This window comes from Carcharhinus amblyrhynchos, chromosome 24, assembly GCF_965287045.1.
Source record: "Carcharhinus amblyrhynchos chromosome 24, sCarAmb.v2.hapA, whole genome shotgun sequence".
NCBI classification, from domain to species: Eukaryota; Metazoa; Chordata; class Chondrichthyes; order Carcharhiniformes; family Carcharhinidae; genus Carcharhinus; species Carcharhinus amblyrhynchos.
In genome coordinates, this window is record NC_137347.1 from 44,349,043 (window position 1) to 44,637,400 (window position 288,358).

The window sequence follows — 288,358 nt, forward strand, 5'->3', positions numbered from 1 at the left end:
CCTATCCTTTCAAGCAGCTTTGGCAATCCTATCTTAATCTCTCTTATTTTGCCCATGGTTGTTTAATTATGCTCCTGTGATTATCTTCAAGGCTGAGATAGCCAGATTTCTGAACGATAGGTGAGTCATGGGTTATCAGAAAAAGGCAGGAAAGTGGAGTTGAAGCCAAGATCAGATGAGCTGTGATCCCATTGTTAATGGAGCAGAATCAAGGGACTGAATGGCCTACACCTGCTCTTATTTGTCATGTTCTTATGACACATAAGAACATTTGGGACATTTCCTGATGTTAAATGCATCATATTAATCCTCACTGACGTTTTTTGCTGTTCTGGAAGAGTTTTTATTTATGCAAATTTGTTTAGATGTTGGTTACCAATGCTGCTGGTTGTAGAAACTCTAACAGAAGGAAAGTGGATTAATATTAAAAACATCAACATGTTAAAGGATTTGGGAGGAGGATCTGATTAAATGGTCAAAACTTTCAGAGAGACAGCACAGGTGAAACGGAACCAGTCTTCCAAGTTTGAAATCTAATGGTCCGAACAGAATGTTAGGTGATGAGTACTTTTGATTTCCAAAAGATTAAATCAAATTTTACCTTGCTTTGGCTAAAGTTATGATACTGACAATTTTTTTTAGTTTACTGTTGTCACAAGTAGGCTTTCATTAACACTGCAATGAAGTTATTATGAAAATCCCCTAGTTGCCACACTCCGGCTCCTGTTCGGGTACACTGAGGGAGAACTTAGCATGGCCAATGCACCCTAACCAGCACATCTTTCAGACTGTGGGAGGAAACTGCAACACCCAGAGGGAACGACAGACTGGAGGGGGCTGATTGTGGACAAGTCCCCAAGACCGGATGGAATGCATCCGAGGGTCCTGAAAGAAATGGCGGAGGTGATAGTGGATGCCTTGGTGGTTATTTTCCAGACGTCGCTGGATTCCGGGGAAGTGCCGGAAGATTGGAAAACGGCTAATGTTACGCCGTTGTTTAAGAAGGGTGCCAGGCAAAAGGCGGGGAATTATAGGCCGGTTAGTTTAACGTCTGTTGTAGGTAAAATGTTAGAATCCGTCATCAAGGAGGAAATAGCGAGGCATCTTGAGGGGAATTGCTTGATAGAGCAGACGCAGCACGGTTTCGTTAAAGGGAAGTCGTGTCTGACAAATTTACTGGAGTTCTATGAGGATGTGTCTAGGGTGGTGGATAGAGGAGAGCCGGTGGATGTGGTCTTTCTGGATTTTCAGAAGGCGTTTGACAAGGTACCTCACAAGAGGTTATTGCAGAAGGTAAGGGGGCATGGAGTTGGGGGTAGGGTGTTAGCGTGGATAGAGGACTGGTTGTCAAATAGGAGGCAGAGAGTGGGGGTCAATGGGTGCTATTCGGATTGGCGGATGGTGACTAGTGGAGTGCCCCAGGGGTCGGTGCTGGGGCCTCAGCTATTTACCATTTATATAGATGATCTGGAGGAGGGAACCGAGTGTAGGGTGTCGAAATTTGCTGATGACACCAAAATTGGTGGAAAGGCAAATTGTGCGGAGGGTGGTGAGAGTCTGCAGAAGGATCTAGATAGGCTGGGCGAATGGGCCAGGAAATGGCAAATGGAATTTAATGTTGGCAAGTGCGAGGTGGTCCACTTTGGTAGGAATAATGGTAGGAAGGATTATTACTTACGTGGAGAAAAACTGCAGCAGGCGACGGTGCAGAGGGACCTCGGGGTCCTTGTGCATGAGTCGCAAAAACCCAGCTTGCAGGTGCAGCAGGTGGTCAGGAAGGCGAATGGGATGCTGGCCTTCATAGCGAGGGGGATTGAATATAAAAGTAGGGAGGTCTTGCTGCAGCTGTATAGGGCACTGGTGAGGCCGCAGCTGGAGTACTGTGTGTAGTTTTGGGCGCCGTACTTACGCAAGGATATTTTGGCCTTGGAGGGAGTGCAGAGGAGGTTTACTAGGCTGATGCCGGAGTTGAGGGGGTTGAGCTATGAGGAGAGGCTGAATAAATTAGGCTTGTACTCGTTAGAGTTTAGAAGAATGAGGGGAGATCTCATTGAGACATATAAGATGATGAATGGGATGGATAGGATAGAGGTGGAGAGACTCTTCCCGCTCAGAAAGGATAGTAGGACTAGGGGGCACAGCCTCAAGATAAAGGGGGGTGCGGTTTAGAACGGAGTTGAGGAGGAACTTCTTCACTCAAAGGGTGGTGAATCTCTGGAATTCTCTGCCCGTTGAAGTGGTGGAGGCTGCCTCGCTAAATATTTTTAAGACGCGAGTTGATGGGTTTTTGATAAGAGAGGGGATTAAGGGTTATGCGGAGAGGGCGGGAATGTGGAACTGAGCCAAGACAGATCAGCCATGATCTTATTGAATGGCGGGGCAGGCTCGAAGGGCTAGTTGGCCTACTCCTGCTCCTATTTCTTACGTTCTTATGTTCTTATGAACCCACGCAGACACAGGGAGAACGTGCTGACTCCACACAGGCACTGATCCAAGCCAGGAATCGAACCCCTGGTGCAGTGAGGCAGCAGTGCTAACCACTGTGCCACCATGCCATCCCTCTTCAACTGTTCATGGAAACATCTTCTAAGTTAAAGATATTTCTGAACTAAACATCTTTTAAACTAAAGACTAACCCACACATCTAATAGAAATGATTTCTCTGATTCTACCCAATCACAACATTTTTAAATTGGGTTGTAAGTTGGGAAAGTTGAGAAAACTGTTTTTTTAAAGAGACCTTTTATGTTAAAAAGAGACATAAAGTACAAGAGAAAACAGCAATGAGGAGTTTTTTACTAAGCACACTCAAGTCAGTTCATCAATGGCTGTGCAGTGCTCAAGTACGTTTATTAGGACATGACCTTACATCTAACTGAAAGGTAAAGGAAAATGACTGAGTAAGATAGAGGGTTATAGGTAAGCCTAGTAGGTAGGGACATGCTCGGTGCAACTTGTGGGCCAAAGGGCCTGTTTGTGCTGTAGTTTTTCTATGTTCTAAATAAATTTATTGAAGCAGTTTGACTTTGTCTCTGAAAGGATGATGCATTTTTTTTGGTAATTATTGATTGGGTTACTTTATTCTTTCAGAGGGAGATGCAGTCATTAGATCACCAGCTGGCCCGGAAGCTCATTTGCCTGCGGAGAGAGATCCACAGGTTAAAGGTGGAGCAGATCTGCCATCAGCACAAGGAGATGTTGGATGATGTGACATACGGACTGGAGGAATGTGAAGAGGAGTCAGACTTACTCCTGGATATTCCCCTGAAGGCTGTGTTCAGCCTTTCCACACCTCTCAAACACATAGGAGTGACTAAAATGAACATTAATTCCAGAAGATTCTCTTTGTCCTGATTTAACACAGCACGAATTCATCTTTGTTCTAATAATCAAACAAAACTGGTTTCACAGTGAGGGGATTGTGAGTGACAACAATTGCCTCTTAATCATTGCTGGAGCCAATTTTCAACTCAGCTCAGAAAAGTCCCCATACTTGAATTTGGACAGCCCCATGGGTTACATGCAGTGTGGAACTGGTGGTTGTACAGTCTGATGAAGCTTCGGGTGAGATATTTATCAAGGTAATGTTGATGGGATTTTGTGCCATGCCTCGCTAGGGAAGATCGAGTATTATTAGTGATGAGGGTTGGGTGTGTGGAGTAACTCAATTCTCGAGAGCCACCATCATCAACACACAAACACAAAAATCGCCCAAATCTTGTGTAGCTTCAAGAAATATGCAATGATCCTGAATCACTCACTTCCATTAATAAAGATAATTAAACATTTCTGCATTTTCCTTTATCTTTAGGTTAGATGTAAGGTCCTGTCCAAATAAACGTACTTGAGCACTGCACTGCTATTGATGAACTGACCTTAGAGTGCTTAGTAAAAAACTCCACAAAGCTAATAAAATAGTTGCTAAAGATGCTTTGTAAATTTTCATTCTGCATCAGATAGAAACCCAGACAGAGTGTGAACTGAACCATTAACAACACAATTGGAGAGCCCACCTCAGGAAAGTGGTTGCGAGAGTGAAGGACAATATAATCATGTTGCTGTAAGACATTGGAAGTGAAACGTGGCCTCTTTTTTGAGAGGCTGTATTTCTGTTTGGGAATTCATTGAGGGTAACTGCCTGCCGGAGAAAAACTGAGGCCTTTTAACATTTAAATATCTGTGTTTTCTGATCAAGGCTACACTCCGTTAGGATGTGTCTAATCCTAATGTTGCTCAGAGTATATTGTAATGGAAGAAATTATGTTATATTTTCCTCGCTTGTATGGAATCATAAGACAGCCATCATAAACGGGAAGGACATTATCAGCCTGTTCCCGCAACCGAGAGAATGTTTGGTCAGGCAATAAAAACACAACGGATTTGAGGCCAAACTCCACCCTCCCAGGTCATGGAACCTCGGAGTTCCCAGAATGGAAAAACTGGCTCAACATTTTATCTTGATTCTACAATCTTGAAACAATCTTTTCCAAAAGATAATCTATCCACTTTATTTAACGATATTTGTGTTGGCAATGTTTATGTTCTCTGCTTGTTCAATAATAATTGTTAGTTCATTCTTTCATCCTGGTGAATCTGATATCTTTTGTTATCTTAATTTACATTTCTTCAAACCTTTCCCTTCCTAAACCTCTCTATTTCCTTTTCCTGCTTTTAAGACTCACCTTAACACTTTCCTCTTTGACCAACCAACCCTCCTCATCTCCTTTTGTTCAATGTCAAGTTTTTTTAAAATCATTCTTACATTAATGATACAAGTTGTTGATGTTTATCCAGTTTACTGACTATTGTCCAGGTTTGGCATGTTTCTTGCACCAACATCACACAGGGTAAACCTGAATGAAAATTCACCAGTTAATGTTTGTATTTTTTGCATCTCCAAGATTGTCACCATAATATCTCATAATGTAATTTCTTATAATTCCTTTTTTTAATGCAATAAAACTTGATTCATACAATTCATTCCAAGTTCTAATCAAATTAATTGCAATGAATTCTAAAATATATTTAGCAATCTCTGAAGTATAATTTTCTGTATGTTATTTACTATTGAACTGTAGCTATTGGAATTACATTATCTTTTCTACATTGGTGGAATTTTGCTATATTCTTGGATCAAGGACAGTGAATATCCCAGATAAAAGTATGCCCAATGATGATCTGGGTAGAAATTTGTAAAGGCTGCGCACACTTTACCAGGAAATCCAATTGAAACTGGGCCTCAGGGTTCATTAACAATTTGTGTATGAGCTGTCACTACCTTTCACACCCTCACAGGAAGATCACACAGTGCTAAATTCTGGCCTGCTTGCCTGATTAGCAGCAGTCTGAAGGAATAAGACCATAAGACACTGGAGCAGAATTAGGCCATTCGGCCCATCAATCTGCTCTGCCATTCAATCATGGCTGATTTATTTTTCATCCCCATTCTCCTGCCTTTTGCCCACAACCCCTGATCCCCTTATTAATCAAGAACCTATCTATCTCTGTCTTAAAGACACTCAATGACCTGGCCCTCCACAGCCTTCTGCGGCAAAGAGTTCCACAGATTCCCCACTCTCTGGCTAAAGAAATTCCTCCTCATCTCTGTTTCAAAGGATCTTCCCTTCACCTGAGGTTGTGCTCTCTGCTTCTAGTTTTTCCTACTAGTGAAAACATCCTCTCCACATTCATGCTATCCAGGCCTCGCAGTACCCTGTAAGTTTCAATAAGATACCCCCTCATCCTTCTAAACTCCAATGAGTACAGACCCAGAGTCCTCAACTGTCCCTCATACGACAAGCTCTTCATTCTAGGGATCATTCTTGTGAACTTCCTCTGGACCCTTTCCAAGACCAACACATCCTTCCTTAGATATGTCCCTTGAGAGGGTTAGAGTAGGCAATTAGCAGGATGCAAAAGTTTGGAAGGTGTGATTACAAGGTGGGGTGAGAATGATTGCCCTTGGCTTAACGGAAACATTTAATTGAGTGTGGCATCAGGAAACCCGAGCAATTAATTGAAGTCAATAGGAATCAGGGGAACATCTTTTCATTTGTTGGAGTCATACCTAGCACAAAGGAAACACAAAGGTTGTTTGTTGGAGCCAAACATCTCAGTTCCAGGACATCAGTGAAGGAGTTCCACAGGGTAGTGTCATGGACCCAACCACCAATGACCTTCTCTCCATCATAATGTCAGACGTGGAGATGTTTGCTGAAGGTTGAACAATGTTCAGGACCATTTGGAACTCCACAGACACTAACACGGTTCTTGTCCATATGCAGCAAAACCCGGACAACATTCAGGCTGTTGGGCTGATAAATGGCAAGTACCATTTGTGCCTCACAAGTGCCAGGCAATGTCCATCTCTTACAAGAGAGAATCTAGCCATAAAGTGAGTGGACATTTGCAATACCATCGCTGAATTCCTCACTATCAACATCCTAGGTGTCACTATCAACCAGAAATTGAACTGGACCAGCCATATAAATATTGTGGCTACGATATCACTTAAGAGGCTTGGAATTCTATAATGAGGAACTCGCCTCATGACTCCCCAGAGTTTGTCCGCAGGGCACGAGTCAGAAGTATGGTGGAATGCAGTTCCAGCAACACTCAAGGAACTCAGCACCTTCCAGGACAAAGCAGCCCGCTTGACTAGCACCCAGCCACATATTCAACATTTACCACTTCCAACACTGATGCACAATAGCAGCAGTGTGTACCACCTACAGGATGCACTGTAACAAATTACCAAGGCTCCTTCAACAGAGCCTTCCAAATTCACAACCTCTACCATCTAGAAGGACAAGGGAGCAGTCGCAAGGGAATATCACAAACTGCAAATTCCCTTCTATCCTGACTTGGAAGTATATCGCTGTTCTTTCACTGTTTTGCATCAAAATCCTTGAACTCTCTCCCTAACAAAAGTTGGGAAATCAAGTTGCAGCTATATAAAACCTTAGTTAGGCTGCATGTGGAATATTGTGTGCAGTTCTGGTCACCACACTACCAGAAGGATGTGGAAGCTTTGGAGAGAATGCAAAGAAGCTTCACCAGGACGTTGCCTGGTCTTGAGGGTGTTGGCTATGAGGAGAGGTTGATAAACTGGGATTGTTTTCACTGGAAAGACGGAGGCTGAGGGGAGACCTGATAGAAAATTAGAACAGGCCTAGACAGGGTGGATAGTCAGAGGCTTGTCCCCAGGGTAGAAGTGTCAATTACAAGGAGGCACAGCTTCAAGGTGAGAGGGGGAAAGTTTAAGGGAGATGTGTGGGGGAAGTTTTTCATACAGAGAGTGGTGGGTGCCTGGAACGCACTGCCAGAGGAGGTGGTGGAAACAGGCACATTAGCAACATTTAAGAGACATCTAAATAGGGGGAAAATAGAGGGATGTGAACCGAGTAAACATAGAAACATAGACAAAGAAACCTAGAAGATAGGAGCAGGAGGAGGCCATTTGGTCCTTCAAGCCTGCTCCAATATTCATTATGGTCATGGCTGACCATCAACTCAATTGCCTAATCCTGCTTTCTCCCCATAACCTTTGATCCCATTCGCCCCAAGTGCTATATCCAGCCGTCTCTTGAATATGTTCAATGTTTTGGCATCAACTACTTCCTGTGGTAATGAATTCCACGGGCTCACCACTCTTTGGGTGAAGAAATGTCTCCTAACCTCCGTCCTAAATGGTCTATCCTGAATCCTCGAACTGTGACCCCTGGTTTTGGACTCCCCCACCATTGGGAATATCCTCCCGCCCAGTCCTGTTGGAACTTTATAAGTCTCTATGTGATTCCCCCCCTCATTTGTCTGAACTCCAGCGTAAACAATCCTAACCTAGCCAATCTCTAAGGGCAGAAGGTTTTTTTTAGCTTAGTCAGGGTGTCATGGTCAGCAAGATCTGGAGGGCCGAAGGGCCTGTTTGTAAGTTATACGTTTTCTTTGTTCTTCTTTGTTCTAACAATATTTGCCCCTCCAACAAATATAAAACCAAGATGGGGGAGCGATGGCTTAATGGTATTTTCTCTTGACTATTAATCCAGAAACTCAACTAATGTTCTGAGAACCTGGATTTGAATATTTGAATTTAAAAAAAAATCTGGAATTAAAAATCTGCTGATGACCATGAAACAATTGTCAATTGGCGGAAAAGCCCGTCTGATTCACTAATACTTTTTGGGGAAGGAAATCTTACCCTGGTCTGGCCTACATGTGACTCCAGAGCCACAGCAATGTAGTTGACTCTTAACTGCCCTCTGAAATGGCCAAGTGAGCCACACAGTTACATCAACCGTTACAGAGTCTCAGTGTTTCAAGAAGGCAGCTCACCATCACCTTCTTAAGGGCAACTACAGGTGGATAATAAATGCTGGCCAGCCAGCAACTCTGATGTCCCACGAATGAATAAAAGAAACAGCCCTGTTTTGGCCACAAATCAGCCTCCCAGTTGGCCTTCCATCTTGCACACAGAAGGATGGAAATGATTTCACTGAATGATTAACAATTGTGAGCACAAGGATAAAAATCCCAGTGGATAATTTCCACCATAAGTATTGGGTGAACATGAATCTCTGGATTCAGAGTTGTTGAATTTGCTGGTGTCTAATGATGAATATTGTTAGAATCCCACATTTCAGGTCATGGTGACCCTTCATCAGAACTGAGCAAAGACAATTTGATGAAGGGCTCTCGTGGCCAATATTTACCACCACAGATGATGTCTGACCTGAATTTCCAGAACTGTCCCTTTCTATTTCAGTTTTTCAGCATCTGCAGCACTATTGTGTTGTTGAAGTCTTGTTTGCTTTCAAATATTACCTGTTACCCCTTTATTAGACATCCAAAATTAATTGGAATTTAAGCCAATAGACTGCAGCCATCAATTTCCTTGGATTCTTTTGGAATTGCTACCCAGTTACTGACCATATCCATTGGTTCACTAAATTTGGGAGGGGCAGATGGCTCAGGGAGGATGTTAGCTGGAATATGCTGTAGTGAGAAAGTCAGTACGAGAGGAGCATAAGGCATCTGGGTGCTCATAAGAAGGTAGAGATGTATGTTTTGGTGCTTCTTTTAGGGAATGTTGAGATAGGTAGAGAAGGTAGTTCTGAACTTACCAAGGATATAAGGAGTTAGATGTAGTGATGGGTTGAGATTAGGGATTAGGAGAGCAAAGTGTCCATGAGATGAGAAATAAATGGGAGCAGGAAGGCGAGACGAGAAGAGCCCAAGAAGAGTAAAGAAGAAAAAAGAGATAGAAATAACAGTTGAAATAAACATACAAATGGTTAGAGAGGTAATTCAGGGTACATATTTATGGCTAAAATTAGAAATGACATGTCCTGTATGTAAGCAAAGGATACAGAAGAGACAGTGTGAGAGAAACCAAACAAGACACAAGTTTGACTGATAAAGGCAAAATACTGTGGATGTTAAATTCTGAAACAGAAAATGCTGGAAAATCTCAACAGATCTGACAGCATCTTTGGAGAGAGAGAGAGAATAGAGCCAATGTTTCGAGTCAGGATGATCTTTCATCAGAGGTGAATACAGGATTTATCCTACTTGGGGTGAAGAGGGGGGCATCTGGAAGTGTGTAATTGATAGGAGTGGCACAGACAAAAAGACAAATGGAATGTAAACGGTGATGACAAAGACTGAGAATGGTGCTAATAGCATCCATTAAGAGATCAGAATGTGTGAATGGCAGAACAAATGTGCAGAATGTAGGGATACAGCAATGGGTCAGAGAGGGGTAGAGGGAACAAGACTGAAAGTGAGTGGAAAAATAAAAACAAATATATAAAGTAGTAAAAATTGATGATTAAGTTGAAAAGAAGAAATGAAATAAAATAAATTCTTTGAGGACATTACAGGCACAGTGGACAATGGGGAAGTGGTGGATGTGGTGTATCTGGATTTCCAGAAGACATTTGACAAGGTGCTGCACAAAAGGCTGCTACATAAGATAAAGGTGTATGGCATTATGGGTAATGTATTAACATGGATGGAAGATTGGTTAACCGAAAGAAAGCAAAGAGTGGGGATAAATCTGTGTATAGCCTATTTGCAATTTACACATCCTCCCCATGTCTGTGTGGGTTTCCTCTGGGTGCTTCGGTTTCCTCTCATACTCCAAAGATGTGCGGGATAGGTGGATTGGTGATGCTATATTGCCCCTTAGTCTCGGGGGATTAGAAAAGTAAATATGTGGAGTTAAGCGTGGGATTCTTGTCAGTGCAGTCTTAATGAGCAAATGGCCTCCTTCTGCACTGTAGGGATTCAATGATTTAATAAATTAATGTTTTTCTGGTTGGTGATTAGTGACTCGTGGTGTGCCTCAGGGATTAATGTTGGGACCACAATTGTTTACAATTTATATAGATGAACCAAGTCTAGTTTGTCAAAATTCACAGATGACACTAACATGAGTGGTAGAGCAAAGTGCGCAGAGGACACTGAACATCTGCAGAGAGATGTAGATAGTTTAAATGAGTGGGCAGGCATCTGGCAGATAGAGTACAATGTTGGTAAATGTGATGTCATCCATTTTGGTCGGAATAACAGCAAAATGGATATAATTTAAATGGTAAAAATTTGCAGCATGCTGCTGCGCAGAGGGACCTGGGTGTCCTTGTGCATGAATTGCACACATAGAATTTTGTCCTTCATTGCTGGAGGAATGGGGTTTAAAAACAGCCAGGTTATGTTGCAGTTGTATAAGGTGCTGGTGAGGCCACACCTGGAGTACTGTGTACAGTTTTGGTCTCCTTACTTGAGAAAGGATATACTGGCACTGGAGGGGGTGCAGAGGAGATTCACTAGGTTGATTCCGGAGTTGAGAGGGTTGGCTTATGAGGAGGTACTGAGTAGACTGGGGCTTTACTCATTGGAATTCAGAAGAATGAGGAGAGATCTTATAGGACCATTTAAATTATGAAGGGAATAGATAAGATAGAAGCAGGGAAGTTGTTTTCACTGGCAGGTGAAACTAGAACTAGGGGGCATGGCCTCAAAATAAGGGGACGCAGATTTAGGACAGATATGAGGAGGAACCTTTTCATCCAAAGGACTGTGAATCTGTGGAACTCCCTGCCCAGTGAAGCAGTTGAGGCTACCTCATTGAATTGTTTTTAAGGCAAAGGTAGATTTTTGAACAGTAAAGGAATTAAGGGTTGTGCTAAGCGCGTGGGTAAGTGAAACTAAATTCATGAAAAGATCAGCCATGATCTTACTGAATGGCGGAGAAAGCTCGAGGGGCCAGATGGCCGACTCCTGCTCCTAGTTCTTATGTTTTTAAATGGAGATGGAGTGGAAGTGGAGAAGTTCCATTGAACCTTGCTCTCATTATCACACTCATTTTCGAATGATCATCAAATTGGACTCATTGGATGTTTTCCTCTGTACCTCGGGCTAAACCTATATTGGAACTTTGACTGAATAAAAGCCACAGTGTACTTTTCAGCACAGTTCCAAGAATTGAGTCCAAGCTACCATTGGCAACTTCCAAACTTCCCATCCACTAGTGTAGGTAAAGAGCTGCAACAATTTCTTGTGTCATATCTGTCATCAGTATCTTTGAGCTCTTCTAGTGAATTGTATGAAACACCAATGACACACTGGAGATGGTGCATCATATCAGACTGCATGTAGATCTCAGGGAGGAGATGATGCTCAAAGCTAACTCATTTTGAAACAGAGTAATGACTTCCTGAACAGTATCTTGTATTTCTTTTTCAAATACAGACTTACCTGTTGTAGATATCCAGCATTTTCCATTTTATTTTGGATTTCCAGCATTCATTGCTTCCCTTTTTCCTGTAGTGCTGCTGATCTGGAACCTCAGGTAAACTTGTGGTTCAATGTTCTTGCATTGAGACTACATGGCAGCTCACCTTCCTCTTTACTACGTGACCTCACTTTACCCAGTTATCAATATACTGTCACTTTCATTGTACCATGGTAGGCAGCAGACAGATTTTTAATCAATAAAAGAGTCAGGGGTTATGAGGACAAGGTGAGAAAGTGGAGTTAAGGATTATATCAGATCAGTCGTGATCTCATTGAATGGTGGAGCAGACTCAATGGGCTGAATGGCCTACTTTTGTTCCTATTTCTTATGGTCTTACAGAGCCTGTTCTTCCTGTAATCACAGATATGTTCCTGGTGACACTGGAATATTAGTGTTTGGAACTAGAATGAAGATTCGGAATGTTGAATGGAAGTTGTATTTGCATGATCCACAGTGACTACTGATTTCAGAGAAGTATTTCTTCTGTACTTTGTAGTTTATCTACAGGAAATTGAGAAACATTTAGAAGATGATATTTAGCGTTGCTGAGTTTTGTTCCTGTTTGTTTATATGAAATTGCAATCCAGGTTCCAAAGGTAAAAGTTTTGTCCTAACACAATACTTTTGTATTGAGGATTTTATTTGAGGGTCTCAGATGAGAACTTCCACTCTTTCATTTAGTAACCAAATTCTGGAAAAAGAGAGGTCCCAGTCCCTTGACACATCTGGGTTCATTTTCAGCAATCTTATCTTGTTACTCCACATCTAAACAATAAATCTTTGTAAATCCATCTGGATGAAACAGGTGTTATGGTGTTTTGATAATATTCAGAAGGTAACATTAAATGCATCAATGCTGTGCTTCTGACAAAAATAAAGCTCACGTTTTTTGCCTGAGGTGCATCTGAAATATTATCCATTTTAATACGATACGGTAATAAAATCTGCTGTTCCCCCAGTATCACAAGGCTGTTGAGGAATTCAGGTGTCCTGCAACCTATTTTATCTCAAGCATGTTACAAACTGGTTGGAAGGTGCTGCTTTAAATAGCTCCACCTTATGATGGCCAAATTTAACTTACGCAGGAGGCCAAATCAGACAGTGGGGTGTCACCTCCCCTTGGTTTTCTATGTATAAGGAAAGGTCAGTACATTAGTCCTTTGTTCTGTACTCTGCTGAACGTGAAGTTTATCCTGTGCGTATACAATTAGCTGAGAACTGACACAGCTTGAAAACATGCCCTGAGCATTTTACAACTTTGACCAGTTACTTTCTATAAAATAATATCTCCATTACTTAAGGTCCATGTTACTCCATGAGTAATGTGTTTTAAAAGTTAGAAGGTTCAGTTAGCATACAAGAAAATAATATTATAGCTGAGTCTTAATATAAAAGTTGAATAATTTGCCATTTAATGACCAATACGGATAACTGGAATTCTCCAACCTCGCCCACGGCTGGGATTCTCCAGTCTCGCTGGAGACTTGGCTAAGCAACAAATTCTCCAATCTCACTGGCAGCAGAAACCGGGCATACAAGACCAGAGATTACCAGCCCATGTGTGTGACCCAAGCAAAACACATGGAGCAGTTTGAATGCATGCCAACCATTGGCTGTGTGGTAACCTGTGGACCGTTCATTCTACTATTAGAATCATCTTGTCAAACATAATGCACATCGATACCCATCAGTTCCTGATGCAATATTCTTCCACACATAAAACAAACCGAATCAAATCAAAGGAAGAGTGATGGCTCTGAGACACGCAACTGATCTTTTAAGTTTATACATCACAACATTGAAGTAACTGAAGGTTTTCAGCGAGAGAATATTTCTACATTTTAAAAAAATTCATTTGTGGGACAATGACGTCACTGGCTGGCCAACATTTATTGCCCATCCTTAGTTGCCCTTGTTCAAGGGCAGTTGAGAGTCAACCACATTGCTGTTGGTCTGGAGTCACACGTAGGCCAGACTGGTAAAAACGGCAGATTTCCTTCCCAAAGCATCTTAGTGAACCAGACGGGTTTTTCCGACAATTGACAATGGTTTCACATTCATCAGTAAGTTTTTAATTCCACTTATCAAGTTATTTGAATGAAGTAACCTCCTGCCACCTCCCTATAATTACATAGAAAAACATGGAATGAGAGAACATAGAACATAGAACACTACAGCACAAACAGGCCCTTCGGTCCACATGTTGCGCCGATCACATCTATACCTACCAAGCCATCGAACTATCTGTAACTCCCAATCCCATTAAATCCCATATACTCATCCAGAAGTCTTTTAAAAGACCCCAGTGAGTTCACCTCTACCATCACCGACGGCAGCCGATTCCACTCACTCACCACCCTCTGAGTGAAAAACTTACCCCTGACAACTCCTCTGTACCTACTCCCCAGCACCTTAAACCTGTGTCCTCTCATAGCGACCATTTCAGCCCTGGGAAATAGCCTCCGAGAATCCACCCTATCTATACCTCTCAACATTTTATAAACCTCTATCAGGTCACCTCTCAACCCTTGTCTCTCCAGGGAGAAGAGACCTAGCTCCCTCAACCTATCCTCATAAGGCATGCCTCCCAATCCAGGCAACATCCTTGTAAATCTCCTCTGCACCCTCTCAATAGCCTCCACATCCTTCCTGTAGTGAGGGGACCAGAACTGTGCACAGTACTCCAAGTGGGGTCTGACAAGGGTCTTATAAAGTTGCAGCATTACCTCCCGGCTCCTAAACTCAATCCCTCGATTAAGGAAAGCCAGTACACCATACGTCTTCTTGACCACATCCTCCACCTGCGAGGCCGATTTGAGCGTCCTATGGACCTGGACCCCAAGATCCCTCTGCTCTTCAACACTGCTAAGACTCCTAGCTTTGATATTGTACTCCTTCACCCCATTGGTCCTGCCAAAATGGACCACTACACATTTATCCACGTTGAAGTCCATCTGCCACTTCTCCACCCAGTCTTGCATCCTATCTATGCAATTGCATCGATGCAATTGGGATGCAACTGGGCTCATCAGTGTTGGGTTCTACTCAACCTCATTGACCCAAGGAAAAGGAATATAAAGTTTGTCTCTGCTTTCCATAAGCAATCATTTTTAATTCATTTATGGATGTGAGTGTCACTGGTCAGTCCAGTATTTATTTCCCATCCCTGGTTGCCCTTCAGACGGTGAGCAGCCTTCTTGAACCGCTGTAGCCCCTGAGCTGTAGGTGTAGCCACAGTGCTATTTGGGAGGGAATCCCAAGATTTGGATCCAGCAACTGTGAAGGGAAGGCCGATATATTTCCAAGTCAGGATGGTCAGTGACTTGGAGGGGAACCTCCAGGTGATGGTGTTCCCTGGTATCTGCAGATACTTCTAGATAGTAGTGGTCATGGGTTAGAAAGGTGTTTCCTAAGGATCTGTAGTGAATTCCTGTAATGAGTCTTGTAAATGGTAAACGTGACTGTTTATTGATGGTGGAGGGATTGGATGTTTATGGAAGGAGTAGCAATCAAGCAGGCTGCTTTGTCCTGGAGCTTCTTGAGTGTTGGTGGAGCTGCACTCATTGAGGCAAGTGGGGAGTATTCCATCACTCCATCAGCTTGCTTGTGCCTTGTAGATGGTGGACAGGCTTTGGGAGTCAGCTGGAGAATTCCCATTCTCTGAGCTGCTCCTTTAGTCACAGTTTTTATAGGGCTGGTCCAGCTCAGTTTCTGGTCAATCAAATAATGGAAATCCCCAGAATGTACATATAAATTCACAGCCTGCTTTTCAACCTTCTTATGGCGGGGGTTACTTACTGTACCAGGGTTTATCGGCTTAAACACAAGCATGATCCAGAGGAAATACCAACATCTATTTCCACAAATACGGTTCATCCTTTTTACCATCAGGCTCAGGGGATATTTATTTGCAGGGTTTCATGATCTGCGACTGAAGGTGGCGTTATAATGAACATATGCACAGCTCACTACGTGAGTGAGTGAGTGAGCGACGTGACAAGCTGCCTCTAATCTCTATCTCACCGAGACTTGTTGAACATTACACTTTCATCATTTAACTTAAAGGTCAAAAGCATAAGAACATAAGACTCAATCAACTCAATTGTCTGGTGGTATAAATCTTGTGATGTGGAGATGCTGGCGTTGGACTGGGATGGGCCCAGAAAGAAGTCTCACAACACCGGGTTAAGGTGAAGGAGCCGCGCTCCAAAAGCTTATGATTCCAAATAACCCTGTGGGACTTTCACTTAATATGTGTGTTCACTGCAATCTGGTTCTGGGCCTTTTCGAATGTCGCTCAACTCAGTTTGTTGGATGTCTCCACATAATTTAGAAATAGTTTTGCACAAGTGAGTTTCTGCAGACATTAAAGAATTCATATTGGAATACTGACTGGGTGTACTCTCATTCAATCCCATGTCAAATAAGATCTTCATGTGGATGTGCCGGCATTGGACTGGGGTAAACACAGTAAAAAGTCTGACAACACCAGGTTTTAGTCCAACCAATTTATTTGATAGTAAACGCATAAGATCTTCCACATTGCACAAACTTTTTATTTTCTAAACACATTACTGAGCTGTATTTCAGGCAGTGATAAAGATCAAGGAAGGTGATATAACTTGTCACTGAATGGGAGGTTTTATGTTCTGGAAGAATGGGGTAATGCAGGTAAACTTTCCCACAAGATAGCCAACTTTATCTCCGCATGAATGGATCCAAGATAAAACATTAAACTGTTTTCCTCAACAAGAAGTTTGATAAACAGAGTTCACTGATTCACTATAGTTAACAAAAGAACACATGAAAAGAACAGAAAATTCTGCGGTGAGATTTTGTGTTGAATAGAAGAAAATTGCTTCTGGTTCTAGAGAGTCTGACTCACGCCATGTGGGCCTCAGGCTGCTCAGTAACCAAACCTGAAGATTTTCTGACTAAATGGAAATACTGATGTTTTATCTCAGCACCAGAATGTTGCACACTGTTTATCAACATAGACCATAGAAAAACTACGGCACAAACAGGCCCTTCAGCCCACAAGTTGGGCCGATCATATCTCGCATCATCTAACATGTGAAAGAATAGTTATACCAGGATTCTTTTTCCACATATGCATTGTCCTTCTCACAGGAGGGTAAAGTGTTCTATAGAAGAATAATACACTGTAGTTAACTTGGTTGATGTGTATTCAAAAGGATAGAAACATAGAACACTACAGCACAAAACAGGCCCTTTGGCCCACAAGTTGCACCGAACATGTCCCGACCTACTAGGCTTACCTATAACCCTCAATCCTATTAAGTCCCATGTACTCATCCAGAAGTCTCTTAAAAGACCCTATCAAATTTGCCTCCACCACCACCGACGGCAGCCGATTCCACTCACCCACCACCCTCTGAGTGAAAAACTTACCCCTGACATCTCCTCTGTACCTACTCCCCAGCACCTTAAACCTGTGTCCTCTTGTGGCAGCCATTTCAGCCCTGGGGGAAAGCCTCTGAGAGTCCACCTGATCAATACCTCTCAACATCTTATACACCTCTATCAGGTCCCCTCTCATCCTTCGTCTCACCAGGGAGAAAAGACCGAGCTCCCTCAACTTATCCTCAAAAGGCATGCCACCCAATCCAGGGAACATCCTTGTAAATCCCCTCTGCACCCTCTCAATAGCTTCCACATTCCCCCTGTAATGAGGCGACCAGAACTGAGCACAGTAGTCCAAGTGGGGGTACTGTGCTCAGTCATCTACTGAACACAAACCCAGTAAAGAAATACCTGAACAGACAGTGAGGGTTAGGATCCCAGTTGGAAAAAAACCTCTCACAACTGACCTCAGAGCCAGGATGAACCAGGAATATCCCAAATACAGGCTGAATCAGACTGTCCAGCATACAGGCAGCAACATTTAGCTCAATTACAATCTGTAAAGAAAGCAAAGTTGGGTCAAATTCATTAGCCTGGTCAATGCTGCGAATTATGTTGTTAAAATACACAGGTGAAGGGCATTAAATACACAGAATATTTCAAAACTGCCGTGAGGGGCAGTGATGGCATTAAATTATTGTCACTGGATCATGTTCTTATGTATTCTGGATGCTCAGCAGAATGCCTCACTAACCTACCTTCAGTTCCCACCATGGCAGACAGTGAAATTTGAGTTCAAACTTTACAAAATCTTTATGTTCTTACAAATGAAACTGCTAGGAGCTGCAGGTTCGAGTCCCACCCCAGACCTTGTTGGTCAAGGGAGGTTCATTCATAAGCTGACCAAACAGGTTACCAAAAGAGAAAATGCTGGAAAATCTCAGCAGGACTGGCAGCATCTATAAGGAGAGAAAAGAGCTGACGTTTCGAGTCCAGACAACCCTTTGTCAAAGCTCAAAGCTTTCTTTTGTTTTCAGATTCCAGCATCTGCAGTAATTTGCTTTTGACCAAACAGATTAACCAGTCATTCTTCCAACTCATGAGCGGGGTGGGAAGGGAGGAGTGAAATCCCAATTAACCTTGTGATGGAAAGAAAATTGGAGTCTCCACGATCAATATCCATAGCTCCTGCCTACAACACGGTTGCCATAGCTACTCAGAGGCCCTGAGTGACTTGCACCTCAGCACCAGAATCTGAGTTGGGTACAATTCCATTTCGCTGCTGAGACCACAATTCAGAAACTGCTGGGAGACTTAGTTAGTGGATTTTAAATATCTCACATCATTCAGAACAGCAATCAATAAAGCCAATATCCACATCAAAACAATTAAATACAAAACTGAGGAGTTAGTTATCAGAGTGCACACGGTTCTTGGGGACTATAGCCAATTCTTCTCACTGAGATGCTGTAACACAAGAAACAGTGCAAAAATCCACAAGGCAGATATCAGGGTCTGCTTACAGAACAAAGAAAAGTACAGCACAGGAACAGGCCCTTCGGCCCTCTAAGCTTGTGCTGATTATGATGCTCTAACTAAACTAAAAAAACCAGCCCTTACTGGGTCCGTATCCCTCTATTCCCCCCCTATTCATGTACCCATCCAGATACCTCTTAAATGTTGCTAATGTGTCTGCTTCCACCGCCTCCTCTGGCAGCGCATTCCAGGCACCCACCACTCTCTGCATGAAAAACACACCCACACACCTCTTTTAAACTTTCCCCCTCTCACCTTGAACCTGTGTCCCCTTGTAATTGACACTGGGAGAAATCCTCTCACTACCCTCTCACTGTGCCTCTCATAACTTTTTAGCCCTCTATCAGGTCTCCCCTCAGTCTCCATCTTTCCAGTGAAAACAACCCTAGTTTATTCAACCCCTCCTCATAGCCAAGACCAGGCAATATCCCGGTGAACTTTCTTTACATTCTCTCCAAAGCTTCCACGTTCTTCTGGTAGTGTGGTGATCAGAACTGCACATAATACTCCAAATGTGGTCTAACCAAGGTTTTATATAGTTGTGGCATGATTTCCCAATTTTTGTACTCAATGCCCCGGCTAATGAAGTCAAACATGCCGTATGCCTTCTTAGTAAGAAGTCTCACAATACCAGGTTGAAATCCAACAGGTTTATTTGGAATCACGAGTTTTCGCAGAGTTGCTTCTTGACCAGGTGACCTGATTAAGGAGCAGCACTCCAAAAGCTCGTGATACCAAATAAACCTGTTGGATTTTAACCTGGTGTGGTGAGACTTCTTACATAAGAACATAAGAACATAAGAAATAGGAGCAGGAGTAGGCCATCTAGCCCTTCGAGCCTGCCCCGCCATTCAATAAGATCATGGCTGATCTGAAGTGGATCAGTTCCACTTTTCCGCTTTCCCCCCATAACCCTTAATTTCCTTGCCTACCAAAAGCCTATCTACCCGTGTCTTAAATATATTTAGCGAGGTAGCCTCCACCACATCAACAGGCAGAGAATTCCAGAGATTCACCACCCTTTGACTGAAGAAGTTCCTCCTCAACTCCGTTCTAAACTGCACCCCCCCTTATCTTGAGGCTGTGCCCTCTAGTCCTGCTGTCCTTTCTGAGCAGGAAGAATCTCTCTACCTCTACCCTATCCATCCCCTTCATTATCTTATACATCTCTATAAGATCCCCCCTCATCCTTCTAAACTCCAACGAGTACAGACTCAGTCTATTTAGTCTCTCTTCATAGTCCAACCCCCTCATCTCCGGTATCAGCCTAGTGAACCTCCTCTGCACTCCCTCCAAGGCCAAAATATCCTTGCGCAAGTGTGGCAACCAAAACTGCACACAGTACTCCAGCTGCAGCCTCACCAGTTCCCTGTACAGTTGCAGCAAGACCTCCCTGCTTTTATATTCTATCCCCTCGCTATAAAGGCCAGCATCCCATTCGCCTTCCTGATCACCTGCTGCACCTGCAGGTTGGGTTTTTGCGACTCATGCACAAGGACCCCCAGGTCCCTCTGCACTGTAGCATGCTGCAGCTTTTCACCCTTTAAATAGTAATCCCTCCTACTATTATTCCTGCCAAAGTGAATAACCTCACACTTGCTAACATTGTACTCCATCAACACTTACTGTGTCGATCCCAGTCCAACGCCAGCAACTCCACATCTTATACCTTTTTAATCACCTTGGCCACCTGTGTTGCCACTTTTAGGGAACTGTGGACCTGCACGCCCAGATCCCTCTGTAAGTTAATGTTAATATTATGAAGTTACACTGGAAAAATTCAGCTTTTGAAAGGAGGTGCCAGGGGAACAATCCTCAGGCTGTAGAGATATATATGGTGGCTGAGGATTTGTGAAGGTAGACAATGCTGGGGGTGTTGGGGAGCAGTGGGGCCCATCCCTGCCTCAGAGCCAGAGCTCTGTGTTTGAGTTCCACTCCAGGACGATGGCCAAGGAAGATGTGTTCAATACCCTGGCAAAACAAGGTGGTTATCAGCTTGTAAACCCATCCAACATGATGGTAAGTGTGGGAAAGATTCCTAGTCAGCCATGTGATAGAAATATTACATAAGCTTCAAGCACAGACTGCTTATAAGTTATTGAAATTGCTGACTCACAGGTATGGTAGATCAGAATCAGATGTGTGTTATGCTGCATTCTGTGAATAAACCAATCATCAAGAAAAGTAAATGGGCAGAATCTTCCTGTTTCACCCACCCTAGCAATGGTAGCAGGCCAGGGGTGAGGGTGGGCGTGGGAGGGACAAACCATGCAGAGGTCTGTTCACCTCAGGTGGGATTTTCCAGTTTTGGGGTGAGTGTGGCTGGAAATCCCACCCTCAGTGTCTAGTTTCACACTCCACAACCTGACCTGGGACTGACATCATAGAATCATTGAGTCCCTACAGTGTAGAAGGAGATCATTCAGCCCATCATGTCTACACCAACTTTCCAAAGGAGTGTTTTACCTAGTTCCACCCCCCTGTCCTATCCAGTAACTCCACACATTCACCATGGCTATTCCACCTAACCTACATATCTTTGGACACTAAGGGGCAGTTCAGCGTGGTCAATCCACCTACACTGCACACCTTTGGATTGGGAGGAAACCAGAGCACCTGGAGGAAACCCATGCAGACACGGGGAAAATGTACAAACTTCAGACAGGCAGTCACCCAAGGCCAGAATCGAACCCGGGTCCCTGGCGCTGTGAGGCAGCAGTGCTACTATGCCATCCAAGTGGATATACTCAAGTGTCACAAAGATCCAGAAGAAAAATATGATATATTCAAGTTATAATTGGTAGCTGTGCAGTGCCGTGATAGTGGTCGCCAGAGATTAGTATGTGGAATAAAGGTCATTAATAAATTGTTTGGTCTGTAATATTGGGTGAGTATAAAAGAAGCAGATTGGGTATATTGACAGGCAGACTTTAATATCGCTTACGCTTCCTGAGTGGTGTCTCAAATAGGAACCATTCTGCCTCACATTGTATAGTTACCAAAATTCCAGGATACCTGGGAAATTCCAACAATTGAACACAAATCTCTGCTGCCAGCAAAGTAGGAGAGAAGCTCAAAATCAATTGTGTATTTTACGTGTTTTCTTTGGAAATCTTTGTCTATCACTTATTTTAAAATATCAGAGATAGCTTAAAAAGCTCGGGGAGCAGGTGGAGTGGGGGAGGGGGGTGGGGAAAGGAACAGAACGAAGTTGGTGGCAGCTATGTGATGGTGGCGCATCGCCAAGGACATTTCGGATGGTGAATAAATGCTGGCCACACAAGCAATGCCACGAACAATAAAAATATCAAGTTTGAAGTAGCAGCAACACCATGTCTGTGGATTAACACATATCAACAAAGCAGGGCTGGCTGCAGCTTGGTATGTAACACATTCCGCACTAGTTATAGATACAGAGTGGAAACAATGACCCTTACAGTCCGCTGCTAACTGCAACTTACCAATGGAACTCTTAAAATTCAGCAAACATTTAATAACCTTAGCAAGGATTTTGGTCTCAGCTTAAAAAAGCAATTATTTCCAGTGGCTGTCGGAAGCATCTTTCTCTTTGATAGGATTCACTGCTCAATTCTTGCCGCAACACAGGAGACCTAAATGGATACAATGGTATGAACTTGCTGAGCTTGCCCGTGGTTTCCAGTTAAAGACATTTGAGAAAGTTATTTCTAGTACTTTCAGTTTTTACCAATGTGACGAATTATATTTACTGCTGAACAAACTATCTCTGAATGAAATGTTTTATCAGTGTGTATAGGGATAGAGGGGATATTGGACACTTGAAAAAAGTATAATTCCCAGTAGACATCCAATGGTACTTTCAGCTTCCATTTCATATGGGCATTAACAGTCCAGCTTTCTAGGTTGCATCATCAATGTCCAAAGTCTAAGCTTTTCGGTTTACCACACCTCTGGACTTTGGCCTTAATTGAGTCAAATGTTTGCAACATAATCAAAGTACTACAGCCAGATTGATCTGGATCATACAAGAGATGAGGAATTTCAGTTAAATGGAGAAACGTTAGAAGCTGGGATTGTTCTAGAACAAGAAAGACTAAAGGAAGACTTAATAATGGTGAATAATATTATAGAAACATTGGAAATAGGAGCAGGAGTGGCACATTTGGTCCTTCAAGCCTGCTTGACAATTTGATACGATCATAGCTGATCCTCTATCACAACACCATACTCTCAATCTCTGTCCACACCTTTACAGTCTAGGAATCTACATTGTTCTTAAATATATTCAGTGATTGGGCCTCCACAGCTTTCTGTGGTAGGGATCTCCACAGGTTCACCACCTTCTGAGTGAAGAAATTTCTCCTCATCTCAGTCCTAAATGGCCTACCCCCTAACCCGAGTGTGACCACTTGTTCTAGACGCCCCCAGCCAGAGGAAACATCTCCCCTGCATCCAATCTGTTCAGCCCTGTCAGAATGTTATGCATTTCAATTAGATTCCCTCACATTCTTCTAAATTCCAGTGAATACAGGCCCAGTCGACCCAGTCACTCCTCATACAACAATCCTGCCACCCCAGGAATAAATTTGGAGAACTTTCACTGCATTCCCGCTGAGGCAAGTAAGTAAGAAGATCATAGCTGTACCCAATATTCCTAGTGCGTTCTCACCAAGGCCCTGTACAAAACATCCTTGCTCCTGTCCACAAGTCCTCCTGAAGGTCAACATACCATTTATCTTCTTTCAGTGACTGGTGTACTAGGACATCCAGGTCCCAGCGTACATCAACATTTCCCAATCCACCACCATTTAAATAATACTCTGCCCTTCTGTTTCTCTGTTCAGAGAGGATAACTCTATATTTATCCATATTATATTTCATTTGTCACTTATTTGCCCGCTCACTCAACTTGTCCAACTCACCTTGAAGCCTCTTAACATCTTCCTCACCACTCACACTTCCACCAGGTTTTGTGTCATCAGCAAAATTGTAAATATTGTATTTGGTTCCCTCATCCCAATCATTGATGTACTTTGATAATCGCTGGGGTTCCAAGCACTGATCCCTACAGGACCCCACTTGTCACTGCCTGCCTTTGGAAAGAGACCCATTTATTCCTGCTCTCTGTTTCCTATCTGCTAACCAATTCTCAATCCACGCCAATACATTACCCTCAATCCTACGTGCTTTATATCTGCACACTAACCTCTAATGTGGGACTTTATCAAATGCTTCCTGACAGTTACGAGAGGTTTTAAATAAGGGAAAACTTTTGACTGATTGGAAGGTCAGTAAGATGAGCTCACTGTTTTAAGATGATTTACGCAGTGAGTTGTGATCCGAAATGTGCTGCCAGATAAGATTCAATAGTAACTTTCAAAACTGCATCAGACACACTAGGTAAGAAAACACCGTCGCACTTTGGGGAAAGAGTAGGGGAGGGGAACTAATTAAAAAGCTTTTCCAAAGAACCTCTGCGCAATGGGCTGAATGGCCTCCTTCTGTGCTGTAAGAATTTACATTTCTAACCAGACACTTTGGTATGAAGTGAATCCACCGTGAATATGCAATGTTACTCTGAACATCAGTAATCCATGGACTAAGCTGTACATGTCTGTAAGAGATATTTTCTAATCAGGCTAGTATATTGTGATTTTTATCATTGACACCAAACCAGCCACCAGTCAGCTTCATCTGATGTTACCGACATGGAAAACTTTATCTCATGTTCTTTGTGACAATTGCTAAACATCAGTTAACCCCCTGCCAAGTTTGTACAGATTCATTTCGATAAGACCGGAAATTAGCTTTTATTTGGAAATAACATTTCAGCCAAACAAAAAAAACTACAAATCCAAGATTGGAAAAGTTCTCCCAGATTCATTGGGTGGGATTATCCAGCACTTTCTGCTGGCAGAGACTCCCAATCTTGATGCCATCTCCCACGGCGTGTTCCCTGGCAGTGGGATAGGCAGGCGATGCAAAACAGCATATATATCAGCGGGACTGGAAGATCCCATTGGCAGCCAAGGGTGACTTGCTTGCACTGCTGGAAAGCCATAACACCATAAGACCAGAAACACTCTGCTGCCGAGCTGGAAAATTCCACCCATTCTCTCTACATTGCAGTCTTCTCTGTCACCCTTTCCTTTTCTCATTTTCTCAGTCATGGAGTGTTGACGCTGCTGCCAGTTTTTATTGTCCATCCCTAATTTCTCTGGAGAAGGCAGTGGTGAGACACTGTATTTACAACTCAGTGGTTTGTGTGGCTATTTCAGAGGGTGATTAAAAGTCAACCACATTTCTGTGGGACTGGAGTCCATGTTGGCCAGACCGGGTAAGGATTTCCTTCCTGAAAGGACATCACTGAACCAGCTGAGTTTTTATGATGTTGCAATAAAGCAGTAACTAAAATTATTTATTCAGGTCTTGGGGTGAGACTGAACCTTCAAACTTTAACTCAGACACAAATGCTCACTGAGTGAACCACTCTGTTTCCTGTATTTGCTTACATTCATAGAGGACATTTTGTCTGATTAACGATCTTTCTTTCACCTCCAGCCACTTTGTTCTTGTTTCTTTTAATGGATAAGTTTTATCTCCTCCTCCTAATCTTCCTTACTGTTCTCCATTTAACAAAATGGGAAAATGCTGGAAAATGTCAGCAGGTCTGACAGCATCTGTGAGGAGAGAGAATAGAGCCAACATTTCCTGTCTAGATGGCCCTTTGCCAGAACTGCCAGAGATGCCTTTGAACCTGTTCTTCCTCGTCCAGATGAGTGACACCATCTATGCCATGGGAACAGGAAATTTTAGCCTGTGGATCAAAGTCAGTGGCTGGCATTTTCCACTTCTGTTGCCGATTGCTGGGTTTGGTATTGGGAGGGAGAAATATCACAAGGTGACCAAAGTTGTGTTTTATGTTAGGGTGGGAGCTTGCTACAATCAACCCAATCCCGTCAGTAACAGGCCACATTCCCTGCCATTCAATGCCAGGGGGTTCTTTATAATACATTTGCATCTCATTATCAAGCCCATTGACCAGAATCACACCTACCCCCCCCACCCTATCTGTTGGGGGGATAGCAGGGTAACACCGGGAGGGAATCAGGGTAACATTGGGAAGGATGGGTACGTGGGACTGGGATATTATAATAATTAATGAACCATGGCTAAGGGAGGGACAGGACTGGCGGCTCAATGTTCCAGAGTACAGATGCCACAGGAAAGATAGAACAGGAGGTAAGAGAGGAGGGGAGTTGTACTTTTGATTAAGGAAAACTTCATGGCTGTACTGAGAGGGGATATATCCGAAGGTTCACCCAGTGAATCTATATGGGTCGAACTAAGAAATAAGAAGGGGGAGATCACTTTGATGGGGTTGTACTCTAGGCCCCCAAATAGTCAGCAGGAAATTGAGGAGTAAATGTGTAAGGGGACTACGGATCGCTCCAAAAAAAAAGGATGGTAATAGTACAGGATTTTAACTTTCCCAACATTGACTGGGACAACCATAGTATTAGCGGGTTGGATAGAGAGAAATCTGTTGAGTGTATTCAGGAGGAGTTTCTCATTCAGCATGTGGATGGCCCAACTAGAGAGGGGGCAAAATGTGACCTCCTCTTGGGAAGTAAGGAGAGGCAGGTGACAGAAGTGTTAGTGAGGGATCACTTTGAGATCAGTGACCATAATTCTATTAGTTTTAAGATAGCTATAAGGAATGATAGGTGTGCCCCAAAAGTTAAAATTCTAAATTGGGGCAAGGCCAATTTTGATGTTATCAGGCAGAAATTTTCAACAGTTAATTGTAGGAGTCTGTGGGAAGGCAAAGGGAACTCTGGTAAGTGGGAGGCTTTCAAAAGTGTGTTAACCCAGGGTTCAGGGTAAGGACATTCCTCTTAGAGTGAAGGGGAAGGCTGGTAGAATTAGGGATCCCTGGATGACTCGGGATATTGAAACCCTGGTCAAGAAGAAGAAGGAGGCATATGACATGCATAGGCAGCTGGGATCAAGTGGGTTGAAGATAATAGAGGTGTAGGAGTAGAGTTAAGAGAGAAATCAGGAGGGCAAAAATGGAACACAAGATTGTTTTGGCAGACAAGGCAAAGGAGAATCCAAAGAGCTTCTACAAATACATAAAGGGCAAAAGAGCAATTAGGGAGCACGTGAGACCTCTTAAGGATCAACAAGGTCATCTCTGTGCAGATCCACAAGAGATGGGTGAGATGCTAAATAAATATTTCTCATCAGTATTCACTGTTGAGAAAAGTGTGGATATTAGGGAACTTGGAAAAATAAATAATGATGTCTTGAGGAATGTACACATAAAACGGAGAAGGAGGTGAAAACTTAAAGTGCATCAAGGTAGATAAATCCCCAGGAGCTGATGAAACCTATCCCAGGACATTGTGGGAAGCTAGGGAGGAAATTGTGGGTCCCCTTGCAGAGATATTTGAATTATTGATTGTCATGGGTGAAGTGGCTGTAGATTGGAAGGTGACAAATGTTATGCCTTTGTTTAAGAAAGGCTGCAGAGAAAAGCCTGGGAACTACAGGTTGGTGACCCTCACATATGTGGTGGGTAAATTGTTAGAAATTATTTTGAGAAACAGGACCTACCAGCATCTAAGTTACAAGGACTGATTAGGGACAGTCAGCATGGCTTTGTGAGTGGAATATCATGTCTCACAAATTTGATTGAGTTTTTTGAAGGGGTAACCAAGAAGGTAGATGAGGGCAGTGCAGTTGATGTTGTCTACATGGACTTTAGCAAGGCCTTTGACAAGGTTCTGCATGGTAGGTTGTTGCAAGAGGTTAAAGATCACAGGATCCAGAGTGAGGAAGCCAAATGGATACAAAATTGGCTTCTTGACAGAAGCCAGTGGGTGGTTGTAGAAGGTTGTTTTTCAAACTGGAGGCCTGTGACCAGCGGTGTGCCTCAGGGATCGGTGCTGGACCCACTGTTATTTGTCATTTATATTAATGATTTGGATGAGAATTCAGTAGGCATGGTTAGTAAATTTGCAGATGACACCAAGATTGGTGGCTTAGTGCTCAGTGAAGAAGGTTATCTAAGATTGAAACAGGATCTCGATCAATTGGGCCAGTGGGCTGGCGAATGGCAGATGGAGTTTAACTTAGATAAATGAGAGGTGATGCATTGTGGTAGATTGAACCAGGGCAGGACTTACTCAGTTAATGGTAGAGTGTTGGGAAGAGTTACAGAACAAAGAATCTAGGGATACAAGATGAAAGCGGAGTCACAGGTGGACAGAGTGGTGAAGGAGACACTCAGCATGCTTGGTTTCATTGGTCGGGATGTGGATATGCCGGCGTTGGACTGGGATAAACACAGTAAAAACCTGGTGTTGTCAGACTTTTTACTTCATTGGTCAGAACATTGAATACAGGAGTTGGGACGTCTTCTTGAAGACATTGGTACAGCCACACTTGGAATACCGTTAAAGTTCTGGTCACCCTATTATAGAAAGGATATTATTAAAGTAGAAAGAGTGCAAAAAAGATTTATTAGGATGCTGCTGGAACTTGATGGTTTGAGTTATAAGGAGAGGCTGGATAGGCTGGGACTTTGTTCCCTGGAGCACAGGAGGCTTAGGGGTGATCTTTTGAAGTATGTAAACTATCACCTAGATAGTCAATATTTTTTTCCCAAAGATAGGGGAGTCTAAAACCAGAAGACATAGGTTTAAGGTGAGATGGGCGAGATACAAAATTGACCGGATGGGCAATTTTTTCGATGGTGTCTGGAACAAGCTGCTAGAGGTAGTAGTAGAGGCGGGTACAATTTTGTCTTTTAAAAAGCGTTTAGACAGTCACATGGGTAAGATGGGTCTAGAAGGATATGGGCCAAATACGAGCAATTGGGATTCGCAAGAAGGGATGGCATGGACAAGTTGGCTGAAGGGCCTGTTTCCATATTGTAATTCTCTATGATTCTAACACTGGGAGGGAACCAGGATAACATTGAGAGGGAACCTGGATAACATTGAGAGGGAACTAGGGAGGAAGACTGGCTTCCACTCATTTAATGTTCAGTTGGTCTGTGACCACACAAAGATAATCTGCCCCGTGTATGCTCGATTCTCAGGGACTGTTCATGGCTCCTACTTTCTGAACCACTTCCAGGTTCAAAGACGCTGCAGGGTTGGCTCCTCAGGGATAAGGAGTATCCATTGAGGAGGTCACAGAGTGCGCTGAGACTCACGCTGCAATTCACACTTCGCTGGAGCAGACCAAAAGGAAGCTGAACATGATGTTCCGGTGTCTGGCCTGGTCTGATGGAGCCAATACAATCCACACAGGGTGTCACCCATCATGGTTGCTTGTGCCCAGCACTAACCTGGTGCTGCAACAGGGGGAGGGAGTGTCTGAAGAGGAGATGGAGGGCTGCAAGTTTCCTCCGATGAAGAGCACATCGAAGGGGATGAGGCTGAGGAAGTCTTTGAGGGAGAGGATATTGATCATGAGGATATGGCAGATGAGGCAGACAAGCACACGATGCAATCATTGCTGTTAGATTCATGGAAGGTGTTGAGGAGATCCAGTCAGGACATCCCATAATCTTCACATCATATCTGTGAGCATTGCTCTCCTGTCTGACTGATGCCAGTGCACACTGTCTGTGAAAAGACTCCTGTCATGGGGAGGGAGTGGATTTCCATAGTTCCTACATTGCAGGAGGAAGGTGATGACGGTCTGCAGAGACAGTCCATAGGTCCTCACAGAGATAGTGTGAATGTCTGACTCCTGTCCGGCTGATCGCAGCTCGTTTGCTCTCAATGACCAGGGTCATATCGTGTTGGCATGGTGGGAAACGTTTAGCCTTTCCTGATCATCTGACATCCTTTGGGAGCTGTACCCTAGAGGGTCAGTGTCGAGGCTGAGGTAGATGGGATGGGAGGGGCCAGCACCGCTGGAAGGTACAGAGAGCTGACATTGACTGGAATGAGTGACTCCCGCCCTGTGCATTGCGGGAGATATCCTCATTCCCTACGAGATACAGACATGACTGATGAAGGAACACCATCAATGTGCTGGGAACCTTACACAAAGCACAGGGAGGGAGCCCGGAGCTGAGCACCCGGCCTTTATCCTGGAGCCAGGTTTTCAGAGTGAAGTTACAGGAACACAGCTCTTCAGAACAAGGAGCTATTGAAAGAGGAAATTAGAGAGAGTTTAGTTACAGCTGATCCTCCGCTCTCTGGCTGTGTGTCTGTGGCTCAGTGAATTCCTCCTCTGCACTGCTCTCGAGGTGGTGGCGAGGACCGGGCTGGTGGAATCTTTGGGCTGCTTTCCAGATGTGCCTGTGAGAGAAAGGAGTGGTTATCAGTGCATGACAGGCCCTTTAGAAACAAGATCATGATTTACAGCATTGCTGTCTGATGGCTGAGGCAGTGCTGGGTCCTCATCTGGTTTATCGCTGCCGACCTCACTATCAGGAACCATCAACCTCCTCCTCGGCCGGTTGGATGGCTCTCTACTCAAAGTCGAGGAGCCTGAGTTCTGGCATTCCTCTGCCCAGCCAGATCTCTCTCTCTCTCTCGGTTGTGAGCAAACTTCTGCATGTAAACAGATGGAGACGCTGTCAACAGGGTGCACGCTGGCGTAGTTGATCAGGATGCCTGGCGTGTGTGGATGGTGGGTGGGAGCAGTGAGGTGATGAGGACATGAGCACTGGGGAGATGACAGTGTGCGTGGAAGAGCGAGTGACTGTGCCCCTTGAGCTGATAGTGAGTAAGATCCCTGCGGGTGTGCAACGAGGGTGAGAGTGATGAGAAGAGTGACTTGCCCTGGCAGAGCAGAGTTCATTCATCCTCTTGCAGCTGGACAGCTGTTCTCTTCTGCAGGGCAGTGGCACTCAGCTGCTCCTGCCTCCCATGTTAGTTAGTGACCTTGCTGCTGGGCCTCAACACCACTGACAGGTCTCTCCAGGGAGACGCCAGAGAACCTCGGAGCAGGTTTACTGACAGCCATCATTTTCCAGTGGGCTGAGAAGTGTCGGCCATCTGGGGCGGCCTTCAAATATAGCGTTCCACAATTGTGATGCTGAAATGATGGTGGGGGAAGGCGAGACAGAGGCTGCCCTGTCAGTAATACCAGACGGAAGCTATGAATGAAAGTTATTGGCACATAGTGCTGCATTTCTTGATGGGAAAAGACACTATTGCCTTCACTTTTCCCACTCGCTGTCAAGCCTTGGTGATTTCAAGGAAATTTTGCCCAGTGTTTATACAGCACATGCCTCTCAAAACCTCATCAAATTCCAATCATGTCTCTCAATCCCCTTCTTCTACACATTCATTTCAATCCATCAATGCTTCAATCGCTCCATCTGGCAGCAATCCCACATTCACACCGTTCTGAATGAAATCCATGTCCAGTCAGTGGGTTTCTTATATTTCTGTTGCATTGTTTTGAACTCAGACAACAACATCAATAACTTGTCTTTATATAGCACCTTTAGCATATTGAAGTTTCCCAAGGCACTTCCCATGAGTATTATAAAACGCCATTTGACACCAAGCTATATAAGGATATATTAAGTCAGGTGACCAAAAGCTTATTCACAGAGGTAGCTTCTGAGGAGGGGCAAAAGGAGATGGAGATGTGGAGAGGTGTAGGAGAGCTTGTGGCTCAGACACCTGAAGGTACGCCCACCAATGATGGAGTAATTAGAATCTGGAATGCACAAGTGGCCAAATTTGGAGGAGCGTAGGAATCTGGGAAGGCTGTGTGGTGGAGGGAGGTGCAGCAAGGCCATTGAGGGATTTGAAACACATGCATTGCTTGTCTGGGATTCAAAAGGGGAAACAATTTCTGCATATCTGCTTTACCAAACCCCTTCATGAAGTGAAAGATGTTGGTCCATCTTGTTTCAGTTCTCTCTTTTAATTGAGAAGTAGCTACAGTCTGTTTAGAATGTTCCTGTCTCTCAAATCCAGTGACATCTTTGTAAAATATTTTCTGCATTTCTTCCATTGGTCCAATATCTTGAGTGTGGGAGATTAAGGCTGGTGTTGAAGAGTTATTTACCTTCTTTGTTGCAGGTAGATTTCACAAAGTGTTCTCCTTGGTACAGCTGACTGCTTCTGGGCAAGTGAACATTTGATTGGGGATCTCAAGCAGAGCTTAGGCCCCTTATTTAAGATGTGAAATGCTACATGTCTGCTTTGGGCATGAGTAATGGACACATCGGGCCCGATTTTACCATCACATCGTGCCCGTTTTCGGTGTGAATACTTGGTAAAGTCGGTGAGAGGTGACTAGTGCAATCCGTGCCTGCCTCCACATCGATTCCCCCTTTACCAAGGCCCGAAAATTGCTGCGATCGGGACTGCACCCGAAATGGGTGTGAGGGCTATTTAAATTCATTTGCATGCACGCCCAATCTTACCGGCACTTCCCCTTTTACCACCGCGTTCGCCCATCCAGAATGGGCGCAAAACTAACATGCTCCACAATAGTCTGATTTGGGCGCTCCAATTAGTGAGGAGGTAAATCCTGAGCGTCCTGCTTGAAATCGGCGGGGTGGGGGTGGTGGAAGGGGGGGTCCACTGCCACTCTGCCTGGGATCAGTTGGGGGGGGGGGTGGTGGGTGGGGAGGCGGGAGGAGTCTGTGACAAGTCTGGGTAGCAGAGAGGATGTGGGAGTGGGGCAACGTCTGTGGGGGTCAGGGGGAGGCATTATCCGGCCCAGGGGCGATGTGACAGGGGGCCCACATTCTATCATTTTTTGCACATGCGCCGTTGGAGGCACTAATCGGAGCTACAGGATTTTGGGCGTTTTAAGCCTCACCCACAGGCTTGTACAGCGCAAGTTGGAATCACTGATATCTTTTCAGGCAGAGTGTGTTTGGGGGCACCTGAGAACGGATCTAAGAGTCGGATCTGAAACACTTCCAAATTTCGTTGGACCAATGAGCGGCCCAGGTTTGCGGGGCCGAAGGGCCTGTTTCCTGTGCTGTACTGTTCTTTGTTCTTTGTCCTTTTACAGTTTCGAGTCTGCCCAGCACTTAGAATCAAAATGGTAAAATAGGACCCATTGTGTTTGCGCTTGTCCAATTTGACGTGCAGTTCATACTTGGCTGGAAAGTTGTAGGCGTTTCCTATCCACCATTTTGGGGTTTTCTGCTCCGATCTTTCTGACACAATGCAGCTCAATTCCTGAACCCACATCTCTCACTTCTGAGAGCTAATTGAAGAGTTCTGAAGCTGATTGTCAGCTTTTGCTCATTTTCTAAGTGGTATGGCTGCTAAACGCGGGTACGTGTTAACACGGCATGCAAAGGACCACCTACCAACAGGTGTAAAAATGCTTTTTTTATGAGAAATGTAAAAAGGCAGAAAACAACTCTCCTTGTGGTAATGGCCTCTTTTCAACAAATTACACACACATATACTCCCAGTAACTGGTGGTTGAAAATACGAGTTATTTAATCTCTGGCAAGTGTGTTTTGTTTAATATATAAACCTAATTTTACTTTTTTGTCCAGTTACTTAACTATGGAAAGCTAGAGGTTGACTGAGAGTGAGTGGGTGGGGTGTGTGAGCTGTAATAATGTGTAAAAGATAGGGAAGAGATTGAAAATAATAATGATGCCATTTTAGAATAGGAGTAAGATGTTGTTTGATAGCTGGCATATTGTTTAGCTTCTTTCCTTAGCAAGGTGGGCAGGGCCATTTCTAACAGCCCCAGTGACATGGCAGGATCCTTTATGCCACTTTACCCAACTATTTTCCCCAAAGTTTCTCAACAGTAACAAATCAGTCTTTAAGTTGTCAATAGATCCTTCTCCCCTTTACATCCTGTGCAAGCTAAACCTCAACTCTGCAAATGCACATTTTAAACAGCACAATTAAAAAGACAGCAACCGCAACAATGACGTTGTGGTCAAACACATGCTCTGAGCAATAGAATGAAGATAGAACCTTGACAGATGACTGACGTGGACGCACCCAGTCAGGTGCAGATTGCATCAAATCCGGTTTCTTGTTGAAAAAAATCAACAAGAACAAGAAGCATATTTACATGTGCCACTTCTCAAATAAATACTTATTCCAGAATTGGGGAAATTGTATCTGTGATCTGCCAAAATGTACTGGATTTTACCTGCAGATCATTTTACAGTAACACTGTGTCCTGAATAATACAGGAAGAAGTCTCACAACACCAGGTTAAAATCCAACAGGTTTATTTGGCAGAAAAGGCCATTAGCTTTCAGAACGCTATTGCACTCACCTGAGGAAGGAGCAGCACTCTGGAAGCTAGTGGCTTTTGCTACCAAATAAACCTGTTGGACTTTAATCCGGTATTATGAGACTTCTTACTGTGCCCACCCCAGTCCAACCCCGGCATCTCCACATCCTGAATAATAACCACCTTTTTAAGATAAGTGTTCCACATATTGCAGAATGTAAACCGAGTGGTGGGTTTGTTATTTAATATTTTCTAAAGTGATACATTGGTAATTTAATCAGATTTGACAAAGTGTCTTTTAAATAACTGAATTCATTTAAAGCAGGAAGTCAGCTTCTGTATAAAACATTTATAACTAAGCTTTGGAAACCTGGAATCTTTATTTTCCAAGAATCAAGAGTGCATTAGAATTTTTCTAAATGTAACACTAACTGAGACACATAAAGCGTAAGGCACTGAGATCCTTTCTGCTTCTAAACAGGGCTCCAGATAACAAGGGGCAAAAGACCCATTTGGCCAGAAACTCAGCTGTAAACAGTGTACACCTGGAGTCATGGAGAGATGTAGTAAAGTTACCTGTTGTAACTGAAACAGATATACACACAGTATAAACATTGTATTTCTTTAAATATCATTTATTTCCTTATTGCTTCAGCTATTTCCTGAGGGGCAAGGGCAACGTGAACACTTGGCCCACTCCAAGACTTCTCAAATAAAGTTAAATACTGGACCTGGTGACAGAATTGATTGAGAAATGAGAGAGTTGGTTGGGATATAAAGAAACCAAAGTTATCTGAGGATAAGACTTATGGGTAGGACTTGTGTGCTTAAGAAATTGGGTCATACACTCGCAGTAAAGAAATTGTTACCAAATCATAGAATCTCTACAGTACAGAAGGGAGGCATTCAGCCCATCGTGTCTGTACCGACCACAACCCCATCCAGGCCCTAATCCCACAACCCTGCTAATCCACCTGACACTAAGGTCAGTTACCACGGCCAATCAACCTAACCCGCACATCTTTGGAGTGTGGGAGGAAACTGGAGCTCCTGGAGGAAACCCACGCAGGAGAAAGTGCAAACTCCACACAGACAGTAACCCGAAGCTGGAATTGAACCTGGGTCCTTGGCGCTGTGAGACAGCAGTGCTAACCACTGTGCCACCGTGCCACCCCCTAAACAATAAAAAATTATGTGGTATTTTTCAAAGTGTGTGAAAAGGAAACATTTTCCATTGTAAACACGTGGATGGCCTCAGACTCAAATGGATGCAGAAGAAAGAGTTCCTCTCCATTGCTGAGACCAGGTGTTACAGCTTCAGTTTTACAGCAACCTGAACTGTCGTTGTATAATATCTTTCTATTTACTACAGCATTCTATGAAATGTTCAAGTAGGATTCCCAACCATGTGTGCTGTTGGTTGGTGTTCCTTAAGAGCTGGTTTGAGATTGTTCCACCTCAAGGTACATCTTCATTTCTCCGGTGCAATGGTAGGACTGTTCCTCTTTAACACAAACTGCTCTTAGTATATCTCTACCTATTGTTGTATAAATTGAAATACGTTTCCACTGAACTTCAACCTGCTATTGAAACAAATGCACCTGCAGTGAGGAGCCCCAGAGATTAGTCTCAACAGCCTCCTCAGCTTTTCTGCTATTTGCTCTTTGCTAAAGGAAGTGGTTGGTTACCATTTGCTTGCATTGCAGATCGGGTGATTTGTCAGAGAAGACAAAGCATCTCTGAAGTAAACGGCATATCTGATCAAAAGATGTTCAGCAATCAAGTAGCAATAATGTATGGAGAATAGATAAATTAATTCTGGGTTTATTTCATTGCAATTGTGCTTGTATGATTTCATATTTCCTTGAAATCCATATTAAACCATCTTGGACCAGAGGAATACCAACATTTTCATCCACTGTGCCCGTAATACCATGTAGAGGGGATAGAGTTCACAAGCAGATAAAAGGGTAAGTGGAAAGTTTTTGAGGATCTTCTGCAGTAACTTACACAAAACTCATTCTCTAAACTCTGAATAATCTTCCAAAGTCATCTTCAATATTATTCGAGAGTGAACTTTTCTCTTTGTGAATTATTCTTATAGAAGTGGGATTTATAGTGAAATAAATTTGTAACCTCTTCTCCCTGGGATTGAGAGCAATTAAGCCATTTATAAACTTTCACAGAAAGATGCTAGTTAACTAACTAGCAGCAAGGAACTGAAGTACACGTTAGTGTCCAGTGTATCGGAAGGTGATACACAACATGATTCTAACTCCTGCAGTCCACCAGATGAATGCATTTAAGTTCGCCATATTATAAAATGTACCACAACAAACCACAAACCCTAACAGAGAGTATTAAAAGCCAAAACATCCCTTATCAAAGCAACCCCATTCTATTAAATAGAAAATTATATTCGACTGTACTTTTTTTTAAGTTGAGACATATCTGACCGTTAAAACAAAACTGTGAGAAAAATCTGGTCAGAAAAACTGACTAACATTCTGGTCTCAGAAAGAATTCTACGCGTTCAAGGAATTGAGACGCTTACTTTTAACAAATGCTAACATTCTGTTCAGGATTCTTATTGACTTATTTTTAACCTTCAAATAAATTCTCTTTCTGCTAAATTTTAAGCATTGCAAATACCATTTTAAACTCTTTGAGTAATCAGTACCTTTTTTCTGAATATATACAATACTTATTCTCGGAAAGCACAATGAATGTACAGCCAGGAGTGGAATGATCAACAAACCATTTTGTAGCCATAGTTATGTCCACATTGATATTTAATATTCTGCCATTCATGTTACTCTACTTGAAGATAGGTCCTTGGCTCATTGTCTGCCAATGTTTCATCCTGAGCTGTGTCCTTGACTGTTTTCGTCAGCGAGGTTTTTCCATTCTCATGAGCAGGGCAGGAGGCAGGTCCCAAAGCTATGTTGGCCAGATAAGGAACATAACCGGTTTTTTGGTGTTATTCTGAATTATGAACTAGCCGTCTATCTCACAGTGCTAATTGCCCCCCTTTCAAACATTGCATTCTCTTTAACGTAAGTTAGGGAAAGGTATGAAATGAAAATACATTGATATTTCAAAACTGGAAAAAGACTTTGTCCTTAAAAATATTAATAATATCAATAATGAGCTGTAAATATTTAATGAATACATTCATAATGTCAATCATCATCTTGGACAGGAATAGCTGTAAAATGGCATGAATTTAAAGAAAGGAGAAAAGGCACAAATGTAACAGTTTTGGGTTGCTCATGTGTATTCTGGATCACTTTCTGCTAGAAGTTATTTACTGATGTTCGCCTCCTGTGCCTCAGTGTAAAATTCCCATTATCCCAGGACAGTTATGTAAAGCAAAGGCACGTTTCAACCAGCCTATGAACAAAATAAAATATGTAGCCAAAAACATAAATGATTGCAATTGATTCTCCTTAAAGCTGGGGACATAATAACTCTGTTAAATTGGTCCTTCATGTCAGTTAAAATCTGTGTATTTGCAAAGGTTTAAACATTGGAGATTTCACGGATCAAGCCACGTTCTGGATTCACCACACCCCGGAATCTGGTTGTTAATTTAAATTCATCCTGACTTGCTGTCCATTATATCTGTCATCATTCAGTGGAGATTGCATAGTGGATCTCTCTTGTATTGAACGTTTGAAAATTCATGTGCGTCTTCCATTACAGTGAAATCCACTTAGAACAAACACACTTATTGTAATGAAATGGTTTTAGAAGTGGAAGTGGAATTAGAATCACAAGTGGGAAGTATTTTGGGAATTCTAAATTTCACTCTAAGAGGAATTTTCATAGTAAAGTGTTTCACTGTGTATCATCCGAACAACGTGTATTTAGAACCTCCGTTTAGGAAAATATCTCAATAGAAATTGACACCAAAGTAAAGAAGGAAAGATTAGGATAAGTCTCTAAAACGTTTAGACAAAACAGTAAGTTTTAAGAAGTATCTTGAGGGAGGAGAGAGAGGTAGAGGATGATACAATGAAATTTTCAGCGTTTGGAACCTAAACAGCTGGTGATTGGTGGAGTACAGGGAGTGAAGGAAGCATAGCAGTCCACAGCTGCAGGAACATTGAAGGCTATAGAGCTGGAGGTGGGTAAAGAAAATCATGGAATTGCTCAGTGCTTGCACTGACTCTCCGAATGGGCAATTCACTTATTGGCCTTTCACTGCCTTCTCCCCATAACCCAGCACAATCTTCCTTCTCAGATAACAATCTAATTCTTTTTTGAAAGCCTCAATTGAACCTACCTCCACCACACTGTCAGCACATTCCAGACATTGACCAATTGCTGCGCAAAATAGATTTTCCCCGTGTCACTTTTGCTTCTTTTACCTTAAATCTGTGCCCTCACACTCTCAACCCTTTCACAAACGGGGACAGTCTCTCCCTCTATCCAGATGATCTCATTTTGAATACCTCCATCAACCTCTTCAGCCTTCTTTTCTCCCAGGAAAACAGTCCTGACTTCTCCAATCTATCTTAATAACTGTGGCATGGTGATACAGAGGTTAGCACTGTTGCCTCACAGCGCCAGGGACCTGGGTTCAATTCTGACCTTGGGTGTCCATCTGTGTGGAGTTTGTACCTTCTCCCTGTGTCTGCATAGGTTTCCTCCGAGTGCTCTGGTTTTCTCCAACGCTCCTTTCCTGCTTAGAAAGGATAGCAGGACTAGAGGGCACAGCCTCAAGATAACGGGGGGGCGCAGTTTAGATCAGAGTTGAGGAGGAACTTCTTCACTCAAAGGGTGGTGAATCTCTGGAATTCTCTGCCCGTTGAAGTGGTGGAGGCTACCTCGCTAAATATATTTAAGTCACGGGTAGATAGGTTTTCGATAGACAAGGGAATTAAGGGTTATGGGGAGAAAGCGGGAAAGTGGAACTGATCCACTTCAGATCAGCCATGATCTTATTGAATGGCGGGGCAGGCTTGAAGGGCTAGATGGCCGACTCCTGCTCCTATTTCTTATGTTCTTATGTTCTTATTTCCAAAGATGTGAGGGTTAGATGAATTGGCCATGACTAAATTGCCCCTTAGTGTAAGTGGGATTAGCAGGGTAAAGTCGTGGAGTTACGGAGATAGGGCTTGGGTAGGATTGTTATCAGTGCAGGCTTGATGGGCTGAATGGCCTCCTTTTGCACTGCAGGGAATCTAATCTATTCTAATTTCTTCATCCTTGGGAGCATTCTCCTAACCTTTTCTGTAATCTCTCCAATACCTTTACATACTTCCTAAAGTGTGACACCCGGAACTGGATGCAATATTCCTGCTGAGGTTGAAGATGTGTTTTATGCAAGTTTAATGTAACCTTCCTTGCGCTTGCACTCTGTGCCCCATTAATGATGCCTCGGATACTGGGTTGCTGTATGAATCACTCTCAACCTGCCTGCTATTTTCAATGACTTATGCCCACAAATACCCAGCTCCCTCTCCTCCTTGTACTATTGGATCCTTTATTTTGTTTTGTCTCTCCATGCTTTTGCTACCAAAATAAATCACTTCACATTCTCTCTGCATTGAACCTCATCTGCACATTCTACCAACTTGTCACTGTTCTTTTGAAATTGTACCCTATCCTCCTCACAGTTCACAATGCTTCCAAGTTTTGTATCATCCATAATATTGTTACCTGTACAATAAGGTCACTGCCATTAACATATATCAGAAAAGGCAGTGGTCCTGATACTGGCGCCAGGGGAATTCCATTACAAACCTTCCTCCAGCTCGAGAAACATCTATTAACCGCTACCCTGTTTCCTGTCACTCCGCCAGTTTTGTATCCGTGATGCTACAGTCTCTTTTATTCCATGAGCTATTACTTCATTCGCACGTTTATTTTGTGACACTATATAAAATGCCATTTGGAAGTCGGTGTATACTACAGCATTGCCCTCATTGACCCATTCTGTTACCTCATCAAAAAATCCCCAGCAAGTTAAATCAGCATGTTTTCCCTGAGAAAATCTATACTGGCTTTCCTTAATTAACCCACATTTGTTTATATGACTATTAATTTTGTCTCAAGTTATTGTTTCTAGAGGTTTCCCCACCACCAATGTTAAACCGACTGGTCTGTAGTTGCTGGGCTTATCTTCACATCCTTTTTTGAAGAAGGGCATAATGTTTGCAATTCTTCATCCTCCGGCATCACCTGGGACAAAGGAAGTTTGAAAAATTACAGCCACAGTTTCCACTCTTCCTTCCCTCAGTATCCCTGGTTACATCTCATATGTTCCTGGTACCTTATCAACTTTAAGTACAGACAGCCTATTCAATGAGTCCTCCTTATCAATTTTAAACCCTTTTACCATCTGAATCACCTCCTTTTCACCAGGCTTGGATAGTATCTTCTCCCCTGATAAAAACAGATGCAAAGTACTACCTTAGCCATGCCCCTGTCTCAATGAGTAAATTCACTTTTGGTCCTTCATCAGCCCAATTCCGCTTTTTGCCGACCTTTTACTGTTTATATGCCTATCAAAGACTTTGCGATTTCCTTTTATGTTAACTGCCAGTCTCTCTTTATACTCCCTCTTTGCTTCTCTCATTTGCTTTTCCACCCCCATCCTGATCCCTCTGGTTCCCAATTGCGGTTTCTATCTGACATCTGTCATAAGTGCTTTTTTTCTTCTTTATTTTAATTTCTCTCTTTTTCATCCGGGCAGCTCTGGATTTGTTTGCCCTAGCTTTCAAGGGAATACACCGTGACTGTGCCTGAATGACTTCTTCTTTGAAGGGAGCCCAATGTTCAGCTACTGTTTTCTCCTGCTAACATTTGACTCTGAGTTATTCAGCTCAGATTCATTTATTGAAGTTGGCTTTCTCCAGATTAAATATTTTTACACTGTTTGTTCATTGTGCTTTTCGATAATCAGCCTAAATCTTATGATATAATGATCATTCTGCCCTAAACCTTTTCTCGCCCATGGCTGAGATTTTCTGGTATTGCTGCAGTGAATTGAGTTTTGTTGAACATCAAATTCTCCCACCCTTGATCCAATTGACTCAGGAACCGGGTTCAGCAGTGCCTCCATTCACATTGGACTGGACACATGCTGCTGCGGAAAGATTCTCCTGAAGACATTCTAGGAGCTTTTGCCTTCTCTGGCCTTTGAACTACTTCTATCCCGGTCTATATTTGGGTATCTAAAATCCATTGTAACAACTCCATAGTTTTTGCACCTCTATAATTGTGTTGAGATTGGGAAGATTGAGCTCAGGGAAAGGTTGAGAATTGTAAAGTTGAAGAATTGGTGTGCCAGGAGCCAATGTGGATCGTGAGTGTGAGCACAGGGGAAATGGATGAGCAGGATTCAATCTGGGTAAAAATACATGATGTGGAGATGCCAGCATTGGACTGGGGTAAACAGTGAGAAGTCCCACAACACCAGGTTAAAGTCCAACAGGTTTACTTGGTAGCAAACACCATTAGCTTTCGGGGCTCACCTGACGAAAGGGCAAAGCCCCGAAAGCTAGTGGTGTTTGCTACCAGATAAACCTGTTGAACTTTAACCTGGCTTTGTCAGACTTCTTACGGTAAACATACAGCCAGCAGAGTTTTGCATGAGGTGTTGGAACTTGGAAGTTGGGAGATTAGCCATTAAACAGTGGAATTGTTGCGCCGGAGTAGCAAAACATTGGAAATGGAATTCAATGTGAGGATGGAGACTGCGAAGTTACTCTATTGAATGTTATAAAAATAAAAGCAGAAAACTGAATCATAAAATAATCATGTACGCTCAACTCTTTATCAAATAGTCTCAGTAATTGTGATATGGTTTTAATTTTGCTATAGATCTTACTTTTTTAACCCAAATTATATAATCAGTGAAATTTCATGGCAGCTATAACTCGTGATTTGATATTTTCAGCACTGAATTACAGAAAAATCTTACTAATGGAACCTTACTGTTTACTGAACAAAATATGAAAGAAGACAACGATAAATATTTATTTTAGATATTAATATTCATTTAAATAGCTCATCACTTGCGGTTTATCTTTTAAATTTAAATTGTTTATCACTCGTTATCCATCAACACTTCAATAATTGCAATAAAATGTTAATTTCAGCTCCCAAAGTATATGCATCCAATCATTACAGGAATTGAAAAGTCAAGTATTTTAATCACATGTGAATATTAGCATGTTCTAGTTAAGACTTAAGCGTGAAAGTGAAAACATCCTGACTAAATTCCCAACCACACCGACAGGAATCAGGTGGAAACCCATTTAATCCTCAGTGCACCAATAAAGTCAGTGTTGGCGGAGAATACATTAATGTGTATCCGTTCTGATTGTTACAGCACAATGGAGATTGAGAGGACACGCAGGCTGTCATGTCAACTATTTTTATTTTTAAAAGAATTATTTTAAATATTTTATTTGTTTCTCTGCATTCAGAATTTGTTTATTGGTAACACGTGTCAACTAAACAACTGATCAGCAGCGATACAGAAATGCTGCACCCAGGATGTCAACACTGAAGTGCCAATTAGAAAAAGCAGACGTCTTTTCTACCGCAGCTGTAGGATTTTCCAATGAACAAGGGTGCATGTTCCTCCATTAACATCAATGAGGAGCATTTTTATCAGTGTAGTCCAGGCGATAGTCAGAAAAACGTTCTGAACTCACAGTATTCTTGAATGAGCTAAAATCTCTTTATACTTTGTGCAGCTGCTACTACAGAATCCCGCACGCCCCATATTTCGGGATTCCTCTGCGCTTATCAGGATCTTGCTAATGATTTCCACATTACAAAAATTAATCTGTTTGGAAGAAAATTATTTTGTCCAACAGCTTGGCATGTTTTGAAAGGATAGTCCAGCTCTATACACCAGATAGGGTCTATCAGATCTAGACATGCACATACCTAGTCTGAACATTGGAACAGAAGTTACTGAACAACCCTGGTTGTCAAGTTAACGAACTCTTCCAGCAGCTTAAATTTGGCTGCAGTCTTGCAGGACAGTGTTTTAAATGTGATATTTAAATACAAAGGATTTCCCCAGTGAATGTCTAAACTTGAATTTTTCATAATGGCCTCTGCCCTCCTTCAAGTAAGTGAGTAACAATTTCCCACGATGACCTCAAATGTATTTGCAGTAGCCAAGGCTCCGGAACATGTGACATTTTGATCAGGATGCTTTTTAATTTGTTAAAGTTCTTTGGAGTCTGAGTGTGAAGTAAACACATTGTTCTTCCTGTTTTGAAGTATCGTTTGCTTTTTTTTCTGTATTACTTATTATTTTGGTGTTTTATAACCTCCCTTTAAATATTTCTTGATAAATGAGCTGGATTTACCACACCAGCAGTTTGATAGTTTTTGGGTAGAATTTCAGTCATCAACTGTTGTCCCAACTTGTTTCCTCCAACTTGGCAGCAAGGAATTGTTTTGATGAGAAGCACAATGATAGCATGATTTACAAACTGTTTCCAACTGAAGCTGAGGCACACCCAGCTAAAATCTACATTAAATCTATAGCTGTTACTCAGGACCTGGGTTAAATAAAGAATCTGAGTTCCATTCTTCCATACTATAGTTAGAGAAATCTAAAATCTGATCTGATTCACATTGTGAGGTTGCCTCAACTCCGCTACAGTTTGCAATTCGAGATGAATCCAGAACATTTATCCATTTCCTTCTTTCAGGAGCTATGGGTCTCGCTGGCAAGGCCGGCATTTGTTACACATCCCTTATTGGCTCTTAAACTGAGGGCAGTTAAGAGTCAACCTGGTTGCTGTGTGTCTGGAGTCACATGTTGGTCAGACCAGGTAACGATAACAGATTTCCTTCCTGAAAAGACATTAGTGAACCAGATTGGTGAATCTTAGGGGGGGCAGTGACATCGTTGCAATTTTATTGGACAAATAATGAAGAGGTCCAGGCTAATGGTCTGGGGTCACAAGTTCAAATCCTGAAAAGGCAGCTGGTGGAATTTAAATACAATTAGTAAATCTGGAATTGAAAACTTGTCTCAATGGTGGAGACCCTGAAATGATTGTCATAAAAACTGATCCAGTTTAATAAGGCTTTAAAGAGAGTCTTGTCTGAGAGGAACAATCTATCGTAGCTTTAATAAATGGCCAAGATCCCCAACAATAGACAAGCTCCACCTTGTTATAAAGCGTACCTCAGATGTTACAAATTATTTCAATTGCAGTCATTTGCTTATTGGATTCAACAGCTTTCTCCTCGTGAACCTGCTCCTGGGCCTGGCGAGATGGGTCATCAATAGGTCCAGGCAGCGGGCGATCAACGGGACCGTCCATCCTGACTGTCTGCCCCTCTACCGTGGCTACGTTCATGGCCAGGTGTCCCTGGAGAGGGAGCATGTGGTGTCCACGGGCGCAGTTGATGCCTTCCGCGCTCGCTGGGCACCGCAGGGGCTGGGGTGTGTTATAGGCCCTGATAATCACATTTTGACTTAATTTTTTAAGTTTCCTTTGGACTTTGGTTTCTGTTCGCGCCGTCCCCCCTTCCTTTTTTGGAGCTGCCCCTTTTAATTTGTCCCTAAGTTAATTTGAGTTCGTTTACTTGTTGGGTCGTTGAAAGAACTACCAAATTCAAACAAAGAACACGGAACAGTACAGCACAGGAACAAGCCCTTCATCCCACCAAACCTGTGCTGATCTCATTCCCTGTCTAGACCAACCGCCTGTATCCCTCTGTTCCCCATCTATGTCTATCCAGACAAGTCTTAAACGTTGCTAAGGTATCTGCCTCAACCACTTCACTTGGCAGTGCATTCCAGGCCACCACCACTCTCTGTACGAAAAAACTTTCCCCCTCACATCTCCACTGAACCTTCCCCCCCTTACCTTGAACTTGTGCCCCCTTGTAATTATCATTTCTGCCTGGGAAAAAGCTTCCAACTTTTTACTCTATCTGTACCCCTCATTCCCTTTGAATTGGTGAACATTGCTTCACAGACCAGCTGTGTAATATTTAATTGCAAATAACATGTAATAATTAGCAAATAGTAAATGGAATCTGGTTACAATTTAAATTCAATTATCCTTCAAATGAACATTATACTATAGCAATCTGAGCAGCAACTCAGAAAAAGTTTCTGTTAAATTTGACCTGAAATTATAAGCATTCTTTTAGCTGTAACTTCTGGCATTCTCACTGGTGCTTTATTTTAAATGTGATGGATCTTTGTCACAATGTACTGGTAGTTTGAACATTAAAAGCAAGCAGGCTTAACTTGAATAGACTTTGGCAAACTGAGGGATCTTTGTTCAAAAGTGAAAATGCTGGAAAATCTCAGCAGGTCTGGCAGCACCTGTAAGGAGAGAAGAGAGCTGACGTTTCGAGTCCAGATGACCCTTTGTCAAAGAGATATCCTTGTCCCTTCTGCATTCCCTGCACAACCATCTCAATCCATCCAAGCAAAAATGTAGCAAGATGCATGATGCAATGGGCCTGTAATATTGCACATTGCAGGACAGTCATGTCACAAAGTACCGGGCTTCTCTGAAGCTGGTGAAGCACCATGTCCAGCTGTGAAGCCTGGTATGAGCCCCGTACTCTGAAACTTCAGTTTCAGTTCCATCTCTCCATCTCTGTGATCACTGTACACAATCAATACAAGTGAATTTGATTCTGTATAACCTTAAATACAGGGACAGTGCATAATGGGTTAATTATCATTGAATTAATTGAATTCATGATATTTCTTAAATGAACAAATGTATTGCACAACCATAGCAAATTTGTCCTCCTTTTCTAGTCTGCTGCTCAAATTTTCCAACCCTCAGGCAGGATTTGTTTTTCTGAGATCTTATTTGATTTAAACATCGGTTTTCAAACTATTTACTTTGAAGCCTGATGTGTGAACACCCAAGATCTTTCAGTCGAGGTTTCCAGAATGTTAACAATTCTTCCTAAATGCTTCTATTTAACAAAACCAAGCAAAATTCCAAAAACGGCCGTAATTTGTACTGCTTTGTGAGAGACAGGAACTGGTTCTCATGTCTGAGAGCAATCAGGTAAGCTTTCACAATGGAAGAAATCACTTCCTTAAAAGAATGTTATGGTGAATTAAATTAAAGAAAGAAATCAATTTGATTTTTAATGTTAAAAAAGAGAAATTAATTGTGCCTTTCATGACCATGAAATTTCTCAGGATGCTTTCTAATCAATGAACACTTTTGAAGTGTAGTCATTGTTGCAATGTTAGGCATGTGGCAGCCACTTTGTGCACAGCAAGATCCCACAAAAAAGCAACGTGACAATGATCAGAGAGCATCTTTTGCATCATGTTGACTGAATGATATAAAAATGGATCTCAGGACACAAGAGATAACTCCCCTGCTTTTCTTGAGAATAGTGACATGGAATTATTTTTACACATACTTTGAGAGAACCCGAGGCCTTGGTTTAACATTTTATCCAAGTGGAAAGCACTGTGCCGTCAGTACGACATAGTGTTAGCTTTGATTTTTACATTTGAGTAGAACTTGAACCCAGGATTATCTAACTCAGAAGCAAGAGCTCTACTCAGTTATAATCCCTTTTAAACTCCATTTTAGAACATAGAACATTACATTGCAGTCCAGGCCCTTCGGCCCTCGATGTTGCGCCGACCTGTGGAACCAATCTAAAGCCCATTTAACCTACGCTATTCCAATATCATCCATGTGTTTATCCAATAACCATTTAAATGCCCCTAATGTTGGCGAGTCCACTACTGTTGCAGGCAGGGCATTCCACGCCCTTACTATTCTCTAAGGAAAGAACCTTCCTCTGACATCTGTCCTATACCCATCACTCCTCAATTTAAAGCTATGTCCCCTCGTGCTAGCCATCTCCATCCGAAGAAAAAGGCTTTCACAGTCAACCTTATCTAATCCTCTGATCATCTTATGCCTCCATTAAGTCACCTCTTAACCTTTTTCTCTCTAACGAAAACAGCCTTAAGTCCCTCAGCTTTTCCTCAATAGACCTTCCCACTATATGAGGCAACATCCTGGTAAATCTCCTCTGCACCCTTCAGGATGCTTCCACATCCTTCCTATAATGCAGCATCCAGAACTGTACGCAATACTCCAAGAGCGGTCGCACCAGAGTTTTGTACAGCTACAACATGACCACATGGCTCCTAAACTCAATCCCTCTACCAATAAAAGCTAACACACCGTACGTCTTCTTAACAACCTTATCAACCTGGGTGCCAACTTTCAGGGATCTATGCACATGGACACCGAGATCTCTCTGCTCATCTACACTACCAAGTAACTTACCATTAGCCCAGTATTCTGTATTTCTGTTATTCCTTTCAAAGTGAATCCCTCACACTTTTCCGCATTAAACTCCATTTGCCACCTCTCAGCCCAGCTCTGCAGCTTATCTATGTCCCTCTGTAACCTGTAACATCCTTCCGCACTGTCCACAACTCCACCAACTTTAGTGTCATCCGCAAATTTAATAACCCATCCTTCTATGCCCTCATCCAGGTCATTTATAAAAATGTCAAACAGCAGTGGCCCCAAAACAGATCCTTGTGGTACACCACTAGTAACTGAACTCCAGGATGAACATTTCCCATCAACCACCACCTTCTGTCTTCTTACAGCTAGCCAATTTCTGATCCAAACCCCACTGTTACAGTGGGGAACCTTATCAAACGCTTTACTGAAGTCCATAAACACCACATCAACTTCTTTACCCTTATCCACCTCTTTGGTCACCTTCTCAAAGAGCTCAATAAGGTTTGTGAGGCACGACCTACTCTTCACTAAACCGTGTTGACTATCCCTAATCAAATTATTCCTTTCCAGATGATTATAAATCCTATCTCTTATAATCCTTTCCAAAACTTTGTCCACAACAGAAGTAAGGCCCCCTGGTCTATAATTACCAGGGTTGTCTCTACACCCCTTCTTGAACAAGGGGACAACATTTGCTATCCTTCAGTCTTCTGGCACTATTCCTATAGACAATGATGACTTAAAGATCAAAGCCAAAGGCTCTGCAATCTCTTCCCTAGCCTCCCAGGGAATCCTAGGATAAATCTCATCCGGCCCAGTGGACTTATCTATTTCACACTTTCCAGAATTGCTAACAGTTCCTCCTTATGAACCTCAATCCCATCTAGTCTAATAGCCTGTATCTCAGTATTCTCCTCGACAACAAGTATCCAGTATCCAGACCAAAACATAAACTATTGTAAACTGGTCCTCAAACTGTATTTTAATTTACTTTGTTAAAGCAGTTACAATTTGCACCTGAATACTAAGTTCGACTGACCATCTGAATAAGACCAATGCAAATGTAGATTCATTCTTGATCTGTCTGCTAAAACCAAACTGAAGATTTTTGGGGTCTTTGTCATTCAAATGCAGGATTAGTTCATTCATGGTAATCTTTCTTGTAGATGCCATAAAGTATTTCATTTAATAGTACCACCAATTTAGTTTTAGTAATAAAGGAAAAAATAAAGGCAATAACACTTATTGTCCAATATTGAGAGCTTGCCTTCACAGAATCCCTATAGTTCTGAAGGAAACCATTCAGCCCATCGAGCCTGCATCGACTGTAATCTCACCCAGGCCCTATCCCTATAGCCCCATGCATTTACCCTAGCTAATCTCCCTGACACTAAGGGGCAATTTAGCAAGGCCAATCCACCTAACCCACACATCGTTGGACTGTGGGAGGAAACCGGAGAACCCGAAGGAAACCCATGCAGACACGGGGAGAATGTGCAGACTCCACACAGACAGTGACCCAAGCTGGGGCTCAAACCCAAGTTCCTGGCGCCGTGTGACAGCCGTGCTAACTACTGTACGTATCTTATTGATCAGCTGTGGTGTCTGTGGCTGAAATCAAGTATGCGCATGTTTAAACAAACCAGTTTTATCCTTTGATCTGAAGCAATGATGGACAATAAATATATTCACGTCAGATTTCATCTTCTACAAATGACAATTATTTTTCTTCATGATTTTAACTCAGATCCTATTCTGAAATACTATTCAAAAGGCCAAGTAATTAAAAAATTACATTGTCAGAACAGTTTTAAGAAAAATGTACCCATTAATCAGTAGATTTAGTAATTATAAAGAAAAAGAAATGATACCAGGAAACTCTTGGCAAACAAAATTTAGGATCTGGCCCCTAATATGTTAAAGCTCAAGGGAAAACATTTGACTTGGTGAAATTCTGTGTGATCATTCATAGTCTAAAATAAAACTCAGTTAATTGAAATGACAAAATAGTAGATGGTGTTCTGTGTCTTGTTTTTCCAATTTGGAGAATTCCCAGTTCCGTTTACTGATGCCAACGGATAGATGTTTTCTCACAGAATGGGACAATATCAGACAGGTTTACAATCAGACACCGTTTAGCATCTGTTGCAGACAGCTATTGGAAGGAATCAGGGCCAAGATTTTGCAGAATGCTGGTACATGTTCATGGGGCTGGAGCAGGAATCTTTACAAGGATTCACCCGAGGGAATGTTCTAGCCACAGGGTAATCTCTATTTTTCACTCTCGATGATTGTGGCCTTACATATTCAAGTACAACATTTTAAAAATACATTTTAAGCAAATGCAATTTATCTCTCTGCACTCAATGTCAATGCTTTTTGGCACTGTGAAATTTAAATGGTTTCTCTGCCCGTAGTAACACTGAACTCGAGGGTTAAACAGGTGACCTTTACACTGAGCGCTACTGTGGCACAAATGATTGAATGTCAACCAGCTTCAGCATCCCCATTACCTACAGAACCGGCTGTATTCCAGCTTCTTTATGGGTAAATGTCTTGTGTGCTATTGAATTCTGGTAGGAAGTAGTGATGGGAGGCCTGAAGTTAGCCAAATAACTTCTGAAGACTTCCCCACCACTGAGAAAGTGCTGTGATGCTTCAGTGTAGAAAAAAAAGGAAAGGTTTAAAACAACCAATTACCAATACACCTCCAACTTTATAGAAATAGTTGAAGTTTTCTGATTAAAACAATGTTTTAATCAGGAAACTTCAAGGACACTTTGGATTGCACTAAAATGATCCATGACTCTTATTCAAAGGCAATAAGAACAATAACGTAAAGACAACACATCGTGGACCCTGAACCCAGTTTAAACAAAAGCTCAGTAACTCAACCCATATCCTAACATTCTGGGCTTGCTATCTTACATTGGCTCCCAGTCCAGCAATAGAACCCACACAGACACCAGGAGAATGTACAAACTTCACACAAATAGTCATCCAAAGCCAGAATTGAACCTGGGTCCCTGCCGCTGTGAGTCAGCAGTACTAACCACTGTGCTACCGTGCCACCCAATTTCACAATCTTCACCCCTGTTTTCATAGCCCTGCACGCTCTCACTACTCCCTATCCCTGTGATCTCCTCGAGCCCACAGCTTTCCACAAAATTCAAGGCTCCTCCAAAACTTGCCCCGAGTAAACTGTTGATTTTCATTGCTACACCACTGGTGGCCATGACACTGACAGTCTAAACCCTAGGATCTAGAATTCCATTCCTAAACCTCACTGACATTCAACCCTCTCTCTCTCTTTCTCTCTCTCAGTTGTCATTAAGTCACTTCTTAAAACCTGCCAATTTGACCAAGCTTTTTCTCATCTTCCCTAATATCTTCTCATGTGCCTCTGTGTCAGACTTTGCTCACTATCGTTCCAGTGAAGGATTTTGAGATGTTTTCCTGTTGAAAGTGTTCTGTAAATATACGTTTTGTTATTGAAAATCATGCTGCTTCTTGCCATATTAATTTTAACTATATTCTCAGAATATTTGAGCCTTCAGGTTTAATTTATGTGTATATAGATAGTGACATTAGTCTCTCTGTTATGTTTCTGTGGCTATTTGCCTATTTATTTTATGAATAACCATAGAATGGGTCATCCCAGTTAATCATATCTGATCCATTCTTCAAATGAAAGTGTACTCTGATCTCAGTGCCATGCTGTCCCCCCATATCCTTTTATGGATCTTTCTTTCCAAATCCTAATCCTGGTTTTTTGTCTCCGATTGTGGTAATTAATTATTGATTAAGTATTCCATGTTGTGTGTTCTTTTTCTAAATCTCACTCCACTTTTCCAATGATAGCCATTGGCTGCCGCTGGTGGTGGTGGAGGTGAACGCTTTGGGGTCTTTTAAGAGACTTCTGGATGAGTACATGGGATTTAATGGGGTTGAGGGTTATAGATAGGCCTGGTAGGTAGGGATATGATCAGTACAACTTGTGGGCCGAAGGGCCTGTTTGTGTTGTAGTGTTCTATGTTCTATGATCAAAAAGAATTACAGACTAGGGATGATATATAAATTCCTTTATGTGGTTTTGCTTACAGATTAAAGCCCCTTTATTATTTGGTAACCAACTGATTCTGAAAAGGATCTGTATGGTTAAACCCCACTGCAGTTTCTTCTGAGAGCAGCCTGACAGGCATTTGGAGCTTGTTATGTAGGAGAAGGTTTCATTTCAAATTAATCTGCTGGTGAAGGCATCAGGATGTTTCCACTTGTGGAGGAGACCGGGGACCATTAATCTATCATTGAACCATAGAATCATAGAACTGCTACAGTGCAGAAAGAGGCCATTCAGCCCATCAGGACTGTACTGACAACAATCTACCCAGGCCCTATTCCTGTAACCCTGATATTTACCCCTCTATTCCCTCTAAATGATGCATCTCAGGGCACAAAAGGGGCAATTTAGTAAGGCCAACACATCGAACCCGCACATCTTTGGACTGTTGGAGGAAACTGGAGTACCCAGAGGAAACCTACACAGACACGGGTATTACATGTAAACTCCACACAGGCAGTGACCCAAGCCTGGAATTGAACATGGGTCCCTGGCACTGTGAGGCAGCAGTGCTAACCATTGTGGCACCATGCCACACATCAATCTAATCACAAAATATCTAGTCATTGATAAATCCAATGGGCAATTCAGGAATAACTTCTTTATCCAGAGAGTGGTTAGAATGGGAACTATCCCCCACATGGAATAGATGAGGTGGATTAACACTGATTCATTTAAGGGGAAACTCAGTAAGTATTTGAGGGAGATATAAACTGTTATACTCTTGTTTCAAGAGGAGGAATGGGAGGAGTTCCTGTAGAGAATAAATACTGACTATTGGACCTGGATTTGTGCTGTATAAAATTAATCATTATTAATGTGAATTGTAAATTAATTGGGTTTTTAAATGTCTCCAGATGGAGAGAATCTGTGCTACTGTATGTAGGAGCATGCTGAAAGAACAGCTGTTGTTTGGAGGTTGATTTGACATTGTTTGTCAGTTTTGTGAGGCAGCAACTCAAGTTTTTAAAAAGAACCTCAAAAATCTTAACAGAGTGTTTCTTGAAAACATTAAAAAAGTGACAAACTGACAAAGCGCATAACTGAAATGTGGGATTGGATATTTGGGATTCAAGGAGTAATTTTAGATCCAAAAATTGGCAAGGAGACAGTGAAACATTAGAGAGGATACTTCTTAATATTAGAATATTTATTACAAAGTTTAATGAAATTATATTAATTTTTGATATTTCCTGATCTGTAACCTGAATGTTATCCCTTTTACATTCTGAAACAAAAAGGGTAAATGATATAAATAGCAGCTTTGGTGTTGTAAGGTGAATCTCCCATGACTTGATTTACATACAGGTCATCTGCTATCCCTGTTTGTAATATCTGCTGGCCAGTATTAATATCTTCCACACACCTGAAATATTCCATTGTACCCTTTCTCTGGTTAATGTATACAATGGCTGAAACATCACAGAAATGGTAGTCATATGACAGCATGGTGGCACAGTGATTAGCACTTCCTCCTCACAGTGCCACCTGAGCTCGATTCCCAACTTGGGTCAATGTTTGTGTGGAGTCTACATGTTTTCCCTGTGTCTGTGTGGGTTTTCTCCAGGTGCTCCGGTTTCCTCCCACAGTCTGAAAGATGTGCTGGTTAGGTGGATTGGCCATGCTAAATTCTCCCTCTGTGGACCTGAACAGGTGCTGGAGTGTGACAACTCAGGGATTTTCATAGTAACTTCATTGCAGTGTTAATGAAAGCCTACTTGTGACATCAAGAAATAAAATGATTCACACCAGGGAAACCTGTTTTGGTCTTTAGGCATCTGGGGGTATCTATTAAATGGTAGCAACGAGGCATTTTTAAAATCTACCCTGCAAGGCACATCATCCAATAAAACTATATGGGTTTTTTTTGGGTACCTTTTGGTACTTTATTCCTAATCAAAAAGCCAATTGCATTCAATCAGAGTCCCCACATGAGGGACAAACCAGATCTAATCTGATAGGATGAGGCATTCCAGCCCCTCCCAGTCTCGATCTGAATTTCACCTGAGCCAATGGGCTGAGAGAGCTTTAAAAGCCTCAGTTTAACCCCATTGCTTATCCTGGGTGCTTATACCTGATCTTAGCCAAAGGTTGAGAAGCAATTGTGGTGATCTCATTTGCTAGAATGAGACAATAGTGTCTGCTATGGATATGATGACAGTGAACTTGTAGACACAGAAAAATTGCTATTGAAATAATTCCATGCCAATATTTAAAATGTAAAACTCCAGAGTAAGTCTACATTTGAAATTTTGAGTTTTTTTAAGTCTACAACTACTTGTTAAAATCTTGTTCCTCAGCTTCCAAACAAAAAATAGTTAGTTTGTGTCCTGCTTGGAGGAAGAAGTTTTAAAAATCTAATTAGGAATTTGCTTATTTCTTGATTTTGAAGTCAATTTTATGATTAGATGTCAAACTTTTTGACAGTCCTGCTTAATACAGACTTTACAGCATTTGCTTTGAGTTAGTCATAGTCAGCAAAGGCTGGCCAAAAGGAAGAATGTACTAAACTTTCCCATGGTTTGGATAGTTACTGAACTGTTTCTCTCATGTCAACTTGTTCATTTCTTTGGTGTTCATAATAACCTTCATGATTGAGAGATCAAATGATGTTGGCCTCATTGTGCGCAAGGACATCAGAAGGAAATATGGAACTATTCTGCCATTCCTTCACAGTCACTGAGTCAAAATCCTGAGCTGCCGTCCCTAACAGCATTGTAGGTGTACCCACACGCTATACTGTCGCAGTTCAAGAAAACAGCTCACCACCTCCTTCTCAAGGGCAAAAGAGGAGCAAGTTATGAGCAGTACAAGATGGAGATTGTAAAAGTTCCTCTATTACGGAATTTAAATGTAAATATGATGAGATTGGTCAGAGTAACCATTGAATTTAAATGAGTGGGTGTAGCGAATCCACCAGCTGCCAGCCTCTTTTAACACCAATAACATAAATTCATCATAAGAGGCACTACATAAAAACCGAACCAACTTGAAGCAGTCAATTAAATTATCCAGTCCAGTACCAGTTTCATAAGAACATAAGAACATAAGAAATAGGAGCAGGAGTAGGCCAACTAGCACTTCGAGCCTGCCCCGCCATTCAATAAGATCATGGCTGATCTGTCTTGGCTCAGTTCCACATTCCCGCCCTCTCCCCACAACCCTTAATCCCCTCTCTCATCAAAAACCCATCAACCCGCGTCTTAAAAATATTTAGCGAGGAAGCCTCCACCACTTCAACGGGCAGAGAATTCCAGAGATTCACCACCCTTTGAATGAAGAAGTTCCTCCTCAACTCCATTCTAAACCGCCCCCCCTTTATCTTGCCCCCTAGTCCTACTATCCTTTCTGAGCGGGAAGAGTCTCTCCACCTCTATCCTATCCATCCCATTCATCATCTTATATATCTCAATGAGATCTCCCCTCACTCTTCTAAACTCTAATGAGTACAAGCCTAATTTATTCAGCCTCTCCTCATAGCTCAACACCCTCAACTCCGGCATCAGCCTAGTAAGCCTCCTCTGCACTCCCTCCAAGGCCAAAATATCCTTGCGTAAGTGCGGCGCCCAAAACTGCACACAGTACTCCAGCTGCGGCCTCACCAATGCCCTATACAGCCGCAGCAAGACCTCCCTACTTTTATATTCAATCCCCCTCGCTATGAAGGCCAGCATCCCATTCGCCTTCCTGACCACCTGCTGCACCTGCAGACTGGGTTTTTGCGACTCATGCACAAGGACCCCGAGGTCCCTCTGCACCGTCGCCTGCTGCAGTTTTTCTCCGCGTAAGTAATAATCCTTCCTACCATTATTCCTACCAAAGTGGACCACCTCGCACTTGCCAACATTAAATTCCATTTGCCATTTCCTGGCCCATTCGCCCAGCTTATCTAGATCCTTCTGTAGACTCTCACCACCCTCCGCACAATTTGCCTTTCCACCAATTTTGGTGTCATCAGCAAATTTCGACACCATACACTCGGTTCCCTCCTCCAGATCATCTATATAAATGGTAAATAGTTGAGGCCCCAGCACCGACCCCTGGGGCACTCCACTAGTCACCATCTGCCAATCCGAATAGCACCCATTGACCCCCACTCTCTGCCTCCTATTTGACAACCAGTCCTCTATCCACGCTAACACCCTACCCCCAACTCCATGCCCCCTGACCTTCTGCAATAACCTCTTGTGAGGTACCTTGTCAAACGCCTTCTGAAAATCAAGAAAGACCACATCCACCGGCTCTCCTCTATCCACCGCCCTGGACACATCCTCATAGAACTCCAGTAAATTTGTCAGACATGACTTCCCTTTAACAAAACCATGCTGCGTCTGCTCTATCAAGCAGTTTCTGCACATTAGCTTGTACAGCAGAGTAAGATTATTGGCAATAATGGTAGTGTTGTGACTTTATTGTTTTAACATCAGTGCCAGTTCAAGAGGAGTTTTGATATGATAATTAATTGTACGTAGGTTTGTAGCAGCTGGAAAACAGTGTGCAAGTCAGGCAGCAACACTGCAGAGAACAAACAAGTCAACACTTTGAGTGATGAAGGATCTGATAAAAAAACTTTAGCTTGCTTGCCCTGTCCACTGATGTCAATGCCCTTTATCTTCAAGCACGTGTTGGTCACGTACCACTAGGCCTCAACCTGAAAATAGGCCCAGCCCAAAATCCATGCTTTAATTTCATCCAAAGCTGTGTTGTTACTGTGATGATTCAGTCAAAGACTTTTTTTATTATGAATATAACAATCTAATAACTTAAATAATGTAAATATAAAAACAAAAAGGGAATTTTTGTCCAAAGAATTGAATTAGCAGATAATTTGAATTCAGTAATTTTCAGCTAGAAGTCACTGCTAAGTTGGGATATGGTATCACGGAGGCGATGTTGTTGGACCTGGAGTGATGATGTGGGGGTCACATGTTCAAAATTCCATGATGGCCGCTGACGAGTTTCAATTTAATTAAAGTTTGAAATAAAAAGCTACATCAATAATGATGAACATGCAACTGCCATATTGTCAGAAAAACCCATCGAATTCACTAATGTCTTTTAGGGAAGGAAATCTACCATCCTTACCTGGCCTGGCCTAGATGTAACTCCAGAGCCAAAGCAATGTGGTTGATTCTTAACTGCTCTAGCTCTGAAATGGCTGAGCAAAGCCACTCAGTGGCCCCCCCGCCACATCCTCAAGGGTACTTAAGGACACTCAAAACCCATGAAGGAATGAACAAAAAACAGCATCAGCAAAATTATGGTTGTGGAAATATCGGCAGGCAAAGATAACCTTTCTACAAATTATTTATCTTTAATATGGATCCACCCACAATCGAGAACAAAACTGGTTACTGCTGGAAAAAATAAATAATTATCCAACAACTATAAATGTCAAAAAGCTTAAATTAAATAAAAGTAAATGGTGTCACTCTATTGTTACTTTGAAGTCTGAGTATGTCTTTCCATAGAAATATGAAGAGGGGCCTGTGAATTGTGAATATTGACTTTTTAACTTTACATTCTGAATTATTTTAAAGCATTTCTAAATTTGCCCATGCTCATTGGTCTAAGCAAGATATCTGCCTCAGTAATTTACACAGGAGATCCCCCAACCTCTCACTGTAAATAAAGTGGAATCCCTGGGGAAATGATGGAAATGGCTGTTTACGTGGGTTCTGTGGGAGATTGGGAAACCCTGGTGGAAATTTGACAGAACAAGCAGTGTTGATGGAGGCTGTCCACATCAGTCATGAACCTGTTGGAAGAGGGTGGCACAATGGTCAGCACTGTTGTCTGACAGTACCAGGGACTCAGGTTCAATTCTGGCCTTGGGTCACTGTCTGTGTAGAGTTTGTACGTTTTCCCTGTGTCTGTGTGGGTTTCCTCTGGGTTCTCTGGTTTCCTCCCATGATCCAAAGATACGCAGGTTAGGTGGATTGGCCATGCTAAATTGACCCCAGTGTCAGGGGGATGGCAGGGTAAATGAGGGTTACAGGAATAGGGCCTGGGTGGGATTGTGGTTGGTACAGACTTGATGGGCCAATTGGGATTCTGTGATTCTAGATTTTGTAGATATAGAGCAAAGCTGGCAAACTTTCAGATTTATGAAATCATTTTTTGGGCAGGTGTCTATATCACAAAAACAAATCAATAAATTGTTACTAAGGACATTTTGCAAACTGCCACAATCTGAACATTTCCTAGTATTTGCTACAACAATTGATTCAGTTTTCAGTGATCCAGACCCACCCAGATGGTGTAATGAGGTTAAAAGACCCACAGAGATAGTGTCGCAACATGAAATAAAACCCCTGCGGCAAAGAATTTGAACTTCAGCGTGTCAATTTTACTGCTCATTGTCAGTTGTTGCCACTGTTCTAACTTGTACAATGCATGCTGTGGATTATAGCAAAGCAGAATTAACTCAGGTTTAAGTGTTAAATGAAAGACCACTTCAGTTTGGTCCAGTTGTGGACAGCATGGTTTTGTACTTGGGAGGTCATGTCTCACTAATTCAATTGAGTTTTTTGAGGAGGTGACAAAAATCATTGACGAGGGAAGGGCTGTAGGTATTGTCTACATGGGCTTTAGTAAGGCATTCGACAAGGTCCCTCATGGCAGGCTAGTGCAAAAGAATTAAATCTCACAGGATCAGGGGTGAAAACTAGCTAGATGGATTCAGAACTGGCTTGGCCATAAAAGACAGAGTGTGTTTTTCTGAATAGAGGTCCATAACTAGTGGTGTTCACAGTAAGCAGTCTCACAACACCAGGTTTAAGTCCAACAGGTTTATTTGGTTGCAAACACCACTAGCTTTTGGAGTGCTGTTCCTTCGTCAGGTGAGTGGGAGTTCTGTTCACAAACAGGGCATATAAAGACACAAACTCAATTATATGCCCTTTATGTGTCTTTATATATCTTTATATGCCCTGTTTGTGAACAGAACTCCCACTCACCTGATGAAGGAGCAGTGCTCCGAAAGCTAGAAGCATTTGCTACCAAATAATCCTGTTAGATTTTAATCTGGTGTTGTGAGACTTCTTACTGTGTTATCCCCAGTCCAACACCGATATCTCCACATCATGATCTGCAGGGATCAGTGCTGGGACTTCTGCTGTTTGTAATGTATATAAATGAGTTGGAAGATTAGCAAGTTTACAGATGATACCAAGATTGGCAGAGTTGCGGATAGTGCTGAAGATTGTCAGAGAATACAGCAGGATATAGTCTGGAAAAATGGATGGAGAAATCACAGATGGAATTTAATCCAGCAAAATGCATGGTGATGCATTTTGGTAAATCCAATTCAGGTGGAGGGTATAAAATAAATAGCAGAAGCAATCAGGAGCATAGACACATAGAGAGATCTGGAAGTACAGACCCTCAGATCCTTAAAAGTAGCAGCACAGGTGGAAAAGATAGTGAAGAAAGCAGATGGCATGCTTGCCAGGGCATCAAATATAAAAATTGGCAAATTATGTTACAGTTGTATAAAACGTTGGTTAGGCCACATTTGGAATACCGTTCCAATTCTGGTTGCCATATTACCAGAAGAACGTGGAAGCTTTGGAGAGGGTACAGAAAAGGTATACCAGGATGTTGCCTGGTATAGGGGGTATTAGCTCTGAGGAGAGATTGAATAAACTGGGATTGTTCTCCCTGGAAAGATAGAGACTGAGGGGTGACCTGATAGAAGTTCATAAAATTATGAGGGGTGTGGATAGGGTGAACAGGTGGAAGCTTTTTCCCAGGGCAGAAATGACAATTACAAAGGGGGCACAAGTTCAAGGTAAAGGGGGGAAAGTTCAGTGGAGACATGCGGGAGAAGTTTTTTTTTACACAGAGGCTGGTCGGGGCCTGGAATGCACTGCTAAGTGAGGTGGTTGAGGCAGATATTTAAGACTTATCTAGATAGAACGGGGAATAGATGGATATAAGTGGTTGGTCTAAATAGGACAATGTAATCGGTGTAGGTTTGGAGGGCCAAAGGGCCTGTTGCTGTTCTTTGTTCTTTGTAATTACAACTGTAACACAGCAAATTAAATTGACAATGTGCTCAGACCGGCGCTTTCAGCATTTCAAATATATGAAGGTATTTATAAACCTTTGGGTGTCTTCTCAAAGGCATATCAATACTGACACAAAGCTTTATTTTATCTCTAAGTATAAAGAGTGTATACTAACAACATTAATGATAAACCAACACTTGCAATACAGAACCAACTCTTTTTAATGATGTCATCTCTGTGCTGAAGCAGAGCAACGGACAGTTTTGTGCAACATTCTATGAATCTTTAAATAGAATACCGGGTGGACAACTGGAGTGAATGGAAAATATTTCATCATGAACCAACCGCACGATAAACCAATGTGTGAATGAAGTGGTCAGGTTACTATAAGGGACTTCCTTTATTGTAAGGTCACTGGTCATGAATTGCATGGCTCAACACATTTCAAAAATCCAGATTCAATGCGAGAGATTTGCTCCGTTCAGTTTGTACGTTGCATGGTGCACAAATTAGCAGCATGGACTCTCGGAGGAGGGTCAGATGTGTTCATACAATTGTCTCTGTAACCATGTCTAACAGAAGGAGTTATTTCACATTTTCCCTCCGCTTCGTCTCGATTTAGGAGTCCTTGTTCAGTTCTGGTCACCGTGCCTCCGGGAGGGGTTTCAGTACAGATTGACTGGAGCGATAAAGGGTTAAATTCTGAAGACGGGTTGCATGGCTGTATTTCCTTGAGCACAGAATGAGTGACTGAATTGAGGATTTTACAATAAACGAAGTTGGTGGATCACTGGAACCATTTCCTGAAAGGGGAGTCCAGAACCTGGAGGAATAATCTTCACATTAGCTCCAGGCCATTGAGGGGTGTTTTTAAGGAAGTATTTCTTTACACAAAGAAATTCACGCCTCTCTCCCCCAAAATGTCTTTGAGGTTGGGAGGTCATTGAAAATTTCAGAGTGGTGATTGTTGGACGTTTGCTGGAACAGGGTGCTAAAAGTTACTGAGCTAAGGCAGGTCAATGAAGTTAGACAAAGATGATCTGAAGAAGCAGGCTAAAGAAAGACTCCTCCAGTTCCTACCTCTCTATCTTTCAATGTCATAAGGTGTGGCGAATCAAAGATTACTTTACTGAATTTCTGTACTTCCTGCTTTCTGAAAGGAATGTGGGAATGATTTTTGAGACAAATTCATTTTGTTGTAAACAAACGAAAGTGTATCCATCGGGAATTTGAACAGAAACCGATACATGTCTCTCACCCTCGTCACGCCTCGCATTCAACTCTAAGGAGGAAGGATGTATTCTTAAAAAGTCTTATATAGTTAAATACTTTGTGGATAAAGTTTAAATGTGCAGCTGGGTGGGATTGTACTCAAATGCTTCTGTTCTTATTTATCTGATTGTAACCATAGAATCACTGCCAATGTCTTCTCTCCCTGCTCCTGCATCACTGCCTCAGACAGCTTCCTCTGATCTATCCTTGGCCCCATCAGTTTCTCATCTACGAGTTATTCCTTGGTGGTCTGTTCTGAAAGTGTATAGCTGCATGTATGCTCCAGTCAGACAGCGCTGCCTCACCAACACCTCTCAGCCTCTACACCCTCATTTATCAGACTCCTTGTCCCATATCCATTTCTGGATGGGCAGCAACTTCTTCTAGTTAAATATTGGGAAGATTGAAGCTATTGAGCAGATTTTCCCAGTTTGACTCGCAATGGCAGGTGGGGTGCAGGGGAGGGTGGAGGGGGGGTGTGGGGAAGGGTGTGAGGGAGGGGGGAGCTGTGGGGGACGAAGAAGGGCGGGGGGGGGAATGGTAGTGGGAGCTGGAAAATCGATCTGCTGCTGGCGTAAATTGGTAACGGGATCTCACACTCCTGCCTGCCATTGCGGCCACCATTCCCTCCAAAGGGGAAGCGTGAAACTGATTTGCATCCCGTTAATCAGATGCAGGTGAAGGCAAAACCTAAATTGCCCCTCCTGCCCCACCGTCCATGCTGCCAATGGGAAATCACACTGGTGGGGAATACGTCAGAACCCATGCGACATGTACATATTGCTATCTAGCTGAGAAAAGCCAGGGGAAACCTGCAGAGATTGGGATAGAGGCCTTGAGCAACCATGGACCCTGGAACCTGCGGCAGTGAGTAGGAGGAACATCTACCAGGCAGGTCTTCCAGTTCCAAAAGCTTGCAGGAAATCCATCTTCCAGCCTCAGAGTGCTCCTGGAGGTCTATCCTCTTGCTTCAGTTCTGGGCCAGTTATATCCAGGTACCTGGTGCTCAGATTTGATGGTGGGAGGAGAACCCTAGTGCCTGTCCTGCCATGTGATACAGCAGGAAACCCCCAGCTGCATCATTCATGAGGTTAGGGTAACACAATACATTGCAAATTCCCATCAGTCTCCGTGGTGGGAAAGACTCCCCATTCCCCACCCTGGGAATGGAAAATCCTGGTCTCTGCCACTCATTCCATCCCTCTCACCTCCCCTGTCTGAGGCTGAACCAAACTCGTCACAATCTTAGTGTCACTTTTGACCCAGAGATGAACATCTGACCCCAACTCCTGCTGTCACTGAGACCACTCAATTTCACCTCTGTAGTGTCAGCTGACTCCGTCCCCATCTCTCCTCCTCTGCTGCTGAAACCCTCACTCATGCCTTTGTCACCTCTTGGCCCTGACTATTCCAACACTCTCCTGGCTAGCCTCCCATACTGTACTCTCTGCAAACCTGACTTCATCTAAAACTCTGTTGCCCATGTCCTAACTCACTCTGCCATTTCTGTCAACTACCTACATTGCCACCTCCTCAATTTTAAAATTCCAGTCCTTATTTGCCAATCTCTCCAGGGCCTCACACTCTCAGTAATCTCCTCCTGTCTTACAACCCTCAGGTATTTTTGTTCCTCCGGTGTTGGCCTCTAGAGATCTTGGTTGAAATTGCTTCACCATGGTGACCCTGCCTTCTGCAGTCTGAACCCAATAAACTTTGGAATTCTCCACCTCCACCTTTTTCTCTCTCTTATCTCCTTTAAGAATCGAGTTAAAATCTACTTTGTTGGAAAGTTTTCTGCCATCAATCCAATGTTCCTAATATGGATCGGGGTCATATTTTATGTGTTAATCCTCTTGTGAAGGGCCTTGGCATGTTTTACTACAAGAAAGCTGCTACATAAATGCAAGGTGTTGTTGAAAAATAGACAAGCATTGACATCGTTGGTGCTGTCTCCGGTAAAACAGGACAAGATATTTTCATTCCAAAGTAGAATAAAATTGTATCTGCATTTCTCGAACATTCTAATACCAGAAATAATGATTGGTTTATTACGGAGTAACCCGCCTTGCCACAAAAAGTTATTCAATAATCAGGAAAAACCACTTCCCCAGGACAACCTTTAAAATACGCATCACATGACACATTTTTGCTCATTGCTACGTCCAATATTTTTAGTTAACAAAATAAACTCTGAGCTTCCTGGAAAAGATCTGCTACCAAATGCAACAACATTTTGATCTCGATTCGAACGTTCGGTGTGCCATTTCTTTTTATCAGATTTTAAAAGTGCTTAAAACACATTTCACATCCTAAAGTGCTGACAGAATACTGAAGTGTAAAAACAGGAAAGGCCTGGATCCAACCACAGAACAGAATTCACCATCAATGACTGGTTCGGTACATTGACAAAAATAACAAAGCTGGAGAATTCTATCATGTTGCATTTCTGTATTAATAGAATTAAATACTGATACAATCGTCAGTGATCAGAAAAACACAAGAAATGAGCCCTTTGAGTCTGTTCCAACATCCAGCAAGATCACACTCATCTCCTGACCTTCCCACATTGAGCTCACATTTCTTAATCATTGTAAACTTATTGAATCTGTTCTCCAATCACTCTGTAACAAAGTCAATATACAACTTCCTTCCTGATTGCTTAGAAACCCTACAGTTCAGAAGGAGGCCATTTGACCTCATTCATGCCTGCACTGCCTTTACCAACGTGCTTGCTGTATCTATATGTAGCTCAGGTACACGCAATATGGGTTCAGAAATGTATAACAGACACCCAGCTCCCTCTGAATGCAGACATTTCTCGTCACTATTCAAAAATATTTTGCGTTTTTTTTAGTTTTCCGAGTAAAGTGATGACTTCATACAACACCACAAGGCATTCCATCCACCACGCGCCCACACATGCAACTTGTTTGTGCCCTTTGCAGCATTTTGCATCCCTCTCACTGGTTAGTTTTCAAATTTTGTATTGTCAGCAAACTTAGATAAGTAAACTCAGCTCCATCGTCAGAATCATTCATTTACACTGGGATTAGCTGAGGTCCAATGACTGACTGTGTGATACCGCACCAGCTACAGTCTGCCAATCCAAAATCATAGCGTTATAGAATTCCTACAGTGCAGGAGGAGGCCACTCTGCCTATCATTGACTACACTGACTTTCTGACAGAGCATTTTACCCAGGCCCAACCCCCCCACCTTATTTCCATAATCTTACATATTCGCCATGGCTAATCCCCCTAACCCACACGTCTTTGGACATTAAGGGGACAACCTTGACTCTGTGTTCACCGTATGTGTGCAAATTCCAGAAGGGCCCCAAGATCCGGAAGTTGCAGTTCTTGTTGGCGAAAATGCAGTTCTGAATCTTCCCCACTCCTCGCCAGTGATGTCATCAGGATCACACCCATAGTGTGTGGAACCTGGTTTACATTCATTTGAACTTACTTAAGAGTTACTAACTCCTGCCCCATTGCCAGATATTCACTCTGTCGTATACTGACACTGCGCTGTGACATCATGTCGGCGTGGTTTACAATAGGCTCATGTAGATGTGAACCTTTCGGGGTGCTCCCCCGGGACTTAAAAGACTGTATAGTCCCTGGGGAGAGCGACATGGTCAGGCAGTGCCTTGGCAATATCCCTGGCACTGCTCCTTGGCACAGGTTGGCATTGCCAGATTGGCACTGGACCGACCTGTGCTGATGTGCAGGCCCCAGTGGGACTTTCATGGGGGGGTTGGGGGAATGATTCATTTAGATGTGGAGGTGGCCAGGAGCGGATGGAGGAGTCGGGGATGCCAGCGATGGCCACTGGGGAAGGTGTTGGGTGGGAGGGGAAGGGTGGTGCCTCTCAGGCCGGTGGGGGGGAAGCAGGGTGAAGGGGCTGATGATCGGAGGTAGGGTAAATGGGCCATTGCAGCCCTGGATGGTCAGAGGCATTGCCCATCTGGCAGTGCCAGGTTGCACTGCCAGGGTACCAGGGACAGTGCCAAAGGGGTGGAGTCAGAGGAGGGCTGGGACATGAAGAGGGACATGAAGATAATGGTCATGAAGTTGGAGTCACGTGAGGGGAAACATGTAGAGGGCAACATGCAGAGGGGATATGAAAGGGGGGTCATTGAGAGGGTCATGAAGAGAGGTAGTGAAGGGGGGGGGTCATAAAGGGGGAGCCAATCCCTAGATCTTTGTTGAAAAGGGGGGGTGGTGGGGAAACATTTCTTCAATGATAGGAGTGTGGGGACGTGTCCCAGATGTCCAATGCGGGGGGGTGGGGTCACACATTCATCCCTCCAATCCCCCTAACCTACACACCTTGGGAATTTAAGGGGCAATTTAGTATGACCAATCACCTGCACATCTTTGGACTGTGGGAGGAAACTGGAGCACCCGGAGGAAACCCATACAGACACAGGGAGAATGTGCAACCTCCACACAGTTACCCGAGACCGGAATTGAACCCGGGTCCCTGCAGTGCTAACCACTGTGCCACCATGTTTCATCTCTATAGAAGGAATGATCAAAGAATTGGTCAGTGATCCCGTTGTCAGCTGTTGTTTAATGATCCAAGCTTTAAAATGATTGAGGAAAGGGCAAGTAATAAAAGCAAAAGACTAAAGACGTTAAAAATATGAAATAGAAACAAGAAAATGCTGGAAATATGCACCGGGTCAGGCAGTTTCTGTAAGAGAGACAGAGTTAACCGGCCAACATTCTCCAATGTCACACGTCTTGTCACCACAGTCGGTGAAAAAGCAGAATTTGGCACTCAGTCAAATTCCCATTCATTGCAGTGGGACTGGAGAATCCCAACCGTGGACAAGGTTGGAGAATCTCAGCCACAGGCGATGTTGGAGAATTCCGGCCAAAGTTTCAGGTTGATAAACATTTGTTGGAATGTCTGGTGAAAGATAAAGAGCTCTGCTTCTCTCTCCAGCTGGTGGTGAACTATATTTTATATGTCCACAGTCACGTATCCAGACTGGGTTTTTTGGATGATACGAAAGGGTTTCTGACACCTATAACAGTGTTAGTCACGGCTGAGTGAGTAACAATCTCACTTTGAGTCAGAAGGCAGTCTGTCCAAACTGCAACCCAGGGACCTTAGCACAGGATCTAGAACTGCACTTGAGTGAAGGCCTGTGGGAATGTCGCACTGTTGGATGCGCCATCTTTCAGGTTAGCCATTTGACCAAGGCTCCCTCTCAGGTGGCTGGATACCTGATGGCAGCCTTCTGTTTGGAAAGACGATGCATTGAACTGTGGTGGTCACCTCCGTGTTAAGCATCGTGTGGGGTGACTCAGGAGCCTGACTCTGGCCCAGGTGGTCTTTGCTGTGTTTGCTACAGATGTACACAGTGAGTTGGGAAGGTGCATGATTCACTGGGCATGGTTTTCTCTGGCTCCTCTGCTCAGCCAGCTGAGCTTTTTGTTTCATAAAAACATAAGAACTAGGAGCAAGAATAGGCCATCGAGCCTGCTCCGCCATTCAATAAGATCATGGCTCATCTTCACGTGGACTCAGATCCACTTATCCGCCTGCTCACCATAACCCTTAATTCTTCTACTGTTCAAAAACTTATCCTTATCTTAAAAACATTCACCTCTTCCAACATCCTTCCCCAAAACGTCAGCCTCTAGGGATCATGGTATTCAGTGACTGTCTCCCAGTGATCATGGTTAATGTCCACCATTATCCAATCCCTCCGGTGGATGTCCTCATAGCAGAGGCGTGGATACCCAGGAAGCAGTGATCCAGCGGCCAATTCACCACATGGAAGGTTTTTGGGTTATGGTTGTCATTCAACCAATGGACCTGGCTGAGTCATGGCTTAGCAATGAGTTTACACTGATGGAATTAGCCTGTTCCAGGACCTCAGGTTGGGTGACCTTGTCCTGTCAAGAGGTACAAAAGATAAACCTGAGACAGAGAAGGTGGAAACTGTTCAGCCTTTTCTCCTGCCCAGTGTTTGTTGTCCAGATCGCCCCACTGTCGAGGAATATCCTGAGGACACAGGCTTGGTAGACTCGGAGTTCACTGTTCTCAGTCAGGTTGCTGTTGTTCCAAACTCTCTCACTGAGTTTGGACACAAACAGCTGGAACTTTTACAACGTGTTGTTGATTTCAGCATTAGTGACAGCTTGTTGGTGATTGTGGAGCTGAGATATGTGAAGCTAGTGACAACCTCCAGCGTCACATTGTCAAGGCGATAGATGGCAATGTGATAACATTCTGGACCATGACATTTGTCTTCCTGATGCTGATGGTCAAATCAAACTCTTTACAGGTGTGAGAGAGTCTGTCTATTTGCTGCTGAAGATGTTCCTCAGTGTGCAATGTTAGTGCAGCATCATCAGTGTAGAGCAGTCTTGCTGCTGGACTAAGGAGACCATGTCAATTGTAGATCTTCCAGTTCTGAAACTGCACGGAGATTTGGGATGGATGCAATCAGTTAGAATCTGCAGTCTGACAAGAGCAACAAAGGCGTTTGATAAGGTGTCGCACAAAAGGTTGCTTCAGAAGGTTAGGGGGCACGGAGTTGGGAGTAAGGTGTTAGCGTGGATAGAGGATTAGTTGTCTAATAGGAGGCAAAGAGTTGGTATCAATGGGTGCTATTCTGATTGGCGGTTGGTGACTACTGGAGTGCCGCAGGGATCGGTGCTGGGGCCTCAGCTATTTACCATTTATATAGATGATCTGGAGGAGGAGGCTGAGTGTAGGGTGTCGAAATTTGCTGATGACACAAAGATGAGTGGAAAAGCAAATTGTGCGGAGGGTGTGGAAAGTCTGCAGAGGGATCTGGATAGGCTGAGCGAGTGGGCGAGGACATGGCAGATGGAGTACAATGTTAGCAAGTGTGAGGTTATCCACTTTGGCAGGAATAATAGTAGGAGGGATTACTATTTAAGGGCGAAAAGCTGCAGCATGCTACGGTGCAGAGGGACCTGGGGGTCCTTGTGCATGAGTCGCAAAAACCCAGTCCGCAGGTGCAGCAGGTGGTCAGGAAGGCAAATGGGATGTTGGCCTTTATAGCGAGGGGGATAGAATATAAAAGCAGGGAGGTCTTGCTGCAACTGTGCAGGGCACTGGTGAGGCCACAGCTGGAGTACGCAGTTTTGGTCACCGCACTTGCGCAAGGATATTTTGGCCTTGGAGGGAGTGCAGAGGAGGTTCACTAGGCTGATACCGGAGATGAGGACTATGAAGAGAGACTAAATAGACTGGGTCTGTACTCGTTGGAGTTTAGAAGGATGAGGGGGGATCTTATAGAGATGTATAAGATAATGAAAGGGATGGATAGGGTAGAAGTAGAGAGATTCTTCCCGCTCAGAAAAGCTGGCAGGACTAGAGGGCACAGCCTCAAGATAAGGGGGGTGCAGTTTAGAACGGAGTTGAGGAGGAACTTCTTCACTCAAAGGGTGGTGAATCTCTGCCCGTTGAAATGGTGGAGGCTACCTCGCTAAATATATTTAAGACACGGGTAGATAGGTTTCTGATAGACAAGGGAATTAACGGATTTGGGGAGAAAGCAGGAAAGTGGAACTGATCCACTTCAGATCAGCCATGATCTTATTGAATGGCGGGGCAGGCTCGAAGGGCTAGATGGCCAACTCCTGCTCCTATTTCTTATGTTCTTATGTTATGTTATGTAACATGGGAAAATGCTCTTTCTCTGATACTCAGTTGGGAGATTCCCCAGTAGTTGCTATGATTGCTGTGGTCACCCTTGTTCTTGTATAGGGTCACAATCTTTGCATCACATAATATGCTGGGGCATTGCACCTTCCCCCCCACCCCACCTCGCCAGCCTTCCTCTCTCCAACAGGGACAGAGAAGTTAGTCCAGATGCTGTAGGAATGCTGGTTTCCAGCACTTGATGCAGTCAAGTGCGAGAACATTAGCAACTGACGTGGAGTTGCTGGCATCGGACTGGGATGGCACAGCAAGTGGCCTCATAACACCAGATTAAAGTCCAACAGGTTTACTTGGCAGTGCGAGCTTTTGGAGCACTGCTCCTTCATCAGGTGAATGCAAGATTTCACAAACAGGGCCTGTACAGACACATAGATAGAGTTTGTGTCTATTTGCCCTGTTTGTGAAACAAATCCTGCACTCACCTGATGAATTGCTACCACATAAACCTGTTGGACTTTAATCTTATGTTGTGAGACTACTTATATTAGCAACAGTAGCTTTTGCCATGACACATTTTGCTAAATTTGTTCACTATAGGTTCGATATCTAACTCTACCACACGTTACACAAGGACTGAACTGGATCTGAGTATTGGAGTGTTATGAGACATTATTATCCAGGGCAAGCTTCCTTCTATTTGTATCTTTCTTGCTGTGATTGGGTTATTGTTATTTGACAGTGAGAGAGTATTACGCAGAAAATATGATAGCATTTCCAACCATATTGAGTGGCTTTTAGTCAGTGTCTCAGAGGAAGGGGAACACCTCACATTACATACAGAGTTTCATTTCCCCCGAGATCGACAGGAGAAACTGGGGACTTTTTAAAACTACAGAAAGCTCTATACCTATGAAATGTGTTGAAAAAAATTAAAACTTAAATACTGAGAAGATTTCCCTACTGTTATGAATATTTAGACTTCATTACAGTAACTGCACAGAGGAAAGCTTCCCCTATGTGGCTCTGTGTCATGAGCAGCACGTGTTCAGAGCTGGAAGGTGGTGTGTTCTGAGCATGGGAGGGTGGACATGCTCCCTCTTTAACAGCCTGTTCTAAAGTCAAACAGGAACAATGGGAATATAATGTGGCTTGTGAACCATTAGTAGATATTTACACCTCGAATGCAAGTTGAGGAAAGACATTTTTATGCAGCCGTTTGTTGCAATTTGGAATGCAACATCTGGAGTGGGGAAACTAGATTCTATAGTAACTTCCAAAAGGGAATTAGATAAAAACTCAAAGGGGAAATACTACAGAGTTTTGGGAAAAGAGTAGTGGAATGGAACTAATTGGAACTTCAAAGAGCCAGTACAGACATGATGGGCTGAATTACTGGCTGTGCTGGAAAGTTCTGTAAGTTTAGTGATCTCCTTTTTAACAACATGCACTGGAAGCCTAGATTTTCATGAGATTACGGTTGAATACAATTCGAATTGTAAAATAATGCAGCTCATGAAAACTTGTGGACAGTCACTGAAAACAATTTACAATTGAAAGTGAATCTGCAAGATGAAGATGACATTTATTCCAGTTGTAGAATTTCAAACAAATAATGGCTATCTTTACACCAAAATGCAATCTCTGAATCTGGTCAAAGTATAAGGGTTAGGACATCTTACACTGTGTGGAAAAAATGCCATTTTTAAAAAACTGTTTTGTTATTTTTACCTGAAACATAAATTTGGAAGTTTAGAATTGAGAATCAGTTGAAGATGTTCATTGCACCTAAATTTAAAAAGAGTTGTTTGTGATTGTCAGTTCACTGCTTTGAATTGTTCTGACAACAAAGTGTAAAGGCAAGTGACATTTTATAAGGAATACTTCAAACATGTGCCTTGCGTCTGATAGGAGATTTTAAAACTATAAAATTAGTCCAGAGAACTTTCAAATCGCACCATATGGAAAATGTGATATGGAGCGGGCTTGTGCACTGCATCGTAATAAATACTGGTTTTAAAACAGAATCAATGATTGAAATAAGGGAACCTGAAAACCAGCGTAAATATTAGCAATTTTGAAAGTAACCTTTGTAAAGTTCCTGAATTCAAATTTGGTCTACTTAGATCGATAAGTCTTCACTTCGGAATGACCAACCCTCAAATTCCTCAGGTTTATGTTTTAATGGACTTATCCGTTCAATTGTAAATGTAATGTTTATAGTACCTGAAGATACTGGGATTTCATTACACCCCAGCAGTTTGGATTTCTTCATCCCTGCTGCTGATATAAAAATTACAGGATTGTAAGTAAGTTCTTTTTGCCTCTTCGCCAATGGTCATCAGTATTTTATGGTAATTATCTGAGGATTGTATTCGCTCTTTTTTACTTAAAGATGCCTAACCGAAGGATTTTAAATATTAAGCATATCACCCTGGAAATGTTCAGACTTTTTTTATTTTCACTTCAATATTTTAAAAAATATTTTGAATCATAGAATCCTTACAGTGTAGAAAGAAGCCATTTGGCCCATCAAGCCTGCACTGACCCTCGAAAAGAATATCCCACGCAGGCCATCCCCTCTGCCCTACCTCCATAACCTTGCATGTTTCCCTTGGTTAATCCACCCAATCTACACATCAAGAAGCAATTTAGCAGGCCAATCCACCAAACCCATGCGTCTTTAGACTATGAGAGGAAACCCACGTAGACACGGACAGAACATGCAAACTCCACACAGACGGTCAGCCTAGGCTAGAATCAAACCCGGGTCCCTGACGCTGTGAGGCAGCAGTGCTAACCACTATGTGTTTGTCAGAAAAAATAACAGGATGTACCAAGTTCTGCTTATAAAGTTTTAAGTTTATTTACTAGTGTCACAAGTAGTTTAAATTAACACTGCAATGAAGTTATTGTGAAAATCTCCTCACAAAGTGATTATGAATGTTCTTTTACTGCGCTAATTACTTATTTCATTATTTTACTAAAATGCATTTGTTTCCATATTTGCAACTCATGCAATTTGTTCAAATAAAGTAAAGTCACCACACAAACGGAATCTAGGTTATTGATGCCTGTAATACAGACTGTTCAAAATTAACTGTTGACTAAAGGGTAAATATTACACCTGGATTAGAAAGTTTAAATCAGTGTGAACTGCAAGTGAATTGTTAGAATGCGAGGAATTAGTTTTAACTATAAGCGCACCCAATGCTGCAATTTCAAGTCAGTGTTGTAACTTGTTAAATTATCTCGTTCCATGGACTTGTTTTTATACTCAGGCAGTTGGGCATTTTAGAGTTTGCACATTTCCATTATCAGATGTTTAGCTGAAAAATCTTTACTGAAGAATGCAAGATGAAGATTGTTTAACACTGAAGAGGATTTATCAAGTGACAGATCGAACTTGCATGATTACTTGGTTAAGGATAGAACATAATTCCTAGACTGGAAAAAGAAAGATGCCAAAGGAATGTTCACCAATGAGCAACATTCAAAATGAAATGTAATTGTCTTTAAATGTCCCAAGAACTGGGTGAAAGTATTGTTGTTGTACACCTGCCTAAGGGGGTCTCATCCAAATGCATAACCCCAAAGCAGACGTTAGTCTTTGTGGTTTTAGATGAGTGCTATTGTTTTTTGTTTCAGTGACAATGGGTTGTAACTGCAGCACAGACTACGATGATGATAACTGGATTGAGGATATGTGTGAACAATGCAAGCTGGAATATGAACGGGAGCAGAAACAATACCAGCAACAAGTAAGTCATTTTCCTCTTCACTCTGGGTGAACTGGCTCCAGAGAATTGAATGATTTCTTGGAATGAAATTTATTTTCAAACTGTAATTAGCCAAAGTAATTTGCATCCGGAACCAATGATAGGAAGAAGTCAACTTCTACTTAGTCTCGCTTTACAGGATTGAGAAAAATGTGTCTAAATGAAAAGTTTCAAGCAATATGATTATCCAGCTCAGCATTATAGTCTAACTGTTAGGGATTCTATTCCTGTTTTGTTTTGATGTTGGACCTTGAACTATAATCTCATAGAGCCTTCCCTCATTACACAAATCTGTGATTGGTATCTTCTGGATACTCGCCAGTTAATTACATCAAGAATTACACAGAATCTAAAACTGAAATCTGAGTTCATCTGAGGTCAGTCAATGTGAACCAGGTGGTCCTTTATTTCAAAACAATCCTTCAGATCGCATCTTCAAAGAACATTGTCCATTCAGGGCTTTGGAATTGAGCCATGTTTACCCAGTTTTCTTGACACAAAACAGTGTCTCCTCTTGAGCCACAAGATCAGGCTGTTAAATTTGAACAATTGGAGCTCAGGGTAGGGATTGCAGCAACAAATCTCGTTTTTATATATGGTGTTCCTCAAAGGAAGGGAGAGATTACAAAGCACCGTAGAATAAGGGTGAAAAAGTCACAGAGGAGTCTGAACACGGGGAAAGGAGATAAAAAGTGTCCAAACATGAATGCAAAAGTCACAGTCGTAGAGTGTTCTGACACTTTTTGAAAGTTGAGAGAAAGGTGGCAAGTGGAGGAAAACTGGGTCCATAAAATAATGATCAATTTTCAGTAGTTCTTGGGACTGGTGAGAAATTAGGTAAATAACAACCTAGATTCCAATTGTCACAAACAAATCTAATAATCAAACCAAAGAGTCCTCATTATACAGCCTGACAATCCATCGCCCTCCTGACGTGAAGACTCACTTCTTTCACCCATCATACACAGCCTGGCAGTATGAAGGGGAAGACATGTCATAGCTTGTAACAAACTGAGTAACAACAATCAGAGATCAAACCAGCTCCCAATCGTAGCCAATATTTGACATTGTTCATTATCAAAATTCAGTTTCTTATGTCAAAGAGTTTAATCAATACAGATAATTGATTCGATTACTTATTAACACTGCAAACTTGCGGAGACAGGGAATAAAAGTCCAACATAGATTTTTAATAATGTATCAGGAAGACAAAACATTGATTAAAGTGGGTGAGGTTTTATGCATGAAGCAACTGCTACTTGCCTTGAGGCAGCAGATGAATGACTGGGTGGATAGGAAGTGTATAGCTGCTGATTTTGTGTAGTCTGCTGTTAACCTTTAACTTTTTAGCCATACCTAAAAATAGTGTTCATTACAACTGCCTTGGCCTCTTTTGCAAAGTGTCACTTTCTTAACATAATTAACAAAATGTTCCTAATTTATTAGTTGCGGCAATTAAACATTCTTATTCAATCTTTCTGCAATGGTTTGATATAAAGAATGGCTTTCTCAGACATTTCTGAGGGTCAGTTAATAGACGACTACATTTCTGTGGCTTTGGAGTTATATATAGGCCAGATCAGGTGAGAAAAACAAACTCCCTTCCTTAAAGGACATTGGTGAACCAGATGGGTTTTTACAACAATCAATGATGGTTTCATCATTATCATTACCAAGGCTAACTTTTTATTCCAGATGGATTGATTAACTGAATTTAAAATCCCCTCAGCTGCAATTGTAAGATTTAACCTCATCTCTGGATTATTCATCCAGGCCTCTGTACAATGAGACCAAAAACGAAACCAACACCAGCCAGCTGATAGAAACCCACTTGATCAGCAAACCATCCACCACCTGAAATCTTCACTCCCCCAACAACCAGTTCCCACCTACAAGTTGCACTGCAGCAACTCGCCAAGGCTCCTTAGGCAGCATTTTGTAAACCAAGACTAAAAATAACAACGGCAGCAGAGACATGGGAACACCACCACCTGTAGGTTCCCCTCCAAGCCAGGCACCACTACCGTTCCTTCACCGTCACTGGGTCAAAATCCTAGAACTTGCTCCATATCAGCACAGTGGGTGTACCTACATCACAAAACTGCAGCAGTTCAAGAAAACAGCTCACCATCACCTTCTCAAGGGCAATTAGGGATGGATAATAAATGCTGGCCCAGCCAGTGACACCCACATCCCATGAGTGAATTTAAAAAGATAGCAAAACATGTTTGACAAGAGGGTCAAGGGATATGGGGAAGCAGTTGAGGCTACAATTAGATCAGCCATAATCTTATTAAATGGCAAAGTAGGCTCGAGGGGTTGAATGGCCTCCTCCTGATCCTAATCTTTTTTTGTAATGATCAAGATTTAAATTCATAGAATCAGTCTCTGGTTTGGTTTTTAGTTTCTAGTTTTGGGAGCATTCAAAATGAAACTGCCTTTTCTGAATAAGGTTGTCCTTGCCTGTATCAGTTTTCATTCAAACACTGACACAGGCTTCAAAGGGGTTGCAAAGTGACCTTTGTGACAAATATAATGTTCCAGCTTGCCCAACTACTAATCTGTGACCAATATCCAACCCCCATGCCTCTCTATCAGCACTACCCCCCCATGCCTTTCTATCTGGCCCACCACTCCCCCAAGTCTCTGTCAGATCCCCCCATGTCTCTCTATCCGCCCCTCCACCACCCCACTCCCCCCCTGTCTCTCTGAAACCTCCATGTCCTTTTGAGGGGACCTGGAGGTTAAATCTTTTGAAAGAGGTGAAATCAGCTTTGAGGCTGACAGAGTTTGATTGGGATGGTGGGTGGAATTTTCCTGTAATTTGTCAGTGTGTCGGTTTCATTGAGAAAACCAATGTATATTTCTCCAGCTGCAGAGGCCCCTGAGCATCAGGGCAACCTCTCTCACACAAACACATCGATAAAGTCTCAATATTCAATCTGAGAGAGTATATTGCAGGGGAGCCCTGTAATAATAGTTAATTTTTTTAAAATGCATTGAAATGAGGCTCCTGTTTTGTTATGTCACAGGGAAGGGGCGTGGGGATTTGGGAAATGAAACTTTGCTGGTGAGAATCTCATTCCCCGACTCTTGTGAGAATTGGCTCAAAATCGCCCCCAGTGTGATTTTTTTAAATTCATTCATGGGAGGTGGGTGTCACTGGCTGGCCAGCATTTATTGTCCACCCCTAGTTGCCTGAGGGCTGTTGTGAGTCAACCCCATTGCTGTGGCTCTGGAGTCACATGTAGGCCAGACTGAGTAAGGACAGCAGATTTCCTTTCCTAAAGGACATTAGTGAACCTTTAATGATTCACAGTGGCTACTGGCATCTGGGTAGGTTGCTGAGAAATCTGTGGGATCTGACTTACATCAGCCATTCAATGTGCAGTGTAATGTGTTCAAACATAGTTTTGAGTTTTGCTTCCAGTTTTTAGTTTCTAGCCTTCACAGAGGCGGCACGGCAGCACAGTGGTTAGCACAGGTCCAGGGACCTGTGTTCAATTCCTGGCTTGGGTCACTATCTATATGGAGTCTGCACATTCTCCCTGTGTCTGAGTGGGTTTCCTTTGGGTGCTCTGGTTTCCTCCCACAGTCCAAAAGAGCTGGTTGGTTAGGGTGCATTGGCCAAGCTAAATTCTCCCTCAGTGTACCCGAACAGGTGCCGGAGTATGGTGATTAGGGGTTTTTTACAGTAACTTCATTGAAGAGTTAATATAAGCCTATTTATGACTAATAAATATACTTTATTTTAAAACCTTTTTGCCTGTTAATTCATATTTACCACATGTTAATTTGAAATGTTAAGGCATCAGATAGATTGGCTGAAATTTTCTCAAAAAATTCAAAGTGTTTAATGGGCAAGAAAACAATAAGAACATAAGAACATAAGAAATAGGAACAGGAGTAGGCCATCTAGCTCTTCGAGCCTGCCCCGCCATTCAATAAGATCATGGCTGATCTGAAGTTGCTCAGTTCCACTTTCCCGCTTTCTCCCCATAACCCTTAATTCCCCTGTCTGTCAAAAACCTATCTACCCGTGACTTAAATATATTTAGCGAGGTAGCCTCCACCACTTCAACGGGCAGAGAATTCCAGAGAGTCACCACCCTTTGAGTGAAGAAGTTCCTCCTCAATTCTGTTCTAAACTGCACCCCCCTTATCTTGAGGCTATGCCCTCTAGTCCTGCTATCCTTTAAGCGTGAAGAATCTCTCTACCTCTACCCTATCCATCCCTTTCATTATCTTATACATCTCTATAAGATCCCCCCCTCATCCTTCTAAACTCCAATGAGTACAGACTCAGTCTATTTAGTCTCTCTTCATAGTCCAACCCCCTCATCTCTGGTATCAGCCTAGTGAACTTCCTCTGCACTCCCTCCAAGGCCAAAATATCCTTGCGCAAGTGCGGCGACCAAAACTGCACACAGTACTCCAGCTGCGGCCTCACCAGTGCCCTATACAGTTGCAGCAAGACCTCCCTGCTTTTATATTCTATCCCCCTCGCTATAAAGGCCAGCATCCCATTCACCTTCTTGATCACAAAGGGCCTTTTTGTCAGTTTCTTCAGTGAGGTGAATAATGGTAATTCATGGCACTCTCTGCAATGCAAAACTGTAATCTGATTCTTGCCAGTAGGAGGGGGAATGGATCCTCGGTTGATTGACACCCCCAATCGCTGCCCCAATCCCGATCGCCGCCCCATAATCAACCTCCATGCACCCTTGCAGCAGGCTTCTCCCTTTCCTCCCCTCCTGTGGACACCCCTCCCCACCCGGCCTCCTCCCCCCCACCCTTCACGTTCCCTCAGATATTCCCACTCGAGATCAATGGACCTTTGAGTGATCAACGAACTCTCAGTCCTGCCCATCATGATTCCCATGGTGGGCAGGATGGGATGGGAACAATTATTCCTCTGTTTCTCTGGGAGAAACACGTCAGGTTGCTGACGGCACCCAACACTGCCATTTTTTCAGAAAACTCAACCTTTAAATCCATTAAACTGAAGACAATATCCAATCCATTGAAACAAATGGGATAAGAGGTCAATAGCCCATGTGAATACTTGATTCATTTTCCATTGTTTAAAGCACAGGTTTCTTGACAAATGTTGAAATTTCTCACAAATTTGAACCCGATTCCGCCGATGGTTCAGTTACCCTGTGAGGAATCTCATTCTACAAATTGTTAACAATCTCATTGGGCCTCTTCCTGCGCTGGGGTAGCTGATCTCAGGAGTGCCTAGAAGAAGTTCAAGTGATGTCTTACTCACTTTATTGCCCTGTGAATCAATTCATTTCCATGGCATTTCCTCCTGTGTCTCACTCTGTTGTAAAGTCACTTGGATTATTTACAGGCTAAGTTATCTCATAAATATGAAAGGGATTGGATCAGGACACAAATATTCGAAAATCTCGCATTAGAACAAAGAATAGTACAGCACAGGAAGAGGCCCTGCAGCCCTCCAAGACAGTACCAATCGTGATGCCCTACTAAACCAAAAAAATACCTTCTGTCCTTACTCGGTCCATATCCCTCTGTTCCCTCCCTATTCATGTACCCATCCAGATGCTTCTTAAATGTTGCTAATGTGCCTGCTTCCACCGCCTCCTCTGGCAGCGCGTTCCAGGCACCCACCACATTCTGCATGAAAAACTTCCTCCGCACCTTTCCCTTAAACATTTCCCCTCTCACCTTGAACCTGTGTCCTCTTGTAATTGATACTTCCACCCTTGGAAAAGCCTCTGACTATTCTCTCTTAATTCAGGTCTCCCCTTGGCTGCCATCTTTCCAGTAAAAACAATCTGAGTTTATTCAACCTTTCCTCATAGCCAACACTCTTGAGGTCCTGATGAACCTTCTTTGCATTCTCTCCAAAGCTTCCACGTCCTTCTGGTAGTGTGATGACCAGAACTGCACACAATACTCCAAATATGGCCCAACCAAGATTTTACATAGCTGCAACATGATTTCCCAACTCTTGTACTCAGTTCCTTGGCTGATGAAGGCCAGCATGCTGTATGCCTTCTTAATCACCTTGGCCACCTGTGTTGCCAGTTGTAGGGAACTGTGGACCTTTTCTTATTCATTCATGGGACATGGGCGTCGCTGGCTAGTTAGCATTTATTGCCATCCCAAGTTGCCCTTGAGAAGGTGGTGGTGAGCTGCCATCTTGTATCACTGTAGACCACGTGTTGTGAGTTGACCCACAATGCCATTAGGGAGAGAATTCCAGGATTTTGACTCAGTGACTGTGAAGGAACGGTGATATATTTCCAAGTCAGGGTGATTAATGGCTTGGGGGGGGGGGGAGCTTGCAGGCGGTGGTGTTCCCATTTGTCTGCTGCCCTTGTCCTTCCAGATGGAAGTGGTTGTGGGTTTGTAAGGTGCTATCTAATGATATTTGGTGAATTGTTGCAGTGCATCTTGTAGATAGTACACACGTCAGTGGTGGATGGAATGAATGTTTGTCGATGTGGTGCCAGTCAAGTGGGGCTGCTTTATCCTGAATGATGTCAAGCTTCTCGAGTGTTGTTGGAGCTGCACCCATCCAGCCAAATGGGGAATATTCCATCACACTCCTGACTTATGCCTTGTAGATGGTGGATAGGTTTTGGGGAGTCAGGAGGTGAGTTACTTGCCACAGTATTCCCAGCCTCTGATCTGCTCTTGTATCCACTGTGTTTATGTGGTAGGTCCAGGTGAGTTTCTGGTCAATGGTAACCCCAAGGATGTTGACAATGGGGGCTCAGTGATGGTTACACCATTGAATGCCAAAGGGCAGTGATTAGAGTGTCTCTTATAGATGATTGTCGTTGCCTGGCATTTGTGCATAGAACCATAGAACCATCGAAAATTACAGCTCAGAAACAGGCCTTTTGGCCCTTCTTGTCTGTGCCGAACCATTTTTTGCCTAGTCCCACTGACCTGCACTTGGACCATATTCCTCCACACCCCTCTCATCCATGAACCCGTCCAAGTTTTTCTTAAATGTTAAAAGTCACCCTGCATTTACCACTTTATCTGGCAGCTCATTCCACACTCCCACCACTCTGTGTGAAGAAGCCCCCCGCTAGTGTGAATGTTACTGTCACTTGTCAGCCCAAGCCTGGGTATTGCCCAGATCTTGTTGCATTTGAACATGGACTGCTTCAGTATCTGAGGGGTCGCGAATGGTGCTGAACATTGTGCAATCCTCAGCGAACATGCCACTTCTGACCTGCATGCCCAGATCCCTCTGTATGTTAATGTTCCTGAAAGTTCTGCCATTTACAGTATAATTCACACCTAAATTTGATCCTCCAAAATGCATCACCTCGCATTTGTCTGGATTAAACTCCATCTGCCATTTCTGTGCCCAAGTCTCCACTCTATCCCATATCCTGTTGTATCCTCTGACAATCCCTGGTACTGTCAGCAACTCCACCAATCTTTGTGTCATCCGCAAACTTATGAATCAGAGAGGTTCCTCCAGATCATTTTATATACTACAAACACCAGAGGTTATTCAATCCATGGACTCTGTTTTAGTAGCATCTGTCATTTATTGTGCAGTGTGGTGTGTTTGACCAGATGTTATCTTTAATTGACATGTACCTGATATTACCCCCCCAGTGTTAGAGCAAGATAGATACTGTAAATTGTTTCATCAAGTTAACCTTGAATGGTAAAGTTTATTTTTGGTTGTTCAAAACCTATGGGATCTTGTGGATTTATTCACTGAGTAACCTCTTCGATCTCAAACTTTGTCAACTTTGACAAACTGTTATTGGTGCCAAACCAGATCTAACCAAAATCATGGGGGTCTGGCCTTGGATTATAACACAGCTGCGAGATGCACTGAAGAAATTGACTATGAGTCCTTCATTAGCTTGCAGAGACAAGCAAAAGACACAGGGGAATACCACTGTGGGCAAATTCCTTCTAAATCATACATCAAAGTGACTTGGAATAGAGAGTCACTGTGGCACAGTAGTTAGCATTGCTGCCTCATAGTGCCAGGGAACCGGGTTCAATTCCAGCCTCAGGTGATTGCCTTGTGTAGCCTGCATGTTCTCAACATGTCTGTGTGGGTTTTGTCAGGTGCTCTGGTTTCCTCCCACACTCCAAAGATGTGCAGGTGGGATTAGCCATGGTAACTTGCACCTTAGTGTCCAAAGATGTGCAGATTAGGGGGATTAGCGGGGTAAATATGTGGGGTAACGAGGATAGGGCCTGCGGAATAAGATGCTCTGTCAGAGAGTCGGTGCAGACTTGATGGGCCGAATGGCCACCTTCTGCATTGTAAGGATTCCATGATCTCCTTTCTTATCATTGTAGCTGCATCAAAATCCTGGAACATCCTCCCAAATTGCAAGGACAGCAGCAGTTTAATAAGGCAACTCACCATCACTTCTCACAGGCACTTAGGGATGGGCAATAAATGCTGGTCTACCAGTGGCTATAAATAAAATTAATAAAATAAAGTTCATCACCATACAAGCCTGTTAAATGTAAGCTAGCCATGTGTTGATATTTACTTCATGTTCTGACAGGAGAGGAGCAATGAAAGGATAGCTTTAATTTTCTATCTTATTATTTTGGTGTTAAAGTGCCATACAGCTGGATATCACTCTTATCTGCTTGTCTTGTAGAACTATCCTGAAATACGGGATCCCCTGGTGTCCTATGAAGTTCAGTCTCCACCATCTTCGCCCTTTGTGGGTAAGTTGAGATAGAAGGCTGCTTCCTTACTCAAATCAGAGCTCATTAGTGAGATCTCTGAACTGAATGAATGGCTCACTTTCTGTATGACTGCATTGTTATAATGCTCTATCTCTGTTCCCCGACAGTATTTTATTGAAGGATATTCTCCTTAGAGAAAATTGGATAATAAAGATTCAGACTGCGGGATTTTTACCCCTGATTTTAATCAATCATTTAATTTAATTTATTTGGATCATTTAATTTAGTGTTTGTACAATGGACATGACTCAAAACCAGCAAACATTTTTGAACACAAGTTTTAACCTCAGTTTATAAAATCTAGGATCCCTATCCTTCGTTAACTGCTTCATTAATCTGTCCGACCACCTTTGAGAATTTTTGCACCCAGGTCTCTCTCTCCTCTTGTACCCCCTTTAACATTGAACAGGTGTCCTTTCTTCTCAATCTTCCTGCCAAAACTCACCACCTCACATTTTTCTGTGTTGAATACATCTGCCATGTTTTTGCCCGTGTGCCAGCCTGTCAGTGTCCTTTCAAAGTTTATTACAGTCTTCCACACCACTTCTGGCATCCCCAAGTTCCGCATCAGCTGCCAATTTTAAAGTCGCACTCTGTATCCCCAAGTTCAAGCCATTAATATCCAAGAACAATCCCACTATTTATGCGGAATGTGTAGGATATTCCTATAATTTGTACAAGATTTATGTGCCATTGCTACGGGGTGTATACACAGCTGTTCTACCTAATGTGAAACCCTGGACAAATTAATAGTCCCTCTACCATCATAAATACAGCTGGCTGAGTCACACATTAAATTGTCTTTCCTCCTTTTGTTGGAGAGCATCATGCTCAGTCTATTTGCATCCCTCTAGGGGATAATTGTGAATCATACACAAGGTGTATCATATTCTCCATCCCTCCCCATTCCAACTTAATCATCATTCAATTCCCACTTTACTTTGTTACTCTAATTGCTTACTTTAAGAATATTTAGTGCATAAAATGATCCTGAATTCTCCGAACAAGGCTGTACAGAGTGGGAGTGAGATGTTATGTTTGCCCCATGTGTGTATCACAAAAAATAACTTTACCCAAAATCCAAGCTAATTTTCATTATTGGTGTAAAGTAAACTAATTTTTTTTTTCCAGGTGATGATATATTTGTGGCTCTGTACAACTATGAGAAAAAACATCAGGATGATTTAGATTTCAAAGAAGGTGACCAGCTGAAAGTTCTCACAAGGTAAGTCCCTGGGAATTGGAGTCAGACTTGGTGAAGTCCGAGAAAAACCTGCAGAAAATCGAAGCTGATAAATGGAGGAAAGCGAACCACCAAAACTCCATTAACCGCTGCAACAGAGAGATATTGAGCAGAGGCTTACTGGCCCCTGGTGGTGGGAATGGAGGTCTGGCGGGCAGGGGGGTGTAGTACCACAGTGGGGAAGGAAACACATCAGAATGGAACCCCAGCAAAGTTCCATCACTGGAGAATTTTCTCAGTGGCAGGCAGGCTGCGAGGTAGATTGGCTGCCCGTTCCAGAGACGCAGGCAACTGATTTGCACAGTTAAAAACCCAATTAAGGTCTTTTAACAGAGCAGCCAACATTTTGTTGATGACAGCGTGCCCTCTGCCACATTGGGAGGCCTCCAGGTTGATGGAGGTGGCCACCCAGCAGCACTCTGGGTTGGCATCATAGCCAGTCTCTATGGCCCAGACAGGGGGTCAGACAGGGAAGGCACTAAAAATCCCCCCTAGAGGGGCTCCAAGTTAGATCCTGGGCCTCCATTTTTAATTTACATACCTGGAGATACCTCCCTCCTCAGTAAGGCTAACCTTTCCTGTCTGCGCTGCTGTCCTTCTGTCTGCCAGCACCTTTGGGAGTCTACCTACCATCCATTTCTGGAGAAGGCTCCTTGTGGTAAAATCACTGAGCTTGCCTCATCATCAGCAAGTGTGGGCTCAGTACCCACTTTGCATCCTCGCGTCAGCTTCCTGAACTGCAGTAAAATTCAGGACATTTTGTTTCTATTCACCAATGTTCAACAAGCATAAGTGCCTAATGTTAACTAACTGTGTGCTCTCTGAAACCAATATAGAACAAATAGACACGTCCTACTTCCGTTTTGTCACCACAGCTTTTCACTGTCCAACGACGCAGCAGCACCCACTAGCCAGTATAAAAAGGTTAACTCAGTAACATCAGTGTAGGAAGTGAGAACGGCTCCCAGTCTGAGGCCAGTCAGTTTGTATGGAGTACACCCAAGCAACTGACCCAGTCCTGGAGGGGTGGACGCTCGACCGGCTTAGTTATCACTGTTAGGTTTCCACCGGCGACAACCCTCTTTAAGGAGACACCTCTGGAGGCACGATTTCACTTCAGGTCCCCTTAACCCCGTTCGAAATCAAAGACACGGATGAGTTTCCCTATGTCAGTTTTATTCGATCTTGCAAGAACGGGTGTGGTCCCGTAGGTACACACACCCTTACAATACATGATTACACCTTATATGCATTCGCGAGTTCATCATATGTCCCGCCTTTCCTTCTCTTTTCCCATTGGTCCCCGTACTTCCTTTCTCTTTTCCCATTGGTTCCCGTACTTCCTTTCTCTTTTCCCATTGGTTCCCGTACTTCCTTTCTCTTTCCCATTGGTTCCCGCGCTTCCTTATCTTAAACTTATTTAGTTATACGGTCAGCGATAATCGTTTCTTTTGTACCAGTTCTTTTTCTTATACGGCCAGCGATAATCGTTTCTTTTGTACCAGTTATATGACCAGTGATAATTGTTTCTTTTGTACCAGTTATATGACCAGTGATAATTGTTTCTTTTGTACCAGTTATATGATCAGCGATAATCGTTTCTTTTGTACCAGTTATATGATCAGCGATAATCGTTTCTTTTGTAACCCAACCCCTGACTGTTACTTTGACTGCAAACAACTGATCTCATACTGGTGGTCAATCACCTGCCCCTGAAAGGCGTTTACACAATATTTTTACTTCCCCATTTTCCCGCCCTCGGCCAGTCAGCCCATGATTTCAAAAATTGCATCTTCCTCCTCTCACATCAGGAATAGACATTACTGAATACACTGCAAAGTGTACATTCATACTCACTTTAAATTTAAGATGCACAAAAATATTTTTTCCTGGGTTTGTCAGAATATTTTTAGATGTCACATTGTGATGCAATCTTGGAGATTATTTCACATGGCACCCAGCCAGATTTAAATTTAAGACTAAAATTTATTTATTAGTGTCAACATGTAGACTTACATTAACACTGCAATGAAGTTACTGTGAAAATCCCCTCCAGCACCTGTTCGGGTACACTGACAGAGAATTTAGCATGGACAATGCACCTAACCTGCACATCTTTTGAATTGTGACAGGAAACCCACACAGACATGAGGAGAATGTGCAGGCTCCGCATAGACAGTGACCTAAGCTGGGAATCAAATCTGGGTCCCTGGTGCTGTGAGGCAGCCGTGCTAAACACTGTGCCACTGAGCTGCCAAGATCTGGTATCAAGATATATTCACAACCAAAAACACAAGCATCTCAATCATTTGCTTCATCAATGTAAAAAAATGAGTTTTCCGATCAATTGCACTGTCAAAACATTTCTAACCAAAATTTTCAGACCATTGAAGACAAACAGGAAGAAGATTTCTGTTTCCTGTTGTTGCAATATTTGCCATGGTGTGGCAGGAATTTACTGAGACAAGTTATCTGTTTGACAATGTTTCATAACCTGATGTCTTTGGATTTTTTTATGGGAAAAACACTTAGCTGAATCATACAGGAAAAATCAAATGTTAGAGGAAGCAATTTTCCCTAAACTTGCTGTAAGCCAAATTGTTGTTCAATTATTTAAAATAAAATAAAACTTTATCTAAATTGAGAGCTTTGCTAAGTTCTTAGAATCATAACCATTCAGTCCTTTGAACCTGCAATGACCACAATCCCACCCAGACCCTATCCCCATAACCCCATGCATTTACCCTAGCTAGTGCCACCAAAACTAAGGGACAATTTAGCATGGCCAATCCACCTAACCCACACATCTTTGGACTGTGCAAGGAAACCAAAGCACCCAGAATAAACCCACACAGACATGGGGAGAACATGCAAACTTCACACAGACGGTGACCCAAGCTGGGAATTACCCAGGTCCCTGGTGGCTTGAGGCAATGGTGCTAACCACTGTGTGGGAAAGTATTAATCCTGACAATCCTTGACTGTTCTGGAGTTTAGACCAGCATTGCTTTATGAGGGTGAGGCTCCACATGCCCCCTACAAAGCCATTGACATTAGGGAGAAAAGGGATAGGGGTGATTCCAAAGAATGGAATTTTCACAGCTAACTCTTCCTCTGGGAACAGTGTTTGGTCTGTCCAGGTTCATCCGGTGAGTCTATTTGCCAATTGTTCCAGTTCTGGGATAATGCGGGGATTGGAGGTAATTGGAGATCTGAAAACATTGCTGCAGCAAATCTCCTCAGGGATTGTGAAGAGATTTAGGAGCAGGTTGATGACTTTTGTTCTGCCTTTTTTGTTTTAATTTATCAGTGTGATCCAAGGCAAAATAACAGATGTGATTTGTTTTGGATAGGGAGGGGGACTGGTGGAAAGCCCAGTCTTTGGCGACAGGAGAAGAAGGATACATCCCATTCAACTTTGTGGCACGTGCCCACACGCTGGAGATTGAACCGTAAGGATGCTTTCTCTGATGTTCTATCTCATTTATTCCAATTCTACTTCCAGGTTGTGTTTGTGAAGGTATGAACTAAAGCTGTGGGAATCTTTCCACACATTTCCAGGGATGACCTGTCAGGTGAAATGAAAGGATTTCTCCCATTTCCCTCAGCAGCTGCAGTATGACATTCTCATTCCCAAACATCTGCTTTCATAACATTTATGAACAAGCTTCCAGATGTTTTGCTGTTTTGCCAGAATTTGATCTGAACTCAGACCTGAGTTGGGATTGGACAGTTCAGATTCATTTACTCAGACCACAAAATATTCATTTGAGCATAAAAACCTTCATTAATTTATACTGAGGGAAACGCATGACAGACAAGAGGGGAGGTGATGGCCTAGTGCTATTATTGCTCGACTACTAATCTAGAAAGTTGGCTAATGTTCTGGGGACTCAGGTTCGAATCCTGTCATGGCTGATGGTGGAATTTGAATTCAATTTAGAAAAAAATCCGAATTAAGAATCTACTGATGACCATGAAAATATTGTTAGGAAAAACCCATCTGGTTCATTAATGTCCTTTTGGGAAGGAAATCTGCCGTCCTTACCCAGTCTGGCCTGCACGTGACTCCAGATCCACAGCAATGTGTTGATTCTTACCTAACCTCAAGTGACTAGGGTGGACAATAAGTGCTGGCCAGCCAGCGATGCCCATGTCCCACCAATGAATGAATGAAACATGTTTAGAATGGAAAGGATTGTTTTATTAAGACATTGGAATTAATTTCAAAATGAAAAATCCTAAACTTGATTTTAGACATGTCTTTGACTTAATTTAACCAGTAAACTGTTCCTGAGACAATTAAACATATAAAGCTATAATAGCACACCTCGATATTTGAACTTCTTGAAATATTTGATCATATGGACAAGGGAGGTCACCTTATCCATCCTGAAAGACCCAAAGCCCCCTCCCACTGCATCATTCAATAATTCCCAATGACTCCAAGGTTTATGGTTCCACTTCCATATCTGGGAGTCAATTCTCATTCTTTCTTCAATTGAAAAGGTAGACTCTGATATCAGTTCTAAATTTGACGTTTAGCAGTTTGAACTAAAATCCCTTTACAAACATACAAGTAGGAACTTAAGTAGACCATTTGACCCCTCGAGCCTGTTCCATCATCCAATAAGATCATGACTAATCTGTTTGTATTCGAATTCCACATTCCCATCTACCCTGTAATCTTTGATTTCCTTACCTAACAAGACTCTATCTACCTTAGTCTTAAACATATTCAGTGATCCTGCCTCCACCGACTTCTAAGGCAGAAAGTTCTGGTAGAAAAAACATTCTCCTCTTCCCTCTTAACAAGATTCTCCAGAAATATATTTTATTGAAATGAGATTGCAATATTTCCCTCTGTACGGCTGGTTTGCCTTTCCCTGTGCCGAACCCCACCCCCGTCCTCTTCAATCCCCTCTTCCCACCTTTTCCATCCCCTTCCAGCCCGGTACAAGTGTGGCAGTAATCCTTCAGTCGGTTGTGGAAGTTAAATTGTTATAAATATGGGCTAAATTTGCCCACAGATCTCTGTCAAGCAATGAAAAATGCTTATCAGGCCATCAGTGGGATCAGTGCTTGTGTATTTAGCATGAACAGCTAATCTTTGCCTGCATAACTCCTGTAAACATTCTGTTTTTGGCCTTTACCAGAGGATGAGAAAAATCAGATTTTTCCATAACCGAATACCAAGGGCAGGATATGGGGACAGGCTATGTAAATGAACGATTAGCAGGAGACAATTTTTCATCAAATAAAGAAAGGGTGAAAAGCTAGGGTATGATTAGTGAATATGTATGCAAATTAAGGATTAGAAAAATTCCTTGTTTCTGATTTGCTGTAATTAGTTATAATCATCAAGTTGTTTGTTTGTTACTTCAGAAACACTGCAGAGGGCTACACGTCTGTTTCTCCTTGTGTGCAAGTAATTACAGTTTGGAAGATTGAGTACTCATAGTGTCCAGTGCTGTTTGTACCCAAGTCGACTACAGTACCTAGTAGCGCCTATTGTTGCTGGTACCCAGGATCTCCCACACACAGCCGGCTGAATGAAAGGATCTCCTGAGTGCTTTGTGTCACACTAGTGAGCTCCATTAACTAATATTCAGCTGAGAGCCCCTCCACAATCAGTCAAATAACACAGTGTAAAGAATCGATGTAAACTGGTCCAGTGACACGATTATAAAAGCAAAATACTGTGGATGCTGGAAACCTGAAATAAAAACATAAAAAGCCAGAAATTCCAGCAGTCGGACGGTGTCTGCGCAGTGAGAAACAGAGTTAACGGTCGGCATTGTACAGCTTCGCTCCAGCAAGACCAGAAATTCCCACCCGAGGTCAACAGGCATTTCTGTTGTCTGCCCCTCGCCCGCTCCCATTCCATGGCAGGTGGGGCAGTAGAATTCCGATGAACATTTTAAGATCCAATGTGGAGTTTTGATTTCTGTGTCCCAAACAAGAATCGTATTGGAGTCAAAACATTAACTCTGTTTCTCTGTCCACAGATGCTGCCAGACCTGCTGAGTTTTTCCAACATTTTCTGGTTTTGTTTTGACTCTATTTTCTTCTGCTGAGTTTCTCTGAGTGTAATCACAGGTGGTAATTGACAAGGTCCCTCAGAAAAGGTTAAGTCATAGGATAAGAGCCCATGGTGTTGGAGTTAGTACACGGGCAGGGATAGAGAGTTGGCTAATGGACTGGAAACAGTGAGTGGTTGGTGACCTGTAATCATTGGGGTTCCTTTGGGATCAGTACTGGCACCACAACTGTCTGGGTTGCTGCCCAGTACGAGCAGGGCTAAGAATGACGAGATCATGCAGTTGAATGCATGGTTGAGGGACTGGTGTAGGGTAGAGGGGTTTACTTATGTGAATCACTGGGAGGTGTTTAGGAGAGAAGGGCAATTGTACAGGAGGGGTGGGGAGGATTTGAACGGGAGGGGGACTAGTGTCTTAGCGGGGAGGTTAGCTGGGGTGTTCAGGAATGATTTAAACTAATAGGGAGGGGGGGTGGGGAGGTGGCTGGGAGAGAGACGGGTGAAAGGAAAATTATAAGGGAGAAGGTGGTTCCGAGGGACACTTGTGGGTTGAACTGTGTCTGTTTCAATGCTAGGAGTGTGGCAGGGAAAACGGATGAGCTTAGGGCCTTGATGTTTGTGAGGCAGTTAGATGTGGTGGCTGTAACGGAGACGTGGTTACGGGAAGGGCAGGACTGGCAGCTGAATGTTCCTGGGTATAGGTGTTTTAGGTGTGACAGAGGAGGGTTGAAGAGAGGTGGAGGGGTGGCACTGTTAGTCAAGGAAAACATCACAGTAGTGCAGAGGTAGGGCGATATGGAAGAGATAGGGATTGAGTCGCTGTGGGTGGAGTTGAGGAATAAAAAGGGAGAGATCACATTGCTAGGGGTGTACTATAGGCCACCCAATAGCCCAAAGTCAGTGGAGGAGGGAATTTGCAGGGGCATTTTGGACAGGTGCAGGAAGAATAGAGTGGTTGGTGATTTTAATTTTCCCGGAGTGAATTGGAGGGGGCCTAGAGCTGGGGGTACGGAGGGAGAGGAGTTTGTGAAATGTGTTATGGAAGGGTCGCTAGAACAGTATGTAACTAGCCCGACTAGGGGAGGAGCTATACTGGATTTAGTGTTGGGAAACGAGCCGGGGCAGGTGGGTGAGGTAGAGGTAGGCGAACATGTGGCGAACAGTGACCACAAGTCCGTCTACTTTAGGATAAAAATGGAAAGGGACGAGTGCCGTCCGAACGGGAGTGTGCTGAACTGGGGAAAGGCGAGCTATAGCAGGATTAGGAGGGAGCTGCAGCAAACTGACTGGGAGGGACTGTTAGCTGGCAAGTCCACAGTTGGCAAGTGGGAGGCTTTTAGGGACAAAATGAAATGGTTGCAGGGGAGGTATGTTCCGGTTAAGCGAAAGGATGGGAAAGGTAGGATTAGAGAGCCGTGGATTACGGGGGATATTGAAGACTTGGTCAGGAAGAAGAGGGAGGCGTATGTTAGGTCAAAACAAATGGGTACGGAGTGTGCGCTGGAGGAATATAGAGAGAGTAGGAGGGAGCTAAAAAGGGGAATTAGAAGGGCAAAGAGAGGGCATGAGATGGCTTTGGCTGGTAGGATTAAGGATAATCCTAAGGCATTTTATTCCTATATTAGAGGCAAGAGAGTAGTTAGAGGGAAAATTGGTCCTCTTAGGGACAAGAGTGGAGAGTTGTGTATTGAGTCGGAGGGAATGGGGGAGCTCCTGAATGAATACTTTGCGTCGGTATTCACGAAGGAGAGGGGTTCGGAATCGTGCGGTCTCTTGGAGGGAGCGGAGGTTCAGTTGCAGGATATAGTTATTACGAGAGAGGAAGTGCTAGGGCTTTTAGGTAGCGTAAGGACGGATAAAGCTCCGGGGCCTGATGGTATTTATCCCAGGCTGCTTAGGGAGGCAAAAGATGAAATTGCTGGGCCTCTGGCGCACATCTTTGTCTCTTCTTTGGACACAGGTGAGGTCCCAGAAGACTGGAGGGTAGCAAATGTGGTCCCGTTGTTCAAAAAAGGTAGTAGGGATAACCCTGGGAATTATAGGCCGGTGAGTTTGACGTCGGTGGTAGGGAAATTAATGGAAAAAATACTTAGGGGTAGGATGTATGAGCATTTGGAGCGTTGCGATCTGATTAGGGATACGCAACATGGCTTTGTTAGAGGGAGGTCTTGCCTTACGAATCTGGTGGAATTCTTTGAGGAGGTGACAAAAACGGTTGACGATGGGAGAGCCGTTGATGTCATCTATATGGATTTCAGTAAGGCGTTTGACAAAGTCCCTCACGGTAGGCTGGTAGAAAAGGTTAAGGCGCATGGGATACGAGGCCAGGTAGCTAGGTGGATTGAGAACTGGCTGGGAAATAGGAGACAGAGGGTAGTTGTGGAGGGTACCTTGTCGGGCTGGAGGCCAGTGACCAGTGGTGTGCCGCAGGGCTCGGTACTGGGACCTCTCCTCTTTGTAGTCTACATAAATGACTTAGAAGAGGGCGTAGGTGGTGTGATCAGCAAGTTTGCTGATGACACCAAGATGGCAGGGTTGGCGGGTACGGAACTGGATTGTCAGGTGATACAACAGGATATAGATAGGTTGGTGCAGTGGGCAGATAGGTGGCAGATGGCATTTAATCCTGACAAATGCGAGGTGATGCATTTTGGACGGAATAATGCAGAGAGGAGCTATGTGATAAAAGGTAGGCCGATTAGGAGTATAGACATACAGAGGGACCTGGGAGTGCAGGTTCACAAATCCATGAAGGTTGCGTCACAAGTGGAGAACGTTGTTAGGAAGGCTTATGGGATGTTAGCCTTTATAGGAAGGGGCTTAGGGTATAAAAGCTGCCGTCTAATGCTTCAGTTATACAGAACGTTGGTTAGACCACATTTGGAGTACTGCGTCCAGTTCTGGTCACCTTATTACCGGAAGGACGTGGAGTCTCTGGAAAGGGTGCAGAGGAGGTTTACCAGGATGTTGCCTGGCATGAGGGGACTGGGTTACGAGGAGAGACTGAAGAGACTGGGGCTATTCTCCTTGGAAAGACGGAGATTGAGAGGGGACATGATAGAGGTATATAAGATACTGAAGGGAATAGATAGAGTTAATAGTGAGAGACTGCTCCCTAGACTGGGTACGAACACGAGAGGTCATCACTTAAGGGTGAGGGGGGGGGAGGTATAATTTGGAGGTAAGAGGAAGGTTCTTTACGCAGAGAGTTGTGGGGGTCTGGAATGCGCTACCGAGTAGGGTGGTGGAGGCAGGAACGTTGGACTCGTTTAAGATGCAGTTAGATAGGCACATGAGTGAAACGAGAATGGAGGGATATGGTAGGGGCTATTAAATAGGGTTAAACCTCGGGAGACACCGGAAGGGCAGGCTGTATGATTAATATGTTTTGTCTTTATTCCACAGGTGGAGGTCCACCTCGTGTCAAGCGAGGGGCATGCACACGGCGGGTTGTGCGTGGGCTGCTCTTGGAAGTCCAGGAGTGGCCTAGTACTTCGTGTCGGTGTGTGTGCTTGATCCTGGACCGATAGACGGGCGCCACAACAGCTCAGTGACTAGCACTGCTAGCTGTGCAGATACATGGATTTGGGCCTGTGTCTGTGGGAGTTTGCGCATTCTCCCTGTGGTTGCGTGGGTTTCCTCCGGGCGCTCCGGTTTCCTCCCACACCCCAAAGATGTGCTCTTAGGCTAACCGGTTTCCACCAAATTGACACTATTTCTTCCCTGAATCTGACTGAGTAGGGTCCCATTCGTAGACATGCAGGGTAAAATAGGTGTAGGGCGATGCGGCGGCACGGGCTCGTTGGGCCGAAGGGCCTGTTTCCCATGCTGGGTTCTTTGTTCTTTGTTCACAACTGTTGACAATATATATTAATGACTTGGAGACAGGAAGTGAATGTACTGTAGCCAAATTTGCAGATGACACAAAAATATGTGGAAAGATAAGTTGTGAGAGGGATACAGGTTACAAAGAGATACTGATGGGGTAAGTAAGTGAGTAAAAAGTTGGCAAATGAAGGATAATGTGGGAAAATGTGAAGTTGTTCATTTTGGAAGGAAGAACAAAAGAACAGAATATTATTTAAATGGAGAAAAACTGCAGAAATATGCAACACAGAGAAGACTAGATGGGGCTTGTGAAGTACATAAAGCTAGCACACAGGTACAGCAGGTAATCAGGAAGGGTAAGGGAATGTTGGCCCTTATTTCAAGGGGTTTGGAATATAAGAATTGGGAAGTCTTGCTGCAACTGTGCAGGGTGCTGGTAGATAGGTTTCTGATAGACAGTGGAATTAAGGGTTATGGGGAGAGAGCAGGAAAGTGGAACTGATCCACTTCAGATCAGCCATGATCTTATTGAATGGCGGGGCAGGCTCGAAGGGCTAGATGGCCTACTCCTGCTCCTATTTCTTATGTTCTTATGTTCTTACGTAGACCACATCTGGAGCACTGGGAGCAGTCTTGGGCCCTTATTTAAGGAAAGATATTATTTCATTGGAGGTGGCTCAGAGAAGGTTCACTGGGATGGTCCCTGGAATGGAGGGATTGTTTTATGAGGAAAGGTTAATCAGGTTGGGATTCTACTGATTGGAACTTAGAAGAATGAGAGGTGATCTCATTGAAATATATTGGATTTTTAAAGGGTTTGACAGGATAAATGCTGAGAGGATGTTTCCCTTCATGGGAGAGTCTGGGACCAGAGGGCATTGCCTCAGAATAAAGGGGCACCAATTTAACAATGAGATAAGGAGGAATTTCTTCTCTCAGAGGGTTGTGAGTCTTTGGAACAGGGAGCTCTGGGGACAGAGTCCTTGTGTATGTTTAGGGCTGGGAGAGATAGATTTTTGATCCGTAAGGGAATCAAGGGTTACAGGGAAATGGCAGAAAAGTGGACGTGAGGAATGTTAGATCAATCTTGATCTTATTGAATGGTGGAGCAAGCTCAAGGGGCTAGATGGCCTACTCTTGTTCCTATTTCCTATGGTCTTATGAGTTAAATGAGACTATAACAGAATTGCACCCACTGTTATTGAATGTTTAAACCATGTGTGATGCTGACATGAGTCCTTTCATATTTTAAACTTTTTAATGTAAATATTATCCCTTTCTTTATAATCTGTACCTTTATTCCCTGCTTTTATCAGACTAATGAGTTCAGAAATATTTTGTGGGCATTATGTTTACCTATTATTGGTATTCGTCTCCCTAATCCTAATGATGCATTTCATCTTTGACTAATAGTTAATGTTTTCATCTTTCTAGATGGTTCTTTAAAGAATTAGGCCGGAAAGAGGCCGAACGACAACTTTTAACAGCTGGCAACACACAAGGTTCCTACTTAATCCGAGAAAGTGAGACCACCAAAGGTAGGTTCTATAAGATGAATTGCTGAGGTCATTCATTCTCTGAAAATGTACTTTTCTTAGAGATGTAATAACTATTAGATTGCATCTTTACACATAGACTGAAGAACATTACAAGCTTGGTTTTGGATTAGCCTTTTGATTATTGAGCAATCGTAAATTATCCATGTGATCAACTACGGATAACTAAAATACCAGGTTTAACCTGCTTGATTAACCCTGTGGCTATCACACCAACACAGAAGTAAGATTTAAACTTCAAAGTATCATAGAACAGTTACAGCACGATTCAGGGCCTTTCAGTCCATTGCGTCTGTGCTGGCTCTCTGCTCGAGTAGTTCCCATCCTGCCCCCACCTTTTCCCTATAGCCTTGCAAATTCTTCTTCTTCAGATAGTTGTCTAATTCCCTTTTTAAAAATCTCGACTGAATCTGCTTCCACCAAACTCCCAGGCAGTGCATTTCAGGTCCGCACTTCACTGTGTAAGGATGATTTTCCTTACTTCCTTCACTAATCACCTTATCCCCATCTTTCTCTCTATCCACTCTGTCTACATCCCTCACAATTTTGAGCATCTCTATCAAATTCCCCCTTAACTTTCTTTTCTCTAAGGAAAACAGCTCCAGCTTCTGCAATCTATCCATACCTTGCAACCACTCCCTCCAATACCTTCACATCCTCCCTTACACTGTGACACTCAGATCTGATACAATGCTTCAGCTGAGGCTAAACCAGTGTTTTATTCCAATTTATTGTAACGTTCTTGCTTTTGAATTCTATGGGCTAAATCTTACCAGAAAATGGTAGAGTGTTTTTTTCCCAATGAGAAAACTGTCCTGTTTCTCTCCAGAAAAACTATTTGGTTTACTCTTCAGATCTTACAACGCTCAGCCAAAAAAAATCAGGAGAGCGTGTTTCTCACCATCACACAGGGAAGGGCCTTACCACACTGTCAAAACCCGGCAGCACACGGATTAGACAACCAACATGAAAAAGGGTGTGCCCGTCATAACCTATATAATCATAACCCTAACCCACCACAGAGGTCTCAGGGTACGCCCCTCCTACTCCCCAATCATTGGCCCCTTCTTTTCCCACAACCTGACGCCCCCACCCTGCGCCAACCATTGGCCCCGTCCCTCTCGCCCAGCCCCTGATTATCAGTCGCTTATCTCCCCCACCACCATTCATTGGCCACTTCTGCACCCACCCCTCTCCCCACTGTCTGAACTTGTTGTAAACCGTGCTAAGGTGATGTATGGCAACAGTCAAGACATGGCTGGGGAGAGGTTAATAAGATTTAAATATACAAATGTAAAACAGGTTCACACTCATTCTGGTCACCAGCAAGGGATGGGGAAGATCCAAAACCGTGAGAAATGTGGCTTCCGGATCTTGAGGCCTGGCTGACATTCACAAGGACAGCAAACGCAGGGAGGAGATCACTCCAAAAGCCTCTATGTATAAAGCCCATGATTCCATATCCTCCATTAACCACTTTCTCATCCTGTCCTGCCACCTTCAATAACTGGTGCAACTTTCAGCTTCCCAAAAAATAATAAATCACTTTTAAGATTGGTCATTGTCGCTGTTTCATTCTTGTCCAATTCTGGAAGAGGTTCCAGAACAAACTTAAAATAATCGTTCCAAGAATGAAACTTGTCACTGATTTTTATTACTGTACAAATAGAGAGACAACGGCAAAATGAGAAAGTGTTGTCCAACACATCTCCATATTTCTTTGAGGTTCAATATCTACAATTAGAATAAAGATGGAAAATTAAAAGGTCATCGATCTCAAACATTCATTCTGCTTTTCTCTCCTCGAGTGCTGAGTTTTTCCAGAATTTGCTGTTTTATTTCAAATTTTCAGCATCCGCAGCATTTTGCTGTGTTTCAATTTCTTGAAACCTGAACCTATTTTCAGGTTTTATTGTTACTGAGGTTTTTATTTGGCTGCAGTTTTTCAATTATTTGCTTTTGTATATTATTAGATATATTCAGTACAGCAATAGAAATAAAGCAGCTGTCCTGACATTTTTCTCTTAACCCAACAGTTAATACAATACATTTGAGTTGTTTATTCCTTACCAAATGCGATTAAATAAACATATTTGACCGGATTTTCCTGTCTTTAGTGCCTGAGGTGTCCCAGATTGTAATTGACAGGAAATAGGGTGAGAAACATATGATCGCTGTTGCATTGTCCTGAAATTCTGTGGCTTGCTCAACATGACAAGTTTTTATCTGAGCTTGGACCTGCATTGACATAGTTGACATCTTCTTGTTTAAGTGAAGCAGGACAAGATGTTTCCAGTGCTTTATTAATAAGGCACCCATTTCAAAGGACACCTGGAGAAGCTGGCAGCTGTCTCGAACTTCTGACTCTCCCAAATTAGAGGGTCCAAAATGGCCAGAAGGTGCTGAAGCTGGTGGCCTGACCCAAAGTTTCACTTCTTTCCCTTCCTCAGTTGCTTCTTGATGTGGAGATGCTGGCGTTGGACTGGGGTGGGCATAGTAAGAAGTCTCGCAATGCCAGGTTAAAGTCCAACAGGTTTATTTGGAATCACGAGCTTTCAGAGCCCTGCTCCTGACCTTGGCTGAGGAAGGAACAGCCTCTTTACAGTTTTCTCAACCATTAAGCCTGTGTTGCAAATGTTAATTGTCTGATTTGGATGGGATAATAAGTCAAGTGCAAAGTGGGGACCATGAAAATCAGCCCTGTTGTTATATACGTAGCATTATAATTAAACAAATAATGCAGCAACTAACTTGTTGCAGCTTGGTGCTATGCCTTCAGCTATCTGGGCCACAATTTCTGGAATTCCCCAGATAAATCTCCCTCTCTCTATCGGTCTTTCCTCCTTTCAGGCACTCCTTCAAATATATTTCTTCGCTCTTTTGAATCTACCCTGATATCACTTTTCATAGCTCATGTCCAATCTTGCTTCATCACATTCCTGTGATGTGCCATGAGGCTTTTTCCACAGAATGGGTAATTGTCATTGATGTTGGAAAGTCTGTATCAGAATCAGCCTTTATATCAAGAGAGAATCTTTTTGCTGAATTGAAGTAAACCCTCTCAGGTTAATATGGGACATGCAGTTTGATGCAGGGGAAAGGTCTCTCTTATCAACCCAAGATCGTGTCTTTTCCCAAGTCTCCAATGTGAATTAGTTCCGTTTACCATCCAGTCTCATTTTCTTGAGAAAAATAGCCAATGGAGTAAAATGATCACACAATGAATATACAAATCAGGAGCAGGAATAGGCCCGTTGACCCTACTCCCCCATTTGATAAGATCGCGGCTGATCTGCCCTCAACTCCTTTTCCCTGTCTGTCCTCATTTGACTTCCCTGTCAATCAAGAATCTAAACAAATGCGCCCCGGAGAAGAGAATTCCACAGAAACAAGTCCTTGTCCCTGTCTTAAATAGGAGTCCTCCTTATTTTTGAGCCGTGCCCCCTGAGCTCTAGTTACTCTCACAAAGAATCATTTCAGTATTTACCTCATCAAATCCCCTCAGGAACTCTTATGTTTCAATAAGATCACCTTAATTTTGTGTCGTGGACTCTTGTCCACTAAAAACTGAAGATATCCAAGTTCATACAGGACCCTAACAGAGAAGCTTCGGAGGTGAATGAAATGCTCAAATCTATTCTATTGTTTTATTACTGATAATTAGTAGCAGAAAGCAAAGTTCATGTATTGTGTTTTAACACACATGTTTCTTATGAATGCAGGTTCTTATTCCCTGTCTGTGAGAGACTTTGATTCACAACAAGGAGACGTGGTGAAGCACTATAAGATTCGCTCCTTAGATAAGGGAGGCTACTACATATCTCCACGGATAACCTTCAATACTCTCCACGAGCTGGTGAACCATTATTCATGTAAGTCCACTACTAGGCTGGACAGCTATACTCTTAACAAATCACACATGGAAACCAATTGTACAAATTATGAGCTTGGTCAGAAGAGGACATTTGAAGTTTTTTGGGTTTCTATGTGTTTTCTAACAGCTGTTTTCACAGCACTAAGCCCTAGCTGTAGTGAAAATATCTCCGTGTCAATTAACTGAATAACTGTGCCCTGTCTGCTGGGATTGGTCAGTCTGCATTCACTGGCAGAAACAAGGTGGTACAATTTCAATACTTGCAGTCTACATAAAACCTGGAAGTATTGTGAACTGTGACAAGTTGCTGGGATGGGCAAACAGGTGCAGAGGAAATTTACTGCAGAAAATATGAAGTGATTCGGTTTGGTATGAAGAACATGGAGAGACAAAAAAAGATCAAAAGGTGCATTTCTAAAAGGAGTGCAAGAGCAGAGGGATCTGGCTGTATGTATGCATAAATCATTGAAGGAGGCAGCATAGGTTGGTTGAGCTTACAGTATCCTGTGTTTTAGTGATAGGGGCATAGAGTACAAAAGCAAAGAGGCTATGTTAAACTTGTATAAAACACTAGCTCAGCCTCAACTGGAGTATTATGTCTTGTTCTGGGTTCTAGAAAGATGTGAAAGCACTGGGGGTGCAAAAAGGATTTCCGAGAGGGATGAGGAACCTCAATTACGCGGATAATTTGGAGAATCTGGGATTGTTTCCCTTGGAGAGGAGGAGGTTGAGAAGATATTTGATAGAGATGTTCAATAACAGGAGAAGACTGGGCAGAATAAATAGGAAAAAACTGTTCCCATTGGTGAAAGAATTGAAAATGAGAGGGCACAGATTTAATTGGCAAACGAAGCAATAGCAACATGAGGAAAAGCTTTTTCACACAGCGAGTGGTTTGGATTTGGAATGTACTGCCTTTTCAAGAGGGAATTGGATTGTTATCTGAAAAGAAGAATGTACAGGGCTACAGGGAGAAGACAGAGGAGTGGTACTAGGCAAATTTCTCCTTCAGCAAGCTAGCACAGTCACAATGCACTGAATGGTCTTTCGCTGTTTTGGGATCCCACGATTGTCACCTGCTGATTTTTTTTGCCGACTTTAGCTCCTCTAAAAGTTGTGGCCCAATTAAATGACGGAGATCATAATTGTCAGGGATAATGAAGGCCTTTATGGACCCAACTCCCAGCAGTGCTGAAACAGTGACGGTCCATGGAATGGTCAGAAGTTCTCTGGTTCCACCCCACCTCAGGATATAGCCTTGTCTCTTCCTTCCCTGACCAACAACTATACATCCCTCAAACCCAACCAGCCCCCCACCCCCAGCACAAACTTTATCCAAGGGACTGTTCCTTTGGGACAACAGTGACATCTGGCTCCCAGCTCAATTCCCACTCCTGTCCGTTAGCTAGGATTTTGCGGAGGAGACAGTTTTTTTTAAAATGAAGTTCGGTCATTAAAATTGTGCTGGTCTGGCTTTCTGCACAACCTCTGGGTCTGTTGCTCATTCAGTTCACATGAGCAATGATCCAACACAGGAGTAAAATTAACTCTGGGGACTGAGACCCATTTGCAATGATGTTTTGTTAACTGTTGAAATTGTCAAAGCACAGCTTGTTGGATTTCTGAACTGATTTTCTCTGTTGCAGATAACACGGATGGTTTATGCCAGTGTTTGAAAAAGCCTTGCCAGACTCAGAAACCACAGAAACCCTGGTGGCATGATGAATGGGAGGTCTCACGAGAGTCGCTGAAGCTGGTGGAGAGGTTGGGTTCAGGGCAGTTTGGAGAGGTTTGGATGGGTACGTGGAGATGCAAATGACAGCTTCTTTCTTTTGATATGGGTTGAAAGGCTTCACTGTAATGATCACCATGTGTTTCTCTGTGTGAAATTGGGAATAATAGCTACATACATCGTTAACATGGACTGAATTCAAATAACTTATACATAAAATATAAACACAGAGTTCAAGTCCTGGGACAGCTAAACTCCCAATTTGATATTCACACTATTGCATTCCTACCTTTTCAACACTGTTGCGAAATCCATTGGGAAATTTGACAGTCTGTGTGAACCACCAGCTAAAGGGAACCAGCTATATCATATCTTCAGCTGTGCAGTTACCCACAGCAGTCACACTGTTTCTGCCTGATTGCATTTCCCCCAATTATTTTTCCTTTTAGGGCTTCATTCTTCCGCGCATCCATCATATGGCAAAATAATATCCTTTGTAATGTATAGATATTATAAAACACACTTAATGGTGAAGTGCTTCAAGACTGGATGAGAATAATGTTACTAACTGTAGAAGTATTCAGGAGATAATGAGGGCGATATACATAAAGAATTCTATCACAGAGTGAGCTGTAGTGACATGTGTTAAAACAGAATCAATGGAATTTAGAATAGGAAGAGAGATTCTTCAATTCTTTGTATTATAGATTACCAAACATCAGAAATCAAATAGCAAAGGGAATCTGCAAAGAGCACAATTGGGCAACTATATTGTGGGATTCAACCAATCCAGTACAGGCTGGGATAACATTAACACATCGAACTGATTTTGGAATAGGTGCTTCTGACTGCATTAACATCAAAGTGCATCAGTTAAATTTTGAATTGAAAAACCCTTAAATACAGAACAAAAGCTAAGATTTCAATGAAATATAGACTCCACATAAAACAATAGATAAATGCAGGCTAGTTTCTGTTCTACTGACAGAATTCATGGGTAAATCAGATTACTGTGGTGAAATATGATGAATTTGAATAAATAAAACCACTCGACTGAGTTGCAGAAGCGCTCATGGGTAGGGTAACGGATGTTTGATCTTATCATATACATCCTGCCTAACACCTTCACTGCTTGCATGAAACTGGAAAAATATGCACTTGGTTTATGGATGAAATAACAGAATTAGCACATGTAGCTGCTACTTTAAGCGTCCAAATCCCAGCGCGAAGATAATGGGGACATTACCAAAGCGCTCATAGAAATTATATATTCCAATTGAGCTGAGCTGTCAACAATGTGAGATTTTCAGATGTGAGCTGTGAACCTTGCTTATGTTAAAAACATACATATGGCTTAAAAAGGAAACATACATGTGGCTTCGTCAGGAAGAGCAGCGCTCCGAAAGCTAAGGGCTTTTGCTACTAAATAAACCTGTTGGACTTTAACCTGGTGTTCTGAGACTTCTTACTGTGTTTACCCCAGTCCAACACCAGCATCTCCACATCACCAATAGAATAACCAAATGTTAAAATGGCATTTTGGTATTTTTAATTTGATTTGATATATTATTATCACATGTATTAGTTTACAGTTAAAAGTATTGCTTCTTGCGCACTATACAGACAAAGCATACCATTCATAGAGAAGGAAAGGACAAGAGTGCAAAATGTAGTGTTACAGTCATAGCTAGAGTGTAAAGAAAAATCAACTTAATGTGAGGTAAGTCCATTCAAAAGTCTACAGCAGCAGGGAAGAAGTTGTTCTTGAGTCAGATGGTACTTGACCTCAGGCTTTTGTATCTTTTTCCCGATGGAAGAAGGTGGAAGAGAGAATGTCTGGGGTAGGTAAGGTCCTTAATTATGCTGGCTGCTTTGCTGAGGCAGCAGGAAGTGTAGTCAGAGTCCATGGATGGGAGGCTGGCTTGTGTGATGGACTGGGCTACATTCATGATCTTTTGTAGTTTCTTGCGGTCTTGAGCAGAGTAGGAGTCATACCAAGCCGTGATACAACCAGAAAGATTGCTTTCTATGGTGCATCTGTAAAAATCGTAACTGACATGCCAAATTTCCTTAGTCTTCTGAGAAACTAGAGGCATTGGTGGGCTTTCTTAGCTATAGTGTTGGCATGGGGGGGGATCAGGACAGATTGTTGGTGATCTGTACACCTAAAAACTTGCAGCTTTTGACCCTTCCTGATCTGTAATAGAATTTCTGTAATCTGATTCTAATTTAATGGCTGGTTCCACTGACGACTTTGGTCAAATTCACTCCCTTCAATGACTATGAATAGTTCTGGTAGTAAAAGTCATGAATTCGGAGAAAGGTGCAATTTACCTCAGAATGGTTAAAAATGGGTGCAATGCTTGCCTGAAATGCACTCTGCTGAGCACGTGGAATGTTCCGTGGTTAATTTAGTGTCATGTGTAGGCATCATCCCAGGTGCAGAGAGCACACTAATGGTAGGATTGACAAATTGTGCATAAATTAAGTTTGAAGAGGTCCATGGTTGGAGGGGGTGGGTATTGGAGTAGGAAACCAGGCCCAATAACTGCTAAAATTTAAAATGAAAGGAAGCCCAGTGTGCAGTCATGTGTCTGCAGGTGCACAGTGGAACATTAGAACCCCTGCTTTTAAAGTAAAACTGCTGACTCCATATGACATCCCCATTGGACAGCAGAACCACTAACTGGAGTAAAGTGATGGCAAATTTAAAGCCTCAAGTGACTGCTTCTGTCAGCGGCTCTGGCACCCCAGTGTCTGCGGCAGGTATTCTCATTGTAGGCGGATTAACCCTGCATTTAGTCTTTGCTGAACTAGAAGTAGTGAAAACTGTTCCCCAGGTTCCTTACCAGGATCCCCAATGACAAGGCTTGTTTAAGGTTTAAAAAGTTGTATGCTGCCACCCAGGATTGACTGAAATGACCATTAACTCTGGCAATAAGAAAACAGGCCAAAATACCATAGAACCATCCAGTGCATCAAGTCTGCACTGACAGGTGAGAAACACCTGAACTCCCACTTAATCCCATCTAAATGCCCAAACTCTAGTTGCTTTTGCTGCCAACTTGATGGAAATTTACATTTTGCAATAAATGAGATATTATAACCATCTGGTCTTGAATGAGTTGTATTTTGACAAGAATTTGTATATGTTGCATATTCACTGATTTACAATTGTTTTTCCTTTTATTGGCAGGTTACTATAACGACTATACCAAAGTCGCTATCAAGTGTCTAAAGACTGGAAGTATGTCTCCTGAGGCTTTCCTAGCAGAAGCCAACTTGATGAAGACCCTTCAACATCACAAGCTGGTGAAACTCAATGCTGTGGTCACTGAAGAACCAATTTATATCATCACTGAATACATGGCAAATGGTAAAATCTTCATTTACAAACAAGGAATCAATTCCATTAACTCTCTTAGTGAAATTGTAGCAGCATATACTACATTAAACATAGCTTGACATCATAGCTTCAAGACTCTACACATTACATCTTATGTTTAATGGTAAATTTGAAACAATTGCTTTTGTTCTTCATTTTTTTCCACATTTCCACGTCCATTATCTTCCAAGTTGTTTCTGTTCCATTTTCAAAGATTCCCAAATAATATTCTGTTCCTCTTGTAAGAAGGTCACACAGGTTTTCTGACCATTACTGGTTATGAACTAGTTTCTTGGGGATGTACAAGAGCAGCCATGTATTTTCAGGTCCTCTACCTTTCCACCCCTTCCTCAGCTCCAGTTAAGATTTATTATATTAGTTATGTTTGTGGAATAAGTAATTTTAGGAGTTCATCATTATAGGTATTCAATTTACATCATTTAATATTTTGTTTTCAGTCAGAGAAATTGGTGTCTGTTCTGCAGTTGAAAAACAGATACAAAAGTCTAAAATTTAGAGATTCAGCATTTTATCAATACATTATGAACCTCTTACCATTTTAGTTCAGGCACTGTAGAGACATCCCTAAAAACCTCTCTAAAATGTTTTTGATTTAATTTGATTTGATTTGTTATTGTCACATATATTGAGATACAGTGAAAGATATCTTGTGTGCTATATGGACAAAACATAACATTCATAGAGTACATAGGGGAGAAGGAAAGGAGAGGGTGCAGAAAATAATGTTGCAGTTACAGGTAAGATGTAAAGAAAGATCAGCTTAAATAATGGTAAGTCCATTCAAAAGTCTGATGGCAGCATGTTTGGAATCAGTGACTATCTCCTTTGTTTTGTTGACATTGAGGGAGAGATTATTGTCATCGCACCAGTTCACTGGATTGTTTATCACTTTCCTCCATTCTGTCTGTTTGTGGTCTGACCCACCACCACGGTGTCATCAGCAAACTCGAAAATGGAGTTGAAGGGGAATTTGGCCACGCAGTCACAGGTGTATAAGGAGTGTAAAATGTGAGTGTAGAATGTGCATTACACCATCTGAGTTTGGTAATTAGGAATCCAATGATGTCTTTATGACCAAAAATTAAAGTAGACTCACTCTGAATTGAGTTGACATTGGCATAGCTATATCCAGGATTATCACCTTCCCAAGTTACCAGAGATCCTCAGAGACCGACTGGACGCTGCCAACAACAAGATAGCCCAGAGGAGCCACTGCCAAACAGGACTTTCCCAACTCTGCACAGTTAAGTAATGCACACTCGCACCCCTCCCCCCACCCCCACCCCACCACCCCCCCCCCCCCCCCCCCCCCCCCGCCCTCAGAGAGGGTGCCCTAAATCTAGGTCACTATCTGCAAAATGAAAATCAACTGCAAATTGATGCTTTACTCAGACTTGGGCAGTGTGTTGCTTACCAGTGCAAGCATTACTGAGTTGCTGCATTTACAGGAACCTATTTCACTGACTAAAACTTTCACTCTAAACTTTAACTAATCAGCAAATCAAACTTCAAAACTCCAGGACTCCAGCTCATTAGTTAAAAACTATACAGTCAAAATGTTGCAGGAAAGATTGTTAATTATCGAGGACAAGTTATGTTTATACTTCAGTCCCCCTAATAGTGCAGTGCCCAAAACTCAGGCTTTCTTCAGGAAAGACTTTTGACATTTCTTTTCCATGAAAATTAAAAATCCCCAGAGAAACATTTTGTGCTGGAATTTTCCTGGCTTAAATTTGAGCTTTTTTAAATCTTCTGGACAGAAGCCATTGCCAAGAGAGTTTCAGAAAGAAAAAAACCTGGATTTTCTTTTCCAATTCAGTTACACAAACTGGGGGATTTTTCAAATTATAAAATACCCTCATTAAGATATGTTTAATTAGTACACAATATAGACTGTGTGTACTTGAATACATAAATACACAGAAGTACAATACATAAATAAAGTATGTAGCAGTTTGTTTGCCATGTTTTCCTGAAGAAAGGTTACTTCTGTAAAGTTGGACGACACTAAGGCGCAGCTAAAGTTCTGAATGTTAGTTGGGATTGCCATACTTAATACCTAGATAAATAATTAGTAAATACTTCTAATGTGAAGATTCAGAAGCTGTTTGGCCAGTTTCTCCAGTCTCGCTGCTACGAATGAAATTTGGCTGAATGCCAAATTCTCCATCCTCACCGGCAGTGGCAGAGGGACAAGAATGGCTGAAGAATTCTGGCCAATCATTTTGATGGGATGAAGTTTGTGGCTAACAATTCAGAGATTGGAAAATATCTAATTTTCCAGTGCATGCAGAACTGCTCATGGCTAGTTATTTCCAGATCAGGTGCACCATGTGCTGAATGAAACACCCAATAATGACCTGCAGTAATTAAAACCCATAACTGCAAAAGGGTGACAATTTAGTATCCTGTACCAAGGTTAGTGGCGCAGGATTGAGATTCTCAGACTCTTCACTAACAGAGAGAGGAGATTTTAATCTTGATGCTTAGGGTGAATCTAGTCTTTAAAAACTCAGAGAATTGGTCTTATGTCTTGAGCAACATTGAATGCCATTATACTCATAGCCTTGGAGTTCAAGGCTTTTGTAGCAACAAGCAACAAAGCAAGTTGTCCAAAATGTGATTTCCATGGATGTGCATTAATGTACACTCTCTTACCTATCAAAATGATGCTGCTCTTTTAAGCAGTCAGTAACATGTTTCAGTTCCAGTAAATTAGTTTGATTTTATTCATTTTATGATATATCCAAGATATACAACACCCTTGCAAATATAACCATTGATTCTGATTCATTTCTGAATAAATGAGAAACATAACTAACAGCACAAAAAACAATAAAGGATCCTCCTCACATCAGGAAGTTCCACCCAGTCTGTTGTGTATATTCAGCAGTTGTTTTTCATGTTCATGCTGCAACCTTTATTTAATGAATATACACGACATCCCAGGGATGATCAGAAGATGTGTCTTTTGTGTTAAATGTTGTGTGTGCAATGTTCGAGAATGCTGAACTCGTTACAACCTATTTTAAACTATGCGAGGGCAAAAATTAACGGCTCAATGAATTCACAGATAAAAGTTCCTCAAATACTCGAGCTCCACAGAGTCAGAATGAATAATGTCAGGCAGTTTATTTGAAGATTATGAAACACCACATAGCATCTGTTCTTAAAATAGAAAACAATGGCATTATGATCTAACCTCACTAATTGTAAATCGTGTGACCCCGATATTGACTGGGATCCAAAATGTATTTTCAGAATATAAGATTTTATTATTTTCTGAAAATCTTCCATTGTTTTTCAACTGGTTGAAGAAAAACATTTTGGAAACATTGAAAATCGATGCAGGAGGAGGCCGTTCAGCCCTTCGAGCCTGCACCACCATTCAATATGATCATGGTTGATCACGAGCTTTCAGCATCCTGCTCCCACTTTCTCTCCAGACCCCTTGATTCCTTTAGCCACAAGGACCATCCCCAGCTCCCTCTTGAACATATCTAATGAACCGGCCCCAACAGCTTTCTGTGGGAGAGAATTCCACAGGTTCCCAACTCTCTGAGTGAAGAAGTTCTTCCTCATCTCAGTCCTGAATGACTTACCCCTAATCTTTAGACTGTGACCCCTAATTCTGCACTTCCCCAACATCGGTAACGTTCTTCCCGCATCTAGCCTGTCCAATCCCATCAGGATTTTATATGTTTCTATGAGATCCCCTCTCATTCTTCGAAAATCCAGTGAGTACAAGCTCAGTCGATCCAATCTCTCTTCATGTGTCAGTCCTACCATTCCGGGAATCAGTCTGGTGAACTTTTCATGTTGTTGCAACCTCATTATAAAGTTTCAAAACTTTGACTAAAATGTAAGTCACGGATACTCAAGTGCAGTCAATCAATTTATCTCATGTAAGTTAAGTTCAGATCAGTGAACTATTTGTCATGTAAACCCTCGACAGATCGATTGAGTATTTGTCCCCAGTATAACTCAGTTTGTTGCTTGTAGCATTTGCATTAAGTTATGGGTCATTAGGTTATTTGTACTGTGTATTTTCCACACAGACCAGATGATAATGTAGAGCCAATTTGGGTGAAAGGATGCTTTCAGTTAAATCCGTTTCTCATTATCATTGAACTACGACATCCATGGGTTTAAGAATTGATAACAATCAGGAGTGACGCTGGTTTCAGAAGCAAGCAACATTTTTCAAATATTTGAACAAGATGTTCAAAAATGTTGAACGTGAAAATATAGATTTGCTAAAACTCTGACAACCACTCTTTAACCCTGTAATGACTACAGGGAGGAACTTTACACCAAAACTAAAATATAATTTTTGAATCTGTAGTCTAAGAATTAAAGGAATAAAAAAATGCTCTGGACTCTGCCTGGCTCAGAACAAGCATTTTCCCCAGTTTGTCTCCTTCCCTCATGCTTCCTCTGTGCTTACCTTGCCCTGAAAACCCACCTCTTGCTTTCAAATCCACGCTGTTAAACTGCTGATCTCTGTGGAGCTTGAGTATGTGAGGAACTTTTATCTGTGAATTTATTGAGCCGTTATTTTAAAATATGAGAGGGCAAAAATTAGGTTGTAATGAGTTCAGCATTCTCGATCATTGCACAAACAATCTTTAACACAGAAGATACATCTTCTGATCATCCCTGGGATGTCCTGTATATTCATTTAATAAAGGTTGCAGCATGAATATGAAAAACAACTGCTGAATATACTGGGTGAAACTTCCTGATATCACCTGGCATTCAGGTAAGCTGACATTGCAAATGGTTCCCTCTCATTTGATTCTGCCCCCTTCCTGTCCAAAACACTAGCATCAACATCCTTTGAAAAAAAAATCCTCTTCTGTCCTTGCTAACTACAACCCTATCTTCATAGAACCCCTACAGTACAGGAGGAGGCCATTTGGCCCATCAAGTCTACACTGACTCTTCATAGCACCTTACCTGGGCCCACACCCTATCCCCGTAACCCCATGTATTTCCCCCATTAATGCTCCTAACTTATACATCTTGAGACACTGAGGGGCAATTTAGCTTGGCCGATCCACCTAACCTGCACATCTGGGAGGAAATTGGAGCACCCAGAGGAAACCCATGCAGATAACATCCTTTTCTTCTTGGCAGGGTTACAGAGATGAGGCAGGGAGAGATACTAGGTGAGTTACCCTGCAGAGAGCCATCACTGACATGACAGGCCAAATGGCCTTCTTCTGTTCTGTAACCATTCTCTGATTCTACAGATGTGTGAACATGGCATCACCTCCCAAACCCATATTTTCCACAATTCCATGTTTGAATCTTCCAATCAGATTTTCCCACTACCACAGCATGCAAACAAGCACAGAAAAGGATTTGAGGCTGCGGAGGGTGTGGAGAGTCTACAGAAGGATCTAGATAGGCTGGGCGAATGGGCCAGGAAATGGCAAATGGAATTTAATGTTGGCAAGTGTGAGGTGGTTCACTTTGGTAGGAATAATGGTAGGAAGGATTATTACTTACACGGCGAAAAACTGCAGCAGGCGACGGTGCAGAGGGACCTCGGGGTCCTTGTGCATGAGTCGCAAAAACCCAGCCTGCAGGTGCAGCAGGTGGTCAGGAAGGCGAATGGGATGCTGGCCTTCATCGCGAGGGGGATTGAATATAAAAGTAGGGAGGTCTTGCTGCAGCTGTACAGGGCACTGGTGAGGCCGCAGCTGGAGTACTGTGTGCAGTTTTGGTCGCCGCACTTAGGCAAGGATATTTTGGCCTTGGAGGGAGTGCAGAGGAGGTTTACTAGGCTGATGCTGGAGTTGAGGGGGTTGAGCTATGAGGAGAGGCTGAATAAACTAGGCTTGTACTCGTTAGAGTTTGGAAGAATGAGGGGAGATCTCATTGAGATATATAAGATGATGAATGGGATGGATAGGATAGAGGTGGAGAGACTCTTCCCGCTCAGAAAGGACAGTAGGACTAGGGGGCACAGCCTCAAGATAAAGGGGGGACGGTTTAGAACGGAGTTGAGGAGGAACTTCTTCACTCAAAGGGTGGTGAATCTCTGGAATTCTCTGCCCGTTGAAGTGGTGGAGGCTGCCTCACTAAATATTTTTAAGACGCGGGTTGATGGGTTTTTGATAAGCGAGGGGATTAGGGGTTATGGGGAGAGGGCGGGAATGTGGAACTGAGCCACGACAGATCAGCCATGATCTTATTGAATGGCGGGGCAGGCTCAAAGGGCTAGATGGCCTACTCCTGCTCCTATTTCTTATGTTCTTATAGGTCAGCCATGATGGAATTGAATGGTAGGGTAGGCTTGAATGATCTGGTGGCCGCTCCTCCTTCTATTTCTTGCATTTCGATCAAAGCCACAAATGACATTCCTCCGTGACTGAGAACATGGAAAACTTTGGCCCTTTATCTTAAGCCCTTTGCAGTCTTTAGCATTGTGTTATGTTCTTATGTTCTTGTGTGTACTGTCCCATCCTTTGTTCTCCAGCTGAATGGAGCTGCTTTTTCCACTCTTATTTTGCTGATAGTCACCACAGCATTTCCAGCAGTGGTATCTCTTCCCAATAGCACATTGCTGCCTCTGGATCTATCGTTGGATTCCTCCTGTTCATCATTTATAAGCTGTCCTTAATGAAATCTTCCAAAGACAAATGTCAGCTTCCATGAGTATGTTGCAACAGCCAGCTCTACATCTACAGCTGGCCTCACAGCCTCTCAGTGCCCCCGCCCCTGCGGCATTATCTGTGTATAATCAGCTTGCTGTCTGTCATCCAGTCTTGCAGGAGCTACAGTTTGCAGAAGTTAACAAGTCAGAACGGAGGCACGGTGGCATAGTGGTTAGCATTGTTGCCTCACAGCACCAGTGACCCAGATTTGATTCTGGCCTTGGGTTACTGTCTGTGTGGTGTTTGCATGTTCTGCCTGTGTTTGCGTGGGTTTCTCTGGGTGCTCCAGTTTAGAACAAAGAACAAAGAAAATTACAGCACAGGAACAGGCCCTTCAGTCCTCCAAACCTGCACCTACCATGCTGCCCAGCTGATCTAAAATCCCCTACCCTCATGGTGACTTATCTCTCCATTCCCATCCTATTCATGTATTTGTCAAAACGCCCCCTAAAATTGAAGAACTCTTTCTTCCCACAGTCCGAACATGTGTGGGTTACGTTGATTGGCCATGATATATTGCCCCTTAGTGTCAGGGGGATTAGCGGGGTATATATGTGGGGTTATGGGGATAGAACCTGGGTGGGATTTTGTTGGCGCAGAATGGGCCAAATGGCCTCTTTCTACGCTGCAAATTCTATGATTCCATGAAAAGACCAAACTAATATCTTTGCTGCCCCCACCCCCCCAACCACAAACCCCATACCCTCAACACTGATTAAACCTTACTCCACTGAGATTCCACTCCATATCCATCCCATGATAAAGTCCACCTCCATAACATTGCTGCTTTTCATCCAACACCAGCTAATTGACTGCTGAAAACCTCACCCATGTCTTCATCACTTCCAGATTCAACAATTCCAGTCTTTGACTGTCTGGCATTCCATCCTCCATCTGTCATAATCCACAATCTTCAACTCTTTGCTCATGTGTGAACCATTCTGAGCACGCTCGCTCTGTGGTCACTGATCTACATTGGTTCCCGGTCCCCAAATGTCCCATCCTGAGCTCAGCTCTAACTATTTCTATAACCTTCTCAAGCTCGAAATTCTCCAAGAGCTGTGTTCCTCCTGCTCTGGCCTATCATTCTCTTCTCTCAGCATTGTTGCCTTTTCACTGATCTGAGCTGTACAGTAATCCCTGCAAATGCCCATCTGCTTTTTCATCTCTACCAATGGAGTCAATGGAATTAAAATTGCCCCATCTAAGGGCATCTCTTTTTCAACACTGGATTTCTATACCATCAACAGGTTACTTATGTTAGTTATCATTTGGCTCAAGAACAAAGAGTGGATCAAATAACTAAAAACAGCTGAGATGTTCTAACATCTTCTGATAATATATAAAAGTTTGGACAACCATTATTTCACCTTCCTTTATCATAATAAATGACCGTAACAAGGATAAGATTCATACTGAAGGATTAGGAACGACAATATAAACATTGATGTTTATATGGTGCCCTAAATGGACACCAATTAAGCATTTTTGAAGTGTCGTCGTTGCTATAATACAGGAAACACATCAGCCAATTTGTGCAAAGCATGTTCCCACAAACAACAATATGATTAGGACAATGTCATTTGTTGTTCTGAACGGTGTTAGCTGAAAGTAAATTATTGGTCAAGACACGATGGACCGCTTCCTGCATTTTTTCAAAATAGTCCCATACATCCACTTGAGGGGATAGGCACAATCCCAATTTAACCTCATCCACAAAGCTGCAAACTACATTGTAATTCAATCTTTGAGCTATGAATGTATTTCTTCAAAAAAAAACATTGTTTTAACAGCTCTGATAGAGAAGTGTTGCCTCAGGACTGCACTGGATGGAACTTAAACCCATTTCTTCCAACTCAAAGTAGATGGAGCCACAGCTGCAGTCCAGTCAACAGTGCTCATTTTAATTAAAGTTGACAAATATCATTAGGGTTATTGCACCAGAACTCCAAGTTACATTAGGAAGCCAGACTGGACACCAACAACTTTTATTTTTGGTATAAATGTGAGGATAGGATATCTCTCTCCTGGAGTGATTCAGCTGACAACATACAGATCTTTTTAATCATAGAGCAAACTTTATTTAATAGCACAGTTCAATTATAACTCCGACAAATGAATCAGTTTAACCATAAACAGTTCAACAATACTTAAAAATGAAAAGAAGCAACTTTACTTTACTTCTTCACTTTACCTCTATGTTATGACTGTTCAAGTTCCAAATAAGCAACATTCCCTTTTCAGACTTAAATGTCACTTTAATTGCAGTTAGCAACCATAACTGTAATTGCTATAATAAGTGTAGACTGTCTTGAAGCTTTCATGGCACACATGAATGTCAGAACAACTTGTAGAAACCTGTCTTCAAACAATGCCCAGCTAGAACTGAAAATGTTTTCTCTGCTACAGACCTAGCTCCTCCCATTATCCACATCAGCACATGACCCTCATTCTAATCAAAAGCCCCAGGTGAAATCGCTACTTAAAAAACAAAAATCCATTAGCTCTAATGTAAGTAAGCACTACATGGCTAACATGAGTAATTATCCTGCTTTCCTAGTGACTGAGCTGTATACCTTCTAGGCATACTGACTGTCTGTAGAATAAAGCTGAATTTTAAACATTCCCCTCAAACATAAAGATAAACAATATATATATTCATATCAGTTGCACTATAACATCACAACGTGTGAAACCTGCTACCAGGTATCCCATTTGATGATTGATGTTATTTTATTATGTTGCTTTCAAAAAATGATTGAATCATTAATATTTCATATGGCATCAAATATTAATCCAGTCCTGCCAACCTCCTCAGCACTCCCTAACCAGCTTATTTTACAATTATTTCTTAAACCAGGACAAGTGGACAAAGACGTAAACAGCTGCAGTTTGGATAATCCATTGCTTGGCCAGTTTTCAGATAAAGAAAAACAACTGAGTGGTTTAAATGTTAGGGATGTATTCCTTGATGATTAGTTGGTACAATTCCTTTGAACATCGTCTTTTCATCTGTAGCATTGTATCCCAATTCCAGATAAATATGAGATCAAAGTATTCTCCTCAATTGCGGAAATCTGAACTGGAATTAAATTGGCCAGTCTCTGCTCTTCCCCAATTCCCCAGCATGGCATCGCACTATTTTTTGACACTAATTTGTGTTAATTGCTCTCTTCACTCCAAGATGCCATATTGCTGATTGAAATGTTTTTGAAGCAAATTAGCTTTAATCTGTCTCTGGCCAATGATGATGCTTAATGTTGATCTAATAGTTGGAAAGTGTTCAACCTGAGTTCAGGAAGAGGTCACGGCACTTTACTGTCTCTCTGGTGAGAATGGGTCTAAAATTAAATGTGCTTCAGCTGTGCAAATTCAGCTCCCTGTGGACACAAGTTGCACACAAATCTGACCTTGAATTTGTTAAACAACTCTAATTTGGCACCATCACTCTCAAAGGACAAATTGAGGGCTTTGTTAAGGAAAATTGCACGGTTATTGAAGCAAGGGGTGTTCTGAGGTTTAGGTTGGAAAACAGGACTGGGAGTGCACTGTCTGTATGAACTCTATTATCTTAACTGAATGCTTGATGATGTTACTAGGTGGAGTTCAATTTGAAAGATGTTCCATTTCCCACTATTATCCTTTATATTGGCAAGAACAGATATTCTAAAGCTACTTTTTATACTTAGTTGAATGAAAAGCTATTAAATTTGACCTAGGGCTAAACCGCTTTTTATACTTACAGATCCCAGTGCAGTCAACATTCAATGCGGTTTTTATATATAGTAAAATTTGTATTTTAACCATTGAGACATCTTGTAAAGGATGATGTTCAGTTAATAATATAAAAGGCAACACCTTGTTACATATTTCTCACCATGGTCTCAGTTAAAGAAAGGTTCCCCTGTGTTCAAGAACTGCTTTTTGAATTCAGTTTGTTAATGATGACAAATTTCTATTTTGCCATTTCTTAGATTTAATGTTTGCAGAAATTGTAACTGCAGCTATTGGTCAAATTTGTCTCTTTCAGGAGAAATCTAGATTGTTATTTGCGTTAGAGTTAGTCACACAGACAAGATGGCAACAGACTACCTAACTACCAAATGTGCTGTAATGGAAAGCTATTCAGCCGTATTAAATATCCTGTGGAATATTACAAATAAAATTTTATTATAGAATTCTTATTTATTGAACAAACAGATAAAGATCCTGATGAGCAAAGTGATTGCTTTAGGGTCACATTACAAGTGTAGCTGTCAGCTACTTCTCAGAGGTGAGGGCTCTCACCTCTGAGACAGAAGGTCGTGGCTTTAAGTCTCCCCTGGGATTTGAGCACAAGTCTAGGCTGGTGCTCCAATACTGTGTTGAGGAAGTGTTGCTTTGTTGGAATTGCCATCTGGGCTCTCAGGCGAATGTAAAAAATCCATTGGCAATATTTTGAAGAGCAGAGGTGCTCTCCCTCGTGGCCTGGTCAACACTTATCCCTCAGTCAATCACAAGAAAACAGATTGTCTGGCCATTATCACATTACTGTTCATGGGAGTTTGCTATGTGAAAATTAGCTGCAGTATTTCCTACAACACAATCGTGATTATGACTGGAATGTTCTAGTCATTCACGCTCCTCTGCCACTGCAAGTGGGACGGAGAATTTGGTGCTTAGCCAACTTTCCATTCGCTGCAGCAGGACCAGAAAGTTCTAGCAGTGTGAATGACCAAAACATTCCCCTGGTACACCAGACGTACTTTATAACCAGTAAAGTGTTTTGTGTGCCATGAAGGATACCTCATAAATACAAGCTTGTTGCCTTCTTTTTACATGAATTGAACATGTCCTATGATATATTTGGACCTTATAAACAGTTTGACTCAATTTTTGAAGATAAACTCACTTTTGAAAATAAGAAATGGGATGCTGCCCGTGTTTCTCTACCATTTGGAACCCCATTTCCAGAAAATTACCATTTTAAACCCTCGCTCTTTCACAATTTGATTTGCAGATGATGAATTATGAATAAACCATGCATTCTATCATTACTTGTTAACAGGATCTCACAATCTTCAAACCTATAGGCATTTAATATTTCCAAAGATTACATAAAACATTTAAAAAAATTATCCTGTTATTTGTTTTGGATACAGACAAAAGCAATTTTTAAAGTTAAGTATGATAAATAACTTGCTTTGGCTTGGGTACCCTGTGTGTTTTTCTAAATTAATCACATTTCATTTTATCATCTTGGACTGTGACAATACTGATACATTCTGATGTTTCCTGACTACAAAATTCCATTTCCCATCTCAAATCATTTCCGATAATTGGTAGTTAGAGGGTTGGTCAGAGCTTTGAAATATTTGGATGAAGGCCAGCCCTGTATGAAGTACAAAAATAAACAAAAGAACAAAAGAAAAAGCAGCATTCGGCCCATCGAGCCAACTCCACCATTCAATATGATCACAGCCGACCTTGGGCTTCAATTCTACTTTCTTGCCGGCTCCCCATATCTGTTAACTTCTGAGACAAAAGATCTTACCAGCCTTAAACATATTCATCGATGGAACATCCACAACACTTTGGGGTAGAGAATTCCAAAGATTCACAATTCTTTGAGTGAAGAAATTTCTCCTCATCTCAGTCCTAAATGATTGCCCCCTTACATCCCCCAGCCAGGTGAAACAACCTCTCAGTGTCCACCCTGTCAATCATCTTCATAGTCTCGAATGTTTCAATGAGATCAGACCTCATTTTTCTAAGCTTTAGAAAATATGGATTCAAACCTAATTTAGTCAATCTCATTATACATTATACTTCATGTTACACGCCATCTGTTGCCCAATAACAACCTATATCTCTTTGCAACCTCTTTGTGTCCTCCTCACAGTTTGCATTCCCACCTAGCTTTGTGGTTTCCTTGGTGGAAGGGGATAAGATTCCAGGAAAGGAAAAGCTGAAATATCTAAAGCTGTGAAAGACTGAGCCACATCAACTCTGTCTGTGACAGAGTGAAATCCTTCGGACAGAAAAAAATCTAGTTTCCTTTTGGTTCTCCCAACTGAAGAAAACCATATGGAAAATGAACTGCAGTTGGGGGGGTGGGAGTTGAGAGGTGGGGATTAGGGGGTGGGAGGTTGGAGAAGTGGGGGGGAAATGTGGGAGGGTGTGGAGCAGGGGGATTGGAAATCTAAAACAGACTTAAGGAATTGTCAGCTTCACTTTGCTTACATTAATACTGAGAAGCTAGTCACTGCTCAAGCCATGCTTTCGCCAAATGACTGCAACAAAAAAAGCCAGGCCATGTGTCTTAATGACTACTACGTCCATCATCATGAAATTCTTCGAAAAGTTAGTCATGATATGAATCAATTCCAGCCCCCCAGATTGCCTGGATCCACTACTGTTCACCTATCGCTGCAACAGATCCACAGCAGACGCCATCTCCCTGGCCCTGCACTCAGCCTGGAACACCTAGATAACAAAGACACCTATGTCAGACTCCTATTTATTGACTACAGCTTAGCCTTCAACACCATTATTCCTTCAAAACTCATCTCCAAACTCCACGGCCTGCGGCTCGTCTCCTTCTGCTGGAACTTGATCCTAGACTTCCTAATTCACAGACCACAGTCAGTAAGGACAGGCAACAACACCTCCTCCATGATCATCCTCAATACTGGTGCCCCTCAAAGCTGTGTCCTTAGCCCCCTACTACATTCCTTATACACCTACAACTGTGTGGTCAAATTCCCCTCCAACTTTATTTTCAAGTTTGCTGATGACATCACTGTAGTGGGTCAGATCTCAAACAAGACAGAGTACAGAAATAAGAACATAAGAAATAGGAGCAGGAGTAGGCCATCTAGCCCTTCGAGCCTGCCCCGCCATTCAATAAGATCATGGCTGATCTGTCGTGGCTCAGTTCCACTTTCCCGCTTTCTCCCCATAACCCTTAATCCCCTCTCTTATCAAAAACCCATCAACCCGCGTCTTAAAAATATTTAGCGAGGCAGCCTCCACCACTTCAACGGGCAGAGAATTCCAGAGATTCACCACCCTTTGAGTGAAGAAGTTCCTCCTCAAGTCCGTTCTAAACCGCCCCCCCCTTTATCTTGAGGCTGTGCCCCCTCGTCCTACTGTCTTTTTTGAGCAGGAAGAGTCTCTCCACCTCTATCCTATCCATCCCATTCATCATCTTATACGTCTCAATGAGTTCTCCCCTCATTCTTCTAAGCTCTAACGAGTACAAGCCTAGTTTATTCAGCCTCTCCTCATAGCTCAACCCCCTCAACTGAGATAGAGAACCTGGTAAACTGGTGCGGCAACAATAATCTCTCCCTCAATGTCACCAAAATGAAGGAGATTGTCATCGACTTCAGGAAATGTAGTGAGCACATGCTCCTGTCTACATCAAAGATGATGAACATAGAACATAGAACATAGAACATTACAGCGCAGAACAGGCCCTTCGGCCCACGATGTTGCACCGACCAGTTAAAAAAACAATGACCCTCTAACCTAAACCAATCCCTTTTCGTCCATAAACCTATCCACGGACCTCTTAAACGCCCCCAAACTAGGCGCATTTACAACCGCAGCAGGCAGGGCATTCCAATCCCTCACCACCCTCTGGGTAAAGAACCTACCCCTGACATCCGTCCTATAACTACCCCCCCTTAATTTAAAGCCATGCCCCCTCGTGCTAGCTTTCTCCATCCGAGGAAAAAGGCTATCACTGTCCACCCTATCTAAACCTCTAATCATCTTATATGTTTCAATAAGATCCCCTCTTAGCTGCCTTCTTTCCAGCGAAAACAACCCCAAATTCCTCAGTCTCTCCTCATAGGACCTCCCCTCCATACCAGGCAACATCCTGGTAAACCTCCTCTGCACCCTCTCCAAAGCCTCCACATCCTTCCTGTAATGTGGGGACCAGAACTGCACACAGTACTCCAAGTGCGGCCGCACCAGAGTTGTGTACAGTTGCAACATGACACTGCGACTCCTAAATTCAATCCCCCTACCAATAAACGCCAAGACACCGTATGCCTTCTTAACAACCCTATCTACTTGATTCCCAACTTTCAGGGATCTATGTACACATACACCTAGATCCCTCTGTTCATCTACACTATTCAAAGTCCTCCCGTTAGCCCTATACTCAACACATCTGTTATTCCTACCAAAGTGAATTACCTCACACTTCTCCGCATTAAACTCCATCCGCCACCTCTCGGCCCAGCTCTGCAACCTGTCCAAGTCTTCCTGCGAACTATGACACCCTTCCTCACAATCTACCACACCTCCGACTTTGGTGTCATCAGCAAAGAAGAGGGGATAGTCGGGAGCTTCATATTTTCTAGATGTTCAGATCACCAACAATCTATCCTGGTCCCTCCACGCTGAATCTATAGTTAAGAAAACCCACCAATGCCCCAATTTTCTCAGAAGGCTAAGGAAATTTGGCATGTCCATGACGACTCTCACCAATTTTTACAGGTGCTCCGTAGAAAGCATCTTTTCTACAGTTTGCTAAGGCTTCTGCTCTGACCAACATCGCAAAAAACCACAAAGAGCTGTGAACGTATTCCAGTCCATCATGCAAACCAGCCTCCCATCCATTTAGTCCATCTGTACTTCCTGTTGCCTCAGGAAAGCCGCCAGCATAATCAAGGTTCCCACTTACCCCGGACATTCTCTCTTCCACCTTCTTCCATCAAGAAAAAGATACAAAAGTTTGAGGTCATGTACCAATCGACTTAACAAACGTTTCTTTCTTGCTGCCATCAGACTTTTGAATGGACCTTATACTAAGTTGATCTTTCTCTTCATTCTATCTGTAACTGCAACAATATATTCTGTGCCCTCCCCTTTCCTTCTTCCCTGTATATTCTAGGTGCTTTTTCTATATAGCTCACAAGAAACAATACTTTTCACTGTACCCCAATACACATGACAATAATAAATCAGTAAATAAATCAGTTAACAAACTCAGTGACTCACCTTACTCCTTTCCAAGACTACTAGGTCAAGAAACGACGCTAATATTGCCATTGATAATGTTCATCATTGTGCTATACTCTGCAATATCCTTACTGTGCATATCTATCTGAACTACGTTAATTATTCAAACACCTTCAGTGAAGCTCCTTCCTTCTGTCTTGATGATGTGGAGATGCCGGCGTTGGACTGGGGTAAATGTATTAAGAAGTCTCACAACACCAGGTTAAAGTCCAACAGGTTTATTTGGAATCATGAGTTTTCGAAGTGCTGCTCCTTCGCCACTCACCTAATGAAGGGGCGGCGCTCCAAAAGCTCGTGATTCCAAATAAACCTGTTAGACTTTAACTTGGTGTTGTGAAACTTCTTATTTCTGTCTTGAGGGATTGTTTATTCTTTCTTCACATTCAGCATTATTATTTTTATTACATTATTATAGTTTATTTTTGTTTTGTATAAATTACATATCCAACTCCAATGTGGTCCTTTCTGTCCCAAGAGTACTGGTTACAAACCAGAATAAGATGACAAAAATAGAGCTCCCAAATGCTTGGTGATTGGGGTCCCCTCAGGAGCTGATCAAGATGTGAAGCACTTTGGGTGGGATTTTATGGCCGCACTCATCCCAAAAACGTAAAAGGTAAACGGACCTTTCCATGGTCTGCCCCTTGCCCGCTCTGATTCCCTTGGCAGGCGGGATGGGAAAATTCATCCCTTTGTGTGATATGTAAAAGAAGATGGGGTTCAACTGGTGAGAATTGAAGCTAACAGGAAGAAATCCAACTATCTCTAATGCTGACCTCAAGATGAGCCAAAGGAAGCTGCATTGTTTTTTGAAACCCTGTTTTACGGTGTTATTGGGCAAAATCGGATAATCAACTCTTGCTGCGTAATGAGAGTATCAGCGTGCTGCTGTAAAGCTGCATAAACAATATTGTAATCTCTTAATTCAATAGAGTGATATTCATAGCAACACCCTAGCGAATGAAAAGGGAATCCTCCCATTTCCATTCGGATAATAATTAAAGACTATGCTCTACCTTCATTCTGGCAGCAAAAGCAAAATGTGGAGATGCCGGCGTTGGACTGGGGTAAGCACAGTAAGCAGTCTCACAGCATCAGGTTAAAGTCTAACAGGACCCTATTGGACTTTAATTTGGTGTTGTGGGACATCTTACTGAGCAAGAGCAAAAAGCAGGAATTTAAAGGAAAATGTTGGGAAAGCTCAGCAAGTCTGGCAGCACCTGTGGAGGGAAACAGAGCTAACATTTCAAGTTTGTATGAATCTCCTTCAGTATGAAGAGTCGTTGAAACTCAAGATGTCTGTTTCTCTCTACAGACCTTGCCAGATCTGCTGAGTTTTTCCAGCATTTTCTGCTTTTATTTCAGATTCCCAGCAACTGCAGCATTTCATTTTTGTTGCCATGGCAGGGATTTAACCTGTTTGTGATACAGAAATGAAAGCTACTATATAAGAATGAAATCTCACCCAGCCTCTATGAATGATCCTAGGAAAAGGGGCTGGTTAAGAAAGTTTAATACAGGGCTGAGTAAGAGCTCTGCCAATTAAAGACCATTGCTTTGCTCTATAAATTTATTCCACTGATGTTTGTTTTCCAAGCTCATTGAAGGCTGGAAATGACTGTTGGCAATTATCAAATGATTGTTTAACACGTGTACCAATTTCTCTCTCTGCTGTTTCAATACAAGTGTTGAACAAATGAGGCTTGACTGTACTAATTACTTCATCAAGAAACTTGGATTTTTTTGGGGGGGATGAAGGTGGGGGAAGGGAATAGCAATTTCGGATCAAGTATTTTTCATTCATCTTTGACCATGTTTATTTTCTCAAGCACTGAACAATTAACCACAAGCACCTGTATGTTTAAATGTTTAACTAGTGCCTAGCATTCATTATGGATTCCCTTTGCTCGTGTCAATGAATGTTACGCATCATGTCCTGATGACAGAATATCAGTTTCAAAAATTCTACCCAGCCAAACAATGTGAAAATCATCATTTCAAACAATATCAGCCTACCGCTCAATATATCCAAAGTGTTTTGCTGGAAGTTGTGGTACAATATTTATGTTCCTATTATTTTCTCTTTTTCAGGTAGTTTAGTGGATTTCCTGAAGACAACTGTGGGGTCAAAACTGAACATTTTTAAGCTGATTGATATGGCTGCACAGGTGGGTTGCTCCCTCTGGCTGTCTGTGCAACTGGAATAAAATAATGGGAAAATGTAGAAACTGCCCAGCAGCTCAATCAATGCATGAAAGAGGAAATAACTAGTAGGTCAGAACCAGTCCTGCTGGGGATTCTGAGCTATCCTTCACCTATCCTTCACCTCCATGCTCTGACTAGCTCAGCTGCTGTACTTCCAACACTATTCAGGAATGATTCCCTTTTTCTTTGATCTCTGTGTACCTTTGGTTACGATTGTTGGAACAAACTAGAGGTGATGTTCACACTTGATCTATATTTCCACATTTTTTCCCTGCAGAGTGGCATTTAAGTGCCATTAGTTACAAAATATGATGTTTGTCTAAGGTTTGATTCTACAGCACTAAATTACAGGGAGGAATCCATTCTTTTTGAACAAAGATTGGGAATGAATGCAATGTTACCAATAAAAAGTGAAACAATTGCATGTTGAGCACCATGAAGAACCTTAACCACATCCCGTCACATACTCAAATGTTAACTAAACCTACAACCCTTACCGCACCCGCAATAATGCACATTTAGTTTAGAAATGTGTTGCAAAGCAGCAGTCAGTATGTTGAAGGCATGCAGTTTTCATGTGGTATGTGGAAGCTTGAAGAGCATCAAGAGCACGAGCAAAAGAATACATACTCAAAATGAGTGCAAAAAGCTGAGGCCATAAGACTGAGCTCCACACCGAGCTCTGGCTGATTGATGTTAATGTTCTTTATCTTACATTCAACAGAGGTCGGTTCCAGCTGAGGTTATGGTGTCCTCACACCTCGGCTTTGTACTCTGGCACAGGAAAAGGACAGAGTCAGTAAAAAGGCAATTTATAGTTGAGGTTTGAACAGCTCATGATTAATGAGTGTAACAGTGAATAAACATGAAATCACTGAAATGTAGCATTATAATTTAATAGGGACACTAATCCTAGGACTGTTTAAAGAAAGGGATAGAATGTGAAGTTAGCAACAAATTTCTTGTAGCATTTAAATGTTTGAGACAGGATCCAAGGCTGTTGGCAATTGGTTCACAGTTAGCTGGCTTCGTATCCTCAGATCCAGTGTAGGATGTTCACAGTAAGCTAATAACAGGCTATGACAGTGAATGATTCTGTTCTGCCATGAGTTACTTACTAAATCATATTGTACTGCTGTACCATTCACAATATATTTAAATCATGAGAATAAGCAAAGGGAAAATTACAAAATAATTACTTTTGAACTAAATCAAGAACCTGAGATAAGTGAAAAATATCTTAATGAAATAATAAGCTAACTGTTAGTGAGTAAACTTCTTGCTTATCTTTGTAAAAAGGAGTTTTATCAATGTTTCTGGACAGGAAGGGGTGGAAAACAGGATTTGGATCAGGATGAGGTTATCTGGGACCAAGGGAAGAAGTGAAAGGGGGTTGGGGAATAAAATTAGTCAAAGGCTTGTGTGTAATATTAATCCATTAGGTATGATGACCCAAAGCAACTTTATTCAGCCCATAATAGAAACGTAGAAGATAGGAGCAGGGGGAGGCCATTTGGCCCTTTGAGCCCGCTCTGCCATCCATTACGATCATGGCTGATCATCCAACTCAGTAGCCTAATGTCGCTTTCTCCCCATAATCTTTGATCCCATTTGCCCCAAGTGCTATATCCAGCTACCTCATGGATGCATTCAATGTTTTGGCATCAACTACTTCCTGTGGTACTGAATTCCACAGGCTCACCGGGTGAAGAAATGTCTCTTCACCTCCGACCCTGAATCCCCAGACTGTGACCTCTGGTTCTGGACTCCCCCACAATCAGGAAGATCCTGTCTACCCTGTCTAGTCCTGTTAGAATTTTATACGTCTCTATGAGATTCCCCTAATTTGTCTGAATTCCAGCAAAAACTCCAGCTTCTAACCTACTCAATCTCTTTGTATTTAGCAGATAAAGCTGGCAGTGAACTAAAATGTCAAATCTTTCCAAGATCATAATACACATGTAGAAAATATCTTAGATATACAAGTAGATTTATCATAACTTTTTAAAAGTAATGATACGTGTTCTTAGAATTTTCAGTGCTTAAATAGAATTGTTTACTGAATGAAATTCTGATCCAGCTGGTGACACAGAGAATATCCTTTGAGCGTAAAGTTGCTCTGTGGCTTTGTCAGAGTTTCTGCAAACACACAAAACTTTAGCTTTGTTAAAAACTCAAGAAGACTTTGACACCTGTCAGCATGAGAAACAATCCAATGTAAAAGTCAAACTGCATTTTAACTCTTTCAAATATTTTATATCACAACTAACAGCCCTCAGCTACAAGCTGACTTTTTAAGAGGTTGGTGCTCAGTTAAGGCTGTGGCAATGTTGTTTCTGTAATACTTGGCAGGAGTTCAAAAATCCTTTTCTCATCAGTATGAATTTCCCACGGGATCTTCCTGGTGCCTGCCATTAAGGATAGGGAAATGCAATGGGATGCCAATGAAGGCCCAACCGGAATTTCTCCTCATTCCCACGTGGGAAAACACACCAGTCCATGAGACATTTAGAACAATTTGGTGTGCAGAAGTCAGGACTTACCTGAAGAATGCCTGGAGCTGCCTCTGAAATTCTAGATGGAGGCTGCCAGTGACTATGGATTCTAGAACAGTGTAGCAGTGGGTTGGGGAGAGCATCTGTCAGGTGAAACTTCCAGCTTCAGTGTCATCAAGGACACTCCAGCCTCAGAGTATTCCTGGAGAACCAACCTCATTTTCAGGAGGTCCACCTTCTTTCATCAATGGTGGGGCAGTGTTGTTGGGTGCCTTTTCAATATGGCACCCAGATGTCATTGGTGGGACTTGTGCTATCATGCCCACCTCACCACAGAAGACGGCACTAAGGTCTCAAGTGTATAATGAATGCAGTTGGGGCTGGGAGACATTGCATAGTTTCTCGTTGGCTTCCACAGCGGAAAGCATGCCATGTTCTCTAGCCTGCCATGGGACTTTGCCTTAGGTGGGACAATTCCATTCATTGTGTTTAGAGATTGTAGTAGGGTCTGAATGCATGCATTTATTTTTTCATGAAATGTGGGCATCGCTAGCAAGGCCCGTGTTTGTTGCCCATCTCTAATTGCCCTTGAATTGAGTGTCTCATTCGCCATTTCAGAAGACGGTTAAGAGTCAATAATTTTGCTGTGGGTCTGGAGTCACATGTAGGCCAGACCAGGCAAGGACGGCAAATTTCCCTCCCTAAAGGGACATAAGTGAACCAGATGGGTTTTTATGATCATTGAAGCCATTACTAGCTTTCACAAATTGAATTTCCATTCCGCTAGTTGCTGAAGTGGAACTTGAACCATATCCTCAGAGCAGTGGCCTGGGCCTCAGGATTACAAGCCCAGTGACATTTGCATTATGCCACCACCCTACTTTCATCTGATAGTGGGAGGAATATCGCATTAGTTTGTGATAGGTTTTTTGAGGAATGTTGATGTTGGCCGATGTTCATTTCGATGGGTGGAGGAATCGGAAACTGATGACAATGCGGTTAAAGGTTGAGCAAAGGTGGCTGAAACCGCATGCATGAAATCACAAACACAGAATCAGTGAGGAAGAGGTTACTAAAAAGGAGAGCTCAGAGCAAGCATCTGGCTTAAGCAATTTGCAAAGTGATCTTTATTTATTTAATTGTACGATCAACAAAGGAATGTGTCTAACCTGAAAAATACTTTTCTTTTCATCAAAGTTCACACTTTTCCTTTTGGTAAATTCCAACATCACTTAAAATTTGATTCAAAGCTGCAGCCAATGAGAACATTTGAAAAGCTGTTCACTTTTCAGACACATTTTACTGGAGGTAACATTTCTACCGAGGGATCAATCAACTTTGTCATTTTGATATTTCACAAAGCAACCAGATGCTCATCTGAATTATAACATTCTTCCACAGATTGCCGAGGGAATGGCTTTTATTGAGAGGAAAAACTACATCCACCGAGATCTTCGAGCCGCAAATATCCTTGTTTCTGAAACTCTCTGCTGCAAGATTGCTGATTTTGGCCTTGCCCGTCTTATTGAAGATAATGAATACACGGCAAGAGAGGGTAAGACCCTAGCTCATGGACATTCTTCATTTAAACTTCTGATTCTGCAGTTACCACATCCATTTAAATTGAGAACACAGTGCTGAAAATGAAATGTCTTAATTTTATAACTTACACAAAATCAGGTATTTGAAGGACAAGATTAGAATCATCAGAATCCCTACAGTGTAGAAGCAGGCCATTTGGCCCATCGAGCCTGCATCCCACCGCGGCCCTATCCCAATAATCCCCCTGACACTAAGGGGAAATTTACCATGGCCAATCCAACTAACCTGTACAATCTTTGGACTGTGGGAGGAAACCGGAACGCCTGGAGGAAACCCACGCAGACATGAGAGAAGAACGTGCACATGGGAGACTGTGCAGACCCCCACACAGTGGGGGCGTGGGCTCGTTGGGCCGAAGGGCCTGTTTCCTGTGCTGGGTTGTTCTTTGTACAACAGCTCCCCACGAACAGACAGGTAGCAGCCCGACTCCGCTGGAGTGAAGGGAGGCCATGAAGACCCCCCGGGAAGAGAGGGCTGGGGGAGGGGGTGTCCCCCGGGCATTGCCAGTGCCAGCCTGGCCCCCGGCACTGCCCAAGGGATAAAGTGGCAATGCCCAGACAGCACCTTGGTACTACCCAAACGGGAATTGAGAAGTACAAAGGGGTGGGGTCAGAGGGGAGTCTCTGGGGGGAGAGGTCAGTGGGTGTGGGGGACCCAGCTGCCACAATGCATTGGGACAGAGAGAGGGAGGCCAGCGACCAGCGACCAGGACTGGACATCAGGGTGGAGGTGGGGTCAGCCTGCTGAGGGATCAGAATGGCGTGGGGGGGCGTGGAGGAGGGAAGGGGCTGCTGGAGCGGGATGGGTGAGGAAGTGACTAGTGACTGTGAGAGTTGGCCGGGTCAGGGCTGCCTGAGTTGGGGCTGCCGGTGGTAGGGTTTGTTGGGGGCGAGGGGGTGGCCAGATTGGGACTGTGGCGGGGAGGGTGTGGAGATCAAGGCAGCTGGGGTGGGGGGAGGGTGTCAAGCTGGCCAGGGCATGTTCAGGAGGCCAGTAATCAGGGGTTGGCCAGCAATTGGGAAGCCGGCAGTGTGAGGCCACTGCACACGCGCACAGTCTTGGTGCTGACAGATCAGCACATGCGCAGTGGCCCACTCAGCGCGTGCTGCCGGCCTCTCCAGCGAGAATAGGCCCCACCTATTGAGTTTTAATGAGATTCACACTCTGACTCTCTGTGATGGAGTGTGGGAGATTCATTTTGTGAGTCCAGCTGAAATAAACAATGGGATTTCCTCCAGTTTTTACATGAATTCAGCGCTTAGAAATTTTTTTGTGAGGATTCCATCTTATTTATTAGTATCACAAGTAGGCTTCCATTAACACCACAGTGAAGTTACAGTGAAAATCCCCTAGTTAGCACACACTGGTGGAGCAGGCTGAATGGGCCAAATGGCCTACATCTGCTCTTATCTTTTGTGCTCTCGAGTAAAACGATATCAAGACATTTTGCAAGAAGTAAGACTTATATTGTTCCTTATAGTGCAATGCCACGCATTCTGCTAATGTACAAAGTCTGGGTGAGATGAGAAACTGCAGGCTACAGAATTACAATGCTGAGCGACCACTTGACAATGCACATTGCATGTTGCTGCATTAGGGTATGGAGCTGAAAGTCTACATGGTATCTTCATTTTCAGACCTTTACCAGAATAATGAAACAACATCAGACAGCTATGTTTGTTGGTTTCCGGAACGGTGTCAGTATGCTTTCCCACACTGACCGCCTTCCTGTTCATTGTCTCACATCTGTCACAGAGAGCAAGACTGGAACAATGCACTCTGACAGTATCCAAACATCTATCGCCGAACACTGGGGATAAAAGATGATGTGCTCAGTGTTTGGGGAGAAAATTCTGCAAAGGACTATTTTTAGAGCATTTGTGTAAAATCCTTACATGTTTCTTTCATTTGTCAATGTAATTTATTTTGTAGTGTAGCAGCATGAGAGATAACAGCTGAGTTTAATTCCTCATAGCTCTCAACTGGAAAATAGAATTAAAATAATTCCTGACCCCAAGCAGCACGGTGGCACAGTGGTTAGCACTGTTGTCTCTCAGTGCCAGGGACACAGGTTCAATGCCAACTTGGTGACTGTTTTTTAAGTTTATTTATTAATCGCAAGTTGGTTTACATTAACACTGCAATGTGGTTACTGTGAAAATCCTCTAATAACCACACTTTGACGTCTATTTGCATACAATGAGGAAAATTTAGCACGGCCAATATACCCAAGCAGCACGTCTTTCAGACTGTGGCAGGAAATCTGAACACCCAGAAACAGACAGTGACCCAAGCCGGGAATCGAATCCGAGTCTTTAGTGCTGTGAGGCAGCAGTGCTAACCACTGTTCCACCATGTCACCTGACTGCCCGGTTGGAATTTGCACATTCTCTCTGTCTCTGCGTGGGTTTCCTCTGGAAGCATCCACAGTCCTCTGGGGTAGAGAATTCCACAGATTCACACCCCCAGAGTGAAGAAGTTCCTCCTCAACTCAGTCCTAAATCTGCTCCCCCTTATTTTGAGGCAATACCCCCTTGTTCTAGTTTCATCCGCCAGTGGAAACAACCTCATTGCTTCTTTCTTATCCCCTTCATAATCTATAGATTTCCCCTCATTGTTCTGAATTCCAAAGTGTATAGTTCCAATCTAGTCAGTCTCTCTTCATAAGCCAACCCTCTCAACTCTGGAATCAACCTAGTGAATCTCCTCTCTATCCCTTCCAGGGAAAGTATGTCCTTTTTCAAGTAAGGAGACCAAAACTGTATACAGTACTCCAGGTGTGGCCTCACTAGCATCTGATACAGCCAGGGAAAATAAACTTTGTGTTGACAAGTCCCTTCATAGACATGAATGTTTCAATGAGATCACCTCTCATTCTTCCAAATTCCAGAGACTATAGACTTCATTTATCCAGCCTCTCATCACAGGACAATCCCCCAATTGGCTGGACTGTCTCCTAGGCAAGTTTACTCTTCCTTTTCTTCAGTTCTCTGTCCAAAAGAAGATTTGACCCACACTGCCGCGATCTCCACCAAGGGTAGGGCAAAGAGGCAGCTCTCAAATCCATATTAGCTAGAATGGACCTCAAACACCATGCTGTTGGCACCAATCTGAACCACACCACCATCAAACTGAGACAACTGGCTCCAATGGACTCTGAGTTGCTGTGGCTAGATACGCTTTTCCATGTATGTTGTGGAGTTATGGGCAGTGATGGTGGAGTCTCCAATTTTCTTTCTATCACATGGCTGACCAGGAATCTCTTCCACTCTTACTGCCTGATATTGGGGTGTGTTGAAGGATTTTAGGTTGATAATCAACTTGTTTGACCACATTATTAACACACCTGTTTAGCCTTCATGGAGTGGGATTTGAACAAAGAAGTTCTGACTCAGAGACAGGGACACTACTCACTCCCTGACAAGACCTCCTCCTCCCTCAAATATGGAGACAAAAATTATACACCGTATTCCAGGTGTGCTTTCACCAAAGCCCGAAAGAATTGTAGCAAAACTTCTTTATTCTGATGCTCCAATCTACTTGCAATAAAGACCAATATGATATTGGTTTCCCTCATTATTTGTTGATACCTACGTGTTAACTTTTAGTGTTCCTTATACAAGTACACCCAAATCCCTTTGGAAATCAACATTTACCAGTTTTAATACCTTTTAAACTGGTAAATGCCTTTTAAAAGATATTCTACTTCTTTATTTTTATGTCCAAGCTGAATTCCCATCTCAGATCACAAGAAAGGTGGAAAGATGGAGTCCTGGTACAGTGGTGTGACCATGCTGGAGTGGCCCGTTTTGGCTTGGCTGCATCAGCTGCAACCTGAGCTGCAAATGTATTGATCATCTCCTGAATGTCCCTTTTCCTGGATTGGTGGGGGGGTGTGTTTGAGCCCATACCCCTCTCTGTAGGAGTGGGTTGAGCCAGCAAAAGTGGGTATTCCCCTCTGCTTGGAACCTTTTGGTAGCATAGAGTTAGTTGGATATTAGTGCTGGCCAAGTGTCTGCTGATGGAATGTGACTCCCTGGGATCAGGCAGCTTTCTAAAACTATTTACCTCATCCCCATTCCCCTCAATATGCGACTGACACCTGGTACAGTAGACGGTTTGGACGACACAGTCAATCACTAACTTACACACAGTTCTCAGATGTACCTGATCTTTATCTATTTATTCTCTTTGGCTATGATATTGACACTGCATTGCAGCTACACATGTTATATTGCTGTGCAATTCTAGCTTTATTTTTGCTAGTTATGCATAAGAATAACGGCAGTGAATTTTTGTAAGAATAATAAAGTGTGTTGAATTGAGTAACTTGACACTTCCCTACATTATACTCCATCTACAATCTTGTTGCCCACCCACTTAATCTGTCTCTATCTCTTTGCAGCCTCTCTATGTCCTTCCCACAGCTTACCTTCCCACCTGGTTTGATATCATCAATAAACTCAGAGCCACTTCTCGCAACCTAAGTTATTAATATAGATTCTAAGTAGCTGAGGCTCCAGCGCTGATCTTTATGTCACCACATTCTGTCACAGCCTGCCAATCTAAAAATGACCTGTTTATGACTACTCTGCTTCCTGTCCATTAACCAATTCTCAACCCACGCTTATTAATCTTTTTGTGGCATCTTATCAAATGCCTTTTGAAAATACCTGTGTACAATATCTCCTGGCAGGGGTGAGCATGCAGCAGGGTTCTGCCCAGCCATCGTTGCACTGAAGTAAATGTCCTTCTGCCTCCAAGCTTGCCACCAACCAGACCAGAAAATTCCAGGAAGTGTCTGCTCACTGTATATAAATTGAGAAGTTAGGTGGAAGGTCAGTGTCTTTACTGGAGAATGTCAGCAAGGCAGTGACAAAACTTCATGCTTCTCTGAAATAGTTGGTTCCATTCCACATTGCCAGGTAAATGCCAGTGTTGTGTCTGTACTGGAACAGCTTGGCTATGGGTGCAGCAGGTTCTGGAGCACAAGTCTTCCGTACTATTGCCAGAATATTGTCAAAGCCCAAATCCTTTGCAGTATCCAATCCCTTCAGCCTCCCTTCAGACTGACATCTGTGATCCTGGGGACATCAGGGGGAGACCAAGAATGGATTATCCACTCAACACTTCTGGCTGAAGATTGTTGCAAATGCTTCAGCCTTATCTTTTGCACTGATGTGCTGGACTCCTCCATCACTGAGAATGGGGACAAAAGCAAATTACTGCAGATACTGGAATCTGAAACAAAATCAGAAAATGCTAGAAAATCTTCAGTTCTCTGTCCAAAAGCAGATTTGACTTAGATTTGAGAGAGGATAGAATTACTTTCTCAGGAGGCTAAAGAAATTTGCTATGACTCTCACCAGCCTTTACAGATGCACCATAGAAAGCATTCTTTCCAGATGTATCACAGCTTGGTGTGGTTCTTGCACTGTCCAAATCCGCAAGAAACTATAAAGGGTTGAATGAAGCCCAGTCCAATGCATAAACCTTCTCCCATCCATTGACTGCATCAGAAAAACAGACAGCATAAACAAGGACCCCACGCATCCCGGACATTCTCTCTTACGCCTTCTTCCATCAGGAAAAAGATACAAAAATCTGAGGTCACATACCAACCGACTCAAGAACAGTTTCAAAGAACAAAGAACAACACAGCACGGGAAACAGGCCCTTCGGCCCAACGAGCCCGCGCCGCCGTCCCACTGTCAGTGACCTATTCATGATTTTAGTCTACACCTAACGTGCGAGGATCAGGGAGGTCCAATTTAGGGACAATTTAGTACCCAATCAATCAGCCTAAAAGCACATCTTTGGGGGATGTGGGAGGAAACCGGAGCACCCGGAGGAAACCCACGCAACCACGGGGAGAACGTGCAAACTCCCACAGACACAGGCCCAAATCCATGTGTCCGCACAGCAACAGAGATAGTCTCTGAGCTGTCATGTTGCCCTCGAGATGGTCCAGTTTAAGCACACTAACGACATGAAGCAATAGGCAACTCCCGAAGCAACGTCCAAGAGCAGCCCACTACAACCTGCCGCATGCATGCCCCTTGCTGGACTTAAATGCCTGTGGAGACAAAAAAATTCATTATTAAACAGGCAAAGACTAACATCCCTGAGGCAAAACGTATTCCCAAGCCTACAATGTTTAGTAGGGCCTACTATATCCCCCTATATGTAGCCCGCTCATATGGCTGTCTAAGTGACTCTTAAACAACCCTAGCGTGCCTGCTTCCACCACCTTACTCGGCAGTGCATTCCACACCCCCACTACCCTTTGTGTGAAAAACTGCCCTCTAATATTTGTCTTATACCTAGCCCCCCTCACCCTAAGCCCGTGACCCCTCGTTCTATCCATTTCTAATAGCGGAAAAAGCTTACCACCATTTACTCTATCTATCCCCTTCATAATCTTATAAACCTCTATTAGATCCCCCCTCAGCCGACGTCTCTCAAGGGAAAACAGCCCAAGTTCATTCAATCTTTCCTCGTAAGACAGCCCTTCCATACCAGGCAACATCCTGGTAAATCTCCTCTGCACTCTCTCCAGGATCTCTACATCCTTCCGGTAGTACGGCGACCAGAACTGGACGCAGTACTCCAAGTGAGGCCTAACCAACATTCTATACAACTGCAACATCAGACTCCTACTCTTATATTCTATACCTCTTCCTATGAAGGCTAACATACCATACGCTTTCCTCATCACATTCTGCACCTGCACCGACACCTTCAGGGACTTGTGCACTTGCACCCCCAGGTCTCTCTGCGTATCTATACTCCGGATAGTTCTACCTTTTATCGTATAACTCCCCTCCACATTATTCCGGCCAAAGTGCATCACCTCGCATTTCTCCGGATTAAATTCCATTTGCCATCTATCTGCCCAATCTACCAGCCTGTCTATGTCCTGTTGCATTGCCAGGCACTGCTCCTCAGTACCCGCCAATCTAACCATCTTAGTGTCATCAGCAAATTTGCTGATCACACCACCTACCCCCTCTTCCAAGTCATTAATATATACCACAAATAGAAGAGGTCCAAGTACCGAGCCCTGCGGCACACCACTGGTGACAGGCCTCCAATTGGAAAAGGAGCCTTCCACTACTACTCGCTGTCTCCTCCTCCCAAGCCAGTTCTCCACCCATCTACATACCTGGCCTTGTATCCCATGAGCCTTCACCTTTTCTATCAGCCTACCATGAGGGACCTTGTCAAACGCCTTACTGAAATCCATATAGACGACATCAACGGCTTGTCCTTCGTCAACCGTTTTTGTCACCTCTTCAAAAAATTCCACTAGATTCGTAAGGCACGACCTCCCTGTAACGAAGCCATGCTGCGTATCCCTGATCAGATTGCAGCGCTCCAGATGTTCATACATCCTATCCTTGAGGATCCTCTCCATTAGCTTGCCTATAACTGAAGTCAAGCTCACCGGCCTATAATTCCCTGGGTTATCCCTCTGACCCTTCTTAAACAACGGTACTACATTTGCAATGCGCCAATCCTCTGGGACCTCACCTGTGTCCAAAGAAGAGACAAAGATTTGCGTCAGAGGCCCAGCAATTTCATCCCTCACCTCCCTTAGCAGCCTGGGATAGATGCCATCAGGCCCCGGAGATTTATCCGTCTTTATACTGTCTAAAAGTCCCAACACCTCTTCCCTCGTGATGACTATATCCCTCAACGGATCCTCAAACTCCTCAAGCACAGCACCAGACATCAGGCCCCTCTCCTGCGTGAATACCGACGCAAAGTATTCATTCACGATCTCCCCCATTCCCCCAGGCTCCAAGCATAGTTCCCCTCCTCTGTCCCTGAGAGGACCAATCTTCCCTCTAACCATCCTTTTATTTCTAACATAGGAGTAAAATGCCTTAGGATTTTCTTTAATCCTACCCGCCAAAGCCATTTCGTGACCCCTTTTTGCCTTTCTAATGCCCCTTTTAAGTTCTCTCCTACATTCTCTGTATTCTTCTAACACTATCTCTGTCCTCCAATGCCTAGATCTAATGTACGCCTCCCTCTTCCTCCTGACCAGGTCCTCAATATCCCTAGTTACCCACGGCTCTCTAATCCTACCCTTCCCATCCTTCCTCTTGACCGGCACGTGCCTTTCCTGCAAAGATTTTAGTTTTCCCTTGAGAGACTCCCACATACCCAGCGTCGACCTGCCATCAAACAGCTTACCCCAGTCCGTATCTTTAAGATCCTGTCTAATCCGGTTGTATCTAGCCCTCCCCCAGTTTAACACCCTCCCCTTAGGACAGGCTTCATCTTTATCCATTAATATCTTAAACCAGACAGAGTTGTGGTCACTGTTAGCCACCTGCTCTCCTACTTCAACATCAACCACCTGCCCAGGCTCATTCCCCAGAACCAAGTCCAGTATAGCCCCCTCTCTGGTCGGGCTATCCACATACTGCTCCAGGGATCCTTCCATTACACACTGTACAAATTCCTCCCCGTCAGCACCCTCTGATCTCGGCACCTTCCAGTCTACCCCGGGGAGATTAAAATCTCCCACTACCACCACCCTATTTCTTCCCTGCTGCTGTCAGACTTTTGAATGGACCTACCTCATATTAAGTTGATCTTTCTCTACACCCTAGCTATGACTGGAACACTATATTCTGCACTCTCTCCTTTCCTTCTCTGTGAACGGTATGCTTTATCTGTGTAGCGTGCAAGAAACAATACTTTTCACTGTATATTAATATGTGACAATAATAAATCAAAGCTAATGTTTTGAGTCTGAATAACGCTGCGTGGGTGATCTTACCAAAACAATTCTAAGTCCCAAATGAGCATGAAAATGATGGAGGTTCAGATCTGTTTTCTGGATGAGTTAAAAAATACAATCTTATGCCACTCTGAGAAAAAAAATGAAGTAAGATTGGTTTCCCACTAGCAGGAGGAAGATTCAGTGTGTAAACTCACCAGAAAGCCAGCTGATTACACCAGAGGGTGCCATTGTGCATGTGAAGATCTCTCTCTGTTCTATGCAACAGCACAAAGAGAGATCTGTCAGGCATTGAACCCCGCTATTGCTGGCTCCTCCCCCACCGCATTATCACTGTCCTCCTCTCCTACGATCACTGGCCTCTCCCCCACGAATGCTCCCCACCCCCGGGCTGGCCGATTGCCCTTCCACCCCTGCCCTGATCAATATCTCCTCCCAACACACCGCCCCTCCACTGGTCAATCGTTGGTTGAAGAGTGCGCAACACTCCCCCCCGCACCCACCCCCACCCCCCCAATCCCGATTTGGGTTGCAAAGTGTGCAGTGACCTCCTCCTCACCTCCACATATGCCCCGCTCAATCTAGGCCCCCAACCCCTCCCTTTAGTCTCTGCCCCTAAGCCCCCATCCTCTTGGCACTGTGCAGTGCCCAGTGCTTATCTGTAACTGCATAAAATCCCTGACTGCTGACCCAGGTGTTGTAGTGGGGGATTGGGGAACATTGTGCGAGTATATTGGGAGAAACTGTTTGTATTGACAGGAGAGTTTGTAACCTGATGACACAGATTTACAATAATTGTCAAAAAAGCCAGGGAGAGGATTTGGAGGTTTTATTTATCCAGTGCGTTGCTCTGATCTGTCTGAAAGAGGGGGTTAAGCAGCCTTAACTCGTAACTTTCAATGTATGTGCATATCCAATCGAGAAGGAGAACCTTGCAGGGTCTAAGGTAAAGAGCAGCTGGAATGGGACTAACTGGATCGCTTTCAGAAGGGCAGCAGAGACAATAGGTCTCTTTCCATGTTCTACAATCCTGTGATAAAATAATACAATGAACATGACAAGTGATTTTATAATAACGCATTTCCGACCTATAATCAGTTGCTGAAATTTCCCCCACCTTCTTCCAGCAATGGCACTGTCCCAAGAGAACACGCTGGGTATCACTCAGATAGGAGGCAAACCCAAGAGTAAGCTAAGTTGTTGTTATCATAAAGTACATCACGGTGAACATGAAGCCTCATGACGATGAGTCAATCCAAAACTGTCACCGTCAGCAGCCAGCGCAATCTGTTTTTCCCATCCTCCTTCTATCATTTCAGTAATTCAGCCATGCTGGTAACAGACAGCGTGGTGGACCTTTGAGAGAAGGTGGAAAGGTCTGGAGATCAAAAACACCCAGTTACTCTTATCGAGGTAACTGCTGGTGGCTTTCTCAGTTGCTACACTGACATGAGGGGGTTCCCTCACAGTTTACCTTATCTGTGGCCGTACACTCGAGAAGTGCTTAATCAGAAATACAGGGTTAAAGTTTATCAACTAAATATTGTTTCTAAATCAGTAATCCATCAGTAAAGGTTGAGAACAGAGAGAATATGAGCAGCAATTTAGTTCAGGGTGCCATCTTGTGGTAGTCTTGAAAAATTATAAAAGCTTTAAAATATTGATTGAGGAGATGAAACAGAGATTGGTTTGGGACAGAGGGAGGCCATTCAGCCCTCTGAGCCTAATTTACCATTCCTCAAGATTCATTGCAAAAGGTTCTTCCTGAATAAGTTCTTCTGGTATCTTCGCAGTTCAAAAAATCTGTTTTGTCCCATATTAGAATTCTGGTAGAGAGCACATTCACAGTTTAGTAATCTTTTAACAGCAGTAAAGATATAAGATAAAGAATGGAGATGGAATTTATTTAATATTATTGCATGTTCTGATCCAGGTACATCAGAGGCTTCAGAAATCAAGTCTCACCTCAAAATTAGCATCATTACAATTATTGATCTCACAAGTCATACTCTATGGTGAAGAACCTAAATAATCCCGGTTACAATAAGACCTGGTCACCGACCAAAATCCTTACTTCCAATTAAAGCAGCAAAGCTTAGCAGGGTCTTCCCAGCAATGGGAGCCGTATTGGAATGAACACATTCCACAGCATTCAAAGACACAGTCAATAATATCCACGGAATCGATCAGTCTAACCATGGGGAGCTTCAGGGAACCTCAGTGTTCTCAACCTCAAATACATTCCAAACTTACTTACGTAAAGACACTTTTGTAATATAAGACCCAAGACTGACCCAGACGCTGATCAATCAAATTGCTTCGTTGGTGACGACCTGATGACAATATACTTTATAAATTAATTAGTGCCTTAAAATTTAGCATGTTTTACATCTCTGTGATCCTTTTGTCAAGGTGAATGTCTTTATCTGAGACTTGATGGTGCCATTCTGTGCCCACTTGGGCACTGAAATCACAAAGAATAATGAGGTTGTCCTGATGGGACAGTTACCTTGCTGAGGTCATCATAGAATGCTGTCTGACCTTCTCTGGGTGTGTCATTGTTGGAGCATCAATGCATGCTGGTTACTGGCAAAGAACCATGAGTTGATTGCTGATCCCCATCGGAGGTCAAGCTTGGGTGCCAGTTCCAATTGAATAGCAAAGTCCATTCCTGATTGTTGAAGCTGACCTTGGATTTGCTTTTCCAATAGAATGTGTAGCTTATACCAATCTCCTCGATTTGAAACTCTTCAGCAAATCTTGTTTCACCTTGGGGCAGCTAATCCTAGCCAGCATGTGATTTGTGCAGAGGAATATTAATAACCATGATCTTGGCAGAATAAACACCAGTGGCTGGCTCCTCCCAAAGTGCAGCAAGTTTGACTTAACTATCACAGTGGGGTTACAGGGATAGGACCTGGGGGCGATTATTGATGGTGCAGGCTTGATGGACCTCCTTCTACACTGTAGAGATTCTATGATGCTTATGATTCTGAACTCCAGAGAATGTAAACCCAACTTACTCAGCCATTCATGTTTCCAGTCAGACTGCTTGCTGAAACAAAGGAAGCGCAATGCAACTGCTCCTAAAAGCATGGCCAACAGATAATGAATGAAAACGGCATGCTGGTTTTTACTTGAAGGGGATTGGAGAATCAGAATAAAGAAGTCTTGCTGCAGTTGGACAGGGTCTCGGTGAGATCACATCTGGAATACTGTGTGCACTTTTACAGTTTTATTCACATTGGAGACGATACAGTGATCGTCCAGTAAATCAGCACCTGGAGTATTGGGATTGTCCTGTGATGAGAGGCTGAGTAAATTGGGTTTACATTCTCTGGAGTTCAGAATCATAAGCATCACAGAATCCCTACAGTGCAGAACAAGGGCCATCAAACCTGCACTGACAATAAGCCCACCCAGATTCTATACCCGTAACCCCACGTGTTTACCCTGCTAGTCTGCCTGACACTAAACGGGCAATTTATCATGGCCAATCAACCTAATCGCAAATCTTTGGAGAGTGGGAGGAAACCGGAGCACCCGGAGGAAATCCACACAGTCACGGGGAGGACGTGCAAACTCCACACACAGACAGTTACCTGAGGCCAGAATTGAACCTGCATCCATGGCGCTGTGCAAACTACTGCCTCATTATACCACCCTTTTTAGAAGATATTTAGAAGAATGAGAGGCAGTCTATAGAAACATGCACAATTTTGAAGGTTTGATAGGGTGGGTACTGAGGGATTCACCAGAATTCTACTGCTCCACCTGCTACTGAATCAGAGCGGGTGAGGGGCGGACAACGGAAATGTCCATTGACATTGGGCAGGAATTTCCAGTCTCGCTCAAGCGAGGCTGTAAAATTCCGCCCATTGTTTCTGCTGGTCGGAGAATCTTAAATGTGGGAGCAAAGACTAATGATAGGGAGCTGTACTTTTAGGACTGAGATTAGGAGACATCACTTCACTCAAAGAGTTGTGAATCTTTGGAATTCTGTACCTCCGAAGGCTGTGGGTGCTCCATCCTTTTCAGGTACAGCCATGGATTTTCATGTATTCAAATCCAAGAAAGGTTATGCTGTCAGTATATTCTCTTGCAAGCACTGTCCAAATAATGTATCTAAAAATGTGATGTGAAAGTATAGTAACATTCAGGGAAAAAATATTTGTAGATTACAGCAATAGATTAATCATGATTAAATCATATTCAAATTGATTAATTTGATTCCTCTTGCACTGTTACAAATTACTTACTCTATTGCATATCTACATCATTGACCTTCCTGCTCTCACTCACTGTCTCCTTTTTGTATTTTCCTTTGTTCATTAAATGTGGCCTTTTATTGCCCATCCCTAATTGACCCTGAAAAAGTGACCTGCCTTCTGATTAATATTTTAAATTTAACATTTTGTCTAGGAGCTAAATTCCCCATCAAGTGGACAGCACCAGAAGCCATCAACTACGGCACATTCACCATCAAGTCAGACGTGTGGAGTTTTGGAATCCTCCTTACAGAGATTGTGACATATGGACGGATACCATACCCAGGTATATTACCGGAACGTTGGCTGTAATTGTTGGTATAATGCTGGATGCCATTTTCAAACATAATACAACAGTTACTATTGGTGCTGTGTCAATGTATCTCTCCCATGATAAATTTTGTGGTCTTTTGGTTATTTATTTATGATGAGGGTGATTTGCTCTAATTAGTACTTTCACAAATTACATCATGTGATTTCATTTCACTAATTTCTTTCATAGTATGTATCTAGGGAAGTCAGTTGATTGGTGGCCAGTTTTGGTTCAAGGTTAGTGATGCTGCTACAAGTGTCCAAACCTGAAGGATTGGTTTCAGCTCAGAGTTGCATTTAAAGAAGTAATGCATTTAATGTTGCAATGCATTTAAAGCAGCAAGCAAAAGAAGGAACAGAGGGTGAGGGGCAGCTAAATTAGAGAAGATCCCAAGTAGAGAGCAACTCTCAAGAAAGGTCCATAGGCAACGCAAGACTTCAGAGAAGGCAATAAGACCTCAGGGAAGGGGCAGCAGAAGAGCCTAGAGGGAGGGAACTGAGAGATCCTAGAAAGTGAGCATTGAAAGACCCCAAAAGGAGGGCAACAGTGAAAGACCCTGGGAGAATGCCACTGAAATACCCCCAAAGGAGGGCAATAATGAAAAACCCCAGAAAAAGGGCAATGAAAGATAATAAATGACCAAATGAAGAGCAACGAGAGAATTGCAGAATGAAAACAAGTCAACACTTTGTCAGAGACAGACCCAACCAACAGAGAAGCCAAAAAGGGTTTGGTTGAAGTTAAGACAAGTAGGAATGGCGGTTCCATTTATGAAATGTAAATGTTCAGTAAGAACATGATGGACTCACCTTGGAAGAAACGCAGAATTTAAAGACTTCAAAGAAACTAGGATCTATCAAACATAAAGAGGCATCAGCAAAAAGAACTAAATCTCTAGAGATGTCAATAAAACAACAAGATGAAATGACTGCAGCAAACTTGAAAAAAAGTTGCAAAGAAAATTACAAAATGAAATTAAGAAGGAGAATTTATTGAGATAGCGAAGATTAAACTGAACTTCATGAAAACGCAATTAGAAAGTAAGAACAGGTCCAGTGAAGAACTGAATCAGGAGAATAAGAGCTTAAAGAAGGAAGCTTAACAATGAGAAATTAACTGAAGAGGTAGAAACATTGAAATCAATGAAGAATCAGCAATTCAGACAGAGAATAAAACTGAGATTACAGAATGGGATTGCTGAATCGGGGCGATGTCCGAGGTAGATTCTTTACTCAGAGAGTGTTTGGGGTGTGGATTGCACTGCCTGCTGTGATAGTGGAGTCGGACACTTTAGGAACTTTCAAGCGGTTATTGGATAGGCACGTGGAGCACACCAGAATGATAGGGAGTGGGATAGCTTGATCTTGGGTTCGGACATAGCGCGGCACAACATCGAGGACTGAAGGGCCTGTACTGTGCTGTACTGTTCTATGTTCTATGAATTGGTCATGCAAATGGAAAAACCTGCATGGAAATTCTCCATGAAAGACCATATTTGTAACTGTACATAGTTAACGTTTACCAGTAAAGGTGTTTATGTTTGAACACAGAAGCACCACGGCCTCATTAATGAGCCATCACAATCGCAACAATTAAAAACCTGGGTTAAGTACATCATATGACACGGTGTCATAATGTGAAACTTCAGGAGCAGATCAAGTTCGACCCCTGAAATTATTGTCATGTAACTGGACTCCTGTTGTACCCAGTAGACATGGAAGAACAGACTCTTTGTAAACATGTGGATCACTGTAGGAATAGAAAGACGCTCCAGCAGTCAATGTTGCTGACAAGAAATGTTTTCAAACCTGTCAGCACCAAAGTACCTGATTGGCCCATTATAGGCATAACTGATGTCTGTGTGGATGTAAGTGTTGATGAACCACTTGTGCAGCAAGAAGTTCCCGGTATTGCAGTTCCTGTTAATGTCAATCCTGTGGAAACCCCTCAGATACAGAATTACACCGCGGTACAAGAAACAGAAAAACCCCTGATAGACTCAATTTATAATTGTTCAACTCATGTATAATGTTTAGTTAGATTCGGGAGTGAGTAACTGAGTTATTGAAGATTACATAAAGGGATTAAATGGGGAGGGATGTGATGATTGTCCCTTTAAGATAGCACAGGGGAAGAGGGTCATCTGGTTTGAGGAACCAATTAGGATGAGAGTGGGTAATCACCCCAAGGTGTGGAACTCTCTCTTAGGCAGCAGTCTGAAGACATGTAGGGAATCAGCAGCAGTGTGATGCTGCTGGCCTCTGTACAGTTTTCCTTCTGTTCTTTTTTTCCTGATGAATTCAGTGAGTGTGCATCATTAAAAGATTGGGGTATTCCAACATCAAACTTGTCCCCATTCTGAAAGTCAAGAAGAACATTTTGGAACAGTTTAACAAACAGACATTCTCTCCAGCAAGGAAGAGGATGAGAACATCTACCCTACCCCAGCAGCAGAGAACCTCGACTCAGGTGGTTGAAGGCAGCCAGAGCAGAGAACATTCCCACCTCTAGTCCAATTCTGCAGCAACAGGGAGTCACCATAGCAAAGAAACTGGATAGAACGTGTCAATGAAAGAAAAGAAAGATTGTCATCATTCTATGGAGAATGATTACGCTTGCCCAACTATTTCCCTGGACAATGGTGCGAACGCCGTGAAGATGCCCTGTGGTTATTGCAGCACCAAAACCCTTGAAATACGCAGACGACTCATTCCCCAGAAACAAAGTCAATGTGGAACTGACTCACTTCATGCCAACCTGGCTCACAGTCAAAACATGCTCTATGCCACGCTGAGGGTGAGCTAACTAGGCTTCCTCCCACTGAGGAGGAAGGTGCAGCCAGTCAGATTGTCCATTAACTGTAGCAGTCCTGGCAACACCAAGAGGACAAAGGGCGCTGTCATTACCACAACCAGTCACAGGAAGAAGCTCCATGGATTCCAGAGTGAGCTAAGCCCAGGTTTTGGGTGGGGAAGGTTTTGGGCAGTTTATGTAGAGCGTTGGGGGTTTGGGCTTGGTCTATTTCATGGAGCAGGTGAATTGGATGAAAAGGGGAGAACTATCTTCAAGGTTGCCCTTCCTCTGATGCACAAAATGCACTCCCAAAGATACTGCACCCCCCCGTCCCCACCCTTTTATCAAGCTTTTTAAAAAGGCAGCCTGTCTGTTGCCTCCAGAATGCCAACACCAACCATATTATGGCGTGAGCACTGCATTGTCCAGGTCAATTGGCTCGTTTACAAGCCCAAATGGCCCTTGATTATTTATGTAATAAATTTATTGAACTATTTATTCATTTAACCAAATTTGGCACCCACCCATATTATGGGAACAAGCTCAGAGATGCACCTGCCCTATATTACGTGCCCCCAACCCCCAACAGGGAATATGCCTGGAGTAGAATCCAGGCCTATCAGAACCAATTGGAGGCATATTGGGTAACATTGAGGCAATAGCATGTGGCAGATGGAACCTTCTCAGCTATCACCAAGCTTCACTTAGCCGGAATGTGAAGGTTGTTCTCCTGGGGTTTGACTCATTCAGGGTTTACTGAATTGAATGAAACAGCAACATTATAGCAAAAAAATGTGCGACACATTTAAATGACTCATTTAAGATGCACGTTATCAAATTGGAAACTTCAATATACCCTTGACAAACTTTCAAAACTCAATAAAATGTTTATTTTGTGTTAAAAGATCATTCATGGGCTGCATTCTTACCAATATTGACTTGATAAATAAAATTATAACAATTTGAATTTTGTTTATTTTTCCCTTGGTTATTTGACTTCTGTGGGGTTTTTTTTCTGACACCGCCACAATGTTTTGTCTACTGACATGATCACTGGGAATGTGGAGCCTTTCTCAGGGTAGTTCACCAGATATCACAAACATAGAATCTCTACAGTGCAGACGGAGGCATTCAGCCCAGCAAACCTCGACAACAATCCCACCCAGGTCCTATCGCTGTAACTACACGTATTCGCCCTGCTAAATTCCCTGACACTAACGGGCAATTTGTCATGGTCAATCTACCTAACCCACACATCTTTGGATTGTGGGAAGAAATCGGAGCACCTGGAGGAAACCCACGCGGACAAGAGGAGAATGTGCAAACTCCACACAGACAATGACTCAAGGTCAGAATTGAATGCAGATCCCTGGCACTGTGAGACAGCAGTGCTAACCACTGTGCCACCGTGCCACCCAGAATATCAATTCTTATATTTGTAATTTGACAGTTTTTTCAGATTTCTCTGTCATATAATTGCTTGTTTAATTTCTCACCTGATTGATAAATCTTCACTTCTCTCTGTCATTATCTGTAGGAATGACCAATCCTGAAGTCATTCAGAATTTGGAGCGTGGCTACCGAATGCCGGCCCCTGAAAATTGTACCCGAGAACTTTATGATGTAATGATGCGCTGCTGGAGAGAGAAACCTGAAGACAGGCCAACATTTGAATATCTGCAAGATGTATTGGAGGACTTTTTCACAGCCACTGAATCTCAATACCAGCAACAACCTTAACAGCATCGTCTGCCCTCGCGGGGTAAACATTGCTTGGCAATAGAAACTCTGAAATAACTTCTTGAGAGCTACAGGGATTGGGTGGAGTAAGAGGGATCAACTTGGCTACCCAACTGAAATACTGATTGGCCCAATGGAATTTGGAGTGGAATGTTATTTGGAAATGATGAGTGAGTGTAGTTTGGATATTATTCCCAAATGCATCACAGGCATCTCAGGAAAAAAAGAGTGTGAACTGATTTTTTTTCATTGAGATGAAAGTTATAGATTTCCTCAGATTTGCTCCCAATCCGGGGTGGGTAACTTCACCAGAACTGTGGTGGAAATCCCATTTATTACATAAATTGGATTTCTGTCAGAGTGCAGTGCTGAGGAAACTTTAAATAGATTTATTAGAAATGAATTGCACCAACTTGGATTCTTTTAAAGATTTGTTTAGAGTTTGATTGTGTATTTTTCATCTAAGAATTCCAAACCAAAATTCAAACTTTTATCAAACACAAATAGATGCTGGTTAATTGTGTGAAACATGTCCAATGTTAACAATACAATCTGGTGAATATTAAGATCCTATTACAAAATATCCATCAGGTAAAGGATGTATCACCAAGCTGTCTGAATTGTATATACCAGAAGGAAGCACTTGCCTTATTGCCATTAGTTTAAGAGTTCAATAATTCCTCTATCAGCAGAATTACATTTGCTTTCCAATTGCTGAGTCATTGTCCCACCTTCAATCAACACACCTGATACAAATGTGGTAAATAATGAAACAAAAATGTAAGTATACAATATTCTCATGGATTCTGGCAGCTCTGAGTCACCATTAGTAAATTCTATAACTTTATCTAGCATTTAATTATAATTTAGAAATGCACAACTTTTAGTTGAAATATTTATGCTACATCAGCAAATTTATTTTAAACGTTTTCCTTTTGAAAAAGCTTCCATTTGAATTTAGTCAATCTTTTTAGAATTAGTGAAATTTAATGATGTTCTTTCAGGCGAATGATTACACGTCTGGCTTTCAGGTTAGAAATTAGTGCTGGAATTCTGCCACCCTACCCGCCATGGGAATTGGAGCGGGCAAGGGCTGGACAATGGGACGGTCCGTTGACTTCAGGAGGGATTTTCTGGTCTTGAGTCGAACGAGGCTGGAAAGTCCCATCTTACATATCAAAGATCCAGAACAGCCTGCCATACTTGGCATCTGTCTAAACCAGTTCTGAAACCGGCCATGCAAAATCTTCCACATCAAGGATGGAACCAATTGATTGGATGGAAGAGATAGAAGTTTTATTGAAAGTAATGGCACCCCCTCATAGAATGGTGCATACCTGATATTAATGTATGTTTTTTACCATTCACAGGGTGTGGACATAGCTAGCAAACCAGCATTTGTTGCTCATCTCTAATTATCCTTGAGAAGATGGTGGTGAGCTGTTGTAGGTGCACCCACAGTGCTATTAGAGAGGAAGTGCCAGGTTTTTGACTCAGTGACAGTGAAGGAACAGTGGTATAGTTCAAATAATTCCGAATGATATGTGGCTTGGAAAGGAACTTGCAAGTGGTGGTGTTCCTTGCATCTACTGCCCTTGTCCTTCTAGATGGCAGATGTTACAAGTTTGGATGCCTTAGTGAGTTGCTGCAATATATTTTGTGGATGGTATACGCTGCTGGCAATTTGCATTGGCAGTGGAGGGAGTGGATATTGAAGGGGTTGGATGGGGTTCCAATCAAGTGGGCTGCTTTGTCCTGGATGATGTTGAGCTTCTTGAGTATTGTTGGAGCTGCACTCATCCAGGCAAGTGGAGAGAATTCCACCACACTCCTGACCTGTGCCTTGTAGATGGTGGACCATCTCTGGGGAGTCAGGAGGTGAATTACTCTGTGCAGAATTCCCAGCCTCTGACCTGCTCTTGTAGCCACAGTGTTATTATGACTGGTCCAGCTGAGTCTCTATCAGTGGTCAGCCACAGGATGACTGCTGCTCTGATCCTTCTAGGTTGTAGAGGTTGCAGGTTTGGAAGGGATTGTCAAAGTAGCCTTGGCACGTTGCTGCAGTGCATCTTGTAAATGGTACACACTTCTACTACTGTGTGTCAGTGACGGAGAGAGTGAATGTTTAAGGTGGTGGATGGAATGCTGATCGATTGGGTTGAGCGTCTTGAGTGTTGTTAGAGGTGTACTTGTCCAGACAACTGAATTATTTTAGCTTTAGCTCCTTGAAGTCAAGCTTTGTCTCTACATTTCCTAAAAACTGACTCCATCTCCAGTGGGTAAGAATAATAGTTGCCTGCAATGTATAGTGTATTGCGATTGAGAGGAATTTTATGGGTAATCATTTTTTAAAAAGGCAAGGATATTTTTCTATGTTGCATTCCACACAAAACACAAAGGTATTTTAGCTGTAAGATGAAGTGACAGTGATAGAGTTATACTGGTATGTTTGTTTTCATTGCAAGTAAAGTAAAAGTGAATGAATATGTGGAAGTAATTCCATCAGGAGCAGGAAAAGCCATTTGCTTGCTAACAGAGACATGTGTTATGTGAAGTGAAAGTGATGCAGCTTTCCTAGCCTGCAAAGTGTGTGTTATATCATCTAATAACAAAATGTCACTATAACTGACAACAATACATGACAGACAACCTCAATAACCTATTATTTCAGTAAAATGATGTTTTCTGTTAAGCAAAGGCCTCATTGGACTGGAGAGGAAAGATTCTTTAAACTTCATTGATCTGATGGATTGCTTTTTTTTTAACTCTTGTATAGCGCAAATATTTTTAAATGTAACAAAAATAAAATATTGGCTTTTTGAATACAAATGAAAATTCACTGACCATTTTTAGGCACAAGTTTCCTTTCTGATTTTATACAAGGTATAGATTATGTACAGATAGAGACTGGTTAATTTAGGGCTTTTCTAGATTTGATAACTTCCTTTAAATATGTTGTGGTTTTGAGCTTCTTTAAAATTAATTAAGAAAATAAAGTTTCGATTCAGTTTTGTGTTTGCCTGTTAATTCATATTGCAATACCATTGAGAACATGCTCCAATAGGTCAACATCAATGATGCAGTCTGTGGGCAGCTCATTTCCCTTACCAACAGTTGGGGTGGTGCTTAATGTAAGCAACAGAGATCTCACACATCGATTGGAGAACTGACCAAACTCCCACAATGCTCTTTTCAGGAGGGTCTGCTGCATTATGTGCCAGTCAGGTACTCTGTGATGAGAATACCCCAGGATCAAGGACCTATGGTGGAATTCCTGCTTGCCAAAGTCTACTGCCAAACTCTGAGTAAAAAAAAATCTCCCCATCTTTCCTTTAGATCATTTACCAGTGATTTCAAATCTCCAATCTTTGGTAATTGCCTCACTTACCAAAGGAAATATATTTTCTCTCTCTATAGTTTCTCTGTCTCTAGTGTGGAAGATCAGAAGGATCTTGGGGTCCGGGTTCATAGGACGCTCAAATCGACTTTGCAGGTAGAGTATGTGGTTAAGAAGGCGTATGGTGTACTGGCCTTCATCAATCAAGGAATTGAGTTGAGGAGTCGAGAGATAATGTTGCAGCTATATAGGACCCTGGTCAGACCCCACTTGGAGTACTGTGCTCAGTTCTGGTCACCTCATTACAGGAAGGATGTGGAAGCCATTGAAAGGGTGTAGAAGAGGATGTTGCCTGGATTGGGTGGCATGCCTTATGAGGATAGGTTGAGCGAGCTCGGTCTTTTCGCCTTGGAGAGACGAAGGATGAGAGGTGACCTGATAGAGGTGTGTAAGATGTTGACAGGTATTGATCGGATGGATTCTCAGAGGCTTTTTCCCAGGGCTGAAATGGTCGCTACAAGAGGACACAGGTTTAAGGTGCTGGGGAGTGGGTACAGAGGAGATGTCAGGGGTAAGTTTTTCACTCAGAGGGTGGTGGGTGCGTGGAATCGGCTGCCGTTGGTGGTGATGGAGGCAAATTCGATAGGGTCTTTTAAGAGACTTCTGGATGAGTACGTGGGACTTAATAGGATTGAGGGTTATAGGTAAGCCTAGTAGGTAGAGATATGATCGGCGCAGCTTGTGGGCCAAAGGGCCTGTTTGTGCTGTAGTTTTTCTCTGTTCTATGTTCTAAGGCCATAAGAGCAGAAGTAGGCTATTCGGCCTATCAGGTCTGCTCTGACATTCAATGTGAGCATGACTGATCTGTAACGATAACCCTTGATTCCTTTACTGATTAAAAATCTGTCTATCTCAGCTTTGAACATACTTAATGATCCAGCCTCTACAGCCTTCTGTTGTAAAAGAATTCCCCAGATTCGCAACTCTCTGAGAGAAGAAATTCTTCATTTCTGTCTTAAATCGGGAACCCTTATTCATAGATTATACCCTCTGATCCTAGACACTCTCACAAGGAGAATTATGCATTTTTATTTATTTTTATAAATTATGCATTTGTGGGAGAGCACCTTGGAGATAGTGACCACAATTCAATGTCCTTCATTATTGCAATGGAAAGGGATAGGGTCACACGGCAGGGCAAGATTTATAACTGGGGCGGGGGTAATTATGATGCGATTAGGCAAGAATTAGGGAGCATAAAATGGGAACAAAAACTGTCAGGTATGGGCACAAACGAAAAGTGGAGCTTGTTCAAGGAACAAAATACTGTGTGTCCTTGATAGGTATGTCCCTGTCAGGCAGGGAGGAAATGGCCGAGTGAGGGAACCATGGTTCACAAAGGAGGTTGAATGTCTTGTCAAGAGGGAAAAGGAAGCATTTGTGAGGATGAGAAAACAAGGTTCAGTTGGGTCGCTTGAGGGTTACAAGATAGCTAGGGATGAGTTAAAGAAAGGGCTTAGGAGAGCTAGGAGGGGGCATGAGAAGTCCTTGGCAGGTCAGATAAAGGAAAACCCCAAGGCTTTTTACTCGTATGTGAGAAATAAAAGAATGACCAGGGTGAGGTTAGGACCAGTGAAGGATAGTAGTGGGAACTTGTGCATGGAGTCAGAAGAGATAGGTGAGGCGTTAAATGAATACTTTTCTTCAATGTTCACGAAGGAGAGGGGCCATGTTTTTGAGGATGTGAATGTGATACAGGCTGATAGGATGGAGGAGGTAGATGGTCTGAGGGAAGATGTATTAGCAATTTTGAAAAACCTGAGGGTCAATAAGTCCCCTGGGCCAAATGGGATACATCCTAGGATACTTTGGGAGGTAAGGAATGAGATTGCGGAGCCTTTGGCTTTGATTTTTGGGTCCTCACTGTCCATGGGGATTGTGCCAGAAAACTGGAGAGTGACAAATGTTGTTCCTCTCTTCAAGAAAGGAAATAGGAATGACCCTGGTAATTATAGGCCAGTTAGTCTTCCTTCGGTGGTTGGTAAATTAATGGGAAGAGTCCTGAGGGATAAGATTTATGACCATTGGGAAAAATGCAATTTAATCCAGAACAGTCAGCGTGGTTTTGTGAGGGGTAAGTCCTTCCCCTCAAATTTGATTGAATTCTTTGAGGATGTAGCTAAGTGTGTAGATGAAGGTAGAGCAGTTGATGTCGTATACATGGATTTTAGTAAGGTGTTTGATAAGGTTTCCCATGGTAGGCTCATGAAGAAAGTAAGGAGGTGTGGGATAAAAGGAAATTTAGCCAATTGGACAAGTAACTGGCTATCTCATAGAAGATAGAGGGTGAAAGTGGAGGGAGAATTTTCAGGCTGGAGGCCAGTTACCAGCAGTGTGCCACAGGGGTCAGTGCTGGGTCCTCTGCTATTTGTGATTTTTATCAATGACTTGTAAGAGGGAGCTGAGGGGGGGGGGTGGGGTTGGTAAATTTGCTGATGACACCAAAATTGGTGGAGCAATGGATGAGGTGGAGGGCTGTTGTAGGCTGCAAAGAGACATTGATAGGATGCAGAGCTGCAGATGGAGTTTAACCCTGATAAGTGCAAGGTGATTCATTTTGGCAGGACAAATTTGAATGTGGATTACAGGGTCAATGGCAGGATTCTGAGGAATGTGGAGGAACAGAAAGATCTTGGGGTTCATATCCACAGATCTCTGAAGGTTGCTATTCAAGTATATAGAGCCGTGAAGAAGGCTTATAGTGTGTTAGCATTTATTAACAGGGGATTTTGGTCCACTTTGGTAGGAATAATGGTAGGAAGGATTATTACTTACGTGGAGAAAAACTGCAGCATGCGACGGTGCAGAGGGACCTCGGGGTCCTTGTGCATGAGTCGCAAAAACCCAGCCTGCAGGTGCAGCAGGTGGTCAGGAAGGCGAATGGGATGCTGGCCTTCATCGCGAGGGGGATTGAATATAAAAGTAGGGAGGTCTTGCTGCGGCTGTATAGGGCATTGGTGAGGCCGCAGCTGGAGTACTGTGTGCAGTTTTGGGCGCCGTACTTACGCAAGGATATTTTAGCCTTGGAGGGAGTGCAGAGGAGGTTTACTAGGCTGATGCCGGAGTTGAGGGGCTTGAGCTATGAGGAGAGGCTGAATAGATTAGGCTTGTACTCGTTAGAGTTTAGAAGAATGAGGGGAGATCTCATTGAGACGTATAAGATGATGAATGGGATGGATAGGATAGAGGTGGAGAGACTCTTCCCGCTCAGAAAGGATAGTAGGACTAGAGGGCATAGCCTCAAGATAAAGGGGGGGCGGTTTAGAACGGAGTTGAGGAGGAACTTCTTCACTCAAAGGGTGGTGAATCTCTGGAATTCTCTGCCCGTTGAAGTGGTGGAGGCTGCCTCGCTAAATATTTTTAAGACGCGGGTTGATGGGTTTTTGAAGAGAGAGGGGATTAAGGGTTATGGGGAGAGGGCGGGAATGTGGAACTGAGCCACGAAAGATCAGCCATGATCTTATTGAATGGCGGGGCAGGCTCAAGGGGCTGGTTGGCCTACTCCTGCTCCTATTTCTTATGTTCTTATGTTCTTATTTGAGTTTAAGAGTCATGGGGTTATGCTGCAACTATACAGGACCTTGGTGAGACCACATTTGGAATATTGTGTGCGGTTCTGGTCACCTCACTATAAGGAGGATGTGGAAGCATTGGAGAGAGTGGAGAGGAGATTTACCAGGATGCTGCCTGATTTGGAGGGTAGGTCTTATGGGGAAAGGTTGAGGGAGCTGGGGCTTTTCCCTTTAGAGCGGAGGAGGATGAGAGGTGACTTAATAGAGGTTTATAAGATGATGAGGGGGATAGGTAAGGTGGACATGCGGAGACTATTTCCTCGGGTGGATGTAGCTGTTACTAGGGGGCATAACTATAAGGTTCATGGTGGGAAATATAGAAGGGATGTCCGAGGTAGATGCTTCACTCAGAGAGTGGTTGGGGTGTGGAATGCACTGCCTGCTGTGATAGTGCAGTCGGACACTTTAGGAACTTTCGAGCAGTTATTGGATAGGCACATGGAGCACACCAGAATGAAAGAGAGTGGGATAGCTTGATCTTGGGTTTGGACATAGCTCAGCACAACATTGAGGACTGAAGGGCCTGTATTGTACTGTACTGTTCTATGTTCTAAATGCTCTGCTTTTTATCCTTTATAATGGATTCCAACATTTTCCCAATAACAGATATTAAACTAACTGGTCTATAGTTACCTATTTATTGTTTCCTTCTCTTTTTGAATAATTTGCCGGGTGTTAGAGATGGAAAGGTGGTAGGACTGGAGGGTCTCAATGACATTACTGTTACTAGAGAGGCGGTGCTCGACAGACTGGAGGGGCTGATTGTGGACATGTCCCCAGGACTGGATGGAATGCATCCGAGGGTTCTGAAAGAAATGGCAGAGGTGATAGTGGATGCCTTGGTGGTTATTTTCCAGATGTCGCTGGATTCCAGGGAAGTGCCGGATGATTGGAAAGCGGCTAATGTTACGCCGTTGTTTAAGAAGGGTGCCAGGCAAAAGGCGGGGAATTATAGGCCGGTTAGTTTAACGTCTGTGGTAGGTAAAATGTTAGAATCCGTCATCAAGGAGGAAATTGCGAGGCATCTTGAGAGGAATTGCTTGATAGAGCAGACGCAGCACGGTTTCGTTAAAGGGAAGTCGTGTCTGACAAATTTACTGGAGTTCTATGAGGATGTGTCTAGGGCAGTGGATAGAGGAGAGCCGGTGGATGTGGTCTTTCTTGATTTTCAGAAGGCATTTGACAAGGTACCTCACAAGAGGTTATTGCAGAAGGTCAGGGGGCATGGAGTTGGGGGTAGGGTGTTAGCGTGGATAGAGGACTGGTTGTCAAATAGGAGGCAGAGAGTGGGGGTCAATGGGTGCTATTCGGATTGGCGGATGGTGACTAGTGGAGTGCCCCAGGGGTCGGTGCTGGGGCCTCAGCTATTTACCATTTATATAGATGATCTGGAGGAGGGAACCAAGTGTAGGGTGTCGAAATTTGCTGATGACACCAAGATTGGTGGAAAGGCAAATTGTGCGGAGGGTGTGGAGAGTCTACAGAAGGATCTAGATAGGCTGGGCGAATGGGCCAGGAAATGGCAAATGGAATTTAATATTGGCAAATGCGAGGTGGTCCACTTTGGTAGGAATAATGGTAGGAAGGATTATTACTTGCATGGAGAAAAACTGCAGCAGGCGACGGTGCAGAGGGACCTCGGGGTCCTTGTGCATGAGTTGCAAAAACCCAGCTTGCAGGTGCAGCAGGTGATCAGGAAGGCGAATGGGATGCTGGCCTTCATAGCGAGGGGGATTGAATATAAAAGTAGGGAGGCTCGAAGGGCTAGTTGGCCTACTCCTGCTCCTATTTCTTATGTTCTTATGTTCTTAATAAGTGTGTTATATTGGCAGTTTTCCTATCTCCCAGGACTTTTCCAGAATTTAAGAATTCTTGGAAAATTACTACCTTTTGATCCACTATCTCTGTAACTACTGCTTTTCATATCCTGAGATTTAACTTATCAGGTTGTGGGCACATGTTAGCTTTTAGCCCAATTGGTTTCCCAGACTTTTTCTCTAGTGATGGTTGCCATTGAGTCACAGAGGTTATGTTGTATTTATTTTCTCCCTCCACCCTCCCACTGCCCCTTTATTATTTAGTACTTTTGAAATGCTTTTAGTGTCTTTGACAATGAGGACTGACGCAAGGTATTTATTTAACTCTTTGCGATTTACTGGTTCCCCATTATTATTTCTCCAGTTTCATTCTCTTTGTTTACTTTGGACTCTCTTCTCCTTTTTATATATCTGAAGAAACTCAACTGTCCATTTTAATATTCCTTGTCAGTTTACTTTCATAGTTCATCATCTTGTTCTTTATTATCTTTGGTCATCTTTTGTTAGTTTTTAGAACTTTCTCAATCCTCTAACTTACCACTAATCTTGAACATGTGGTATGTTTTTTTCTTTCACTTTAATACTATTCTTAAGATATCCAAAGATGTGCAGGCTGGGTGGATTGGCCATGCTAAATTGTCCCTTTGTGTCCCAAGATATGTAGGTTGGTTGGATTAGCCATGGTAAAAATGTGGTGTTATGGGATTTGGCCTGGATAAGATGCTCTGTTGGAAAGTTGGTGCAGACTTGATGGGACAAATGGCCTCCTTCTGCACTTGGGAGTTCTATGCTCTAACTTTCTTTGTTAACCATGGTTTACGTATCTCCTTCCCAAGATCTTTCTTCCTCTCTGAGATATATCTTGGTTGTGAGTCTTGACTATTTTCATAAACATCTGCCTTTGTTGATCATCTGTCTTTTCTGCTAAACTCCTTTTACCAGTTCACTCCAATCAACTTTGCTGTCATTCCTTTGTAATTACCCTTATTTCATTGTAGCACTGTTGTTACTGATCCAAGTTTCTCACTCTCAATCTGAATGCTAAATTCCACCATGTTGTGGTTACTGTTTCCCTGGGGATCTTTCATTCTGTGCTTGTTTTTTCAAACCTGCCTCATTAACATTGCCAGATCCAAAATAGCCTGAATCCTTGATTGTTCTCGGAAACTGTCCCGAATACAGTCCATGAATCCATCCTCATGACCATCTCTATCAATTTGATTTTCTAAATTCACATGAAGATTAAAATCACCCATACTTAATGTATGGCCTTTTGTGTTTGCTCTCATAATCTCCTGAGGTATCCTCCATCCTACAATATAGCTCTCTAATCTATCCAAATTTCACAACATTTTGAAAACTTTCATCAAGTTATCTCATAACCTTCTCTGTTTCAAAGAAAACTCATCTGAATTATCCAACCTCCTCTCATAATTGAAGACCTTCATTTAGTATTTTAACCTTGCTCTCTTCCTTCCCTCTGGGTCCTCAATGCTGCAAGTCCATTTCTCTTCTAACTAATCTTACACTTCATTTATTTGTAACACATTTTAATATTCATTTCAATGTTTCCTGTATTTTTTTCACATAACTTCTCTTTGCTTCCCATGTTTTAGTTTATTCTCATATTTTTCATTATCTTCCTGATTAACTGAATCTTGCTTCTGACATTTGTTGTGAACCACCTTTTCTTATTAGAGATAATTTGATTGTGGTCAATTAAATAATTAAGGACAGAAGTAGTTGAGATGTTACGAGATTCTTCTTCTCCAAAGTAATAGAAGAGCTCTGGAATCAATTACTGGGACACGCTGTGTTGTGTGATCACTGATGGCCGGATTTGTTCAAAGGAAAGCTGGATTAATTTCTGACTGGGTCAGAGATCTCTTTGTATGAGATATGACGCTGATAACATTTAATCAGCTCCAGAGTGGTCTCCTAGATTAGTTTGGATTACCTGACGGTATGGAACATGATCTTCCTGGATTTCTCGCATCTCTCTTGGAAGATTACCTGAGTTTCAGGTTGGGTCAAGAAGACTGTGTACATTCTGATGGCAGAATTCATCATAATTGTATGCAACAGGCTATATGGTCTTTCCTGAAAGTTGTTTTTCTTATCTTAGTACAGTCTTCTCGAAATTGATGTAATTATATGAATTAACAGTTGTTTACTGTATAGAATTTGAGTATTGCTGAAGAAAGAGAGATGCTGTCAAAGCTTTTCATCTTGCATTCATCAGGACAGAATCGCAAGAATACCAACAGTAAAGGGAACAGCAATTCATATTGCATGAGAAGAGGCTGCTGATTGGTTGGCAAGTGGACTCTGACTGATTGAGGCACTGCCATGGAGAATGCATCAAGGAACAGTTAACTGCCAAACTTTTATTAAAATTTAAGCTAGGCAGATCAACTCTGGTTGAGGCATTGCTCTGGGGAATGAACCAGGTAATGGCTGTCCCCCAAGTTAAAATGTGCAAAGTACGAACATATCCATTCTGTCTACAAAGCATGTGAAAGTATGTAGCTTCCAGCATGCATAAGTGAGCCACAATGTGAGTCCAACTAATAACGTTAAATTGGTTTTTCAGTGTAATTCTTAGTACCTTCAGGATTGTTTAACAAGTGTTGTCCAATTGTAGAATCACAAGTAATTTTGGACACTGTTTTGAGTTTGCAAACATTGGGCTGGTTCGATATAGTCAGTGCTTTTCCTGTTGCAAGCTGTCAAAGGGGTGTGCTCACAGAATTGGACCGGGGTGGCGGGGGGATCCCTGCAGTGCAGAATAGGCCATTTGGCCCATCGAGTCTGCATTGACTCTCTGACATAGTGGCCAGAATTTTACCAGTTTGCCTGCCACAGGAATCGGAGTGGGCAAGGATGGGGCATGGGTCAGTCTGTTCACCTCGGTTGGAATTTTATGATTTTGGGATGAGTGAGGCTGTAAATTCCTGCCCAGTATCTTATGCACGCCTCCCCCAACACCCTATCGCCGTAACTGCACACATTTGCCAAGGCTAACCCCTCTATCCTTCGTATCTTGGGACAAGAACAGGCAATTTAGCGTGGCCAATTCATGTAACTTGCGCATCTTTGTGCTACTTGATACAATGCACCATTCATGAGCTTGTATAGCCTACATACCTGGCATCACAACAGCACTGAAATTCACATGCCGCATTATTCATTTTATAACTTACAAAAAATGAAAATGACCATTTAGTCTATCATATCCTTTCTGGTACAGATTCTTCAACTGCATTTATCCACACCAAGCCCTGCACATTACCCACATCATTTTTATATTCCTTATTTTCAACTACTTATTCAATTCCCTTTTAAGTTATGTTATTGTATTTGACTTCTTATGTTTAATTTATCCATTGATTTTCTTAATTCAACAGGCATTTACATATCCACCTCTCGTATTCCTGGTCCTATTTGGAGAAGCTTTGTAGGGCAATGCAGGGATGTGGGGACGAGTTGAGTTCTCTTTGCAGAGGCACAACTGGTCAAATGGTCTCCATCTATCCTGTAACTTTTCTATTTAAAAATGACTTAATAAAGAGCCCCCATTTCCTCTCCAACAATTACATGAGATGGCTGCTTTGTCTCCAAGCAGTCCTAATTTTTCATTACTCTTTCAGATCCTTACTAATTTCCTTTGTATTGACTACCAGTATTCCTTTGTGCTGATCAGGGGTTGGGAATACTGTCTCCCACAATTGGGAGCATTCTGGATTGCACCAACTCACTTAGAAAGTAATCAAATCTGCAGAGTTTTGGATATAACTGCATTTTGGGTGAATTAAAACCATGTCCACTTCAATTAATTTCAGTGCTTTGGTTGTAAACCTTTGTAAGGTTATCTACCTCCCCACAAGAGCTCCCCGCCCCCGCACTGGGAGTAACGCCATCTCCCCGCCATCAGGGGGCAGCAGCGGGCCCGGTGCAGCCTACCCTGCTAGCTGCATGGTCCCGCCCTTCCCACTTTCTATTGGCTGAGAGCGCGGACGTCACAGAGTTTGTGGGCAGGCCCTCCTGGGATACGGCGTTGTGATTGGTCCAGACCCCTGTCAGTCAGGCTGACGCGGGGCCGGTCCCCAGCAGCGAGTTAGGTTGTGCGGGAGCAGGAGGCCGCGGGTAAAATGGCGCTGGCCCAGGGCGGCGGCAAGAAGAAGGTCTGCTATTACTATGACGGTAAGGCCGGGGCCTGGGCGCGGAGAGACTCCCCCATTCCCCCGCCTGTCCGGACCGGCCTCCCTCCCGCGTCCTCCCCGGGGGCCGGGAGCGGCGGGCCCGCGGGGGTCAGCAGGCCGCGGGTCTGGGGGCCCGGCTGTGGGGTGAAGCTCCCTCTGTGTAAAGGCCAGGCTTCCCCCTGGGGGCTCCCCTTATTGCTGAGGGCCTGGGGAGGGGGGGGCAGTGCTCCAGCCAGGGAATCTCCCCAAGTGGCTGCATGGATCCAGCAGAACCCCATTTCACCCCCCCCCCCCCGGCCGGGGATCAGCTCCCCTCCCCCACCCCCCCGGCCGGGGATCAGCTCCCCTCCCCCACCCCCCCGGCCGGGGATCAGCTCCCCTCCCCCACCCCCCCGGCCGGGGATCAGCTCCCCTTCCTCCCCCTCCCACCACCCCCCCCCCCCACCGCGGCCGAGGATCAGCTCCCCTCCCCCCCCCACCCCCCGGCCGGGGATCAGCTCCCCTCTCCTCCCCCCCCCCCCCCCCCCATCTCCCCGGCCGGGGATCAGCTCAGCTCAGCTCCCCTCCCCCCCGGCCGGGGATCAGCTTCCCCCCCCACCCCCCGGCCGGGGATCAGCTCCCCAACACCCAGTGCTGCCTGCTCCAGAGGAGCCTTCATACATTGAGTTAGTCTCACCATTGTCCCCATTTCTGCTCAGTCTATTTGCGTAGTTGGTTGGTTGGGTGGGGGGCACAAAAAAGAATGATCAGTTTCCTATATTTTTCCAAAGAACCTGTATGTTAGTGCTGGGACGGTTGGGAGGGGGAATGATAAGGGACCAGGTGCTCGGAAAGTTTTTCACACCGAGGATGCCTGGAAAGTGCTACCAGTGAAGGTGGTGGAAAACATGAACAGAGGGATAGAAGCCATGTATCAGTGCAGTCTTGGTGGGCCAAAGGGCCTGTTCCTGTGCTGTACTGATGTTTGTTCTTTGGAATACTAGTAGTATGTATCTGGAATGAGAAATGGAGTGAAGATGCCAGAGTTGGACTGGGGTAAGCACAGTAAGAAGTCTCTCAACACCAGATTAAAGTCCAACAGGTTTATTTGGTAGCATAAACTTTCAGAGTGTTGTTCCTGAAGGAGCTTGTGCCACCAAATAAACCTGTTGGACTTTAACCTGGTGTTGTGAGACTTCTTACTATGAGAAGTGGAGCCAGTGCTCAAATTTCTGATGAAACTTGTGAGAAGTATAAGCAGGAGGAAGCTATTCAGCCCTTTCACCCTGCTCCCCATTTAGCAAGACCATGGCTGATGATTGTGGCCTCCACTCCCATTTTCATGCCTGCTCTCCAGCACCCTCAATTTGACCTGTAGATCAACATTCTGTCCACCTCAGCTGTGAATATATTCAATGATCTAACCTGTCTTGAGTAGAGATTAATGATTCTCTGAAAGAAGAACTTCCTCTTTATTGGCTGAGAGATCCCATATTTTGAGAATGTGCCCCCCACCCAATTCTGTTTCCCTTGCCAAGATGCCACCATGAACGTTTCCAACATTTACTCTTTTTAAAGTTTCCACATTTAGAATATTTGGTTTCTTACTCAAAGACTCCTTAATGCAATCCCTCAGCCGTTCACACCTCATTGCTGCTGCCATCAAAGACAAAGAATTTGGTGCTCAGCCAAATCTCTGTTCACTGCACCAGGCCCAGAGAATCCCACTGGTGTGAACTTTAGCAAATCTTTCCCCTGTTTTTGTTCATGGATTGTTATATATAGAAGTGTTTTTTTAAGTGGATGGGTTTTGCAACAATCCAGTATCCAAGTCATCAGGCTTCTAGCCCGCTTTCTGGACAGCTGAGTTTGCTGATTCTAGCCAGGATGGCCGTGATATTTGTCTGTGTGGCGTGGAACACGGGATGCCAGAAGCATCTGCTGTATTTCATCCATTCCAAAACTAGGGAATTAGAGTCACAGCACAAAAAGAGGCCCTTTGATCCACCATATCAGTGCCAACCATTATGAATCTATTTATACTAATTCCATTTTCAATACTTGGTGTGGAGCCTTCTATGTTATGGAATTTCAAGTGCTCATCAGGGGGCAGTAAGTATTGTGAAGGCTGTAGAGTTCTGATGGGCCAGACTTTTGGTCTTCCTTCATGGATAATAAATATCCAGTGTAAATAAAGATATACAAGGTGTGCCCAAATGATTATCCTGCATGAAACAAAATAAATAGGAGCAGGAATAAGCCATGTGACGCTTTGAGCCAACTCCATTTCGTAAGACCATTGATGATCCTCTGCCTCATCTCCATTTTCCTGCCCATTTCCTAAAGAGATTCCCTGAGAGACCAGTAATTTGGCTATCTCCCTCTTAAATAAGTTCAATAGTGAAACCACCACAACCCACTTGGCTAGAGAATGCCCCAGATTCACAACCCATTTGAGAGAAGTATTTTCTCCTCCTCTCAGTCCTAGATGATCAACCCCATATTCTCTAGCCAACCGAAGCAACCTCTATCTTGTAAAACCTGTGCATGTTCTTGTAGGTTTCAGTGCGATCACCTTTATTCTCCAGAGAATATTAGCCCAATTCAACATGGTTTTATGAAGGGCAAATCACTTTTGACTAATTTCCTAGGACTCTTTATAGAACGTAGAACAGTACAGGCCCTTCGGCCATCAATGTTGTGCCAAGCTTTGTCCGAAACCAAGATCAAGCTATCACTCCCTATCGTTCTGGTGTGCTACATGTGCCTATCCGATAACCGCTTGAAAGTTCCTGAAGTGTCCGACTCCACTATCACAGTAGGCTGTCCATTCCATACCCCAACCACTCTGAGTAAGAATCTACCTCGGACATCCCTCCTATATCTCCCACCGTGAACCTTATAGTTACGTCCCCCCGATGAAATAGTCTCTGAACGTCCACTCAATCGATCACCTTCATCATCTTATAAACCCTATTAAGTCGCCTCTTATCCTCCTCTGCTTTAAAGAGAAAAGCTCTAGCTCCTTCAACCTTTCCTCAAGACCTACCCTCCAAACCAGACTGCATCCTGGTAAATCTCCTCTGCACTCTCTCCAATGCTTCCACATCCTTCTTATAGTGAGGTGACCAGAACTGCACACAATATTCCAAATGTGGTCTCACCAAGGTCCTGTACGTTGCGGCATAACCTCACAGTTCTTAAACTCAGACCACCTGTTAATAAACGCTAGCACACTATTGGCCTTCTTCACAGCTCTAGCCGCTTGAGATTGGCAACCTTCAGAGATCTGTGGATATAGAACATAGAAAAACTACAGCACAAACGGGCCCTTCGGTCCACAAGTTGCACTGATTGTATCCCTACCTACTAGGCCTATCTATAACCCTCAATCCCATTAAATCCCATGTACTCATCCAGAAGTCTCTTAAAAGACACTATTGAATTTGCCTTCACCACCACTAATGGCAACCAATTCCACTCACCCACTACCCTCTGAGTGAAAAACGTACCCCTGATATCTCCTCTGTACCTACTCCCCAGCACCTTAAACTTGTGTTTATACATATAAGGATATGAACCCCAAGATCTCTCTGTTCCTCCACATTCCTCAGAACCCTGCCATTAACCCTGCATTCAAATTTGTCCTACCAAAATGAATCACCTCGCACTTATCGTGATTAAACTCCATCTGCCATTTTTTGGCCCAGCTCCTATCAATGCCTCTTTGCAGACTACAGCAACCCTCCACCTCATCCAATACTCCTCCAATCTTGGTGTCATCAGCAAATTTACTGACCCACCCTTCAGCCTCCTCCTCCAAGTCATTGATAAAAATCACAAATAGCAGAGGACCCAGCACTGATCCCTGTGGTACACCGCTGGTAACTGGTCTCCAGTCTGAACATTTTCCATCCACCACCACTGTCTGTCTTCCATGAGATAGCCAGTTACTTATCCAATTGGCCAAATTTCCCTCTATCCCACACCTCCTTACTTTCTTCATGAGCCTACCATGGGGAGCCTTATCAAACGCTTTGATGTAGCAAGCCAAGTGGATAATAGGGATCCTATAGATGTATTATAGCTGGACTTCAGGAAGACTTTTGATGAGATGCCACATAGAAGGGCAGTACACAAGATAAAATCACATGGGGTTAGAAGGAATTTATTAGCTTGGATAATTAGCAGAAGGCACCGAGCTTGGAGAAATGGGTTGCCTTCTGGTTGGCACGATTTAACTAGGTGGGTGCCACAGGGTTCAGTCTTTGGGCGCCAGCTATTTACAATCGATATTAATGACTTGGACACAGGGTTAGAAGGTACTATAGCTAAATTTGCAGATGACACTCAATGGGTGGTATAATAAATTGCACTGAGAAAATAAATTTACAAATGGTTATAGATAAGTTAGGTGAGTAGATCAAAATGTGGCAGATGGAGTTTAACGTGGGTAAGTGTGAGGTTATCCGTTTTGGTTGGAAAAATGGAAAGGCATCTTACTACGGAGAGAAACTTCAGAGTGCTTCAGTGCAGAAGGATCAGATTTGATTTATTGTCACAGGTATTAGTATACAGTGAAATGCATTGTTTCTTGAGCGCTATATAGTCATAGCATACTGTACATAGAGAAGGAAACAAAAGGGTGTAGAATGTAGTCTTACTGCCGTAGCTAGAGTGTAGAGAAAGATCAGCTTAATCCATTCAAAAGTCCAATGGCAGCGGGGAAGAAACTATTCTTCAGTCAATAGTACATGTAAGAGATTGAATTAAAGCATTGTTAGAGAGTTTAAAAGAGTTAGCATAAAGCTTAGAAGTGTAGAATGAGAGTAAAAGACAGAATTAGAGTGTATGCTGGGCACAGCTTGTAAGACGTTCCCTCGCTCTGGTGCCATCTTGAATTAACAGGTGAAGGTTCATCCTCATGCATGAATCACAGAAAGCTATGCACTCTCAGCACGTAATAAGGAAAGCAGTTGGAATTTTGATGAAAAATTACTGCAACTATACAGGGTGTTGGTGAGATTGCACCTGGAGCACTGTGTCCAGTTTTAGTCTCCTTATTTGAGAAAGGCTGTAGTGGCATTGCAGGCAGTTCAGAGGAGGCTCACTAGATTGATTCCAGAGATGGGGGGGTTTGTCTTATGTAGAGAGATTGGGCAGTTTAGGCCTATATTCTCTATAGAGTTTAAAAGAATGAGGGGAGATCTAATTGACGTATAGAAGATGATAAAAGCGATTGACAAAGTAGATGTAGAGTGGTTGTTTCATCTTCTAGAACAAGAGTTCAAAGTTTTTGGATTTGGAATAGCAGATATAAAACAGATGTGGTGAGACTAATCCTTTCGAAGGATGGTGAATCTGAAATTCACTACCCCAGAATGTGGTGGATGCCGGGAGATTGAGTAAATTTAAGGAGGAGATAGATGTTTCGTTAATAACGGGTTATGGATAACGGGCAGGAAAGTGGAGACGAGGGCGAGATGAGATTGGCCGTGATCATTTGGAATGGTGGAACAGGCTGAATTGTCTATTCCTGCTCCTAGCACTTCTGTTCAGTTCTTCTGTTCAGTTTACTCTGGGAAATAAGGGAGGGCAGATGACAGAAGTGTTAGTGAAGGATCACTTTAGGACCAGTGACCATAATTCTATTAGTTTTAAGATAGCTATGGAGAATGATAGTTCTGGCCCAAAAGTTAAAATTCTAAATTGGGGCAAGGCCAGTTCTGATGATATCAGGCAGGAACCTTCAACAGTTGATTGGGGGAGTCTGTGAGAAGGCAAAGGGACATCTGGTAAGTGGGAGACTTTCAGACGTGTATTAACCAGCATTTAGGATAAGCATGTTCCTCTCAGACTGAAGGGCAAGGCTGGTAGAAGTAGGGAACTCTGGATGACTCAAGATATTGAAGTCCTGGTCAAAAAGAAGAAGGAGACACATTACTTGCATAGGCAGCTGGGATCAAGTGAATCCCTTGGAAAGTATAGGGGGTGTAGGAGTCGAGTTAAGAGAGAAATCAGGAGGGCAAAAAGGGGACACAATATTGTTTTGGCTGATAAGGCAAAGGAGAAGCCAAAGAGCTTCCGAAAATACATAAAAGGCAAAAGAGTAACAAGGGAGAGAGTACAGTCTCTTGAGGATCAACAAGGTCATTCATGTGCAGATTCAAAAGAGATGGGTGAGATCCTAAATGAATATTTCTCATCAGTATTCACTGTTGAGAAAAGCATGGATGTTAGGGAACTTGGGGAAATAAATAGTGATGGAGGAGTGCACATTTTACAGAGGAGGTGCTGCTGGAAGTCTTAAAGCGCATCAAGATAGATAAATCCCCGGGACCTAATGAAGTGTATCCAAGGACTTTGTGGCACGCTAGAGAGGAATTGCGGGTCTCCTAGCCGAGATATTTGAATCATCAATAGACGTAGGTGAGTTGCTGAAGATTGGAGGGTGGCAAATGTGCCTTTGTTTAAAAAGGGCTGCAGGCTAATGAGCCTCACATCCGTGGTGGGTAAGTTGGAAGGTATTTTGAGAGACAGGGTCTTCAGGCATTAAGAGACTCAAGGACTGATTAGGGGCAGTCAGCTTGGCTTTGTTAGTGGAAAACCACGTATCACAAGTTTGATTGAGTTTTTTGAAGGGGTAACCAAGAAGATAGATGAGAGCAGTGCAATTGATGATGTCTACATGGACCTTAGTAAGGTACCGCATGGTAGGTTGTTGCATAAGGTTAAATCTCATGGGACCCAGGGTGAGGTAGCTAAACGGATACAAAATTGACTTGATGACAAAAGCCAGAAGATGGTTGTAGAGGGTTGTTTTTCAAACTGAAGGCCTGTGACCAGTGGTGTGCCTCAGGGATCAGTGCTTGGTCCAATGTTATTTGTCATTTATATTAATGATTTGGACGAGAATATTGGAGGCATGGTTAGTAAGTTTGCCGGTGACACCAAGATTGGTGGCATAGTGGACAGTGACGAAGGTTATCTCGGATTACAACGGGAGCTAAATTAATTGGGCCAGTGGGCTGATGAACTGCAGGTGGAGTTTAATTTAGATAAATGCGAGGTGATGCATTTTGGTAGATTGAACCAGGGCAGGACTTAACCAATTAATGGTGGGGTGTTGGGGAGAGTTACGGAACAAAGAATCTAGTGGGTACAGGATCGTAGTTCCTTGAAAGTGGAGTCACAGGTGGAGAGAGTGGTGAAGAAAGCATTTGGCATGCTTGGTTTCATTGGTCAGAACATTGAATATAGGAGTTGGTACATCTTGTTGAAGTTGTACAAGACATTGGGAAGGCCACATTTGGAATACTGTGTGCAGTTCTGGTCATCCTATTATAGAAAGAATATTATTAAACTGGAAAGAGTGCAGAAAAGATTTACTAAGATGCTGCCAGGTTTGATTGATGGATTGAGTTATAAGGAGAGGCTGGATAGGCTGGGACTTTTTCTGTCTGGAGCGTAGGAGGCTGAAGGGTGATCTTATAGAAGTCTATAAAATAATGAGGGGCATAGATTAGCTGGATAGTCAATATCTTTTCTCAAAGATAGGGGAGCCTAAAACGAGTGGGTATAGGTTTAAGGTGAGGGGGAAAGGTACAGAAGTGTCCGGAGGGGCAATTTTTTCGTACAGAGGGTGGTGGGTGTCTGGAACAAGCTGCCAGAGATGATGCTCGAGGCAGGTACAATTTTGTCTTTTAAAAAGTGTTTAGACAGTTACATGGGTAAGATGGGTATTGAGGGATATGGGTCAAATGTGGGCAAATTGTCAAATTGGGACTAGCTTGGGGTTTAAAAAAAGGCAGCATGGACAAGTTGGGCCGAAGGGCCTGTTTTCATGCTATAACTTCTCTAACTCATCATAGGATAGTCTCTCATCCCCGGAACCAATCTGGTGAATCTTTGCTGTACCGTTTTCAAGACAAGTGCTATATGCACCTGTGTAAAAGTCGACACATGTATTTTGGCCAAAAATTTGGTAATTTTTCACATACTGCATGAAAAAGACAACCGTACATTTTTCAGGAATCAGAGTTCATCAGCTGCCCCACTGTTCACCTGAGGCCTCTTTGCACACTCACTGGAGAAAGGTGGCGGGCAAGAGATGCTGACCAGGAAAGCCCTGATGTCAATCTGCTCGCCTGCTGAGAGCTGCATGAACTGATGCTGCACTAATATCATGAAGAGCCTCACTCGCAGTACTCCCTAGGGAGGCACACTTGTGACTGAGTAATCTGCCAATCTCACCCAGCCGCACTGGGTCTTGGAATTATACAGCATAACCTGTCTGACTGCATACTGATTGTGGACAAGTCCCCAGGACCGGATGGAATGCATCCAAGGGTTCTGAAAGAAATGGCGGAGGTGATAGTGGATGCCTTGGTGATTATTTTACAAACGTCGCTGGATTCCGGGGAAGTGCCGGAAGATTGGAAAACGGCTAATGTTACGCCGTTGTTTAAGAAGGGTGGCAGGCAAAAGGCAGGGAATTATAGGCCGGTTAGTTTAACGTCTGTTGTAGGTAAAATGCTCAAATCCGTGATCAAGGAGAAAATAGCGAGGCATCTTGAGGAGAATTGTTGTTAGAGCAGAGGCAGCACGGTTTCGTTAAGGGGAAGTCGTGTCTGACAAATTTATTGGAGTTCTATGAGGATGTGTCTAGGATGGTGGATAGAGGAGAGCCGGTAGATGTGGTGTTTCTTGATTTTCAGAAGGCGTTTGATAAGGTGCCGCACAAGAGGTTATTACAGAAGGTCAGGGGGCATGGAGTTGGGGATAGGGTGTTAGCGTGGATAGGGGATTGGCTGTCAAATAGGGGGCAGAGAGTGGGGGTCAATGGGTGCTATTCGGATTGGAGGTTGGTGACTAGTGGAGTGCACCGGGGTCGGTGCTGGGGCCTCAGCTGTTTACCATTTATACAGATGATCTGGAGGAGGGAACCGAGTGCATGGTGTCGAAATTTGCCGATGACACCAAGATTGGTGGAACGGCAAATTGTGCGGAGGATGTGGAAAGTCTGCAGAAGGATCTAGCTAGGCTGAGCGAATGGGCCAGGAACTGGCAAATGGAATTTAATGTTGGCAAGTGTGAAGTTGTCCACTTTGGCAGGAATAATGGTAGGAAGGACTATTACTTATGTGGCGAAAAACTGCAGCATGCGACGGTGCAGAGGGACCTCGGGGTCCTTGTGCATGAGTCGCAAAAACCCAGCCTGCAGGTGCAGCAGGTGGTCAGGAAAATGAATGGGATGCTGGCCTTCATAGTGAGGGGGATTGAATATAAAAGTAGGGAGGTCTTGCTGCAACTGTACAGGGCACTGGTGAGGCCGCAGCTGGAGTACTGTGTGCAGTTTTGGTCGCCGCACTTAGGCAAGGATATTTTGGCCTTGGAGGGAGTGCAGAGGAGGTTTACTAGGCTGATACCGGAGTTGAGGGGGTTGAACTATGCGGAGAGGCTGAATAAACTAGGCTTGTACTCGTTAGAGTTTAGAAGAATGAGGGGAGATCTCATTGAGACATATAAGATGATGAATGGGATGGATAGGATAGAGGTGGAGAGGCTCTTCCCGCTCAGAAAGGACAATAGGACTAGAGGGCACAGCCTCAAGATGGGGGGGGGGGTGCAGTTTAGAACGGAGTTGAGGAGGAACTTCTTCTCTCAAAGGGTGGTGAATCTCTGGAATTCTCTGCCCATTGAAGTGGTGAAGGCTGCCTCGCTAAATATATTTAAGATGCGGGTAGATAGGTTTTTGATAGGCAAGGGGATTAAGGGTTATGGGGAGAAGGTGGGAAAGTGTAACTGAGCCATGACAGATCAGCCATGATCTTATTGAATGGCGGGACAGGCTCGAAGGGCTAGATGGCCTACTCCTGCTCCTATTTCTTATGTTCTTATACCCCCATTCATGTCAAAGCAACAGGTCGGGGGTGGCTGGTCAGTCAATGGACTCATCTAGATAGCTAAATCTAGGATCTGTGCAGCTAAATCAAGCATTCATGTAAATCCCTTGGTGTTGCCCAAGTGATTGGTTTCAAATTCAACTTCTAACTGGATGTCTGTCCTTCCTTAAATGTGGAGCCCAAACCTGCACATTGTTCCAGGTGGAGTGCTGCCAACGTTCTGTACAATTGTAACGAAATTCATTCTTGTAAGCCAGTCTCTTCGTAATAAAGGCCAACATGTGATTTGCCTTCCTAATTGCTTGCTAACTTTGTATTTTATGTATGAGCAATCCAACTCTCTGAACGTTCATATTTAAAAGTTTCAGGCTTTTGAAAAACATTGTGCTTTTCTATTAATTCTTTTGTGGGATGTAGGCATTGCTGGTCTTGCTAGTATTTGTTTCTCATCTCTAATTGTCCTTGAGAAGATGGTAGTGAACTGGCTTCATGAACCTCAGCACTTCATCTGGTGTTGGCACATCCACAGTTTGGGAGTGAGTTCCAGGATTTGAGACTTTGTGAAAGAATGGTGATACCTTTCCAAGTCAGGATGGTGAGTGCTTTGGAGGAGAGCTTCCAGGTGGTGGTGTTCCAATGTAAGCGCTGCCCTTATCCTTTTAGATGGTAGAGATTGTGGGTTTGGAATGTGCTATCTAAGGAGCTTTGGTGAGTTGAAGTGCGTCTTCTGTATGGCACATACTACTGCCACTCTGTGCCAGTGATGAAGAGAGTGAGGTAAGTGAATGGAGTGCCAATCGAGTGTGTTGCTTTGTTCTGGATGATGTTGAGCTTTGGAGCTGTATGTGTGGTGTGTAAATCTGGTCACTTCAGAGTCTATATGGCTCTGTTATGTTGTCCCTATCCAGGCAAAATGGAACAAAGTGATCCTGTGAAAAACCTGATCGTCAGAGCTGGACAGTTTTACATGTTAAGGATATTGGTAATTGTTGAGCTGTTGTTAGCTGTTAAGGTTTTGGAGGGTTGCATTAGTTATTAGTAATTGGAATTTTGTCTGCTTTTTTCCGGTGTCATCTAAAATCATTGTCCTAATGGATAAGTTCGCCCTAGCTGGACAAGCGGATGTTACTGGTATTTTGGTTGGTTGTATTTGGAAATCTATAAACTTTGGCTGTCACCGACTTGTGTCTGTGCTGGATTTAGTAAATGAGTGTCTTTACAGCAGGATGGCACTCTCCATAAGTTAAACCAAAAGCATATTGATTCTTCATTAACTCAATTTAGCAGGTATCCGACACCTAGCTGACAAATGGGTGAATTGCCTGATCATTGTGGCACAACTTGCATGAATTCATGCATAAAGACACATTAACTCAGAAAGTTGTGTGTGGATTTAAATTTCTTGAAAATAGGTCTTGAAAATAGTTGCGTCTCTGCCTGCTTGATTGGTCTTTGGACAATACTAACAAATCCACCTCGCTCATGCCTGGTGACATCAGCAAATTTAAAATGAATCGTAATGCAATTTGTGTCATCTTTCATGACACATCATGTAAAGGAATAACTACCAACCAGGTTTTTAGGATGAGATTTAATATTTTTCTTGTGCTAATGATAACTGTCTTGTAACTTTGCTTACAAGTATCGGATGTTTCTAATGTATGCGTTGTACTTCGAGTCTTTATATACTATTTATTGTATACCAATGTGCCAATATCTTGTTATTGTATCTTTTCATTTGTTAAATGCAGGTGATGTTGGGAATTACTACTATGGACAGGGTCATCCAATGAAACCGCACAGAATTCGAATGACCCACAACCTGCTGCTAAACTATGGCCTGTACAGAAAAATGGAAATCTATGTAAGTGCCATTGTATAGTGACTGGATTATTTTGCTTGAGCTGTTCATTTCTTTTCGTGTCCAATGCAAAGATAAAGGGTGGAATTCTCCCGTTTTAACATCAAGTTCCATGGCAGGTGTGGGAACATACAGTTTCTCGCTGTGGTGGTTGGTAGGGAAACAGGCCAAATCTTTCTGGCTGATCTTGTTAATTATGTACCTGGATGTTTAAAGCCATTTTCCTGGACTGGTTGGGCCTGGATGGCAAGTAGCCACTATCATGTCCGGGTGCCAAATTGAAAAGGTGTCTGACATCACTCATTATTGAAGAGGCAGTACTTCCTGAAACTGGAAGGAGATCTCCAGGAGGGCCCTGAGGCTGGAAGGTGCACCTCCTGAGAATGAGGATGGAGCTTGTGGAACATTCCAAGGCAGGAAGGCAAAAAAGACCCTCGCGCTCTCTCTCTCTCTCTCTCTCTCTCCGGGAAACTGAATCTTGAAGGTCTTGCAGATGTTCCCCAGCTCATTGCTGTGGTGTTTCAGGGTCACAGGGTGGCCGCCTTTCTGAACTGAGGCTGCCCTGGGCTTTATTCAGGTCAGCCCTGACATCTGCACACCACATTGTTCCAAACATGTTTCGTGCTGATGTGTTTTGCTGCAGCACGGCGAAGAATCCGTGCCGTCGAATATGCCGATGAGGGCTTGGGAGAACTCCGCCCAAAATAAACCCAGCTAATTTAGCTCTGGCCATTGTGTCTCTATGAATTCTAAGCTGCGTAAGGGCAAACTGAAAAGTACGTATGTCTATACAAGTTTAGTAAAAATCTGGCACTTGGAAGTGGCAAGTACTTGTTAAAGCAATAATTAGTGTATCTATTGTATGTCTGCAGTGTCACTCCTCTTGAAGGTGCTTTTCTAAAATGACTGAAAACATCAGTCTGTTGAAAACCATTAACTCAAGTCCATTTGATTAAATGTGGATCAGACAGGTGATTAAAAAGCAATTAGCAAAACTGTGTAATCAACTTTCTTAATTATTTCTAAAGCATTTGAAAGCAGCAACCTCAACCAATCAGATTACCCACATTTTGGAAATTATTGTGTTTTTGAGTCGCTGATTTTAAAATAGAGTCTTATTGTTGTATGAATACAAAGGAAAGCTTAAATTGAACCATACCTTGCCTGCTGCACTTTAAAACACAGCAACATCTTTCCTATCACAGGTGCAACATAGTTTTGCTCTTTGTCAGGTAAAATTTTCATTCTTGACAAGGCTGTTCCTGCAACAAGTAAATGAAGATTTCTCATCTTCACTTTTACAGAGGATTTCAGAAATATAGTTAGTGAAAGTATCAAGAAAGTAAAGTGAGTGAGCAGTGTTTGTCTGAATGTCCTACTTTGGTCTTTTGGAGCATGTAGCAGCTGTGATGAAAACTAGATACGCTTTCTTTTTCCTCCAGTTCTGGTGAGTTATGAATGATAGAATGGTATGACACAGAAGGCTATTAGTCCCCTTGTGACTATGCTGGCTCTTCTAATCAATTAGTCCCACTCCCCTGTCTGTTTCCCAGGTGGTAAAAGATATTTTCTTCACTTTGATTTGATATGATCACCTTCTAAAAGTTAGTATCAAATCTGCTTGTATCAGCTTCTCATTGTATTCAGGTCATCAATTCTCTGTCTCCTCCTTGTTCTCTTGGTGATTACTGTAAATCCATTTATCCTAAGGTTATAATTCACAAAATGGAATCTGTAACAACTGGTGCATTCTCCTAATCTTCCTTCAGGAGCCTTGTTGCTTTCTAGTTTGTTCCCTGTCTTAGTGTTGCTTGGCCTTACAGAGCTAAATCAGTTTGAGCTTTCCCCAAACCCTGCACTTGACTCTCTCCCTGGAAACAATAATGACTGACAGTTAACCCAAAACCATAGCTCTACATATGAATAATTATAAGGCTAGATAACTTGTGACAGCCAGGGTTTGAAGTGCGGTGTTGACAATGAGATTTTTACTGCAGGTGAGAGTAAAGTGAGAGAGCGAATGGAGGAGATGAATTTACAATGGTGTCTTTCATGCTGTTGATGCATTCTCTCAAGCAGTTGTTCCCAACCTTCTCAGGAACACGGCATTCTTCAAGGAGACAAAACTTCCTCTGCATACCCAGTTTTTTACAGCTGAATCAATTGCTCAAATGTTAAATTTGCTTGTGTGCAATATGGTTAAGATCTTAGTCGAGAGGTTTGCAACATCAGTTGAAATTTAATGGATCGGAGCAAAATGCAAAGCTGAGTGAATAGCAACTTATTGGTTAGCTCACCATTTAACTTGTTATTTCCTTCATAAACCTCAATAATTCACCATCAGTTTTCAGATGAAAATTCAAGAGTTTTTGTTAAATTTACTGTCACACAAATGAAAGTCCCCTCTCATTTCAGAATGAACATATGGTTATTTGGTCATTTTTGGGGTGTGGTTATTGATGGACATGCTGACATTCATTGTCCATCCCCAAGAAGGTGGGAGCGGACTCTCTTCCTGAACAGTGTGTAACTGTTCTACGCAGTGGCCTCCTGGGCCGTTTCAGAGAGCAGCTAAGTAAATACAAAATGAAAGAGTTGCATTTGTTTGGAACCTTTCATGACCACTGGAAATTTCAAAGCCGATGAAGAACTGTTGGTCACTGCTGCTGTAATGTTGGGAGCAAGACAGCCAATTTCCACATAGCAATGTTTATTTTTGTTAAAGGTGTTCCAGTTGCAGCATTGAAATAGTATTTCTGAATGGGCTGTTAATACTACATTCCCTAATGTGGATTGCAATCACTTTAGTTGCCACAAAAATGAAATCGTCCTTTTAAAAATAACACGTTAACAATTGAAATATTCAACATTTCAATGAAAACCAACACACGCCAGCAGTACTGGGGAAACTCATCACTGATACCGGCAACAAACCAAAGGATTTCGAATCGTTCCGGCCAATCTCAATGGACAATTTGCAATATATTTACCTCATTGTAAGAAATATACACATACTCAGATCTATTAAATAACAAGCAAGCCTGTAGCTGAAAATACCATGTCAATTGGGAATGAGTTAATATCTAACATGAAACATTATAGTTGTGAAATACAATCTGTCAATTCACCACCATCTCCGCTTTCTATTTCAAGTTTAAATCAGCAAAAGCATCTTTACCGTTCTGTCAACAATGCAGAAAACGAATGAGCAACTGTTGCTCGTGCAAAAGCTAAATACAATTTCCTGAAAAATCCATTGAATTGAGCAGAAATCACTCTCTCATAATCGTGATTGGTTTAACCTTCCCCCCGATATATCCGCTCTGATATAAGTCAATATTTGCCCATGTTGTGGGCTTTCAACATACCAGTTAAACAAAATATCAAATATTTGCGATGTAGATGACATTTATCTGCAGAAGACAATTTACAACCAGCTCTTTTTGAGCAGAAAACAGGTAAATTTGTTAATTTAGCAGGGTGCAGAATGTGCTTGTTACAGTGTTTTTGGATATTTAAGTTAACAGAGATGAAATTAAATCTCAGGCTATGAGGCACAAACTCATGTGGGCCCATTGAACCAGAGTGGGGACTGTCCTCACTGCCTGGAAGCAGTTTTAGAATTGGCTTTCTATGGGCTTCTAGCCAGATACATCCTGAGTGATTGGTATTCAGACTCCATCACTAACGGTGTGTATACCTGTCTCAGGTACCACTGAACCATGCTGTTTCCTGAGGTAACAGATGAGCAGGAAGGTGACAGGTAGGGAGAGAGCAACACAAAGGGAGTGGGTTAGAGAAAAATTACACATCCAGAAGTAAGAACAAAGTATACAGAGAGGGGGAGACAAGCATAGGGTCAAAGAGGGACAAAAGAAGGAGCTGATGAGATAGATGTTGTGACTCTTACAAGATTAGAGACGTTTTAACTAAGAAATGAACCAGGGCATCAATTATATTAATTAACTCATTGTGCATCAGCTAGGTCAGAGGAAGGCTTTAAGGAGACAAAAGAGTGTGGGGGGGGAATTGTCGTAGGGTGGCATTATGACACAGGCACAGTGGTTAGCACTGCTGTCTCACAGCGCCAGGAACCCCATTTGATTCCTGGTTTGAGTCACTATCTGTGTGGAGTTCACAAATTCTCCCTGTGTGTGCGTGGGTTTCCTCCAGGTACTCCGGTTTCCTCCCACAGTCCAAAAATGTGCGGGTAGGAGGATTGGCCATGCTAAATTGCCCCTTAGTGTCAGGGAGACTAGCTAGGGTATGCATGGGGTTATGGTGCTAGGTCCTCAGTGGAATTATGATTGGTGCAGACTCGAATGGCTGCCTCTTGCACTGAAGGATTCTATATAAACTCAGAAATGCCTGTTCCGTTCTCAACTCATAATGAAGTAGTCTGTGCCTATCTGCAGCTTGGGCTGAAGAATGGCAAGTAAATTTGAGCCAAACAAGTCTCTGACAATGAGCATTTCCAAGAGAAAGCAGAAGCTCCTCGTCTTAACATTCAATAGTGTTACAATTACTCTCTCGCACACTATCAACACCCTGTGGGCTACCTTTGACCAGAAACTGACCTGGACAGATCACATAAATGTCACATTTGCAAGAATAGGTCAGGCTGGGTGTTCTGTGATTGATGGCTCGCCTTCCTATACTGCCTCTTCAAGGAAGCAATGCTGATGTTCTTGCTCAATCCACTGGTTTAATCATCAACACCCTCCACTATTAGTGCACTGTGTCGCTGTGTGTACTATCTACAGAAAGCCCAGCAAATCGCCCATTCCTCTTTGGCAGCATTTTACAAGCCCACACCTTTACCCCCTCAGATAGCAGTCATATCATCTTCACTTAGTGACATGTGATCCTGATGTGGATGTATTTCACTGTTCTTTCAGTGTCTTTTGGTCAGAATGCTGGAGCCTCCTGATGGTTTACGGGAATACCTTCATTTCAAGAAGATCACCCACCAATGCATTCTCAAGAGTACTTGGGGGTGGGGTATAAATGATGGTTTTGCATGCGACGCCCACATCAACATGCTGAATTTCTCCATCGTAAACATACATCTAATGTTTTGCATTCTATTTATTTCTGTAGCTATCAGTCCAAGAAGTTTGAAATGTAAAGATTTCCATTTCTTTCTTCCAAAGCGCCCACACAAAGCTTCAGCTGAAGAAATGACGAAATACCACAGTGATGATTACATCAAGTTTCTGCGGTCCATCCGTCCAGACAACATGTCTGAATACAGCAAGCAGATGCAGAGATGTAGGTCGCTATTTTTGAATTAAAATATACTAGAAGTACTTAGGTTGGGCAGCATTTGTGGAAAGATCGTGTTAATGTTAGACAATGGTTTAATCAGAGGCAGAGAAAGGAGGGGAAAAGAGATTAAAAGGGAAGGCCTGGGTTATAGTGAAGAGCGGGAGAGACAAAGTGACAAAATAAAATAGATGGCAAAGTTTTAACGTTCTGCATGTGCTGGTGGGCAGAATTTCTGTGAATGATCTTGTTAATTTATTCAACCATGAAGTTTTGTTACCCGTTTTCTGCGTAAAAATTCAGTGCATGTTGTTTTTGGTCCACTGGTTACTCTCACTTCTCTTAACTATCAGTTGTACATGGCTAAAGGTATCACCAAAAGACTTATATTTTAGAAAGCTGTTGGACTAATGTGCAATGTTTACATTCTTCCTCTCCCCAGATAAGCATTGAACTGCTGGGATAATTAAATAGTGACTTCCACGAATAAAGATTTGATGGAACAAAATACCCAAGCGCATCTTTGTATTTCAGATCCTCTCAATGTTTTATGTAGAGCGCAGACTTTGTTGCTCAGTGGATAATGGAAGTTTCAAATGAAATTGAAACTGACAACGCAGCTGGAACATACGAGAACGTAAGAACTAGGAGCAGGAGAAGGCCATCTGGCACCTTGAGCCTGTTCTGTCATTCAATAAGATCATAGACGATCTTTTTGTGGACTCAGCTTCACTTACCTGCCCGCTCACCATAATCCTTAATTCCTTTTCTGTTCAAAAATTTATCTTTCCTTGCCTTAAAAACATTCAATGAGGTAGCCTGAACTGCTTCACTGGGCAGGAAATTCCACAGATTCACAACCCTTTGTGCGAAGAAGTTCCTCCTCAACTCAGTCCTAAATCTGCTTCCCCTTATTTTGAGGCTATACCCCCTAGTTCTAGTTTCACCCGCCAGTGGAAACAACTTCCCTGCTTCTATCTTATCTATTCCCTTCATAATCTCATATGTTTCCATAAGATCTCCCCTCATTCTTCTGAATTCCAGTGAGTATAGCCTCAGTCTCTCCTCATAAGCCAACCCTCTCGACTCTGGAATCAACCTAGTGAATCTTATCTGCACCCCTTCCAGTGCCAGTATATCCTTTCTCAGGTAAGGAGACCAAAACTGTACACAGTACTGCAGGTGTGGCCTCACCAGCACCTTATACAGCTGCAACATAACTTCCCTGTTTTTAAACTCCTTCCCTCTAGCAATGAAGGACAAAATTCCATTTGCTGCCTTAATTACCTCCTGCACCTGCAAACCAAGGACACTCAAGTCTCTTGGATTACATTCCCTGGAATTTAGAATATTCAATGGTTTCATCAAAGTTTTTAAGATATGAAGGAGATTTGGTAAGGTAAAGAGAGAAAATATATTTCTGATTGGGGATTTGAAGACTAGGAGACATCACCTACAAATTAAAATCAGACCTTTCAGGAATGAGAGTAAAGTACCGTGGATGCTGGGAATCTGAAATAAAAGCAAAAATGCTGGAAATAATCAGGTCATGCAGCATCTGTGTAGAGAGAAAGAGCTAATGTTTCAGATTAATGAGTATTCTTTTGGTTATGAAGGAAGACTGCTTGTCAAAAAGTTATTAAAACTCAGATCTCTTCCTTTAACTATTGAAATTTGATTCCATACCTCAGTTTTATATTTGAGCATTGGAGTGGAGCAAGTGAGAACTAGCAATTTGATCAATCTTGTCTTCACCTACAAGTTCTCCACAAAACAGTGGGATTTATTGACTAGCATGGGGATTGAGGAATCACCCCATTTTACCTTTTTTTTCCCCCTCCTTAGCTAGGGGGTGCCCAGACCAATTATGGTTTCTCAAAACTTGCACTGACTGAGATCTAACAGCTATGATGTGGCGATGCTGGCGTTGGACTGGGGTAAGCACAATAAGAAGTCTCTCAACACCAGGTTAAAATCCAACAGGTTTATTAGGTAGCACAAGCTTTCAGAGTGTCACTCCTGTTGGATTTTAATCTGGTGTTGTGAGACTTCTTACTGAGGTCTAACAGCGCAGGTCGAGAATTAAATGTAGGATTTTTCTACCCTGCCTGGCTTAGTGCTGCACCCAGCTCATTTTTTTACCCATTCATTGAACTATTGGGGAACATCAGGCAAAGGGTTTTATTGGGTAAAATGTACATGGGTGCTGGTACTTCCAGAGCTCAATGTGATATGAGCTGCTAACAAACTTTGACAAAAAATGAGATAAAGGCTATGTTAATAGAATAACAGGAAACTAGTAGCAATTCATGGAATTGACTTTGGGAGGATATTTTGTCCGGTTATCTAATTGCACTGAGCAATAATGTAATCTTTCGTTATCTCTTTTTTTTTGTAAAATTGTATTTTAAAGCTTGTTCTTTTTGTTAGTTAACGTGGGTGAAGATTGCCCTGTGTTTGATGGACTGTTTGAATTCTGCCAGCTCTCAACTGGAGGATCAGTTGGTAAGTGATGCTGCATCAAACTTACAACCCACAAACAGGCCATTTGGCCTACCTAATCTATGCCAGGTCTTACGCTCCATGTTTGCAGCCTCTCACCCTTCATCTGCTTCTAGCAGCATTTCAATCTACTTGTTTCTCCATCTTGTACACATCTGCTTTTCTTCACATGATGTTTGTCCTATAAAAATCCCTGCCTATTAAAAAAAATCTTGTGTCAAGTCACCCGTACGTAATGTTTCTCCGTTCTAGAGAAACAAGCCCCTGCCTGTTCAGTCTCTCCGGATTTGTATAACATCTCAGTTCTGTTAATATCCTTGTTGATCTCTTTTGCATTTCTCCAATGCCCCAAATCCTTTTTGTAATGTTGAGGCTGGAACTGTCCATAGAATGTGGACTACCAATTTAAATATAATTTATCTGCTTCCCAATTCTGTTTCTCTAGCAATGAACCCGAAAGCATTGTTTGCAGTTTTTTATTGCCAGTTTTCCAGAAATTCCTTAAGACATTAATTTAGTTATTCACCTAAATTTTTCTCAAACAGTATTTTAACTTTATGAAACATAGCATGGAAAACCAGTTTCATTGGATAGCAGTGGGGGCTGAATTGTTTCCCAATGCCAGTTTTTTTTCCTGTTTTTGAAAGTATTACCTTCCTCTGTGCCCAGTTCCGCAGGTGCCACGGTGTGTTATTTATTGCTTGCCAGAAATGCAGGCCATTCTCATGTAGTTTGAAATCAAAGCTGATCTCAGTCCTCATCCCACTGTTGTTTTTGTGCTCCCCGAAGTGGTTGGTTCGTAACGATCTAATGCTGGAAACTTGCCAATGATTCTGCATTCATCCCTCTTTCTTTTCTTCATCCCCACAAAGACTAATTGTAGAGTCTAAACTCTTAGCTCAGCTGATGTAGGCTAACTCAATGCAAAACATGTATTTTCCTGCTTATCATTTCTTCTGGTTCCAACAAATGATTCAGCTGAGAGAATTTTCACAGTCAGAGCTCCTTGATGACATGACGACATTATCCTTGAAATTTTTTTGATTCAATTATTTCTGTAACTTCAGCATTTGGGAGTTACATAAGTTTTGATTTTAGTTAAGAAAGCTGAATACTTTGCATCTGCCTTTACTAAGGAAGATGATGCTACCCAGACTACGGTGAAAGAGGATGAAAGTCAATCACTAGAAGGGTGTAAAATTGATAGAGATAATGAATACGCTGTCTGTATTTAAAGTGGATAAGGCACCTGGTCCAGACGAGATACATTCAAGGATACTGAGGGAAGTTAGCAGAAATTGCAGAGGCCATAATCTTTCAGCCTTAAACTGAGGGGTGGTGCCAAAGGACTGGAGAGTTGCAAACATTACGCCCTTGTTTAAAAAAGGGTGTGAGGATAAGCCCAACAACTACAGACCTGTCAGTTTAACTTTGGTGCGAAAATTTCTGGAAACTACATTCTAGAATTTTGAGAAACTACAAATACAAAATAGTTACATGGACAAATGTGGGTTAATAATTGAGAGCCAGCAAGGTTCCTTCTCCAGGAAAAATTGTGTTTTATGAACTTGTTGGGAGCTCCAGCAGAGAGTTGGTGAGGGTAATGCTGTTGATGTGATGTATGTGGTCTTTTGAAGGGCATTTGATACAGTGCCACACAGTAAACTTGAGAGAAGTTACAGCTCATGGAATAAAAAGGATAGTAGCAATGTGGGTACATAATTGATTGAGTGACAGGAAACAGATTAGTGGTTAATGGGTGTTTCCCGGGTTGTGGGAATGTTTGCAGTGGAGTTCCCCAGAGGTTGGTACAGGGACCTTTGCTTTCTCTGATATATGTTAATCATCTAGACCTTTTGTGAACAAGGAACAATTTTGAAATTTGCAGTTAATACAAAACTTGGATATCTGGTAAACTGTAGAATTTCTAAAGGACGTAGACAATCGATGGATTGGTGACAGATGAAGTACAATATGGAGAAATAGATTATGCATTTTTGGAGGAACAACACGGAGAGACTGTATAAAATGAGGGTACTGCACAAAAGAGGGTTTACAGAAGAGAGGGACCTGGGTGCATATGTGCATTGGGCATTAAAGGTGGCAGAGCAGATTGATAGAGCAGTTAATAAAGTATATAGTGTCTGGAGCTTTATTATTAGGGGCATAGAGTACAGGGCCAGGGGGTTCTGTTAAACTTGTATATGTTACTAGATAGACCTCACTGGAGTATTCCATACAGTTCTGGTGCTGAATTTTAGGAAGGATGTAGAAGCATTGGAGAGCGTGCAGCAAAGATTCACAAAAATCGTTCCAAGGATGAGGAACTACAGATAGGAAGTTTGGAGAATTTGGGACTATTTTCCATGGAGAAAAGGCAGCTAAGAGGAGATTTGATCAAAGTATTCAAAATCACGAGGGGCCTGGACAAAGTAGGTAGGGAGAAGCTGTTCGCTTTCATGAAAGATTGAGAATGAGAGGGGACCAATTAAAGTAAATGACAACGCAAGAAATAGGAGCAGGAGTAAGCCATCTAGCCCTTTGAGCCTGCCCCGCCATTTAATAAGATCATGGCTGATCTGGAGTGGATCAGTTCCACTTTCCCGCTTTCTCCCCAAAACCGTTAATTCCCTTGTCTATCAGAAATCTATCTACCCGTGATTTAAATATATTCAGCGAGGTAGCCTCCACCACTTCAACGGGTAGAGAATTCCAGAGATTCACCACCCTTTGAGTGAAGAAGTTCCTCCTCAACTCCGTTCTAAAGTTCCCCCCCCCCCCCCCCCTTATTTTGAGGCTGTGCCCTCTAGTCCTGCTATCCTTTCTAAGCAGGAAGAATCTCTCTACCTCTACCCTATCTAGCTCCTTCATTATCTTGTAAGTCTCTATCAGATCCTCCCTCAGCCTTCTAAACTCTAACGAGTACAGACCCAATCTATTCAATCTCTCTTCATAAGCTAACCCCCTCATCTCTGGTATCAGCCTGGTGAACTTTCTTTGTACTCCCTCCAAGGCCAATATATCCTTTCTCAAATGCGGGGACCAAAACTGCACACAGTACTTCAGTCGCGGCCTCACCAGTACCCTGTACGGTTGCAGCAAGACCTCCCTGCTTTTATATTCTATGCCCCTCGCTATAAAGGCCAACATTCCACTCACCTTCTTGATCACCTGCTGCACCTGCAGACTGGGTTTTTGCAGTTTGTGCACAAGGACCCCCAGGTCCTTCTGCACTATAGTATGCTGCAGCTTTTCGCCCTTTAAATAATAATCCCTCCTACTATTATTTCTGCCAAAGTGGATAACCTCACATTTGCTAATGTTATACTTCATCTGCCAGGTCCTCGCCCACTCACTGAGCCTATCCAGATCTCTCTGCAGACTTTCTGCACCTTCCACGCAATTTGCTTTTCCACTCATCTTCGTGTCATCATCAAATTTCGTTACCCTACACTGAGCCCCCTCTTCCAGATCATCATTGTAAATGGTAAACAGTTGAGGCCCCAGCACCAGTCCCTGCGACACTCCACTAGTCACCAACCGCCAACCAGAAAAGCACCCGTTGATTCCAACTCTCTGCTTCCTGTTAGACAACCAATCCTCAATCCTACAGAAGTAGCAAAAGTGATATTGCGGGGAATCTTTTACACACGTGTTGAGAGGCTGACTGAGAGTGTGCTGGAGGCAGGTTTAATCAAGACAGCTAAGTGGCAATTAGGTGATTATTTGGAAAAAAACAAACTGTAGGGTTACAAGGAGAATGGCACTGGGTGAAATGTTCATTTGGAGAACTGGGGCAGACATGATGGGCAGAATGGCCTCCTTTTGCACTGCAACAATTCTGTGAGCATCTTGGTTAAATACCTGTGCATTGCATTAAAACTGGTAAAATAAATTGCAATCATTACAAGTCTTTTAAATGTATGTCTCCAAAAGTGTGGAATATAGCGTGAATAAATATAAATTATAACTTTCTACAGCTGGAGCTGTTAAATTGAACAAACAGCAAACGGATATTGCTGTCAACTGGGCCGGTGGACTTCACCATGCAAAGAAATCAGAGGCATCCGGCTTTTGTTACGTGAATGACATTGTCTTGGCCATTCTCGAATTACTGAAGTAAGCATTTTATACGCATTGTAGAGTTCTAACTGCATGAGAGCACTTTTAGATATCTTTGTATTAAACTTGGGATTTCTTTGCCTTCTTCCCCCTACCCATCTTTGCACCCACCCCTCACTAACTGTCCACTCTCTGCTTTCACCTGAATGGTAATCAAGAATGCTAACATGGATTAAATTCTGTCCCCATCCCAAGATCTGTCACAACAATGAATACTGAGAATGGAACTCGGTCTTTACAATTATGCAGTTGCTTTAACAGCAGAGACATTAAGACACTAAGCTTTTTTTAAGCCTTAGGTTAAATTTTGCGTTTCATATCAAATTAATTTGAATTACTATTTTTCTGCCTTTAAGGTATCACCAGAGAGTACTGTACATCGATATTGATATTCACCATGGTGATGGAGTTGAAGAGGCTTTTTATACAACAGACAGGGTGATGACTGTTTCATTTCATAAGTATGGTGAATATTTCCCTGGAACAGGAGACCTGCGGGTAAGAAGTATTTTTCACAGCAGGTGTTTTTATGCCAGAGAATTTACAGGAGGGAACCGAGAAACTGCAGCTGTGTTAATAGGAGACCAGGAGGAGACTGTATGGTTTTGAAGGGATGAATGAATGAAGGGATGAACCAACTTTCCCTCTGGTTAGGGGATCGGGATGTAAGATTGTCACTAAGAGTGCAAAGAATAGGGAAGCATTTGAGAAACACATGGTTAACCAAACAGTCACGAGCATTGCAATAGATAGGTAAATGGAGAAAAATTAGAATGAAAATGGAATAGAAGAAAAGACCAGATGATAATGGAAATATTGTGGCTGGTGTATATATGATCTACATGGTGCCACGCAGCAACTCTTCACATGACCTTAAGACAGCACTTTCCTGCTTTGTAACTGATAACCAGCACTGTTGTTGAAAATCACCTCAGTCACCTGCCATCCTTATTTGGAGGTATATTGCCATTCCTTCATTATTGCTTTATCAAAATCTTCTGATTCTGATTGAACATTATTCAAGGGCTCCATCACTGTAAGGATTTGGTAATCTAAGGCAAGTATGCGCAGCACCATCTCTGGGCAACTAGGTTGGGAAGTCAGTGCGGCCTTGCCAGCATTGTTTGCTTCCTGGGGACAAAGGTAAAATAAAGGGCCTTTTTCAAAATGTGCAAAATTAAACATGCAAAATTATGTGACAGAGTAGGGCTGCATGGAGCTGAGTGGGTAGTGGTGATACTTAACTCAGAGGATGAAGTATGACATGTAAGAACATAAGAACATAAGAAATAGGAGCAGGAGTAGGCCATCTAGCCCTTCGAGCCTGCCCCGCCATTCAATAAGATCATGGCTGATCTGTCGTGGCTCAGTTCCACTTTCCCGCCCTCTCCCCATAACCCTTAATCCCTTCTCTTATCAAAAACCCATCAACCCGCTTCTTAAAAATATTTAGCGAGGCAGCCTCCACCACTTCAACGGGCAGAGAATTCCAGAGATTCACCACCCTTTGAGTGAAGAAGTTCCTCCTCAACTCCGTTCTAAACCGCCTCCCCTTTATCTTGAGGCTGTGCCCCCTAGTCCTACTGTCTTTTTTGAGTGGGAAGAGTCTCTCCACCTCTATCCTATCCATCCCATTCATCATCTTATACGTCTCAATGAGATCTCCCCTCATTCTTCTAAACTCTAACGAGTACAAGCCTAGTTTATTCAGCCTCTCCTCATAGCTCAATCCCCTCAACTCCGGTATCAGCCTAGTAAACCTCCTCTGCACTCCCTCCAGGGCCAAAATATCCTTGCGCAGGTGCGGCGCCCAAAACTGCACACAGTACTCCAGCTGCGGCCTCACCAATGCCCTATACAGCTGCAGCAAGACCTCCCTACTTTTATATTCAATCCCCCTCGCTATGAAGGCCAGCATCCCATTCGCCTTCCTGACCACCTGCTGCACCTGCAAGCTGGGTTTTTGCGATTCATGCACAAGGACCCCGAGGTCCCTCTGCACCGTCGCCTGCTGCAGTTTTTCGCCACGTAAGTAATAGTCCTTCCTACCATTCTTCCTACCAAAGTGGACCACCTCACACTTATTATTACACATGTAATTGTTTCAAGTTGTGGAAGTTGGAAGAAAAGTGTGCTGGAGCAAGATTTGGAGTGATTGTGCATAGAGAAATTATCAGTTTTGCAAATATTAGCAACTGGAGGGTGGATCTGACACCCTCCAGTTGCTGTCTAGACTTTTAAGAAAATGCCCAAAGGTGGGTACATTGATATTGACATTTTCTCCCTCCCACTTCAGTAATAGATAAACTGGAACTTTAAAACTTCAAAGAACAAACATGCACTTGGTTTTATTGGTTAGTACATTCATCAGCAGAAGACAAATAAAAGCAAGCAATTTTATTTGTGCTATTAAATGTTAATTTTGGATTTGTTTGTTCTCTCAATTTGAATTAATAATCAGAATTATTACAAATATAAAACTAGTTACTCGCACAATTAGAGATTTAATAAACAATTACAATATTTATGACTTCAAGAAAAGTGGCGTTAACCCATCTGTTCATGCTAAAATGCCTGTTGGGGGCTCTTACGTATTGAATGTCTCTCATGATTTACACAATGAGTATACACAGTCTCTATGTTCTTATGTTCTCTTGTTTTCTTTAATGATTCCTCTGTTCCTCAAATGGTGTTGCCACGGAAGTGTCAGAATATCTTGGAGCATTTTAGAAGAGTAGGAAATTGTCCTCACTGTTAATTTACTATTTCCAGCCTGCACCTTTAACAATCAGAGCTATTGAATGTAGTTGTAGACGATCAAATAAGAAAGAAAAATGCATTTACTTAGATGCAAGGAGCACACTGAGTTGCCTAAAATAGCTGGAATGCTTAATGTTTTATGAGGTACCTTTGTAACTGATCTCTGTTGTGAGAAGCAATGGTTCCTTAACTGACCAGTAGATAGTTGCCTGCTGCAAACAGGAATATTTAGACGTGGTTGCTTGGGTCCATGGTGCATAATGTCAAACTCAGCTGACAAAGCAGTGGGTTTGACAAACAGCAAAAGAGTACTGCAAACATTAATAGAATGAATGACAGATAGAAGATGCAATGCAAATGTAATGTGCAGATAAGTCCATTTTTCATGTGATGTGAAGTTCGTTGGCAAGGCTAGCATTTATTGCTTAATCCTGATTGTCTTTGTGAACATGGTGATGAGCTGCCTCCTTGAACCCCTGATGTGGAGATGCCAGCGTTGGATTGAGGGTAAGGATAGTAAGAACTCTCAACACCAGGTTAAAGTCCAACAGGTTTATTTGGTAGCAAAAGCTTTCAGGGTGCTGAAAAACTCCAAAAGTTTGTGCTGCCAAATAAATCTGTTGGACTTCAACCTGGCGTTGTAAGACTTCTTACTATCCTTGAACCTCTGCAGTCCATGTGGTGTCGATAGTGCTGTTAGGAAGGGAGTTCCAGCATTTTGATCCAGCAACAGTGAAAGTACAGCGGTTTACAGATCAACGTGTGACTTGGAGGAGATCTTGACGAAAATGATGTTCCCATGTGCCTTTGCCTTTGTTCTTTCGGCTGGCAAGAGTTGTAGATTTGGCAGGTGCTGCGGAAAGAACCTTGGAGTTGTTGCATTGTAACTTGTAAATGGTATATACTATTCACTGGTGGTGGAGGGATGAATGTTTAAGTTGGATGTAACCCCATCAAGTGGGGCTGCTTTGTCTTGGATGGTGTTGAGCTTGAGTGTCGCTGGAGCTGCATTCATTCAGGCAAGTGCAAAGTATTCCATCACACTCCTGACTTGTATCTTGTAGTTGGTGGACAGGCTTTGGGGAGTCAGGAGATGAGTTATGTGCTCAGAATGTTCAGGCTCTGATATTACGCATGGAGGTTACTTGTCACTTATCCTCAGTCTGAATATTGTTCAGATCGTGCTGCATACAGACATGGACTGCGTCAGAATCTGAGGAGTCAGGAAGTATGAAAAAACATTGAAGTGTACATTCAAAAGAGAATTATTGAGATGTGACTGAGAACAAGGTTCAAATACATAATTTGCTGAAAGTTCGACTGTAGCTAGATAAAGCTGGAAGGCATTTTGGTCTTGATAAATAAGCATCTGGATGACCAGAGTGAAAGAAGGAATAAATTTGTACAAAAATCAGTTAGGATTACGATACAGTTATGATATCATTGCATTTTCATGTATATTAATAGAAATGTAAAATGTTACTCTAGTTATGCACTATTTATAGGAACCTGATTTGAGCCTTTCTTTTACTGTACAGGACATAGGTGCAGGTAAAGGCAAGTACTACGCCGTAAATTTCCCATTGCGAGATGGAATTGATGATGAATCATATGAGGCCATATTCAAGCCTGTAAGTGTATTCTTTGTTATTATATAGTAAGTAAAATTTTCCCAAAGGTATTTTTTATAGTACAACCAATTTGTCATGGTTATTCCAGGAGAATTTGTGTGGTCTGTATTAAGTACAGGAATAAAATTGAGCAAAGCTTTTGGCTATGGAATGTTCTTTGCCATTTTTTGCATGTTATAGATTACGTGTACAAATTGTTTGCAAGCATGCTGTCTCCAATCGCGGTACAATATAGTAAAATCTTTTCTCTTCCTCACTAGATTATATGTAAGGTGATGGAGATGTACCAGCCCAGTGCCATTGCGTTGCAGTGTGGTGCTGATTCTTTGTCTGGGGATAGACTGGGTTGCTTTAACCTTACTATTAAAGGTATGATCGTTTTTAATATACGTATCTGCCTGCATACTTGAGTTACTATGGTAATGTTTGATTCGTGGTTGCTTGTGTTTTGTTTTTTGTTTGTTTGTGTGAAGATCCTGTGCATTACTTTGGACCTTCCCTACATAAATGTTTTCTCCCTCTCCTTGTGATTCTTAGTTGTTCTGGAACATTAACCTAGCATTTCAATAGCGTTCTAATGTCTCGTTTTTTAATGACCAGAGTTGTGTGACACACCAGAACGTGTATTTACATGAGATATAACAATCCACTTGTGTAGGAGCTTGTAAAAAGAGTAACTTTTCTTAGATAGTTCTGCAATTTTGTTGCTTTGGTTATCCTCTGAAGGCAGCAAGCCATTGTTTGGGATCATTTTGAATAACATGCAATGCTATAGGACCTTGTTTACTTAAAACCTACTTTACTGTGAATATCAGTTATTGGGGCTAATTGCAACTCATCTTAATCCTGTACTCTTCTGATGTAAATGCACTTTGCTGAATCTGGCCTTGTTTTGCTATGTAAATATCCATTAAGAGTTGTCATTGGATTATGGAGCTTCAGAGAGCATACTTAAGAGCTTTCAATTACTCATTTCCATTGACCCAGAGCTGCTACGGAATGCATGCATGAAGGCAGTCTCCGTAACATCTCTGAGCAGAACAGCTGAAGACTGGAGCGAGATGTGTATTGGAAGGCCCCATTCAGGAACTATATAAATATTCAATATAGTTGTTAATGTTTTTTGCACTTCACACAGAAACTCTTCCTCATCATTTTTCCTCTTGCAAGATTTGGCTACTTCTCCTAAGAATAATAGTTTCTGTACATTTAAGACATAATATTGAACCTGAAGGCCTTTAATTGTTAGAATTTTCTCATTGTGTGTTGAGTTTTGGAAATAACTGAATGCACCATTTTAAAGCTGGTTCTTATTCTTTAACCAGGACATGCTAAGTGTGTTGAATTTGTGAAGACCTTTAATTTACCTTTACTGATGTTGGGAGGTGGAGGATACACAATTCGTAATGTGGCTCGATGCTGGACATATGAGACATCTGTAGCTTTGGACTCTGAGATTCCAAATGGTAAGATATTGCTGCTTATAAGCAAGCCTTCATCAAGGTGGCAGGAAACAGATGGCCAGGGCTCTGAGATTTCATATCGGTCTCCTCTGGTTGCCTCTGATCTGAGAGGGTTAGTGGAGCATGGTAGACAAGGTTAAGCAGGGGACACCAAAATTAGAATTAAAAATACTGGTTGCTGTTGAAGCCAAAGCTTTTGTAAATTATGCTACGACTTGTTAGTAGGCATTTTGCACTGAATATTCATCCCCATCCCATGAAGATAGTGTTTTGGATAGAGCTGGCATCTCATACTCTTCAGTGAGTATCTCATCAATAATAATATGCTTGTCAATCATCTTGAGTATCACTTTAATTTGGTGATATGATAATGAAACATGTTATTGACAGCTTAAGGCACTGGGAAATTTAACAGAAGATACATGAAATAAAGTAGCCTTCTAATTCAAGGATCATTTATATTGTGTTCACCTTACCCCTCAGTGCCTCCGGTCACTGACAGCAACCATCACATAAGTTGAAATTTGCAGTTTCCAACTGTCTGCCTTAGAGTTCCCTCATCACTCCACTCACTCAATGCTGCTATTAATTTGTCTTCAACCAAAGTAATGGGTTTCTGGCCAAGCGTACAGTTTTGAAGCTTAGTTCAAGAGCTGGAACTTGCAGTGATTGCAAGCATGGAGGTGGCTTCGGGGAGCCACTGTGGGGAAGTGTGGAGTGGGATCTTGGAAATAGAAAGCATCGATTTTTTTTTTTCCTTGTGTACAGTCCTATAGAGGAATAAAGATGCTCTCCTTGAATGTGCGTCATCTTTAAAAACCAGCATTAAGGTGCGAGAGTACTTTCACTGTAAAACTTCATCCTTTTACCCCCCACTGCCTGCTTCTCGAGCAGTACCTTGTTGGAGAAAATTAATTTTTGAGCTGGCATTTTGGACTTGCATTGCAGCAACAAATGAGTCTGGGATAACCTGCAATCAGCCTGTATTTATAAATGTTTACGTCTGGCAATAGTCTTGTTGGAATTAGAAGTTTATCTGAAGACCGGCTTTTTAAAAATAGTTATGGTAATAGTTTGGATTTACCTTTGACAGGGTAATTTACATTTGACTTGGCTTTTTGCTCGAATGGAAGTGACTCATTAAAACATTAATACTTTATTACATGGAAAATATGGAGTATATATTGAAATGCTAAAAAGGTTTGAATTTGATCTTTAATGGCTGGTGCGGAGTGGGGGAAGTGGATAGAAGACTACTGACTGGACTGGAAGTGTACTTTTTACCTGACTGGTCCCAACACTAGTATTAGTTTTAATATTTATAAAGGAAGGTATGAAGTGACCAGTTTAGTACATTTACAAAATACTTTTGATCTAATATCAATCTGTTTTTAATTATTTATCCACAAGGTGAATGTAATGAGCTTTGTGGGACACAATATTCCAGTATGAATATAGTGATAAAACTAGATTTACATGTTCTATGTTGGCAATTGGTTTATTTTGCATAAAAAGGAAAAATAAATGTAAATGGAATATTCTTTGTGTTTCAGAACTGCCATACAACGATTACTTTGAGTACTTTGGACCAGACTTTAAGCTGCACATTAGCCCTTCCAATATGACAAACCAGAACACCAATGAATATCTGGAGAAGATAAAGTATATAAATTTCATTTATTGATATTAAATGGTGCTGTTATATGAGACTTCCCTATTTAATTATCTTCCTAATAGGCAGTATAGTTCACATGTACACCTGTCTTGTGTTTTATAAAAGTGGACACGCAAATTTGTACCTGTTCCTAAACAGTATCTCTCTTCCACAAGTGATAATAACTTGTCAAATATCTGATCAAATTAACCCAACTATGCAAAGCAAAACACTGTGCTGGGCAGTTTTGCAGTACTTTGTGAGTGCTCACCAGGCTGAATTTCTGTACGTTACTATATAACATGTACTCTAAGGTCCAACCTGATTAACTCTGGGAATGTTTGTTAACTGAATTCTATAACTTTGCAGTAGCCATACATTGATGTAACAAGGTACCAAATGGAGCCTTGTTAGCATATGTTGGAGCAATGTATTATACTAAAGCATTGAGTTGCCTTCAATGAATTTGGCACCGAACAAGTTACATTTGTATTTCCCTTTTAAAACAATTGAAGAAAAGCTGACCTTGGGCCAAAGAAGGACTAGTGGTCAAAAGTTTGGTCAAAGTGATTGGAATCAGGAGGAAGGTCGAGAAGTTTGTGGTATCTGCTGAAGACAATGCTTTTTTTCCTTCTGTCTGTGGAGAAAATTCCAGAACTGAGTATTGGATAAACACAGTGGAAAAATTAAGGCATGTGAGGGAGAGGTGGAGTTGGGTGTTATCACACATGTAGAATCTAATCCCATATCTCTGGCCGATGTTGCCAAGTAAGAAGTCTCACAACACCAGGTTAGAGTCCAACCAGTTTATTTGATAGTAATTTCACAAGCTTTCGGAAACGATGTTCCTTTGTCAGGTGTGTGAAAGGTTCTGATCAGAGAAGGGCGTATAAAGTCACACACAGTTTACAGAATACAGTTTACAGAATGTTGCCAAGCCAGAGCATGAAGAACTGGAGATGATGATCGGTTTGGGGGAGAGGCTCCTTGGTTTGGAGCGGCGTGGTGGCACAGTGGTCAGCACTGCTTCCTCACAATGCTTGAGGCCCAGGTTCAATTCTGACCTTGGTCACAGTCTGTGTGAAGTTCTTCCCACGCCTGTGTGGGTTTCCTTTGGGTGCTTTGGTTTCCTCCCTCAGTCCAAAGATGTGCAGGTTAGGTTGATTGGCCATACTAAATTGACACTAGTGTCATGGGATTAGCAGGGTAAATATGTCAGGTTACGGGAGTAGGGCCTGTGTGGGATTGTGGTCGGTGCAGACTTGATGGGCCGAATGATGACCGCCTGCACTGTAGGGATTGTATGAGAAGTAATGATGCGCGGTCAGGATGATGTGTTATTGAAAATACTGTGGCTAACTTGAGTTGGTAAGAGTGTGACCCACTGAACTGGACAATAAAGAAGACATTGAAAAAGAATGACCTAGTGGTCTGTATCAAAAGCTGCAGAGAGAATGAGGAAGGAAAATGCACTCCACAGAGGGTGTAATTTATAACTTTGATTCAGGCTGCTGTGATGCTGCAGCCATGGCAAAGTGTTTCAACATGAAACTGGAAATATTAGCATGGATTTGGAAAGCAAATGTTGGGGATTTTGAGAAGAAGGGAGTGACAGCGATTTATTTTTTAGCAAGGTTTATGGCTGTTGTTTTGAAACTGAGCTGGGGCTGCTTGTGTGGTCAGGCAGTTCCTGAGGGGAGAATTCTTCGAAATGTCAGCTAACTTTGGAAGTCATTGGTCAGCTCAGTGAGAATGGTGGTTAAGGGAGTTAAAGGTAAAACTGTTGAAAACGATGATCTCAGAGATTGTGATAGATATGAAAAGCTCAGAAAGAGGCGTTCATTTGTGTTGCAACTCTTGGCCTGAATGTGGGGGGAAGGAGCATTTCATGCATATGCATAGTTTCAGCCTTGGTGTCAAGATCAGCTGCGGGGTTAAAACAAACAAGTTGGCTTGATGCAAACTAGTAATATAATTCAAGTTACCTATTTTTAAGTTGTGCAGTCTTTAACCAATTGAAAGTTCTTGTGTCTAGTCCACCTTTCGTTTAGCAACTGTAAAACATTCTGATAATTCTGTAAATGAGATTACAACTTCCAATATGCAGAATTGATTGTTATATTTAGCTTAAGGGTGTTTTTGGTTTCTTAAAAAAAACAAATTTTGGTTAAATATTTAGGGGAGAAAATTGCCCAATGTGCAAGTTGAAGTGAAGAACCTGGATTTAGATTCCCACGTATGGCATTGGAGCTACTTGACTTTATAGAAACTTCCTGTACAAAGCTTTTCGCACACTGGACCTATTGTAAGAAGCGCTATAACCTTCATTCCAGTGTGTTTTCATTATGAGATGCAGGTGTCGCTGGATGAGCCCGCATGTATTGCCCATTTCTAATTGCACTTGGACTGAGGGGCATTTCAGAGGACATGTACAAATCGCTCAGGCCATGTGCTTGGAGTGCACAATCTCTGAGCTTAGCTCAGGCCTACTCCCTGGGAAAGTCTTAACTGTTTCCGCAATGGGATCTGACGGATTTTATATCTTGGGTTTTTTAAAATTTACGTCAGGTAGAGAGGGTATTTTGTTTGGAGTGCAGATGGACGGTCTTTGGGGGGAGGGTTATGGAGGGAATGCAGCTGATGATAGTTGAGCCTTTGAGCCTCAGAACCTACTACCCTCAGGAACTCCAGTAACAAATCCTGAGACTGAAATGAAGAAGTTCAAACAACTAGATGAGCACTTGAAACACCATAGCATACAAGGCTACGGCCCTTGTGCTGGAAAACAGGATTAGAATAGATAGGTGTTTGAGGACCAGCTTAGACATGATGGAGAAAGATTTGGATTACATGGTCAGGCAGTGGGGGACATTGAGAAACGTTCCCCTTGGATAAGAGGGTGATGAGTGTAACTGAACAATGGTCTCACTTTTAACAACTAAGAAATCCATGAACTTGAAGCTGAGGGGGTGAGGGGAGGAACCCATGGGCAGTAGCTGGTAGTGGAGAAAAATGATTCCCAGTATCCCTGGAATTTTACTAATTTAAAATTAATTTTGTTAGTATTGTGACATATATTTGGTTAGTTTCCTAAAATAGTAAATCTGGCCACCCGTTGGTCATTATAAGAAGCAGAAAATGTTTAAAAACAAAAATATCTATGAAGTTAAATGTTGTTACCCACATATAACTCCTGCCTGTAGTTTCAGTTTGGGTGAGTTATTGATTCTTCGCAACTGACAGCTGAAAATATTAATTTTGTGTGACTTGTACATTCATCCTCTTGAAGACTTCGCTCCTGGTAATACACCAGCTGAAAGTGGATGCTTTTAATTTAAAGAAAATTGTGGCTTGTAATACTGCAGGCCTAAGTGGAGTGACATTGGAACAGTTAATTATACCTGGGAGGGATACCTGCTCCTCGGGAGCTGTCCAATGCATTCAATGAGTGTAGTTAAATGGTTTAAAAGTATAGTGGCTCACTTGTGTGATGTAGAGATGACAATCCTTCAAATTCCTAATAGAAGCTGATGGGCAATTTTCTGTATAATATAATGTGGCGGCATCTTTGAGCTGTTTCATAATTAAATGATGGTGAAGATTAAAAAGAAAAGCAGGAATGTTAACAGTACACAAAGCAGTTTGATTCTGTTAAAGCTTTCAGACGTAGTTCTAATGTTCCCTGAAATGTCTTATTGTGGTGATGTATATCTTTGAGAAAATTATTTGCATCCTTCCTTATGATCAGATATAGTAATTGGATGTAAATTCACAGGCAGCGTCTGTTTGAAAACCTGCGTATGCTGCCCCACGCGCCAGGCGTTCAGATGCAAGCTATCCCAGAAGATGCGGTTCCAGAAGATAGTGGAGATGAGGAGGAGGAAGATGCAGACAAGCGTATTTCGAGTGAGTAACGCAAAGATTTGCATTATAAATTTAAGATTTTCGAGCATAACTTCCAGCGAGGTAGCTGATAATAGCTGAGTTCTGTCTAAACTTGACTGTTGCTTTGAACTGCTGCAGTCCATGCGATGTAGGTACATCCACAGTGCTGTTAGGGAGGGAATTCTAAGATTTTGACCCAGCTACTGTGAAAGACTGGCAAAATATTTCCGAATCAAGATAGTGAGTGGCTTGGAGGAGAACTCTCAGGTGGTGATGTTCCCATATGTTGATCAGTTAATCCAACATTGACAATGGATTGAACTCTTCTGTTCTGAATTGCTCACAATATTGGAGAGACCTACTGACCCAGTAGTTTCAACTTCCTGAAATCAGGCTTCATACCAATAAACTACTTATATAGATTATGAGCTGTCATTGACCAAGAAATAAGGCCACATTTAGAATTGTAGCCCCCAGTTGGAGGACAATTTAAATATAAAATGATATCGGTTCTCTGTGAATCAGAAGATGCTGTCCCATGTACTTGGTACTGAAGTGCAACTTATCCCAGTGAACTCAGTTCCAGGACTGTAAGTAAGTGGAAGATACTTTCAAACCTACTCAACTCTAGGGGAACCTCTTTGCATAATTTTGGTGGTCATCAGAGTTTTCATTTAATCTCTCCAAGTGGTATTTTGTTCCCTACTGCAGTTTCTAAAGTGAAGAAAAGTTAGTGGACGGAGTTAGGACCATTGGTGCTTGTAGAATCCCAAGCCCACAAGAAATACTGTCTCCAGAATAAGGGAGAAATTGGGAGGGGAGACTTGGGCGGAAGAAGCAGCCTGCAGTCAGGATAGAAAATTGGTCACAGACATTCATTTTGTAGAAGAATAGTATTGTTCTGACTGAAGACTTGAAGGAAGTATTTAATGGATATAAGTGCTGACTAGTCTTGTAAATATCTGACGCTTAAATGTTGACAGAGATAAAAGGGAGGAGGGAATTTATAGAGAATTCTCATGCTCTCCTTGTTTCTGAATCTCCCGATTTCAGGGTAAGCAGCACATGGTTACTTCAGCTACTCTTCAGATAACACCTGTTAACCCAGCACCCAATCTGGAGTCAGGTTGGGAAAGTGGGTGGTGGTGGAATATTTGGAGAGTCTAAACTAATTGCTGGTAAGATCAAAATATCACCTGCCTATCGAAACTGTGCTTTAAATGTCTACTCACACTTTGCTTTCATTCTCAACAGTCCGTGCTTCGGACAAGAGAATAGCATGCGATGAGGAGTTCTCTGATTCTGAAGATGAAGGAGAAGGAGGTCGACGAAATACTGCAAATTACAAGAAGCTAAAGCGTGCCAAAGTGGAAGAAGAAAAAGAGGGAGAAGAGAAAAAAACAGGTTGGTGCTAGTTCACTAATGGTGGAAATTTCACTAAATTTTAGCTTTAGCACTGAATAATGTACAATTCTTGGAGATGAGGAATTGACTAGTTCCAGTTGGTTAGTGGCAGTACCCAATTAATAAAACACCAGCAATACAGTGTTGCCACTCTATTTGTGGAACGAAGGTCTGATAATAAGTGCCTGAAGCATGTAGGTGTCTAATCAGCACACAGCAGTGAAAGCAGAGATGTGAAAAAGGTTTGATTTTGAAGGTTGTATCAGCAAAGTTTACTCAGTTGTAAAGATACTATATTAGTTATATTTAACATTCAAAAAACTTAGGAGTCACAGAAGATCTATCTCATTGATAGAGTTCTGAGCACTGTATGGATATTGTGGTCATTTATGGGCAATAAAGGGTGTAAAGACCAAAAATATTATAGGATAAAATCTATTTCCCAACAAATGCTCCATAAACTTGATTGACAAGTGGCCTGGCTCAGTGAGGACAAAGTATAATGTTGGAGGATCAATCTAGTGTGTGATCTCATAGACTGGAAGTGTCAATTAGATTAATGAAGTTCCTGGAGCCCTGTTTGTACAAGATAGTATGCTGACTTGTAGTTAAAGAAACAAACATATAAATGGAAGACAGTTCCAAGATTCAATAGTATAGGTTGTTGAGCAGTTTTAAGATATTAAATGCTTGCATTTTAATGAGCAAGTTGAATGCCTGAGTACTCAACTTTAAACTCGTCAAGAAGTTCACTTCACACGTTGGATCAGCAGCGAACAGATAGAAAGCTCTATCAGACAAATATAAACACTGGGAAGATGTTCAGAATTTATATTAACAACCTGGAGTTAGGAATAAATGACACCATGTCAAAATTTGCCAATGAGCTCATTTTTTTGTGGGGGTTGCAGATCAGTAAACAAAATGCTAGTGAATCACGGATTTATTTCAAGAGGTATAGAATTCAAAAGTAAGGAAGTTATTAGGCTAATATGGATCCTGGCCAGGCTGTACTTGGAGTACTATGCAGCGTTCTGATTTCCATAATTCATATAGGGTATAGGAACACTGGAAAACTCTAATTCCCAAAGCTCATACCTGAGGAACTATCTGGGAAGATTAAGGTTTTTCTTTCCTTTTGATATGGAATGGTTGTTTCTAACTATGAAGCATCCTAAACTAGGGACCGTTAAAAACAAGGTAATTGATAAATTCAGTAGGAAATAAGGAGATAGAATATGAAGCTCCTACCTCATGAAACAATTGAGACAATTTCTACGTCACAATTGGATACTCTCTGGCATAAGGAAACCTGATACCTACATGAGAGAGGGAAAGAGTAGAAAGATGTGCTGAAAGGCTGAGGTGGGGTAGGTAGAATGGCAGGAGAAGAATGTGGATTATATACATCATAGGTTAGTTGGCCTGATGAGGGGGGATCCTATCGAGACGTATCAGATAATGAAGGGGATGGATAGGGTAGAGGTAGAGAGATTCTTCCCGCTTAGGAAGGATAGCAGGACTAGAGGGCACAGCCTCAAGATAAGGGGCGGGGGGTGCAGTTTAGATCGGAGTTGAGGAGGAACCTCTTCACTCAAAGGGTGGTGAATCTCTGGAATTCTCTGCCTGTTGAAGTGGTGGAGGCTACCTCGCTAAATATATTTAAGTCACGGGTAGATAGGTTTCTAATAGACAGGGGAATTTAGGGTTGTGGGGAGAAAGCAGGAAAGTGGAACTGATCCACTTCAGATCAGCCATGATCTTATTGAATGGCGGGGCAGGCCCGAAGGGCTAGATGGCCTACTCCTGCTCCTATTTCTTATGTTCTTATGAATTGACTGTTTACATGCTATATATACTTTATTCAGTTTACAACTCAGTAGGTGTCACTGGCTAGACCGGAATTTTTATTGCCTGACCCTAGATGCCCTTGAGAAGATGGTGGTGAGGTGCTTTCTTGAACCACCACACTCCCTTTGGTGTAGGTACACCCACAGTGCTGTTAGGGAGGGAGTTCCAGGATTTTGACCCAGTGATGGTGATGGAATGATGATGTATTTCCAAGTCAGGATGATGAGTGACTTGCAGGGAAACTTCCAGGTGGTGGTGTTCCCATGTATCTGCTGCCCTTGTCCTAGATGGTAGTGGTCATGGTTTGGGAGGTGTGCCAGGTGGTATGACTTCAACCAGCAGAGAGTTTTCATCTCAATTCCCATTGATCCCAGTTTTGCGAGGGCTCCTTGATGCCTTACTCTGTCAAATGCTGCCTTGATGTCAAGGGCAGTCACTCTCACCTTGCCTCTGGCACTCAGCTCTTTTATCTACGGTTGAACCAAGGCTGTAATGGGATTAGGAGCTGAGTGACCCTGACTGAACCCAAACTGAGCATCAGCGAGCAAATGATTCTATATTTGATCAAAAATGTTCGGCATCTCAACTTCAGATTAAATAATGTTAAAATGTTTTTCCTTTTCCAGATGGAAAAGAGGAGGAAAAGGCCAAAGATGGTGTTCCAGAGAAATTAGAAGCTAAAGGGTATGGTTTTATATGTATAAAATATTACAAGTATTTTTTAAAGATAAAAATAAAAAAGCTCAGGAAATTGTCTTTGTTTCTCTTTCTAGTTCATTTTTTATTTTCCACTCCTTAATTGTCTTCTGTCTCCCTCTCTGAATCATATTATTTGTTTTACCTTCTCATGTCAAAGTAGTAGTTCCTGTGTATGATATCCCTCCCATCTGACGCTACAATTGTTAACCGCTGATGCACAGTTTGTCATGCTCTGTTATACACTGAAACCTGAGAAGACATCACAGCCTGTGCACAAGTGTTTGACATGCACGTGCTCACATTCTGTAGGTATGTGCTGACCTCTGCATGTGTGTTCTCCCTTTCTTTTAGAAGCTTATACTTCTCTGCATCCTGGCTTTGTGTTCCTATCATATGCACATATCCTCTCCATCTCTTGCTCACATAATGTATTTGTGGCTTTTTTTGATTCTTGTGTGCAAGATTTTCCTTCTCGCTCATGTTCTCATGCGTTCCTTTGATTGGCTTATGCTTGTATTCTTTATCTTGTGTTTAGTCCCTCTAAGCTGCTGTGCATCCTGAGTTCCAAACGTTTTGATTTTCAGGAAAATTATTTATTGTATGTTTAAGGGGTGAAGTTGTTTCCTGTGTGCAAGTTAGCAGTGATAATATCTGGGACTCTTAGAGGTGGGGAGTTTAGGTGTGGATTGGTTGAGTGGTTGGAGAATGAACATAAAACAATAATGGTTGTGTGATTAGCTTGACACAGTTGGATTGGTCAATTATGAGTAAAACCTTTTGAAGGTAACAAGTGGAATAACTTGATAAATTGTAATATAAACACCCTACAATCTAGAAATATTATAAATTCCAAACTTGATGATATAGAGTCATAGAGGTTTACAGCACGAAAACAGGCCCTTTGGCCCAACTTGCCCATGCCACCTTTTAAAACCCCTAAGCTAATCCCAACTGCCTGCATTTGGCCCATATCCCTCTATACCCATCTTATCCATGTAACTGTCTACATGCTTTTTAAAAGACAAAATTGTACCCGCTTCTCTACTACTTCTGGCAGCTTGTTCTGGATACTCACCACCCTCTGTGAAAAAAATTGTCCCTCTGGATACTTTTGCATCTCTCCCCTCTCATCTTAAACCTATACCCTCTAATTTTAGACTCCCCTACCTGTGGGAAAAGATATTGACTATCTAGCTGATCTATGCCCCTCTTTATTTTATAGACCTCTATAAGGTCACTTGTCAACTTTCTGTGCTCCAGAGGAAAATGTCCCAGTCTATTCAGCCTCTTTTTATAACTCAAACCATCAAGTCCCAGCAGCATCCTAGTAAATCTTTTCTGCACTCTTTCTAGTTTAATAATATCCTTTCCAGAATAAGGTGACCAGAATTGCGCACAGTATTCCAAGTGTGGCCTTATCAATGTCTTGTATAACCTCAACAAGGCATCCCAACTCCTGTATTGAATTTTCTAACCAATGAAACCAAGCATGCTGAAAGCCTTCTTCACCACTCTGTCCACATGTGACTCCACTTTCAAGGAGCTATAGATCTCTTTGTTCTGTAATTCTCCCCAGTGCCCTACCATTAACTGAGTAAGTCCTGCCCTGGTTAGATTGACCAGAATGCATCACCTCACATTTATCTAAATTAAACTCCGTCTGCCGTTCGTCAGCCCACTGGCCCAATTGAGCAAGATCCCGTTGCAATTGGAGATAACTTTCTTCACTGTCCACCATGCCACCAATCTTGGTGTCATCTGCAAACTTACTAACCATGCCACCGATATTCTCATCCAGATCATTAATATAAATGACAAATAGCAGTGGACCCAGTACTGATCCCTGAGGCATGCCACTGGTCACTGGCCTCCAGTTTGAAAAACAATCTTCTACGGCCATCCTCTGGCTTCTGTCAAGCAGCCAATTTTGTATCCATCCATATCAGGGCCTGAAATGAGCCAAGATTTAATAGGAGCATTATAATAGTTTAAAAATGAACAACTGTGCCATTTTAATAATATTTAAGTGTTTAATTCTCCTAGCCAATACATGGTAGCATCTGCTTATTGGCACAGTGCTAGGAATTGGTTACTGTAGTTCCACCAGATTGGGCAGGTAGTGAAGGTGGGTTAGAATCACTGCAGCCAAATGTGTCGTGTGTGGAATAAGCTTTGCTGGAGGGAGCAAGCAGTCACTAAGCTGAGCACCTGGGTGGGCAAATTCCCAGTGTAGGTGATGAATGGGGTCCATCATTGGCTAAACATGGGTTGAATCTTTTCCCGATATTCTGAACTACAGTTTTTCATGGTTAGCATGGACCAATGCAATGTGAATGACACAGTTTTGTCATGGATTTTTATGCAACTCACCAAATTTGATATGCTTTATTCTCCAGAATTAAGGTGGAGGAGACAAAACCAAGCAATGCATAAATCAAGACGGCAAGGTGTTGGCTCCATTTTCTTCGCGGCATGGTTACTGTAGCGTAGCATTATTAGATGAGCCTAGAAATGCTTATTTTTTTACAACGTACAATGGACCATGTAATTTATTTGTAAACACAGTTTTGACCTTGGAAGTTGTTTAATCTGTGATCCAAAAAAAAAGTTAAATTGTTAATTGAAGTTGACTAAGGAGTTGTTAAACCTTTCCTGTATTTTCCAGTGTAAACAAATGGCATTTTTTTTGACTCCTCTTTACCTGGGCACTCTTTTTGCTAAGCACATAGCACTCTTAAATCAACCCTGTAAAGTTGTTGAAAATGACAACCTGGCTTCCATTTTTACTATCCCATAATGTACCATTTGTATTTCTGTGAAAATACTGAGAATCATGTAACCCTCCCTTGTTAAAAGTAGTAATCAGATGTGTGAGATGGATATTCTATTAATTTTTTTATATATTCTAAACTGGGTAAAATCAGTTGACTTATATACTTAGAGACTCCTTAAGGAAATGTTTTCCATTTTTAAAAAAACTTTATAGTAAAACTCTTATTGCCCGACTGAAATGTGGGTCAGATGTGTGTGGGTTTTTTTATTCTTGCTATGTGTGAATTAAGTTTACTTCATGACCTTTTTGACCAAAACTTAATTAAAATATTCAGTCAAATTGTGCTTCTGCTGTTCTCTAAGCACAGGTGTATATTTTCTTGGAAGAAGAGTTACGTTATGGCCTTAAGTTACCCAGTACCTTGGCATTTCCTGTGACTGTGACATGACTGAACACACTGGGATCGGGGAATTAATTGTTTGTGACGTTTTCACATTTTTGAAATTGGGCAGGATAGAGGCGATAGGGTGGAATGGCTAAAGACTATGCCTTCAGAGATGGGAATGGGAGGGAGAAATGGATAATAGTTTCCACATTCCTGTTTATAATTAACAGAACTTTATAAAGGGCGGAGACTTTGATAGTAGTGTTCAGCATTGTGTACCATTGCAGCAACTCTGCATTAGCAGCTCGCTGTCTCGGAACAGGAGGTGTTTGCACATTGTTTTCAAATAGCCCAGTTTCAAACCATCTCTTCACTCCCACTACCCTACCTTCCCTTCACAAAGGGATGAAACAAGAGTTTACCCTTTTTTCATGTTGCCCAAGGGAAATGAGTGAATTTTTATATTTCAGGAAAGCAAACACGGTTTTGCTTTTTACTGATTACGCTGCTCATCCTTCGTGGAGATCCAAGATATTGAACTGGATTAAGTTCCTGCAAAACTGAACATATCCCTCGTACAGAATGTCAACTTCAGCCCAGTTCGTAGAGGACATGACCCCATAATACAAACCTGTGTCCAATTCCATATGTATTCACAGCGTCCTCAGCCAGGCTGGTGTTTGAAATGGAAACGATTCAGTCATGCTGGTGCATTTTAGGATTTTCAAAGACTGGGGTAGAATAGAGAGCTTTACTCTGCATCTAATTCTTATTCTGACCCAGGTGTATTTGATGCTGATAGAATGCATGGAATGGAAAGGAACATCCTTCATGTTGATGAGTTTCCACGTAACCGAAAGCTCCCATCAGCAGCAGAATGTGAAAAGACCAACTCCAAACCAGTGTGCGTACGTGTGTACTGCACCTTAAAGCTGGAATGGTTGAGGTTAGAAAGGTACACTGGTGTATGGTCCTAACCTTGTCCCTCACAACAGCCTTGAGCGACAAGTTACAGGTAACATGCTGGGCTTTGCAGTATTACAGGTCTGAGCCTCTGCCTGATGTGTACAAGGTAAGAAGGAACCCTCTTCTAGAAGGTACAAGTTCGGATAACTTTCACTCTGATTGCCAGGATTTCTTCCTACAGTCTTTCCCACAGCAGAAGGGCTGCAGAATCTCATTGTTGTGAAGGAATGATTCCTTATCCTCTCTGGTAACTGGAAACTGTCCCTTCTCTGGGAGAATATAGTGTACAACATGACAAACTCATAAAGGTTAAACCCCTCCTGGAATTGAGAAATGATCTCAGAAGAGGAATTTGAATCAGTGGGGTTTGGAACCACAGCATCTTCCAAAGCACTTCACAGCTTTAGTGATTTTGAGGGTCACCGTTGTTTGGGAACATAGCAGCTAATTTGCCCATTTTACACTTCCAAAACCAGCAGAAAATAGAGAAATGAAGATTAAATAGATTTCCCTTAGTCTAGGATCTTTTGTGTCAATCACTAAGGTTCATGATGCTATTTTGAAGAACATCGGAGTTTTCACTTGTTCCCTGGTGAATATTCATCCTTCAGTCAACATCCCAGAAGCAAATTGGTCATTATTGCGCTGCTTGTGAGAAGTTATTGTGTTAAAGTTGGCTGCCGTGTTATGGTGACATTCAAAACTATTGGATATAATGCATTTTGTGACATCTTGGGGATGATTCTCCTATCCTGCTGTGCTGCTTTTGTAGTGCGGGGGCTGGTGTCTCTAGTGGACGCAGTTTCATGGGCTCCCCCTTGGGCTCCATGGCCTCTGCGTGTAAGGAACCATATAATGTATGCTGATCTTAATTTGTATTTGATTTAAACAGTGAGCCCGGGACTGAAGTCTTCAGGCCTGCTAGCCTCTTCCCACTGCGCCAGGAGTGGTTCACCCCAGCAGGATTTAGTACAGCTCCCCACTTCCAGGGAGCCGGCAGCCTGACCCCATTGGAGTGAAGGGGGGTATCGAGGCCCCCAAAAGGGTTGGGTGCTGGGGAGGGGGTGCCCTTGGGCATTGTCACCTTAGTAGTGTCAGCTTGGGCCCCTGGCACTGCCCAAGGGGCAAAGTGCCAATATCCAGGGGACATTTTGTCACTGCCCACAGGGCTTAGGGCAGTGTCAAGAGAGTGGGATCTCATTGCCACTCTGCAGTCTGTGGTGACAGAGTGGGTGGGGGGAGGCCAATGGTCAGGGCTGGCCATTGGCATAGGGTGGGGGGGTTCAAGGCTGGTCCAGGTATGTTGGGGGACCAGCAATTGGGCCATTGTGTGGTCATATGGCCGGGGGTTTTGGGACATCTGACCCTCTTGAGGCCTCAATGGGGTCGGACTGCTGGCTCCCTGCAAGTGGGGAGCTATACTAAACCCTGCCAGAGTGAGCCAGCCCTGGCAGGGTAGGAAGATGCAGGCCTGGAGATTTCAGTCCCAGGCTCGCTATTTAAATGGAATGCAAATTAAGATTTGCCAGCAGTGTGGGGCTACTGCGCATATGCTGATCTCAGTGCTGACAGATCACTGCATGTGTGGTGGCTCATGCAGCGCTAAATGCCAGCTTCTCCAGCTTGAATAGGCCCTGATTTTCAGCATGATTCACACAGTGCACAGAGTGGAAGATTCATTTTGAAATCCTGCTGGAAAAAAAGTGGGATTTACTCTAGTTTTTACACACGTTCAACACTTCAAATTTTTTTGGGAGAATCACCCTCCCCTCCCTGCTTGTGTCTGCAAGACACCATTGAGTATCAAGTTCCACATTATAACTGAATATGGAACCACCCAACTGTCCAGTACCACCCTGCAATTGTAACTTGATTATAAGATAATGTGATTAGCTAACCGGATTGGTAATTGAGAGAACTGAGTTATTGCAGAAAATTTATTTCAAATCCTGCATGACAACTTGAGTTTTTAAAAAGTGTGAAAGTATAAAACTGGTAAGGGTTCCACGAGGAGTTTTCACACAAGACGCACGATGAGTGCAGTCAATGGTCACAATTTAAAAAGAGGTCATATGTTCCTTAAACTCATGGTGAGAGGGGGCAGAGATTAAGGTTTGTGGAAGATTGTTCCAGTCATTAGTTGTTCTTAGAGGGGGTGGGGAAGGGGCTTAGGAAAGGAAACATTTGGGATATACAGTAGGAGCTGTAGGTTATGAACTGCTAGGAGCGAGGTCATGTTTGGGCTTAACGTACTATTTAGAAATTGTTCAATCAAAATTTTATAGAAGAGTGTCTCAGTGACTGCCAGCCTGGCAATGTGAGCAACTGAGAAATATGAAAATCTCTCAAATTTTACTGCATAGAGCTGCCCAGCATTAAGCTTTCTAAAGGAGGGTAAGGTTTTTTTTTAGCAGTAAGTAGTTCCCAAGCAGCTCTGCTGTATTCCTAATTGCTGCCTCAGCAATGGTACAGCATTTCCTGTGGGATTGAAATTCCATTTCACAAACCCAAGCATTTTTAATGCCTTGCAGCTGCAGATTGGCTTTGTACATTCCATTTGATTTTGGATGTGGATTTCTAAGTAACAACATTTTTTACTAACCTCATGCGTCGTGTGGTTGGGTACTGGTAGACTTGAGAATATTGCTGACTTGCTTGATGTTACGTTTCTCTATGTTGAATTTGATTGCCCATTTGATGAGATTATTTGGATCTTCCTGAAAGTTTACCCTCACCTGCTACTTCAGCAGAAGCTCTGTAAACTCACCTGTCATTTGCTAAGAGTCTGATCTGGTTTAATTAGTATTCTGGGCAGTGTTTCTGAAGTGAAGCCAATATAGGACCAGGATATTATCTCCGAAAGTTGCATTAGACTGGTTTTCAGTTCGAGGCTTCACACTGAGGCGCTTTGCTATTTGGTAAGAAATGTTCTTATCCATTGATTTGTATTTTCTTCAGTTCCTTAAAAATTGGCAAGTCATGTTGCAGCTTTATAGAACCTTAATTAGGCTGCACTTGGAATATACTGTTCAATTCTAGTCACTGCATTACCAGGAGAATGTTGAGGTTTTGGAGAGGGTACAGAAAAGATTTTCCAGGATGTTGCCTGGTAAGGAGAGCATTAGCTATGAGGAGAGGTTGGCGAAACTTGGTTTGTTCTCACTGGAACGACCGAGGTTGAACGGCGACCTGATAGAAGTCTACAAAATTGAGGGGCACAGAGTGGAAGCTTTTTCCCAGGGTGGAAGAGTCAATGCTAGGGGACATAGCTTTAAAGTACAAGGGGCAAAGTTTAAAGGAGAGGTACAAGGCAAGTTTTTTTACACAGAGGTTGTGGGTGCCTGAAATTCGCTGCTGGGGGAGGTAGTGGAAGCAGATACAATAGTGACGTTTAAGGGGCGTCTTGACAAATACATGAATTGGATGGGAATGGAGGGATATGGCCCCTGGAAGGGTAGGGGGTTTTAGTTCAGTCAGACACATGGTCGGTGCGGGCTTGGAGGGCCGAAGGGCCGGTTCCTGTGCTGTAATTTTCTTTGTTCATAATGATCTAGTTTGTCCAATTGCTTCACATGGTCAAAAGCCTTGGAAAAACCTAACAGCTGGATCTGTGGTGATGCAATTATCATGGTTCTTGGCGGTGGACAGTGAGGATGTGTTTTAACTGTGGGTCAGGCTTCACAAAGTCATACTGCTCACCAAGGTATTCTGCATTTCAAGACCTCCCATTAGCTGACACCAAATGATGTCTTCTAATAATTTACAGTAAACATAAGTAAGTGAAATCAGCATTTTGCTGGAAGGGTCCTTGTAAATTGGAGAGTCATCATCAGCTCAGAGCCTGTCAACAGGTAATTGTGTCTTCCTAGATTTTTGAAAGATATTGTAATGCTGGTACAAAGCCACTTGCTGAAGCTTTGTGTGTGGTTTGGGATGTCAGCAGAACCGCAAGCTTTAGATGGATCAACGTTATGGAGGAATTTCTTAACATTTTTTATTATATCAGACATGTTTTTGTAAGGCTGCCATTAAACTGCAAATTCTTCCTCTGGAGCCTTGCAGGAAATTGAGAGCTTAGCGCTCCAGCTTTTTCATCATCATCCAGCAATAACATATCCCCTACGTACAGAACTGCTTATTCCGGGATTAGCCTTTCTGATTTAATATTCCTCCGATTTCCTGAGGTTTTCTGCCCTGCCCAATTCAATTTTGTATCTACATATGGCAGATCAAATCTCCCTGTTGACCACAGTGTAGTGCTTTCCAAACTCAATCCAGCTTTCCTCTTTCTTCAGACGATCGTCATTCTACCAGGAATGTTTAACTCCGGAATATAGTTTTTCCTCCTTGCAGACTTTTTCTAAACAATGGTATAGATTTTGTGGGGAACATGATGACTTACACATGGGTTAACATTTTCTACTGAGCCACTCTCAGCACCCAGAACTAGGGGTCATAGTTTGAGGATAAGGGGTAAACCTTTTAGAAATAAGGGAGGAGAAATTTCTTCACCCAGAGGGTGGTGAATGTGTGGAATTCACCGCCATAGAATGTAGTTGAGGCCAAAACAGTGTCTGATTTCAAGAAGAAATTAGATAAAGCTCTTGGGGCTAAAGGGATCGAGGGCTATGGGGTGAGGGGGGAATCAAGATATTGAATTTAATGATCAAGCTGAATGGGGGAGCAGACTGGAAGGGCTGAATGGCCTCCTCCTGCTTCTAGTTTGTGTGTTTACTGCACTGCCCTCTTACCTTGGTCACACTATAAATTTGAACTGCAAAGATAGTTAAGCTGACAAGTTTATAGATTGTGTTATTTAATTTAATAAAGGTAGTTGTTGATAAATTGACTTTAAACAGCATAAGCAGTAAATAAATTATAATTCATTCAAAAACAAACATTTCATGAAACGTGAAATTGGTCTCCTGTACTTCCACTCATGAACGCTAGATGGTGCTGAAAGGCCATTATTCAATGTTTCCTTCAAGCTTATTGGTTGATGATTGTTAGTGGGTCTGACCAAAGTCTACAAGTTATATCTATTTTCTGAAGACTTTAATTGAATTAGCACCGAGCTTGATTTGTACATAAAAATGCCAATTTTATCCAGGCTAGAGAATAACTTCATTACAGTTTTGAAGTAAGTTCAAATATTCTATGGGAGTTGGTGCACACTTGATGGGCTGAAGGGCCTCTTCTCCCCTTGTGGGGATTCTGAGTTTAAGCGTGTTGTACTTGTTGCGTGTTGAAGTGCTGGTTGAGTCTGCAAGCTCAAAGCCTGGCGGTAATTTAAAATATTTCAATGTAAACTGCTTTTGGGAGCCACCATATTTCAATAGCTTAAATGTCTAAAAGTTCTTGTTACAGTTTTTAACAAAAAGAATAAGGCCCTTTCTCTCTGTTTAATATTCAGCAAGAAAAGCTCCAGTTAGTAAATCAGTTAAACCAGTTTCTTAGCTGTTTAGCTGATCCCAGCACAGTGTACACTGTACAGGACCAGTCCCAGAATAAAATGTTTTGTCACATTTAAATTTTTAAAGGAATTGAAGAATTCAAATCTAATACTTATGTGTAAAAAAATTAACAACATAATGTTCGTGACTTTCCCGAGCCATTAATCTTTTTCCCTTCTGCGATGTAGAGGCCCCAAGCTGACTGTGAACCTTTGCTGTTTATCCTGGTTTTTATTATGCTAACAGTTTGATTTTTCTCCCTCCGCTCCCCCCCATGCTTTCCCAGACCTGCTGTTTTTGCCAACAGTTCAACAAGATCATGAACATATTTCTGCCATAATGCATCACAAACACCAGTTTTATTCAGCATGTGGGATTTACACTGCAAAAGTCTGTTTCTTTTCCAGATATGAATTTTGGGAAGAAGTTTGTCTCCATGTGGATGCTTCTTATCCCCCTGCACTGCCTCTGTGTATAATCAAGGATCAGACAGCATTGTGAAGCACTTTGTCCATTCACAAACTGAGCACTGGGTGGTGTCAAAGACTTGTCTTTGCTTCATTCTGTACCAGGTGTGTGTCTCGGAACCCAGGATAGTGCTCTGGAAGGTTCTAGATTAAAAGGACATAAAACAAGTTAGTGGATGTGACAGTGCAACTGCTGCAGATGATCTGAATGGTGAGAGTGTGGGGGCGATAATAAGGCTGGATATTTTTCTAATAGCAGCTCTGTGGCCTTACTATGATTGTTCCTGTGTGAGAGGTGGAGCAAACGAGCCTCAGCACTGCTGTTTCCTATAATTACTGTTCATTTTCATACATAAAGAGGAGCAAATTGAACCAAGGATGAGAATGCCCAGTGTCAGTGAGAACATTTCCAACAAGCAGTTCAATGCTGCTTCTGTAACCTGTACAAGCACAAAGATAGTCTTTCCAGAACAAGTGGAGCATCCCCGTGCAGGTTACCAGTTCACATTCAGATTCATTCCAATGAGGCTGATATTGTTATAAGGGCCGGCTGGTGAGATTCCTGGATTTGAATCCGGGTTTACTCAGGCAGGAGTTGGGATATTAAACGAGGTCCCTGGTTGTCTCTATCCCTTTGCAGGAGTCTGATGGTAAATGGAGGGTGTTTTCACACAGACGTGGCTTCATTGCAATAAAGCACTGTGACATGGCACGTGACCAGGAAAGGTCTTATTAGAAATTTTCTTCGTGCAAAAGCTTATTCTTAAAAGAACGAATTTGTGTTTTGAGACAAGAATGCATGAAGGAAGTCAGCAATAGAACATAGAACATTACAGCACAGGACAGGCCCTTCAGCCCTTGATGTTGCGCCGACCAGTGGAACGAATCTAATGATCTTCAAACCTAAACTATTCCAATGTTATCCATATATTTTCCACTGACCATTTGAACACCCTTATAGTGATAACTAATAACTAATTGGATGTAGCCCTAAGTGAATAGTTTAACAAAGGCGTTGATTAAATGATCACAATCTCTGCTGCCTGAGTTGGTGACCACGACATGGAATTGGATTTAATTCCCTTGCCCCAGTTGCTGCTCTTTACCATTGGCCAGAGAATGTGGCTGGAACTGTGGGTGTTGTCTTTGGGCTGGGGGGGCGGAGAAATGAAATGAGGAGGAAACCCCCCCCCTCACCATAATCTGTTATCTCAGATTATATTCTTTCAGAATCTTGGGCAACGTTCTTCCCTTCGCAGACTGACACCACATCGAAGATTAAAACTGATTTTTAAATTTTGAAATGTATTTGAGGAATTCAGACATATAGATCCATCAGGAAGATGCCAGATCTGAACCCTGCTCAATACTGTTGACTTCCCGCAGGATTAACAGGCCGAGGTTTCTTTCAAATTCTCTGTCCCTGAGCAGTTGTTACTCAGCCAGATTGTCCAAGGCAAAGCTTGACCGGATTTTTAGATATTAAGGGAATAACAGATAGGAACATAATAGGAGGAGGCCATTCAGCCCCTTAGACTGTTCTGCCATTCAGTAACACGATGAAATCATGGAAACCCTACAGTGCAGAAGGAGGCCATTTGGCCCATCGAGTGTGCACCAACCACAATCCCACTGAGGCCCTACCCCCATATCCCTATGTATTTACCCACTAATCCCTTTAACCTATGCATCTCATGACTCTAAAGGTCAATTTTTAGCAGGGCCAATCAACCTAACCTGCACATCTTTGGACTGTGGGAGGAAACCAGAGCACCCGGAGGAATCCCACACTGATGGTGGCCTTAACTCCACAATTACACTCCTGTGTCTGCCTCCATAATACTCAATTCCTTCATTATCTCCACTGGTTGAGGTCATACCTGGCACAGAGGAAGATGGTTCTAGTGGTTGGAGGTCAATCATCTCAGCTCCAGTTCCTCAGGGTAGTGTTCTTGGCCCAATCATCTTCAGCTGCTTCATCAATGACCTTCCCTCCATAAGGTCAGAACTGAGGATGTTTGCTGAGGATTCACGTCTCCTCAGGTACTGAAGCAGTCCGTGTCCAAAGGCAACAAGACCTGGAAAGTATCCAGGCTTGGGCTGACAAATGACAGGTAACATTTGTGCTATGCAAGTGTCAGGCAATGACCATCTCCAAAAAGACAGGATCTAACCATTGCCCTTTGACATTCAATGGAATTACCATTGCTGAATCCTCCACTAATAACATCCTGGGGGTTACCATTGACCAGAAACTAAACTGGGCTCGCCATATAAATACAGTGGCTACAAGAGCAGGTCAGAGGTTGGGAATCCTGTTGTGAGTAACTCACCTCCTGACTCCCCAAAGCCTATCCACCATCTACAAGACACAAGTCAGAAGCGTAATAGAAACACAGAATAGAAGAATAGGCCATTCAGCCCTTCTCTACTATTAAGTATGATCATGGCTGATCCTCTATCGTAACAGTATATTTTTGATGTCTGTAGAGTCTAGAAATTATTTCTTTCTTAAATACATTCAGCGAGTTGGTCTCCACAGTTTTCTGAGGGAGAGTTCCACAGATTCACTACCCTCAGAGTGAAGAAATTTCTCCTGTCAGTCCTAAATGGCTGACCCTGTACCCTGAGACTGTGACCTCCAGCGTCCCTCCCCCCTTCAATCTGAGGAAACAATATTCCTACATCCAGTCTGTCCAGCCCTGTCAGAATTTTATACGGTTCAGTAAGATTCCCTCTCCCTTTAAATTTCAGTAAATACAGGCCCAGTTGACCCAATCTTTCCTCATATTGACAATCCTGCCACCCAGGAATCAGTTTATTGAACTTTCACTGCACTCCCTCTATGGCAAGTATATCTTTTCTTAGATAAGGAGACCAAAACTGTACACAATATTCCCAAGTGTGTTCTCGCTAAAGCCCTGTACAGAACATCCTTGTTCCTGTACTAAAGTCCTCTTGCAACGAAGGCCAATGTAGCATTTGCCTTTCTAACTGTCTGCTGTATTTGTATACTTGCTTTCAGTGACTGGTGTACTAGGACACCAAGACCCCTTTGTACATAAATGTTTCCCAATCTCTCACCACTCCAATACTCTGCCATTCTGCTTCTCCTTCAGTAATAGATAACTTCACATTTATCCACATTGTACTGAATCTGCCATCTGTTTGTCCACTCACTAAACTTATTTAAATCACCTCGAAGCCTCTTAACATCCTCCTCACTACTCACATTCCCACCAAGTTGTGTCATTAGAAAACTTGGAAATACATTTGATTCCCTCATCCAAATCATTGATATATATTGTGACTAGCTGGGTCCCAAGCACTGATCCCTGTGGGACCCCACTAGTCACTGCCTGCCACTCCAAAAAAGACCCATTTATTCCTACTCTGTGTCCTGTCTCCTAATTCTCAACCCATGTCAATATATTCCCCCAATCCCATGTGTAGTAATTTTGTGCACTAACCTTCAATGTGGGATTTTATGAAGCTTTTTGAAACTCTGAAAACATCACACACGCTGGTTCACTCCTTAGCTATGTTGCTGGTTATGTCCTCAAAAAAAATCCAATAGGTTTGTCAAACATGATTTTTGTTTCAAGTTCTTGTTGACTTTTCTAATCCTGTTGATATTTAAGTATCCTGTTAACACATCCTTTAGACTCTAGGTTTCCTTACCGCTGATGTTAGCCAACAGGTCTGTAATTCTCTGCATTCTCCCTCTCTCCGATTTTAAATAGTGGGGTTACATTTACCACCCCCCAGTCACCCTGGACTTTTCCAGATCTACAGAATTTTGAAAGACGACTAATGCATCCACTCTGCCCATGGCTGCCTCTTTTAGTCCTTCATCTCTGGGCTGTAGGTTATCAGATTCTTGAGGATAAATTGACTGTCAGTGATGATTGTAACTCCAGCAACACCTTAACAAGCTCAACGCCATCCAGGACAAAGCAGCTTGTTTGATTAGCACCCCTTCCACCAAACATTCAATTCCCCCCACTACCTACAAACAGTGGCAGCAGTGGGCCCCACCTCCAAGATGCACTGCAGAAACTCACCAAGATTTCTTGGATAGTACTTTCCAAACCCACAACCACTACCATCCAAGAAGACAAGGTCAATAGATACCCGGAAATATATTGCCATTCCTTCACTATCACTGGGTCAAAATCCTGAAACTCCCTCCTCAACAGCACTGTGGATGTACCTGCAGTGGTTCAAGAAGGAACCTCATCACCACCTTCTCATGGGCAATAAATGCTGGCTAGAGTGATGCGCACATCACTTGAATGGATAAAACTCATTAAAAACCAGCAGACTCGAAGGGATAAAATAAAATGCTGAGACAAGTTTACAAATGCTGGAAAAACTCATCAGGTGGAGCAGCATCTGTGGGGTAAGATAGAGTTAACATTTCATTCAGGGTCAAAGGTCTCTCAGCCTTATTCCTGATGCAAAAATGACACTTGGAACTCTGTGACCTCGGATTAGGGAAACCTGTGGTTCTCCGTGATGCTCTGCCTCGGTTCCTGTCACTATCCAAAACATGTTTCAGGCACAAGTGGAAATGAACCATCACAAATCACTATCTTTACAGAATGAGGGAGAAACTTTATCTCAATATTGAATATGTGGAAATCGATGCTTCTGCGATCTTGTCGGTATTGTCCAATCTGGAATGGGATTCAATCATCGATTTTCCAATATGAAAAACCTCCAATGAACAATTACATATGTCTGCCATATTCCACACTGCTCGTACCTTACCTCTTGCAGCACCTACATCATTGTTTCCAGTTAGTTCCTGATTTTCAACAATTGCTTTTTCCAAGGACCATGTTGAGTCACTAAGCAAATTGTTCTCCAATGTGGTGAGCCTATTGAAAAGGGAGAATGGGGAATGCTCTCGTATCAATAGCAGCCCAGTGCAGGAAGCAATGAAAAATCATTAATTCCAAAAATCCAATAGATTAATTAACTCATCCAATAGTAATACAAACTAAAAGAGTTTACAGCCTCAATACCTGGTCTCTGATGAAACACTCCTTTCCACAAGGTCAGTAATAGTCTTCTAATCAGCTTATCAGGTCTGAAAATAGACCAGCTTCCTCTCCTGACTCTTATTCATTGGTAAAAATTCATATCTAAACATTAGAGAACTGGGCAATCCCCTGTGGTAAAACCTCCGAGTACACACACCACCAACAACACATGGCCATTTGGATATTTCACCAGCCACGGAAACAGGAATATTCATGGATCCTGCCACAAAACTGGAATGTTAACTCAATCCTCTTGCACCCAAATTGATGACTTTTAATTGTTTGGATTTAAAGGGCAGGATTCTCTGGTCACACACGCCTCAACACCGGAGAATCCCGCCCGAGGTCAATAGATCTTTGCACGATCCGCCCCCTACAATTCCCATAGTGGGATGGACGGGAGACTTCTGACCAAATGTCTTGAGCAACTTCAAGAACCATCCTGAAACAAGGCCTCAAAAACAGGATAAGACACCAAAAACATGTAAGTATAATGAAGTTACCTGGGCTTGGAGGCCCACTGATTCCAATTAGATCCTAAAGAGGATTAAATACAAGAATCGCTGTCATTTCTGAGCACAATTGGAAGATTAGGGATGCACAAGTTTAGAAGCAGAGCCATTATAAAACAAGACCAACCAGGAGCCCAGAATTCCTCAACTGCTATAAATCGTTTGTAGGAGGTCGAATGGCCACAGCACAGGCTAGGATTCTGTCAATTCTGTTTATTGGGATTTTCGGTCTAAAATTGTACAATTATTCTGCTGAGTAACAACTGCAGCGTGGAAATCAATCTCCAATTTTTGACAAAAAATCAGTATTATTTGATTAAAAGCCTCGTTTGTGAAATTTCACTTCTCTTCCTGAAACATTTCTACCCATTGGTAATTAAGAGTATGTAACGTAAACTGCCGTAAATGGACCAAGAATGAAGTTACTGTACCTCTGATAAGTCAACTCAACATAGTAAGGGGAAGTTACAAACAGTCCACAGGTGAAATTTATTTTCCCTTTTTAATGTTACAATAGTTACCACCTTAAAAGTTAGCAATAAAAAATTGCAAATCAATTTGGCCAAAGTTTTATTTACAGGACAAAAAACAGCAAAAAACATATCACATTTAAAACTCTTGCACTCCCCCTCAAAAAATAATCAATGGGAACACAGTATACTTAAAATTTCAATAGTGTTGTAGTCAGACTGTAAAACTACAAAAAATCTAGAAGCTTCAATCAAAACTGCTGTTTTCCTAAAAAGCACAAAAATGTCTCAAATTGGGAAACAAAGCAGGAATGCAAATGCTAAGGAACTGATGACAGGGATTCTCCAACGTGTCAGTCAAACCCACGTCCAATTAGAATGTCAACGTTCTCAGATCATGTGACTAAAAGGATTAATGCCACGTGTCAACAAATGAAGGAATTCAGCATTGGCCAGGTTACATCCTCCCATTTCTTCAATAAACTTAATTTTAATCCCAAAACTAGGGAAGTGGATATTTATTGCACCCAAGCTGTTCCCAGGAAAATACATTTTAAAATTCAATGGTGAAAAAGGCAAACTTTAATACTGAGACAATTTGAAGACTATAGTTGTCTGGACAGATCTAACAACAAAAGAAGTGGGTGGGCTGTGAGTGTGTCCGTGATTCGGGCTGACTGCTTGATGGGGCAATTGGTCTCGTGTGAACACGTGGCACAGATAAAAGTTTGTAAACAGTTTCAGATTTACTCTTCTTTCTGCTCAGCTGCTGCAGCTGTTGAACTGGGTTCTTCGCTCTCTGCTGGTTTTGTAGGTTCCTCAGTCACCTCCTGCTTGACTTCTTCTCCTGAAGTTTGTTGCTGTTCCTCCTTTGCAGGGGCCGTCTCCTCCTTAGTCTGAGATTCTTCGTTATTACCTTTGGTTTCTTGTCCCTCAGAAGCACTGGCTTCTGCTTGTTTCTCCTCCTTCACCTCCTCTGCGGCATTCTCCTTAGCCTCGCTGCTGTTCCTTTTAGTTTCTTCAGCAGCCTTGCTGTCACTTTTCTCTTCAGTGGGGCTGTTGTCGGCCGTGTCGGATTTCTTGGTCTTCTTGAAAGACATTTTGCCCAGTTTAAAGGACTTGAAGGACAGGGCCTTTTTCTTCTTCTTCTTGGGGGTCTCTGCAGTTTCGGTTTTGGTGGCTTCTCCCTCTGCGGCTGGCGCCGGCTCGATGGCATCGCCGGAGTTTTCAGCTGCTTCTTTAGAGCCCTCGGTGGTTCCACTGCCGTTGGCCGGCACAGCTGCAGCATCTCCATCAGGTTTGGTGGGAGACACATCACCGTTGGTCTTTACGTGGCCGTTCTCCTGGAGGAGAGATTGGGCAGTGGATTAGAAGCTTTGAATAAATTCATTGACATCCCAAACCAAGTTAAATCCACTGTTTAAACTCTACAGTTTGTCAGCAAGACCCCCACTGGGACCCCCCCCCCCACCCCCAGGGCTGGGCAGTCAAATTTAACACAAACTGGAATGAAACTGGGTCAGAAAGAAAACAATCATTTCCCGGAGTTATTTTGGATAATTTCCCTGCAGTCAGTTGGAATTTCACTGGGAAAGTACCAAAAACCCCAGGCAGTGAACTCAACATTGACTGAAGGTGAAGTCAGACTCTCAGCGGGCGGGATTCCCCCTCCGGGTTCGGCGGGCGGGCGGGATTCCCCCCTCCGGGTTCGGCGAGCGGGCGGGATTCCCCCCTCCGGGCTCGGCGGGCGGGATTTAACACAGCGGCGCGGCTCCGCCGCCACCAACCGGGCGCACTTCCCGCCGCCGGGGGAAGGAAAATCGGGCGGCGGCGGGAGGCAGTGCCGCTCTCCGCCGCCGGGTGGCGCTGTTACCCTGCGGCGGAACTCCCGCCCGGATTTGGCAAAATCCCGAATTCCCGGCAAGGCGCGGGCGGCGCGCTCGCTGCGGAACCCCGGGGCTCCCGCTCTGGATCGGGGGCGGGGGCGCGGGCGGGGGGAGATTCTCGCCCCTTCGTCGGCGTGAAATCAGTGAAAATCCGGCGCAATCATCCGCCCCACTGCCGGCCCTTTGTTCTCGGTGCGGAGCGGGAGCGCTGCAGGAACTCATCCCAGATTCCCGAGAAACCATCCCCAAAACTCCCGGGGAAACCTCGCCGGGGAGGGGGTGTGGGGAGGGGGTGTGGGGGGGAGTGGGGAGGGGGTGTGGGGAAGAATCTCTCCCGGTTTCAGGAACAATGATTCCCGAATTCAAACCCGGAATTTACAATAAAAATTCCCCCCGCCCAAAAAAAAGCATCTTTCCCTCCAATGGGAGAACAGAGTAAAATCCACAGAGTTTAAAATCTTCCCCCATTTGAGAAATCCTGGGGTTTTTTTTTGGGAATCTCTCTCCCAGTTGGAAGCAGGATTCCCAATCCCAGTCCAGGTGGATGGGAATTCTCCCTGTGCCGGGAGTGGGAAGATCTCTCATTGTCTGGAAGGTGGGAAGTGTGGCTCCTACCTGTCCATTGGCTTTTCCAGCTCCGGCTGCAGCGCTCTCCTGGCTTTTTGGTTTGGTCAGAGTGCTGCCCATTCTCTTCCCGGCTCTTCCCCAACACCGACTCAAACAAAGAAACACCGCCTGCGATTCGGAGCTGCTCACAAACTCTGAGAGCGAACAGCGATTTCCAGCTGAAGAGAGAGTGAGTGTGTGAGTGAGTGGGGGAGAGAGAACTGCAAAACCACCACTCTCAGTCACACAAACATCCAGAGGGCAGGCACCCAGTCAAACCCCCCCCTTTTTTTGTTTTGTTGCAGCCTCTCCACTCTCCTGTGTGAAGGTCTCTCTGCTCCGATCACCAGTTCCCCATCCAAAGAAATGAACTGCGTAAAACCCCAGTCTGTCTAATATGCACCAACGCCCCAACAGCTACAGGAGGTGGGGAAAGAAAGCTGGGCTCTCAACACTCGTCCAATCATCAACCTCCGGAGGCTGGAACAAGCATCAAACAATAGAAACCTCCCCCCCCCCAAAGTCTCTCATTGCAACCAAAACCACCCCCCCACATTTCCCCGAGGGGGGGGGGGGGGGAACTGGGGTAAAATCGAAACCATTTGGTGATTTAATAAAACATTTTTTAAAACAAAATTAAGCTGATGACATTTTTTAAACTGCAAATAACAAAAATAAGCTGCAGACGGGGTGGGAGGGGGAGTGTTTGCAAGATGAGGTTTGATTGACAAGGGGGGGGGGTGACAATTAAATATTCTTCACACACACAAAATAAAGAATTTATCTGGGGCTTCGCAATTGACTCCAGTAATTTGACCGGGTGCTGGTAAATCTGAATTGTGAGATTAATGATGTTTCTCTCTCTCTGTGACTGTTAGCAGGGTGAAGACTGGTTTAATTGGACTTTGCAAAGGGACAATGTGGGCATTTAAACCGGATTCATTTGGGAATGAATCGCTGCTGGAAAATGATGGCAATACTTCTTCGGGAAACCCTACAAAAGGAGGACCATCTACCAGCCCCCCGATCGCCAAATCAATGAATCCTTTTGTTCCTCTCCGGGATCTTGAGAGTTGTGGATGCGATTCACCAAACAATTCGCCGGATTATTCAGCAGATACACAGCAGCTGATGCTGTTTCTCGGAGCGAGAGAGAGAGAGCCACAGAACTTTATTTTTAATTTCCAGCCTTTCTGATGTCCAACATCGCGGTGATCTGTTGGAGGAATTTCACTCGAAGCCGGGGATCTGGTTCTGTTCCTCTTGTGTTCCTTATCCAGGGGGCAGTGTCTCTCAGCAGCCTGTTACACAGCTACAGCCTGGAGGAGAGAGGACTGCAAAGGGGAAACGTCAGTATTTTCACCTTAGGAATATTAAATGATCAAGACTGGAGACTTTCTTTAAAAAAAACACGCTAGGAAAGTAAAATAAATTCCTTCTGATTTGATTTGATTTGTTATTGTCGCATGTATCAGTACACAGTGAAATGTATTGTTTCTTGCACGCTATACAGACAAGGCATACCGTTCATAGAGAAGGCAAGAAGAGGATGCAGAATGTAATGTTACAGACATAGCTAGGGTGTAGAGAAAGATCCACTTAATGCAAGTTAAGTCCATTCAAAAGTTCCTCGGGTGGATGTAGCTGTTACTAGGGGGGCATAACTATAAGGTTCATGCTGGGAGATATAGGAGGGATGTCCGAGGTAGATTCTTCATCCAGAGAGTGGTTGGGGTGTGGAATGCACTGCCTGCTGTGATAGTGGAGCCGGACACTTTAGGAACTTTCAAGTGGTTATTGGACAGGCACATGGAGCACACCAGAATGATAGAGAGTGGGATAGCTTGATCTTGGGTTCGGATGTAGCTCAGCACAACATCGAGGGCCGAAGGGCCTGAGCTGTGCTGCATGTTCTATGTTTCTATTTCTATGTTAAACGTCTATTGGCAGCGGGGAAGAAGCTGTTCTTGAGTTGGTTGGTACGTGGACTCAGACTTTTGTAACTTTTTCCCAATGGGAGAAGATGGAAAAGGGAATGTCTAGGGTGCGTGGTGCCCTTAATCATGCTGGCTGCTTTTCCGAAGCAGTGGGAAGTGTAGACAGAATCAGTGGGTGGGAGTATGGTTTGTGTGATGGATTGGGTTACATTCACGACCCTTTGTAGTTCCCTGTGGTCTTGGGCAGAGCAGGAGCCCATACCAAGCTGTGATACAACCAGAAAGAATACTTTCTATGGGGCATCTGTAAAATCCGGTTTAAATGAGTTTGGTGAGAATCATAGCTGACATGCCAAATTTCCTTAGTCTCCTGAGAAAGTAGAGGTGTTGGTGGGGCTTTCTTAACTATAAGGTCAGCATGGGGGAGACCAGGACAGGTTGTTGGTGATCTGGACACCTAAAAACTTGAAGCTCTCGATTATTTCGGCCCCATTGATGTAGACAGGGGCATGTCCTCCACTAATGCCTGAAGTCGTTTTGTTGACATTGAGGAGGGATTTTTGTTGTTGCTCCAGTTCACCAGATTCTCTATCTCTTTCCTGTACCGTGTCTTCTGATTGTTTTTCAAACAATTTTTCTCCAGAATATGCTTTTCAGCGCTTTAATTGAACCAAACCCTTTAAAGGCAGTTTAGTCTCCTGCTTAACAATGTCCCTCAGGATTACTGTGAGACCCAGAGAGAGATACGCTGGTGTAGAGTATGTACCAATGAAGATTGAGGGCTTTTAAAGTTTATTTACTTATGTTACAAGTAGGCTTACATTAACACTGCAATGAAGTTACTGTGAAAATCCTCTCGTTGCCACACTCCGGTGCCTGTTCGGGTACGCTGAGGGAGAATTTAACATGGGCAATCTAACTAACCTGCACATCTTCAGAGTGCGGGATGAAACTGGAGTACCCGGAGGAAACCCACACAGACACGGGGAGAACATGCAGACTCCACGGAGACAGTGACCCAAGCTGGGAATTGAGCCCTGGTCCCTGGCGCTGTGAGGCAGCAGTGCTAACCACTGTGCCGCCCCTGGGTGAGATACACCGGTGAAGAGTGAGATGTTTGCTCCTCCCGACCTCACCCCCACCCTCCACTGGAAGGTGCTGCTGATGGCTGTATAGAGACACTGTCCATTGAGTTCGCCTGACAGGATTTGTACCTCTGAGGGAGAAGGTTCCGGATTTAAGATCTGGTTTAATTCTTCAACATGTAACACAGACTGATCAATGCTGAGGGTTTATTGCTTCATTAGAGTTACTGTCCTTTGTCTAAGGTTTTACCCAATAGCTCTGCCAATTCTGGTGAATCATGCAGAGGTCAAAATTCTCAAAGTTCTGTCTGAATTCTCACCCCCTGCACAGCCTCAATTTTAATCACCATTTTTGGCGGAGCCTTCAGCTGCCTGGGCCCTCAGCTCCGGAATTCCCTAAACCTCTCCATCTCTCTTTCTGTCTTTATGTCGCTCCTTAACCAAGCTTTTGGTCACCTGATCTAATATCTCTGCAAGTGTACCAGTGTCAGATTCTGTTTTATAACATTCCTGGGAAGCACTTTGCGACATTTCCTTACACCAACAGCGCTATATAAATACTGCAAATTGTTGTTGAATGAGGTGCAGTTCCCTAGACAAGGTTTCCAAAAATAGATTCAACAGCTTGCTGTCTGTGGAATCTTGCTGTGCACAAGACAGCTGCTGTGTTTATGAACATCACAACAGTCACCATCCCAAAGCATTTCACTGGCAGTTTGATGTAAAACACAAAAACAGACAGGAAACATTTAAGATCAGGATGAGGAGCAATGGGAGGTGATGTAGACAGAGTGAGCAGCTATCCTGGTTTTGCTGGGATAGTCCTGGTTTTCATTAAATGTCCCGATCATTTCTTAAAAATAGTTCAAATGTCCTGCTTTTCACCTTTTCCCTTTTTGTCGAATATAATCTGGACCTGTGGGGCTGGGGAGAAACCTGCGTGAAACTTGGTCATTCTACCAGTAAACACCCATCACATTGTTTTGCAACAGAGTGGAATCACCGCTCCCTCCCTCCAACCATCCTCTTGGCATCTCCAGGGGAGTTAGAATCATGGGGTCTTACAACACGGAAAGAGGCCCTTCAGCCCATCATGTCAGTGCTGGTTATCAAGCACCTATCCATTCTGATCCCATTTTCCAGCACTTGGTCTGTAGCCTTGTGAACGCTGAGACATTTCAAACACTCATCTGGGGAATTGTCACTTTTTTTTGGTTCTGATGATCCATTGCAGATGATGTATTTTAAATGATCGACACAATAACGTTGCCCCTCAGGTGGGACATTTTCTAGGTGATGTCATCGCATGACTTCCCACTGTCAACTGCCCCTCCCCCAGACTCCTGCCATTGGTCACCCAGCATGTCAATCATCACAGTGCCCCACCTTCCTATAGCTTTTCAATGTGTCCCAGTTCTGGTGATTAGAAATCAGCTCGGGGGTGGGTGGGGGGTGGGGAGGGGGGAGGGGGTTGGGTTGGGGGAGGGATGGGGGTGTGGGTGATTGGGGGGGGAGGGGGTTGGGTGGTGGGGGGGTAGGGGGTTGGGTGGTGGGGGGGAGGGGGGGAGGTGGTGGGGCAGGGGGTAGGGGGGAGATGGTTGGGGGGGTGGTGGGGGGGAGGGGGTTGGGTGGTGGGGGGGTAGGGGGTTGGGTGGTGGGGGGTAGGGGGGAGGTGGTGGGGCGGGGGGTAGGGGGGAGGTGGTGGGGGGGTGGTGGGGGGGAGGGGGTTGGGTGGTGGGGCTGTGGGGGGGAGGTGGTGGGGCGGGTGTTGGCAGGGATGGGGGGAGGGCGAGATGTTCACGGTTATGGAGGGTTTTGATGTGGTAATTGGAAGAAGCTTCCCATTGGTTGCCAAGTCAATAATTGCAGGCAGCAAGTTAAGATCATCATTGAAAGAATGAAGGGAGAGGCTTGGGAAATTTTTTAGAGTTTTTTTAGGGAAATGGATTTCCCAACCAGGGATCCCAACCAATAGGGATAGAAGTTGAATTTATAATATCTTACAAAAGGCTGATTCATAAATATGTGAAGATGAAAACAATTAAAGAATGAGGAAAGTTGTGAGATTAATATCTTTTTGACAAACAACACAGACATTTGCTAATTGCCATCTCCTGTCTTTTAAAATTCTGTGATAGAGAAACATCAAAAATAGGATCAGGCGTAGGCCATTCGGCCCTTTCAGTCTGCCCCACCATTCAGCATGACCATGGCTGATCCTCTAACTCAACACCATCCTCCTATCTTCTACCCATACCCCTTGATGCTTTATACAGTACATAAATCCTTCTATTTTCTTCTTAAATATATTCAGTGATTGGGCCTCCACAGCTTTCTGTGGTAGAGAATTCCACAGTTTCACCCCCCTCTGAGTGAAGATGTTTCTCCTCATCTCCGTCCTAAACGACTTCTCCTGTATGCTGAGACTATGATCCCTTATTCTCCCAGCCAGGCGAAACATCATCCCTGCATCTGGTCTGTTCAACCTTATCAGTAGTTCATACTTTTCAGTTAGATCCTCACTCATTCTTCTAAATTCCACTGAATACAAGCCCTGTTGACCACATCTCTTCTCATAGTGGTGTAGTGGTATTGTCACTTGACTAGTAACCCAGAGATCCAGAGTAATGCCCTGGAGACCCGGCTTCTAATCTCACCAGAGCGGATCGTGTAATGTGAATTCAGTATAAATCTAATGGTGATGATGAAATAACTGTTGAAAAACCCATCTGGTTCACTAATATCTTTTTGGAAATCTGCTACATAGACTGGCCTACACGTGACTCCAGACCCACAACAATCTTAAATGGCCTCACAAACCACTCAGTTTAAGGACAGTTCGGAATGGACAACAAATGCTGGCCTAGCGAATCCCACATCCCATGAAAACAGTAAAGAAATATGAATCCTGTATCTAATGATTCTGTACACTCACAAAATATCCCCAGTTATACAACAATGACTATTCATGCATTTAAAAGGCCGTAGATTAAGTAAACAGAATAAAGCCATATGTTGATGAAATGAGAGTAAGCAAAGAGAATGTGAGAAGGCTCATGTGGTGCATAAAAACCAGTACAGATCAGTTGGGCCAAATGGCCTGTCCATGCGATAAGTTCTATGTAATAATTCTCATCTCAAATTTTAAACCTAGACGGAGGAAAAAAAATCACCTTGTTGGAGCTTTTATTTTGTTTGAAGGAGTTCTGCATTACTTAAGCCTATCAGTAAATGTGGAGTCGCTAGCTTCCTCTAACAGTTTGTCTTATTTCAGTTTGATGGAGAGCGTGTTTCTATGGCAATACTTGTGCCAAATTTACCAGATAGCAATAGTCTATCGCCAAATATTGTGAGAACCGTATTAGATTTCACACTCTTTCCAAAAGGGTCAGTTGCGGTTTAAAATGGACAGTGGTTTTGAAATGTACATCACGCAGTCGTTAAAAAAAAGAACTAAATATAAAGATTTGAGACAATGATGATCACTTTTAACCAGTGTAACATTTCAGTTTCTATGGAAACAGTAAATGCAAATTCCAGAAACCAGGATAGGCCTGATGAGTTGAGCTAAAAATATTTTTTCCCAGTAACACAGGTTGGTTTTGATCTCTGAACAGCAATGAGTGAATGCTTTTTGTTCCTGTTGAATGTTTTAGGAGGGATTTTTGCTCGAAATCAGGTTGTAATCTTGGGGTACTTTATTCCAAATTTCCTTCAGCTGTAAAGCACCTGGTCACAGTTTGTTTTTTCAAGTTTGCCTTCATTTTTTTCCCAAGGTCCCAGCTCTCACGGAGAAATGGCAGCTTTCCAATACCTCAGCTGTGTTGTTATATGACATATGTAAATCTAGACAGGTAAGGTTGGTGGCAGTTATTTGATTATGAGAACATTCAGCAAACACAAACTCATTGTCACCTGCGATCCCTGTGATCCTTCCAGATAATGTTCATTCCTTGTCAACTCTTTAAGATGATCACAAATCAACTTCAGCACCTGGTAATGAGCATGAGGTAGATCATCCAAACACCAGATATCATTCGGAAGTAGCAATACTATCCTATCCATGTGAAACATTTGCAGTAAATCTACACTCACTGCACCAATCAGCAACTGATTCCAAAAATCTATAAAAGAAACATCGCCTGATAACGAACCTGATTCTCTGCTGATGTCCTCTAGAGTTTATGGGCAGGATTTTATGGCTTGCTCGTCCCATAACCCTAAAATCCTGCCTAAGGTCAATGAACCTTCCTATAATCCACCCCTCTCCCACTGATTGGAGGTAATAAATTGTCCCTAAATTAGTTTCCCTCAATGTGTAATGCCATAAACATAGATAAGGGTCATGGGTGGAGGGGGGACTGGTAATGTTAAAATGGCAGCGCGGGCTCGTTGGGCCGAAGGGCCTGTTTCCCGGGCTGTTTTTGTTCTTTGTTCTTTGTTTTTTGATTCCCGTGGTGGGCGGGGCAGTACAGTTCTGGCCACAGAGCCATAGAGGTATACAGCACAGAAACTGGCCCTTCAGCCCAACTCATCCATTCTGACCAAGTTTCCTAAACTGAACAAGTCCTATTTGCCTGCATTTGACCCATATTCCTCTGAACCGTTCCCATCCATGTACCTGCCCAAATGTCTTCTAAATGTTATAATTGTACCTGTCTCTACCACCTCCTCTGGCAGCTCATTCCATACACGCACCACCCTGTGTGTGAAAAAGTTGCCCCTCAGATCCCTTTTAAATCTTTCCTCTCTCACCTTAAACCTGGCATTGTGGTTAGTGCAGCTGCCTCACAGCGCCGGGGTTCGATTTCCGGCTTGGGTCACTGTCTGTGTGGAGTCTGCACGTTCTCCCTGTGTCTGCGTGGGTTTCCTCCAGATGCTCCAGATTCCTCCCGCAGTCTGAAAGAAGTGCTGGTTAGGGTGCATTGGCCATGCTAAATTCTCCCTCGGTGTAACCTGAACAAGGGCTGGGATTTTCACAGTGACTTCATTGCAATGTTAATGTAAGCCTACTTGCAATTATAATAAATAAACTTAAGCTAAGCCCTCTTGTTTGGACACCCCTACCCAGTAGAAAAGACCTTGGCTATTCAGCTTATTCATGTCCCTCATGATTTTATAAAGGCTCCAGGGAAAAAAGTCCCAGCCTATCCAACCTCTCCTTCAAACCTTCCAGTCCCAGTAACATCCTTGTAAATCTTTTTGCATCCTTTCCAGTTAAATAGCAGAGTGACCAGAATTGTACTCCAAATGTGGTCTTATCAATGTCCTCTAACTCTGTCCAATGGACGCAACCCAACGCATTTGTTCATTTTATTTTTATTTATTAGTGTCACAAGTCAGCTTACATTAACACTGCAATGAAGTTACTGTGAAATTCCTGAGGGAAAATTTAGCATGGCCAATGCACCTAATCAGCATGCCTTTTGGATTGTGGGAGGAAATCGGAGCATCCGGAGGAAACACAAGTAGACATGGGGAGAATGTGCAAATTCCACACAGACAGTGACCCAAGCCAGGAATCGAACCCAGGTCCCGGATGCTATGAGGCAGCAGTGCTAACTACTCTGCCACCATGCCGCCCAATTTAAATCCTTCAGTCGAGTTTTCGCAAATTACTGTTTTGAGTGTATGGAAACTGAGCTTTCTGAGGCTTTTGTGGGAATGAAGGGATTTATATCGATATTAATTGGCTCTCATCAAGCTATTTCCAGCATCTCTCCATCTCCCACAACACGAAGAGAGCAGAATGAGACACAGTGTTATGGGGGCCACCTGACCAAGGTCTTGTGCAAGGACAGAATGGTGCTTTTTGTTCTCTATCTGTAACAATGTACCATAACTGTACAACAAGCTCTCTGGCCTCTCCCTGGTATTTAAGACTGAGGATGTACCTTCAGCATTTCATTTGCTCTGTAACTAACAGTTTCTTTCTGTGTTACAGACTGCACTGCCCTCAGTTTGATTTCTCTGTGCCTATTTGCCGCTTAATATTTTTGGACACAGGCAAGCAGAGTGTTGCACATTTACCTGGATATTTATACCGATGTTATTGCACCATTATTGAATACAGATTCTTTTTCATATTTAATTTACCAATAAACACAGTTTGAAAAGTGAAGCAAGTTATTAGCAAGTGGGAAGCCTGGCACGGGAGCGATCTAGTGAGACCATGAGCCCAGAAGCTGCCTTTAGGAAGAGGCAGACATGATGACGATACCTGGAAAAGCACCTTCCTTTACATGGGTAAAAACTAACAATTTGGGGAACGGTTACAGGAAGAAGAAAGGGTTCCTGCTGTACTCTGCCAATCACCGTTACAAATGAATGGTCGCTTTTGATACTTTCTTGGGTACTGAACCATGCATCGATAAGCAAACCCCATGCTCCATATCTAAACAACCGATAGCATAAAGGGTCATGTTTGTCTTTCTTGCGGGGACCAAGGATTGGATTCAATTGGAATTTGAATTTGTTTTTTGGAGTAAACAAGGAACGAAGCCGGGTTTAGCTGGTCCAGTCTAAGCATTGGCTTTGTCACTTTCAGGATGGGGTAAAAATTTAAAAAGTGTAAAATGGGCTGTCATTGACACAGAAACAAAAAAAATGTGGGTATTGTAAGCTAATTGATTCCTTGGTGCATTTTTCTAGTCAGAGAAAGTCAAATTTAGATTGTTAAACTGTTTTATTTTACAATAGACATGTGAATATCCAGTTTAACACATAACCACTCTGATGAGGGGCCACCCAGACTCGAATCATTAACTCTGGTTCTCTCTCCACAGATGAGATTTTCCAGCATATTTTGTTTTTGTTTAAGATTGCAGCATCCCCAGTATTTTGCTTTTACCTTTTCTAAATTTATCTTCAATCCTTCATTTTCAATTTTTTAAAATATCATTTCCAATCTGAGTTGGTTCTGAGGTTTTCAGACATGTGATTAAACCAGACCAAAGTTTGCTGTCAACATTGACTGACCTTCTTCCTAATGCAGGTTTGCCAATGTCTCTCTCAGCAGATTGTACCAATCGAGCTTGAACATGTGGCTGTCTGTTCAGTCGCACCTTCTCCAACTAGGAAATTGTCAGTTTAAACCAATTCTCTAACTGGGTGGGCTGTTAACCTTCCTGGTTTCCACATGTCCAAAAGACCACTGAGCAGAGGAACACAGTGGGCAATGTCTGACCATAGAAGGCCATTCAGCCCATCGAGTCTGCACTGACAATAACCCCACCCAGGCCCTATTCCTGTAACCCCAAGGATTTACCCTGTCAATCCCCATGACACTAAGGGGAAATTTAGCACGGCCAATCCACCTAAACTGCACATCTTTGGATTGTGGGAGGAAACCTGAGCTCCAGGAGGAAACCCATGCAGACACAGGGAGAACATGCAAACTCCACATAGACAGTAACCCGAGGCTGGAATTGAACCCAAGTCCCTAGCGCTGTGAGATAGCAGTGCTAACCACTGTACCACTGTGCTGCCCCTACTTCACTCACCTGTAAACTCTGTCACACCATCCCTCACTCAGGCCAGAGAACTGCCCAATGGATCAATATGATTGGTGCCATATCGATATAATTGGAAAATATTTTCAGCCATATATTATCAAAGTAAATAGATGAAAATAATTTGTTCCATTTGCCTGTGTACGTGTGATGCACATTTAATTTCATTTTCAAAGCAAGCTGTCTAATTATAAGCAGAAAATGGAAATATAATCTTGCTTGTATCTACATAGAAATTGTGTTACCATCAAACACCTCAAAGCACTTTACAGCCAATTAAGTACTTTTGAAGTGTAGTCACTGTTGTAATGCAGGAAACATGGTAGCCAGTTTGAGCACAGCAAGATCCCACAAACAGCAATGTGACCGATCCAGATAATCTGATTTCTGATGTTGACTGAGGAATAAATATTGTGTGGGACACAGGGGAGACCCTCTCTTCACCTCTTCACCTCTTCACATTAGTACCTTGGGATCTTTTACATCAGCATGAACTGGAGATCAGCAGAACCTCAATCCAGCTCTCGATGGGCTGAATGGCCTCCTTCTAATTGTAGGGATTCTATGATTCTATCACTAAAGGACTATCCAAGAGTGACAATAGCTACATGATGCAGGGATTAAATTATTCCAAGCTTAGTGTCCTCAAAGTGACTGATCTTCCTTCAGTGACCTAAACCACAAAATGTCCCAGCCTACCTCTCTGAAAGGAGGATGGTTCTGGGCAAACGACTGGTTATGGATTTGAAGCACGCTGTGCAGAAAGGTGGATCTTTACAAATAGCACAACTCATCAGAAAAAAGGGACACAATAAAATGGTGGCTGCATAATTGGAATTAAAAACTGAATATAGAATCATAAAATAATACAGCATAGAAAAAGGCAATTCTGTCCACTGTACCTGTACTGGTTGTTTAAAAGAGCTATCCAGTTCATAGAATCCCTACTGTGCAGAGGAAGGCCATTCAGGCCATCGAGTCTGCACCAACCACAATCTCACCCAGGTTTTATTTCTGTAACCCCACATGTTTACCCCGCTAATCCCCTAACACTAGGTGTAATTTAGTTTGGCCAATCAATCTAACCCACACATCTTTGAACAGTGGGAGGAAACAGGAGGAAACACACACAGACGCGGGGAGAACGTGCAAACTCTACACAGACAGTGACCCGAGGCTGGAATTGAACCTGGGTCCTGGTGCTGTGAGGCAGCAGTGCTAACCACTGTGCCACCGTGCCGCCCGCTACCTCCTCATTCCTCATGGTCCGTACAAGATTCACCAGTTCAAGCGTTTTCCAATTCCTTTTTGAAAATGGTTATTGATTCCACGGTGACCAACTCTGAGGTTAAAAAAAGGGACAATTTGCAATGGGGGAACCACAGGGTCAGGAGAGGGGATCCAGTGAGAATTTAGAATCAGGAAAGGGGGGTCCTGCCTAGATTGTAGGATCAGTAGAGGGGATCTGGACAGGATTGTACAGGGAGGTAAGGATTTAGTTTGATTTGATTTGATTTATTATTGTCACATAAACAAAGAACAACACAGCACGGGAAACAGGCCCTTTGGCCCAACAAGCCCGCGCTGCCATTTTAACATTGTGAGTGCCCTCTTCTACCTATGACCTTTGTCTTCGCCTAGTGGGGAAGATTGAGGGGAGACTAATATAGGGACAATTTGTTACACCAATCTGCCTAAGAGCACGTTTTTGGGGTGTGGGAGGAAACTGGAGCACCCGGAGAAAACCCACGCAAGAACATAAGAACATAAGAAATAGGAGCAGGAGTAGGCCATCCAGCCCTTCGAGCCTGCCCCGCCATTCAATAAGATCATGGCTGATCTGTCGTGGCTCAGTTCCACTTTCCAGCCCTCTCCCCATAACCCTTAATCCCCTCTCTTATCAAAAACCCATCAACCCGCTTCTTGAAAATATTTAGCGAGGCAGCCTCCACCACTTCAATGGGTAGAGAATTCCAGAGATTCACCACCCTTTGAGTGAAGAAGTTCCTCCTCAACTCCATTCTAAAACGCCCCCCCTTTATCTTGAGGCTGTGCCCCCTAGTCCTACTGTCTTTTTTGAGCGGGAAGAGTCTCTCCACCTCTATCCTATCCATCCCATTCATCATCTTATACGTCTCAATGAGATCTCCCCTCATTCTTCTAAACTCCAACGAGTACAAGCCTAGTTTATTCAGCCTCTCCTCATAGCTCAACCCCCTCAACTCCGGTATCAGCCTAGTAAACCTCCTCTGCCCTCCCTCCAAGGCCAAAATATCTTTGCGCAGGTGCAGCGCCCAAAACTGCACACAGTACTCCAGCTGCGGCCTCACCAATGCCCTATACAGCTGCAGCAAGACCTCCCTACTTTTATATTCAATCCCCTTCGCTATGAAGGCCAGCATCCCATTCGCCTTCCTGACCACCTGCTGCACCTGCAAGCTGGGTTTTTGCGACTCATGCACAAGGACCCCGAGGTCCCTCTGCACCGTCGCCTGCTGCAGTTTTTCGCCAGGGAGAATGTGCAAACTCCCACAGGCACTGGCCCAAATCCATGTATCTGCGCAGCAAACACTGATAGTTACTGAGCTGTCGTGTTGCCCGTCAATTGGTCCAGTTTAAGCATACACTAACGACGTGAAGCACTAGGCAACTCTCGAAGCAACCTCCCAGAGCAGCCCTCACATGACCCACCGCGTGTATGCCCCTTGTTGGGCAACAAGGCGGACCGAATCACCTGTGGATGTAAAAAAAAGACATCAATCAACATACACAACTTATACAGACATTCACAGAATCCCCAGAAGCTCAAATGGAAGACAGGTGAGCCATAAAATATGTTGGATGGTCCATAGGAATCTATTGATTCCCAGGAATGTCCCGAGGCTCTTGATCCTTAATTAGAACGTTCTTTTGTATCCCTCCATCTCTAGTCTGCTCATGTGCCTATCAAGGTAAGCCTTAAACAACTCCAGCGTGCCTGCCTCCACCACCCTACTTGGCAGTGCATTCCAGGCCCCCACAACCCTCTGTGTAAAAAACCTCCCTCTAACATCTGAATTATACCTCACCCTAAGCCCGTGGCCCCTCGTAATTTTTGTATCCAACCTGGTAAAAAGCTTACCACTGTTCACTCTATCTATACCCTTCATAATCTTATACACTTCCATTAGATCTCCCCTCATTCTCTGTCTTTCTAAGGAGAACAGCCCCAATTTGCCCAATCTCTCCTCATAACTCAGTCCTTCCATACCAGGCAGCATCCTGGTAAACCTCCTCTGCACTCTCTCCAGGGTCTCCACGTCTTTCCAGTAGTACGGCGACCAGAACTGGACGCAGTCCTCCAAATGCGGTCTAACCAATGTTCTATATAACTGCAACATTAGACGCCAGCTTTTATACTCTATACCCCTTCCTACAAAGGCAAGCATACCATAAGCCTTCTTTGCCACCTTCTCCACCTGTACTGCCACCTTCAAGGACTTGTGTACTTGCACACCATGTCCCTCTGTGTTTCTATACTCTTAATAGTCCTACCATTTATCGTATAACTCCCCACTGCATTGTTTCTTCCAAAATGAATCACCTCGCATTTATCTGGATTAAATTCCACCTGCCATTTCTCTGCCCAATATACCAGCCTATCTATATCGGCATTACAGTGAAAAGTATTGTTTCTTGCGCACTATACAGACAAAGCATACTGTTCATAGAAAAGGAAACAAGAGACTGTAGAATGTAGTGTTACAGTCATAGCTAGGGTGTAGAGAAAGATCAACTTAATGCTAGATAAGTCCATTCAAAAGTCTGATGACAGCAGGGAGGAAGCTGTTCTTGAGTTGGTTGGTACGTAACCTCAGACTTTTGTATCTTTTTCCCAATGGAAGAAAGTGGAAGAGAGAATGTCTGGGGTGCATGGGGGCCTTAAGGACGTAAGAAATAGGAGCAGGAGTAGGCCATCTAACCCTTTGAGCCTGCCCCGCCATTCAATAAGATCATGGCTGATCTGAAGTAGCTTAGTTCCACTTTCCCGCTTTCTCCCCATAACCCTTAATTCCCTTGTCTATCAGAAACCTATCTACTCGTGACTTAAATATATTTAGCAAGATAGCCTCCACCACTTCAACGGGCAGAGAATTCCAGAGATTCACCACCCTTTGAGTGAAGAAGTTTCTCCTCAACTCTGATCTAAACTGTCCCCCCCCTTATCTAGAGGCTGTGTCCTCTAGTCCTGCTGTCCTTTCTAAGCAAGAAGAATCACTCTACCTCTACCCTATCCATCCCCTTCATTATCTTATACGTCTCTATAAGATCACCCCTCATCCTTCTAAACTCCAACGAGTACAGACCCAGTCTATTTTGTCTCTCTTCATAGTCCAACCCCCTCATCTCCGGTATCAGCCTAGTGAACTTCCTCTGCACTCCCTCCAAGGCCAATATATCCTTGTGCAAGTGCGGCGACCAAAACTGCACACAGTGCTCCAGCTGCGGCCTCACCAGTACCCTGTACAGTTGCAGCAAGACCTCCCTGCTTTTATATTCTATCCCCCTTGCTTTAAGGGCCAGCATCCCATTCACCTTCTTGATCACTTGCTGCATCTGCAGATTGGGTTTTTGTGACTCATATACAAGGACCCCCAGATCCCTCTGCACTGTAGCATGCTGCAGCTTTTCGCCTTTTAAATAATAATCCCTCCTACTATTATTTCTGCTAAAGTGGATAACCTCACACTTACTAACATTATACTCCATCTGTCATGTCCTCGCCCACTCGCTCAGCCTATCCAGATCCCTCTGCAGACTTTCCACACCCTCCACACAATTTGCTTTTCCACTCATCTTCGTGTCGTCAGCAAACTTCGTCACCCTACATTCTGCCCCCTCCTCCAGATCATCTACGTAAATGGTAAAAAGTTGAGGCCCCAGCACCGACCCTTGCGGCACTCCACTAGTCACCAACCGCCAACCAGAATAGCACCCATTGATACCAACTCTGTGCTTCCTATTAGACAGCCAATCCTCTACCCACGCTAACACCTTACCCCCAACTCCGTGCACCCTAACCTTCTGCAGCAAACTTTTATGAGGCACCTTATCAAACGCCTTTTGGAAATCTAAAAACACCACATCCACCGGTTCCCCTCTGTACACCGCACTAGTCACATCCTCACAGAAATCCAATAAATTCGTCAAACACGACTTCCCCTTAATGAATCCGTGCTGTGTCTGCTCGATCAAACCATTCTTTTCTAGGTGCCTCGCTATTTCTTTGATGACGGATTCAAGCATTTTTCCAACCAATTAATTAAGCTGGCTGCTTTTCTCAGGAAGCGGGAAGTGTATACAGAATCAATGGATGGTTTGTGTGATGGATTGGGCTCCATTCACAACCTTTTGTAGCACCTTGTGGTCTTGGGCAGAGAAAATGATGGTGGCCTCGGACCCGGACTCCAATTTGAGACTGCTGCTAATGGCTGGGTCTCCATTCACTCCATTGGACACCCGCTGAACACTTCCCCAAACCTGAACCACCCGCCTGCTAAGCTGAACTGTCCTCTGAGGAAAGTACTGGCCCATGTTCCTCGTGACTGTACTTGGCTCTGTACATGTGTAGCAGCAGAATGCAGATGCACAGAAACAAATCAGTTGGAACCAGCTGCAGTGAAAACAGAAAATGCTGGAAAATCTCAGCAGGTCTAACAGCATCTGGGGGGAGAGAATAGAGCCAATGTTTCGATTCTGGATGGCCCGAGGGGCCAAAGGCTCTATTCTCACCCTCCAGAGGCTGTCAGACCTGCTGAGATTTTCCAGCATTTTCTGTTTCTGTTTCAGGTTCCAGCATCCACAGTGTTTTGCTTTTATCTTAGGTTTAGGTGAGACCTGGGCTGAATGGTATCCCAGGAGACTCTGATCCTGGACATGGAACAGAAAACCAAATTCCAGAACAGTCCTGGAAAATCTGAGAAGATTGGCCACACCAGCTGTATCTGTTTCAAACACCTTTTCAATCAGCATCATTCTCTCTTCCATCTTTTTCCATCTGGAAAAGTATATAAAAGTCTGAGGTTACGTACCAACCGACTCAAGAACAGCTTCTTCCCTGATACTGTCAGACTTTTGAATGAACCTACCTTGCATTAAGTTGATCTTTCTCTACACCCTAGCTACTGTGACACTACATTCCGCACTCTCTTGTTTCCTTCTCTATGAATGTTATGCCTTATTCGTATAGTACGCAAGAAACAATACTTTTCACTGTATACTCATACATGTGACAATAATAAATCAAATCAAATCAAAATCAAATATTCCAGGTTAAAGCTCACTTCATAGACGTTATTGCAACCTAACAGTGAAATAAACACTAACCCCTGTCTGCCTGGGTTTCCTCTGGGTGCTCCGGTTTCCACCCCCACTCCAAAGATGTGCAGCTTAGGTGAATTGGCCAAGCTAAATTGCTCAGATATGTGGGTTAGAGGGATTAGTGGGGTAAATGTGTGGAGTTACAGGATGAAGGTGGGGTTGTGGGCCTTGGTAAAGTGTTCTGTTGGAGAGTTGGTGCAGACTCAATGGGTTGAGTGGCCTCATTCTGCACTGTAAGTATTCTATGATTATATAACCATTTTGTTTTAAATCCCTGAATGACGCTGGTAAACCATCTCCATTAGGTTCAGATTTCCTGCCTCTAATGATTATCGTAGTGAACTATACTCTGAACTTCCTGTGCGTAGATGAGGATAAACTATGATAACACCCACGCTTAAACAACAATTGAATACTCACTATCTAAGCATGCATGTGAGATGAATGAAATAATGATGTTTAACCAAGGTGGTGGTACTGGTAACTGCAAGGCAGGAGCAGGAGGGAAAGAATTTGAGGAAATTTAGCTAACATTTGTTACATTGTCCACAACACGCGGCCAATTCGATTGAATGACAAGATGTTAAACTGACCAGTTAAAATTAACAATCAAAAAATTAGCATTTGCAAAGGAGAAAAGATCCACTAATCTGCTGTTTAATTGTTCAATCAATGAGTTTATGGACTGTGAAACCATACATCACAGACTGACTCCCAAAGTGTTTGTCACCATTGGAATGTAATTGTCTTGCTGCATGTCTACAGAATGCAGAATATTTCCTGCAGTGAATGACACAATTGCAAGACCAGATCAGCAGAACACTTGGCAAATACATTGAAAACTGAGACGCTTCCGGCATCTTTCCCTCTACAAAAGGTGATAGACACAGAATAAACAATCACTTACAGGCAGGACGCCTTTTACTGATGGCTGAAGGGACCAATCAGTGAGAGGCAGGAACTGAAAGAGAAAATGCTGGAAAATCTCAGCAGGTCTGGAAGCATCTGGAAGGAGAGAAAAGAGCTTGGAGTCCAGATGACCCTTTGTCAAAGCTCTTTCTCATCAGCTCTTTTCTCTCCTTACAGATTCCAGCATCCACAGTAATTTAGAACATAGAACACTACAGCACAAACAGGCTCTTCAGCCTACAAGTTCCGTTGACCATATCCATACCTACCAGGCCTATCTATAATCCTCAATCCCATTAAATCCCATATACTCATCCAGAAGTCTTTTAAAAGACCCCAGCGAGTTCACCTCCACCACCACTGACGGCAGCCGATTCCACTCACCCACCACCCTCTGAGTGAAAAACTTACCCCGACATCCCCTCTGTATCTACTCCCCAGTACCCTAAACCTGTGTCCTCTCGTAGCGACCGTTTCAGCCCTGGGAAATAGCCTCCGAGGATCCACCCTATCTATACCTCTCAACATTTTATAAACCTCTATCAGGTCACCTCTCATCCTTCGTCTCTCCAGGGAGAAGAGGCTTAGCTCACTCAACCTACCCTCATAAGGCATGCCTCCCAATCCAGGCAACATCCTTGTAAATCTCCTCTGCACCCTCTCATTAGCTTCCACATCCTTCTTGTAGTGAGGTGACCAGAACTGCGCACAGTACTCCAAGTGGGGTCTGACAAGGGTCTTATAAAGTTGCAGCATTACCTCCCAACTCCTAAGCTCAATCCCTCGATTAATGAAGACCAGTACACCATATGTCTTCTTGACCACATCCTCCGCCTGCAAGGCCGATTTAAGAGTCCTATGGACCCGGACCCCAAGATCCTTCTGCTCTTCAGCACTGCTAAGAGTCTTGCCCTTGATATTGTTCTCCTTCATCCAAATTTGCTTTTATCTTTTATTAATGAGAGTGTACATCACAAGTGCCACACCTGACTCATGACATTGTGAGTTATTTCTGGTGTTGGCACCTGTTGCCAAACTACTGTACCCATTTCTTATCATGGTGGTACATGCCAGCCTGCAGGAAGCATCACCAACTTCCTCTTCTTTTTAGCGTATCTTCACACACTTTTTCTCCCTTCAGTGGTTGGAAGGATATCCTTGCTGAAGTGTGTTATGAACGCTCATTCTGTGACCAATAGGTCCAGGTGGTGGGCTTGAGCCTGAAGCTTTTAGTCCAGCAATAGGAGCATTACCACTATGTCCCAAAGTCTCCTCTTCCTCGGGTGAACCAGCGACTTCCCATCAGTAAGTGACCTCCAGGTGCAACAGTCGATGTTTAGGGACTTCATATAATCCTTGCAAACATTGTTGAAGTGATGCTTTGGGTGTCCATCTCTGGCCTTCACAATACACACATCCTCAGCTCTGTGACTGTCTTTCATCCTGTGGATGTGCGTGAAGGAGCCTCCTCAGTTTGATGAGTTCCAACAAAGCTGGGAGTTTTGTTTTTGACAGGAGAGTCACATTTAGAATTTTGCCCTCTGAGGCTATACCAGAACAACAAGACAAATCATTTTCCGCACAGTTCACTCACCAGCTGTGTGAAATAGCTGTGTGAAGCCGGGTGACCAACTATCCTGGATTTTCCAGGATTACCCTGGAATTTTCCCTACTGTCCCCTGTCCGATGTGTGGACTTCCGGAGATGCCATTTATCCCAGATTCTCCCAGGTAGCGACTGATGGGAAATGGCTCAGAAGATTTTCTTGTCGCTGTCTGGGCGTCTTTTGTATCAGGTGAGGATGAGGAGCTGGCCAATGTCTGAGCAACAGAGAGACACGGCCATGTAGCCAGGGCTGCCGCCATGTTGGAGATGCATCACCAGCAAGGGCCTCGATCAAAATAGATTTACACGAGATCCCTCCATATAAAACCTGCTGTCAGCCACTTTCACATAAACTTTCACATAAACCTCCTGTAAATTGATTCCACATTTACTCAAGGGACTGCCTATCCCCACAACAGAGCAAATGAACATTAAAGAGTTTGACACAGTCACATTAATACGGAGCCACTACACCAACATGAATATGGCTGTCAGCATCTCTCTTACACATTTGGTAATAAGGCTGTCACAACTTCTTTTCATTTGATTTGATTTGATTTATTATTGTCACATGTATTAACATATGGTGAGATGTATTGTTTCTTGCGCGCTTTACAGACAGGGGTTCCTATTGATGGCACGTCAGGTGGACGTCAATTTGCTGCCCTCTTTATTACTGGTAGGATGTGCCTGCATATTCTGATCATTTGTTTTGAGCTTTTTAGTGTACAGACTTGTTGGGGAAGACAGTGACACAGCAGAAATGTCACTGGATGAGTAATCCAGAAACACAAGTTAATGCTTGGAGACGTGGACCGGAATTTTACTGTCCTGCCTGCCAGGGGAATCGGAGCAGGGAAGGGGTGGACTATGGAAAGGTCTGTTGACCTCAGGTGGGATTTCACAGTTTCGGGATGAGCAAGGCTGGGAAATGCTGCCCATCGATTCAAATCCCACCAGCAGCTGGGGGAATGTAAATTCATAAAATCTCAAATTGAAAGCTAGGCTCAGTAACAGTGACCATGAAACTCTTATCAAAATACCCCAAGCTGGCTCACCAACCTTAGGAAAAGAAATATGTGCGACTCTAGACCCACAACAATATGGTTGATTCTTAACTGGCCATGATAGAATGGCGGAACAGATTCGATGGGCTGAGTGGCCTACTTTTGCTCCTCTGTCTTAGGGTCTTCTGGTTCAAAGACAATTAGGAAGTGATACTCACATTGCATGAAAGAATTTTTAAAAATACACATTGAGTTATGTAGAAATGCAAGTAACTGTATTCAATAACTGCTCAAATGTGATAAGTTCAATGTGACAGGTGTAACCACGGTGAACTCATTCATGCTTGAGGCGAGACGGTGCCTTTTGCTCTCACACACTCCGACAAAATGCTGTCTCGGAGCTGGTGGAGACAGGCTGCTCACTTCTCTGTCTCTGTGACAATGTTGAACCTGGTTTTGCTGTGTTTCAGATCACAGCCTCTGTATCTTTGCCTGGGCAGCCAGAGGCACTGGATCAGCTGCAGTGGACGAGGGTTCTGGTGGAAGTGCTGGGGAGGTGCTGGAAGATGAGGTGCTGAGGAACTCTTGGCACCATCTCTCTCTTCAGTGACCTCTACAGTCTTGGGTTGGCCTTCAGGTGGGACTGACTGCTGGTGTGCAGCACTCATCCATTCCAACAACCACTGTGCCAATAATATGACTGCCCTGTTAAGGGTACAAAGTCACTCATGTATCTCATAGGTGTTAATGATCATATTCTGAGCTGATTGATTCTGATAACTGAAGGAGGTTTGTACCCTCTCCTGTCTGAGGCTCTTACACTCACTCCGAGTATTGGTTCATGAGTCTTTTTGTGAGATTGACCAAGCTCCCATAGTCTGGGCCCAGGTGGTTGAGAAAGGGCAAGGCTGGGAGTGAGATCAGAGGATAAAAGAGGGAGTGAAAGAGTGAGACTCAGGGCAGGATTCAAAAGTGAGCCAGGACAAGTGAAAACAGGTGGTTGGGCGAGTACGGTTGGGTAACTATTTACTATTTCTATCATTTATAGTTTGCGAAGTCTTTCTTTGTGGTTTACATTTTGTAAGGTCTATATTCTATAGTAGCAAGGACCAGGGAGAAGTATCCTACAGTATCCTAGAAACCACACCTGGAATACTGTGTGCAGTTTTGGTCTCCTTAGCTGAAGAAGGGTGTTCTTGCTCCAGGGAGAGTGTGGAGAAGGTTTACCAGACTGATTCCTGGGATTATATTCCCTGGCAGGACTGATGTATGAGGAGTGATTGAGTCGGTTAGGATTATATTCGCTGAAGTTTAGAAGAGTTAAGATTGGTCACATTGAACTTATAAAATTTGAACAGGATTAGACAGGGCAGATGCAGGAAGGCTGTTCCTGGAGGTGGGGGAAATTCAGAACCAGGGGTCACATAAGAACATAAGAAATAGGAGCAGGAGTTGGCCATCTAGCCCTCTGAGCCTGCCCCGCCATTCAATAAGATCATGGCTGATCTGAAGTGGATCAGTTCCACTTTCCCGCTTTCTCCCCATAACCTTTAATTCCCTTGTCTATCAGAAACCTATCTACCCATGACTTAAATATATTCAGCGAGGTAGCCTCCACCACTTCAACGGGCAGAGAATTCCAGAGATTCACCACCCTTTGAGTGAAGAAGTTCCTCCTCAACTCCAAACTAAACTGCTCCCCCCCTTATCTTGAGGCTGTGCCCTCTAGTCCTGCTGTCCTTTCTGAGTGGGAAGAATCTCTCTACCTCTACTCTATCTATCCCCTTCATTATCTTATACGTCTCTATAAGACCACCCCCCATCCTTCTAAACTCCAATGAGTACAGACCCAGTCTATTTAGTCTCTCTTCATAGTCCAACCCCCTCATCTCCAGTACCAGCCTAGTGAACCTCCTCTGCACTCCCTCCAAGGCCAATATATCCTTCTGCAAGTGCGGCGACCAAAACTGCACACAGTACTCCAGCTGCGGCCTCACCAGTACCCTGAGCAGTTGCAGCAAGACCTCCCTGCTTTTATATTCTATCCCCCTCACTATAAAGTCTAAGGATATTGTTACAGTCTGAGGATATGGGGTAAACATTGTAGGACTGAGCTGAGAGATATTTCTTCACTCAGAGAGTGGTCAGCCTGTGGAATTTGTTACCACAGAATGTGGTTGAGACCAAAACATTGAATGTTTTCAAGAAGAAATTAGGTAGAGCACTTGGGGTGAAGGGGATCAAAGGATATAGGGGTGGGATTGAATTGGACAATCAGCCTTCTGGGGTCACACAGCCCGACTCCCAATCTAGCCCACCACCACCAGCCCCCACAGGCAATCGCAAGTGCAGGCAGACAATTTCACACTGTCGGGAAGACTCCTGACTGCGCATCTGATCCAGGAGTGAAACCTAGAGCTCTGAAGATTGAGGTATTTAAGACAAAAACATCCTGAGATTTGAATGACCATGAGAAACAAATAGAGAAATAGCAGGAAATTGGGATTAAAATGGTAAAAACTGATACAATGAAGTTAAGTGATACGGTTTTTCACAGCAATTCACCAGACCCTTAGACAGCACCTTCCAAACCCACAAGCACTTCCAGCCAGAAGGACAAGGCAGCAGATACATGGGAACACCATCACCTGGACTTTCCCCTCCAAGCCACTCACCATCCTAACTTGGAAATATATTGGCTCTCCTTCATTGTCACTGGGTAAAAATCCTGGAATTCCCTCCCTAACAACATTGTGGATCAACCCACAGAACATGGATTACAGTGATTCAAGAAGACAGCTCACAGCCACCTTATCAAGGGCAACTCAGGATGGGCAATAACTGCAGACCAGCCAGCGATGCCCATGTCCCACAAATTCCCACATATAAAATAAGGTTTTCATGAAATGACCTCCTGTTTTTAAGTTACTTGGCTGTCTTCCTTACTTGTCCTATCTTTCTGCATCACTTTGAATTTCTCGCTGGAAAGGGTTAAATATTTATCACAAATTCCCTCTATCAGAAACATCGCATAGCAGGAATTCACTGGAACCATTTGGTGTTGACATTCCGTTGTCACATTTCTGGGATATTTTTAACTGTAACAGAAGCAAAGCATGTGTAAAATCCAAACTATCTGATGCTGTTATCTGTGGAGTGGCCAAAAGAATTTCCCACACAAGCAGTCAAAACCTGGCCCAATGGTGAATTGAAAGTGTGTGGCTGTAATTACTGATCCTTCAACCATAAGGAAATTACGCCTGAAATAAACAGTTGTGTACAGATTTATCACAACATCTTCTCAACAGGAGAAAATCAGTGATTTGAAACAATGTTTGGTTCCTCGAGGTGCTGCTTGTTGACCCTGAGGATGTTGCCTTCACCCCAAAAGTTCTATATTGACATAAATCCGTTGAACTATTGGAGAAAGTTTGACCTTTGAGCTAGTTCCAATATTCATTATGATCTTGGCTGATCATCAAATTCAATACCTGATCCAACCTCCCTCCATATCCCTTGATCTTTTTAGCCCCAAGAGCTATATCTAATTCCATCTTGAAATTATTTACCATTTATCATTATTTACTATTTACTATTATTACTATTTACTATTATTTACTATTTACTATTATTTACTATTTACCATGTATATAGATGATCTGGAGGAGGGAACCGAGTGTAGGGTGTCGAAATTTGCTGATGACACCAAGATTGGGGGAAAGGCAAATTGTGCGGAGGGTGTGGAGAGTCTGCAGAAGGATCTAGATAGGCTGGGCGAATGGGCCAGGAAATGGCAAATGGAATTTAATGTTGGCAAGTGTGAGGTGGTCCACTTTGGTAGGAAGAATGGTAGGAAGGACTATTACTTACGTGGCGAAAAACTGCAGCAGGCGACGGTGCAGAGGGACCTCGGGGTCCTTGTGCATGAGTCGCAAAAACCCAGCTTGCAGGTGCAGCAGGTGGTCAGGAAGGCGAATGGGATGCTGGCCTTCATAGTGAGGGGGATTGAATATAAAAGTAGGGAGGTCTTGCTGCAGCTGTATAGGGCATTGGTGAGGCCGCAGCTGGAGTACTGTGTGCAGTTTTGGGTGCCGCACCTGCGCAAGGATATTTTGGCCTTGGAGGGAGTGCAGAGGAGGTTTACTAGGCTGATACCGGAGTTGAGGGGGTTGAGCTGTGAGGAGAGGCTGAATAAACTAGGCTTGTACTCGTTAGAGTTTAGAAGAATGAAGGGAGATCTCATTGAGACGTATAAGATGATGAATGGGATGGATAGGATAGAGGTGGAGAGACTCTTCCCGCTCAAAAAAGACAGTAGGACTAGGGGGCACAGCCTCAAGATAAAGGGGAGGCGGTTTAGAATGGAGTTGAGGAGGAACTTCTTCACTCAAAGGGTGGTGAATCTCTGGAATTCTCTGCCCGTTGAAGTGGTGGAGGCTGCCTCACTAAATATTTTTAAGACGTGGGTTGATGGGTTCTTGATAAGAGAGGGGATTAAGGGTTATGGGGAGAGGGCGGGAAAGTGGAACTGAGCCACGACAGATCAGCCATGATCTTATTGAATGGCGGGGCAGGCTCGAAGGGCTAGATGGCCTACTCCTGCTCCTATTTCTTATGTTCTTATGAAATCAGACAATGTTTTGGCCTCAACTACATTCTGTGAGAGTGAATTCCACACATTCCCCAGCCTCTGAATGAAGAAATTTCTCCTCCCCTCAGTTCTAAAAGGTTTACCCCTTATCTTCAAATGATGGCCCCTAGTTCTGAACTCTCCCACCATTGGGGACAATTTTTCCTACTTTACCCTGTCTAACCCTGTTCGAATTTATAATTTTCTACGAGATTCCCTCTCACTCTTCTAAACTCCAGGGAATGTAATCCTAACTGATTTTGTCTCTCCTCATATGACAGACCTGTCATCTCAGGAATCAGCCTGGCAAACATTCGCTGTACTCCCTCTATAGCAAGGATATCCTTCCTCAGATAAGGACACCAAAACTGCTCACAGTACTCCAGGTGTGACCTCACCAACGCCCTATACAATTACAGCAAAACATTCGTACATTCGTATTCCTGTATTCAAATTCTCTCGCTATGAAGGACATCATACCACTTGTTTTCTTTACTGCCTGCTGTACCAGCGCGCTTACTTATAGTGACTGATGCATGAGGACAGCAGTGACATGTTTTTATGTCTTGCTGAGTATCCATCACGCACAATTTACATTTATTCAAATAATCTGCCTTCCTATTTTTGCTACTGAAATGGGAAACCTCACATTCATCCTTGTGTTTATGTTATTGAGAAATCTTGGTTGGCAATGTTCATGTGACCTCATTAATTAGCCAAGGTAACAGCAGGTAGAGAAGGAATGTCTCACCTTCCAGCCACAAGGCTTGGTGCTTGGCCTCTGGTCTGATGATTTGGTTCAAGTTCTTCTTCAAGGAATTGAAGTTAAAATCTAATCTGGTATCCAGCAGTAAAGGAAATGCTGGACTGTCTGAGCCACCATCTTTTTGGTACAATGTTAGGCCCAAGTCCCTTTTGTCTCCCATGGTGAATATTCCAAGACGCTATTCTGAAGAAGAGCAGAGGATTTCTCCACAATTTCCCATCAATATTTGTCCCTCAAAGTTTATTGCTAATGCAAACAGCTACAAGTCTGACTGAGGAGCAGCCACAGCTGCTGGGAATGGAGGAGTAAATCAGAACAGAAATAAATCAGTTTTATTTCACAATGTTCAGAGCTACTGATTTACAAAGATTGAACAATTTGCACTCTCTGTTTCTGCAACTGAGCTTTCACAGTTCATCCATTATTCCAAGAAGACCATGAATCAGTAATTGTCATATCATTGCACAGTATTAACATCATAATCATGGCATTATCCCAGTTTAGTAGCAGCAGCAAAAATGTAGTCAGGAAGGGCAATATGAAGAAATTCACAACTTTAATTACGAGTAACTTTAACACAAGCCTGTTAATTAGTTAGTCATATATGTGGAATTAGCCATACCATTCATATAACCATTAACCAAACATAATTCTCACAGCAGAAAGGCTTCATCCATTGTTTTATTTTGCTGGCAACTTAATAGTGTCATGCCTTGGTTTTGGGAATTTCAGAAGGTTAATACTCAATCTCAATCAGCCAAATTTCAATTGTCTTTGATTGCCAATTTTCTCTATCAGTTCACCATCTTTCCTTTCCCCCTGATATTTCTCACCTTTTTAGGATCAGAGGCAGTCAGACCTGCGAGGGACACCTATATTGGGGCAGAAGATAAATACAGCATGTGGCTTGGGGCCTGTACTGGGGCAGTGGATAAATACAGGGTGAGTCTTGGGGCCTGTAATAGGGCAGCCGATAAATACAGGGTGAGTCTTGGTGCCTGTAATAGGGCAGCAGATAAATACAGGGTGAGGCTCGGGGCCTGAACTGGGGCAGTGGATAAACACAGCGTGAGGCTCGGGGCCTGAACAGGGGCAGTGGTTAAATATAGAGTGAGGCTCGGGGCCTGTAATAGGGCAGAGGATAAATACAGGGTGAGTCTTGGGGTCTATACGGGCTGAATTTGAAAAACAATCACTGGAAAACGGTAATTTCATTTGTTGGTAAGTAGCTGCTAATTTGAACTAATTTACTTCCAGATTCAAGGTAATATGGAGAAATGATTTACAGATGAAGAAGCTAAAAACCAATAGAAAATTTTCAAAGAACAAATTAAACACTAATGAAATAAAATCGGGATGGAGGGTCAGGCAATGTGCTGTACCCGCATGACCTGGGAGCTGGATACCATTGAGATTCTGAGTGGACAATCTGCAGGAAGTGTTTGTTGCTTAAGGAATTCTGGCTCAGAGTTGATGAGCTGGAAACTGAGCTTCGGGCACTGCGACACATCAAGGAGGGGGAGAGGTACCTGGATGCTGTGTTTCAGGAGGGAGTCGTACTCCTTAGATGAGCTACCTTGAATTTGACCATAAGTGAAGCAGGTAGAGGGATGCAAGAGGTAGGGTTGTAGATGCTTCAGCCCTTGTCCTTGTCCAACGGGTTTGAGATTCTTGCTCCCTGTGTGGTTGAGAGGAGGGACTGTAGGCAGGATGAGCAAACTGACCACGACACTGTGGTACGGAGAGCCATTCAAATGAGGGGAGAGAAGAGAAATATAGTCATAATCAGGGATGGTATAGTTAGGGACATTGACAGGGTTCTCTGTGACCAGGATCAAGAATCCCATAGGTTGTATTGCTTGCCAGGTGCCAGGGTTCAGGATATCTCATCTGGGCTGCAGAGGAACTTGGAGTGAGAGGGTAAAGATCCAGTTGTTGTCGTCCACATAGGTACCGAAGACATTGATAGAAAAAGGAAAGAGGTTTTGCTGAGAGAATACGAGGAGCTGGGGGCTAAATTAAAAAGCAGAACCAAAGAGATAACAATCTCTGGATTACTCCCCGAGCCATGAGCTGGTTGGCACAGGGCCAATATGGTTAAAGAGGTAAGTGTGTGGCTTAAAGGTCAGTGTGGGAGAAATGGATTTGAACTGATGTGACATTGGCACCAATACCAATGAAGGAGGGAGCTGTTCCGATGGGACAGCCTTCACCTGGATCGTGCTGGGACCAGATTCCGAGCGAGTTGTGTAACTGGGGCTGTAGACGAGGCTTTAAACTAAATAGAGGGAGGCAGAGGGATTCAGTAACATGGAAAATTAGAAAATCAACATGAAAGGAGAAGGTAGGAGTGCAGGTTAATGATGAGGCAGAGGGTTACCTGAAAATAAAAGGAGGGGACAGAACACGTGAATGTTATTTTGCAATAAGAATTATACAAGAGTAGGGAAAAAATGATAACATAACAAATTTAAGGACTTTGGGGGTGATTCTCCCTATTGGGGGCAGGGCCGATTGCAGCGATTGGCAGAGGTGGTGGAACACAATTCCACTCTGCACTTGGGTTGACTGGGAGACAGGAGGGAGGGCTGGCCATCCAGGTGGGGAAGGGATTGGGGCTTTTGGGTGGGTCTGGGCTGGCCGGCAGAGGGAAAGGAAAAGAAGGTGGTGTAGCTTTGCTAGTGAAGGAAGGGATTGGTGCTGTAAAGAAAATGACATAAGCACAGGAGTGCAAGATGTGGAATCAGTCTGGATAGCAATAAGAAATAGCAAAGGGAAGGAGTCCTGGTGAGAGTAATCTATAGTTCTTCCCCAGCAGTAACGTAGAAATTAGAAGCCAGAGTAGGCCATTTGGCCCTTCGAACCTGCTCCACCATTCATTTTAATCATGGCCCATCATTGAATTCAATATCCTGATCCCTCCTTCACCATCACCACCATCCCCCCCCCCCACCCCCCCAATATCCCTTAATACCTTTACTCCTCAGAGTTAGATCCAGTGGGACACAGTACAAACCAGGAAACACGGGGAGCTTGTTATAAAGATACAACAATAATAATGGGTGATTTTAATAAGCACATTGACTGGATTAATCAAATCGACAAGGGTAACCTCAAGGGAGAGGTCATTGAAGGAATTAGAAATTGTTTCTGGGACAATATGTTGTGGAGCCAGCCAGAATTGATCAATGGCACTGAAGGGCACTGACACTGATCTTTCTTCCCTTTCCTAACGCAGGGGGCCTGAGACCTTATCACTGAGCAGCTAACTGAATGGGAAGGTGGGGGTGGAGTAGCAGTATTGTCACTGGACTAGTAACCCAGGCCCAGAATGATGCCCTGTGGTCCCAGATTCGAATCCCACCAAAGATTGGTAAAATTTGAATTCAATTAAAATCTGGAACTAAAAGTTTAATGATGCCCATTGTTGCAAAAACCCATCTGGTTCACTAATAGAAATCTGCTCTCTTTACCTGGGCTGGTCTACATGTGATTCCAGATCCATAGTAATGTGGTTGATTCTTAAAAAAATGCTATTTGAAATGGGCTAGTAGGCCATTAAGTGGAGGGCAATTAGGGATGGGTAATAAATGCTGTTCCAGTCAGCGATACACACACCCCCACGGAAATTATGAAAAATTATACCTGGAGCTCATTAAACATTACAATAACACTAAACATTGTGGGAGCAGCTACAGGAGGAGCTGGTTGTCTGTGTTTCTAGAATGTTAAAATGTCTGTAAGTGAATTTAACAGGACATGTTTGGAAGTTAAAGAGTGAGTTTGAAAGTTAGATTCTGTTTAAATATTAAACAAAGACAGATAGGATGTTCTTGGAGCTTGATGATTCGATTGAGAATCAGTCAAGCTGGTTTCTAGCTGAAAAAATGCAACTTAGTTTGGGTCAAGTGAATGATGATCTTGTGTGTGAGTTCATGTGGATGGAGGGGGGTATTAGAGGACAGCTGTTGTGAACCATGCCTTAGCATGAGTCAGTGGCCAGGAATGTCCTTGGGGCCTGTACAGCTGTCACCATCACGTTGGGGCAAGGTTTCTGCTCACTGACCTCAGCTGCCCTGGCATCAGCAGAATCTGAGGGATCAGTGCATTTCTGAACAGTGAGAGGACAAATTATCAGTTAATGGCTGAAAAGAAAGACTTGCAACCACTTCACACCTTTCATGACAACTGGGTATCTCAAAGCATTTTCCTTTATTTGATGTGTAATCACTGCTGCAATGTATGAAAATGGCAGCCAAGTTGAACACAAGAAGACATACACAGCAATGATGTTCAGTGTGATAAACCCCATGACTTGCATCACTGACTGACCTTCCTGTTGATTTTGATTCAATTTGATTTGATTTATTATTGTCATATGTGTTAGTATACAGTGAAAAGTATTGTTTCGTTTGTGCTATACAATCAAAGTGTACCGTTCATAGAGAAGGAAGTGACAGAGTGCAGACTGTAGTGTTACAGTCATAGCTAGAGTGCAGAGAAAGGTCAAGTGTGAGGTCGGTCCAATCAAAAGTTTGATGGCAGCAGGGAAGAAGTTATTCTTGAGTTAGTTGATTGGTGACTTCAGACATTTGTATCTTTTTTCTGATGGAAGAAGGTGGAAGAGAAAATGTCCAGGGTGTGTGGAGTCCTTAATTATGCTGGCTACTTTGCCGAGGCAATGGGAAGTGTAGACAGAATCAATGGTTTGCGTGATGGACTGGGTTACATTCACGACCCTTTGTGGTTTTTTGGGGTCTTGGGCAGAGGAGGGGTCATGGCAAACTGTGATATATCCAGAAAGAATGCTTTCTATGGTGCATCTGTAAAAGTTGGGGAGAATTGTAGCTGACATGCTAAAGAATACAGGCTCCCCGGGGATTGGTAATTAACTAATCAGGTGGAGCTTGTATACCGAGCCCTGTATAAAGCAGACCCCTGAGTGGGTCCATTATATCTTTGTCTCTGTAGTAACCATAGACTTGAGGTTTTTGTTTTATTTTGTGCAATGAAGCACTGCTCCTTTACAGCTGACTCCTGGAGTTATTGCATTCAGCTAATCTGGTTTTGGGCGATGTGATTGAGGGGTACATGTTGATTGGGATTCTGGGGAAATTCCACCCCCCTCCCTTCCCCAGCTCTTCTCAAAATAGTACCGCAGGATCTTTTAGACCCATCTGAGAGGGCCTAACAGCACTATGGATGAACCTACACCACATAGACTGCAAGTGCAAGGAAGCAGCTCATCACCACCTTCTCAAGGGCAATTAGGATTGGGCAATAAATGCTGGCCCAGTCAGTGACACCCACATCCTATAAATAATTTAAAAAAAGGATGGAGCTCTCATCCAAAAGTGCCGCATTCTCACAGTATTACACTACACTGTCAACCTTGGTTGTTGTACTCAATTCCTTGAATAGGAATTGAACCCAAAACCTATGGACTCAGAGTTAAGATTTCTATCCAATGAGTATGGGCTGACGCAGGTGATTGGAGCATTGGAGTGGGGTTGCGTGGGGAGGGTAGGGTATGGGATGAGGTAGAGTTGTGTAGGGTCGGGTGGGGTGAGTGCTACTGTGGGGGTTGGGGGGGGGTGGTGAGTTCTCAGCTTGCTAGTCTCAGGATGCCCTGAATCTGGAACGTTTACACCGGAAAGGATGAGAAAACGGGATCCATGATGGAGAGAGGAGGTGAGGGAAATACTGAAGGGAAAAGACATGAATTTAACAACTTCCCTTTATAAAGAAGTGAAATACTCGAGATGCTGGGTATCTGAGACAAAAACTGAAATACCAGCAAATTCGGCTGTTAGCTTTGCGAGTTGACAGTGTTTCTTCAGAGCTGTTTATGCAATCTTGAATGCAGAAACCGCGACGGGAATATAATTCAATAAAAGCAGGTAGATGAGGAAGGATTTGGAAAGAAACAAAGAAGGGACATCTTGAAACGGAAACATTAGTGGAATTCTCCCAGGCCCTGGCTAGTGGCTTCGATAGTGGGAGAATCCGGTGGGAGGCCCAGACATTGTTTCCACATCAGTGGAATCTCCTTAATTGGATGCAGAGGAGCCCCCCGCTCCCACCCACCCCATCACCACTCATCTGATAAAGGAGCAGAGCTTCAAAAGCTCGTGCTACCAAATAACCCTGTTGGACTTTAACCTGCTGTTGTGAGACTTCCTACTGTGCCCACAAATTAAGAATACAGTTGATCTATGAATTGATGTAAAGGGCCTTGTTGTGTATGAACTGCACACTGTGAAAGCGTTAAATGATATTTTTTCACATTCTGACATGATAATTTATCAGTGATTGAGATTTTGAGAGAATATTATGTGTAATGATAAGCAATCAAGAACTTAAGTGGGAACATGCCACTAGATAGTGAACGAGTGAATGAGAAGTGGTATTTTCAGAGGTGCATCTTCACTCTGTTGCTGAGTGGTTGGTGTCACAATCTGTGCTGTGTGAGGTACATGTGTGGGGACCTCTGCGCACTGTGCCTACTGGTGATGACCAGGTCTAGTTGGTGCCAATGTCCAGACCTTGGGTGATGGTTGTGGCAATGTCTGCTCTAAAATAAGGTGTGGATAACACAGAGTTCATTGAAGGCACAAAGATTAAGAAAGCATTGTCCGTTATCACTGATCTTCCCCTCTCCATAACGATGGAGACACATTGGCCAAGGAAGTTTCACAGTTTCAAACAGGATAGCCCACCAGGCATCAACATCCTTTGCACAGTTAATGATACCAAATACCAGCACCTCGCATTTGAACAATTGTTACCGACCAAAGCTTTACCTGGAACACCGTAACTGGGATTGATGCTGTTTGGAAGCCAATAAACTCCATTACCTATGAAGCAGCAGAAACATTGTTTGGTAACAGTGGAATCTACAACAAAGACTGGTTTGAGACTTTTGATTTGATTTGATTTATTATTATCACATGTATTATCATACAGTGAAAAGTATTGTTTCTTATGTGCTATACAGACAAAACACATCATTCATAAAGAAAGAAAGGAGAGAAAGCAGAATGTAATGTTACAGTCATAGCTAGGGTGCAGAGAAAGATCAACTTAATACAAGGTAGGTCCATTCAAAAGTCTGCCAGTAGCAGGGAAGAAGCTACTCTTGAGTCGGTTGGTACGTGATGTCAGACATTTGTACCTTTGTCCCGAAGGAAGAAGGTGGAAGAGAGAATGTCCGGGGTGCGTGGGGTCCTTAATTATGCTGGCTGCATTGCCGAGGCAGCGGGAAGTGTAGACAGAGTCAATGGATGTGAGGCTGGTTCGTGTGATGGATTGGGCTACATTCACAACCTTTTGTAGATCCTTGCCGCTGAATGAAATATCTGTTTTTGATGCAAAAGAAAGTCCACATGATGCGCAACATAAACTCAACCGTTAAAACATTGCACAACCAAATAGCTCAGACGGTGGTGTGAGGGGGTAGAGAGATAGACGGTAGAGAGATGGGAGGGGTTGGGCGGAGGGAGAGATGGGCGGGGGTAGAGATGAGGGGTTGAGGGGGAGAATGACGGGGGTGTTGGTGGGGGAGAGAGATAGTGGGGGTGAGGGGAGGGGGTGATGCCCAAGCGTTCCACTGTGATTGGACAGCATGTGAGATGTGCGCCTCCACTGACAAATTTGCATCAAATCAGCAGATCCGGTGTCAGTCACAAGCTGGCCAATCCAGACACATCAAGCTTCACATTAACATCTTTCTCAGCTTCCAACACAGCAGCTCCCTGGAGCTGAGTTTCAGCATTTACTGTTTTTATTTGTAGGGAGGGAGCTGCTGGAATCAGTGTCTGGGTACTGGTTTAAATGTTGCTGCTGGCTACACAATCCTGCAATTTCACTGTGATTTTTATCATCCCATCGTCTCTGTCTGTGTTGTCAAACTGACTTTCAGTCATTCACTAAAATGTTTGACGAGATTGTGGATGGGGTTCTCTATGGGTTTACCCTGCAGTCTGTGAATGGGAACTCTCTGACTCATCCCTGGGTGCTGAGTTGGGATAATCGGGGAATAAAATAGCATAATCTGGTCTCGGAATCAACATCGAATACGAGTAATTATTTACTGTTCATTTCAGTTTAAGGTTTTACACCCAATAACAGAGGCTTACGGGAATGTTGACTTTTAAATTAAAGATCTGTCTTGTGGATTCACTCTGACTGGAATACGGAGTTAAATCCACAGAAGCGTTTTCAGAAATTAGAAAAAGCATTCGCAAATACTACTGTGTGATCAACTCCAACCCCCACCAGTCTCACAAATGAGGAGTGATTAACTCCTGGGTGCTAAATTGCATTGCTGGAGATGGTGACTTGCTGCATAAGTTTTTTTTAAAAGGTTGGTCTTACACCTTCAGAGGTTCGAACTTTTCCCAGGTCAGCTGAAAGACCATTGACCTGAAACAAGAGCTCTGTTTCTCTCCATCAATGCTGCTGACCTGCTGAGTATCCCCTGAATTTTCAAATATTTCTTGCAGAGGATGAACAGATTAAAGACAAATAGCTGCTGTTGCAATCTGCGATGATTTGATACAGGCTACAAAAAACAACGTACGTTGTTTGAGCTGTTAGAAATATTAAAAGTTTGATGGGTTGAGAGGAGCAGTGGGGCTGGCTGGAGAAGGCCACGTGAAATCATGGATACATTTTGTGAGAATCGATGATTATGATGGTAGATTTAGATGAGAAAGGAAGGGAGAAGGCTTGAGTGGAGAATAAACATCAACATTGAATCATAGAATCCTTACAGTGCACCATGAGGCCATTTGGCCCATTGAGTCTGCACCGACCCTCCAAAAGGGTATTTTACCAAGGCCCACTCTATCCTGTAACCCCAGACGTTTACCATGATTAATTCACATAACCTGCACATCTTTGGACACTTAAGGGTCAATTTAGCATGGCCAACCCACCTAACCAGCACATCTTTGGAAGGAAATCCATGCAGGCATGGGGAAAACATTCAAACTCCATACAACCAGTCACCCAAGGCCAGAATTGAACCCAGGTCCGTGGCATTGTGAGGCAGCAGTGTTAACCACTGTGCCACCGTGCCACCCACAATGAGCGGTTGTACTGTATATCCTTTGTAACCCTGAATAAATAACCACAGTGCCTATGTACTGGAAGGAATAGAATCAGAGACCATATTCTGGGATAATGTGCACTTTGAGATGATTCTCACACCAATAATAAAGGTAAGTATGTCAATAGAATTATGTTGACAGAGTTCTTCATAATTAACAAAAAAACTAAAAGGATCGGTAAAAGAACTGCTCATGTCAGAGCCTAGGGCTGAGAAAGATGAGTGTAAAGATCTAAGTCACATACCTGGATATGGTTTGTCAGAATCTGCAAATAGGAGACACATAGCAGGATTATCAGGAATAAATCACAGATAAAACATATGGATGCATGATAATGTAGAGACAATGAAAAGGAGCATTGCAAAAAAGATTCATCGTGAGGAAGACAACCTAAGAGACCTTGAGAATGCATTGTCCACTGAGGAATCAGTCGAGAATCTTGGAAGGATTCAAGATACAATAGATTAAATTATCTGGGTAAAACAAGGTTGACTGGAAACAGAATTTTACCAGAGGCATCAGGTACAGTGTTTGTAATAAACGTCATTGAAAAAGATCCAAATAATATGGAAAATAGCCATCCCCTTCTCTATTCATGAGCAGCAATTAAATTTGCAGTCTGATGAGAATAAACATTCAGATTACAGAATCTTGTGTCACATTCTTATCCTCACAGGATGAGTCTTTGCTAACAAAGAATGTGAACCAGCTTAGGGAAGTCTGGCTGAGTGGGTAGATTCCCTGGCTTTGAATCAGAAGAATGTAGGCTCAAGTCCCACTCTAGGGCTTGAGCAGAAAAATCAAAAGCTGATCTCCAGTGCGGCACTGAGGGAGTGTTACACTGGAGGTATGTTTTTCATTAAGTTGATCTTTCTCAGTACCCTAGCTATGACTGTAACATTACATTCTGCATTCTCTTGTTTCCTTCCCAATGAATGGTATGCTTTGTCTGTTTGGCATGCAAGAAACAATACTTTTCACTGTGTATTAATACATGTGACAACAATAAATCAAATCAAAATCAACTCAGGTATTAGACTGAGGTTTCATGCATCCTCACAGGTGAATGTAAAAGATCCCATGGCACTGGGGAGTTATCCCTTGCGGTAGCACAGTGGTTAGCACTGCTGCTTCGCAGCTCCAGGGTCCAGGGTTTGATTCTCGGCTCGGGTCACTGTCTGTGTGGAGTTTGCACGTTTTCCTCGTGTCTGCGTGGGTTTCCTCCGGGTACTCCGGTTTCCTCCCACAGCCCAAAGATGTGCGGGTTAGGTTGATTGGCCATGCTATGGAATTATCCCTTAGTGTCTAGGGATGTGTAGGTTGGAGGGATTAGTGGGTATAATATGTAGGGATATGGGGGTAGGGCCCGGGTGGGATTGTGTTCGGTGCATACTCGATGGACTGAAGGGCCTCTTTCTGCACTGTAGAGTTCTATGTTCTAAATAAATATTTATCATTCAATCAACATCATAGAGATAGATGACCTGCTCCTTATGTCTTTGATGTTTGTGGAATTTTGCTTTGTTGAAATGAGTTGTGTCATTTCCCACATTGGAATGGAGACGGTAATGCGAGAGCACTTTGTTGGCTGTGGATGTGAGAGGCCATTTATAAATACAAATCTTTCATTTCTCAGCCAATATCAGAGTGATTAAAGACTTTGGAATAGGCTTAATACAGATATAAAACACATCTAATTCACCTGAAAAAGAATAGTGCAACTGTGATGAAATCAGACTGGAATTCTGCACCTTAAAAGGAACCAACAGAGAAACAAAGGGAAGAATTCTTATAAAGAAGAATCACTGCTATATTAGATACTGACAGACTGACTGTGTAATTCCAGCATCTGCAATGTTTTGCCTTTATTAACTTATCGTTCCGGCCTGTGGGATTGCAATTAGTAAGGAACCATCTAATTGTAAGAGTAGTACAGTGGGGATGGACACAGATAGCCTCCAATGCAAGGGGGAGTATTAACCACCTGGCTTAATGAATGTCAGATTGATAAGATGCCTCATTGTAAATCTTCAGCTCTGTGTGTCCCCTACTGATTTTGATTTGATTTGATTTATTATTGTCACATGTATTAACATGCAGTGAAAAGTATTGTTTCTTGCGCACTATACAGACAAAACATACCGTTCATAAAGAAGGAAACAAGAGAGTGCAGAATGTAGTGTTAGAGTCATGGCTAGGGTGTAGAGAAAGGTCAACTTAATGCAAGAAAAGTCCATTCAAAAGTCTGATGGCAGCAGGGAAGAAAGTGTTTTTGAGTCAGTTGGTACGTGATCTCAAACTTCTCTATCTTTGTCCTGAAAGAAGAAGGTGGAAGAGGGAATGTCCAGAGTGTGTGGGGTCCTTAATTATGTTGGCTGCTTTGCCGAGACAGTGGGAAATGTAGATAGAGTCAATTGTTGGGAGGCTGGTTTGCTTGATGGACAGGGCTACTTTCACGATCTTTTGTAGTTCTTTACGGTCTTGCAGAGCAGGAGCCCAGACCAAGCTGTGATACAACGAGAAAGAATGCTTTCCATGGTGCATCCTTAAAAGTTGATGAGAGTCATAGCTGACATGCCAAATTTCCTCAGTCTTCTGAGAAAGTAGAGACATCGGTGGGCTTTCTTAACTATAGTGTCGGCATGGGAGGACTGGGACATGTTGTTGGTGATCTGGACACCTAAAAACTTGAAGCTCTCAACCCTTTTTATTTTGTCCCCTTTGATGGAGACAACGGCACGTTCTCCTTTATGCTTCCTGAAGTCGATGACAATCTCCTTCATTTTGTTGACATTGAGGGAGAGATTATTGTCGCCGCACCAGTTCACCAGATTCTCTATCTCATTCCTGTACTCTGTCTCGTCATTGTTTGAGATCTGACCCACTACAGTGGTGTCGTCAGCAAACTTGAAAATCGAGTTGGAGGGGAATTTGGCCACACGGTCATAGGTGTATAAGGAGTATAGTAGGGGGCTGAGAACACAGCCTTGTGGGGCACTGGTATTGAGGATGATCGTGGAGGAGGTGGTGTTGCCGATCCTTACTGATTGTGGTCTGTGAGTTAAGGAAGTTCGGAATCCAATCGCAGAGGGAGGAGCCAAGGCCCAGGCCACGGAGTTTGGAGATGAGTTTTGTGGGAATAATGGTGTTGAAGGCTGAGCTGTAGTCAATAAATAGGAGGTTGACATAGGTGTCCTTGTTATCTAGGTGTTCCAGGGTTGAGTGCAGGGCCAAGGAAATGACGTCTGCTGTGGGCCTGTAGCGGTGGTAGACAAACTGTAGTGGATCCAGGTAGCTTGGGAATCCAGATTAGTAATAGACACTGGTGCTGATTAGTTATCATTATGTAACCAAGCTGTAAGTGAGGCGGCCCTTGGAGAATTCCGTGATTCAAGCAATTCCATTTATTGAATATTATCCAAGCTCTCTATTGCTCAGTCTGAAACCCATAATCCACAGAACGTTACAGCACATATCAGGGGCAATTCTCCCAGCCACGCAGTGGGCCGGCAGACATCAGCAGAGACTGTGTAATAAGCTTCCCGCTGGGCTTCATGTCCTCCACGTAACTCCAGCCGTCAGATTTCCGGCTTCATCAGCTCTGTGCCAAAAATCAGCGTGCAGCTGAATAATGATCACTTAAATATCACCAGGCCTGGGACTTAAATCTCCAGTCTCGCTAACATCGATCCCCCACCAGGAGTGTTTCACTCCAGTGGAGTTTACAAAAGCTCCCCACTCGCAGGGAGCTGGAGGCTCAACCCTGCTGGAGTGAAGATGGGCTATGGAGGTCCCCAGGAGGTCGGGGTCGGGGGATGTGCCCATTGCCCTAGCTGGATTGACAGCGCCAGCCTGGGCCCCTGGCCGGGCATGTCCAGGGTACGTGGGGTCCTTAATTATGCAGGTTGCTTTGGAATCAATGGATGGGTGCTTGGTTTGCGTGATGGACTGGGCTTCATTCATGCCCCTTTGCAGTTTATTGTGGTCTTGGGCAGAGCAGGAGCCATACCAAGCTGTGATACAACCAGAAAGAATGCTTTCTATGGTGCCTCTGTAAAAGTTGGTGATAGTTGTAGTGGGCATGTCAAATTTCCTTAGTCTTCTGAGAAGGTAAAGGTGTTGGTGGGGTTTTGTAATCATAGTGTCTGTGTGGGGGGACCAGGACAGGTTGTTGGTGATATGAACACCTAAAAAATTGAAGCTCTTGATCATTTCTACTTCATCCCCATTGACGAAAACAGGGGCATGTTCTCCTTTACGCTTCCTGAAGTCAATGACAATCCACTTCATTTTGTTGACATTGAGGGAGAGATTATTGTCGTTGTACCAGTTCACCAGATTCTCTGTCTCATTGCTGCCTCATCATTGTTTGAGATCCGACCCATAATGGTGCTGTCATCAGCAAACTTGAAAATTGAATTGCAGAGGAATTTGTCCATACAGTCTGTGTATTAGTAATGAATACAGTACCTAGAATGATATAAACTGAGACAGAATCCAGTTCATTTGTAATAGTTACTGGCACAGGACCTAGACAGATACAGACTGAAATACTGACAATGCAGCAATTAGGAGGTATTGCAAAATGCAATAATAACTGAGAAATCTTAAATAAACTAATACCAGACAGCATTAATGTAATGTAACATAACATAAAGAGGTGTATAAGGAGTATGGTAAGGGATTGAGAATACAGCCCTGCGGAGGACCGGTGTTGATGATGACCGTGGAGGAGGTATTGTTGCCTATCCTTACTGACTGTGCTCTGTGTGTTAGGAAGTGTAGGATCCAATTGGAGAGGCAGGAGCCAAGCCCCGGGCCACGGAGTTTAGAGATGAGTCTCGTCGTAATAATGGTGTTGAAGTCTGATCTAGAATCTACGAATAGGAGTATGATAGGTATCTTTGTTATCTAAATATTTCTTATATCTTACATGAGTTTCTGACTCAACCACCCTTTCAGGCAGTAAGTTTCAGACTCTCACCACTCTCTGGGTGAAGAGGTTTCTCCTCAACTCCCCTCTGAATCTTTTTCCTCTTGCCTTTATTGGCTTTGTCCAATCCCATTAATGCTTTCCAAATGTTCCATTGTCATCCAACTAGTCTACATATTTTTGGACTAAGGAGCAATTTAGCTTGGCAAATTCACCTAATTTTCACATCTCTGGGCTGTGGGAAGAAACCGGAGCACCTGAAGGAAACCCATGCAGACATGGGGAGAACGTGCAAACTCTACACAGACAGTGACCCCAGGCTGGTCCCTGGCACGGTGAGATGCTGTGCTATCCATTCATAATTTACTATTTGTTTTCTCTTCACATATTTTTAGAAGCTTTTATGGTCAGTTTCGATGTTCTCTGAAAATTTCCCCTGTACTCTATTTTCCCCTCTTGATTGATTCTTTGTTCTCTTTTGCTAAATTCTAAAATATTCCCAATTCTCAGTCTTCCTGCTTTTTCTAACAATTTTAAGCGTTTCCTCTGTGAATTGAATATTATTTCTAATTTCTTTTGTAAACCTCAGTTGAACCACTTCTCCTATTTCCTCTATTTCTGTGCCAGAAAAATAAAACATAAACTTGAGATTTGAGGACTGGATAACCAAAGTGGTACAAAAGAGTCACCAAAGATCGAGAGGCAGGGAAAAGGGAAGAATACATTTAATTCCTGCTTCATTACATACATTCAAAAGAAAATAGTAAGGAACGCAGAATTATGGATGGTCAATAGATGGTTCGAGAAACTTTAACCAGCAACTAGATGAATTATGATATAAAGACAGGAAGTTGCTCATGGAGAAACGCAAGTCCAGGCTTGAAGGGAAATAACTGAAGGGGAAATCCCACCTGTGGTTATTATGAAAGGGAGCTGACCACAAACCCTCTTGGGGGAATCTCACTGACGTGTAAATAGGCTGTGATGTTTCATGTTCAGCATCACACTACCCTAAGAGGTACTTGTGGTAGTTGTGGTGATTGTCCTTCCAAGGGCAACACTGCAGTAAAAAGTCAGCTGGCTTGAGGGACTTGAGATTTTTCAAAAGTTTTTTAAAAAATCTTTGGTCCCTCAATGGGAACTGGGAGTAGGTAAGCACCACGGGGGATGGGCTCTCTGTTAGGCAGAAGGTACCTAGGAATCGTATAGAGACTGGGGCAGCCGGGTGGTCAGTGCTGGAGCAGCCGGAGGGCTACTAGCCTCTGTACAGGTTTTCCTTATTAATAAATACCCTTTAAATTCCTGACAAGTCTATGTAAATACATCATTACAGTGCTGCATAACTGCTGAAGGGTACAGACCTGAGAGCTTACGTAGAAACATAGAAAATGGAGCAGCACGGTGGTGCAGTGGTTAGCACTGCTGCCTCACAGCATCAACTGGTTCGATTCCCGGCTTGGGTCACTGTGTGTGTGGAGTCTGTATGTTTTCCCCATGTCTGTGTGGGTTTCCTGTGGGTGCTCCGGTTTCATAGAACATAGAACATAGAACATTACAGCGCAGAACAGGCCCTTCGGCCCACGATGTTGCGCCGACCAGTTAAAAAACAATGACCCTCTAACCTAAACCAAACCCTTTTCGTCCATAAACCTATCCACGGATCTCTTAAACGCCCCCAAACTAGGCGCATTTACAACTGCAGCAGGCAGGGCATTCCAATCCCTCACCACCCTCTGGGTAAAGAACCTACCCCTGACATCCGTCCTATAACTACCCCCCCTTAATTTAAAGCTATGCCCCCTCGTGCTAGCTTTCTCCATCCGAGGAAAAAGGCTATCACTATCCACCCTATCTAAACCTCTAATCATCTTATATGTTTCCTCCCACAGTTCAAAAGATGTGCTGGTTAGGTGCATCGGTCATGCTAAATTCTTCCCTCAGTGTGCCTGAACAGGCGCTGAAGTGTGGCAACTAAGGGATTTTCATAGTAACTTAACTGCAGTTCTGATGTAAACCTACTTGTGAGACTAATAAAGAAACTTAAACTTAAAAATAGTAAAGGAGGAGGCCACTTGGCCCTTCAAGCCTGTACCACTATTCAATATGATCATGACTGATCCCACTGTCAGTATCCCACTCCCACTTTCTCTCCATACTCCCTGATCCCTTTAGCCACAAGGGCCATCTCCAGCTCCCTCTTGAACGTATCTAACGAAACAGCCCCAACGGCTTTCTGTGGGAGAGAATTCCATAGGTTCACAACTCTCTGAGTGAAGAAGTTCTTCCTCATCTCAGACCTAATTGGTTTACCCCTTATTCTGAGACTGTGACCCCTCGTTCTGGACTTTCCCAACATCGGGAACATTCTTCCCGTATCGAGCCTGTCCAGCCCCATCAGGATTTTATGTATTTCTCGGAGATCCCCTCTCATTCTTCTAAATTCCCAAGCTTGTGATTTGTTTGTTTGTATTCTGTTTCTATAACATTCTCGTCTTGCTCAGCAGAATGAAAGCAAAATAAAAAACCCTGTTTCGAAGACTCAGACTTGATTCAACTTTATAATTATCGAATAATTCAACATTCTGTCAGCTATTAGTGTGTACAGTGATTAAACCCAGAGAAGACCACGATCCAATCAGCAAAGGTCTTTTATCGGGCATGTTTATACCAATATATGAACATACAAATAGAAGCAGGACTAGGCCATTCAGCCCCTCGAGCCTGCCCCGCCATTCGATAAGGTCATTGCTGATTAGATAATGGCCTCAATTCCACTTTCATGTCCACCACTTTGATCTCCTCATTAATCAATAATCTATTTAACTCATCCTTAAAAATGTTCAATGACCCAGCCTCCACTGCTCTGTGGGAAAAAATTTCAGAGTGAAAACCCCCGAGAGAAAACAAATCTCACCATCTCTGGCTTATATGGGGGATCCCTAATTTTTAAACAATGTCCCCGTGTTCTAGTCTCTCTCACACATGGGGAAACAGCACCCAGAATCCCTCAGAATCGAACATTTCAAAGATCATCTCTCATTCTTGCCCAACATGTGCATAAAATAATCCTCTTTACACCAGGAATCGATCTGGCAAACCTTCTGGGAACTGCCTTCAAAGTCTTTCTATTTTCCTTTTTTAAATCACAACTGTACATACTACTCTGGATGTGGTCTCACCAATGTCTGTACAACTATATTTTTATACACAGTTCCACTTTTAATAAACACCAACCTCTCATTTGCTTTCCTAATCGCTTAGCTCCAGGAACAACATAGACTGTCTTCAGCACCAGTCTAAACAGATCCTCAGCGGAGGGCTGATCCAACTATTGGACACTGAGCAGGTAGGCACAGAAACATCATGGGGGCAATGCGCCCAGCCGCTGCACTGCAGTGGAGGCCGTTCGGTGAGCTCCCCGCTGGGGGGCCATGACCTCCGCGAGTCTCCAGCCGTCGGGTTTCTGATGCTGTCAGCTCTGCGCCGATTTCTGGTGCAGAGTTGTATAAATTATGTAAAATTCTCATTTACATACAATTTACATCTCATTAGTGGGACTGAAGTCTCTGGGTCCGCTAGTGTCTCCCCCCCAACTGCCAGGAGCATCTCATTCCTGATATTTGAATCATCGATAGTCACGGGTGAGGTGTCTGAAGATTGGAGAGTGGCAAATGTTGTGCCTTTGTTTAAAAAGGGCTTTAGGGAAAAGCCTGGGAACTACAGGCCAGTGAGCCTCACATCTGTGGTGGGTAAATTGTTGGAAGGTATTTTGACAGACAGGATCTACAGGCATTTAGAGACACAAGGACTGATTAGGGACACTCAGCATGGCTTTGTGAGTGGAAAATAATGTCTCACAAATTTAATTGAGTTTTTTGAAAGGGTAACCAACAAGGTAAATGAGGGCAGTGCAGTTGATGTTGTCTACATGGACTTTAGCAAGGCCTTTGACAAGGTACCGCATGGTAGGTTGTTGCATAAGGTTAAATCTCATGGGATCCCAGGGTGAGGTATCTAAAAGGATACAAAATTGGCTTCTTGATAGAAACCAGAGGGTGGTTGTAGAGGGTTGTTTTTTCAAACTGGAGGCCTGTGACCAGCGGTGTGCCTCAGGGATCAGTGCTGGGCCCACTGTTATTTGTCATTTATATTAATGATTTGGATGAGAATATAGGAGGCATATTTAGTAAGTTTGCAGATGACACCAAGATTGGTGGCATGGTGGACAGTGAGGAAGTTATCTCCAGTTGCAGCTGATCTTGATCAATTGGACCAGTGGGCTAATGAACGGCAGATGGAGTTTAATTTAGACAAATGCAAGGTGATGCATTTTGGTCGATTGAACCAGGGCAGGACTTACTCAGTTAATGGTAGGGCTTAGGGGAGAATTACAGAACAAAGAGATCTAGGAGTGCATGTTCATAGCTCCTTAAAAGTGAAGTCACAGGTGGACAGAGCGGTGAAGAAGGCATTCAGCATGCTTGGTTTCATCGGCCAAAACATTGAATACAGGAGTTGGAACGTCTTGTTGAAGTCGTACAAGACATTAGTAAGGCCACACTTGGAATACTGTGTGCAATTCTGATCACCTTGTTATAGAAAGGATATTATTAAACTAGAAAGAGTGCAGAAAAGATTTACTAGGATGCTACTGGGACTTGATGGTTTGAGTTATAAGGAGAGGCTGAATAGACTGGGACTTTTTTCTCTGGAGCGTAGGATGCTGAGGGGTGATCTTATAGAGGTCTATAAAATAATGAGGGGCACAGATCAGCTGCATAGTCAATGTCCTTTCCCAAAGGTAGGGGAGTCTAAAACTAGAGGACATAGGTTAAAGGTGAGAGGGGAGAAATACAAAAGTGTCCAGAGAGGCAATTTCTTCACACAGAGGGTGGTGAGTGCCTGGAACAAGCTGCCAGAGGTAGTAGTAGAGGTGGGTACAGTTTTGTCTTTTAAAAAGCATTTAGATAATTACATGGGCACGATGGATATAAAAGGATATGGGCCAAATGCAGGCAATTGGGATTAGCTTAGGTGTTTTAAAAAAAGCTGGAGAACAGGAGGCCAGCACTTAAATCTGGAAGTGACAAAGACATAGATGAGGGTTCAGGGCTGAGACAAGGGCAGATGCCAGTAGTGTTACAAAGATATAAGGAGCTGATTCGTGTGGTGGAGCAGATATAAGTTCAGAAACTCAGGTTGGATTTGCGTAGGACACCAAGGCTGGGAACAATTTGCTTCAACTTGGGAAGATGGCCAAGGCAGTGGGATGGACTTAATCACAAGGGCTGGGAATTGTGCAGGAAACACGGATGCGTTTTCCCAATGTTTAAATGAATGAAATTGTGACGCTTTCAAGATTGGATGTCAAGCAGGTATTCAAACAGAGGCAATGGAAGGTGGCGGAGAGGGAGAGTGACTTGGTCAGCGTCCATGTAGAAACTGAAGCCACATTTTCAGAGAAGTAAAGGCAAAGCGCTATAGATGTTGGAAATCTGAAATACGCTGAAGAAGGTTTCTTGACCTGAAATGTTAATTGTTTCCCTCTGCAGAGATCCAACAGAACTGCTGAGAATTTCCAGAATTTACTGTTTTCATTCCATGTTTTCAGATGGTTTGTCATGGTTTGGTAAGTACACCTTTCAATCTGAAGGTTGCTCAGAAAAACAATTGCCGTGTTTCTGACATTACAACAGCCTTCAAATGTAATTGGCTGTAAAGCCCCTTGAGATATCCAATGATGGTGAAAGGCGCTATATAAATGCAATTCTTTCTTTCTAATGTCATCAAGGGATATGTGTACGAGGACAAATTTGAGGGAGAGCAACAAATCTGTGGGGTCTTGAGACGTAACGTAGCGTCACAAGGCTTACATTAACACTGCAATGAAGTTACTGTGAAAATCTCCTAGTCACCACACTCCGGCGCCTGCTTGGGTCAATGCACCCTGACCAGTACATCTTTCAGACTATGGGAGGAAACCGGAGCATCCAGAGGAAACCCACGTAGACATGGGGAGAACACACAAACTCCACATAGACAGTGACCCAAGCCGGGAATCAAATCCAGGTCCCTGGCGCTTTGAGGGAACGGTGCTAACCACTGTGCCACCATGCCACTCAAAAACAAAGCTTTTGCTGGAAATGCACAGTTTGCAATTGGAGAAAATAGAAATGTTCAACGCATCTCAAAATATTTGTTGAAAAGGGTAGCAACAAGCAGATGGGACAGTGTATGTGACCCATGATCAGGTAGCATGAGGGAAACTACTCTAGAAGATTAAGGATAGAGAATTCCAGGGAAGGACAGTAAATGGAAATAAAGATGCATTAGAAGGGAAAGAAACATGAGAATAGGAGTTTAGGACAGTTTTTCCAAGTTTAAAGTTTTACCAGAATGATAGGGAGTGGGATAGCTTGATCTCGGGTTTGGACATAGCTTGGCACAACATCGAGGGCCGAAGGGCCTGTACTGTGCTGTACTGTTCTATGTTCTATAAATGAGGTTGTGGTGTTGTACAGGATTCTGTCCTGAGGCACCTCTGTTGACTGGGTTATATCAATGATTTGGATCGAGTGCTTTCAACAAGGTGATACAAAGATAGAAGATGGAGATAATTCTTAGAAGACTAAAGGAAGTTGCAAAGTGATATTAATAAGATGGGTCAGAGCTAAACATTGGTGGGTGGAATTCACTGTAAATGTGAACGGATGTGTCTGAATAAACAAGCAGCAATGATTGAACTGAAGCACATTCAGTTCCATGCAAGGGCAGAGGGAGTGGGAGATATCGGAGTGGGGGCGGGGCTGGAAAATGCAGTGAACCATTCAAAACTCCATGGACTGCGGCTGGACTGGAAGATCCTGCCAGTGGGATGGGCCATGAAATTCCCGCCTATAATTTTACAGGACAGTAAAGGAAACACCACAGGTTGATAAGGTCATAGAAATGGAATAGAATTGTAAGTTTTATCATGAAATATAAAACACAAACATCAAAAAGTTATGATGGCCCTGTATAAAACTTTATTATGACCTGTTTGAATATTGTGTTCAGGAAGGACTCTGGACTGTGAAAAGGACAATGACCTATAATCTCTGGGTTTCTCTGTCTTGCGTTCTGGGGGATCCCCAGTGATGCACTGGAAAATCCCTCCTGGAAGTTCCCAGAAAAGGGTTTACCTTACAATTGTCTAGAAGTGACAACTTCCTCTGGACAATGGTGTTGGGTGGGGAACCATCTGACAAAGAGATTTAAATCACCAACTCCATATCATTCTGCCAGTTTTACTGTGATAGTTACCCAGAAAGACTTAGAAGGAAAATAATCATTCCTAACCCCAGAATAACTATCTAAATATCCAAACCCATCCCGCACATGCAAACCTCTCCATCCGCCCCCACCACCCCAGGGACCCACCACAATCCCCAACTCCCACCCCCAAACCGACCTTTCGCTCCCAGTCTGTCCCTCCCCATGTCCAGTCCACCCCTCCCTCTTTCTGGCCTGTCCTTCCCCTGCCCATTCTGTCCCTTTCCTTCCCCAGTCCTCCCCTTTCCCGGTCTGCCCCATCGCTTCCCCGATCTGCCCCTCTCCCTCCCTGGTCTGCCCCACCTCCTTCCCAGTCAGCCCAATCCCCTCCCCAGGGTCTGCCCCTCCCTCTCCCGGTCTGCCTCTCCCCCTCCCCAATACTTATCAGTGAAACGGGCCTGCTCCCTTGTCCTTTTAAACATCCCCTTCATGGCAGTGACTGCTGTAAAATGGGGATGTGTTTTATCTCTCTGCGCCCCAGTTACAGCCAATGCAGCTGGGGGCACGTTTCGCTGCTCCTATCTCACCCAGTGTGAGTGAGGAAGATTGGGCCAGACAGGAGCTTGGGAATTACAACAAGGGTAATTACATCCAGACATTACCACTCTGAGGGAGTTACAGACCATTGAAGCCTTGGAGAGGATCTGAGGCAGATTCACTAAGATTCTGAAACCAAAAGGGAAAATGCTGGAAAATCTCAGTAGGTTTGGTAGCATCAGTAAGGAGAGAAAAGAGCTGATGTTTCAAGTCCCGACAACCTTTTGTCAAAGATTTAACAAAGTGCCCCAGGGATCTGTTCTGGGACCCTTACTGTTTGTGATTTTTATAAATGACCTGGATGAGGAAGTGGAGGGATGGGTTGGTAAGTTTGTCGATGACACGAAAGTTGGTGGTGTTGTGGATAGTCTGGAGGGATGTCAGAAGTTGCAGTGAGACATAGATAGGATGCAAGACTGGGCGGAGAAGTGGCAGATGGACTTCAACCTGGATAAATGTGTAGTGGTCCATTTTGGCAGGACCAATGGGATGAAGGAATACAATATTAAGGGTAAGACTCTTAGCAGTGTGGAAGATCAGAAGGATCTTGGGGTCCAGGTTCATAGGACTCTCAAATCAGCTTCGCAGGTAGAGGATGTGGTTAAGAAGGCGTATGGTGTACCGGCCTTCATCAATCGAGGGATTGAGTTTAGGAGTCGGGAGGTAATGCTGCAACTTTATAAGACCCCGGTCAGACCCCACTTGGAGTACTGTGCGCAGTTCCTGTCGCCTCATTACAGGAAGGATGTGGAAGCTATTGAAAGGGTGCAGAGGAGATTTACAAGGATGTTCCCTGGATTGGGTGGCATGCTTTATGAGGATAAGTTGAGAGAGCTCGGTCTTTTCTCCTTAGAGAGACAAAGGATGAGAGGTGACCTGATAGAGGTGTGTAAGATGATGAGAGTTATTGATCGGGTGGATTCTCAGAGGCTGTTTCCCAGGGCTGAAATGGCTGCCACAAGAGGACACAGGTTTAAGGTGCTGGGGAGTAGGTACAGAGGAGATGTCAGGGGTAAGTTTTTCACTCAGAGGGTGGTGGGTGAGTGGAATCGGCTGCTGTCGGTGGTGGTGGAGGCAAATTCGATAGGGTCTTTTCAGAGACTTCTGGATGAGTACATGGGACTTAATAGGATTGAGGGTTATAGTTAAGCCTAGTAGGTAGAGATAAGATCGGCACAACTTGTGGGCCGAAGGGCCTGTTTGTGCTGTAGTTTTTCTATGATTCTATGATTCTTTTCTCTCCTTACAGATGCTACCAGACCCGCTGAGATTTTCCAGCATTTTCCCTTTCGGTTTCAGATTCCAGAATCCGCAGTAATTTACTTTTATCACTAAGATCCTGCCTTGTTACGAGGAAAAACATTTTTAAAAAAGTTTTGAAAATGGGCCTTTTTATTTGAACAACACAGATTACTGTGACAAAGGGTCATCCTGACTCAAAACATTGGCTCTATTCTCTCTCCACGGGGGTTGTCAGACCCGCTGAGATTTTCCAGCATTTTCTGTTTTGGTTTCAGATTAAATATTAGTCAGAATGGCATCTTTCTGTATATTTAACGTACCAGAAATGTTTAAAATCAAAAAGATAAGATGTGATAGTCAGAATCTGACTGTTTCCTGTAGTTAATGAGGGATCTGAGATACAAGATTAAATGTAAGGGGTTAAAAGCAAGGTCCTGCACAGGTTTGTGGAATATTCAGTTTGTGGGTTTGTGGATGTGACAGGAACTGTTAGTATTCAGGGTGAGATTTCATAGGTGGATGGCGAAATGAGGCAGGAACAAATTCCAGAAAAGGACATTTAAATCCGACTCGGACTGTTTGTTCCAAAACATTAACATGGTCTGCTTTAGCTGAATGGTCTGTTTCCATGTTGTAACTTCTGTGCCTTTCTAATGTGGAGAGGAACGGAACCACCACAGAATCATGGAGCGGGACACTGGAGGGAATGTGGGTGAAGGGCTGAGTGACCTTGTGAAAGCTGACAGGGAAGGAATTTGCACCATTAGCCACACTCACTGAGCGTATCCTTTGTGACTTGCATTAGGGCAGTTTCATTTTCTGAAACTTTATAGGAGGGATTCAAGCTTTTTGTTGCAGGAAATGTGGTTATTTGGAACTATGTAAGTGTTTAAAAATAGTGCATGGATCATATGATTAATAGACGCATATGAGAAACTTATTACATAAAATGTAACATATAGCCAGTGGACACGGGCATTCTCAGAACTTTTGGAATACACAGAGTTTACTGTCCTTAACCTTGGAACAGTTTTAATTGATGCGGTCCAAAGTCATGTGGTTCTCAATATGTCCAAATCTCTACAGTTGTCTTAATTTATGCTTCATGGATATGTGGAACAGATGCAGAAGAGGGAGGAAGGGAGTCCTGGAGAAACAGCACTAGAAAGAAAGAATAGTGAGTATTCCATCTTAACTGAGTCACACACAGAGCCGGTGCTATATCAATGAAGAAATGACAATTACAACAACATTTCAGTCTCAATGTTTTCAAATCCAAAAACCCCAGGACAGCAGCACAGCTGGACAGCAGGACACAGGATCTCAAACCCTCGAGAAAGAGAGAAATGTTTTTCAGCATTCTTGGCTGAAGGATTTGAAACTGCTTTGAACAATCTCACACGTTGGCCCAGTGCTAGTGCATAGGTTCACTGGCAGTTCCTGGCACTGACTCTACTGCTCCATAACCAGCTGGCTTTCTCCGTGTTTGGAAATATCTCACACTCACCTGGTGGACAGAGATTAGCTGAGAAAACAATGCTCAGGACTTTGGCCGGTAATGTATCCTTTCCTTTAGAGGCCATTCCCGCAGAGAATCCACTCAATCTCGTGAATCTGAGTCTCAAATCTCTCCTCAAGGTAGTGAAAATCACTCACGATTCAATCATTTATTTTCATTTTAATTATGCCTTCTATTTAAATAACATGTTGAATAAAACATTGTGCAGCATTTCCCAGTCTGTCCTGTGGTGGGTTTAGATAGAGAATGAAGAGTTGGGGTATGAAGGCCCAGAGGAGGGTAAGGTTTGGGGGAGTAGCGGTAAGAGAGGAGATGTTGTGGAGTTGGATGTTGGAGGATCAAATACGTAAATAGCAGGGCCCTAGGAATATTAACACACAGGAGGGTCTGGGCGTGCGAGTCCACATTCCTTAAAAGAGGCAACAGAGGTGACCAAGAAGGCATACGGCATGCTTGCTTTCATCAGCCGGGGCACTGAGTACAGGAGTTGGGAAACCATGTTGCATCTATATAAAACCTTAGTTAGGCCGCATTTGGACTACTGTGTGCAGTTCTGGTCACCACACTACCAGAAAAACGTGGAAGCTTTGGAGAGAATGCAAAGAAGGTTCACCAGGAAGTTACCTGGTCTCGAGGGTGTTGGCCATGAGGAGAGGTTGAATAAACTAGGATTGTTTTCACTGGAAGGACGAACGCTGAGGGGAGACCTGATAGAGGTCTACAAAATTATGAAAGGCATAAACAGGGTGGATAGTCAGAGGCTTTTTCCAAGGACGGAAATGTCAATTACAAGGGGCACAGGTTGAAGGTGAGAAGTTTAAGGGAGATGTGCAGGGGAAGTTTTTTATGCAGAGTGGTGGGTGCCTGGAACGCGCTGCCAGAGGAGGTGGTAGAAGCAGGCACATTAGCAACATTTAAGAGGCATCTGGATGTGTACATGAATGGGGAGGGAATAGAGGGATACGGACCTAGTGCGGGCAGAAGCACAGGCTTGGAGGGCCGAAGGGCCTGTTCCTGCTCTGTACTTTTCTTTATTTAGGGCTGGATCCGGGTGTAATATAGATCCGAGCCCGGAATCCTCTTTACAGGGCACACATACGCTTTTTGCCAGCTCCGGTCTGACCCGCACAGTGGGCAGGGTTTAGCGCTGCTGGAACGATCGGAGCTCTGAGCTGCGCATGTGCAGTTTGAAAAAAATTTGAAAAAGCGAGTCCGGGTGGGAAAGAAAAGCAGAAAGCGGAGAGAGCGGCTCTCTGACACAGATCATCCTCTTGCGGGGGGGGATTGTACCCGCTTCTACTACTACCCCTGGCAGCTTGTTCCAGCCACTCACCACCCTCTGTTTGAACAAATTGCCCCTCTGGACACTTTCGTATCTCTCCCCTCTCACCTTAAACCTATGTCCTCTAGTTTTAGACTCCCCTACCTTTGGGAAAAGATATTGACTATCTGGCTGATTTGTGCCCCTCATTATTTTACAGACCTCTATAAGATCACCCCTCAGCCTCCTACACTCCAGGGAAAAATTTCCCAATCCGTTTATAACTCAAACATCAAGTCCCGGTAGCATCCTAGTAAATCTTTTCTACACTCTGCTTGGAAGACAATCTGCTTTTTGAGGTGTGACGCTCATTGTCACAATGTTGATTTGGTTATTTTTGATCTCGATGTTGCCAGATGAATAGTTCAAGAAATTTTCAGCTAACGTGACATTGGTGACGATCTGGACCAAACTTTTATCACAAACAATGGGTCAATTTCAGGGGCCTTAAATTAATATTCTTTTTCCACTGATGACTCATTGTGATAGGACTATTTCGATTGTTCCATCCCAAGATCAATCAAACTGAGCTTCTTTCATGGTAAATCATAAAAGAGTTGTGAGCAGAGGGTGAAGGAGCAGAACGTTTGAATAGAATGTAATTCGCCAGATTTTACTATAACTCAGAAAAGACTCTGACCCACTGTTGTGTCTGTTTAAAAACATGGACTAGTACAGTACAGACAGAGGCCATTCGACACACCAGGGTGGAATTGAACACTGCGTCCCTATTTGCCAACACACGCTGTTTCTGTGCTCCAATGATAATGACTCAATGCACTAATAAGGGTTTCCCTCGGACTGTATCCAGTGTCAGTCAGGGTGGATTTAGTTGGGAACGGACATTTTTAAACTCTGTTCCAGGATGAAGAATTTGTTAGCATTGCAGAGACCTGGGGCTACCTCACCCCAACTTCAAGCATTTACCCACAGGCCACTGCTCAAAGCTATGTTACTGGTATTTGAGACAGTTTTAAGTTGCAGAATCCCAAATCCAGTGATCACCTGGTCAATTTCAGGTCAAATTTATGATCTCAGAAACCAGTTGAAGATGTTTGCATTTTGTCCTGATTTTGGTCTGGGATTGATGAGCTCACAGCAGAGAAACAGATAAATGATGTTGCGTCTACACGTCGATCAGACTGAGGAGAAGCTGTGATTTGATGGGATTCGAAGTCACTCTCTGGTATGGGGATTGAAGCTACCTAACCATCCTGGTTACAGTCGTACAGTGCTAGCCATGTGTGTGCCTTGTTCACTGGGCCAGAATCTACAGCTGGATGGGAATGTGCCTGAAATGGACTCACAGGGTCAGGCTGTGCCCAGACATGTTACTTACACATAATTAGCATTAAACAATCAGCCAGTTCTGAGCTCTGCTACCCCCAACTCCAGGGGAAGAGCGGGTCACTTCCACTAAGGCAGGTTCCGAGCTGGAGGTTGGGAGTTGGGGGGGGGGGGGTGGAGTTGCTATTATATACTTGATCAGCTGTAAAGACTCACATTCTAATCAGTATTCTGTAAACTGAGTGTGTGCCTTTATATGCCCTGTTTGTGATCAGAACTCCCCACTCACCTGACGAAGGAACAGCACTCCGAAAGCTAGTGGAGTTTACTGCCAAATAAACCTGTTGGACTTTAACCTGTTGTGAGACTTCTCACTGCATTTCCTTTGAATCAGGAATGGTTGGGTCCTGATGACACTATGCCTCCTTGCTCTTATCCTGTTTGGTGAGGGTTTGGTTATGTTTAAGGCCCAGTATTTTTCTGCTGCTTGATTGATAACTTATAAAATATGTTGTTCAACCCTAACAATGTTTCATGTGTTTGTTTTCTGTTTCAATAAATCACTGATTTATGTTTGCAAATGAAACTGTCAGTTGAGATAATCAATCGATATTTATTTCTTTAAGTGTGAGGTATTAATCCCCAATTCTCATCAGTTATCTGTCATTGGATATATTATGTAACTGCTGCTTTATTTTCTCCTGTTTGCTCGTTGGAATGAAAAGATTACACCTGAACGTCAATCGGGACAGGATGGGACAATGTGGGTGCCACAAATTGTTCACGTATGAGAAATGGCCTTACAAAAGAAGCTGGAAACCTGCAGTGAGAAATATGTAAGAAATTGTTCCAGTTTCCTCAACACTTCTCTATCTGTTTGGGTTGGATGATATGAGGCAGGGGGAGGCTGGTATAGAATGTAAATAGCAGCATCAATCTGTCTGGGTTAATGGCCTGTTCCTGTTCCGTAATTTCAGGGATGTGAATGCTTATTGCTCATCCCTAATTGCCTTCGGGAAGGGGGGGTGAGGAGTCCTCTTGAACTGCTGCACTCCACAGGGCTGTTAGGGACAGAGTTCCAGAATTTTGACCCAGCGACAATGAAGGAGTGGGATATATTTCCAAGTCAGGATGGTGGGTGATGTGGGGGAGTGGGTACTGTTCCCAAGTGTCTGCTAGCCTTGTTCTTCTAGATGGTAAAGGTCACAGGTTTGGAGGTGCTGTTGTGAGGGGCTTGGTGAGCTGCTGCAGAGCACCTTGTCAGTGGGACTCACTCCTGTCACTGCGTGCCGAGGTTGGAGGGAGTGAATGTTCAACATGGTGCGGTGTCAGTCAAGCTTACTGCTTTGGGGACAGCACGGTAGCACAGCGGTTAGCTCTGCTGCCTCACAGCGCCAGAGACCCGGGTTCAATTCCAACCTTGGGTCACTGTCTGTGTGGAGTTTGCATGTCCTCCCCATGTCTGCATGGGTTTCCTCCAGGTGCTCCAGTTTCCTCCCACACCTCAAAAATGTGCAGGTTAGATGGATTGGCTACAGTAAATGCGTACAGTTACAAGGATAGAGTGGAAGGGGGTAGTTAGATTCTCTCTTGTTGGAGATGGTCAGTGTCTGGCACTTGTGTGGTATCAATGTAACTTATCACTTGTTAGCCCAAGCCTGGACATTGTCCAGTTCTTGCTGCATTTAGACATGGACTGTTTCAGTATCTGAGGAGCTGTGAATGGTGCTGAACATTGCAAAATCAGCAGAAGTGATTCGCACTTTTGATCATATGTTGGAATGAAGTTCATGAAGCAGCTGAAGAGGTTCGGCCAAGATATGACCCCGAGAAACTTCTGCAGCGAAGTCCTGGAGCTGAGATGACTGACCTCCAATGACACAACCATTTTCCTTTGTGCTGAGTATGACTCCAACCAGCAGAGAGTTTTTCCCTGATTCTAATTGAATCGGAATCCTCTACGCTTGGTCAAATGCTGGCTTGACGTCAAGGACTCTCACTCTCATCTTGCTGCTGGAGTTCAGCTCTTTTTTCAATGCTTAGACCAAGGCTGTGATGAAGTCAGGGCGGAACCCAAACTGATATCACAAGGGATCACGAGCTGAGGGTGAGTGGGGAGAAGTGTAATTTGGATACTAGAGGGAGGTTTTTCACACAGAGGGTCGTGGGGGTATGGAATGCGCTACCAAGTAAGGTGGTGGAGGCAGGCACGCTGGACTTGTTGAAGGTTTACTTAGATAGACACATGAGCGAAACAGGGATGGAGGGTTATAGGAGACGGTTTTAAAAAGGGTCAGAGCCTCGGGACGATACTGGAAATGTAATACTACATGTTAATGTTTTGTCTCTTTTAATCCGCAGGTGTGTCGGTCCACCTTGTTGTCTAACGAGGGGCATGCACACGGTGGGACGTGCATGGGCTGCTCTTGGAGGTTTCGAGAGTGGCCGAGTACTTCGCGTCGTTGTGTGTGCTTAATCCTGGACCAGCAGACGGGCACCACAACAGCTCAGTGACTATCACTGCTAGCTGTGCAGATACATGGATTTGGGCCTGTGTCTGTGGGAGTTTGCGCATTCTCCCTGTGGTTGCGTGGGATTCCTCCGGGCGCTCCGGTTTCCTCCCACACCCCAAAGATGTGCTTTTAGGCTGATTGGTGTACCAAATTGACCCTACACTATTCTCCCCTGAATCTGGTTACAAGAGGGGTACCATTCGCATACACACGGGGTAGGGTAGGTGTAGGAAAATGCTTTGTTAAGATGGCGGTGCGGGCTCGTTGGGCCGAAGGGCCTGTTTCCCGTGCTGGGTTGGTCTTTGTTCTTTGAGCTCCAGGCTGCTGGGGCCTTGACAGAAATCTTTGTATCCTCATTGGCTACAGGTGAAGTTCCAGAGGACTGGAGACTAGCCAATCTTGTTCCATTGTTTAAGAATGGCAGCAGATATAATCCAGGATATTATAGGCCAGTGATCCTTGCATCAATGGTAGGGAAATTATTGGAAAAGTTTCTGAGGGACAGGATTTACTCACATTTGAAAAGAAATGGATTTATTAGTGAGAGACAGCATGGTTTTGTGAAGGGGAAGTTGTGCCTCACTAACTTGATCAAGTTTTTCCAGGAAGTGACAAAGTTGATAGATGAGGGAAGGGCAGTGGATGTTGTCTATATGGACTTCAGTAAAGCCTTTGACAAGGTTCACCTTAGACTGTTATGAAAGGTGAAGTCACACAGGATCAGAGGAGAGCTGGCAAGATGGACACAGACTGGCTTGGCCATAGAAGTTGGAGGGTAGCAGTAGAGGGTGCTTTTCTGAGTTGAAGGCTGTGACTAGTGGTGTCCCACAGGGATCAGTTCTGGGGCCTTTGTGTTCGTAGCATATATAAATGATTTGAAGGAAAATGTAACTGGTCTGATTAGTAAGTTCACAGATGACACAAAAATTGGTGGAGTTGGGGATAGTGAAGAGGATTGTCAGAGGATACAGCAAGATGTAGACCGGTTGGAGACTTGATCAGGGAAATGGTCGATGGAGTTTAATCCAGATAAGTGTGAGGTAATGCATTTTGGAAGATCCAATGCTTGTAGGAGTTTACAGTAAATGGTAGAACCCTTAAAGTATTAACAGGCTGAGTGATCTGGGCATACATGTCCACCAATCACTGAAAGTGGCAATGCAGGTGGATAAGGTAATCAAGAAAGCATACAGCATGCTTACCTTTATCAGTCGGGGCATTGAGTATAAAAATTGGTGGGTCATGCTGCAGCTGTACAGATTCTTAGTTAGGCCTCATTTGGAATATTGTGTACAATTCTGGTCCCAACATTACCAGAAGGATGTGGATGCTTTGGAGAGGGTACTGAAGAGGTTTACCAGAATGTTACCTGGTCTGGAGGATATTAGCTATGAGGAGATGTTGGGTTTGTTCTCACTGGAATGACAGAGGTTGAGGGGTGACCTGATAGAGGTTTGCAAGATTATGAGTGGCACGGACAGAGTGGATAGTCAGATGCTCTTTCCTAGGGTAGAAAAGTCAAGTACTGGGGACATTGGTTTAAGGTGCGTGGGGGAAAGTTTAGAGGAGATGTGCGAGGCAAGTCTTTTACACAGAGGGTGGTGAATGTCTGGAATGCACTTCCCAGGGAGGGGGTGGGAGCAGGTACGATAGTGACATTTAAGGGACAACTAGACAAATACATGAATCAGATGGGAATGGAAGGATACGGATTCTGTAAGTGCATACGGTTTTATTTTAGGCAAATATCAGGATCAGCGCAGGCTTGGAGGGCCGAAGGGCCTGTTCCTGTGCTGTACTGCTCTCTGTTCCTTGTTGTTGGTGAGAATGCCACTTGATAATTCTGTCAGTGATATCTCCTATTTGTCGATGTTTGAGAGCAGACTGTTTGAGAGCAGTAATTGGCCGGGTTGGATCTGCTCTGCTTTGTGTGGTTATGAGATATCTGGGCAATTTTTCACACTGCTGGGTGGGTGCTGGTGTTGCCGCTGCACTGGAACAGCAAGGAGCTTGGTTCTGCAACAGGAATCTTCACTGCTACAGGGGATGTTGTCTGGGTCCATCGCCTTTGTCCTGTCCGTGTGATCAGCTGTTTCCTGATACCACATCGAGCGAATCAAATTGGCTGAGGAGTGTGACGCTTGAGTTCCCCAGGAAACCATTACGTTTAATGTAATTCTCTGTGAAAGATCAGAGCGATATTATGTTCTGTTCAAATCTTTTGCATCTTCTGTGAGGTGGGCTTTAGCTTTTACAGAAATAATATTTAAAAATCCTGAAATATCTGGCAGGCACACTGACCTACTCTCCTAACAAGTGTCCCGCCTACAGGCTGATTGTGACCTAGTAACCTGCTTACTGTAGGCTGGAGTATGACTGGCCTCTCACTAAATCACAGCAGCAAACTGGGCCTTAACCCTTTAGGCACTGGTTCCAATTTGCTGAACCAGAATTACTCACTCATTTTGTACATCATACATACTATAAATAAAACATTTGTAAAGACCACCGTTTTTTTTGTAATTTTCTGAGTGAGGCTGGAGAGGGACTGGATAGCTATTGGTGCAGAAACAACCAACTAATTGTAGCAGAATCCTGAGTGAGATCAGAAAACACTCGTTCCTGCCCCGAAATTCAAAGTGAACTCTGCTGACGGTGTGTGTGTGAGAGTGTGTGTGTGTGAGTGTGTGTATGTGCATGCGTGTGTGTGTGAGTGTGTGAGCGTGAGTATGTGCGTGTGTGTGTGTGTGCGTGTGTGTGTGTGTGTCTATGGGTATGTGTGTGAGTATGTGTGTGAGTGTGAGTGTGAGTGTGTGTGTGTGAGTGTGTGTGAGTGAGTGTGTGAGTGTGTGTGAGTGAGTGTGTGTGTGTATGTGAGCGTGTGTATGTGAGTGAGTGTGTGAGTATGTGTGTGTATGTGAGTGAGTGTGTGAGTATGAGTGTGAGTGTGCGAGTGAGTGTGCGAGTGAGTGTGCGAGTGAGTGTGCGAGTGAGTGTGCGAGTGAGTGTGCGAGTGAGTGTGCGAGTGAGTGTGCGAGTGAGTGTGCGAGTGATTGTGAGTGTGCGTGAGTGTGAGTTAGGTGTGGATCTATTTCATGTGTGTTGCTTTCCAGTGATAATGGATCATTGGATCATTGGAGAGGCAGTTGTTTTTTCTCAAAAACAGCAGCTTGCATTTCTAACACATCTTCAACATCACAAAACATCACAAGGTGTTTCCCTGGAATTGATTCAAACAAAATTTACCCAGTGTGGAGTCTGCTTCTACAGAAAGGAGGGTAATTGAGAAAATGGATCTGAAGTCAGTGTGTTAGAGATAGACAATCTGTTATTGAGATGAAAGTTTTTATTTCTAAAAATTCCACATTAAAATTACTAAGTTTCAGGTTTTGAAGAATCCAGTGTAAAATAATGAGTGGTCTGCCTCAGTTTGAAGTTTACATGTCCACAAACAATGAACTCACTGGGAGTTTGTGTACACATTTACAAGTTTATTCTTCACCATGAAAATAAGACTTGTTTCTAACAATGATTCCAGTTGAAAGGCTGCTGAGAGATTTTGCTGGATGCTGTTCCTGTAGGTTTCTTTCCCTTTTAGGTAATATCAGCACTCAACAATAAAAATAATGCAGCTTCTGTATAAAGCTACCAATTTAGAACATCACATCAAGTATGTGGAGTTTTGTGTTCCATGTGCTGGGTATAATCGCTTCTACCTAAATTCTTTACTTGTGAACTGAGGGCCTTTGTCACTCATCAGAATGTCAGTAATGCTATGGCAACTGAAGTGTGTTTTCAGGCATTCTGCAATTTCAGTGTTCTATCAGCTTGCCTAACTCCCCGTGGTCAGGGTAGTGGTTGACTGTAAAGAGATAGTCAGTTCCAGTGAGAGTGATAAGATCTATTCCAAGCTTCATTCCTGGCCCATCTGAGGTGCCATGAGTCACAAGCGTCTCTTTAGCTTTTTTCACCTGATATTTATTACAAAGCATGGCACAGCCTGAGGTGATCCCTGAGCTCATTTCTCGTGTTTGGACAGGAGCTGACAAATAGCGGAACTATTTTAGGGATACTCTCAAAACATTCCTAATGAGGTCAAACACCCCCTGCTGACTCATGGGAGACCCAACCTTGTGACAACTAAAATGGAGAAGGTTTACTCAGGAAAACACCAAACTTATCGAGAGACTTTGTCAGGAACATATGGAGGCAAATTCAAGGAATTGGAGAGAGTGCATAAACATCTTGATGCCCTCCCTCCAAATACCATCTACTCCACAAGTGGCAGAGTCTGCAGATCTCACCCTGGATCAGCAGCCAGTTTAGAACCCACAGAACTGGAGTGGAAACAAGTTACTTTTAAAGTTTATTTATCAGTCACAAATAGGCTTACATTCACACTGCAATGAAGTTACAGTGAAAATCCTACACTCTGGCACCTATTCAGGTACACTGAGGGAGAATTCAGCCAATGCACCTAACCAGCACATCTTTTGACTGTGGGAGGAAACCAGAGCACCCAGAGGAAACCCACGCAGACATGGGGAGAACACGCAGACTCCACACAGACATTGACCCAAGCCGGGAATGGAACCCGGGTTCTTGGCGCTTTGAGACCATGATGTGGAGATGCTGGCGTTGGACTGAGGTAAGCACAGTAAGAAATCTCACAACACCAGGTTAAAGTCCTGTTGCAGTTTAACATGGTGTTGTGAGACTTCTTGCTGTGAGGCAACAGTACTAACCACTGTGCTGCTGTGCTGTCCATTGAGTTCTCTCAATCGTTGGGGACTGCTCAAGGGGGATATTAAATTCTGGCCCATGGTCAGTCAGCTGTTGTTAAACAGGGTGGGTTCATTCAGTAAACCCAGGCTGGAGAGGTGAAACATAAAGGACAACTATACCCACCATGAGGCAAAGCCCAGCAACACTCAAAGGCGAGACTCCAGGAGACAATTAAAAAAAGGAAATCTCAGTTTTGAAGAAAAGTTCAACTCAAAGTGTAGGCTGGAATCTTATTGTGGCATTGGAGGGTCTTGCCTCCACTATTCAATTAGATCATTGGCTGAACTTCTCCTTCAACATCCCTTTCCCAAACTATCCCCACATTCTCAATTCCCACAGCACCCAGAAATCTACCAGCCTTCATCTTGAACAGGTTCAGTGACTGAACTTCTCACAACTCCCTGGAGCAGAGAGTTCGAAAGATTCACAACCCTCTGAGTGAAGACATTTCTGCTCCTCTCAGATTGAAACCATGTAATGTGACCCCATTTTGGGGCAGATGCTCCTTTCTGGGTATTTAAACCCCTTTGAGAGTGTGCTATTGGCTTTCATGAACTGATAAAGGGATTAAAATTTGTGACCTGTCATTCAATTCTCAGGAATGTTGCCATCAGCCTGCTCCGTCTGGAAGACATTCCCTCCAAGCTGAGTTTCTAAGGCTTGGTGGATATTGACTAAAAAATGAATACTTTGGAAAAGGTTTCCATTTATTATTATCAAAAACACAGTTGAATTGAAATGGCTGCATTAAGAATTTATATAGAAACAGTAGCACAGAGTGATTAATTAAGTTGCCCAGCAACTTTCTGTATTAACACCACAAACTCATTTTGCAGCTGTTACGGTTTACTGCAAGGTATTCATTGTGTCTTAGTTTCACGTAAGTGGTTGTTGAATGGTGTAAATTATGCGGCCACTTACCGACCTTCAGTGCAATGTAATCATTTGTTTGAAGTTATGGGGACCTGTCTCCCTGCCATGTGCCACACTTGTGGAACGGTAATTCTCAAACCATGTTCTCTCTAACGGAGAGCGATATTCCTTCATGGACAAAGGCTGTTTACCAAATCAGCTGCATAAAGTCTACTTTATTTTGAGCGTGTTCACTTGGAATCTGAGCTTTTAGTTTCCAGTGCCACCTGGGAAGTTTGAGGTGTGAGGAAAGCTGTTAGCCTCAGATGTGTGGGACCTACATCATTGATAATTCCTATACAATTTAAAAAATAATAATTGACTCTGGATTTGTGCCAGTGAGGGATTTTGACAGCTGGGACAGTGAGAGTCCTTACGAACTTTTATGTCAAAGATAGCACAGGTCAGACGTGAGACCCATATGACAATGAGTTTGAGGAACAGCCATCCTTGTAATTCATGATTCTTGGAATCATAGAGACCCTACAGTGCAGAAAGAGGCCATTTGGCCCATCAAGTCTGCACTGACCACAATCCCATCCAGGCCCTATCCCCATATCCCTACATATTTACCTGCTAATCCTTCTAACCTACACATCTCAAGGCTCTAAGGGGCAATTTTTAGCATCACCAATCAATCTAACCCACACACCTTTGGACAGTGAAACTGGAGCACCTGGGGAAATGCATGCAGACATGAGGACAATGACTCAAGTCAGGAATTGAACCCAGGTCCCTGGAGCTGTGAAGCAGCAGTGCTAACCACTGTGCCACCGTGCCACAATTGTAGTTGGATTGTAATTGGATTTATTCCTACATCAACTCCACCTCCGATCCCCCATTCTACAAGAATTGTCAATGACGGTACTAATGGGCAGGTGAGATCTTTTCACTTAATTGGTATTGTAATAAATTGCAGGGTAGGGAGGCATTTACACACTTTTCCAATCATTGTCCTGCTGTTATGACAACAGAATAAACTCAAATTCCGTGTGCAAATCACAGAAGACTGACATGAGTCTGGAATCCACACTCTGGAATCAGTAAATGCTTATCTTAGTTTACAAGCGAAAATTCCTAGATTATGTTCCTGGGAACAAAGCGGCCTTTATCTCTTCCATGTCCCTTTCATTCCTTTTCCTTTACTCATCTTCTGAAGGCATTGATTTGTGAATCTATTGTTAACGGCTTCCCTCTGGCACTTTCCAGATGGATTTTCTTGATGATTGAATCCACAGCAAGCGTCAGGAGGCACTGAAGGGGCATCTAAGCCAAACCCAACCTGACACAACATAGCACCCCCATGTGCCAGCTGTCTAATTTCATTGCCTTCCCCTCCAAATCTCTGCCGAGTCTAACAGCCCCTTGTCTGTGATTGGAAAATTAAACTCAGAAACAGCAGCCTTCCTGACCTCTCCATCTGAAGGTGATGCTATTAAATCATTGATGCGGTGGGCGACTGAGAAATCTACATCAAAGCATAGCCAATAAGGAATATCCTGGACCATACCAAAACCAACTAATACGAATGCTTACTGAAGAACAAGGTTCAAATTTTGCAGTAGAAATGTGTTAGAGAACACATTTGGGGTGGTACGTGACACAATGGTTAGCACTGCTACCTCACAGCTCCAGGGACCTGGGTTCAATTCCCAGCTTGGTCACTGTCCGTGTGGAGTCTGCACGTTCTCCCCGTGTCTGCGTGGGTTTCCTCCAGGTGCTCTGGTTTCCTCCCACACTCCAAAGATGTGCAGGTTAAGTTGATTGGCCATGTTAAATTCTCCCTCAGTGTCAGGGGGACTAGCAGGGTAAGTACATGGGGTTACGGGGATAGGGCCTGGATAGGATTGTTGTCGGTACAGACTCGATGTGTCAAATGGCCTCCTACTGCACTGTAGGGATTCTAGGAACAACGGCCAGGTGTTTATAGACAGTCTCTTACTAGTGCAGAACTCAAATATTGCTGAAAAGAGACATGTTGTCAAAGATTTTGCACTCATCGGGACAGATACAAGAATACCAAATTTCAAATGATTACAACAATTTATTTTACAGGAAGAAAGGGTGCTGATTGGTGGCAAGTTAACTAAAGTGTTACTTTGGTGAAAACAATGAGGAACTATTGGCTCTCCAAACTCCTGTGGAAATCAACAAAAATGCAAGGCTTAGATTTATTCCTTTTGCTGGTGGAGAATAGACCTCCACCTTTCTAGGAAGGGTAAATGAGCTACGTCATGCGCTTGGCTGATTGTGTTATATTGGTTGTTAGTGTGGTTATTAGAACACTCAGGATTGTTCTGCAATTGTTGCTGGTCATCACGCGCGCCTGAGGCAGACACCCCGGCAGCATGACAGCTTCTACTGAAGAGTTCTGATATCCTGGTGGTCTTTGAGGAAACCCCAAGGTGCAGAGATGGCTCGCGGGGGACACAGGACAGCCATTTCAGACTTGGCTGATGGTGGCTGTGCGGAGGCCTGAGACTGATGCGAAGAGCCGATATAATGAAACCCACATTGCCACCCGTTCAATAGTGGACTGTGCACAGGGCTCCTGAAAACATGGTTCAGATGGCTGGACCGCTCTGGCTGGGCCCTCTATTAAGCCCCCTGATATCGTCCCTCATTGTGATGGTGTGCTGTATCCTAAACAACCTGGTGCAGCAGTGAGGAGACCCTTCGGAGGAGGAGGGTATAGAGGCCGAACAGCCAGGTGTCACTGGGGAGGAAGTGGCCCAGCAGGAGGAGGACAAAGAGGAGGAGGAGGAAGAGAGGAGGGGGAGGAGGACAATGAGCAACACCACCCAGGCGCTGGAGGGCTGGCAGTGCTGATCACATGCACTTTGGTCACTAGGGGCCTGTGTTGCTGTGGGTTCCATCCTCCCCCGCCCCAGCTTGGAGTCCTACAATCTCCTGTAACATTGTCACACCAGAGCGGTGGGCCTGGCTATGCTGTTTTAGCGAGTTGTTGTCGCAGCCAGGAGAGTGATGATGACTCGTTATGTGCCATTGTGATCATGCCCTGGTGCAAACTAGTCTGACTCCCACCTGAGCTCCGCATGCACGCTGGCACCTGCGCCCACCTCTGGGTGGTGGGTAAGGGAACACTAAATCCCCACGCAGGGCCCTGGGGGCGGGGTGGGGAGTGTAAGGGAACCTCTGGTGGGCTCTGACGATGCCATGTAAGTCACTGCCAATGCATGCCACCCGCTGTAGCCAGTGAATTATTTGAGCACCTTGAGTTCACAGTGGCAGTTTGTTCCCTCAGTGATATAAATGTGCAGGGTCCCTTCAGCAACCTGTTGGGGTAAATACATCCCTGTTAGAGGCTAATTAGAGACAAGTTAGTCACGGGTGTGCGATGAAATACCATTTATTGTTGCCAACTATATTGCTTTCAAAATAACTGATATAAAACATGGGAGCGTTAGAATTTCAAGTGCTTAAATATTCTATCTATCTAGCATTGCCCTTCCCCCATGCCATCTTAGTGCCGCTGCAACTTCTTAACCCTACGTGGCCTATCACTACGTCTCAGATTCCCCCCAGAATGTACATTGGAGGTGGAGGGGGCCAGCTGCCTACCTCGCCCCATGGCCTGTATTGTGCGTCGTGGGTTTTCTCTGCAGGCCCTGGAACATGAGGACACTGGCTATTTTCCAAGTCCCTGGGACCTTTCCATGATTCCCTCTTCACCTCACTGCCTCTGAGATGCCCCGGGATCAGGAAGGGGGGGGAGTCAGAAGGCATAGCCACAGCCACAGTTTCCTGGTTGAAAGACCTCGGCATGGGCTCGAGCCCTTCCTCCTCCCTTGGGGTTCCTATGGCCCCCTAGGTCACGATGTAGAGATGTCAGTGTTGCACTGGGGTAAACACAGTAAGAAGTCTCACAACACCAGGTCAACTCCATGGGTCGGCAGTGCTTCTGCAGTGAGCTCCAGAAGCTCTGGCATCACCTGGCACTGCCAGTCCTGGAGGACAACCTACATTCTTGCCATGGTGGTCAAGCCCTTTGCGATGGCTACTTGAGTTGGGGGCCACCTGTCAATGGCTGCAGCAAGTGCCCTCTGAGGCTGGACCATGCTCTCAAGGGCTGTTGCTGTAACCTGCTGTGTCTCAGCTTTGTCCCGCTGGGTCTCGAGCCTCTCAGCAATGGGCCATAGAATCCTGAGAAGCCTGTTCAGTCCTTCAGCTGTGACCTGCGGCGACTCGACTATTGCTTGGAGCCTGCCATTCATGGTGAGAATCCCCTGCCCCAGGCTTGCCATTGCAGATGCCACCCTTGCAGTGTTGGCTGGGGAACCACACAAGACAGGCAATAACTGGTATGCCTGAAAGCTTTGGTACTCCTTGTGGCGGGTCCAGTGTGGCCGTCAGCCCCTCCTGCATTCCCTGGCTCTGTCACCGCATCTCCAGCACCTGAGGGAGAAGTGATCTCGGAGGCCCAGCATGTGACCTGGGGCCAGCTGAGTCCTCACCCCCGGCAGGCCCCTGAATGCCAGAGGCTGAGGATGTTCCCTCCTCTGCCCGTTGTACATCAGTAGGTGTGTCGTGTGCCTGAGAGAGTGAGCCAGAAGCCTTGCCGCTAACTGGACCCACTGATGTCAGAGTCTCCTGGATGGTGATTTGCGAGGTGGAAGCTGAAGCAAAACTGGTTCCAGCCTCGAAGGTCCGTTCACCCGCTTCCTCCGAGGAGTCTGAGCCGTCAGGGGCAGGATGGGTGGGAGCAGCAGCGGAGGCCACAATTCCTGATGGCCCAGGTGTGTCAGGGTCCCTTCCTGCATCACAGGGCACTAGGTTAAGTGCAAGGAAGGGTCAGGGATCTGAGCTGCATGCAGCTTACTTGAGATTTCCCCAGAAAGTGGAGGATTGACAGGTCCTCATGTGTATGCCCCAGTTCGACCAGACTGTCAGTAATAACCCGCATCCCTCCTCTCCCACAAGCTCCAGTGCCCGCGACTCAAAGAGGGTGAGGACCCGGATCTCAGGCACACCACCCCCTGTCTTCACCCTCTCCCGATGGTTATGGGTCTTCCTCTCCTGTGGGGACAGAAGCAGCCGTGTAAAATCTGATGGTACAAATCCTGCAGGGGATTGGGGGGCCGGGGGGGGGGGGGGGGGGGGGGGGGGGGTGTGTGGAGGGGAGGGAGGCCTCAGGGGGCAAACTCTGTGGGGGGGAGGAGGGAGGTGCTTGTGAGGTCAGGGACTAAAACCATGCAGAGTGCTGGGGATTGGGGGGGAATCAGGAGGTCATTTAGGGAGAAGATGCTCGATGAGGTTAAACAGCCACCCTTGCTGCCCGGATCAGGCCATTCAGCTTTTTGCAACACTGCTTCTCCTGGCCAGTGCCCTGGCACTAACGCATGCTGCCACCACCTCCCAGGCTGTGTTTCCCTCTCTATCTCTGGGACAGTGTCCTGCTAGAGGGAAGACGATGTCCCACCTTGTCTCCATCACCTCCAAAACAGATGCTGTCTTGCTGGAGGCCATTCCTTCCTGCCCTGCCTGCCTGTCTGTCCATTGCTGGGGTATTTATGGAGCTCTCCCTTGTTCAGACAGATCAGCTACAGGCAGTTTGGGCGAGTCAGGCGCCCATGAGAGCATTCTAGCGAGTTTAATGCAGTTTGTCTTGTTACAATGGAGGGGAAGCCAAGTCAGTACTTGTGCCTGTGTGATGATCAGGGGTAGGAAGAGAGAGTCTTGATACTCAGCCATCAGGCCCGGGTGTGGGGGGTGGTGGGTGATGAGTGGACCAAGTCCCAGGAGTTCTGGAGGGGGGGGGGTGCATAAGGGGATCAGTAATGTTGGGGGTGAGGGGTTTGTGGGAGGGGGGGGGAGGCTGTGTCTGGCGCAGGGCATGCTGTGCATGCGCAGTTTGTGGTTCTGATTCGAGATACCAGCTGCCTGGTGAATTAGGCTCTGCCCACTGCCCCCAGCAGCTGGAAACGGTCTAGCCCATATTTTCAAAGACTGAGTGCGGATGATTGGAGTGAAAGCCCGCCCAAAAAACGGATCAGCAACTCTTCCATTTTCACACTAGCTGGGCACTTAGGCCAAAATTTTACCACCTCGTCTGCCCCAGAACGGCATTGCCCATTGGCCTGGGACGGGATCTTAACAAGCCTTGGGGTGGACGAGATGATAAAATTAGAATCTCAATTCTGCCCAACAAGTCTATAAACAGAAATCAGAAATAATGGGCCCATTAGTCATACTCCTATTATATGTAAAATATTAGAATCAATTCCCAGGAACAAACTAGCTAAAGAATTATTTGATGCAATGAGCATTTAGACACCAACAGTTAACTGGAGTTGAGTGGAAGGTGTCCCTGTCTTATCCGTCCTCCTCAACTCTTACAGGAAGTAACAATGTGCAAATTTCTCCAGTGTTACTAAGTTCCACATGAAAGGGGAATTAATTAAACTCAGAGCTGTGGAAATGGGTTCAAAACTGGCTAGAACGATTGAGAATGATTCATTGTTGAGAGTTTGGGGGTGGGGGCGTTGCAGTGGGGAAGGAAGTTCAAACTCAGAAGTGCCGGGGCTCAGTTAAAAGATCATTGTCGGTTCAAATTTACACAAATAACATAAATTCCAAAAATTATCCCAAACTAGGAGAGAAACAAAACTTTATCCAAGATTTACACAATGAATTGGATGCAACGTGCATCGCACATACACACAATAATATTCACACACTCACACACACACACACACACACACGCACTTACACAAACACACACACACACACACACACACACAGCAATGTTCACACACACACACACCGACACACACACACACACACACACACACACACACACCGACACACACACACTCACACACCCAGACACAAAGTTAAATAAGGAACTAAGAAAGAGATTGAAGGAAGGAGTAAAACATCGTGGAGTTTGTTTTAATAATGTGTGAGGGAGGCATGTCACTAAGGATCTTGTCTGAGTTTGTTCAATAAAATAGATACCAAAATGCCACAAGAAATCAAAGGTTCTACATTGAGGAAATCTGCATGCTGAATCCAGGAGTACTTGCAGAAGTCCTGGAATTTCACACATGTGTGGAATTAGTTTGTAAAAATGAGTTAGCAATGATGCAAGTGTTGGAACTGCACGACATTCTTGGAATTCCTGTCAGTTCCGGAATTTCTGTGATTCCACACATTCTCAACACTACCCAGTTATAGTAAGCAGCCTCAGAACACCAGGTTAAAGTCCAACACGTTTATTTCATAGCATGAGCTTTCGAAGGTTGCCCCTTCATCAGGTGAGTGGAGTATTTGGTTCACAAACAGGGCATATATAGACACAAACTCAATTTACAAGAAAATGGTTGGAATGCGAGTCTTAACAGGTAATCAAGTCTTACAGGTACAGACAATGTGAGTGGGGAGACGGTTAAGCACAGATTAAAGAGCAAACGACCCAGCCTTCAGGAGGACAGTGGTCATGACACCATACAACCCTGCTACAGCAACCTCTGCAAGACACGTCAGATCATCGACACAGATGCCACCATCTCACGTGAGAACACCATCCACCAGGTACACAGTACATACTCTTGCAACTCGGCCAACGTTGTCTACCTGATATGCTGCAGGAAAGGATGTCCTGAGGCATGGTACATTGGGGAGACCATGCAGACACTACGACAATGGATGAATGAACACCGCTCGACAATCACCAGGTAAAAGTGTTCCTTTCCTGTTGGGGAACACTTCAGCGGTCACGGGCATTCGGCCTCTAATCTTTGGGTAAGCGTTCTCCAAACCAGCTTTCACGACACATAAGTGCGCAGAGTCGCTGAGCAGAGACTGATAGCCAAGTTCCGCACACATGAGGATGGCCTCAACCAGGACCTTGGGATCATGTCGCAATATTTGTAACCCCCGCGACTTGTCTGGTCTTGCAAAATCTCTCTAATTTTCCAGGCTGGAGACAATACACATCTCTTTAACCTGTGCTTAACCCTCTCTCCACTCACATTGTCTGTACCTGTAAAGACTTGATTACCTGTTTAAGACTCACATTCCAACCATTATCTTGTAAATTGAGTCCGTGTCTATATATGCCCTGTTTGTGAACACAACTGTCCACTCACCTCGTGATTCCAAATAAACCTGTTGGGCTTTATCCTAATGTTGTGAGAATTCTTACTGTGTCTACTTCAGTCCAACACTGGCATCTCCACATCATGGCTACCCAGATATAGAAGTGACAAGTCATTTACTGCCTGGAGCAGATAAACTTGCTATGGGTGTGTGTGTATGTACGTGTGTGTGTGTGTGTGTGTGTGTGTGAGGCTGGGTGTGTGTGTGGGGGTGGGTGTGTGGGGGGAGGTGTGTGTGTGGGAGTGGGTGTGTGTGGAGGTGGGCATGTGTGTGTGTGTGTGTGTCTGTGTGGGGTGGGTGTGTGTGTGTGGAAGTGGGTGTGCGTGTCAGGGTAGGTGTGTGTGTCTGTGTGGGATGGGGTGGGTGTGTGTGTGTCCAGAGTGAAATAGCCAATTGCAGTTTGAGAATTAACATCTACTGAAAAATGAAGTGTTGCCATTTTAAAAACTGGATGTACAATTTTGACAAAGGAGCAGAATTTATTCCTGTTTCAGCAATATTAAATATCGAAGTGTATTAGTTGTTTTGTACAAAAACAGAGTACCTTGTTTCCTTTTTGCTTCATAAAGGACAGTGAGAATCTGAATCTCTCTATGAAATTGTTGAGTTAGGCCAGGATATTAAAAGGTTCAATACTGAGGGTATCGGTAAAGTTAAGGAGCAGTGTTTTCCCAAAAAAAGGCAGGATTTTACAGCCTCGCTCGACTGAGACCGGAAATTCCTACTGAAGTCAACGATCATTTCGAATAAGAAAAAATGGTACAATAGGTTAAAGGGGCTGAATGGCCTCCTCTTGTTCTAATATTGTAACAGCTAGAATTTCAACTTAACTAATAATTTAGAGGTAAAATGCTGTGTGTGTTTTTGGCCTTACTGTACTATATTAGCTGTAAAGGTCTTCCTGTCAGGCTGTTTAAGAGGAAGAAACCTTTATCTTTACCAATACAGCAATAAATTAAAACAGTGCAGTAAATAACAAGAAGACTAAACGTGCACGGCTAAAACAGACAGCTCGCCTCGCCTGCTGCCTGCTGTAACCCGAGACTGGATTCCTCATTCTCTATTGCTCGAGGGAGCAGATGGTTCATCACTGAGAGATTGCGTGGGGCTGCCTTGTTCCTCTCTATTCATGGAATGCATGATCATTATGTCAGACATACCGCCCTCCCCTGTGACCAGCACTGTATCCACAGCCCAAAAGGTTAAACCAAGAAGCTTTTTCTATATGGTGCTGGTTCAGTTTGGATGCTGAGGGTTTGTATTCAGGAACCCGATTCTACCCTAACACTGCTACAACTGGCGTGCTCAGTCTGGATGCCACGCTTGAAAAGGGCGATATGAATACAGATCGTATTATCATTAAATTCTAATCTCATGGGGAGTCGACTCACTTTCCCAGAATCTGAATTAATATGACGTTAAAATAAATGCAGTTACCATTTACACACTATCAAATGTTACACACTCTCCCTGTTACACGGATTAAAGTGCTGAAAGCTGCAGCTTTGTTTCCTGACTTCAAAAACAGTGCATGTAACATTTCAGGAAAATAATACCTGCTCTTATATTTCATCAGATCAGGTAGCCAGCGAGTCTCAAAGCACGTTAAAACAATTCCCTGTGAGAAACCTGTCTAATAGAATCGTTGAATCCTTATAGTGCAGAAGGAGACCATTTGGCCCATTGCCTGTGCACCAACTCTCCGAAAGAGCATCTTACCCAAGACTATCCCTCTATCCCATCCCTGAACCTCCATGTATTTAGCCTGGCCAATCCACCTAACCTGCACATCTTTGGAGTGTGGAAGGAAACTGGGGTCCCTGTAGACATGGGGAGAACGTGTCCATACAGACAGTCACCCAACGCCAGAATCAAACGTGAGTTTGTGGCACTGTGAGGTAGCACTGTGCCACCATGCTGCCCATAATGACAATGGAGCCATTATCTATTGTTGTAAAAACTCATCTGATTCATTAATGTCCCCTTCAAGGAAGGAAATCTATCGTCCTTACCTGGTCTGGCCTACATGTGACTCCAGAACCACAGCAATGTGGTTGATTCTTAACCACCCTCTGAAACAGCTGAGTGAGACTCTCAATTGTGTAATAATCTGCCTTCCTTTTTTGCTACCAAAGCGGATAACCTCACATTTACCCACATTATACTGCATCTGCCATGCATTTACCCACTCACTCAATTTATCCAGATTGCACTCAGGGATCTCTGCATCCACCTCACAGCTCACCCTCCCACACAGCTTTGTGTCATCTGTAAATTTGAAGATGTTACATTTAGTTCCCTCATCTAAATCATTAATATATATATTGCGAATAGCTGAGATCCCAGCAAGATCCCTGTGGTATCCAATAATCACTGCCTGCCATTTGGAAAAAGACGCATTTATTCCTACTCTTTGTTTCCTGTCTGCTGACCAGTTTTCAATCCAGCTCAATACACTTCCCCAATTCCATGCATTTTACTTTTATATTTTTAATGCATTTTATATTTAACAGTCTGGAAGATGTGCTGGTTAGATGCATTGACCGGAACAGGCACTGGAGTGTGGTGACTAGGGGAATTTCACAGTAACTACATTGCAATATTAATGTAAGCCTTAGTTGTGACTACTAAACAAAATTTACTTTTGCTTTACTTTTTTACTTTACATATTAATCTCTGATAGTAAAATATAATTAATCTCCAAATAAACCACATTCACTGGCTCTCATCAACTCTACTAGTTTTTTGAAGAATTCCAGTAGATTTATTGGGGCATGATTTCCATTTCATAAATCCCCACGCTGACTCAGTCCGATCCTCCCGCTGTTAGAAAAAATACAGAAATGATTGAAGAGAATGGGCCCAGGGAGGAAGAACCTTGATGAGACAGATAGATTTCAGAAATTCAGACAGTTTTCATTGGAGAAAAGATTTGGTGGAGCTTTTCAAAATCATCTGAAGACTGGACAGGGAGAAACTACCCCACTAGTAGAAGGATCGAGAATCAGAGAATATTCCTTCACACTCCAAACTTGTAGCTTTTTTTGATGGTGGCCAGGCTTTGGGGAGTCAGGAGGTGAGTTATTTGCCATAAGATTCCTAGCCATTGACCTGCTTGGAGAGTCACAGTATTTATATGGTTAATCCAGTTCTGTTTCTGGTCAATGGTAACCCCTAGGATATTGATAGTGGGAGATTCAGTCATAATATTTGAATGTCAAAGCGAGATGGTTAGATTGACTCTTATTGGAGATGGCTGTTGCATGTGGTGTGAATATTATTTGTCAATTATCAGTCCAAGTCTGAATGTTGTCCAGGTCCTGCTGCAAATGGACATGGACTGCTTCAGTATCTGAGGAATCACAGATGTATACTGAACACTAATCATTACTGCACGCTCTCATTTCTGACTTTACGAAGAAGGGTGGAGCAGCTGAGGATAGTTGGGCCCAGGACACTACCAGCCTCCCATCCATTGACTCTGGCTACACTTCCTGCTGCCTCAGCAAAGCAGCCAGCATAATTAAGGACCCCACACACCCCGGATATTCTCTCTTCCACCTTCTCCCGTCGGGAAAAAGATACAAAAGTCACGTACTAACTGACTCAAGAACAGCTTCTTCCCTGCTGCTGTCAGACTTTTGAATGGACCTACCTCGCATTAAATTGATTTTTGTCTACACCCTCGCTGTGACTGTAACACTACATTCTGCAATCTCTCCTTTCCTTCTCCATGAACAGTATGTTTTGCCTGTATAGCACACAAGAAACAATACTTTTCACTGTATACTGATACATGTGACAATAATAAATCAAATCAAATCAAATCAAACCCTAAGGGACTCCTGCAGAGATGTTCTGGAGCTGAGATGATTGACTCCAACAATCACAGCCATTTTACTTTGTGCCAGGTACATCTCCAACTGGCAGAGAGTTTCCCCCAATGCCCATTAACTTCAATTTTGCTCAAGATTGTTGATAGCACTTTTGCTTAAATGCTGCCTTGATGTCAAGGATTGTCACTCTCACATCATCTCTGGCATTCAGCTCTTTTGTCATTATTTCAACCTAGGCTGGAATGAGGTTGGGAACTGACTGACTCTGGCAAAACCCAAACTGGGGTTCACTGAGCAGGTTATCGCTGAGCAGGTTATCGCTGAGCAGGTTATCGCTGAGCAGGTGCTGCTTGATCGCACTGTTGATGACCCCTTCCATCACTTTACTGATGATCGAGAGTAGACTGATTGGGCAGTGATTGGCTGGATTAGATTTATCCTGGTTTTCATTGACAAGACTCACTGGCAATTTTCCACATTATCAAATAAATGCCAGTGTTGCAGCTATTCTGGAACAGTTTGACTAAGAGTGCAGCAAGTTCTGGAGCACAAATCTTCAGCACTGGAATATTGTCAGGACCCTTCACCTTTTCAGTGTCCAGTGCAATCAGCTGTTTCTTGGTATCAATGGAGTGAATTGAATTGTCTGAAGACTGACATCTGTGATACTGGGGACCTTTGGAGGAGGCCAAGATTAATCATCCACTCAGCAGCCCTGGCTAAAGATGGTTACAAATGCCTTTTGCACTGATATTCTGGTCTCTCCCATCATTGAGGATGGGGAACTTTCTCCTCCAAAATGTTGTTTAATTATTTACCACCATCCATGGCTGAATGCTACAGTAGAGTTTTGATTGCATGCACTGGTTGTGTGCTTGGGTTGTTCTCTTTGTAACATGTTGCACCAACCTTCAGAATGTCACATCATGATGCAGTTTCACTAGGTTGGTAGCTCATTTCTCGGTATGTTTGGTGCTGTTCCTGTACTGTCCTTCACCTTCCACGACCTGACAATGTCTCAATGTGGAGATGCTGGCATTGGTCTGGGATAAACACTGTAAGAAGGCTCACAACACCAGGTTAAAGTCCAACAAGTTTATTTGGTAGCAAAAGCCACTAGCTTTTGGAGTGCTGCTCCTTCGTCAGGTGAGTGGGAGTTCTGATCGCAAACAGGGCATATAAAGACACAAACTCAATTTACAAAATAATGATTGGAATGTGAGTCTTTACAACTGATCAAGTTTTAAAGATACTAACAATGTGAGTGGAGAGAGCTTTAAGCAGAGGTTAAAGAGATGTGTATTGTCTCCAGACAGGACAGTTAGTGAGATTTTGCAAGTCCGGGTAAGTCATGGGGATTACAGATAGTAACCCATGATCCCAGTTGAGGCTGTCCTCATGTGTGTGGAACTTGGCTATCAGTCTCTGCTCAGCGACTCTGCGATGCCGTGTGTTGTGAAGGACGCCTTGGAGAACACTTACCCGAAGATCAGAGGCCAAATGCCCGTAATCACTAAAGTGTTCGCCAACAGGAAGAGAACAGTCTTGCCTGGTGATTGTTGAGCAATGTTCATTCATCCGTTGTTGTAGCGTCTCCATGGTTTCCCCAATGTACCATGCTTTGGGACATCCTTTCCTGCAGCGTATCAGGTAAACAATGTTGGCCGAGTTGCAAGAGTATGTACCGTGTACCTGGTGGATGGTGTTCTCACGTGAGATGATGGCATCCGTGTTGATGATCCAACATGTCTTGCAGAGGTTGCTGTGGCAGGGTTGTGTGGTGTTGTGGTCACTGTTCTCCTGAAGACTGGGTAGTTTGCTGCGAACAATGGTCTGTTTGAGGCTGTGCAGATGTTTGAAGGCAAGAAGTGAGGGTGTGGGGATGGCCTTACTGAGATGTTCGTCTTCATAATGACATGTTGAAGGCTCTGGAGAAGATGTCGTAGCTTCTCCGCTCCGGGCAAGTACTGGACGACGAAGGGTACTCTGTCCACCGTGTCCTGTGTTTGTCTTCTGAGGAGGTCGGTGCAGTTTTTTGCTGTGGAACGTCAGAACTGTCGATCGATGAGTCAAGCGCCATATCCTATTCTTATGAGGGCATCTTTCAGTGTCTGGAGGTGTCTGACACGATCCTCCTCATCTGAGCAAATCCTGTGTATACGGAGGGCTTGTCCATAGGGGATGGCTTCTTTAACGTGTTTAGGGTGGAAGCTGGAGAAGTGGAGCATTGTGAGGTTATCCATGGCCTTGTGGTGCAGTGAGGTGCTGACGTGACCGTCCTTAATGGAGATGCGTGTGTCCAAGAATGCAACCGATTCCAGAGAATAGTTCATGGTGATGCTGATGGTGAG

At 43.3% G+C, this 288,358-nt stretch overlaps 4 protein-coding genes across 5 annotated transcripts in view; 3 read left to right on the forward strand and 1 right to left on the reverse strand.

Annotated features, from left to right (window-relative positions):
- The window catches only part of fam167b (family with sequence similarity 167 member B), a 14,096-nt gene extending 9,116 nt beyond the window's left edge, over positions 1 to 4,980 (forward strand). The window contains exon 2 of the mRNA XM_080211590.1: positions 3,091 to 4,980. Coding sequence (XP_080067716.1) covers positions 3,091 to 3,354 — 264 coding nt within the window. The 3' untranslated portion in view covers positions 3,355 to 4,980. The remainder of the gene's footprint in view (positions 1 to 3,090) is intronic.
- A 30,672-nt stretch (positions 4,981 to 35,652) lies between these two features.
- Positions 35,653 to 145,195, forward strand: LOC145358011 (proto-oncogene tyrosine-protein kinase LCK-like). Of its 2 annotated transcripts, none has more exons than XM_080211689.1 (13): positions 35,653 to 35,859; positions 71,845 to 71,957; positions 80,609 to 80,678; positions 81,831 to 81,924; positions 85,296 to 85,394; positions 93,245 to 93,348; positions 97,089 to 97,238; positions 98,887 to 99,039; positions 102,169 to 102,348; positions 120,153 to 120,229; positions 124,163 to 124,316; positions 137,541 to 137,672; positions 142,030 to 145,195. In XM_080211689.1, the coding sequence occupies exons 2-13, from the start codon at positions 71,850 to 71,852 to the stop codon at positions 142,230 to 142,232; spliced, it is 1,524 nt and encodes a 507-aa protein (XP_080067815.1). In that variant the 5' UTR covers positions 35,653 to 35,859; positions 71,845 to 71,849; the 3' UTR covers positions 142,233 to 145,195. The 2 variants fall into 2 exon arrangements, with proteins under 2 accessions (XP_080067815.1, XP_080067816.1); XM_080211690.1 differs by lacking the exon at positions 35,653 to 35,859 and adding an exon at positions 45,875 to 45,921.
- A 9,913-nt stretch (positions 145,196 to 155,108) lies between these two features.
- Positions 155,109 to 197,313, forward strand: hdac1 (histone deacetylase 1). The gene is made up of 14 exons (XM_080211282.1): positions 155,109 to 155,221; positions 166,856 to 166,968; positions 172,119 to 172,236; positions 174,661 to 174,735; positions 178,713 to 178,851; positions 179,211 to 179,352; positions 183,153 to 183,245; positions 183,506 to 183,614; positions 184,571 to 184,711; positions 186,262 to 186,370; positions 190,138 to 190,268; positions 191,502 to 191,651; positions 194,129 to 194,186; positions 196,598 to 197,313. Exons 1-14 carry the CDS (start codon positions 155,170 to 155,172, stop codon positions 196,632 to 196,634), a joined length of 1,467 nt encoding a protein of 488 aa, XP_080067408.1. The 5' UTR covers positions 155,109 to 155,169; the 3' UTR covers positions 196,635 to 197,313.
- A 12,962-nt stretch (positions 197,314 to 210,275) lies between these two features.
- Positions 210,276 to 213,155, reverse strand: marcksl1b (MARCKS-like 1b). The gene is made up of 2 exons (XM_080211537.1): positions 212,777 to 213,155; positions 210,276 to 211,618 (listed from the first exon to the last, which is right to left on the reverse strand). Exons 1-2 carry the CDS (start codon positions 212,846 to 212,848, stop codon positions 211,022 to 211,024), a joined length of 669 nt encoding a protein of 222 aa, XP_080067663.1. The 5' UTR covers positions 212,849 to 213,155; the 3' UTR covers positions 210,276 to 211,021.
- Positions 213,156 to 288,358: the final 75,203 nt, after the last annotated feature.

Coding starts and splice junctions, on each gene's coding strand:
- LOC145358011 (XM_080211689.1), top strand. CDS start 71,850: ATGGGTTGTAACTGCAGCACAGACTACGATGATGATAACTGGATTGAG. Junction 102,349..120,152: donor CACTGAATACATGGCAAATG/GTAAAATCTTCA, acceptor TCTCTTTTTCAG/GTAGTTTAGTGGATTTCCTG. Junction 120,230..124,162: donor TGATTGATATGGCTGCACAG/GTGGGTTGCTCC, acceptor ATTCTTCCACAG/ATTGCCGAGGGAATGGCTTT.
- hdac1 (XM_080211282.1), top strand. CDS start 155,170: ATGGCGCTGGCCCAGGGCGGCGGCAAGAAGAAGGTCTGCTATTACTAT. Junction 172,237..174,660: donor CAGCAAGCAGATGCAGAGAT/GTAGGTCGCTAT, acceptor TCTTTTTGTTAG/TTAACGTGGGTGAAGATTGC. Junction 179,353..183,152: donor CTGGAACAGGAGACCTGCGG/GTAAGAAGTATT, acceptor TTTACTGTACAG/GACATAGGTGCAGGTAAAGG.
- marcksl1b (XM_080211537.1), bottom strand. CDS start 212,848: ATGGGCAGCACTCTGACCAAACCAAAAAGCCAGGAGAGCGCTGCAGCC. Junction 211,619..212,776: donor CTGGAAAAGCCAATGGACAG/GTAGGAGCCACA, acceptor TCTCTCCTCCAG/GAGAACGGCCACGTAAAGAC.